The sequence below is a fragment of the Hyperolius riggenbachi genome, chromosome 2, assembly GCF_040937935.1.
Source record: "Hyperolius riggenbachi isolate aHypRig1 chromosome 2, aHypRig1.pri, whole genome shotgun sequence".
Classification (NCBI taxonomy): domain Eukaryota; kingdom Metazoa; phylum Chordata; class Amphibia; order Anura; family Hyperoliidae; genus Hyperolius; species Hyperolius riggenbachi.
The window spans coordinates 438,892,328-439,107,798 of record NC_090647.1 but is presented as its reverse complement, the minus strand read 5'-3'; the positions used below and the strand labels follow the sequence as shown (position 1 = coordinate 439,107,798).

At 44.2% G+C, this 215,471-nt stretch overlaps 1 protein-coding gene across 3 annotated transcripts; it reads left to right on the top strand.

The window, feature by feature from the left end:
* The first annotated feature begins 35,042 nt into the window (after positions 1-35,042).
* On the top strand, positions 35,043-210,627 carry PHKA2 (phosphorylase kinase regulatory subunit alpha 2). 3 transcript variants are annotated; one of them, XM_068269976.1, is made up of 34 exons: positions 35,043-35,261; positions 35,605-35,805; positions 71,838-71,996; positions 100,790-100,837; positions 111,028-111,196; positions 117,569-117,651; positions 119,588-119,668; positions 124,829-124,927; positions 131,664-131,810; positions 135,279-135,332; positions 137,687-137,809; positions 141,806-141,901; positions 147,446-147,553; positions 147,633-147,711; positions 147,838-147,972; positions 149,926-150,035; positions 151,043-151,187; positions 151,429-151,507; positions 155,242-155,417; positions 164,146-164,322; positions 168,017-168,108; positions 171,362-171,495; positions 176,382-176,538; positions 176,645-176,724; positions 178,069-178,147; positions 181,432-181,561; positions 181,928-182,029; positions 183,287-183,405; positions 189,254-189,283; positions 198,749-198,796; positions 201,533-201,706; positions 204,065-204,118; positions 207,617-207,817; positions 209,209-210,627. In XM_068269976.1, exons 2-34 carry the CDS (start codon positions 35,728-35,730, stop codon positions 209,380-209,382), a joined length of 3,720 nt encoding a protein of 1,239 aa, XP_068126077.1. In that variant the 5' UTR covers positions 35,043-35,261; positions 35,605-35,727; the 3' UTR covers positions 209,383-210,627. The 3 variants fall into 3 exon arrangements, with proteins under 3 accessions (XP_068126077.1, XP_068126078.1, XP_068126079.1); XM_068269977.1 differs by lacking the exon at positions 198,749-198,796 and having other exon boundaries at positions 209,209-210,626; XM_068269978.1 differs by lacking the exons at positions 189,254-189,283; positions 198,749-198,796 and having other exon boundaries at positions 209,209-210,626.
* The last annotated feature ends 4,844 nt before the right edge of the window (positions 210,628-215,471 follow it).

Here is a 215,471-nt window from a genome sequence, read left to right as displayed (position 1 = left end):
TTTCAATAACTTTTCCCAGAAAGGGGAGGTTTGAGACAGGTCTGTAGCTGTTTAGAGCATCTGGGTCTAAGGATGGTTTCTTGAGTAGAGGCCTGACGATTAAAGAGTTTTAACAATTGATCTGAGCGCTGTGGAATCATATTGTGACATTTAATTATGTGACTAACACAACTAAAGACAAATGCTCAGCACAGAAGCAAGTCAGCTGGCATTATTTATAAGAGAAGAAAGATCGCAGACTCCATATTTCTCACTTCAGGTTCGCTTTAAATATCTTAAGCCAAACCCTCTTGTGTCCAGCAGCAGGTAATGTGCTGGGCAGGCCAATCTCCTGCAAACCACCGGAAGGTGTCCAGGTCTGAAGACAGCAAACTGAACTATTGTGCAGTCCCCACTCAGATCCCCTCTGGTCTGAAGCAATGGGAACATACGCTGGATGTTGTTACAGCCATCTGACATGAAAGCACTCTCCAGCCCACCGATCCTACTCCTGCATGGACAGAGAATGAAATGAGGCTGTGCGGCATTGCAGGAAATACATATTCTGTGGCTAATTTGAATATTTTATACAGCTCTCTGTCAAGGTGAGGGTACTAGAGAGATCATCTCTCATGGGTGCTGTCCTTCAAATTCCTGGAAGAGACATTATAGGCAAGTCTTACATTGTCTTTCAATGTTATTGTCAAAGAGAAGGCTAGCAGAAGCGAGGGAAAATGTTGCAGCACTGAAGAAATATTGTGTTCAGAGCCTTACAGCCACATCTTTGTACATTATGGTCCCCCATTTACTATGACTGGGTAGCCCATGATACAGTAACTCTGGATAGGATTTATGTTTGTCTGCTAGGATTCCCTTCCCCTTGTCAATACATAAAAAGGACTGCTAAAAAAAAAAAAAAGTTAATGAAATAGCATTCCAAGAATCCCAAGGATTGAGTAAAACTGCAGACCCATTTGCATTATAGGTAAGAAACATTTGGGTGGACGGGGGAGGGCAAAACAGATGATTTGGGCGTGTGGTAAATTGCTGGCAATTCCAAGTATTAGTAATCAGGTACCCAGGCAGTGACTTGGGCGCCTGCTGCAGGAGCAGTAATCAATCGGCTACATACAGTTAGGTCCATAAATATTTGGACAAAGACGACTTTTTTTTTTCTAATTTTGGTTCTTTACATTACCACAATGAATTTTAAATGAAACCACTTAGATGCATTTGAAGTGCAGACTTTCATCTTAAGTCAGCAAGGTGAACAAAATGATAACATAAAAATGTGAGGCAAGTAAAGTATTTTTTTTTAACACAATCCCTTCATTTCAGGGGCTTAAAAGTAATTGGACAATTGACTCAAAGGCTATTTCAGGGGCAGGTATCGGTAAATTTGTCGTTATGTCATTATCTATTAAGCAGATAAAAGGCCTGGAGTTGATTTGAGGTGTGGTGGTTACATCTGGAAGATTTTGTTGTAACAGATAACAAGCGTTCAAAGGAGCTCTCCATGCAGGTGAAAGAAGTCATCCTTAACCACTTTACCCCCAGCTGTACGGATATCTCCGTCCCTTTTTCCATCCTTTCACCCCCAGGGACGGAGATATCCGTAGCTCCCACCGCTGCCCGTGCTCCCGCTCGCTCGTGCGCGGCCCTGCGCTAGTGCACGCCGCTGCCCGCTCGCTCGGAGATCAATGAACGGGAAAATCCATTCCCGTTCGTTGATCTAAGCCCCGCAATGATCCGCTGCTTCTACAAGAAGCAGCACGATCATTGTGAAGAAAAAAAAAAGTTCCCAGCCTCATAGCACTTCCTTGCGGACGCTTGCAGGTCGCATAAACAAAAAGTTACTGTGGCCATCTTGTGGCCAAATAGTAAAACTACACCCTAAAGCATTTTTCATATTCAAATACATTAGTTTTACACAAAAAATTACCTCATTACATTCCACACTCCCCAATTATTATTTTTTTGTAATTAAAAAAGAATAAAAAAAATTACAATAAAAAAAAATACATAAATAGTTACCTTAGGGACTGAACTTTTTAAATGTTTATGCCAAGACTGTATAACACTGTTACTTTATAAACTATGCGCTTGTAATTGGGGATGGACGCAAAACTGAAAAAAATTCCCCTTTATCTTCATATAAAATATTGGCGCCAAACATTGTGACAGGGACATAATTTAAACGGTTTTATAACCGGGACAAAAGGGCAAATACATTTCACAGGTTTTAATTACAGTAGCATGCATTATTTAAAAATTATAAAGGCCGAAAACTGAAAAATAATAAATTTTTTCCCACATTTTTTCCTATTTTCCCATTAAAACACATTTAGAATAAAATAATTCTTGGCATAATGTCCCACCTAAAGAAAGCCTAATTGGTGTCGAAAAAAACAAAATATAGTTAATTTCATTGTGATAAGTAATGATAAAGTTATAGACGAATGAATGGAAGGAGCGCTGAAAGGTGAAAATTGCTCTGGTGCTCAAGGGGTAAAACCCCTCAGTGGTGAAGTGGTTAACCTCTTGACGACCAGCTAACGCCGATTGGCGTAAACTGGTCGTCTGCGGGTTACCATGGAAACGGCCGCTCGATCGAGCAGCCTTTCCATGTCAGTTCATGGAGGATGTGTCCGTGAACAGCCGGAGAGCCGCCGATCGCGGCTCGCCGGCAAAATGTAAACAGGCGGGGAAGAAATCCCCGCTGTTTACATCATACGACGCTGCTGCGCAGCAGAGCCGTAAGGCAGATCGGCGATCCCCAGCCTCTGATTGGCCGGGGATCGCCGGCATATGATAGGCTGAAGCCTATCCTTCAATGCGCAGGACGGAAATCCGTCCTGCGCAGCTCACAGGGAGAGGGAGGGTGTGGCGAGACGGCGGAGAACGCTACGGAGGGGGGCTTTGAAGAGCAACCCCCCGCTAAGCAAATGCAGCCGGCGGCGATCAAACCCCCCCAGCAGGACATCCCCCTAGTGGGGAAAAAAGGGGGGTAGTCTGATCGCCCTGCTGCACTCCTGATCGGTGCTGCGGGCTGTAGAGCCCACGCAGCACCGATCATTGAAAAATCCCCTGGTCGGCAAGTGGTTAAAGGACTTACGAGGCGAAATAAAAAAAAAGTTAAGTACTTGCATCAAATTTGAATGCACGGAGGACGCCATCCGCGCCCTCTGTGCAGTTCCGCTGGGTCCCTGCTGTTCACTCACCCCACCGGGCGGCTCCCGATCCCACAGCCTGGGTCGGGCTCTCCTGCCTCGTGTAAAATGGCTGCCGGAGCTGGGCGCGGCTGCACAGTCTGCATAGACCAGAGTGCGGCTGCGCAGCTCTAGGGTCTCCCCCCCCCCCCCGATCTACTCTACAGGCTGTCTCCTGTGCTTGGATCAGGGGGGAGGCCCTAGAGCTGCTCAGCCGCACTCGCGTCTATGCGGACTCCGGTGGCCATTTTACATGAGGCAGGAGAGGCTGTGGGCTCGGGAGCGGCCCTGTGGGGCAATTGAACAGCGGGACCTGGCAGAACTGCACGGAGGGCGCGGATGGCGTCCTCTGTGCACTCAAATTAACTTAACTTTTTTTTTCTATTTCACCTCGTAAGTCCTTTAAGCTGCGAAGACAGAAAAACACCCATCTGAGAAATTACACAAAAAAATACAAGTAGCAAAATCTACATCCTGAGAAAGCAAGCAAGCACTGATGAACTCAGCAATGCAAACAGACCTGGATTTCCACATAAGACAAGTGTGGAGGATGGTTACAGAATCATTGCCATGGTGAAGAGAAACCCCTTCACAATAGCCAACCAAGTGAACAACACTCTCCAGGTAGTAGGCATATCAATATTCAAGACTACCACAAAGAGAAGACTGTATGAAAGTAAATACAGTGGGTGCACTGCATGGAGCAAGCCACTCATAAACCCCAAGAATAGAAAGGCTAAAATGGACTTTGCTGAAGAACATCTAAAAACGCCAGCACAGTTTTGGAAAAACCTTCTTTGGAGACATGAAACCAAGATAAACCTCTACCAGAACTATGGCAAGAAAAAAGTATGGAGAAGGAGTGGAACCGCTCATCATCCAAAGCAATACCACACGTAAAACACAGTGGAGGCAGTGCATGGCTTGGGCGTGCATGGCTGCCAGTGGCACTGGGACACTAGTGTTTATTGATGATATGACAGAAGCAGCCAAATGAATTCTGAGGTGTCCAGAGACATGCTGTGTGCTAAAATCCAGGTACATGCTGTCAAATTGATTGGGCAGCGTTTCACGATACAGATGCAAATTACCCAAAACATACAGCCAAAGCAACCTAGGAGTTTATTAAAGCAAAGAAGTGGAAAATTATTGAATGGCTAAGTTAGTCACCTGATCTTAACCCAACTGAGCATGCATTTCACTTGTTGCAGACTAGAGATGTAGGCGAATCGTTCGCCAGCGAATCCCTATGGGCCGCTACTACTCATGACATCACGCACATGCGCAGAAAGTGCCCAGCAACAGGCGCATGATCAAAGACGCGCACCGCCGGCCCAGCGCAACCATACTACTCTGGTCATAGCGACCCGGAAGTAGTACAGGGTGAGGTGTTCGTCGGCGAATGGTTCCCGAACCGTTCGCCGTCATCTCTATTGCAGACAGCCCTGGTCGCATCTAAACACAGGCATGCTGCACTCAGATGCGACTTTATAGGGAGGACACCATTCCAACTAGCATCAAGTAAAATTGATCAATAAACTACACATTTTGTTACAATTTGTATGAATCTTTAAACTACTACTAAAGCACCTACTGCCAGTCTGGATTGGTCCAATTTGAAGATGCATACAAACTTTGCATTAATTTGAAAATAAAATCCTCAGCACATTATTGAGCATCTCTAGCATGAACTGGGGCATGTCACAGTTGATAGACGCAGAAAACCTGACACCTTAAAGGGTACCTAAAAGGAGAGGGATTTGGAGGCTCTATTTCCATTTAAACAATAACTGTTGCCTGGCTGTCTTGCTAATCCTCTGCATCTAATACTTTTAGCCAGTCATGTCCAACCTATGGCTCATGGGCCGTTTGTGACCCGCGAAGCCAGCTTTTGTGGTCCACGGAGGATCAGGGGATTGCATCATAGGACGATAAACAAGCGTACTAGCGTGCGCAATGTGACGTGAGTACGCTTGCAACCATAGGAGGGTATACAAGCGTGCTCCTGCTGTGATAGAGACCCTCGCCCATTGGTTGCTGCAGGAACCTACATCCAATAGGAATCAGCCTTATTCCTATTAGAGGGAGGTTCCCGCAGCAACCAATGCGTGAGGGGGTAGGACAGTACAAATTACAATTTGTTGTCGGGCTCTCTTCTCCTGGACGCTTTGCCACGCAGGCCTCACTGTCTCTGATCCCAGCCATCACCCTCTGACTGTACTTTCTGCCCGACCAACAACTTTTTTAGGCCCCAGAAACTGTGCTCCGCACCGACTTTCACCTCCACCTCAGCCACTCATTGAGACTGTGGCTTCTGGCTGAATACTAGGCCGCAACTCACATAGCACTTGTACTAGACAGGGGATCATCCAGAAAACTGCAGGTCACAGCACTAACCTCTTTTTGAAAAGGATCAAGTCTGCCTTCAGCCTTTACAGCCCAGGATTACTTGCCAGTTATACATTTGGAAGACTGCAATTAGCAAGGTATCACTGCTGGACTCCATCGCTGCATTAATCTGCCTCTGCACATACACCCAGGTACCATATTTAAATTTTGTATGCATGTGTTCCGGCCCGTGAGATTTACCTAGACATGAAGTCTGGGGCAAAAAAAGGTTGGGAACCACTGCTTTTAGCCATAGATCTTGAACAAGCATACAGAATATATGTTTCTGACAAATCTGACAAGATTAGCTGTGTCACACGCCCCCTGGTGGCCAGACCGCACAATGCCTCTGTGAGGATCCGCATGGCTGCCTGCACAGGCAGGCAGCCTTTTGACCACTGTTCAGGTCTGCATTCTGCAGGTCTCTGGAAGAGAGACCTTTTGTCAGTTGTGCAGCTTGCTGCTGAGGAATTTGCATATGTTTGTCATGCAGATTGCCTAGCCACATCCCTTGTGGGCTTGCTCTATAAAGAGCTATGTTTCCCACAGTAAGTTGCTGGTCATAAGAGTTAGTCCTGTGGAACACTCGCCTGGAGTATGAACCTTGCTCTTTGTTTGAAGATTAGCCTAAGAGTAATTCCTGGGACTGCACTAGGCAGGTTTCCCTAGTGCAGTTAGGATTGCATTATTTGTATTGCCTGTTCTGTCTGTTTGTGGGGTGCTAACCAGAGCAGCGGTTGTTGCTGGTAGGCCCTTCTGTTCTGTTGTTGCCTTACTTGGATCGCACTCGCTCTGACGAAAGAGCAGTGGATCGTATCTCTTACGTATTCCTGTTTCCGTGTATCTGTCTTGTCTGCTACGAGCGCTTGCTGGAGGCTCGGTGAGGTAACCGTTAAGCAAGCGCTCGCGTCCTCTGTTTTATGTTTGTCTGTCAGTGGTTAGTTAGGCGTGCTTGTCCCTGTTGTGCTTATCACGTGGGGTCCGTGCATAAACGCGTGCACTGTTGCGAATGAGTGCGGTGTTCGCATTTAGCTAGCGTTTGTTATTTTCCGTATCTCCTCATTGTATGATTTGTTGTGCCTTTGCTACTCTCGTGCTCTGCCTTGCTGTAGCCTTGTGTCACCTCTGCCAATCGCCTCTCTCGCGATTGCGTTCCTACTTCATATCTGCTGTTGTGTGAGCACCGTCGCGGGTTGGCGACTAATTTGGTGCACACACATACAATCTGTCCCTGTGCTCATTCTCTTCCGCAATCGCTTCTCTTGCGATTGCGTTCTCACTTGGTTTCTTCTTTTGTGTGTCCACCGTCGCAGCTGGCGGCTAGATTGGTGGACAAACATACATTCCTCATCTGTGCTTATTCGGTCTTGTGTCGCTGTTAGCAATCGCCATCTTCTCGCTTTGTCTTCCTGGTTGTGTGTTCATCGTCGCAGGGTGGCGACTAGTTTGGTGAACACACATACCCTCTGTCACTTTGATCTCTCCCTTTCAGGGCTATCTTGCCCTGCATTTCTGCCCTTCGTGCAATTCCTGTCTGGCGTGTGTGGCAGGGCAGAGGAGCTGTTCCTCTGCACTCCACAGCTCCACCTGCCGACAGGAATTTCCCTCTACAGGTGCTTTGCACCTTTTGCTGGGTTCCTGCAAATTATACGCTTGTGGAGGATTTCCGCGGTGTCAGCGCACGTCTTGTGCGCTGATCACGGAGAGAATTCCACAATCGTTACAGTATGACCAGCCCAACCAAAATTCCTAGTGTAGAGGGAATTTCCGATTTGTATGATTTTGTCGAGTATGGCTCCTGTACCTTTAAGAGATTTAAAAATCTTGAACCTGAAACAGCGGATGAATTTTTGTCTGAGTGCACTAAACTTTTAATGAATCCTGAATTCCAATGCACCCCAGTATCTACCAGGGCCCCCCAAATGGCCTACCTTCTGTTTGGGGGCGAAATGTTAAAGTGGGCTTATGATGTGTTAGATCATACCACCCTGAGTCAAAGACCCCTGGAATTATTGGCCTTTGCAATTCATAATTGGCTGAGACTACCTCAGTTACCATATCCCCTTAACGAGTTGTTGTCGGCAGCTCAATCAGCTGTTCCATCTGCTCAGTGCAAAATCTCTCAGCCTACAAAGATTTGCATTAACAGCTCATCCTCATCCAAAAAACAGCCATCCAAAGCCTCTAAGTCTAAACGTAAAAAATCTAGGAAGGCTTCCCAGCGGAAAGATCCGTTGCCCATAGCAACCACAAATAAAGAGGTTGTTTCTGTCAAGTCTGAAATGTGCACAACCATTCAGTAAGATAATGATGTTTACCATGATGTTGCTTTGTCTCCGGATTTTTTGCCTCAATCCAAAGCTTGTGTGGATCCTACCATAGGTAGGATCGCCCATTATATTAAAGCAGTTAAAAAAATCTGTTCTTGTTCCTGAACTCCACCCATATGGAGATTATCTGGATACTGGCCTGTTTGAACCTCCATTTGCCTCATGGGACATTGGGGCCTTGATGGAGGAATTTGATTCTGATTGGAAAGCCTTTTGCGATTTTTACATCGCAAAAAGCGAAGATGTCTTGAATGATTGTCTCGATTCTATGTACCTTTTGATTGATTCCGATGAATGTGACGAGGGTGATGTGGATCTGATGATTTATGTATGACAGACGATTTTGGATGAGTTGCACACACACCAACCAATTGATTCCAATGAAGAGACATCGTTGTCGGATGATTGTTCCTGCCTTTCTGGGGTAAAGCATGTGAGTCGTGACATTGTGCGATCTGAAGTGAGTGGGTGTGCCACTGTGGTTGATTCCTGTGCGAATCCTGGAAGATTCTCTCCTGACTGCGTGCGGTTTGAATCTGTGCGATCTGATGCCTGTTTCCCTGATGTTGTCGCTATTTCTACTGCAGATGCGTCTTTGTCTCACCCTGTTCACACCTGTAACGGCCCGTTGCCTGGTGACAGTTGCTCCAGTGTTTCTATCCTGAACGCCTTACAGTCTGCCCCGCAGATCGCGGAGGTTTGCTCTATGGAAGCGCCAGTTTCACAACCTGAAGCGATTTTTGATTCGCAAGTTTTGCGTTCTGACTCCTCGGATTTGACATTGTTAGCCAAATCTAAGAGTGAGACAGCTCTTCGGTTTTGCGAATCTGACTCTGAAGCATCTTTGCTGGGTCCAGAGAAAGTTTCTCTGAGCCTGCCCTGTACCATGAATAACAATATGATGTCCAATCACACTGACATTTGTGAGTCCCTTTCTTGTTCTGAGGAAAATGCTGATTCTGCACCCTGTACTCTGGATGAGTTAATATGGTCTTGTTTAGAGTCTCCTGCAGTGTCCCTAGAGGCTCGTCTAGGTATTGCTACTATACTCACCTGTTTTTCTGCAGTTTTGGAGTTGCAAGCTAGTTTGACTGCCACACAGAATTCTGGGTGCAGTGAGATTAAAGTTAGGGAGTCAGTGTGTGTTCCAGTAAATTTTCCTGTACATTCCGCTCATGATGATGAAATTCAGTCTCAGTTTATGGTGGAACCTTCCCTGGGACATCTGCCCTGTCCACAAAATAAAGTTCCAGTTTTGACCTGTAACATGGATAGTTCAGAATCCTTCTCAGAAAACTTGAAAAATGATGTTCCTGAGGTCTTGTCTGATGTCCTGGAGACCTCCGAGTTCCTCCCAAAGGGTCCAGAACTTGTAGGAGATGTCTCCTGCCCCCCAAGTCCTTCTGAGGTGCTGCCCACTTCAGTAGGCATTGCTGTTGTGCTGACTACCTTTGCAGCTCTGGTGGAGCTTCACTCATATGTAGTCAATGATGATATTATTGTCACAGAGATTTCTAGGTTTGATTCCAAGTCTTCTTTTGAAAGTCCTGTGCTTGAGACCACTGCTCATGATGATTCTCTGCCCGGTGCCGGTTTTGGTCCTGTCGTGCCGGACTCTGAGGTTGGCAGTTCCCCGACATGTTCTGAGGTTTCTCCTATGCTGGTGTACCCCAATGTGCTCTGTGACCCAGAAAGCCCAAGTGTGCCTTGGTTACCAGCATGCTCAGATGCTTCCTCGGTGGAGACATGCTCTGATATGGCCTGCCTGCTTGCATGCCCAGAAGTGGTCCCTGAGAGTCTTGATCTTGATGGGTGTCCTCGTAATGCTGAATCCAGAATAGTCATTGGTTCCATAGGAGGGCTTGATAGTTCTCCATGTGAGCCTGGTGATTGTTCTGCCCTCTTGGGTTCTCTGTGGAGCTTCAAAAGGTTCTGGGAGATTACGGGAGAAATTTTGCTTGGTACCCTGGATAAGATCAACAGTGGCATTTGTGTTGTAAGGGACACTTCGAACAGGTATTGTGGCAGGTTTGGTATTTTCGGACGCTCCTTGGAAGGTGGTGGGTATTGTCTGGAGGGTGTCGATGGCTTCTTCTCTGGTGTTCACAGTCCTGATGGGTGTTATACTGAGACTGGTAGTACTGATGGGCATGTTTCGGTGGCGTTTGCTTCCGATGAGGTCGGTTTCGGCTGGACTGACTCTGGAATTGGGCCTTGTCGGGCTGTCCTGACCTTCATGAGTCTTCAGTTAGAGTCTTTTGCAAATATCAGGTTGGAGGGTCGTCTGGAATCTGACCCTAGAGGGGGGGGGGTTACTGTGAGGATCCGCGTGGCTGCCTGCGCAGGCAGGCAGCCTTTTGACCACTGTTCAGGTCTGCATTCTGCAGGTCTCTGCAGAATGCAGACCTGATCGCACTCGCTCTGACGGAAAGAGCAGTGGATCGTATCTCTTACGTATTCCTGTTTCCGTGTATCTGTCTTGTCTGCTACGAGCGCTTGCTGGAGGCTCGGTGAGGTAACCGTTAAGCAAGCGCTCGCGTCCTCTGTTTTATGTTTGTCTGTCGGTGGTTAGTTAGGCGTGCTTGTCCCTGTTGTGCTTATCACGCGGGGTCCGCGCATAAACGCGTGCACTGTTGCGAATGAGTGCGGTGTTCGCGTTTAGCTAGCGTTTGTTATTTTCCGTATCTCCTCATTGTATTATTTACTGTGCCTTTGCTACTCTCGTGCTCTGCCTTGCTGTAGCCTTGTGTCACCTCTGGCAATCGCCTCTCTCGCGATTGCGTTCCTACTTCATATCTGCTGTTGTGTGAGCACCGTCGCGGGTTGGCGACTAGTTTGGTGCACACACATACAATCTGTCCCTGTGCTCATTCTCTTCCGCAATCGCTTCTCTTGCAATTGCGTTCTCACTTGGTTTCTTCTGTTGTGTGTCCACCGTCGCAGCTGGCGGCTAGATTGGTGGACAAACATACATTCCTCATCTGTGCTTATTCGGTCTTGTGTCGCTGTTAGCAATCGCCATCTCCGGCGATTGCCTTCTCGCTTTGTCTTCCTGGTTGTGTGTTCATCGTTGCAGGGTGGCGACTAGTTTGGTGAACACACATACCCTCTGTCACTTTGATCTCTCCCTTTCAGGGCTATCTTGCCCTGCGTTTCTGCCCTTCGTGCAATTCCTGTCTGGCGTGTGTGGCAGGGCAGAGGAGCTGTTCCTCTGCACTCCACAGCTCCACCTGCCGACAGGAATTTCCCTCTACAGGTGCTTTGCACCTTTTGCTGGGTTCCTGCAAATTATACGCTTGTGGAGGATTTCTGCGGTGTCAGCGCACGTCTTGTGCGCTGATCACGGAGAGAATTCCACAATCGTTACAGCCTCTTAATCGTTTTCAGAACACAGACCATCCAATCTCGTGGACGCAATCAGTGCACGGAAAGCGCTGGAATTCGGCTGCAGACAGGCTAGAAGGAGGTGTACGATCTATACAACACAAAATGCTAGGCTGCCACCATCTCTTTTTAAAGCGGAATAAAACCCAGAATTTCTTCTTTACTCTAAAAAATTGTTTACGGCATATTATATACAACCAGCATTTTTTTTTACTAGACCAGCATTCAAAGGGTTACACACAGGGCTGGAAAGTTCAGTGCAGAGAAATGTGGACGCATCAGAAGTGTAGATTATGTTATCTTGTGTTTACTTTAGTGTATCAAGTGAGGAATGTGACACATTCTCTGACTGTGGAGAAGCTCCTGGACACAGACAGAGACTCAAAGCATTTCTGAATTCAATACATAATGAATAAAACAAGTTTTAATAAAATGCAAAGTCAGCTCACAAAGCAAAAAACTGTACTTTTGGAAACGTATAATTTCTAAATGAATAATACTACTTATGCACAAATGCAAATATGATAACCGTATGGCATATAAAAAGTATGAAAACATGTTTTTGTTGAATATTATGTCAGGGTTTTATACCGCTTTAAATGGGAAAGAGAAGCCCACTCTGACTGTTTCTAAGACCTGTAAATAAAAATGATTTACACAGGCTATTCCGGCTAATAACAACACTTCTCGGTAGCGAATCTTCAGAAATGCTAGGATTCATTCTGTGTGGCTAAATAGTAGGCATAGCTGGGAAATAAGTGACTTTTTTGAAGTCTTCTATTTCTAAATGCAATATAAATAATTAATATATACAGAAAATCATTAAAATCAACAATTCAAGAGAAAGTAACCCAGTGTAAAAAATTAAGAGGGAAAGAAATAAACAAATACTTAAGTTCCGATGAAATATGTCCGTTTTGGGAAAAAAACAAGTCAAAGTCCTTTGTTTCAGTTCAGAAAAATGGCCACCAGCCACATGGTCCTCTGGCTGGCCTGATCAGGTGATATTACACCAGGGAGGACTGGGGAGGAGTCTTTTGAATGACCCATATTTTAGGGCAGAGTCTCAGGGTCAGCCCCTGGGCTGGACAGGGTGCAGTCAACCCTTAGGGTGGAACGTTTGTGTCTACCAAAATATGACATTTTCATATTCCAGCCCACGCTTCCCACACACAAATAACAATCACAGATTCATAGTCCTTAGAATATGACGATTCTAATGATATCAAACTTGGTTAATGTCCCATGTTCTGGCACGAAGCAGCTGAATACCTTGGTTGCTGGGTATGTTAGCGGCATAAATGGAATATTAAAATGTTCAGCTGATGCGGAGTAGCAAAATTATATACCGTATTTCGCGCCGTATAAGACGCTCCGGAATATAAGACGCACCCAGGTTTAGAGGGCAAAATCCAGGGAAAAAAAGATATAAACTAAACCTGGTGCGTCCATATTTCAGGAGCGTCTTGTACATGACCTCCCCCAAATGGTGTCCTCCTGTGTCCTGCTGTCTGCCCCCAGTGTCCTGCTGTCTGCCCCCATGTGTCCTGCTGTCTGACCCATGTGCCTGCCCCATGTGCCTGCTGTCTGCCCCATGTGCCTGCTGTCTGCCCCCATGTGCCTGCCCCCATGTGCCTGCCCCATGTGCCTGCTGTCTGCCCCCATGTGCCTGCTGTCTGCCCCCAGGTGTCTGCCCCCCATGTGTCTGCCACCAGGTTTCTGTCCCCCATGTGTCTGCCCCCAGGTTTCTGTCCCCCATGTGTCTGCCCCAGCTGTCTGACCCCATGTGTCTGCCCCCAGGTTTTTGTCCCCATGTGTCTGCCCCCATGTGTCTGCCCCCAGGTTTCTGTCCCCAGCTGTCTGCCCCCATGTGTCTGCCCCCAGGTTTCTGGCCCCCATGTGTCTGCCCTCAGGTTTCTGGCCCCCATGTGTCTGCCCCCAGGTTTCTGGCCCCCATGTGTCTGCCCCCAGGTTTCTGGCCCCCATGTGTCTGCCCCCAGGTTTCTGGCCCTCGTGTGTCTGCCCCCCGTGTTTCTGCCCCCGTGTGTGATCGCAGGGTCCCCCCTGCTTGCCCCCCTCCCCGTGTCCTGTCTGTGTGTTCTCGCCAGGTCCCTCTCTAATTGAGAAGAGGCCGCTGCTTACCTCCTCCATCTTGCCCGCGGCGATTGAAGACATCCGGCTTCTGTCGGGCGGCTTCCTCTAGTGCCGGGTTGTAATGACGCGTCATTGATGACGCGTCATTACAAGCCGGCACTAGAGGAAGCCGCCCACAGGAGCCGGATGTCTTCAATCGCCGCGGGCAAGATGGAGGAGGTAAGCAGCTGCCGCTTCTCAATTAGGGGGGCCCGAGCGCACACGTTGGGGACACGAGGAGGGGGGCAAGCAAGGAGGGGGAGGAGAGGCCACAGCAGGACGCACAGGCAGGGAATCCCCGACGGCGGGTCGCGGTTCGTATCGGCGGGTGTTCGTAAGTCGGGGATTCCTTGCCTTTGCCGTATAAGACGCAGGGACTTTTTCTCCTCATTTTTTGGGGAGAAAAAGTGCGTCTTATACGGCGAAAAGTACGGTAATTCCCGTTCCCATTAGTGTTGATCGAACACCCAGATGTTCGGGTTCGGGTTGGCTCGGCTGAACCTCGTCCAGGTGTTCAGTATATTCGGCCGAACACCAAACCCTATTGAAGTCTATGGGGACCCGAGCCGTGGGGGGCCTCAGAGCTGGAGGGATAGCAGGCAGGAAGAGGGTATTGGGCCTAGCGGCAGGGAGGGGACCCTCCCCTCCCTCACCAGGGTCCCACGACCTCCGCTCCCCTCCAGCTTTAAAATACTATTAAGATACTATTAAGAGGTAACGGGTGGGGATCACTCACCTCTTTCGCATTCCAGCGTGCGCTCCACTGACGTCACTTCCTGCAACGCCGTCCACTTACAATACAGTGGGCGGCGTTGCAGGAAGTGACGTCAGTGGAACGCACGCTGGAACCGGAGGAAGCGGATGCTACTTAACTTTTTAAAGGTGGAGGGGAGCGGAGGTCGGGGGACCCAGGTGAGGGAGGGGAGGGTCCGTCTCCCCTCCCCGCCGCTAGGCCCATTACCCCCTTCCTGCCCGCTACCTCTCCAGCTAGGAGCCCCGAGCAGCGCGGCCGAGCGGCCGAGCACCATGAGGTGCTCGTATGGGATCGAGCCGAACCCGAACACTCTGATATTCGGGGAATAACGAACAGTGGCGAACACTGTTCGATCAACACTAGTTCCCATCATATAAACAATATTCCTTAAACAAGCAAAAATTGTATACTCCATGCGCTCCTAAGGCTGGTAGATTTGCTCCAGCAAGTCTATGAGAGACCAGATCCTGAATATGCCCCCTGCTGTGTTTATCCTGTCCATAAAGGAGGCCAGCAACAGCTTGCTATTTTGTTTTGCTGCTAGTGAAAGCTTTTCACACCTCAATGTCATTGGTCCCTGAAGGACTCCTTTTGAACCTGTTAATTAAAACAAACATTGGCCTGAAGAGTGACCTCATGAAAAGAAGCTCTGCTTATCAACTACCAAAAAGGCAGAGACCCCAAGGCTCCGCAGTCTGCTATACCTAAACATACAATTTGGATTGCAATCAGTGCAGAAAACAGATTGCGATTGTGTTTTCTCACGGATGACAAGCTGCATGCCTTTTTCAGGTGTATAATTCAGACACTACTTAAGTAAAATACATCAGCAGGTATTGTTTGGTACAACTGGTATTGTTTAAAATCAAGTAAATGTGGCAACCTCCATATCTCTTTCGCTTCAGGTTCCCTTTAGGGAAAGAACACACTAGGCAGAATCGCATGAGTTTTCCACAAAGCACATAGTGGAAAACGCATGTGCAATTCTACCTAGTGTGTTCCTACCCATAAAGAGACTCTGTAACAAAAAAGGTCCCCTGGGGGGTACTCACCTCGGTAGGGGGAAGCCTCAGGGTCCTAATGAGGCTTTCCCCTCCGCTGTAGCTGCAGGCAGTCCAGCGCTGGCTCCCCAGAAGTGTCCCGGAATCCTCCCTCGACAAGGCTGACAAGCGCTGATTTATTTACCTTTCCTGCCTCCAGCGAGGGCGCTTTTGTGGCAAACCATACGGAGATAGCCGGAAATACCCGATCTCTGTCGGGTCCGCTCTACTACGCAGGCGCAGTAGACTTGCGTCTGCGCAGTAGAGCGTGCCGACAGCGATCAGGTATTTCCGGCTATCTTCAAGCGGAGAGCAGATACTGCGCCTGCGCTGGAGCTGGGGAAGTAAATATTTACATGCCAGCTGTTCGGAGGGGCACAGTGAGACCGCCGTGGGACACAGGAGGACGGGGGAAGCCTCGATCGGATCCGGAGTAGAGATGGCTTGAACCTCCGATTTTAGGTCCGCAAACCTCAACCGCGAACTTCCGCAAAATTTCGGTTTGCGCGAACTTTCGCAAACCGCAATAGACTTCAATGGGGAGGCGAACTTTGAAAACTATAAACATTTATGCTGGCCATAAAAGTGATGGAAAAGATGCTTCAAGCGGTCTAACACCTGGAGGGGGCATGGCAGAGTGGGATACATGCCAAAAATCCCCGGGAAAAATCCGGATTTGACACACAGCAGCTTTTTTTAGGGCAGAAATCACATTGCATGCTAAATTGGAGGCCTAAAGTGCTTTAAAACATCTTGCATGTGTATACATCAATCAGGTAGTGTAATTAGTGTACTGCTTCACACTGACACACCAAACTCACTGTGTAACGCACCGCAAACAGCTGTTTGTGTAGTGACGGCCATGCTGGACTGGTGCGCACCATGGCCAGAGCGCAGGCAATAGCGGTTTTCAAGCCCATATGGTCGCCGGGCTGAGGTAGCTCAATGATAGAACAACAGTAACTGTCCAGCTGATCGAATTTGGTCTGTCCACAATGAAGCAACGACTTTATTATCTTGGGTGTGCCACCCCCCGAGACACTCATATAGCCGACGGTCATTGCTTCATTGTGATACGCGAGCCCCTTCACCGCAGCAAGGTAACGATCACGAAGGGGAATTGACATATGTACATGACTTTTGTTTTGCTGTTGCAGCTGCAGTGCAGCCAGAAAAATTAGGCAGGCATGTACACACACCAGAAAAATTATTATAGCGGCCTCTGCTAGCAGCAGCCTTAAAAATTCAGGAATCCGCCTGGAGTCCTGGACCCTGTTGGTGGTGGGAAGAAGGCAGTCAATCGGCCTGCATGGAGAGATGCTGTGTGGGGACCGACTTAGTCTTGGGGCAGGCAGTCACACGCCGTGCAGGCAGAGATGCTGTGTGTGGGGACTGACTTAGTCTTCAGGCGGGCAGTAGCCCTCTGGGATCCATGCCTCATTAATTTTGATAAAGGTGAGGTACTGGACACTTTTGTGACCTAGGCGACTTCTTTTCTCAGTGAAAATGCCTCCAGCTGCGCTGAAGGTCCTTTTCTGACAGGACACTTGAGGTAGGGCAAGACAGAAGTTGGATGGCAAATTGTGACAGCTCTGGCCACAGGTCAAGCCTGCGCACCCAGTAGTCCAGGGGTTCATCGCTGCTCACAGTGTCTAGATCCACACTTAAGGCCAGGTAGTCGGCTACCTGCCGGTTGAGGCGTTGGTGGTGGGTGGATCCGGAAGGGCTAAGGTGAGACGTTGGACTAAAGAACGTCCGTACATCACCATGAGATCGCTAGAGCGTCATGTCCTTGCCTGCATGGACATGGGAGGAGGAGGAAGATTACTGGCAGTGGCACCTTTATTCCGTTGTGCTGTGACATCACCCTTAAATGCACTGTAAAGCATAGTTGCCAGCTTGTTCTGCAAGTGCTGAATCCTGCCGCAGGTGTTGAGAAAACATCTGGTTTAGAGAATTGATCCCACAACCCTTTCTCCTGTTCCTGTTCACAGCTTGATCCACCACTCTATGCACGGCACGTTCCAGGAAGAAAGCATATGGGATCAAGTCGCTGATGACGCCTTCACTGCGACTCACCATGTTTGTCACCTCCTCAAACGGCCACATGAGCCTGCAGGCATTTCACTTGAGTGTCCAGCACTTCGGCCAGAACATCCCCATCTCCCCAGAGTGTGACCTTCTACTGTAGTTGTAGAGATACTGGTTGACAGCTTTCTCCTGTTGAAGCAGGCGGTTAAACATAAGGAGGGTCGAATTCCAGCGAGTCAGGCTATCGCAAATCAAGCGTCTCACCGGCAAGTTCTTTCTCCGCGGAATATCGGCCAAGCGTGCCTTGGCCGTGTAGGACCGCCTGAAATGCCCACACAACTTCCTGGACTGCTTCAGGGCGTCCTGTAAGCCTGGGTACTTACACACAAATCTCTGAATTATTAGATTCAGCACATGTGCCATGCAGGGTACATGTGTCAACTTTCCCAAATTCAAAGCCGAAATGAGATTGCTGCCATTGTCACACACCACGTTGCCCATCTCCAGTTGGTGCGGGGTCAGCCAATGATCCACCTGTTTGTTCAGAGCAGCCAGGAGAGCTGCTCCAGTGTGACTCTCCGCTTTGAGGCAAGACATGTCTAAGATGGCGTGACACCGTCGTACCTGGCATGCAGCATAGGCCCTGGGGAGCTGGGACTGTGTAGCTGGAGAGGAGATCACAGCACCAGTAGAGTGCTTGCCACTCAGCCAAGGAGGAGTAGGAGGAGAAGGAGAGGAGGTGGCAGCAGGCCTGCCTGCAAGCCGTGGAGGTGTCACAACTAGGTCCGCTGCACAGCCATGTACTCCCTGCTGCCAGCGGTCACCAGGTTGATCCAATAGGCTGTGTAAGTCCTGTTCCTGCCCTGACCGTTGCTTGGCATACCAGGCATCCGTGGTCAGATGACCCCTTGACCCAAAGCTGTGTGCCAGAGATGACGCCACTTGTCTTTCAACTTCACGGTACAATTTGGGTATCGCCATTTTTGAGAAATAATTGCGGCCTGGTATCTTCCACTGCGGTGTCCCAATGGCCACAAATGTTCGGAAGGCCTCAGAGTCCACCAGCTGGTATGGTAACAGCTGGCGAGCTAACAGTTCCGTCAAGCCAGCTGTCAGACGCCGGGCAAGAGGGTGACTGGCAGACATTGGCTTCTTCCACACAAAGATTTCCCTCACGGACACCTGGCTGCTGCTGTGGGAAGAGGAGCAGGAACCACTCAGAGAGGCGGAGTGGAGGAGGGTGGCTGTGATTGTGAAGGTACAAGGGAGAAAGTGGCTGAAGATGATGCACCTGAAGGAGGAAGAGGAGAAGGAGGGTGGCTTTGCTTTTGTGTGCTGCTTTTCCTCAGGTGGTCTTCCCATTGCAGTTTGTGCCTTTTCTCCATGTGCCTTCGTAAGGTTGTCCCTACGTGGGTGTTGGCCTTTTCACGGCTCAATTTTTGGTGGCAGAGAGAACAGATGGCATTGCTCTGATTTGAGGCAGACACACAAAAAAATGTCCACATCGCTGAGCCCTGGGGTGTGGGCACTATGGTGGCGCCAGCAGCTGACATTGAAGGGCATGTTGGCTGGCTGTCCATAGGTGGTGATACATGGCGCCGGACACTGCCACCAGCTGTTTCTGACAACGAGCTCCCCCTGCTTCTTTCAGGAACTCGTCTCCTCCTACTCCTCTCTAACTCCCCCTCTGAACTGTCCCCCTGTTCATCTCCTCTATTGGGAACCCACGTGGCATCCGTATCATCATAATCATCATAATCATCCTCCCCAGCTTCGCTTGCATCAGACACCTCCAAAACTGCACCAACAGCAGGTACTTCATCATCCTCCTCCACACACCTTACGTCCATAGTGTCGCCTAACTCAGACATATGAGTTGGTGTAACTTGCTTAGCGCCTTCATCTTTTTGTAACAATAATGGCTGTGAATCAGTAGTTAATTCTCCACCAAATAACTCCTGCGAAGTATCAAATGCAGCGGATGTGGTGCTTGTAGTAGCGCTGGTGGCTGTGAAAGATGAGGTGTTCTGTGTTAAATAATAGTCAACCACGTCCTGACAATCTTGGGAGTTGATGGGATGTGCCTTCTTCTGAGTACTGTACTTTGGTCTAGGGCCACACGAAATCACGTCAGCACGACCTCGAACAGACCTGCCGGGTGGCCTGCCTCTGCCTGTTGTTTTGTCCGTATCGGGGGGATGAAGTGAAAGGTATGCACTGACTTGACTAATACAATGTGCAGTCACACAGGTGCAGTGAAAGGTATGCAGTGACTGGTATTACAATACAATGTGCAGCTGTCACACAGGTGCAGTTAACAGGTATGTATGGACTGGTATATTAAACAGTGTGCGGTCACACAGGTACTGTGAACAATTATGCAATGACTATTAATACAAATGTGCAGCTGTCACACACACAGGTACTGTGAACTGGTGCAGTGACTGGTATATAATATAACACTGCTTGCGGTCACGTAAGTAGTTGCACTGAACAGGTATGCAGGGATTGGTATTACAAATGTGCAGCTGTCACACACACAGGTACCGTGAACAGGTGCAGTGACTGGTATATAACACTGCGTGCGGTCACGTAGGTAGGTGCACTGAACAGGTATGCAGGGATTGGTATTACAAATATGCAGCTGTCACACACACAGGTACCGTGAACAGGTGCAGTGACTAGTATATAACACTGCGTGCGGTCATGTAGGTAGGTGCACTGAACTGGTATGCAGGGATTGGTATTACAAATGTGCAGCTGTCACACACACAGGTACCGTGAACAGGTGCAGTGACTGGTATATAATATAACACTGCTTGCGGTCACATAGGTAGGTGCACTGAACAGGTATGGAGTGATTGGTATTACAAATGTGCAGCTGTCACACACACAGGTACCGTGAACAGGTGCAGTGGCTGGTATATAACACTGCGTGCGGTCACGTAGGTAGGTGCACTACTGAACAGGTATGCAAGGCTTGGTATTACAAATGTGCAGCTGTCACACACACAGGTACCGTGAACAGGTGTAGTGACTGGTATATAATATAACACTGCTTGCGGTCACATAGGTAGGTGCACTGAACAGGTATGCAGGGATTGGTATTACAAATGTGCAGCTGTCACACACACAGGTACCGTGAACAGGTAGTCACTGAATGTGCTGGGCCTGGCAGCAAGCTCTCTTTTCCCTAATTACTGCAGCCACACAAGTGAGTGAAATAGCTGACGCTGCCTGCCTTTTATAAGGGAAGGGGGCTCCAGGAGGAAGTGTAGTCTGATTGGCTACCATATGTCTGACCTGAGTTGGGCCTAATGATGTAGTATAGGGGGCGGGTCAAACTTGCATATAGTTCGCAGTTCACCGCGAATGCGAACCACTGAAATTTGCGTGAACCATTCGGGCCATCTCTAATCTGGAGGCTTCCCCCTACCGAGGTGAGTACCCCCCAGGGGAACTTTTTGTCATTACAGAGTTTCTTTAAATTTTGGCGCTCAGCAGATGCCTAGATCATTCTTTATGCCAATAAACTAAAAAATAGAACATACGCTGAAAAAAGATGAACTTCAACACTCTCTCTCTCTCAGTCTTGTGTGTTTTTTAATCCATGTTGTGTGCAATATATAATATTTCACAAGTAATTTTACACGTGAAAAGTCTTGTGCTCAAAGCCTAATTTCCCCTAACAATATTAGATTGTGAGCCTCTCTGAGGGACAGTTAGTGACAATACTATATACTCTGTACAGTGCTGTGGAAGAAGTTAACTAATTAATATTTAACCACATAAATGAACGGGTGATTAAGCAGATAACTAGTGCAACATTTGTGCATACTCATGCCTCTGCCTGGCTGCTTATTTTTATGTATTACAGCCTTTAACATCCGTTAAGTTGTAAACAGAAAAAAAAAATGTACACACATAAACTGTGTAGTCAGAGGAAGGCACTATGTTACTGGATTCAAGATTTAACATTTTCCTTGCTAAAGGGAATTATTATTATTATTGCTTTATAAAGCCTTAACATATTCCGTGGCGCTGTGCAGAGTAGGAAAAAACGTAAGTACATAATACAGAAAGGGGTTAAGGTGTAAATCTGAGCTAAAAACAGCTAAAAATAGAAAAATACTGGTGGCTTAACTCAATAACAAGTTCATATAAATATGAATTTTAATAATATTGTATAATTGGTTTAATATTATTAAAATTCATATTTATATGAACTAGTCGTTGTTGAGGTAAGCCACCTCAATGTTTAGCTGTTTTTAACTCAGTTTTATCTATTTCTCTGGGCCTCTTACCCCCTTTGTGGTTTTCCCCACCTTTGGGAGGGGTGTACGTTGGTACACAGTGGTTTTGCCATTGATAGGACTCTTGTTGTTTTTCCCAAAAGTGCAACCGCATTTAGCTTCAGCCGGACACCGGAGTGAAGTCGGGTTTATAGATCTCCACCTGCTTTCAGCGGTTGGTTGCTCCTTGTGCAACCTTTCTTTGTGAGTACCCTAATCCTTTTTGTTTTCCATCACTCTTCTTGTGACATACTGAACTATTTGGGCTCCTGTTGTCTCTGACCACAGACCATGGTAAACAGTAAATATCCTATGTAGGACCGGGGCCGATGATCACTGTGATTGGCTCAGGATCCAATGAAACTTTCTCCTGACCAAGTTACAGAGATCTGTGCCGGCGGGGATGCGCTATTGCGCCCTGTGCTTGGGATCAGGTAACTAAACTACACTGCTTAGGCAGCCAAGTGCCGCATATTTTAACTACAGTCCCAAAAAGAATGGTCAGCACCTCCAAAAACGCTCTTGCACATTAAAATATAGCTCTTTTTTCAAATATATTGCAATCCATAAAAATGATGGAAAAAGGTGAGGAGCTGTTAACCAGTGATAGCCCGCTGTTTCAGACCTTTCATCAGGCTGGACAGTCCCACACTAAACTACATTTACATCACACCATCTTATATACCATCCTCCTACTTCACAGACCAATCAGCGGAGAGCACCCAGGCGGAACTGATGGAAGACTGCATATGCATAGGTAAAGACCAATGGGATCAAGGAGTATAGATCATCTGTGCTGAATCAAGTCTGCACCAGAAGAATCCCTCCACCCATAAAAATAGTGCAGGCACAATCTGCTCATCATAAAGCCAAAAACCTTGCAATAACCAAGGAAGTAGCTGATAGACTCACCATCAATCTGTCGCTGCATCACAGGCATACGATCCTCCCTCTTTGGTCCATTTTTTACGCATTTGTGATTGCATTTTGTGGTTTTGATGCGTTTTTTTCTTGTTGATTTTGCTTTTTTTTAAATAATTTTCCTGATCAGTTGAGTAAAATACAGTAGCATATTTAAAGGCACTCTGAGAAGTGGGTTAAATTAAAAATTGGTACTTACTTGGGGCTTCCTCCAGCCCACCGTAGGCTGTGAGGTCCCCTGGCGTCCTTCTGGCTCCATTCCAGGTCCCAAACACTGGTCCACATGACAGCCCAAGGGCCCCAGGTCTCTCTCACTCACTGGGGCCCCCAAACCACCATGCGACACCTAGAGGGAAGTGTGGGCAAGCCCTGGACCTCTCACCTCCAGGGAACTCACCCCACCAGCTCTAAACTGAATGCCAACTGCAACAAACACAATTGCTAACTTCCAGCTACAGCAATATCCTGCCTCTATCTGGCCAGCAGACGCCAGTCAGCCAATCAGGTGTACTGTCATACACCCTTTGCCTGCTGTACCAAATCTAGCAGGAATTACATTAATTAACATTCAGGTGGGAGGCTTCGGTTGGACGCAATCGTGAATTGCATTTGCATTTCACGATTGTGTCCAACCGAAGCCTCCCACCTGAATGCTAATTAATGTAATTCCTGCTAGATTTGGTACAGCAGGCAAAGGGTGTATGACAGTACACCTGATTGGCTGACTGGCGTCTGCTGGCCAGATAGAGGCAGGATATTGCTGTACCTGGAAGTTGGCAATTCCATTCCAGGTCCCACTGGCGGCTCAGTTACCGGCGACACTCCGGCTGAGTATCGGCCCGGCGCTTCCTGAACCGTGACGCTCTGCATCATCGTGCCGGCCACTAAGCGTCATCACGGCTGCCAATGTGACAGTCCTGTGCATGTGCGGTTTTCTAACTATGTCCCGCTTGCGCAGGACTGTCACCTGTCATGTGACGTGGAGCGTCACGGTCCAGGAAGCGTTGGGACGACACTCAGCCGGAGTGTTGCCGGTAACTGAGCCGCCAGCAGGACCCGGAAGGGAGCCAGGAGGACACAGGGGGACCTCGCAGCCTACGGTGGGCTGGAGAAAGCCCCAGGTACCGCTAAGTACCAATTTTAAACTGAACCCACTGCTCAGGTTTCCTTTTTTTTTTAAGTGTATCTGAACTCTTCCACAGGACAGAAGGAAAACAGAGAAATACATCCAGTGGCTAGGTGCACACATAACATAACATGAAAAGCTGTGTTTTAGGTCATGTTTTATGTTAATGTTGTGTGCGTTTTTGCTGCGTTTGCGTTTTTTAACACAGATGCGTTTTTCAAGCGGTTTGATGCATTTGCAGTTCGCATATATAAACCGCATATGCGTTTTGTATGCGTTTTTATATGTACATTTATGCAAATCACTACGAAGACAACAGGAAGCAGAAATACATCAGAAATCTTTTTTATTTTTTTTAACGCATTAAAAACGCATAGAAAACGCAATACATTGTGCTTCCATTGACTTTCATTATGTTCGTTTTTGATGCGTTCATGCATAACATGCAACAAAACCAGCGATTTTAAAAACATTGGTAACATTGGTGCATAAAACGCAGCGTTTTACACAACGCTACCATTTCTGCTATATGTGCACCCAGCCTGTATGTTTCTAGAGATTTTAGCCTGTTTGATTCCCCCTCATCTGTGTCTAATAACAAGTTGTAATTTGTTCCCTCAGCTGTGTCAGCTGACTGCCACGGCAGATAAGCTCATTTGAAAGTACAGGATGTTAACAATATGTCTGCTTCCATGAAAGCAGGAAGTAGACAACGTGCAGAGTTATTGCAGGATTTGTATCAGCTGTAACAAATAAAAGTTTTTCTTTAAAGGGAACCTGAAGCGGGTAAAATTATTTAAAATAAACACATGATGTAGTTGCAAATGAATATTACATACTAACCTCACCGCCTGTTCCTCTCAGAAAGTCTCCATTTTCTTCTTACAGTGATCCCTTCCAGTTCTGACAATATTTTGTCAGAACTGAAATATACCAGTTGCCGTCAGTTATATATCAGCAGCTGTCAGTTACAACTGAATGTGCAAGGTAATGTCCATGTTTCCCCATGGCTCAAGTGGGTGATATTACAGTGCGTTAACCAGGATGCTGTTATGGGGTAATGGTCATTTTTAAAATGGAGGCCGGAGAATTCCATTGATCACAGTGGACAAATGGGACGCAGGAGAAGAGAAACAGATTGAGGACTAGACTACACAGGAGGGAAGTATGACCTGTGTAAGGTTATTTTGACTTTTTATTTTCAGGTCAGGTTCTCTTTGGGCTCGTTCTCACTTGAGCGGGAATTGCGCGATTAACACTCACCGCAAACTGCTAGTGGTTTTTAAAAACCGCTAGCCCATGTAACACTATGGCAGTCTTCTCACTGCCGCAGTTGCGGTGAGCGTTAACCACAAACGTGTTACAAGCAGTGGTTTGCTGGCGATTCTGGGGCAATCGCGATTAGCATGTATAGACCCGCTAATCGCGATCGCTCCCAAAACGTTTCGGTGTCCAGTGTCTAGCGGTAATCACTAGCGTTTAGCGTTTTTAGGTGTGAACGGAGCCTTAAAGCTGTCCAGCAGAACGGCTTTTCTGCTTGACAGGCAGAAAAAGAGTACACTGTGATTGAATAGCAGCTGATTTGTCATGAATCAGCTGCTCCCTTCTATACTCGGGTGGCAGTACAGAATTATTCAAAGTGAATGAAACTGTGTCACAGAGCAGTGTTCCTATCCCCCTGACTTCTGTAAAGTGAACTTGGCTCCCTGCGTTCTGATGATCTTACCTAGCCAGGTCAGCTCGCAGCCTCAGGCCTAGGTCACATCATCCACACTGCCGTGCGCATTTTGGCAGCAGGTATGCTGAGCAACACGCAAGAACGGCAGAAGTGCATAGACAGCACTTCTGCCGTTCAGATCATATGCACTGTGCAGCAGTGCGATGTGCTGTCGCACTGCTGCATGCATTTTTCGGTTAAGTGCAGCGCTGTCCCATTCACTGTAGTAAATGGGATCAGCAGCGCACAGATGGCGTATGATTGTTCGCGTTGCGTTCTGATCGCAAGGCCATTCTGCACTAATGATGTGAACGAGGCCTTAAAGGACACCTAAAGTGAGAGGGATATGGAAGCTGCCTTAAAGGGAACCTAAACTGAGAAGCATATGGATTTTTCCTTTTGAAATAATACCAGTTGCCTGACTCCCCTGCTGATCCTGTGCCTCTAATACTTTCGGCTACAGCCCCTCAACAAGCATGTAGATCAAGTGCTCTGAAGTCAGACTGGATTAGCTGCATGCTTGTTTCAGGTCTGTGATTCAGCCACTACTGCAGCGAAGAGATCAGCAGGACTGCCAGGCAACTGGTATTGTTTAAAAGGAAATATCCATATCCCTCTCAGTTTAGGTTCCCTTTATTTCCTTTTAAGCAATACCAGTTGCCCCGCTGTCGTGCTGATCCTCTGCCTCTAAAACTTTTACCCATAGACCCTGAACAAGCATATGCAGATCAGATGTTTCAGACATTAATGTCAGATCTGACAAGATTAGCTGCATACTTGTTTCAGGTGTGTGATGCAGGCACTACCGCAGCCAAAGTGATCAGCAGGAAAGCCAGGCAACTGGTATTGTCTAACCTTTCCTGGACCGACGCAGTACAAATCTACGTCCAGCAGGTGACTGGACGTAGACTCTACGTTGCATTGACCACGCATCCTTGCTGTTACCGCCAATCTCGCCGCTCTGTCCCTGCCGCAATTCTCTAGCCCCTGCCACCTCTATGACGGCTGAGCTCTGTGAGCAGGTCAGGAGTTTTCATTGGCTCCTGGCCCTGTCATCACTGTAAGCCAATCCCATTGGCTTACATTGATTGACAGGGTCAGGAGCTAATGAAAGTGGCTCCTGACCGGTGCACAGCGCTCAGCCGTCATACAGACGGCAGAGAGAGGATCCTGCGGCTGGGACAGAATGGCGTGACCGGCGGATTTTTGCTGGCGATTTGTTGGGAAGCGGCGTTTTACTGTACCAGTAGCCTCTGGTCCTTAAGGGGGCAGAGGCTGCTGGTATCGAAGTGGTTAAAGGTAACCAGAGCTGTTAGACCAGGGTTAGACCAGGGGGTATCTGATTCAAAGTATCGCTGCAGAAGCGTTTTGAGTGCCTCCAACGGCAGCGGATTATCCACCTGGTCCTTCTTCTGGGTTCATCTCTAATGTATGCTTCTGTCCATGCTTTATTTTCTATGCCTGATTTGTACGGTTCTTACTATATATATCTACTGTATGTACCTGCATATTTATATGATTTATACTTAGCCCCTTAAACTGATGTGGATCATTAAGGTTTTTAATGTATAATTGATATATGCTTTTAGTCTGTATATGCTAGGTTATAGGGATATGCCCAAAGTGATTATAACTTTTAGTCTGTATGTGCTAGGGTATAGAGATATGCCCAAAGTGACTATAACAAAGACAGTCCTCAGTGATGTGTCTAGTACGTAATTCTGATGGTGGGGGGGTGATGATTAACTTACGGAATCCGCGTGCTGGGGTGTATATGTATGTATTAAGCTATTTACGGATTCCGGATCAGAACGTTGGGGGAGTATATGTACGTATTGAGTTAGTTACGGAATCCGGATTGGTGTGCCGGGGGAATCTATGCATGTATTAAGCCCGTTACGGATTCCGCTGGTGGTAGATATCTAGCATGTAGATACTACTATACACTACGGAACGGGGAGATGTTGAATATGTATGAAGGGTGGGAGATGAGGAATACGTATGAGGATGTAGCAACCGTAAGCTGTCATGTGATAGGTGGCTGAAGGGATGAATATGTATGAGTGCAGGCCGCTTAGTGATAGGCGGCTTGTGGGATAAAGGTGTGAGGTGGATGGGCGTGCGTCCAGCCCCTGATGAGTCACGCCCCGTGACGAAACGCGTAGGGCGGAGCTTGGACACACGCACATACGCTTGAGGGAACGAGGCTCTTCACTACACCCGGCCGGCGGACGCGCTGATATTCGTGGTGCAGTATTTTACATGATACGCTGATTTTAAAGAATGCACATTGTAAGCAGTACTGTGTAGCAGGGTTTATATATTTTTAATAAACAGGATCACGCTATGTTACTTTTTACATTGGCTCTAGAATCTATGCTTCTTTATGATTGATGGCAATGGCTGCCGATGACCACGCTTTATAGCAAGAAAACTGAGGGTGAGCAGCTAATCCATAGGGAGAGTCGGTGGTAGTATTGGCACGTTTGGGACTTGTTCACGGCTCCTGGTAGTGTGTGACATCTCACGGAGGGTGATACAGTTGCTACGTTACACCCTATGTCCCCCTCTCTGTTTCTTCTCTCCCCTACATGTGTTCGGTGATATATACAAGCGCAGCAGTATTGGATTTACTTGAACTGGAAAAGCCTACACAGAGGACACTGCCTGCAGCCTGGACTGGATTTGAGGACCTTTTTTAAGTACTTTGCGCAGCATTAATCCTGAATTTAAAATGTACCTGCATATGCTGTATGTACCTACTACTGTATGTACCATCACCGACCCTGTTGTGCCAAAACCAATTCCGGGTACAACTCACGTTGTACTTGGCGAAATAAATTTGATTCTGATTCTGAAATTTGATTCTGATTCTGTTCTGAGGAAAATGTTTTATACATACCTGGGGCTTCCTCCAGTCCCATACCTACGGATCGCTCTCACGCCACAGTCCACAGTCTTCCCGCAGCTCCAATACCGGGACACGTCACTTCAGCCAGTCAGGCCAGTCCTGTGAAGTGCGCCCTCTACATATCTCTGCGGAGGCTGCTGGAGAGATACCCAAACAGCACACTTCACTTACGTCAGACTGGCGCCTACTGACGGAAGTGCGGGGACTCGGTACCAAAGCTGTAGGCAGAGGAGGACGGCGTCGTGGGAGCGATCCGTGCGTATGGGGCTGGAGAAAGCCCCAGGTATGTATAAAAAGTTTTCTTTAGAACAGTTCTAGTACACTTTAACAGGAATTAAAATGGCAGCCTCCATATTCTTATCACATCAGTTGTCCTTTAAATCTAGTCCTGCAGCAGCTCTGTAAGGGAGGGAGAAGGATCAGGGTCTACTCCCTCTGCTGTTTCACTTATGAATGGGGGCTGTTCAGACCACTTGCATCAGAGGTACCAGACAGAGATGGAGATTACCTCAGTCTCCTCTTTCATTCCGACATCAATTTTCGGCAGATGAATGGAAAGGAGACTGCTGAAGGGAACGACTCAGCTGCTATTCAATCACAGTGTACTCTTTTTCTGTCTGTCAAGCAGAGAAGCTGTTCTGGTAGATGGCTTGATACGTAAGTACTGTCAATTTTCATACAACCAAATCGACTTCAGCACTGCATAGTCCTTCACAGTATTAATCCATCACCAACACCCTTCAAAGTGCAGGCTTACCGGCTTCCAAACAGACCCAAATTATAAGGTCTAAGGCCCAGTGCACACCAAAACCCTCTAGCAGATCCGCAAAATGCTAGCAGATTTTTAAACGCTTTTTTTTATTTTTATGAGGCGTTTTGCTAGCGTTTTGCGTATTGCTGCTGCAGATTTCAGTGTAGCATATTTCATATATTGTTACAGTAAAGCTGTTACTGAACAGCTTCTGTAACAAAACTGCCTGGCAAACCGCTCTGATCTGCCGTTTTTCAGAGCAGTTTGCGTTTTTCCTATACTTAACATTGAGGCAGAAACGCCTCCGCAATCCAAAAAATGCCTCACCCCGGGAGGATTCATTTCTGCAAAACGCCTCCCGCTGTGGTGTGCACACCCCCATTGAAATACATTACCCTAGCGTATCCATAGTTGTAAGCGGCTGCAAAAACGCTCAAAAAGCCGCTCGGTGTGCCCCAGCCCTTTGCGTGTGACCAAACTCCACAACGATCAAGGCCTCTCAAAGCACTCCTCAAACTCCAGATGCACCAGTTGTCCTGCTTCCTGTGGCACATAAACTCCCAGCATGTGTATAATACCAGAAAAAGCAAATCTAAGTGATCTCCGTTTTAAAAGACAAGCACCTTTATTCACAAATACAAAAGAGATTTCCAGATACTCACATAAGGGCCCTTGTGACAGGGACCCTCAGCAGAACTAGCACATCATATAAAATTGTCAATGGGGTGCCGCTCTCCCATCTACCATCCGCTCGCCCGACCAAGGTTTCGCTATTGCGTCCTGAGGACCATATACCATTAAAGGCTGATTCAGATGGACAACTGCTGGCATTTATCCCCAGCATTTACTGCTAGGGATCAACCGTTTCATAATTGAGATAAATGAAAGCATTCATGTCACGTCATTTGCTCAAGCACCCTGGGCAATCAAGATTACCTGGAAGATGCTGGCGCTGTATAATCAATAATAATAATTTTCCAGATGCAACATGTAGCTTCTGGAATCAGCAGCATTGTTGTATTATATCTCCCTAGGGCTCAAAACACAACACGACAATCTATGTCAAACGGTTTTCTGGCTGATAGAGGCCCTAAACCAGGGGTCCCCGAACTTTTTTGGTCAAGGGCCGGGTCAACCTACTTCAGACTGCTGGGGGGCCAGAACAAACATAAAATGATGTTGAAAAACTACATTGAATCTAGGTTTTGATTTCCCCTAATCATGCCCGGAGGAGAACTCCCAGCAGCAGCCATTCAGTCATGCAGCGCCCGAAGAACGTCTTTGTGCACCAGACAGTGAAGCATACCCAGGTGACAATCTGCCATCCAGGTGAACAGCAGTGTCACCTGATGCAGAATTGGAAGCTAGTGAATGACTGCTCACTGGCTTCTACAGTATGTGGATTAGTGGTGCCAGCACTGTTATTCTATATGTGGGCCACCAATATTTAAAGGTGCTGTAGCCCACATCTAGAAGTTATACATTTTGCATTTGGGGGCCGGTAAAAATGCCTCTGAGGGCCACATTCGGCCCGTGGGCCTTAGTTTGAGGACCACTGCCCTAAACAGAAGCCTTGGAAGATCCTTCTGGGCCAGGGACTTAGGTGTGGCTGTGTCTACTATAGCTATGCCTCTTTAACAGACACCACAGTACCCTACTTACAAACATCTCATATATATACAAGCAAAGGAACAAGTCTAATTGAGAGGTTACCCAGCGGAAAATCTCATAGACCAATGGCCACTCTCTGCTTTGGTTGCGACCACCAATTTGTAACAATTAGGGGGCCCAGTGGGAAACATTATCCACGTCACCAACCAAATAGGTTTACTAAAGTTGCACAACTGGAGGCAGTAGTCGAAGCGAGTGCTGTGCCTGAAGACAGCAGGTCCTGGTGAGCACTTTTTGAGTTTGTGTTTACCGCTGGGACCCCTATTTCTTACAAATTGGTCATCACAACTAAATTGCAGCCAGCAGGAAGTGGCCTTTGGTCACTTCAACTAAACTAGCTCCCAGAGTTATTCTCATGTGCAAAATACACTGAGCTGTTTGTGGGGTTAGTACTTCAGGGGACCCAGCAGGTACACTGACGACATAGGGGGACACAGGAACAGCTAGTGTAATGATTGGCTGTTCCCATGTCACATGCCTGTGTCCTCCTATTTATTTCACAGTACCCTCTTACAGCACAAAGCATTGTGATTGGTCGAATAGCGTGGGCAGTTTACTACAACCTATTGTAAACCTAGCAGTTGGAGGGTAGTGCTGGGTCCCCTGAAGTAGACTAGAGCCCTGTTGGTTTTTACATACTTTTGTTATCTTACAATCCTATATAATAAAACCGCAGGTGTCCCTGTGAAATGGAACTGCACACGTGCACAGTTAAGACAGCCTGGGACAGGAGCAGGACGTTCCAGGGGGCCGGCCGAGTGTGCGCGCGTTGGCATGTGGCGGCAATGACAGACCTAGAGCCCGTTTTTAAAAGGGCTAAGGTTACTAGTAGTGAAGAAACTGTTGTAAGCAGGGCTGTGGAGTCGGTCCAAAAATCCACCGACTCCGACTCCTCAGTTTAGGATTCCACCGACTCCGACTCCACGACTCCGACTCCTCTAATTTGCATATTACAATTTTGTTGATTAAAAGTATGTAACATGAAATTCGTCTCTTAACTGCCAACGCTTAGGAATTTTACAAGACAACTGAAGTGAGAAGGATATGTAGACTACTATATTTATTCCCTTTAGACTAAAACTAGTCCTTGGTAAGAGTACTTGTAAAAGGTACAACCGGAACAAAGAACATCTATCAAGTGTGGGTGCATGTAAGAATGTGAGGAGATTGTAAACAGACAACACCTCTGTGTTCAATGTGCACAGCATTCTCAGTGGATTCCCTGCAGCTCTGTGGGGAGTGCATATGTAGAGTATAGTACTACTGTGTAACAAAGTAAACCTGAGACAGATGAAATTAAAGTTTTATACATACCTGGGGCTTCCTCCAGCCGCCTTCAGGATAATCAGTCCCTCGTTGTCCTCCTCCACCACCTGGATCTTCTGCTATGAGTCCAGGTACTTGAGCCAGTCAAGCGTAGTGCGCATGCACACACTCCGCCGCCAGGAGCATACTACACCTGTGCAGCACTATTGCGCAGGTGCAGAATGTTCCTGGCTGTGGGAGCGGCATGCGGCCGGACAGCGCTGACTGGCTGAATTACCAGGACTCATAGCAGAAGATCCAGGTGGTGGAGGACAGCGAGGGACTGATTAGCCTGAAGGGGGCTGGAGGAAGCCCCAGGTATGTATAAAACTTTACTTTTCATCCGTCTCAGTTACCCTTTAATTTGTAATCACCAAACCAAATTTTAATAACATATCAAATTATTATATTTCATCAGCAAAGGGAGTGCATACATTTGCATAAATCAGCATCAATGCAGAATTATTTTCATCTCGTTGACCATCTCTATTAGTGACATAGCTACACATCAGGCTTTATTCTTACAGCATAGATGTTATTTAGTATATATAAGAGATTCCTGTGTACACATCATATATACAGTCACAATCTGACCTTAAAAATACGGGGACTGCTTTATTGAAGCAGCACAAGTAACTAATTTTGATTGGTTTATTTCATTTTTGTGGACTAAGCACAGCTATTACTGTATATATACTGTATATATACATTATTTTTAATGACCATTATCTGAGAAATAGAACATTTTATCATATTTTCTATTTTAATTACAGTTACAAATTCATTAGGAGTCGGAGTCGGTGCATTTTTTCCCGACTCCGACTCCAGGCACCCAAAATTGCCCGACTCCACGACTCCGACTCCACAGCCCTGGTTGTAAGTATATTACAGCACATTGAAAACTATCCAAAAACATAGCTCCCAACTGTCCCTCTTTTGGAGGGACAGTCCTTCTTTGGGAGCCCTATACCTCTGTCCCTCTTTCCTCCTCATTTGTCCCTCTTTCAGGACGTTGTCCCTCTTTCTAGGTAAATATACTGTATGGCCTGGTGCACACCAAAAAACGCTAGCAGATCCGCAAAATGCTAGCAGATTTTGAAACGCTTTTTGTTATTTTTCTGTAGCGTTTCAGCTAGCATTTTGCGGTTTTGTGAAGCGTTTTTGGTGTAGTAGATTTCAGATATTGTTACAGTAAAGCTGTTACTGAACAGCTTCTGTAACAAAAACGCCTGCAAAACTGCTCTGAACTGCCGTTTTTCAGAGTTGTTTGCGTTTTTCCTATACTTAACATTGAGGCAGAAACGCATCCACAATTCAAAAAATGCCTCACCCCGGGAGTATGCGTTTCTGCAAAACGCCTCCCGCTCTGGTGTGAACCACCCCATTGAGATACATTGACCAAGCGCATCCGCAGCCGCAAGCGGCTGCAGAAACGCTGAAAAAGCCGCTCGGTGTGCACCAGCCCTAAGTTACTAAAAAATGTGTTTGATTGACTCTAAACTTTATTCCTATCCTTTAAATTGATACATTACTAATTTTAAAATGTACATATGAAGGAAAATGGACCAAGATAGAAAGGATCGGTGTTGTTTACATTATAAAACAACATTTTTCTTATGAAATCTTTATGGTATGCGCGAATAGGGGTGTGACGGTCATGATCAGGGGTGTGGCTTAAGTGTCCCTCTTTCTCATCTCAAAAAGTTGGGAGGTATGCAAAAACATTGTTCATACTGAAAATTAACCACTTTACCACCACGGTACGTGTATCTACGCTCCTTTTAACATCCTTTCCCCACCAGGAGCGTAGATACATGCACCCCCGCCGCTCCCGCTGCTGACCGCGCTCCCGCTCGCTCGGGCACTCCCGCGCTCGTGCATGCCGCCGCCCGCTCGCCTGGAGATCAATGATCGGGAAAAAACGTTCCCGTTCGTTGATCTAAGCCCCCCAGCAATGATCCGCTGCTTATATGAGAAGCAGCGCGATCATTGTGAAAAAAATAACGTTTTCTAGCCTCATAAAACTTCCTGTAAGCGTACTTCCTACGCTTACAGGACGCATGCACAAAAATTTACTGTGGCCATTTTGTGGCCAAATAGTAAAACTACACCCAAAAACATTTTTCATATACAAATACATAGTTTTACATTATAAATGAACTCATTACCTCCCACACTCCCCAATTTTTTTTGTAATAAAAAGAAAAAAAAAATTACAATAAAAAAATACATAGTTACCTTAGGGACTGAACTCTTTAAATATTTATGTCAAGATGGTATAACACCGTTACTTTATAAACTATGGTCTTGTAATTAGGATGGACGCAAAACTGAAAAAATGCACCTTTATTTCCAAATAAAATATTGGCGCCAAACATTGTGATAATGACATAATTTAAACGGTGTAATAACCGGGACAAGTGGGCAAATACATTTCATGGATGTTAATTACAGTAGCATGCATTATTTAAAAACTATAATGGCCGAAAACTGAAAAACAATAATTTTTTCCCCTCACATTTTTTCCTATTTCCCCATTAAAACACATTTATAATAAAATAATGCTTGGTATAACGTCCCACCTAAAGAAAGCCTAATTGGTAGCGAAAAAAACAAGATATAGTTCATTTCATTGTGATAAGTAATGATAAAGTTATAGACAAATGAATGGAAGGAGCGCTGAAAGGTGAAAATTGCTCTGGTGCTCAAGGGGTAAAACCCCTCAGTTGTGAAGTGATTAAAATCCAGAGTTGTTTGTAAACAAATCAATCATCCACACATTCCAGTATGCACAACAGACATGATTCAACTTCCAAACAAATTCGACTTGCAGACAACTTCCAAGAACAGAACCTGTTTGTAAGTTGGGGGGTTGGCAAACACTTGCATAATGGCTGTAACCCGCACTGTATTGGCGATCTATGACCCGTATTACTACACGCTATGGAATCCGCCTCAGGCGCCCAGCACACACACATTACTAATTCAATTTCCGGAATAGTTCTGTCACCCATCATGGCTTTATTTCCCTTCCAGGACCTGAAAGCTCTAGTCTTTACTGTACGCCCGCCCTCTGCTGGCCAATGGTGGCATAGCCCCGGCTCCACACAATGCTGAGAGCAGACCTGTCAGGAGGAAGAGCGGCCATAACGAGAGCTGGTGCAATACACGGAAGAGGGACTCCTCTCTGCATGTGGGTGTTATATCCCCCTCAGTGATCTGCAACGTGGTGACATCCTTCCTCTGATCACAGCCGTGAGATGAGGCATGACAGCTGAACTCTGTACTGGAGCTGTGCTAGAGAACATGCTGTTGCTGGGTAAGGCATGTATGCTCTGCAAATCATATAACTCTGTATCTGTGGTTGGGTCACATGTAAACAAACCTGGGTTGTGTGTGTGTGTGGCAGCAGGAGGACCTGCTCTATCATAATGATTGATGATTATAAGATCTAGATGTAGTGATGAGAGTGGGGCAATGATCTGTTATAAAATGTCATGGCATCTATGCTTGCATGATGCTCACGTAGTAGGAGTAGTCTACTTTCCAAGAATATCCTGTGTGTGCGTGCAAGCAGCCATGTAGCGTGCTTACCAGGCAGGCAGGGCTCCACTGATAGTGATCCAGGCCCCTTTTGACAGCTCTGTTTATTTTGGAACAAGGTCACCAGCTGCCTCCCTCTGTCACTGAGTGCTGAATGAATGGGGAGAAGAGGTCATTGAGAGGCAGAGGACACCAGGCCTATCTTTGCTGCTGACCCTATTCAGAGCTGCCTGTCAGCCAACATGAGAAGCAGGAGCAACTCAGGGGTACGACTAGATGGCTATGCCCGCCTTATCCAGCAAACTATCCTCTGCCATCAGGTAAGCACAGTCTTTACTGGATTCATGAGTTAAAGTATTCATGGCTAAAGAGAATGGTTATTATTGTTTTATAAAGCTCCAACATATTCCATGGCGCTGTACAGTGTAAGAATCAAACATGGGGTCCATAATATTACAGAATGGTATACATTAAATGTAGACTTTGGTACATAATACAGAGTTGTTAGACATAGTAATAATAGTGACAAATGCAACATGGTGATCAAAATGCATCCCAAATTTCACAAAAGGGAGAGCCTGCAAGCTTACAATCTAAAGCATTATGTGGGTAATAGAGTTATACATAAATGTAAGACATAACTTTCTATTCATATTGATTTCCTTTGCTAAAAATATGATGTAGTATTGTACAGAGTTTATTTATTATTATTGATTTATATAGTGCCAATATATTCTGTGGCGCTGTACAAAGTAGGAAAACAACAAGGGGTACATAATGATACAGACAATGAGAGACATTGACGTTTATAAAACCATTCACATCTGTCCCTTTCATCAAAAGAGCTGTCAGTTTAAAGTGAACCAGAAACGAAACTGGAGTCAAACTACAGATACTTATCTAAGACGAGAGAAACCGTTGGATTCTGCAGAAGCTTCCCACCATCCTCTGGACCACCGCGACTGCCCTGGACCCTCCTGAAGATTGAGACCATGCTTCCAGGGGCGTAGCTAGAAATGACTGGGCCCCATAGCAAAAAAAATTGTATGCCCCCCCCCCCCTTGCGACCTTCCAACCCCACGGACCTCGGACCTCCCACCCAAACATTCCTCCAGGACCCTCCACTCCACCCCAACATTCCCACACCCCTCTAAGTACAGTATAGTAGCCAGGTCTATAGGTGTCCCCAGTTTAGGTAATAGTCAGGGGTGTAACTAGAAATCACTGGGCCCCTTTGTGGTAGCAGCAATTTAAGCTAAATACTGTACAAACGTTTTAACTCATACATGAACATTATGGAAAATCCAAGTTGAAAATAAACTGTGAAGATAAACTATTTAATCCATCCGACTCCTGAAAAATATATTCATTTTTTTTATAACCTCCCAGTTTAATTTTCTGTTTTAAAAAGCTAAAAAGTAGGTTTAATGCTATTGTCTCATATGATGATGATTCAGCTTTTCCCATAGTCTTGCAGTTAGCAATCATGTGACCTCCCCCCCCCCCCCCCCCCCCCCCCAACAAGACAAATTCAGCAATCATGAGGCCCCTATCAAGACAAATTCAGCAATCCTGAGGCCCCCAACATGACAAATTCAGCAATTGTGAGGCCCAAACAAGACAAATTCAGCAATCCTGAGGCCCCCAACATGACAAATTCAGCAATTGTGAGGCCCAAACAAGACAAATTCAGCAATCATGAGGCCCCCAACAAGACAAATTCAACAGTCATGAGGCACATAAATAGACAGCATTTCACATAAACGGGCAGAATGCCCCCTTAATATGGTAGACACCTCTCACCTTGCTTCTGAATACTGTACTGGCTGCTGTGCCTGACAATACTGTTTTTGACTGGATTGGAAATGATGTGTGGACTGAAAAGCCTGGCAGTGATGCTGTGGCCTGGTTGGCGGTGATGCTGTGGCTGGGTTGGCTGGGGGTGATGCTGTGGCCGGACTGGCTGGGGGTGATGCTGTGGCCGGACTGGCTGGCGGTGATGCTGTGGCCGGACTGGCTGGCGGTGATGCTGTGGCCGGACTGGCTGGCGGTGATGCTGTGGCCGGGCTGGCTGGCGGTGATGCTGTGGCCGGGCTGGCTGGCGGTGATGCTGTGGCCGGGCTGGCTGGCGGTGATGCTGTGGCCGGGCTGGCTGGCGGTGATGCTGTGGCCGGGCTGGCTGGCGGTGATGCTGTGGCCGGGCTGGCTGGCGGTGATGCTGTGGCCGGGCTGGCTGGCGGTGATGCTGTGGCCGGGCTGGCGGTGATGCTGGGCTAGCCTAGCTGGCGGTGATGCTGTGGCCGGGCTGGGTGGCGGTGATGCTGGGCTGTGCTTGGCTGGTTGAAGTAAATGCTGGCCTGACTGGTGGTGATGCTGTGGCCTTTTTGGCCAGTTCAGGTAGTGACAGGGACCCCCCAGTTCAGGTAGTGACAGGGACCCCCCAGTGTATGTAGTGACAGGGACCCCCAGTTTAGGTAGTGAGTGACAGGAACCCCCAGTTTAGGTAGTGAGGGACAGGGACCTCAGGTTAGGTAGTGAGGGACAGGGACCTCAGGTTAGGTAGTGAGGGACAGGGACCTCAGGTTAGGTAGTGAGGGACAGGGACCCCCAGGTTAGGTAGTGAGGGACAGGGACCCCTAGGTTAGGTAGTGAGGGACAGGGACCCCCAGGTTAGGTAGTGAGTGACAGGGACCCCCAGGTTAGGCAGTGACAGGGACCCCCAGGTTCGGTAGTGAGTGACAGGGACCCCCAGGTTCGGTAGTGAGTGACAGGGACCCCTACGGTCCCCCCCCCCCCTCACCTCGGCCTCTCCCCTTTTCGCTCCCCTCCAGCATTAAATACTGTGTATGCAGGCGGCGGGCAGCGGCAGATACATACCTTTCGCGCGCTCCACGGATGCTCCTCTCTCTAGCTTCTGACGCGACTTCCTGTATAAACAGGAAGTAGCGTCAGACACTAGAGGGAGAAATGTCCGCCCTGGAGCGCACGGAAGGTATGTATCTGCCGCTGCCTGCCGCCTGCATGACCACACTATTTAATGCTGGAGGGGAGCGCAGAGGTGAGAGCCCGTGGTGAGGGAGGGGCTGGCCCGTCCCCCCTCCCCACCGACGCGCCACCAAGCTCTACCCTCATGCTGTAACCCCTCCAGGTCCTAGGGGGGGCATCCTGCTGTGGGTCCCCTGTGACGTAGGGCTTGGACGGGCCCCATAGCAACCGCTATGGTTGCTATGGCGATTGCTACGTCCCTGCACGCTCCTCTTCATGTATTAGTACTGCCATGCCTGTGCAGTAGGCTGTTTGTTAAAGAGAATCTGCAGGGAAAAAGTGCCCCATGGGGTGCTTGCCTCGGGAGGGGGAAGCCTCTGAATCCTAATGAGGCTTGTCCCGTCGTCCTCCGTCCCTCCATTCCAGCGCTGTCAGCTGCCAAAAATCTGCTGGGGCTTCAGGATCATAACAATCCCGTGTGAGCCTCACGCAGGCTCAGTAGTGGCTTTAGTTCGAGCTTGGGTGGAAATAGCGGTGCTCCATCGGATCCGGCTCGGTTATTTCCGCCTGAGCCCTAGCGAAAGCCACTACTGTGCAAGGCTCACATAGGATTGTTATGGTCTTAGAGCCCTGGTGGATTTTCAGAGGCTGACCGCGCTGGGACAGAGGAGGAGGACAGGGGAACCCTCCTTAGGATCCAGAGGCTTTCCCCTCCAGAGGTGAGTACCTTCCAGGTGTTTTTTTTTTTTTTTTTTTTCCTTACATATATCTCTTCAACAGGCGTCTCCAGCTTACTGAGCAGGTGTAGAGGAGCATGGTTGCGTTCAGAATTCCAACAAGCTCTTGTTTCGGGGACCCACCCAACGGCAACAGTGGTCTGGAGGATGTCATGGGAAGCCTCTGTAGGATGGCCAGGATAGGACACATGAAAGACAATTGGCCAAAATCGAATTTTCCTGCCTATTGTGTTTTCATGTGAATTGAAGAAAGCCTCGTGATTCTCCTCCCGTCCCCTTTTCATAGAACAGCATACATGAATTGTCACTAGCTGCTGGCAGATAGTCCAACAAAACATTTCCGACATCGGACAGCAAAACACGTCTGAACAGAGCTTTAAGGTACACCTCTAACTTAAAGGGGCACTATGGCGAAAAATTTAAAATATATGCAAACAGACAAATAGGAAGTACGTTTTTTTCAGAGTAAAATGAGCCATAAATTACTTTTCTCCTATGTTGCTGCCACTTACAGTAGGTAGCAGAAATCTGACAGAAGTGACAGGTTTTGGACTAGTCCATCTCCCCATAGGGGATTCTCAGCAAGGCTTTTATTCTTTATAAAGATATTCCCTAAAAAGGATTTAAACAATGATGCTGGCCATCTTCCCTGCTCGCTACACTGTTTTTTGACAGTTGGACAGAGCAACTGCCATTCACTAAGTGCTTTTGAAAATGAATAAATCCCTGAGAATCCCCCATGAAGAGATGGACTAGTCCAAAACCTGTTGCTTCTGTCAGATTTCTGCTACTTACTGTAAGTGACAGCAACATAGGAGAAAAGGAATTTATGGCTCAATTTACTCTGGAAGAAATGTACTTCTTATTTGTTTGCACATATTTCACATTTTAAAATTGTTCGCCATAGTGACCCTTTAAAACAGAAAAGAAATGTCATACTTTTCCAATCATCCACGACCCTTCGGCTGCCGTCCGGGACCCTATTTATCTTTGCAGTCACGCTACCCTGTGTATACATGTGCTGCAGCACTGCGTAGGTGCCAGTGGGTTCACAGCAGTGCAGTAGACACTATTTACGGAGAAAAAAAAATGTGGGGAGGAGGCCCTGTGATACTGAGCAGGCTGTCCCTGCACTTGTACACAGAGGGTAGCACAGCCGCAAAAATCTTCAACACCAATTTCAAAGACTGTTTGGAGGGTCACAGCGCAGGATGTAAATATCTAACTTTTTGCCCCCATTGTTGCCGAGTGTAGACCCTTAGAACATATCCAACAAGAGCTGGTTGGATCTGTTATCGTGGCTGTGCTTCTCTTCATGCATGAGCGCGGTCGTACTGCACATGCACGTGTATGGCGGTGCTTGCACAGTAAGCCAAAGCCGCTTGTCCACCGACAAGACCGGCAAGCCACTCAAACTCTTTCCCGCTTTTTCTGTGTGAGATAGGCATAGTGCATGGGACAGGGTTAGAGTCTAGAGAAAATGAAGGGGACGGTGCTGAAAGGATGAACATATACAGTATCTCACAAAAGTGAGTACACCTGTCACATTTTTCTAAATATTTTATATTTTAATGGAACAACACTGAACAGGGGCAAACGCAGGATTTTTAAGGGGGGGGTTCCTGAAAGGTCCAGAAGCACGTATGTCCCGAGTGCTTCCGAATACAGGTGGCTCCATACTGCCCATGCACAAAAGTGCGCTGGCGTATTACGGAGCTGCCTATCTTTGGAAGTACTCAAGGACACTAGTGTTTCTGAGGGCTTCTGGTAGCAGCAAATGTGAACGGGGTACAGCGCTGGAACAACTCCCCAAGAGAGGAACGGGAGATAGACTTAGTTTGGACAATTCAGTGGAATATGCTACATAGTTTCACATAGCGCAAGCGATACCCATATGATGCAGGGATATATGCATCTGCGGAAGATGTCGGCGCTACATAAATACTAAATAATAATATTTTGCCTCACCAGGATTGCACTTTTATTTAGCTTTCCTGTATGACAAGAACACACAGTCAGCTCTAGGGGAAGAGGGAAACAAAGGTGAATGAAGGAGGCTGGTGCACACCAAGAGTGCTTCTGAGCGTTTTTCAAATCAACAGTGATTTGAAAAGCGCTTGGCTAATGTTACCCTATGTGGGTGTTCCCACAGCAGCGTTGTGATTTTTTCAAAATCGCAGGTATACTGCATGTAGCATGTTTTTGAGCAATTCATTCAAAAATCGCTCTGAAAATCACTTCACAAAATCACACTCACAAATTGCTAGCGATTGCTATTGTCATTTTGGCGTTGCACTAGCCCAGAGAGAGGAGTGGAGAAATTGAGAATAGCCTGAGATGGAGCAGAGAACTTATCTGTATTGAAGTCCCACATCACACAGGCTACTTGCCTGTAATCTGACTCCTGTCCCTGTCAGTCTCTCACACAAGTCAGAAAGAAGCCCTCCTGGAGTGTAGGGACTGTCAAAAACTTTTCAGCTTGTTATCCACACCTTACCCACACATGCAGTCATTATAACAATGGGGAGAGACCAGACAGATGTTTGCCCACAGACCCTGAGTCCAGGCAAGCTCTGCATCATGCTGTGCATATTTACCAGCTTGCCTGCACTCTAATTTCATCATGTCTGACACTTCTGTGCTGTGGAGAGTCCAGGACTCCATAATCAACATTCTCTCACTGCAGGCTGCATCTTCTTGTGAGGGAAGCTGGGCTGCCTCTCTCATTCTATTAGCTGGAGGGAGGCACCAGAAGTAAGAAGGGAGGGAGAATGAGGCTGTTTATATTATGCTGGCTTCCCTGGCTGAATACACAGCTCAGTGCAGGGGGGAGGTTCCAGACACCCGGAATAGCCCCCTGAGTTCGCCAGTGCTGAAGATAGAACACTTTGATACAATGTAAAGTAGTCAGTGTGCAGTCTGTATTTTGCTGTCCTATCAGAATTACTGTTCTGGGTCACCATGAGCTGTCTGGGTATTCCTTGTCAAAATAACTCAGCACACAACCAGTAATGTCTACACCACTGGCAACATAACTGAGTACACCCCAAGTGAAGAATGTCAAAATTGGGATTTCATTGGCTCCTGACCTTGTGATCACTGTGAGTCAATCACACAGCTTACCTGCACAATATGTTTATAGTATTCCAAATCTATTGGACCTCATATTGCATTGAAGTGATACAATTGGCCAATCAAAATAGGATCTGTGTACTGTGGACATCAGTTTTTACAAAATCATGAAATCGCCCACGTTTTTTTGTTTTTGTTAAACTTAAAATCTTACTTGTGTTTATCAGAATTCATGTACTCGAAAATGAGCCACTCAGAACCAGGAGTACCGTATGCCAGATATAGGAGGTAGGGGGGTACAGCCTCTGTTCTGTGCTGTAGTGTAGGGGGTACAGCCTCTGTTCTGTGCTGTAGTGTAGGGGGTACAGCCTCTGTTCTGTGCTGTAGTGTAGGGGGTACAGCCTCTGTTCTGTGCTGTAGTGTAGGGGGTACAGCTTCTGTTCTGTGCTGTAGTGTAGGGGGTACAGCTTCTGTTCTGTGCTGTAGTGTAGGGGGTACAGCCTCTGTTCTGTGCTGTAGTGTACGGGGTACAGCCTCTGTTCTGTGCTGTAGTGTACGGGGTACAGCCTCTGTTCTGTGCTGTAGTGTAGGGGGTACAGCCTCTGTTCTGTGCTGTAGTGTAGGGGGTACAGCCTCTGTTCTGTGCTGTAGTGTAGGGGGTACAGCCTCTGTTCTGTGCTGTAGTGTAGGGGGTACAGCCTCTGTTCTGTGCTGTAGTGTAGGGGGTACAGCTTCTGTTCTGTGCTGTAGTGTAGGGGGTACAGCTTCTGTTCTGTGCTGTAGTGTAGGGGGTACAGCCTCTGTTCTGTGCTGTAGTGTAGGGGGTACAGCCTCTGTTCTGTGCTGTAGTGTAGGGGGTACAGCTTCTGTTCTGTGCTGTAGTGTAGGGGGTACAGCTTCTGTTCTGTGCTGTAGTGTAGGGGGTACAGCCTCTGTTCTGTGCTGTAGTGTAGGGGGTACAGCCTCTGTGCTGTAGTGTAGGGGGTACAGCCTCTGTGCTGTAGTGTAGGGGGTACAGCCTCTGTGCTGTAGTGTAGGGGGTACAGCCTCTGTGCTGTAGTGTAGGGGGTACAGCCTCTGTGCTGTAGTGTAGGGGGTACAGCCTCTGTGCTGTAGTGTGGGGGGCACAGCCTCTGTGCTGTAGTGTAGGGGGTACAGCCTCTGTGCTGTAGTGTAGGGGGTACAGCCTCTGTTCTGTGCTGTAGTGTAAGGGGGTACAGCCTCTGTGCTGTAGTGTAGGGGGTACAGCCTCTGTGCTGTAGTGTAGGGGGTACAGCCTCTGTGCTGTAGTGTAGGGGGTACAGCCTCTGTGCTGTAGTGTAGGGGGTACAGCCTCTGTGCTGTAGTGTAGGGGGTACAGCCTCTGTGCTGTAGTGTAGGGGGTACAGCCTCTGTGCTGTAGTGTAGGGGGTACAGCCTCTGTGCTGTAGTGTAGGGGGTACAGCCTCTGTTCTGTGCTGTAGTGTAGGGGGTACAGCCTCTGTTCTGTGCTGTAGTGTAGGGGGTACAGCCTCTGTGCTGTAGTGTAGGGGGTACAGCCTCTGTTCTGTGCTGTAGTATAGGGGGTATAGCATCTGTGCTGTAGTGTAGGGGGTACAGCTTCTGTTTTGGGCTGTAGTGTAGGGGGTACAGCCTCTGTTCTGTGCTGTAGTGCAGGGGGTACAGCCTCTGTGCTGTAGTGTAGGGGGTACAGCATCTGTGCTGTAGTGTAGGGGGTACAGCATCTGTGCTGTAGTGTAGGGGGTACAGCATCTGTGCTGTAGTGTAGGGGGTACAGCATCTGTGCTGTAGTGTAGGGGGTACAGCATCTGTGCTGTAGTGTAGGGGGTACAGCATCTGTGCTGTAGTGTAGGGGGTACAGCATCTGTGCTGTAGTGTAGGGGGTACAGCTTCTGTTCTGGGCTGTAATGCAATTCAGCAGAACCTTCTGATTTATTTGTTTAACCGCTGGAACTTTTTGTTTATTTTATTCTTGTTCTGTTTTAATGTCAGTTCTCCAGCTCACATGACTTGTGATACACAGGGATAAGCATCAGTAATACATCCTTTGTATTGTCATTTACAGGCAGTGGCAGCTGGTTATATATGTGTATCTATACTAATGGAAGGTCAGGTCCTTGGCTGCTGATAGAGATATATATATATATATATATATATATATATATATATATATATATATATATATATATATATATATATATATATATATATATATATATATATATATATATATATATATATATATATATATATATATATATATATATATATATATATATATATATATCTATCTCACGTTATCTTTGCAATGTGTTGCAGACGTGACATTCTTACTGTCTCCTGGTAGCAGACCAGACACGTTACCAAATCATCATTTGTCTGAAGTATGTCTTTAGAGGAACTGTAGTGAAAATAATGCAATGAATATAATTTAAAAATTATTTAGACAGTAATTGCCCATTGAAAAATACTTCCTCACCCAAATGTATGGTACATTCTGAAATTTATCACAGGTGGCGACATCTTTCAGGTGACCTCCTACTGAATGTTTTTATACTGTGTTCCGAAGCCAGTACAAATAATACCTGATCTCCTAGAATGCTCGTGGGGGGTGGGGGGGGGGCTAGATGAGAGAATACCGTATAACTAAACAGCCTAGCCTGAGGATGCATACACACATTCAATTTTTGATTGGTTTATCACTGGACAATTTTACCACTTCCAGGTAGTATGAAGGCAAACATATTTTGAATACTATGAACAGGTTGTCTATATCTGCTCTCATACTACATGGAAGTGGTGAAATTGGTCTTTAATTGGCCAATGAAAATTGGATGTGTGTATGCACCCTTAGTATCACTAGTAGAGCAGAGTTTCATACCAATTTACAGCAATATATAGATATAAGAAGTGTAAAGATGATGAAACCAAGATCATTTAATGTAAAAAGTGGGTATCCAAAATAATTTACTACATTCTATTATTTGTCGTTACAGTACCTCTTTAAAACATGGTATGTCAATACTTTCCTTGTTATGGAAACTGCTATTGAGAATACCCAATCTCCTCAGCTTGGGTTTTCCTGTAGCTTTGATGCCTTTGTGTTGTGTCTCTTGTGTTTTGCATTACTGGTAGTCTGAATAACTGCCAGCAGAGAGGCCTTGTGGTTTAAAATGGACAAATAAATCTGCGTATTTATATAGTTTGAGCAATAGGGAAACCTCTTGTTTTGTTTATGTCGCATTGATTTTGAATGATATTACTAAAGGTATCCTATCTTTTGTGTATTTATTATTATTATTATTATTATTATTATTATTATTATTATTGGACCTCAGTCAGGAAAAGGGATTAGTCCTTGTCATGTATCTTAAATAAGAACAGAGCTCTCTGGAGAATTAATTTCAAGTATTCCCCAAGTTATTACAGTTGTATTTCCGCTGGTAAAAAAAAATAGGGATGAATGAGCACTCAGTCTCAGGCCCGTGTGTGTGTGTGCGTGCGTGCGTGCGTGTGTGTGTGTGTGTGTGTGTGTGTATATATGTGTGTGAGGAAGGGACTGGTACCTGTATCACAGCTTCTTGCCACTGCGCTTTATCTTCCCGCCAATTCCTCCTTCACTGCTAGAATTTCCTCGGAGAAAGTGCTGGGAGGATGGGTTCGGTTTTGCTTTTCACAAAACTGTTCTTGCCTGGTAAAAAGCACAAAAAACCTCCTACTTCAGTCTTGTAGTGGCTTTATTTTTTTCATGAGCTTCAACAGATTTGAACAGATACAGATGTTTCAAGTTTATGCATCAATTTAAATCTCATAGATTGAATCAGAAAACAGACTAGAAAGACATTTGGCTTCAATTCATCAAAGGGTGTTCGATAACAAAATCCCAGTCCTTAAAATACCGCATTCGGTATTTTACACTTCACTGTGCTAATTCATCAATATTTTCACATGTGTGGTAGAGGTTCGTTAAGTTACCGAAGTACTACGGCTTCAGTTCATCAAAGGCTGTTCCATAACAGCAGAGTGGTGCGGAGCAGCTTGGAATGTCCCTGTGTTGTTACAAGCTGATAACAATAGAAGGCATCCAGACATCCCTTTACATGTAAACGTGTTATATTTACTGTTACTTATACTGCCTCTGCTGCTCTGAATCTGTCCATCAGTGTTTCTTAACATTTTACTTATTTGCCACAACGTAGATAAACTTCCTGGAGACATTACAAATGCCATGCTTGGTGATTTCACCACTTGCATCTTTGCATATTTAAACAGGGACTCAAAGGGTTACACCACCGAAGGGTATCTGGGGATATCTTTTGTCCCGTTTTCTCTGCTCACTGCCTGGGGGATCTGGAAGCTTGTGTGGAGAAGCCTGTGTGACCTATCAGCACCTATCAGAGGCACTTGCAGGAGAACAGGGGCTGTTTCTATTGGCTGCCTGCTCCTGCTAATCATGAAAACATTCACACAGAAGGCTTTCGAAGCCTGTAATGACAGGGGAGTGCTGGAGATAATCACCGAATGTGTTAGCGAATGTGGTAACCTTGATGAATTAACATTTACTGACATTTGCTGACATGTGTTGAGCACATGTCAGTAATTTATCTCATTGCTCTGTCATTTCAGCTTCTCATTCGGTAACAGCTTTGATGAATTAACATTTTCGAAAGTGCTCCGTTAAGTCAGCTGTTTTCAGCATTACCGAATGCGGTAATGCTTGATGAATTGAAGCCAAAGCCCAATAGAAATGGAGGCTTTTTAATTTCGTTGGTAAATGTTTATTGGCTGGCTGATCTTCTACCACTAAAAGTTTGTGCTGTTAACACTTTCCAACCCTGTGTGGGACTGTGTCTGACGTTGGCTTTTTCCAGCATAGGTTCAATGTCGGACACGGGCTTCAATTCATCAAGCATTACTGCATTCGGTAATGCTGAAAACAGCTGACTTAACAGAGCACTTTCGAAAATGTTAATTCATCAAAGCTGTTACCGAATGAGAAGCTGAAATGACAGAGCAATGAGATAAATTACCGACATGTGCTCAACACATGTCAGTAAATGTTAATTCATCAAGGTTACCACATTCTCTAACACATTCGGTGATTATCTCCAGCACTCCCCTGTCATTACAGGCTTGGAAAGCCTTCTGTGTGAATGTTTTCATGATTAGCAGGACCAGGCAGCCAATAGAAACAGCCCCTGTTCTCCTGCAAGTGCCGCTAATAGGTGCTGATAGGTCACACCGGCTTCTCCACACAAGCTTCCAGACCCCCCAGGCAGTGAGCAGAGAGGACAAAAGATATCCCCAGATACCCTTCGGTGGTGTAACCCTTTGAGTCCCTGTTTAAAAAAGGAAAGATGCAAGTGGTGAAATCACCAAGCATGGCATTTGTAATGTCTCCAGGAAGTTTATCTACGTTGTGGCAAATAAGTAAAATGTTAAACACTGATGGACAGATTCAGAGCAGCAGAGGCAGTATAAGTAACAGTAAATATAACACGTTTACATGTAAAAGGAATGTCTGGATGCCTCCTATTGTTATCAGCTTGTAACAACACAGAGACATTCCAAGCTGCTCTGCACCACTCTGCTGTTATGGAACAGCCTTTGATGAACTGAAGCTGTAGTACTTCGGTAACTTAACGAACCTCTACCACACATGTGAAAATATTGATGAATTAGCACAGTGAAGTGTAAAATACCGAATGCGGTATTTTAAGGACTGGGACTTTGTTATCGAACAGCCTTTGATGAATTGAAGCCTTTATCCAATATAGGAAAATGGCTGCTGCTGGGGGGGGGGGGCACTGTTGCCGCATAAAATCTCAGCGTTGGTCCCGACTAACTCCGACACTTTGTACACATCTCTGAGCAGTAGTTTACATAAAACTATCCTGACATCAGACATAAAGGTGGCCACTGACAATACAATAAAATAATCAAATTTTACTGCAATTTAATCGTAAATGTGTTTTTGTTTTTTTGTGTTCAATAAATCTGGATTTCCCTTTCTTTTTTTTTTTTTTCTTTTTTTTTGGACTAGGAGTAAGTAATTTTTATTTTTTTGGGGCAATTTTGGGATAAATTGAGTATACCGTAGATTCCGTTTCTTGATTCAGAGCCCCAGCAATGTTTTCAGTCTCTTTTTTTTTTTTTTTTTTTTTTTTTTTTTTTTCCCCATAATTTGGGAAAAACTGAATGTGTGTGTGTGTGTGTGTGTGTTCAAATTGAAAGGAAATATAAAATATTGTGTTGGGTCTCCTTAAAGTGGTCACCTTATACTCATGACCAAGACAGAAGGAAAATGCACCCTGTATCAATTTATTTAGAGAGTTTAGCCTGTCTAATTCCCCCTCATCTGTGACTAATCACAAGTTGTAATTTGATCTCTCATCTGTTTCAGCTGGCTGCATCTGCAGAGCAGCTAATTTGTAAACACAGTATGCTAACCCTATGTCTGCTTCCATGAAAGCAGGAAGTAGACACGCTACAGATTTATTGTAGGATTTGTATCAGCTGTAACCAAGAAATGTTTTTCTTTAAAGGTTATCATGCTGTTGCTTATCTTTTAGATAAGGAATTTGTGCTTGCGGCCTGTCCCTCCCACTGGGCTTGGTCTGGCCCTGGAGGCTCTTGCATGGAGGGCACGCTCATAAACAAGTGGGTAGTCGGAAAGGGATATTAGCCTGGATAGCTCAGTCGGGTGTTTTTTTGTTTTGTTTTTTTTTCCCCTTTTTCTTTTCTCTTTTTTTACTATAATTAGTTTGATCTGAGTCACTGGTGAAATGTTTAGCTACATAAATATTTATGATATATTGTAGTGATGATGGAATGAGGGAAGGGGGGAGGAGAGGAGAGAAAATCAAACTATGATGCAAACCTGAGACCCACGTATGATGACTTCACAGCTGTCACATGGTCATATCTGGGTCACATATCGGCTGAGTTTGAAGAAATATAAAAAAAAAAAAAAAAAAAGAGAAGGAATTTGCAGAGAGGAATTTCTAAGTTCAGGTCTGTTTTAAAGGTGGCCACACACCATACAATTTTTGAAATATATTTTCAATTCAAGAATTGCAATCAATTTTTCTGACTGTAACATTTCAAAAATCTGACCAACGTACCACACACATGTTCAATTTTCCCCCTAATTATGAAAAAAAATTATTGCAAAAAAATTGCTTGGGTCTGTATATCAAGTAATTGTCAAACTACCATATGCCATTCAGTTTTCTTTTATCAAATAAAAACCAGAAATTCGATCAGATTTCTCGAACAAATGAAAATGCTTTCACATTTTTTTTTTTTTTTTTTTTTCCCAACCGATCATTTTTATCGAATTGTCATAAAATTGGATCATTTTATTGTATGGTGTGTGGCCCCCTTAAGACTATCTTAAAATAGATTTTCATGCAAAAGGCAATATTTTCCTGTAACCAGAAATGTTCTCATCAGTGGCAGATGGCAGGACTTCCTCTGGCTGGATGGTGTAATGGTTAAGGGCTCTGCCTCTGACACAGGAGACCAGGGTTCGAATCTCGGCTCTGCCTGTTCAGTAAGCCAGAACCTTTTCAGTAGGAGACCTTAGTCAAGTCTCCCTAACGCTGCTACTGCCTATAGAGCGTGCCCTAGTGGCTGCAGCTCTGGCGCTTTGAGTCCGCCAGGAGAAAAGTGCAATTATAAATATTTGTCTTGTCTTCTTTGGTCCTTCCAGTAAAACACTAGTGAGGTCAGGCGAGAGTATAACATTCCTGCCATTGACATCTGCAGCCATGTCACCCGGCTGAGGGCGCATTCACACATAGACCATATAGAAATACCAGAGTTCTCACAAATAACAGCGTTGTGCAGCATTCAGAGGCATTTCATGGCAATCCAAAGGTCCATAAGTGTTAATGAAAATATTAGAAATTCCTTATAATGCTCACTAGCAGGAAGTATTTTGATCCTAAAGCTTATTGAAATGCTTCTGTTTTACTGCAGTGGAATTTCCAAAAGCTTTGAAATGTTAACAAGCTTGGGACTGCAGAAGTGAGAATCTATACTGCACTTGTGGCTCTCTATCTCTGATTTTATGCCGAGCTGTCCCGAGCCGCTTGTCCCGAGCTGTCCCGAGCCGCTCTGCCTATCGGTAAGGAGCCATTTTCATTGGCTCCTTACCAGGTGACCACTGTGAGCCAATCACAGTGATCATGAATGGCAGAATAAAAAACAGAATCTGGTCCTTAAAGCACTCCTATAGTGAAATAAAAAAAAAAAAGCAATCTTCACTTACCTGGGGCTGCTTCCAGCCCTTAGATGTCTACTGAGTCCCTCGCTGCAGCTCTGGAGTGCCCCGCTGTCCTGCTGGCCGCCTGTGAAGCTCATTGACCCATTAGTGGTTTGGCACTTTCGCGCATGTGTGGGCAAGCGCAGTTAGTCTGCGAAGGTGCAGTACACGCCCAATGACATGCGCGCAGAAGCGCCAATGGGTCAGTGTGCTTCACGGCCAGCGGGACAGCACATTCCCCTGAGACACAAGGGAAGTCTTAAACATAACTTTCATAAACTTTTTTTTCTTCTGGTAAAACATGAGAGGAAGATGCATAAAAAAAATTTTTTTCTCAGAAAATAAATAACAGCTGTTAACCAACAAGTCCGCTCCTCATTGTTTAGTTCTTGGACCTGTGTTCATGGAAAACCAGTGCCTACTTGTCTGATTGGCTACCCATAGTTGTGTTTGTTTGGGTGCTAGGGCTTAGTGTTTGGCATTAGGATTGGAGGGGGGGGGGGGGGTAGTTAGTATTAGGTACCAGAAAGGGGGATTAGTTTAAAGAACAAGTGACACCCATGCTAACCTAGAAATAAAAAACACATATACTGTATATGTAGGTAAATACTAGTTCTACTTACAGATGTATTGCACTGTCCACGTTATGATTCCTGTGAATTTTATAAATGAAAAGCAGAGAATCCTATTCTAAACAGTTTCCATCTTAGTTACCTTTGACGTCCTGACGTAATTTTCTCCCTCACTCAAAAAGGTGCTAAATGTGTATTCTCTATCCGCCCTTCTCCCAGAGTCTTGAGACTTGGGGAAATAAAGAGTAGAGCAGGAATCTATTATAGATAAAGACTCACAAGCATGCAACTGTTTGGCAATGGCTCTTAAAGGGCCAGTGCTCCTAAGGTATGTGATAACTCCAAACCATAACACCAGAAAACGTTTTGAATGCAGCATTAGCATCCTTATCACGTAATACACTCAGACCAGTTGCTGTTGAAATTTGATTTTTATGGTGACAATCCCGCTTTAACCCCAACACTGGGGGACACGGTTGGTGGGAGAATAGTGGCCTGTTAAGTCTAAAGTAAAATATTGGTAATGAAGATTACAGATTATTTTAACTAACAAAGGCACTCAAGCAAACTAGCAGCCATTCAATATTTACTCCATTTTATTTGTCCATGTTGAGGACGTTACCTGAAATTCCTATTTAAGATAATACTATAGGATGTGAGTTAATTCTCCCCAAAGATACAGATCGTAACTAACCCCACAAGGAATTCTAACTCTTCTCTACGCTATTCAGATCTGAAATCCCAGGACTGTGGATGGTGAATTCCTCAACATGGACAAATAACATGATCCAAGGGAGCAGGGAGAAATTAGAAACTCCTTTAGGCATTTGTTGCTTTTCCTATAGCACCCAAGTCTCTCTTTGTGGCAAGAGGGGGGGAGTAATTAGGGGGCACACAAGCAGCTGTAACTTTTTACAAAACTTCTGAAACGTTTTGACTGGACTTGGCCTTACGAGATTTGGATGCTTGCAAATAAATGCCTTGAAAACCGTGTTTCATGGCAGTTTCTTTGTATCTGCTTCTATGCCATGTTCCGTATTCTTTTAATTTATTTTTGTTTTTACAGTCTACCTATTAGTATTTACAGTTCCCAAAGCGCTCGTATTTGTACAGTCTACAAAGGCCTCTCTCCAGGCTTGGCTTGCATACTATAGTAATGCTGTGTACTCCCAGAACATTCAGCCAGAATCATTAGATGTTTTGTGCTTGTAGAGCCAGCAGAATGAAGGGTTAGTTGAGGATATGATGAGTGCAGATTTACTGGGAGATTGTCAGTCTGCCTTGCGATTTGATACTCTCTAAGTGAAAATGTATCAGTTCGCCTTTAACCTGTGTCAATGGCCAATACACTATTAACCGATTTTATCTAATTACTGTGGTTAATGACGTTGACACTGTTATTTTATCAGATGTAACAACATGAGTTTGCCTCTAAAGCCCTTTAAAAAAAAAAAAAAAAAAATAGAATGTATGCTAAAAATGCATCTTTTATTTTTTTCTTATTGCTAAATGCTATGTACAAGTATTTGAATGTAGAGAAATAAATAACATATGATGCATGTGTACCCACTAAGTCACTGGCTCACTAGATGCTCAAGCAGGGCTGTGGAGTCGGTACAAAAATCATCCGACTCCAACTCCTCAGTTTGATTCCACTGACTCCTCTAATTTACATATAACAATCTTGTTCATTGGAAGTATGTAACATAAAAGGCATTTCATCACTGTCCAAGCTAAGGAAGTTTAAAGCTATATTACCCTCCCTGGCGGTAAGCACGGGCTATGCCGCCGGGAGGCACCGCTCAGGCCCCGCTGGGCCGATTTGCATAATTTTTAATTTTTTTTGCTAGCTGTGTGCAGTGCCCGATCGCCGCCGCGATCCACCGCTATCCGTCGCGCCGCAGCCGCCCCCCCCCCCCCCCCAGACCCCGTGCGCTGCCCGGCCAATCAGTGCCAGGCAGCGCTGTGGGGTGGATCGGAGTCCCCCTTGACGTCGCGACGTCATCCCGCCCCGTCGCCATGGCGAGGAGATCGGAGGGGCTGGGGGGATGCCGCTGAGCAGCGGCTATCATGTAGCGAGACTTTGTCTCGCTACATGAAAAAGGAAAAAAAAAATTTTAAAAACCGCATTTGCTGCCCCCTGGCGGATTTTTAGCAAACCGCCAGGAGGGTTAAGATGGCATCTGCTTTTGAGAACAAACTTAGGAGAAAAAGTGAATTGGATCAGGCCCTATATCCATTGCATTAAGTTGCAGCAAACAATATCCTCACAACATGATACAATGATATTCCTATGAGGAATGGATGTAGGGATGGAAGGTTCCTAATTTTGGTGAGCTGAGGTGATGAGGATGTAACACTGGCGCAGCTTTAAAGGACAGGTTCGAGGAGTAAAAAAAATAAGATCTACTTACCTGGGGCTTCCTCTAGCCCCTGGCAGCCTATCTGTCCCTCGGCGCAGCTCCGGAATCCCATGATCCCCTCGCCAGGTCGGCATCATCTGCACGAGCACGCAATGCCACGCCGCTCAGGATCACTCATGTGGCCTGGGGCATTCTGAGTAGGCTCAGAAGTACTGCAGGCACAGAGGATGCTGACCAGGCGAGGATGGAATCTGTAACTGAGGGGGTCCCGGGACGCCGGAGCTGCAGCGAGGGACATATCGGCTGCCAGGGGCTTTAGGAAGCCTCAGGTAAGTAGATCTTTTTTTTTTTTTTTTTTTTTTTTTTTTTTACTCCTCACACCTGTCATTTTAAAGGACTATTGTAGGGAGAAAAAAATAGTTGAGCTTACTTGGGGCTTCTAATGGTCCCCCGCAAGCATCTTGTGCCCGCGCAGCCACTCAACAATGCTCCTGTCCTTGCTTCTGGTTCACTTCTGAGATTTTTGGCTTTAAAGTCGGAAAACCACTGCGCGGCTGTGTCCTCATTCCTGCTGGCTTCACCAGGAGTGCACTGCGCAGGCGCAGATTGTACTGGGCTTGCGCAATAAACTCCTGATGACGTCAGCGGGAGTGAGGGTGTAGGCACAGTGGTTTTCTGACTTTAAAGTTGGAGATTCCAGAAGTGAACCAGAGGAGGGCACAGGACGTCTACGGGGGACCATTAGAACCCCAGAGAAGTTTAACTTCCCTTTTTTTTTTTTTTCTTTCTTTTTTCCCCCCCCCTACCCCCCTACAGTACTCCTTTAAGGAAGCTACTGGAATAGATAAAGACAAAAAAGGAAAAGTGTGTACTAAGGGGTGGATTTCAGCTGACAGGACAGGTCTCACCTGGTTCTCCGTGGCTTTGCAGGTGAGGTGACAGCGGGTGTTCACATATGTCCCACTTCAGGCCGGGGATCGGGCTCTAGGCTCCAAGCTGGCTCCTTACTGGTCTCACTGCAGTTGCAGTTGAAGGAAACCTAAAGTAAAAAATTGCCAATTTACTTACCTGGGGCTCCTTTACAGAGAGGGAGCACTAGGACTTCAGGGGGGGCTGGAAGAAGTCCCAGGTAAGTAAATGGGCACTTTAAGGCTGGTAGTAGGCAGCTAATTGCTGACAGCTGTGGAAGAGTAACAACCTAGGTCTTATCGCCAACCTGTGCACAAGGCAATGTGCACATTTACAGTGGCAGTGAGACATACTTTCATTGTACTGTATGCCTCCAACACTACCGTGCAAAGCAACTTTTCATCCCCGTTACTTAGTGATCTTATCATAACGCAATGTGCAGAGTGTGAAAGAAGCCTAAGCTCTTCCGGGTGGTTCCCTTGACTGCAAGGCTTGATTTTGCTCTGATACACGTGTACAGCGTTTTCTTACATATACGGCTATGTGATTTTGCTAAGCATGTCTGGTCAATTCAATCTGAATCTGGAGTGAAAATAATAAAAAACAAAACAGATGCTCACCTAAGGAGAGGAAAGGCTCTGGGTCCCAGTGTTCCCCCAACCCTGTCCTCAGGGCCCACCAACACTTCATGTTTTGTATAAAGCCACAGAGGTAGTTAATCAGCTCTGCTGCAACACTAATTACCCCAGCTGTGACTGTGTGTGGTTTCCTGCAAAACATGTACTGTTGGTGGGCCTTGAGGACAGGGTTGGGGAACTCCGCTATAGAGCCTTCCCGGTATCCTCCTGGTCCCCACGTTCCCCTGCAGGCTCCCCCATTAGCAGTCTATGACCCTTGGGTCGTAGACTTCTCTCTTCCGAGTTGGGTGGGCTACAGGAGTCTTTGGAAGCATTTAGGCTTCCGGAGACCGGCAGCTACGCACACGTAAGCGCCCTCTTTCTCACGCACTTGCGTGTGAGTAGTACAGAGCCACCGGTCTTCAGGAGCCCAAGTCCTTACGAAGACTTCAAAAGTCGCCTGGGGAGTGAGATTCAAATGGAGGAGTGTCTGGAAAAGTCTTTAAGATAAAGAGTTTGCACCTCTGGAGTTGTTCTGAGTTTTCATATTCTGCTTTCATGAAAGGTGAATTTGGACATAGAAAATGATCTCCTCATACTGGATGCTTCCTTGTTTCACCTCCCTATAACTATCTCCCAACACATACTCTACCATTATCTTTCATTGTGATTCGTTTTCTAAACTTAACCAATCCTTTCTCTCTCTATCTAGCAACAGGGTTGTCCATCTCTTGTCCTTGAGGGCCACATCCATGCCAGTGTTTAGGATGGACTGAGAAATGTAGAAATGTGTCCTATTTGAACTACACCTGTCCCATCAATTAATTTGATATGTGCCAAAAATATGAGGACCTCAGCCCTTGGGAACTGGAGTTGGACATCCCATTCTAACACTAACTCTAACCCCTTTCTGCTCTCCTCCAAGAACCCCTTAAACACAAACCTTTTTGTTTTTATTTGCACATTGTAGCTCCAGACGTCCCTTCTATATCCTCCATGTACTCTGAGTACACCTGTTGGGCGATAGTAAAGGAATAGGTAATGCCTTGCCAGGAAGGTTTTCTATAGCCCCACTGCTATCGATTTACCATTGCATTGGGAGGAAGAGGAATTACTGGATGTAGACATGCACTGCAAACTTCACTGCTGCTCCAGGAGACAGAGAAGCTTCACAGAGAGAATAGTAGTAGTAGTGGAGACTACTAGCAGGCACCTTCCTAGGGAGGTGATGATCACCTTTTCACCCTGCTGGTTAGGCCCAACACTGACCCTGACCATTCTACTTTACTTTACTTTACCTTAACATTTTACATAATATCTAGTGCTAACCTACTGGCTAAACCATCAGTAATCTCACCCTAAGCTCATACTATCACTTAACCATAGTTTGTAACTGTAACTCAATATTACCCTGACACTACTAGTCTGTAGGGAACTGCTTTGAGCTTGCAAAGGCCCAAAAACTGTGGATTCATACCTGTATTATTATTATTGAGTTATAAAGCGCAAACACATTCCGTGGCACTGTACAAAGTAAGAAACCAACATGGGGTACAAAATAATACAGACAATGGTATACACTAATATACAAAATACAGAGCTGGTACAAAATACAGAATTGGCAATGGCAATTACAGTGACAATTGTTATGAATAAATGGATAGGGAATCCTGTAGTTCTGCTGGTATGGTTTTGGCATATGGGGAGCCCAAATGGTTTTATACAACTATGCTAACCAGTAGCTGTGTGAATCTATGCTTCTTTTTGAACTAGCTTTGTTTGTTAAAGGCACAGTCTGTGCAATCACTAAGAGCTGCCAAATGGCTCAGCAATAAGCAAATCCATGGTAACACTGCTTTGTTGGGAAGAATGACTAATAATCTTCTACAACTGACCACATTTTATGGGACTTTATATGAATGCTACTTGCTGCACCCTTGTAGCTGAGGCCCAGTCATGGTTAATCTCATATCCTAGCAACCTATGTAGCTAGTCTTTTTTTTCACATACCGTAAACTCTAAAGTGTTTGGTCATCTAATCAGGTTACCTTGATTTGTGTGTGGTTTAGGATTTTTATTTATTTACTTTATTTCATTACTGTTTTCTTAGATATTTTTTGTATAGTTTTGGATCATGTGGAAAGGTGTAGAAACCTCACTCCTCCCTGCAGTTCAAAGATTTATTTTTAAGGCCATTCTAAAGAGTGGACACGGTTTAGAAACTTTGCAGGTTTGTTATTGCTGAATTGTATCCCTATTGCTGAGATTTTACTTTTGTTCTTTAGGAATGTTGCTGGAGCTTTGTGGCATTATTATAAAAACTAGTAGTCTTGGTGACAAGAAATGAAAGACGGCAATACAAGCTTGCTTGGGATTGTAATGGTGCCATACATGGCTTGATAACGAGCCGATGTGTCTATCCGATTAATCACCCTCCAATCGGAGTCTGATCAAATTGTGATTGGTTCATTCCATACACATCACATCCATTTTCAATAGATTCCAGCAGGAAATCTTTTGAAAATGGATTGAACCGCAGCGTCAACATTAATCAACAGAAATGTCTTGTCATGTCCAACTAATTGATTGATTTTAGGTGATCGATCAAACATTTTTGCGGCATTTGAAGGGTAAAATCAACAAAAAAGGTCTGATTCAGACACTACTGCAGCCAAATAGATCAGCAGGGCTGCCAGGCAACTGGTATTGCTTAAAATGAAATAAATATTACAGCCTTCATATGCCTCCCACTTCAGTTGTCCTTTAATTGCTCCTGCATATCGGAGCAGGTGTAGTTTAAAATCACATTACTGATAATCAATTTAAAAGGAATCTCCCTAAGAAGACGCATGTTACAAAAGTGGTAGTAGGTGAACCAAGAGTAAATACTGAAAGATGAATAAATAGTAATACATAGAAAGAGAGCGCGGAATATACAGAATAATGGCAAACAAGGCAAAACAGGAGGAGGGGAAAAACCCTTCTATGTGAGCTTTAACCTACCAGTGTATCCCATCTGTTAGTTTCACATACAGATTTAACGTCCTTCTTGGCATTTATGCCTTGGGGAAACCAAGAACCAACGTTCCATATCCAAAGGGCTTCTTGTTTTAAAAGTGTTCTTCATATTTCCCCTCCTCTGATGGGCCATAAAACCCTCTCAGTACCCTGGAACCTGAAACCTGTTATGTCCCACTGATGTGAAAACAAAAGGTACTTCAATACACTGGATACGTTGGTGAGCTGTTAAGATATTATGTGCTGCTGTCCGCATATTTGTTAAAGATTGGACTTTTTACACCTCGATAGCGGAGTTTGTGTTCAATCGATTGGCATCTGGCCCCTGTATCCTCTGCTCCCGGTGTCTGAGGTGGTATACAGGTGGTGGTTTGTAGCAAACCCTTCCAATTACAAATTATTTAAATTGTCAGGAATGTGAATGCATTGCAGACTCTACTAGCCGGGCTTCAAGAGACTTGTTCAGCTGATGTTGTCTCTACCCTCCTACCCAACTTTCACGGGTATATAGACGATTTCTATTGTTCAAATGCATACCAAATAATTGAATATCATAAGGAGGAATGGGAACATGCATGTTCTGTTGACTGCTCTCTGATATGTGTGACCTTGTTTGGAGCAAATGTACATGGCCACATCCATGGTACCCAAAGTTCTTTCAAGTCCTTCTTGTGCCACCTGAGCAGGGATGCTGCCTGTAGAGGCTACTGAATGTTCATCAGCATTGCTGCAGCAATGTCTATGGGTGTTTGTGAGCACAGTGCAAGGCACACAGACAGAACAGCTTGCATTTTATCTGCATTCCATTGTTCTGGGAAATGCCCAAGTCTGTCTCAGCCTTGAGCTACAAATAAAACAGAAGATGCACTGGCACAGTTCAGTTGCTTGTGTTCTCTTAAGGTACACATGTCAGATTTTTCCAAATGACCGGTCGTTTGGACGTCTGAATGACCGGTCGTTTGGAAAAATCCAACGCGTGTATGTACGTCTACGGTGTAGGTTTGGATGACAGATGTGATTGATACGGACAACCTCAGTGAACTCAGGAATAGAGTTAATTGGCCACACTAAACTTTTGGCCAATGGACTGTTGGTATCTCCTAATGAGCATAGCACTGAATATGTCTGTGAGTGCATGAGCATTAAGAATCCACTTTAATCAGAAGTCTTATTAATATAACGGATGGAGAGCAGCCATGATGTGCAGAATCCCATAGAGAAGTCAGAATGGTAAAAGATGACACGACAGCACACAGAACATTTGTACAGTTATTGCGCTTTTCTCCTGGTGGTCTCAAAGCTCCAGAGCCGCAACCTCTAGGACACGCTCCATGGGCAGTAGCAGTGTTAGGGAGTCTTACCCAATAGGTGCGTGTATCCCTTAATGAATAGGTGCGGGGTTACTGAACAGGAAGAGCTGAGTTTCGAACCCCTGGTCTCCTTTGTCAGAGACTATAATTGCTGATTGGCGGCTGTAGGTTAAGGCACTTTACATAATCGTACTGTAGTAGGATGTCACATTGTTCAGTGGTCATGCTATGCACGCATGTGCACTTTCCATCTATTCTGGATGGCTATTCCTGCGCTAATGCTCACGACTTCCTCCAGGCCTGACTCACTTTTGGTGTAAGTAAAAGATGTTAGTAGCATTTAGCAGCCAGCCATGGATATAAATAGATGCTTTAGTATGCTTAATGAATGCTCCTTTTACAGGGTGACTGCTGCGAATAGCTGTGTGCTCTTTTGAACTTATCATGCTGTTAGTTGAGAAAGAGCAAGCTGCAGATATGACTTCTCAGGCTGTTGGAACGCTGACACACACAGTGACATGCCCCTTCTCACTAGAGCAATTAGTGGGTGATTCCCGCTAATTGCTGAAGCGCTAGTGCTTTTTAAAGAGCTAGCACAATAGAAACCTAATGACAACGATTGCCGCCGATCGTGGGTGTTTCGCGATTAACGGTAATCACAAAACGTGTTACCTGCAGCATTTTGCCGCGATTCTCAAGCGATCGTGGTACAGTGCTTAAACAAGCGCTGTTCGCAATTGGCGGTAATCGCGGTAGTGTACAGTGATTTTACCACGCAAATCGGGGTAAAATCACCTGTGCAAAACGGTAGCTACCGTTTTGCTAAATTGTGGTGTGAAATGGGCCCTGTTGGCTGAATGGGCACTGTTGGCATCCTGGGACAATCTGCTTGCTTAAAGCAGACTTGAACTCAGAACTTCCTCTCTGCTCTAAAAGATACGCAACAGCAGCAGCAGCAGCAAACTTTAAAGAGGACCCGAGGTGGATTTTCTAAGTTTTAATAGGACACAGAGGCATGGTCTGTGCACAATGACGTGCCGTTGCAAGTGCCCACTCTGTCTAATGCTGGCCATACACTGGTTGATTTATAGGACGCTCGATTGACCTATCTATTCTTAAATTGGATTCAGAATAATTGAACATGAATAGATTTTTTGCCCATACACTAGGGTTGATTTTTGTTCCATTTTTCCACCTTTATTCGATCAGACGCTATTTTCGATCACAAAATTAGCACCATGATGAATCATATCAGTAAAGGTTGATGGAATACAAAATGAAAAGCTCCTGATTCTTGTTCCATACTCGATCAATTCATTTTAATTCAATCGAATATCAGCCAATAAGAATCGATTCTACGTCAAAATGACAGCTCATTTTTGATCCATTCGATTCATTTATCAGTTATAATAATTGATATGAAGTTAAAAATTGACCAGTGTATGGCCACCTTAAAGAGACACTGAGCTCATAGTTAGCAGGGGCACGTGTGCCGCGGCTAAACGGGGGTCCCATCACCCCCAAATCCCCCCCCCCCCCTGCAAAATCAACGACCAAATTGGTCGTAGATTTTGCTGCTCCTAGAGGCAGGGCTAACGGCTGCAGCCCTGCCTCTAGTCACGTCTATCAGCGGCGCATCACTGCCTCTCCCCCGCCCCTCTCAGTGAAGGAAGACTGAGAGGGGCGGGGGAGAGGCGGAGATACGCGCTGACAGACGCGCGTGGGGCAGGGCTGCGGCGGTTAGCCCTGCCTCAATCCGGAAGAGATCCCCCGCTGCTCGGCTGGGATTTCGGGGGGGGGGGGGTCAGGGACCCTCGTTTAGCCGCGGGATAGCGGCGGTTTAGCAGGGGCACACATGCCCCTGCTAACTATGAGCTCTGAAGCGAGATTTATTCTCGCTTCAGAGTCTCTTTAAGTATTAAGGTGGCGATACACTTAGGCCTGGTGCACACCAGAGGAGTTTTTCTGAGCGTTTTGAGTTTTTAAATCTGCTGCTAATGTTATCCTATGTGTCTGTGCACACTGGAGCAATGAGGTTTTGTAAAAAAAAACCCATAGCATTACATTGGGAAGAGCTTTTGAAACCTCTAAAAGCTCTTCCCAATGTAATGCTATGGGGTTTTTTACAAAACCTCATTGCTCCAGTGTGCACAGACACATAGGATAACATTAGCAGCAGATTTAAAAACTCAAAACGCTCAGAAAAACTCCTCTGGTGTGCACCAGGCCTTATAGATGGCCTCCAGATTCAAATGGAATCTGACTTGTGCTACACACTAGTGACACATTTACAATAGATTTCAGAATTAAATCTTATCAAAATCTAATGAAACACATCGTTGCACTGGATCTGCCGCTGTCCTCGATTGATCGAGGTTGCTGCATCGATTTCTAGCCGATTTGATCAGAGAGATTGAGTCAGCCGATTTATGAGCTGGAGACATCGATGACTATCACTACCTTTTTATATAAACGTTGGTAAAGCTGGCTATTAACTTAAAGATTTTCACCCAATGTTCCAAAATGATCGATTCCTTTCGGAAAAGAATTGATTCAAAAGGAATTGATTGCTACAATACACTGCACATCAATTTCCAATAGATTTAATCAGGGAATCTATTGAAAATCAATCAAACTACAGATTTGCACTGTCCGATGCAGTGCAAAGCTATAGGCCATTGATCTGCCAATGCTCTTGACCCACCCTCAATTGTTTTACATTTTCCATCCTATTGATTCTTTCAATCATATTTTTTTTTTTTTGTCAAAATTCGATCGATCTGAAATTTTGGGGAAGCGATTCCCTGCAGATGAATCGTAACTGCAAGGAATCGAATGAGGAAATTCGATGAGTATATGGCCACTGTAAGATTTCCACATGTAAAGCATTTATTTACTTCATCCTACTACCAATTACTGCATCTGAGAGAGACTACGCGCTTTGAGTCTATGGGAGTAAAGCACTATAGAAATGTTGTTGTTGTTATTATTATTTGTCTTCAAGTGTGAGCTCATCATCTTGAAGCCTGTGTTGCTTTTGTGATTGAAATGTCTGGTGACTTCCAAGGGGTCCTTTGACCAGCTGGGAAATACACAGCTGGGTATGCTATACTGCCATGGTTCCTCTCCTGCTGTAGAGTCTATGGATATGGAAAGGTATTCCATTATTTTAAAGTGGTGATAAGGGTTATTGGTTCATAAAGTGTCTTAGATTAGTATTGCGTCTTGGAAATGGCAATACCAATACAAGTATACAGTGAAGCTGCCTCCCACTGACGTCCTTCTGTCAGCAATAGCGGCATTTCCTGTCATGATATCTCTGTGTTGCTACAGTAAATCATTCAGTAATGCAACTCATTGGCTTTCTTTATCGCTGCAGCTTTCTACAGCACTTTTAATTGTCATCATATCCCAATAAATGGACTGAGAATTCCAGCGATATCGAAGTTAAATGCTACCCATATTGTTCCTGTACTTATAATAATTGAGCCACAGAGCGTGCACACATAAATCATTAGACAACAGATAGTTTGTTCCATTTGCATCTTCATTCTTTTTAGTAGACAGGTGCTATCCCTGATATTGCAGCTGCTCTATCTATACAAGTATCAGTCTGTGACTCCATCTCTGCATCACTGTAAAGAGCTGGAAGCAGCAAATCCAGTCAAACTTAGAGCGCAGAACGCTCCTGGTGACGCGGGCGTGTGTGGCCAGTCCCCGAATGCGCAGTGCGCCCGACTGGCCGCGGAGAACGGGTCGGATATCCGACGATCTAGGAGGCTTTAGACCGCGGTGAGGGAGTAATCTGTGCGGAAGGAGCTGGAGGAAGCCCCAGATTTGTTTAAAACTTTTATCAACCCTTGTCTCAGGTTCACGTTAAGATCCGCGTCCATAGTGGCAATAACATTAACTTTGTTTACATACCGATGTTGTTACATTGCGTGTAACAACTGAAAACGAGCCATCTGTGCTTCAAGCATGATGTTCAGTTTAGAAGAGCTCACTAGAAGATTTTTATACATAATAAAAAGCAGCTTGAATAAAACGCATTGGAAGCTAAGCTGGCATATAAACTGTACTTTGGAAACTTGTAATTTGTAAACAGACAATATTACTTATGCACAAAAGCAAATATAACTGTATGGGTAATAAAAAAAAAAAGTAGGAAAACACATTTTTATGGAATGTTATGTCAGAGTTTCAGCCCACTTTAGTTTACATGTTCTGTCTAGTAACAACATGACAAGTTCCTTTTTCCAGTCAGATAAATGATACGAAAATGTGCATATTAATAACATTTTTGCATTATATACGAAAAATTGCATACGGAATGCGAAAGTATGCAACAGATTGTCAGTTTTTTTCACACATACAATAACATGTGAAAATGTGCATGAAATGGAAACTAACCAATTCACAATCATTGGTTTTCATACAAATGCAAATTTTCATTGTGAAAAAAAAAGTGGAAACCTAGCCTAACAGTAATAGGCTGTGTTCCCATCTACAGCTGGATCACATGTGGGCAGTGGGAGTGGACAGTGTAATGTCTCTTCTCCGATGGTCCGCTGTGGTCTGGCTTAAACCCAGGGCAGATGTTACCCCCTTTATGGAGAACGCATCCACCTGTCCAGGATTATAGGGAACGGCACAGAAGTGCGGCCCTCTTACCACAATGGATACGTTGCAGACTGACAAGTGTGAACGGCTCTTATATATAAAATGCTGTCAGTTTTGCAATGCGGTAAAACGGATACAAAATGTCCGGATTACTTTTCAAGAGGGAACACCGCCTGAGAGGCAGAGGCTCAGCAGAACAACCAGGCAATTTTCATTGTTTAAAAAGGGAAACATACATGGCAGCCTCCATACTTCTCTCAGTTTAGATCGGTGAAAGATAGATAATGACTATTCCTTTACAATTGCATACATTTTCATATGCTGGTGTGAGACAAGGTGCATATTAAATTTTTAAACAATAAATAAAAGTAGTTTTAAGTCTCATCAAACATGGAACAATGAATTATTAAGGATTAGACCATGACTACCACAAGTCATTACAATAGTGACGTGACCTTTTTCTTTTTTCTTATTGTTAAGGTTGCTAATTGTTTCTGTTAATACTGGTGATTCCTTTTGCAGCCAGGAAAGGTCACACTGCATGGAAAGTATGCAGGCATAGTGTATTTTTTTGTAAACTATGGGATCATGGTATACCTACCATACAAGAGCCTTGCAGGCTAGTAAGAGGATTAAGCTGTAAAGCCTGGCTGCAGATAAGGTTGTGTACAGCTGGGAGGATTTAAACAGCTGTCAGCTGTCTGTATGAAGCAGAGTCAAAATGGGAGGATGGAGAAAGCAAAGTCTATATTAGTAAGTTACTGGCAATCACATTTCTGTCTTGTGACACAGGGATGATTCCTGGCCTTGGGGGGCGCTAGTAAGTCTCTAAGTGGCATGCAAACTTCACTCTGTTATCCTCAGAAAACTGAGAATTTGGACCCACAACAAAGATAGTTTCAAGAAGCCTACGCTAGGGAAAAGATGTAATATTGGATGTTCTGTCATCTTGGACACATTATTTTATATGTAGTAAAGATAGTGCATACAGTACATCACTGCATAGGGACAGAAGGGAATATCTTTGCACAGTGCCTCATAGATAAAACATTTGGACTGACTGTACAGCCAAAATAGAAAAGTAATGGCACAATCTATGGGTGATTGAGCAATATAAACTTGTGTTGTAGATCAGTGTTTCTCAACATTTTATTGGTATGTACCCCTTTTAAAACCCAGGACTCACCAAGTACCCCCTAGCATGGTAAACAATATCACACGTACCCCTTGACAAATATATATTTAATCATAGTACATTATAATTGGTTCTAAACAATTTCCAAGCATTTACTATTGCTTTTAATTAGCTAAAATACTTATTTAGTGCTGTTTAAATAAGATTGATCATTTTCTAAAACTCTAAATTTGTTATTTTTGGTTAAGTATATCAAGCCCGAGTACCCCCTGGAACCATCAGAAGTACCCCCTGGGGTACGCGTACCACACGTTGAGAACCTATGTTGTAGATAGCCCAGTATTACTGGTAGTGTTCTAGAGCAGTATTTCTCAAACTATTATAGCATGTACCCCTTTCTCAATGACTGTACTGGCAAAGTACCCGCTGTTGTGGTGAACATCTCACGTACCCTTTGATGCATACATATAGCTTAGGAGTTCTTAGTAATTGTGTGTTTTACTTTTCAAACATTACTTAATTGTTTTACTGGACTATAAATACTTATTCAGCCTAGGTTCACAGTGGTCAGTTACATAACACATGCGTTATGTGTGAGCTGCCATGGAGACTGGACATAACACTTTAATACAAAGCCTGCATGCAGCGAGTTAGACTAATGTGATAAATTACAACGCAGTACTGTGAACAGGCACATACAATTTTATGGGCAGTGAGCTGACATGCAAAATTATTCTGCAACGCAACTGACCACTGTGAACTAGCTCTTAGTCTTCTTTCTATTTGTTTTATCATCATTTTTTTTATCTCAAAATTTAGTATAATGAACTGACTGACCAGTTCAAGAACTCCCTGAGCCTACCTAAAGTACCCCCAGGGGTACACGTACCATGTGTCGAGAACATAGGTCATAGGACCCAGATCAGACATGGAGATCCAAAACCACTAGGCGTTTCTGTAGGAGACCAAAATAAACTTAAAATCGATGCCATTATCACCCACAACACATCGGTCACTCCTTAACCTTTGTTATCTTTAAAGGGACCCTGAGCAGGTGATAAAAACAGAATTTACACTTATCTGGGCCTTCCTTCTGCCCGCCATAAGCCACCAGGTCTCTCAGCGTCCTTCTGGTTCCTTCCCTGGTCCTGGTCTCAGCTGCGGTTACAGGACGACTTCGGCCTGAAGTTGTCAGGTCTGCTTCCCGCTTCCGTGGATTGCAGTATTACGCTGGCCAACTAAGCGTCATGCCGGCACCCACCGTGAGAGTTCTGCGCATGCGTGGTTCTCTTAGATTGTACCGCGCATGAGCAGTACTCTCACACCGGCCAGCATGATGGTACATAGCCGGCTGGCATAATGCTGCAATCCATGGAAGCGGGAAGTAGACCTGATAACTTCGGGCTGAAGCAGTAACCGGGACCAGGGAAGGAGCCGGGGGACAGTAGGAAGCCCCAGGTAAGTGTAAATTCTGTGTTTATCACCTGCTCAGGGTCCCATTAAACGCGCTCTCTCTCTCAAAACTAACTTTTTCCAACCAGCATTCGGAGGCCAAGTTGCACTCCTACTAGTTCTCCTAAAACACACTGCCTCCAGGTATGTTTATTGTATACTACCCCACCTCGTTTCTCCTATTCTTTTATTATTATTATTATTATTATTTATTTATAAAGCGCCAACATATTCCGCGGCGCTGTACAATGTAAGAAAACAAACAAGGGATACATAATGATACAGACAATGATATACATGAAATATGAACACTGATACAAGATACCGCACTGCTGATTACAACTTGATTTAACATGATGACTAAAATGTATAAATTTCTAACAGTGTGCAAGCAATTGAATTAATAACATTCCATGACACAAAAGGGTGAGAGCCCTGCCCTTGCGAGCTTACAATCTAAAGGAATGGGGTGGAAACAAGAGGTGGGGGAAGTATACAGTATATGTACAGGCAGTGCGTAATTAGGTTATTTAGTGGGTGCATGGCCTAAGCTAGAGAATATGCTTGTCGGAAAAGGTGGGTTTTGAGGGAACGTCTAAAGATTTCGAAGGTGGGAGAGTGGCGGATGTGTTGTGGAAGGGCATTCCAGAGGAGGGGTGAGGCACGTGAGAAGTCTTGTACACGTGAATGTGAGGAGGTAATTGTAGAAGAGGATAGAAGAAGCTCGTGTGCAGATCTGAGATTGCGGTTGGGTTGGTATCTGGAGACTAGTGAGGAGATGTACAGGGGAGAGAGATTGTGGAGAGCTTTGTAGGTTATGGTTAAGAGTTTGAACTGAATCCTCTCATTAATTGGTAGCCAGTGAAGAGCTTGACAGAGAGGGTAAGCAGAGGAAGAGCGAGAGGAGAGATGAATGAGTCGAGCAGCAGAGTTCAGTACAGAATTGAGCGGGGTTAGTCGGTTAGTTGGAAGTCCACCAAGCAATATATTTCAATAGTCCAATCGAGATATAATAAGAGAATGTACTAACATTTTGGTTGTGTCATGGGAGAGAAAAGGTCGGATGCGTGCTATGTTTTTCAGTTGGAAATGGCAGGAGCTGGTTAGGGAGTTAATGTGAGGAGTAAATGAGAGAGAGAAGAATCAAATATTACCCCCAAGCACCGTGCTTTGGGAACTGATGTTATAGACGTGTTGTTAACATTTATTGTATATCAGGCAAAGGGGTGGACAGGGATGGTGGAAAGACTATTAGTTCAGTTTTATTCATATTAAGTTTTAAGAAGCGAGAGGACATGAAAGAGAAGATAGCGGACAGGCAGTCGGGAACCCGTGTGAGGAGGGAGTTAAGGTCTGGGGCCGAGAGGTACAGTTGTGTACCTCTTGTGTACCTTTTAGATTGTAAGTTCGCAAGGGCAGGGCTTTCTCCCCCTTTGTGTCTTGGAATTCATTATAAATGTTATTCATCAGGTTATCAGTTGTCACTGTAATTACCAACTCTGTATTTTGTATTAATTTTTGTCACCAATTCTGTATTTTGTATATTGGTGTATACAATTTGCCTGTATTATGTACCCCATGTTTGTTTCTTACTTTGTACAGCGCAACAGAATATGTTGGCCCTTTATAAATCCATAATAATAATTGTGTGTAGCCAGCATAAACCTGCTGTGCATTCATTATGTTTTTTATTTTAATTCTCTGGTGCTAATTTGTTTTATTTCAGCAGTTAAGACTGTAAATATTTGCAGTAACTTATTTATGTATAGTATTTAACAAGCAACTCTGCCCTTGTTACTGTTCATTCCTAATCTCACCACATTTATTTCAATTTTACAGTTCCATATTTATTTTACAATGTAAAGCATTTTATGGAAACCGTGTATCTGAGTGAAATGTTTAGCTACAGAGACGTACCGTATCAGGCTTGTCACTACAGTGTTGTTGACCGGAATATTCCACTATGTTCTTTACCTCAGAGATGCTATTGTATGCTGATGCTTGCCTTTTGAGGTCAAGTTATGTTATTGTTGGAGCATGGGATATGTTTTTTGTGGTAGTCACTGGAAACACAGTTTTGATTTGTGCATTCCATTCTGCGTCAATTATATATTTTCTTCATGGTGAAATGTAGGACTTCACAGGGAATAGCCTGTGTTTTCCTACAGTTGTGAAAAATAGATAAAATGTCCATGGAAAAAAAGCCAGTTGTTACACCATTGTTAGCATTACTGTCTAGGTACAGTATGCCAGTCATGTCTTCATGCACACTGAATGGAGCAAGGGCACACACTGGTAACGTAGGGACTAATCGCATCTTATCAAGCACGGGAAACTGTTTTTACACCTGAAAAGCACAAATTGTGGTTTATTTAAGCCATTGTTTTAAGAATTAAAGAGGAACTCTAGTGAAAATAACAATGAATACAATTGCTTATTGTTTCTTTACAATATTCATTTACAGATTATTTAGTCAGTGTTTGCCCATCATAAAATCTTTCCTCACCCAGATTTACATACTTAAATTCATCACAGGTGGCGACAGCTTTAGTTCTATCAGTGATCTCGGTGGAATGTTTGGCTACTGAGCGTTCCAATGTGGGTGTAGGGGGGGTTGGAAATTCCACATAGCTATTCAGCCTAGGCTAATCGCTGAGAGGGCAAGGATAAATCCAATATACAGCTATATATAAACATAGGAAGTGTGTCTGATGCTGAAACCAAGAAAATTTATGTAAAAATGTGTATCCTGAATAATTTGCTGCATTTCTACTATATGTTACTACAGTGCTTGCAGACGTGTCTGTGCATCTCTATTGTTCGCACTTCTGCGGACTGGAGCATTCTGAGATTGCAGTGTTTAAGTATTTTTTTGAACTGTGTCAGGACAGAATGCTCCTGGCTACAGGAGATTGAGAGAGGTGGCCAGATGCGCCCACACATGTTCAGTAGGTCGTGACCACAGCTGTGGTTTGGGGATCTTTTGGAGAGGACAGCGGCACTCTGTAGGGCAGTGGAACTACAGTGAGGGACCTGATAGGCTGCTAGAGGTAGTAAATCACTGGTTACAGGCAGTACTTTTTCATCAGGAAAGGGAAGGAGCAGCAGAAGATCAATGGCTGTGAACCTTTGTACTTATCTGCGTAGTACAACACTGGTTGGAGCAACTGAAATCTGATAAGATTGACTGTTGCAGGGTGGTAAATCTATCACTTGCCACATCCGGCTGCTGTGGACCCGTAAATGTCAAGCATTGGAGCTGGCTGTGACTCACTGCCAGAACTTGGACCTGATGTATAGTCCTCTGGTAACCGGTGCAAAAGCTGTATAATGAGCAGGCAGATTAGTATCTGAAACCAGCAACATACTGGACGTGTTACCAATCAGCAGGCATAGTACAGGATCCACAGGCAATCGTTCAGACTGTTAAGGTGGCCATACACTGGTCGATTTGCCATCAGATTCGACCAACAGATAGATCCCTCTCTGATCGAATCTGCCTTTACTGAAAAACAGATTGTGAATCGATTTCAGCCTGAAACCGATCACAATCTGCTGAGCTGCCGCTGTCGCCCCCCGGGCCCCCGCATACATTACCTGAAGCCTGGTCCCGGGTATCTTCTCCGCATCGGCTCCCGGCGGGCATCTTCTCCGCATCGGCTTCCGCATCCCAGCATCCGGCATAACTTTCTGTCACTCCAGTGACAGCGGAAGTTCAAATAGAGCGCCCTCTATTTGTACTTCCGCTGTCACTGCAGTGACACAGGAAGTTATGCTGGATGCCGGAATGCGGAAGCTGATGCGGAGAAGATGGGAGCCGGGAGGTGATGCGGAGAAGATGCCAAGAGCCAGCTTCAGGTAATGTATACCTGCGTCGGTCGTACGCCGCTAGCGATGCGCTCCTTTACCTGAGGCGATCGACGGTAATTTCCCGCACGGCGCGAACGACGGGACTGATCTATTTCGGGCCGAAATAGATCGAAAATTAGCGTGAACGATTTGACAGCAGATTCGATCCCAGTGATCGAATCTGCTGTCGATCGGCGGGTAATCGGCCTAGTGTATGGCCAGCTTAAGGAGGGCAGGTCATGGCAGATTGGCAAATTCACTGTGCAGGAAGAAGGTCAGGGTCATTGAAAGACAAGTTTGGACATCACTATCATACAGTGCTGTTATCATACTTACTAAATGTCTAAAGTTCCGTACAAATGTTTGATGAAACTCGTCCGAGGAGGTCAATAACAACAACCTCTGCCGAGAATACATTGTGTATATGGTAGCCCCAACCCCTCTCAATTGCTCAGCCAGAGATCCACCAGAGATGAGCATTGTTTCTTCCCTCTTACCGTGCCAGCAACGTGATGTCACTCCCGTGCCACTGTACCCACACCCCCTTCCCTCCCCAGCTGAGGATGAACAGAGCATCTGTGGCATACAGAATATAGCAGAGGATGAATACTGCTCCCAGATGTTCAGTGAGATGCAAATAATTTTGAGTTGATGCAGAATTGTGCAAATTTTGTATGCAAATTTATGTAGCTTGAAAATGGACCAATCAAATTTTACCTCATCAGGATTTGGTTGGTTAATTTTCAAGCTGCATACAAAATTTGCATAATACTGCATCAACTCAAAATTATTTGCATCTCATTGACCATCCCTACTGCCCTCAACCATGTACACGTTTACACGTTTGGTACTATTGCAGAAATTTTCACTACAGCTTATGGACAGCATTGGAATGAGAAAGCTTATAAATCTGCCACAGCAACTGAAAACTATTTTTGGATATGAGTGCACAGGAGTGTGACCACAGGAGAGCAGCCCATGCAGCCCCGGGGGGGGGGGGGGGGGGTGTTAGAACTGTAAGGGTCCCCAACTATTACTTCACTCCCTCCAGTAAAGCGGTCAATCCTTCAGATCAGGTGTTTTTTTGAGGCTACACTTGTGTGTGAAGATTATGATGTCCACAAGTGTTTTCTGACCCTTGCAAGATGGACCCCCAAACTTTGAGGGTCACCAGGGTTAGGCATGGAAAGGATGTAAACATTGATGGTCCCCATCCAATTATTCCCAGGGGGCCCCTATGATTTGTAGTAACGCCCCTATGAGGGCAATAGAACACAAGCAGTTTACTGCCCACATAACCATCAGTGCGAATGTAGCTCTAAAAGATGTGTTTCAGGCTGGCTAGTCGTGTGCAGTCAGTTATCACTCAATGAGAATCTACGAACTACTCGTGAAACAGTATTTTTTTATTTGGTAATAAATAATGTGTTGTTTATCCCTTCAGAATCCAATCACTGGACTACTCCCCGCCAGCAAAGAACAGAGGGATGCCTGGGTCCGGGACAATGTGTACAGTATCCTGGCCGTGTGGGGCCTGGGAATGGCCTACAGGAAGAATGCTGACCGGGATGAGGACAAGGCTAAAGCGTATGAGTTAGAACAGGTACAGACAATTAGGCATCATTTCTCTGCCAATAATTAGAAATAAGCAGCCAATCGTCCATAAATGTATGGGTTTCAACACAATATTAGCCATACAAGACCCCCTAATAATTTATTTGAGATCATGAGAAAAGGGGTATCAGCTACTGATGATGACCAACCTTGGTTACAGTTCCTCTTTTTAAAAGAAACACACTAACTGATGTATTGCCATGATTGCAGGCTTTATTCCTCAGACAATGGCTGGTGATGCTACTTTTAAACATGAATATTGTATAAAGAAAGCATTCAGATAAATATTATATATTAATAAACAATGTTTTTTTTTCTAAATAAAACAATTGCATAGATCCCACCTCCAGAGAGAGGTATTAACTCCTTAAACAGCTATACAGTTCAGGTGTTCAGGAGGGAGGGACCACCAATTTATAGAGCCACTTCACCCTAAGCCCAACATACATGGGTTTGCAAAAGTGACCACCAGATCTCCTCACCCTTAAATCTTTGCTCACCCTCTGACAATGAGGGGAGGGTAGCTGAATGGTGGGAGAGGAGTCTTTGCCATATCTACACAGAGTGTTTATCACAAATTCACCGCTCTTAAAGTGAAAAAAAACTCCACCACAAAAGAGAACCAAAGACATAACCCAATTTGTAAGCTTACTCCATCTCAATAATCACACCATTCAGCAATAAATATGACCTTATAGGCTAAACACCCTGCACTTCATCACTCAGTTTGGATCAGCATCTTGATAGTAAAGGGTCTTAGGAAATGGAGGATTTAGCAGCAGAAATTGCAGATCAAGTGTCATGGCTGGAAAGGCTTCACAAAACCAGAGCCATCAAAGTAAGTTCTACAATTCAAACTTTGTGTGAAGATTTAGGCTGGTTTCACAGTGGGACGTTACAGGCGCACGTTAGTGCAGCCTGTACCGCAGCCCACCGCACAGCAATGAAAAATCAATGGGCTGTTCACTGTGCCCACGTTGCGTTACACAGTAACGCTGCGCCATAAGTCAACGTACTGCATGCAGTACTTTGTAAGCGGCAGAGCCGCTTTAGACTGCTTGCACATGCTCAGTAACATTGGGGAGGAGCGGAGAGTGGCCAGGCACATGGCTAATTAATATTCACTGCACTCAGTGACGTGCAGTATTTACTTCTTGGAATAGCCGCTCTGTGCGGCGATTGGCCGGCGGGACCACGTGATACCGCATGCGTCCAAGAGTGCGCATCACGGACGCCAGAGTGAGCTGCACAACGCGGCTCACTCTGACGTCCAAAGCAGGGAGCACCAGGCGTTGTGTTAGGGGCACGTTATGCTACCATAACGTCCCCTAAAACGCAACGTCCTGGTGTGAAACCAGCCTTAATGTTTGCCCAATAGTGGTTGCATGCATGTATGCTGTATTGAACATCTGCATCTGACAGCTATTGGGCAAACATCAAGTGTTCAAGCATTCCAATCCTGCATTTTGCAGCTTCAGTTGGTAGATCCCTGAACCATTTTCAACTATGGCACCTTGATCTGCAGTCGCTGCTGCCAAAGCCTTCATCTCTTAAGACCCACTACTATGCTGTTCCAGTGTGTGGGATACAGTACACTGTGGCATCATGTTGTCTGGTGAGTGGTATGCCCATTGAGGGGGAATGCTTCTATAAGCTGGATCAAGGCTTTGGACTTATTTTCACTCCAAGGAGGTTATTTTATTTGTAATTTGCACCCAATGTTGAATGTGGAAACTGCTAGAACTACGGTACTATAAGAAAATCTAGTTTATGTTGGCTGCCTTTCCTTCGAACAGTTTATTGAAGACTTAGCTAAGTTAGCTTTTCATATATTACCTCTTGCTAGTTCTGTTACTGTCAAGATTTCTTTTGGTGGATATATCTGGCTACTAGTTTTTTCTTTGTACATAAAGTTCCCAAAGAAAACTGTGTCACACTGGAAAATTCCAAGCTGTTTTTAGCCCTCAGACTTTTTGAGTTGCATTAAATCTGTTGTGCGAAACCCTTTTCATTGCTGGAGAAGGGGACAGTGCCAAAATCCAGAATACTCAATATTTAAGGAATCTCCCAATCTCCGGGTAAGAGTGAAAGCCCAATTAAAGGGGCAGATAATTTTCTTAGAGTTCTGTGACACATTAAGTGGACCTCTGGCTGCAGTCACACTATGCATGAATCCATGAGGCAGAATCTTAGTGGGAATAATCAGGTTTGTGCACTACATGAGACAATGTCCCTCAGTTCCTTCATAAACCTTACCTTCATTTACTTAATGTTGTTTTTCTATTAAAGCACTTTTAAACGATTCATATTGCCCGGCTATCATGGGGATCATCTTCCTCTAAGGGCTGGTGCACACCAGAGCGGTTCTGGAGCGTTTTTTAAAACGTTTGCAGGGGGAAAACCGCTTGGCTAATGAAAGTGAATGGAATTGTGCACGCCAGAGCGGTTCGTTTTTTCCACAAACGCAAACTCAGGGGCTGCAGCATTTTTTAGATTCTGAGGCGTTTCTGCCTCAATGGAAACTTCAAACAACAGAGGCGCCAATAAGCATAAAATATTTAAAATCGTTTAAAAAGGAGGGATGTAGGTGGACTCACCTCCCTCAAGTAAAGACCAGCCAATGAGCCGTTGATAAACAACAGTATAATTTATTAGAGGTTCTCCAAGTAATGCAACGCGTTTCACGGGCAAAGCTCCCGCTTCATCAGGCAATCAGAACGGAGAAAACATTAGAAAGTCATGTCCTGGTCAGAGTGCCTCTGACCAGGACATGACCTTCTAATGTTTTCTCCGTTCTGAGAATCCCTAATAAATTATACTGTTGTTTATCAACGGCTCATTGGCTGGTCTTTACTTGAGAAAGGTGAGTCCACCTACATCCCTCCTTTTAAAACGATTTTAAATATTTTATGCTTATTGGCGCCTCTGTTGTTTGACATTTCCATTGATTAAGTCCACCCTGGGTGGAGGGGTGCATCCCCACCTGTTTTTCCTGTCTACAGAGAGCGACATTTTAATACCTGAGTGGGGTCAGGTTATAATTCTCCCCACCTGCCATTCCAGTGGTTGCCTGTGTAGTAACCTAATTTTGTGAGGATGTCAACTATTGATTTACATTTATTTCCATTTATCCTGACATACTACACCATATCGGGCTCTCGATCTCATTTGTGTTTTTCATAAGTTTCTGCCTCAATGTTAAAGTATGGGAAAGTGGAAAACCGCTCTGAAAATGCTAGATCAGAGCGTTTTTTTTTTTCAGGCATTTTTATTACAGTAGCTGTTCAGTAACAGCTTTACTGTAATAATATTTGAAATCTGCTACACAAACACAAAAACGTTCCAAAAAACGCTAGGCATGTTTAGAAAACGTCTCTAAACATGCCTAGAATCGCTCTGAAATCTGCTTCATAAACCTCTAACATTTTGCGGATCTGCTAGAGGTTTTTGGTGTGCACTGGCCCTACTACTTGTATCCATAGACCCTGAACAAGCATCCAGATCAGGTGTGCTGACTGGTTAGCCACATGCTTGTCAGGTGTATGATTCAGACACTCCTAAAGCCAAAGAGATCAGCAGGACTACCAGGCTTACGTAGTATTGCTTATAGCGAGGCATTTATAAGCAAAAAAAAAACGCTACTAATGATACCTGCCACACTCCTGTGGTCTGCAATCTATCACTTTCAGTTTGCGTGACCCTTGGGGTCATGACGCTGGAAGCGCTGCTCTGTGTGTCTCATCACACAGCAGGGGGGGGGGGGGGAAGCTGAGGAGAGACAGAGCTGGCCAGTGGCAGCTGGAGAACTGCTTCAGGAATGGCCCTAGTGCAGTGGCGTAGCTAGAGTATTTGGCACCTAGTGCGGATTATTTACAGACACCTCCTGTCATGGAAGAGGCGTGAAAAAAGAGAATGCAATTGCAATCGGTTTGCTGCGCTGATTGCCATTGATGTGCCAGATCAGAATCTGATGTTTAGGGCTTAGCAGGCAGCCAAGCCTGGGGGTCTCTGTTTTCTTCATAGCCATTAGCAGAACTTTCTTTTCATGAGACAAGTTGGCTCTCTGATAAGATCTGTTTGTGTAATTAACTTGAACAAAAGAGTTCCTTCCTGGGCCAGTGACACCTAGGTGTGAAAGCTTTCCAGCAGTAAGCCTAAATGGCAAAGTGTTGCTGCCTTTTGAAGAGACAGGATAAATCCAACTGGAGATCAGACTTCTCGACTCCGTTGGAGACAGAGGAAACATAAATGTAGTATAGGAATTTTAGCCTGTTTAAGGAATATCGTTTATATGAGAGATATGAAAGTTATATCATTTGATTCGGGGTGTCTCGACTGACCTTTTTGATACCAGTCTTGGGGGGGGGGGGGGGCAGGGATAAGTCACGACAAAGTATTAAACCTCTCAGGAACTAAACCTAATATGGTAGCCACGTCTGATGTCATAGGAATTGTCATATTCTGAAGAATATGAATCTGTCCTCCGCACAAATATGGCATTTCCTGTTTTTAAATTACAGCATTTTATAAGTTTAAGCCTAAATCTCTCCAAGGACTTGAACTGTGATTGGCTTGTCAACCAGAGGGGCGGGCTTGGTCCCACCCCAAAACTAGCTTCCATAAAATGAAGCTTCAGGCAGAGAGGAGGAATCCTACAAAATTCCATCTTCATGCAGGCATGCTGTTGCTCTGAGCAACGAGCAGCGGCCATCTTTGTTTGAACTTTGCTCCAGAAACAAGGAAACTTCACGTGTTTTCCCAGAAAGGACATATTTTCACCTGAACTTAAGTATACATATTTTCCTCCCTTTTTATTTTCATACTGCGCTATTATTGTCTCTATAATTGTTGATTTTAATGATTTTCTGTGTATATGAATTATTTATATTGCATTTATAATAAAAAAAACTTCTAAAAGTCGTTTATTTGTTCAGCTACCCCTGCTATTCAGCCGCACAAACCGAATCCTAGCTTCTGAAGATCGCTACTGAGAATTGTTATTAGCCAGGATAGAGTGTATTTTAACCGATTTTATTTGCAGGTATTAGTATCAGTGCAGTTAGGTCTCCTACCCTTCTGTAGGAGTGGTGGCAGTTATACCCTGAAATAGTGTGTAATTTGTATTACTGTAACTCACAAGCTCCCTTCTAGTCTGTCTGCTGCAAAAATTCCAGCGGTTTCTGCGCACCGATTGCGACCACAGATTGCATGGTCCGTGTGCTGAAACCAATTGGAATCCATTGTGCGGTCCAGCCACTAGGGGGCATGTGACCCCCCCCAAACAGAAAATGGGTGTGGCCATGACAAGACGCAGGTAGTGCCCTATGTGTCCTCAACATACACAGTTAGGCAGCAAAATATATCAATTTTCCTGTAGTATTTCTTTTGGTTCATTTATTAGCATACCATTCAGTAATCATGAACCCCCAAAATGCCAAATGTTGCAAAAATAACCCCAAAGAAGTAAATGCAGTCATTATGACCATTCAATATTAAATGCAGCAACATTACCTACCACACATGCAATGAGGCAAATGTTACCTCTGACACATGAAATGCAGCAAACAATACCGCCAATACATGCAATGAAAGAAACGTTACCTCCGACGCATAAATTGCTGCAAACTTTACCTCCCACACTTGCAATGAGGAAAACGTTATCTCCCACACATGAAATGCAGTAAATAATACCTCTGACACATGCAATGAGGCATAGACACATGAAATAAAGCAAACCTGAAATGCAGCAAACATTACCCCCCACACATGTTAAAATGCAGTAAACATTTCCTCCCACACATGACATGCAGCAAACAGTACCTCTGACATATGTGAAATACACATATACATTACCCCAGAAATATGAAATGCAGCACATTTTACCTCAAAGCAAAAATGCATCAAATGTTCCCTCCACTGGGTGCTGGTGGGGTGGGATGGAGCTGCTAAGAGGGATGGGTGGGTGACACTGGGTGCTGCTGGCAGGGTGACATTGGGTGGGAAGAGGGTGACACTGAGTTGGAAGGGTGACACTGAGTTGGAAGGGTGACACTGACTTGGGAGGCAGGTAGGAGGGTGACACTGGGAAGGGAGACATTGGGTGAGAGGAGGGTTACACTAGGTAGGAGGTGGGGGGACACTGGGGATAGTGACACTAGGTAGTCAGGGTGACACTGGGTGGGGAGGGTGACACTGGGTGGGAAGGGTGATGCTGGGTGGGAGGAGGGTGACACTGGGTGGTGGGTGGTAGGAGGGTTACACTGGGTGGGGAGGGTGACACTAGGTCGAAGGTGGGTAACACTGGGTAGAAAGGGTGACACTGAGAGGGAGGAGGGTGACACTGAGTGAGGAGGGTGACACCGGGTGTCAGTATAGGTAGCCTGATGACCTCCCATTATAGTTAGCCAGATGACCCCTTTTCCCAGTATAGGTAATCAGATGACACCCCTCCCCCCAGTATTGGCTAGCCAGGTGATCCCACCAAGTATAGAGGGTGCCCCAAACCCAGAGTTTGCAGGAGAGGGAGAATTCTTCTCTCCAGGTTCCATCTTCCTCCTACTAGGCTCTCCTCTGCCATCTGCATCATCCAGAGAAAGTGGATCCTGGAGAAGTGACTTCCTCCCTATGCTGTGTGCGTTTTACACAATTGCTTGCCTGGCCGTTGCTTTTCCCCTCTCGGCTGGGCATTGCTCCTCAGTCACTTGCGGCTCCGCTCCTTCACCTGCAGCTCCACCTCTTCGCCTGTAGCTCCGCCCCTCAACCCGCCGATCGGTGGAAAACTCTGTCGGGGATTCACTCCTTCAGCCCGACATCCTGAAGTGTGCCCGCACCCCCCCCCCCCCCTTGTGATGCCAGTAGGTGCTTAAGCAGGGAAAACCTCTCTTCCTTTCCCCTCGAGATTGGTGACAATCGCATGTCGCCAGTTTCGGGGGGGGGGGGGGGGGGGGGTGATGGCACAGCAGTGGGGGGGACGGGGACATAGAGGCATGTCATGCAGCATGGATTATGCCTCTGTGTCCCACCTGCCTCTCCTGCACCTCATCGGGTACACTTTAAAGAGACTCTGTAACAAAAAAAAATCCCCTGGGGGGGGTACTCACCTTGGGAGGGGGAAGGCTTAGGGTCCCAATGAACCTTCCCCCATTCCTGTAGCTGGAGGCAGTCCAGCGCTGTCTCCCCCGAAGCGTCCTGGAATCTTCCCCCGACAAGCATGACAAGCGCTGATTTATTTACCTTCCCTGGCTCCAGCGGGGGTGCTGTTGCAGCTGTCAGCATGGAGATAGGCGGAAATAGCCGATCTCCGTTGGGTCCGCTCTACTACGCAGGAGACTTGACCAACAGCAATCGGCTATTTCTGCCGATCTCCGAGCGGAGAGCCGATACTGCGCCTGCGCTGCAGCCGGGAAGGTAAATATTTACGTCCCTGCTATTCGGAGGGGCACAGCGAGACCGCCGTGAAACGCAGGAGGACGGGTGAAGCCTCGATCGGATCCAGAGGCTTCCCCCACTCGAGGTGAGTACCCCACAGAGGAAATTTTTTAAGTTACAAGTTTTCTTTAAAAGGACATAAATATGGAAGCCAACATACGTCTCTCTCTTCAGATTCCTTTTAACTAAAGCAAAAAATAAAATAAAAAAAAATAGTACTTCAGTGTTCCTTGCTTCAGGCAGCAGGAGTACAAAACAGACTGACTTGTAGGTGTTCACAAGTCAAAACATTACCTTCTCTTTTATCCTCTACACATACAACAACACTGTCTTCTAAATACTCATCATATTGCTTATAGTCCGCAAGCACAGTTTACAGTCCACATAATATTTTCAAAAATGTTTGTCAGTTACTGTGTGTCATCGATAGGCACTATTTACTGTACAGTGTACCATTTCATACTCTTTTAGGTCTGCCTCATCTACCACCAAGTCAATAGGTTATCCTTCATACTTGTGCAATTCCTGGCTCTCAAATAGGGATAGTCAATGAGATGCAAATAATCTGGAGTTGATGCAGAATTATGCAAATTTTGTATGCAGATTTATGCAGCTTGAAAATGAACCAATCACATTTTAGCTTAGCAGGATCTGATTGGTTCATGTTCAAGCCTCATACATAAATTTGCAAGATGCTGCATCAACTGGAAATGATGTGCATATCATTAATTATCCCTACTTTCACATCCCCAGTTTCTTTCTTGCAAGAAGAGAAACTAGCAAGACCTTGACTTTGTCAGTGAAATGCCCCACTTACTGTGGGTGAGGCCTGTTCTTTAGCATCTTGTCCAGTCACTGGATAGGACAGCTGTCTTCAGAGAAATGTAGAGACTACCATCAGTGCCTGTGGACTGTAAGTCATGTGAAGAGTATTGGGAATGTGGTACTGATATAATAATATTATGTATTACTACTTCTGCTATGTATTTATAGAGCATCATCTTCATACAGTATAAGCTTACAGGAGCCTTTGATTACTGTTGCCTTAGGGAAAGGTGACTTGATGGACAGGGCTTATCTGAAACACTACAGTAAAGCTCTGTACACATGCGAGCCTGCAGTCGTTAGAAAACAAGCAATCTCTGACAGTTTGCAACAAGCGAATGATGTCGGCGCACATTTGAATAGAACAGCACAACAGCTGTCTGCTGATCAGATCGTTACTAGAAGCGCGATAATGAGTACCTGGAAGCACAAAATTCGCCTCACATAAGTTCTTTGAATGGATCAATCATTAGTTATCGTTTGGTACGAACCACTAGCACTGATCATTGTCTGAATGAAACCGATCCGCCATGACGGATTGGTCTGCATGGGCGATAATGGCTGTCTTTTACCATCGTATTGGCCGACCTGTCTATCATTCGTTTCTGATAATTGTGGCCTAGCATGTGTATGGAGCTTAAAACTGTAAATTATCTGCCAATTTTATATTCATTCTCACCACAATCATAGGACTTTTATTAGCATTTTTAATTTGATAATATATATTTTTCGAGTTTTTTATTTCGATTAGCATTTTGGAAGGGGATCCTCTCACCATGTTGTTTTATATGGGAACAGAGCTATCGCTGTTATGTTGTATGGTAGACAGATACTATGGTTGACAAAATACAGCACAATGAGGGCTTATACCCACTAGGAGCGATTTCTAAGCACTAGTGATTTGAAAAAGCTCTTGCTAATGCAATGCTATGGGTATTTTTATAAAATCACATCGCTCATGTGGGATCAAACCCATAGCATTACATTAGCAAGAGCTTTTCAAATCACAAAGCGCTCAGAAATGTGCTCCTCGTGGGTTCCAGGCCTGAGCGACCTTTCTCAAGCAAGGCTGCAACGGAATCAGCCAGCTGTTCCCACTCATCCAGATCACAATATAAAAATAAGGTAGCTCTAACAAGACAACCTTTTCTTTATTCTAGATGACATTTAATCACTATTACAGACTGACTTCTTCAGCAAAATCTTTAGCAGTGAAGAACAGTGGTGTAAAAATAGGGGATGTAGAGGAAGCAACCGTACCAGGAACCCTAGATCAGATAGGCACACCAGGCCCTTTCTTCCATTACCATATTAGCTCTTCATTGGTTCTGTGCTGGTAATGAACTTGCAGAGAAAGAAAAAAGAACACGGAGAGCCCAAAATAATGTAGTACGTTCAAGAAGCAATCGGTAGTAGTAAGGTGTACATGAGTTTATATCACAGGTGTATCAGCACCACCTCCTATGTGCAGCAACCTCTCTGAGTAGCAGCACCCCCTCCTGTATGCAGCAACCTCCCTACGGGTAGCAGCACCCCCTACTATTTGCAGGAACCTCCCTATGGGAAGCAGCACTTTCTACCATGTGCAACAACCTCTCCATGTGTAGCAGCACCCCTTCACATGTGCAGCAACCTCCCTGTGTGCAACAGCATTCCCTCCAATGTGCAGCAATCTCTCTGTGTGTAGCAGCAACCCCTCCCGTGTGCAGCAACCTCCCAATGTGTACCAACACACCCTCCTATGTGCAGCAACCACCCTTTGGGTAGCAGCACCACCTCCCATATGCAGAAATCTCCCCTCCCATGTGTAGAAGCCACCAAATGTGTAGACACACAGCCTTCCCATGTGTAGCAGCACCCCATCCTATGTTCAGCCCATTCCTCTATGTACAGCCTTCATGTCTCTCAAGCCTTTTCTTTTATATAAAACAGCCTCTCACATCCATATGCAACACCCCTTTTGGGCTGCAGATCCCCTCTTTTCATGTACAGCCACAGTGTACAGCGTTCTTTTCCTGGTCCTTTGCAGCAGCATCCCCGTGTGTACCAGCCCCCTCCAATTCCACATGCAGCTTCCTATTTCATGTGCTGCACCACATTCTCTATATACAGCAGCACATTGGTAAAGAAGATGGTGATCTGTGAGTGAGCATTATGTTAGTTAAAATGAACCTGAGGTGAGAGTGGTATGGAGGCTGCCATATTATTTATATTTATTATACCATTATTTATACAATACTAGTTGCCTGGCAGCCCTGTTAATCTATTTTGCTGCAGCAGTGTCTGAATTCCACCAGAAACAAGCATGCAGCTAATATTTAAATCTTTGAATATTGTCAGAAACACCTGATCTGCTGCATGCTTGTTCAGGGTCTATGGATAAAAGTATTAGAGGCAGCGGAACAGCATGTTAGCCAGGCAACTGGTATTGCTTAAAAGGAAATAAAAATGGCAGCCTCCATATCCCTCTCGCCTCAGGTTCACTTTAAGTAGTCCTCTGTGAAAAAAAAGAACTTGCAATGATTCCCTTTGAGGGGGGGGGGGGGGGGTGTTGCGGAGTTATGGTCTTGGTTATTCTCTCATACAATGTACCTCACACATGGTCGATTATCATTTTGCAGTTCTTGTAACACAGTCAAGCAAATCACAATGTATGTTTGTTTCCTTAATTTCCCATGAGGCCCATTTGTCTGTTAACTGACAAAGGTGTGACTGCTTATTGAATGGTAGAAATATAGAGATGAACAAAGATTACATATGTATGATGTATGTATGACTTGCTATAAAAATCAAATTTCAACAGCAACTGGTCGGAGTGTATTAAGTGATAAAGATGCTAATCCTGCATTCAAAACATTCAAAACTTTTTATGCTGTTATGATTCGGAGTTATCACATACTTTAGTCATACTTTAGTCGTGCCAAAGCATTGCATGCTGGGGGTTCTTTTTATCTATAATCTATTCCTCCTCTTCCATTTATTTCCCTGCCTAGCTGCTTATCAGAAACAAAATCTGATCACTTGTGTTTACAAGCAAGGCTGAGGTGACTCAGCGATTGGAGGAGTAAATAAAAGTAAGTAAATAAAAAGACAGAGGAGGGCAGCTAATGAATACACAATGAGCAAGAGAAGGGAGGGGGGGAAACCAGAGTCAGGAAGGATATGATGTCAGCATTAGCTTGGCAAAATGGCCACTGCCTAAAATAGGATTTTTTGCTTTTCCTTTATAAAATTCACAGGAATCATTACGTGGATAGCACAATACATCTGTTATGTAAGTAGAAGTAGTATTTATCTACTTATATATGTGTCAGAGTATGCTGCCCAAATATTTAGACCATACTTCTCACCCTAAAAGGAAATCGGTCCTCATTAGAATGTTCTCTGGAGACCATGTGGCGCCGACATCTTCTGCAGCGCTGTACAAGTATATTGCATTGTCACTGACTGTCCCTCAGAGGGGCTCACAATCTAATCTCTACCATAGTCATATGTCTATATCATGTAGTGTATGTATGTAGTCTAGGACTAATTTAGGGGGAAGCCAGTTAACTTATCTGCATATTTTTGGGATGTGGAAGGAAACTGGAGTGCCCAGAGGAAACCCTTTAAGAGACGGGGATAACATACAAACTCCTTGCAGATAGTGCCCTGGCTGGGACTCAAACAATGGACCCAGCGCTCTATCAAAAAATCGATAGAAGATATTAAGAGATCGAAAAATCAATCAAAATTCAGATCGGACATGTTGGAAATAATCTATCTGGCAGGTAAATCTGACAGACAGCTGTATGCGCTCTGGCACCTACCTGCTGGTCCTTTGTCCTGGCTATGCACTTCCTGGATCAGCACACCACTGCACCACTCTTCAGACTTTCACAACAGCTCCTCAATGGTAAAAAAGTGCTTCATAAAATCAGAGGACATCTCCTCCGCACGTCACATTGGTGGAGCCTTGGCGGGACGTGACCAGTGTGATGTGCTGAGGAGACGTCCTCTGATTTTACTTTATACCATTTTAAATATGTGAATAGTACTTGTTTTTTTTTTCTATCAAATAAAAGGTTTAAAATAATAGACAGGAAGAAAACAATCATAGGTGGTCTAATGGTGCCCATACATGGTACAATGTTTTTTCATCCAATCTTACCATTTCTATGTAATATAAGGGAAGCACCTAAATCATCCTTTCAGTATATTCACTTAATTTACCCTTATACTACATAGAAATGGTAAGATTGGATGAAAAATTTGTACCATGTAAGGCCACCATAAGGAGAACATTCTACAGAGGACTGATTTCATTTAAGGGTAATAAGTATCGTATGGACATTTGGACAGTGCACTCTGAACCCTCTTTTGTATTCCTGCTTTAAAGTGGATCCGAGATGAACTTTTACTCATTGCATAATTGTGTTCCTTTCCTATTGTTTATAGGGCATTCCTCAAGCCAAATACTTTTTTGCTTTTGTTTTAATACTCTTATTCCCTATAAACTAAACTAGCCACGCCCACAGGTTTTCAGAGAGCCAAGGCACTTTCAGACAGTAGCAAGGGCTCATGAGGGCTCAGTCTGGGCAGGAGGAGGAGGAGGCAGAGCCGGATTAAGGCTAAATGGGGCCCTAAGCAAAGTAACTGATTTGGGCCCCCCCATCATGTCGTAATAGAATCAGAAGATGCAGCTGCACAGCAACATGCCGCACACACCGGGGCAGCTGAGCTACTGGTTGCTATGGGCAACAGCCCGCTTTCCTCTGTGGGTGCACAATGCAGGGAATAGCAGCGGCAAAATGCAGAGTGAGAGATGAATGGCTGGGACATTTGCACTCAGGGGCTGGGGCACCCCTGTGAAGAGGGCGCCAGATATCACAGCAGCAGCGCTTTCCCCCTGCATCTCCAGCCTGGCAATAGCAGAAAGCTCTAGACACCGCCAAACCGGAAGCCGTTCCCCAGACAGAATTACATAACCACCCCCACCACCGAACAACCGATTTCCTCCCAAACTAGACAGCCACCATGCAGCCTCCATCCCAGTGAATACGATAGTCCAGCAGAGAAGGCAGCTGCAGGGGGGAGAATGACAGCACCAGATGACTCACATCACCTATTGCGATCCAAGCAATAGAGGTCCCGTCATCCGGAGCCCATCTGTCTCCTCTAGAGTGCTGCCGCTTTGTTACTACTACTATTACTACTTCCTACTTCCTGTCTGATCTGAGAATCAGGAAGTTCAGAGCGAGTGGCTGCACTGTAGAAGAGACAGATGGGTTTGAGATGATGGGATCTCTATCGCTTGGATCATGGATAGGTGAGTGAGCGTTTGCCATCTGCTGCTATAATTCTTGCTGCAGCTGTGGTTCTCTGTGGGAAGGAAGGGAGGAGTGGGCAGCGGCAGAGCGCACAGTAGCAGGAGGGGGACCTAGGAGGAGAGCCTGGCTCTGAAGACAATCAGCAGTGCACGGCATCATTAGACAAGACAAATAACATTTATATCGCGCTTTTCTCCTGGCGGACTCAAAGCACCAGAGCTGCAGCCACTAGGATGCGCCCTATAGGCAGTAGCAGTGTTAGAGAGACTTGCCCAAGGTCTCCTACTGAATAGGTGCTGGCTTACTGAACAGGCAAAGCCGAGATTCGAACCCTGGTCTCCTGTATCAGAGGCAGAGCCCTTAAAGGGACTCTGAGCAGTGCCTGTGGGTATGCCTTTAAGCATACCCACAACTAATTTATTACATCCTCACACCTACCAGCATGATGTTTGTAATTATATCCCCCTGGGTTCCTTATATTTCATTGCATTGTGCTGAATCGAGCTGCTGACTTTGGAGAAAAGTCGTCCTGTGTAATACAATGTAACTATGGAAAGATCCATATCATTTTGAAGCTCTCTTTCTCCTCTTACCAATGATAGATAAACTGCCACCCTACGCCTTTTAGTTTTCACTATTTTCGCGAGCAAAATTGCTGTAGCTGCGATTTCAATCGCGAAAATAGCGAAAACTAAAAGGCATAGGGCGGCGGTTTATATATTATTGGAAAGAGGAGAAAGAGAGCTTTAAAATGATATGCATCTTTCCATAGTTACTGCACTGCTCAGAGTCCCTTTAACCATTATACCATCCAGCCACCGCTGACAGGATGGCGAGGGCTGGTTTATGCGCTGATGGGGCCCCTTTGACTCTGAATGGGGCCCCAAGCGACTGCTTTTGTTGCCTGGTCAGTAATCCGGCCCTGGGAGGAGGTATTACTAGCCAGAGATTTCAGATGCAGTGGGTAGGAGGAGGGGGGGATTAGGTTTTTTTGCTCAAGATGCAGATAAGCCTGCCTCTTTGTAATGTTTACAAACATGGCTGCTGTCATTGTATCACAGGAAGAAATAATCATATTCTATTAAGCCTCATCTACATGCGTAGATGAGGCTCCGATGTGCCTTATCAATCGAGCCGCTGATGCGGCTCGATTGATAAGATCCGACAGGTCGGATCTTGCCACCGCCGATTCCCTGCTCGTTCCCCACGAGGGGACAATGGCAGGGAATCGAGCGTAAGATAAGCGGCGCTGGGCGGGGACGAGGGCGGATCGAATGCGACACACGCGCCCCGGGGAGCGGTGACGCGTGGGGATGTGGAACAGGCGATCCGGCGGCTAATCAAGCCGCTGGATCGCTCCGATGTAGCTCCGTGTAGATGGGGCTTTAAAGCTGTTTGCAGCTAGATTTGCTGTGTAAACTATCTAAACTTTAGATAAGATATATAGACAAGTTACTTGTTATAGTTACCGTATTTTTCGGAATATAAGACGCACTTTTTCTTCCCCAAAAATGAGGGGGAAAAGTTGGTGCGTCTTATATTCCAAAGATGCGATAAATGTGTCTCCGGAATATACTTACCGGATCCTGTTGCCGCGATCCTCTCCTCCCCGTCTGGTTCTCTTCATCCCAGGACATCTTGGCATTCATTGTGAAGGTTTTCAGAGCCCCAGCTGCCCGCACGCCTCTTTGCTGCAGTCTTCCTATAGACTTCAGCCTTGCGATATACACATGCTGCCGCCGCCATCCTTCTTAGTTACGGCGTCCTCCCCCGACGTCCTCCTTAGTTACGGTGTCCTCCCCCGACGTCTTCCCTAGTTACAGCGTCCTCCCCCAACGTACTCCCTAGTTACAGTGCCTCTGACGTCACGCGCACACGTGCGCCGCAGATCAACCAGCAGAGGGCACTGTAACTAGGAAGTACGTCAGAGGAAGTCGCTGTAACTAGGGAGGACGTCGGGGGAGGACACCGTAACTAGGGAGGACATCGGGGGAGGACACCGTAACTAGGGAGGACATCGGGGGAGGACGCCGTAACTAGGAAGATGGCGGCGGCAGCACGTTTATATCGCAAGGCTGCAGTCTATACGAAGACTGCAGCGAAGAGCCGCGTGGGCAGCTGGGGCTCTGAAAACCTTCACAATGAATGCCAAGATGTCCTGGGATGAATAGAGAAGAAGACTGCAGCTGAAGAGGAGCGCAGCAGCTGGGACTCTGAACACCGGCATCCAGAATGACAGGCGCCCTCTGATGAAGAAAGCCAGATGGAGGAGGAGAGGATCGTGGCGACAGGATCAGGTGAGATGTTTCATCAGGGTTTAGCTAGTGTAGTGTATTTGGTGGTGGCAGAAGGGGTTGGTTGGTGTAGTGTAGTGTGGTGTAGTAGTTACAGCAGCAGGTGTTAGTTAGTGAAGTGTAGTGGGGGAAGTGAAGTGAAGTGTAGTGTGGTGTAGATGGGCAGTGTAGCTTAGATAGTGACAGTTTAGGGAGAAAAAGTCCATAAGACGCCCCTGCACCATAGACGCACCTAGGATTAGTTTTTTTTTTTTTTTTTTTTATCAGATTTTTGCCCCCTAAACTTAGGTGCGTCTTATATGCCGGAGCGTCTTATATTCCGAAAAATATGGTAGTTTTTCATCTCGGATCCGCTTTAAGGTTCCGTTTGCACTTGTTTTGACCATTCTCCACTCATCGCAAAACTGACCACGAACGACTCCTATTTTATAAAGAGGAGCCGTTCACTCTTGTATCTCTGCAGTGGATCCATGGGAGCCGTTGCAGTAAGCAGGCTGTACTTCTGTACAGTCTGCGATAATCCTGGGCAGGCGGAAGCATTCACCATATAGCCTATGGTGGTAACGTATCTGCCCCGGGCTCCAGCTGGACCACAGCGAACCTTCGGAGCGGACACTACACTGATGGGTCCTGCTGGCCGCACATTAGCCAGCGCAAGTGGGAGCCGAGCCTTACTGATGTCTAACAAGGTACAATACTCTGTTAGTAACTTAGGCTCAAAGAGAGGGGGCAGGGGAGCACAATGACTGAGTCGCGTTCCATATCAGAAAATAGGAAATTCCTGCACAAAGAAAAATAAAATTGAAGATTTGGAGCAATCATAGCATGGCAACCTGTATCATATTTTCATGGATTTTCTCAGGATTTGGGTACAGGTTCACTTTAACTTATTTCCTGTTGCTCCCACTTGAGCAGTTAATAATGTATTCCAGATTTGTCTGTGTTTGGGTAAAGCCTTCACTTTTTCAGGTTTTCCTGGCACTCCCACCTCCCCTCCTTTCCAAGTCCGCTTCAGCCAGCCTAGTTTTCCAGAACTTTGGAGATTCCAGTTCTGTTTCTTTTTCTGAAATGCCAGCATATTTGTGCAAAGTGTGTCCTGTCCAATTGCTCTCCGTTTTGAATCGTGGTTTGTCTGGTCTGTTTGTCATTTGTAGAAAATCTTGAATATCTTGTTATATCTACCATTTAAAGCAAACCAAGGCAAAAACAAACAAGTAACTAAGATACGGTATGTTAGAAGAGGGAAGACTTTGAATCCTCCAAAAGCTTTCCTCTTCCTTCTCCAGACCACTGCCACTGCCTGAGACCCTCTTTTTCATCTCGCCTGCACTTCTCTTCATGCACGAGCCCGGCTGTACTGGGCAAGCGTGAATATGGCCGCTCCTGCACAGTAGCACGGAGCCGCTTGTGAGTGAGCAGCTTTAGCTTACTGGACAGGCGCAGTATGGCCACACTCGTACACAGAGGGGCAAACAGCCGTGAGAACATATCCAACAAGCTCTTGCCAGATATGTTAAGAACGTCTGTGCATGGCACTGGTGGGGGCAAGGAGGACACGGTAAGCCTCAGGACTATCCACAGGCTTTCGTTTACCTAGGTAAGTATCTCACTTTTTTCACCTTTGGTTCACTTTACATTTCTAAAGAGACTTTGATTTATAATCGGAAATAGAAAATTTGGGTGCCCGCTACCATCAGAAAGTAGGCACCGCCATGGGCATCTTTATAAATTGCAGCTATATTGTGAAATTTGGGCGCCCACATTTTACAGTGTAGCTGCAATTACTAACGCGCCTATGGCGGCACTTTAAGATTATCGTAATTGTGGCAGATTGGTATCAGGGATCGGTTAAGGTGCGAATGGCAGTTTAAGGGTCAGGCGTGGGGGGGGGGGGGGGGGGGGTTTAAGGTTAGGCATTAGTAAGGGAGGATTTTGTGAGAATAGTGTTAGGTTAAGTTGTAGTAAAATATTGATATTGTTTACCGACTATGGTAATTTCCACTTTTCAAATTTGGTTAATTTTACAAAGATTCTACTAGCTGAAATTGGGCGCTCAAATTTATTTAATTACATTTCATTAGTTTGCTCTGTAACACAAAGCTGTCACAATGTCAAAACAGGTTGAGCTGGTAATGCATTATGGGATGAGAAAGGCCTTGGGTGCAGATTCAGGTAATAGCTAGCCCAGTTGGTCTCTGCTGGTTCTGATCAGTATTTTTATGTACTTGGTCATCCAAGATGAGATTCAGGGGCAGGAAGAGAGTATGCGGTACATGCTCACCAGCTGCAGGAAGAGTTCTAAGCAGTCAGTTGGTTCAGAGACAGGCTGCTATAATGGACAGTGAATGCATTTTGACCATTTACCTAGTTTAAAGTGGACCTGAAGCTTTGCTGGCTGCTGGATATGCAATTATTGATGGTTGCAGGCTGCCATGGGTAACAGGTCTCAAAGAGCCGTTTAGAGAATCTGCCACTCTGTGCGCTCTTTTGTGTGCCGGCTCAATCCTCTCCCCTTTCTGAGTGTTCTCTGATGTTCCCATGTCAATCGCGTTACACATTGTTGGAATTCAGGTCATGCAGCTCCAGGATACTGTCTCATTCCTGAGCCATTAACCGCTAGTATACAGGTTAATTGCTGATATACAGTTCACTGACATGTTTAAGGCATCAGGTCTTCACTGACAAGCTGTCTGCTGGTCTTTATCACCCAAAACTGGGTGTCGCCTGACCCAATAACATACAAAAATGTAATCATTTGCACATGACTCTCTGCTACAGGTACTGTGACTTGCATATGGCTACGTACATTTCTTCATGTTAGGCCCCGTTCACACTTGCGTTTTGGCAAATAAACGGACCGGATCCTGATCGGATCCTGACCTGATCCTGATCAGAACCATACGGTTCCGATCCGGTCCTTTTGTATCAGGCATGCATCAGGCTGCCATCCGGATCCGTGGGCAAAAAATAGCGAAATTTGAAAAAAAAATGTTGGGGTCAGCAGAAGGTGCACCCGGTGCACGTGTAGAATCAGGTTCCTCCGCTGTAGGCCTCACCTCCACCTCCGACATTCTGCCAAACAGCTCCAGCACGTCTGTCACTGCTGCTCCACTCCAGACATGCTTGGCCCATGTGTCCCCATCCGAAATGGCCGCTTGCATACGCATAGGAAGTGGGTTAGAACGTCAGGTTTTTGTAGGCAGTGTGTTCTGTGCCTTCCGTTCCCCATTGGTTTCTGTGTTCCTGATGGTGCTGTCAGGCTCAGGTCCGGCTCCGGTCCGGGTGCGTGGGCCGGAGATCCGGACCCAAAAAAATAGCGCATGTTGGAAAAGAGTCCGGAACCGATCCGGCTCCGTACTGTACGGAACGGACGCGTGTGAACGTCCGCATAGACTTTACATTGCTATGCGGAACGTACGTTCCGTTTGTACAGTATGCGGTCCGGATCAGATCCGGAAAATCCGGATAGCGAACGCTAATGTGAACCGGGCCTTACAGAGATGGCCAACAACTCCTACCTAAACTCCTCTCAACCAGATTTCATGGACCAACATGTAATCAGTTTAAACATATGACTGATTTGCAGACCAAATTACTTGCTGGTTATGATCATGTGATCTTGCCTCAGTTCTGACTGCTGCATAAGGTATAACAAGATTTGAAGTATTTCTGCTGGAATTCTAAGTTGAAAACTGGGGAGCTACAGACCATTTGAAATGGTTACCAAACTGGAACCCAAAATGGTGCCACAAAGCCACCATAATGAAGTCAGCAATTTCACAGTTCATGGAAGTGAGGCACAATTTGATTTCTCTTCTGTTGCTTTGATTTGTTACCCCAGCAGAGACCCCTCCATGCCACATTTTCTGCCAGTACTCCCTGCACCTATATGTATTATGTATTATGCATTAAAGCAAACCTGTAGTGAACATAAAATTGAGATAATGAATTATATGTGTAGTACAGCTAAGACATAGAACATTAGTAGCAAAGAAAATGGTTTCATATTGTTTTCCAGTACAAAAAGAGTTAAGAAACTTTAGTTATGTATGCAAAAGAGCTTCTGTGAATTATTTGACCCACTGGGTCGAATACAGTGCTGTTTTCGGAAACACTTAAACAACCAAGAAACAGTAAGAGACAGCTTGAGATAGGGTTTTACTGCAGAAAGCCTTTTCTGTAGTTGTTAAAGCTAAAAATATAGAGTGTGGTTTCTAAACTGCAAATATGACAGAATGATGCAATGTTATAAATAAAGCTATATAACTGAAGATAAAAAATATACACAGAGGCGCTCTGCTTGCTATAACAGAATTGCTGTTGTTTATCCCCTGTTTATTGCCTGAAGAAGTGGGCTGTGCCCGCGAAACGTGTTGCATCCTTGGGGTATCTTCAATAAATGTGTATTTATTTATTTAATTACAGTCCTTTGTGTCTGCTTTAACGGAGTCAAGTCCACCACTTCCTCCCAGCAATTTTTTAAGAATGTTATGTACTTTTATTCTACTGGCGCCTCTGTTCACCTACCAGTATATTCAAGTCCTCCCCAGGTGGAGGGGTGGTCTACCCTTTTTTCCTATCTACAGAGAGCGACATCTTAATCCTTAATGAGGGCAGGTCTAATCTCCTCACCTGCCTATTGAGTGGTTACCTGAACGGTAACCCATGTTTGTGAGTATTACCATCTCACTGTCTCAATTATTCAATCTGTCTTAACATACTACACCATATTGGGCTCTCGATTTCTCTTCAACTAAAGAAACAGTAACGCTAGGTACACACCATGCAATTTTCTGTTAGATTTTCTCTTAGATTTACCTGCCAGATAGCTTTTTTCCATGTTGTAGGTAAATCTAACAGAAGAATCTAACAGAAAATTGTATGGTGTGTACCTAGCATTTAGAGACATCTTGAGATAAGGTTTTACTGCAGAAACCCTTTTCTGTAGTTGTTAAAGCTAAAAATATAGAGTGGTTTCTAAACTGCAAATATGACAGAATGATGCAATGTTACAAATCAAGATATATAACTGAAGATAAACATATGAGGCTCTTTTTCTTTGCTATGAATGTTCAATTCATTATCAGTACTACACATGCAATTCATTATATCGTACCTTTTTTTTTTTTTCGCTTCAGGTTTGCTTTAAAACTGAGGTGTTGTGCAGTCTTTTTCTGTAATTGATGGGAGGTCTGAAAGACCACGTTACCATTTCAATAATTTTGTTTTTTTGTTGAAATAATATTTATTGGAGAGACAGCAAGGGATCTGCTTAGTCAGTTAAAATTCCATTGAGACCACGTTCATTCATTTCACTTAGTTCCACTTTCTGTCACTGTCCCAGACACTATATTTAGAAGTGTGATATTCAGGAAATAACTTTTTTTCCTGCACAGTGTTCACAGCATCCTGTTACAGTGTGAGTTTTACATGAAATCACTACAGAGAGTTCAGTCCTTGCATAATATAAACTTTGAAGTGCAGATGGATTTACAGTAACTTGCAAAGTGTTTGGCTTCATGTGGTGGAAACGCTTAAAAAAGATTCATTCATGTATGCAAAAACAGGATGTGTATAATAGAAAGAGTATTTATTTTTGCTGGAAATTACATAACTGAATTCACACATTACTTTATAGCTGCTTAGTTTAGAAACTAATTAAATTTGTTGGGGATCAGCTGGAAAGGGTGCTGGTAAGGTTGTTGCTGTTGCCTATGATGTGGGTTTGAGCCCTTTGATAAGGGTTTGAATCCCAGCTCAAGCCGGTATGTAAAATGGTAAGGAATTTTTGGGCAAGGCTCCCCAATTATCCTGTTCACCCATGGATTGCCTCTTAAGTAGCTGCAGCTCTGGCGCTTTGAATCCGCCAGGAGAAAAGCCGATATAAATGTTCTGTGTCTTGTCTAAAGGCAATGGGTCAGCAGGGTAGCCAGGCAATTTGCATTGTTTAAAAGGAGATAAATATAACAGCCTGCATATCCCTCTATCCCTTCACGTGTCCTTTAAGACAAGGACATTTATTCAACACATACATTACCTTGGCCTCAATTCACAGAGCTTTATCAAACACTTTATCAAACGTTTGATAATTTACCTCATGGGTAAAATCTCATTTTGAATTCACTAAGGTGTTATAGATTTATTGATCATTTCATCGATAAAACATTCAATAAATCTATAACACCTTAGTGAATTCAAAATGAGATTTTACCCATGAGGTAAATTATCAAACGTTTGATAAAGCTCTGTGAATTGAGGCCACTGTATTTTATTACACAGGACTAGGCTTATTTTAACCATGTTTAATCATATTTAGCAAAAGAAATATGCCAGATTTTATAAAATGTATTTGGGCATTGTCTGCTGAGGTGATCTAATTGGACATAGAATATATTAGATGACTCAGAAATTAAATAGTTGGAGGCTGTTTATCTATCAATTTTAGAAGAAGAGATTAAAAAGCATTATACAAAATTAGCCTGAACTTCATACACTGATGTTTGTTTGAAACAAAAGTATTAAGAATACCATTTCAATAATCTGGATGATTGGAAACTTTACAGTGAGGAGGGTGTGAATGTGTCTCACAGTGAACATATACATATATATATATATATATATATATATATATATATATATATATATATATATATATATATATATATATATATATATATATATATATATATATATATATATATATATATATATATATATATATATATATATATATATATATATATATATATATATATATATATATATATATATATATATATATATATATATATATATATATTATATATATTCATATATTCTACCATGGTCTTCATTTGTATTAGTTTTGAGCTCTCAAGCAAACCCTGAAACTGACTTTATAAAGCATGTCTAAACATCAAATACATGTAAAACATCTCATCTGACAAATCGTTTTTAGATTTTAGTGCAGGGGTTCCCCAACCTTTCTGTCCAAATTTTTCCCTGGGGACGGGGGGTGGGGCGGGGGTGGGGTGCGCAACCTAGTGGACGGTGTCGTGCGCAACGGGTACCGGGGGGGGGGGGATGGGTTGGGGTGCGCCGGCATAGCTAGCATAGTTACCCCAGTATAGGAAGTTTAGTTGCCCCAGTATGGCTAGTATAGTTACCCCAGTATAGCTTGTATAGTGCCCAGTATATCTAGTATAGTGCCCCAGTTTAGCTAGTATAGTGCCCCAGTATAGCTAGTATAGTGCCCAGTATAGCTAGTATAGCGCCCTAGTATGGGTAGATAGGTAGAGCCCCGCCCTACCCCCAACCCCCCCGCGCCCGCCGCTCCTGTTACCTAATGAGCGGGCGGCCGCTTCTCTTCTTTTAGTCCCCCAGGCGCCGCTTTCCTCTCATCAGCATCTCCTATTACAGCAGCGCATCTTGCGGCTGCTGTAAAGAGGGAAGGAAGCAGGGCAGCGGCTTCCTGTAGCGGCGATCGCCGTTACCTTGGGAACCGCCATCCTTCCTTCCCTCCTTACAGCATCTGCAAGACGCGCTGCTGTAATAGGAGATGCTGATAAGAGGAGAGCGGTGCCTGGGGGACTATAAGAAAGGAAGCAGCCGCCCGCTCATAAGGTACCAGGAGCGGCGGGGGGAGGGGCGAGAGGCCAGACGCGCCACGGCCCGGTGGAAAACTGCCAACAGCGGCAGTGGGCTGCGGCCCGGTGGTTGGGGACCCCTGTTTTAGTAGTGACAAATACACAACATATAACAATATGATCCGAAGACATAACAACAAAAGTTGTTTAGGTGGTACCTGTAATGACTAATTGTACAATATTTTTTGCAAGCTTTTAAAACTTTGGCCTCAATTCACTAAGCTTAATTCCTGTCTTTAATAGCTCTTCTGAGCTGTTTTACAGTTATCACAATTATATCACCATGGTGATAACTGTAAAACAGCTCAGAAGAGTTATTAAAGACAGGAGTTAAGCTTAGTGAATTGAGGCCATTGTTTCTTCTTCAGGCATTATTCAGAACCAGAACCTTATGGTAAGTTTCTGATCCAGTTCTGAAACATGCCTGAAGAAGAAACTTTAAGGGGCACTATGGCAAAAATTGTAAAATGTTAAATATGTGCAAACCTAGACAAATATGTACATTTTTTCATAGTAAAATGAGCCATAAATTACTTTTCTCCTATGTTGCGGTCACTTACAGTAGGTTGTAGAAATCTGACAGATGCAGGGATTCTCAGGGATTTATTTATTTTCAAAAGCTCATAGTGAATAGCAGTGGCTTTGTCCACATGCCAAAAAACTGCGTAGCGAGCAGGGAAGCTGTCCAGCATCATTGTTTAAATCCCTTTAACCTCCTTAGCGGTAACCCCGGGCTGGACACTGGGTAAGCCGCCGGAGGGTGCCACTCGGGCCCTGCTGGGCCGATTTACATAATATTTTTTTTTTTGTTTTGCTACGCGTAGCTAGCACTTTCCTAGCTGCGTGTGCATAACAATCACCACCGCCGATTCGCCGCTATCCGCCATACCTCCCCCCACCCCCCCCCCACCCCCAGACCCCTTGCGCTGCCTGGCCAATTAGTGCCAGGCAGCGCTGAGGAGGGGATCGGAGTGCCCGCTGACGTCGGTGACGTCATCGCGATCGTCGCCATGGCGACGGAGAAACCCATACAGGGAATCCCGTTCAGGTCGGCATTCCTTGCAGGATAAAAGCGCCGGCGGCGATCTGAGGGATAGCGAAGGGAGGGGGGAAGCATGTAGCTAGCTCTAGACTAGCTACATGCTTTAAAAAAAAAAAAAGTGCTGCGCTGCCCCTGGCGGATTTATTGTACTGCCAGGGAGGTTAACCTTCTTGGCGGTATGACGAGCTCAGCTCGTCCATGACCGCCGCTGTGCACCGCTCCGGCCCTACTGGGCCGATTTGCACAATTTTTTTTTTTTAAACACAAAGCTAGCACTTTGCTAGCTGCGTGTTGTACGCGATCGCTGCCGATCCGCAGCTACCCGACGCGTAACAGGGCCCCCCACCCCTGGGGCCCCTGCGCAGCCTGGCCAATCAGTGCCAGGCAGTGCTGAGGGTTGGATCGGGACTCCCTGTGACGTCACAACGTCGATGAAGTCATCGCGATCGTCGATATGGCGACGGGGGAAGCCCTAAAGGAAATCCCGTTCAGAACAGCATTTCCTGGTGGGTTTGATCACCGGCGGCGATCGGAAGGGTGGGAGGGATGCAGCAGGGAGGGAGGAATCATGTAGCTAGCGCTAGGCTAGCTACATGATTTACTAAAAAAAAAATACTGCTGCGCAGCCACCCTGGCGATCTTAATGGAACTCCAGGGTGGTTAAGGGAATATCTTTATAAAGAATAAAAGCCTTGCTGAGAATGCCTATGAAGAGATGGACTAGTCCAAACCCTGTCTCTTCTGTCAGATTTCTACTACCTACTGTAAGTGACCGCAACATAGGGGAAAAGTAATTTATGGCTCATTTTACTCTGGAAAAAAAACATACTTCTTATTTGTCTATGTTTGGACATATGTTAAATTTTACAATTTTTTGCCATAGCGCCCCTTTAAAGTTTTGAAAGCTTGAAAAAAAATGTAAAGGTATCACCTAAACAACTTGTTGTTGTTATGTCTTCAGATTCTCTCCATGACTAATGCTGGACCACACGCAACTAACAATATAATGTAGATTCCCTAATGGTGGCCATACATGGTACAATTTTTTCATACAATCTTACCATTTCTATGTAATATAAGGGAACTGCCTAAATTATCCTTTCAGTATATTCACTTAATTTACCCTTATATTACATAGAAATGGTAAGATTGAATGAAAAAATTGTACCATGTATGGCCACCATTAGACCTATTTTATCCACCATAGTGCATCTTGAAGATTCTGAGAATGTGGCATGATTGGATTAAACCAAAAAGGGGTTGCTGTTGAATAGTCTGTTTCTGTATCATCACGTTCTCTACCATAACATTGCAAAAATGTCAGTAGGAGAATACCTATTATATTTATGTACATTATTACCTTGCAAATTCAGGTATGACCCATCCATGGCTGCTGCTTGAGAGGCTAAAAAAGACTCATAAACATTAGGATCCATCAGACCACCTGCTTCACTTGACACCTGTAATGACGCCCTGGAGGATGTCACATCTATACAAAAATAACAGATTAGGAAGATATAGAAAATATCTATAGAAAATTTTGAATATATATTTATTTGATCAACTACATTGAAAGGGAGATTAACCCATCCTTGAACTCCTTGCTTCATTCCCTTACATATGGGATTATGAATATTTCATTTTATTTACCTGGGTCAGCATGTATCCAGATACTCAGATATTTGAATGAACTGACTAATGTAATTGATTTATACAGATTTAAAGGTAATTTGTTCCAGTTCCATGAAAGCATTTAGCGTATAAGAGGATATCTAGAGAATATATTTGTGAAGGTGAAAAGAAACAGAGATTTGGTGAAAAATGAATCATTGACCTCTTATCTAAATTTGTTACCGCTTTTAAAAATGTAGATTCAACCCCCAATCTTGAGCATAACCTCATATAAATATGGCGCTCAGAGCTGATCCTGCTAGATCTGCACATGGCACTTGACCCAATGAAGCAGTTTTCCCCATGAAATGTGTTGTCTTAAGTGCATAATAAATTTGGATCACTTTTTGAACGTCCAACTTTCAGAAGTACTTAAGGTAAGACTGTCTTACCTTTCTTTTGAGAAGGTACGCTGCACTTTTTGAACCCTTGGGTGCCTCCTACCACCTCCAGCTTATATAAATATCCTCACTCAACTGAGTCCACTGCTTTAAAGAAGGAGACCAGGCATCCTTGAATCAAATGCTAAACATAGAAAATATTAAGGCCCAGTCTTGTAATATTTAAGAAGGCATGTTTCCTCTGCATGAAACTGAATTAATCTGATTTTATAATGGATAATAAAACTTTAGGGGCCAGTTAATTACTATTTTGGTTAATATCTCACTGTCTCAACCTCATAGAGAAATCCATCTTTGTGAGTCAGATAATTAAATTTCAATCGGTTTCTATTTTTATCTGTTTCGGAAATCACGACGACTAACTTGCCTTACAGATTGTGGAGGAATACTGTTCTCAATGGCTGTCTGTTATGAGAGATGATAATCGTCCTGTTGGATTTCTTTCACTCAAGGGACAGCTCACCAAAACCAAGTGTTTTATTAGCTGGGAGAGCAGGTTTTGCTTCTTCTGTTTCTTTTGGGATTATTGGATTATCAAGGAATCCAGTTTTAAAAATTCAGTTTTCTCTCGATGTTTCTTTAGTTCAAGATGAAAACCTGGAGTCAAACCTAGAGGTGTACAGATACCTGTATAACTCTGCAAAGTGTGATATCTATTCTCTGGCTCTACAACCAATATATCGCCATATTTTCTTCTATGAGCGAGGTCATTGATATTCTTTAGCTTGTGCCAAAAAGGCTACAGGTTTTGCATTTGTTCCTCCACTCTAAAATACTGTGGCTGAGAATGTAGTGATTCATGTAATTTATTTTTTTTGCAAGATCAGTATATTTATAGAGAATCTGAGATTGGTAACCGCGCATGTACAGTAGCCTGCGACTGGTCCAGTAGCCCTGGCTAAAATTGGCTCCATCCTGTGGTCTGTGGTAATGGACATGTAAGAGAGATTTTCTCCTCCTCATTGAGGGAGAGGCCACACTTGTGTACGTGTCAAAGGCTGACTGTTTTACACACAGGATTTTTCACATGCCTGTTTTCATGCTTGTGTCGGCCACCATAGACTGCCGGCACCTGCCATCAGTCTATGGGAATCACATGCGTTTTGCAATTTTATGCAGCCGGTAATCAGTTTTTTAAACTCGTGTGTTGCAGCTGAAAAATCGCAGGCTTACAAATGCATGACGGCATGGAAAAGCATTGCGTGCAATTTTGCATTTCGCACGTGCTTTTCAACAAGTGTGGCCCCATCCTGAACATCATGGGCTTCAGTAGCACTAGTTCCGTGTTAGCTGTTATTTGGAACAAGACGTAAAACTATTCTTTGAATTAATGATATTTGTGTTCGGAAGTATAATACTGTTGCTCATAACAGTGATTAAGTTATAGAACAAATATTGAGCTTTTAACCGACCAAAGATTTAAGGAAACTAAACAAGTGAGGATTTTAGATGCTGAAAGGTACTTTCTCTCAACCACACACAAGTGAGAGGTTCAAAACATATATTGGAAAACCTACAGACCACAAAAGAGAACAGTTAGCGGGTGGATTTCATTCACATATAGCTATTTGCTAGGAATTCAGATTACAGCTGCAGAATTGCAAATGGCTGCATTGTTCACTGTAAGAAAGATTATCCTGAAAAACGTCATACTTTCATATTCCTACATCTAAAGCACGGTTCACACTAGCTGGATCAAAAACTGATCCATGAAACAGACCAGTTTCTATTGGGCATTAGTTTTTTATCCGTTCCGTTAGCGCGACATGAATTTGACGCATTCGTCGCTGTTTAATCATCACAACCTCCCCAAACTTGTAGTGCGTTCAGCGGAACATGCAGAATGGATTCGTTTTAACGGAACAATGTGAATGGATCCATTTGCATCTGTTAGGATCCATTGCAGTACAGTCTGCTAAACGGTTTGCCTGCCATTGTGAACCAGGCCTAATGGTTCATGAGTTTATATGTACCTCTTGTCATATAACTTTCAGCCATATGTATATTTATGCATGTACAGTATATATATTTTTATATATCATTAAAGAACTTTACAGATAGATCATAAAATGTTATGTGATTTTATTATTGAATACTGGCTATTGTTCAGGTATTCATCAATGAGTAGTAGTAGCTGTATAATTGTCCTCACTAATATAAGGTCTCCATTGTTTGTTTGTTTTGCAGAGCGTTGTGAAGCTGATGCGTGGGGTATTACACTGCATGCTCAGACAGGTAACCTGCTGCCTCTGTGCTGTTCTCTTTATATTAGTACTTTAAATGGTGGAGAATTACTGTGGATAACATTAGTCTGAATCTTGCATTTAAAAGGTGACTCACAAACTTTTGTTGTAAAGTATTACACCCGAGGGATGGTCTGCTTTTCATGGAGTTCATAGAGGAAAGGTTAGATACCACACCACTGAGGCAGGGAACACACTTGACTGTTTTCGTACGTGTTTTCTGTACAGAAAAACTGAGAACTCATGTTAATTAATGGGCTAATTCACACTTAATGTGGTTTTCGCGTGCAGAAAAAAAACTGACATTCTGCATCATGATTCTGCACATTTTGTCACTTTACTTTATCAATTACATCAGCTGCTGTGAAAATAACGCACGCGTTTTCCTGCATAGAGACACACTTGGTATGCAGAAAACGTATGCGGAAAAACGTGCACAGAAAACTGAAAGACAAGTGTGTTCCCTGCCTTAGTGTGAAAGTATTTGTAATATATTTTTGCACACAGTATAAAACATACATTGATTGATTGATCATGCCAGATCCAGCAATCGATTACTTCTTAATGAGAAATCAACTGGGGAATTGACTTCCCACATTGCAGCTTTTGATTGCTATCAGATTTCAGCAAAGACCAACTGAAACATCAACATAACTGCCATCCCCTCTAGTATTATATGCTTGATGCAGAACAAGGCTGTATGGGTGTCAGTTCATCTGCTTGCTCAATGATAATTTACCATTGTGCCAGATTACAAATTTGATTAAAAAAAAAAGAAAACATTTTAGGGGTAAATAAAACATTGCCGAATTTGATTAGTTATCCAGTGTATATATACATATTAACCACTTCCCGACCGCCGTATGTACAATTGGCGGCCGGGAAGTGCACCCCGCAAGGACCGCCGTATTGACAATTGGCGGCGGTCCTTGTAGGGGCATGGGCGGAGCGATCGCGTCATCAGTGACGCGATCCTCCGCCTCCGCCTGGCGCCGCTCACCCGCCGCAACATCCCGCCGGCCATACGGAAGCGCCGGCGGGATGTTAACCCGACGATCGCCGCATACAAAGTGTATAATACACTTTGTAATGTTTACAAAGTGTATTATACAAGCTGCCTCCTGCCCTGGTGGTCCCAATGTCCGAGGGACCACCAGGGCAGGCTGCAGCCACCCTAGTCTGCACCAAGCACACTGATTTTTCCCCCCCCCCTGCCCCAGATCGCCCACAGCACCCATCAGACCCCCCCCTGCCCACCCCCCAGACCCCTGTTTGCACCCTATCACCCCCCTAATCACCCATCAATCACTCCCTGTCACTATCTGTCAACGCTATTTTTTTTTTTGTATCCCCCCCCTGCCCCCCGCTCCCTCCTGATCACCCCCCACCCCTCAGATTCTCCCCAGACCCCCCCCCCATGTACTGTATGCATCTATCCCCCCTGATCACCTGTCAATCACCTGTCCATCACCTGTCAATCACCCGTCAATCACCCGTCAATCACCCCCTGTCACTGCCACCCATCAATCAGCCCCTAACCTGCCCCTTGCGGGCAATCTGATCACCCCCCCCACACCAATAGATCGCCCGCAGATCCGACATCAGATCACCTCCAAAATCCATTGTTTACATCTATTCTCTCCTCTAAACACCCACTAATTACCCATCAATCACCCCCTATCACCACCTGTCACTTTTACCTATCAGATCAGACCCTAATCTGCCCCTTGCGGGCACCCAATCACCCGCCCACACGCTCAGATTGCCCTCTGACCCCCCCTTATCAATTCACCAGTGCATTAATTACATCTGTTCTTCCCTGTAATAACCCACTGATCACCTGTCAATCACCTGCCAATCACCTATCACCCATCAATCACCACCTGTCACCCCCTGTCACTGCCACCCATCAATCAGCCCCTAACCTGCCCCTTGCGGGCAATCTGATCACCCACCCACACCATTAGATCGCCCGCAAACCCGCCGTCAGATTACCTCCCAAATGTATTGTTTACATCTGTTATCTTCTCTAAACACCCACTAATTACCCATCAATCACCCCCTATCACCAACCGTCACTGTTACCTATCAGATCAGACCCTAATCTGCCCCTTGCGGGCACCCAATCACCCGCCCACACGCTCAGATTGCCCTCAGACCCCCCCCCCCCTTTATAAATTCGCCAGTGCATTAATTACATCTGGCCTTCCCTGTAATAACCCACTGATCACCTGTCAATCACCTGCCAATCACCTATCACCCATCAATCACCCCCTGTCACTGCCACCCAACAATCAGCCCCTAACCTGCCCCTTGCGGGCAAACTGATCACCCACCCACACCAATAGATCGCCCGCAGATCCGACATCAGATCACCACCCAAGCGCAGTGTTTCCATCTATTCTCTCCTCTAAACACCCACTAATTACCCATCAATCACCCATCAATCACCCCCTATCACCACCTGTCACTGTTACCCATCAGATCAGACCCTAATCTGCCCCTTGCGGGCACCCAATCGCCCGCCTACACGCTCAGATTGCCCTCAGACCCCCCCTTATCAATTCGCCAGTGGAATATTTACATCTGTTCTCCCCTGTAATAACCCACTGATTACCTGTCAATCACCCATCAATCACCCCCTGTCACTGCCACCCATCAATCACCCCCTGTCACTGCCGCCCATCAATCACCCGCTGTCACTGCCACCCATCAATAAGCCCCTAACCTGCCCCTTGCGGGCAATCTGATCACCCACCCACACCAATAGATCGCCCGCAGATCCGACGTCCGATCACCTCCCAAGTGCAGTGTTTACATCTGTTCTCTACCCTAAACACCCACTAATTACCCATCAATCACCCCCTGTCACTGCTACCTATCAGATTAGACCCCTATCTGCCCCTAGGGCACTCAATCACCCGCCCACACCCTCAGAATGCCCTCAGACCCCAGCCCTGATCACCTCGCCAGTGCATTGCTTGCATCTATTCCCCCCTCTAATCACACCTTGAGACACCCATCAATCACCTCCTGTCACCCCCTAGCACACCTACCCATCAGATCAGGCCCCAATTTGCCCCGTGTGGGCTCCTGATCACTCGGCCAAACCCTCAGATCCCCCTCAGACCCCCTTCCGATCACCTCCCCAGTGCATTGATTGCATCTATTTTCCCCTCTAACCACCCCCTGAGACACCCATCAATCACCTCCTGTCACCCCCCTAGCACTCCTATCCATCAGATCAGGCCCAATACAACCTGTCATCTAAAAGGCCACCCTGCTTATGACCGGTTCCACAAAATTCGCCCCCTCATAGACCACCTGTCATCAAAATTTGCAGATGCTTATACCCCTGAACAGTCATTTTGAGACATTTGGTTTCCAGACTACTCACGGTTTTGGGCCTGTAAAATGCCAGGGCGGTATAGGAACCCCACAAGTGACCCCATTTTAGAAAAAAAGACACCCCAAGGTATTCTGTTAGGTGTATGACGAGTTCATAGAAGATTTTATTTTTTGTCAAAAGTTAGCGGAAATTGATTTTTATTGTTTTTTTTTCACAAAGTGTCATTTTTCACTAACTTGTGACAAAAAATAAAATCTTCTATGAACTCGCCATACACCTAACGGAATACCTTGGGGTGTCTTCTTTCTAAAATGGGGTCACTTGTGGGGTTCCTATACTGCCCTTGCATTTTAGGGGCCCTAAACCGCGAGGAGTAGTCTAGAGAACAAATGCCTCAAAATGACCTGTGAATAAGACGTTGGGCCCCTTAGCGCACCTAGGCTGCAAAAAAGTGTCACATGTGGTACCGCCGTACTCAGGAAAAGTAGTATAATGTGTTTTGGGGTGTATTTTTACACATACCCATGCTGGGTAGGAGAAATTTCTATGTAAATGGACAATTGTGTGTAAAAAAATCAAACAATTGTCATTTACAGAGATATTTCTCCCACTTAGCATGGGTATGTGGAAAAATACACCCCAAAACGCATTATACTACTTCTCCTGAGTACGGCGGTACCACATGTGTGGCACTTTTTTTTACACCCTAAGTACGCTAAGGGGCCCAAAGTCCAATGAGTACCTTTAGGATTTCGCAGGTCATTTTGCGACATTTGGTTTCAAGACTACTCCTCACGGTTTAGGGCCCCTAAAATGCCAGGGCAGTATAGGAACCCCACAAATGACCCCATTCTAGAAAGAAGACACCCAAAGGTATTCCGTACGGAGTATGGTGAGTTCATAGAAGATTTTATTTTTTGTCACAAGTTAGCGGAAAATGACACTTTGTGAAAAAAAACAATTAAAATCAATTTCCGCTAACTTGTGACAAAAAAATAAAAACTTCTATGAACTCACCATACTCCTAACGGAATACCTTGGGGTGTCTTCTTTCTAAAATGGGGTCATTTGTGGGGTTCCTATACTGCCCTGGCATTTTAGGGGCCCTAAACCGTGAGGAGTAGTCTTGAAACAAAAATGACCTGTGAAATCCTAAAGGTACTCATTGGACTTTGGGCCCCTTAGTGCAGTTAGGGTGCAAAAAAGTGCCACACATGTGGTATCGCCGTACTCGGGAGAAGTAGTATAATGTGTTTTGGGGTGTATTTTTACACATACCCATGCTGGGTGGGAGAAATACTTCTGTAAATGACAATCTTTTGATTTTTTTACACACAATTGTCCATTTACAGAGGTATTTCTCCCCCCCAGCATGGGTATGTGTAAAAATACACCCCAAAACACATTGTACTACTTCTCCCGAGTATGGCGATACCACATGTGTGGCACTTTTTTGCACCCTAACTGCGCTAAAGGGCCCAAAGTCCAATGAGTACCTTTAGGATTTCACAGGTCATTTTGAGAAATTTCGTTTCAAGACTACTCCTCACGGTTTAGGGCCCCTAAAATGCCAGGGCAGTATAGGAACCCCACAAATGACCCCATTTTAGAAAGAAGACACCCCAAGGTATTTCGTTAGTAGTATGGCGAGTTCATAGAAGATTTTATTTTTTGTCACAAGTTAGCGGAAATTGATTTTAATTGTGTTTTTTCACAAAGTGTCATTTTCCGCTAACTTTTGACAAAAAATAAAATCTTCTATGAACTCACCATACTCCTAACGGAATACCTTGGGGTGTCTTCTTTCTAAAATGGGGTCATTTGTGGGGTTCCTATACTGCCCTGGCATTTTAGGGGCCCTAAACCGTGAGGAGTAGTCTTGAAACGAAATTTCTCAAAATGACCTGTGAAATCCTAAAGGTACTCATTGGACTTTGGGCCCTTTAGCGCAGTTAGGGTGCAAGAAAGTGCCACACATGTGGTATTGCCGTACTCAGGAGAAGTAGTATAATGTGTTTTGTGGTGTATTTTTACACATACTCATGCTGAGTGGGAGAAAGATCTCTGTAAATGGACAATTGTGTGTAAAAAAAATTAACAAATTGTCATTTACAGAGATATTTCTCCCACCCAGCATGGGTATGTGTAAAAATACACCCCAAAACACATTATACTACTTCTCCTGAGTACGGCAATACCACATGTGTGGCACTTTTTTGCAGCCTAACTGTGCTAAGGGGTCCAAAGTCCAATGAGCCCCTTTAGGCTTTACAGGGGTGCTTACAATTTAGCACCCCCCAAAATGTCAGAACAGTAAACACACCCCACAAATGACCCCATTTTGGAAAGTAGACCCTTCAAGGTATTCAGAGAGGGGCATGGTGAGTCCGTGGCAGATTTCATTTTTTTTTTTGTCGCAAGTTAGAAGAAATGGAAACTTTTTTTCTTTTTTTTTTTCTCACAAAGTGTCATTTTCCGCTTACTTGTGACAAAAAATAATATCTTCTATGAACTCACTATGCCTCTCAGTGAATACTTTGGGATGTCTTCTTTCCAAAATGGGGTAATTTGGGGGGTATTTATACTATCCTGGAATTCTAGCCCCTCATGAAACATGACAGGGGGTCAGAAAAGTCATAGATGCTTGAAAATGAGAAAATTCACTTTTTGCACCATAGTTTGTAAACGCTATAACTTTTACCCAAACCAATAAATATACACTGAATGGGTTTTTTTTAATCAAAAACATGTTTGTCCACATTTTTCGCGCTGCATGTATACAGAAATTTTACTTTATTTGAAAAATGTCAGCACAGAAAGTTAAAAAAATCATTTTTTTGCCAAAATTCATGTCTTTTTTGATGAATATAATAAAAAGTAAAAATTGCAGGAGCAATCAAATAGCACCAAAAGAAAGCTTTATTAGTGACAAGAAAAGGAGCCAAAATTCATTTAGGTGGTAGGTTGTATGAGCGAGCAATAAACCGTGAAAGCTGCAGTGGTCTGAATGGAAAAAAAGTGGCCGGTCCTTAAGGGGTAGAAAGCCCTAGGTCCTCAAGTGGTTAAAACCTTTTTGTAGCATTGTAGTTGTGGTTGAAACTGATCTTATTTATTTCTGATAAATTGAATTACTGAAAATGCATTGTTTGGAAATATCTGCTCACCCAGAATGTCATTCAATAATTTAGTAAGGATGAAGTATTTCTTGAGCTGCCACAACAATGTTTTGCAGTTGAAAAAAGAGTTTTCTAGACTTACTTACACTACATCTGTGATCTTCACGAAGGTTAACCAATTGGATTGTCTCAATTGCTTTCAATAAGAAAAACATTTTTTGTATTTTGTGCAAATAAAGATTTTAACTCTTTTTCAAACTGCAAAACATTGTTGTGCTATCTCAAGACAGGGCAGTTTCTAGGCTTGGATTCGTGAACCCTCACTGTTTACAGCCACAGGTCACAAGTAGATCTGCCTACTTAATAGTGACGACCCACTCATCCAGGAGAAAGCAGGGGCCAGGAAAACACACATGCAAAGAGAGCCCGGAAAGCCAACTCCTTCATGGGCATGCGCACTGACAGCCTGCAGTACCGCTACAGGACATCAGGTGTCATCACGTGATGGTGACTTGACGTCGGACACAGGCAGCCCAGGAGAAGTCAAGGAAGGTGATCACACTGGTAATCTTCTTTCTTCTTCCATTTGGCTGCACCAGGCGTCAGCAGCTCCCTATCAGTTATGTCCTTCTGCCTGTGCCCCCCTTCTTCTACTTGCCGGTCTGTGCCCAGGGCGGTCGCACTGCTCAAGAAACAGCCCTGTCTCGAGAAATATTTGATCCTTACTAAATTTTTGAGTGCCTGACTAGGGTTAAAGAGACTGTGAAGTCTCAAAAAAAACAAATAAAAACACGTTTTTTACTTAAGTAACTTCATAAGCACTAATGCCCTACCTGAAACGCCGCATCCCCATGGCTGAAATCGCTATTAAACACACCAAAATCCCTGGGGGGAGATTTAGGCAGCGCTTCCTAGTACAGACAGAGCTTTGGGCTTTAGCTCTGCCTCTACTCTCGTCAATCAGCGCTGATCGCCGCCTCTCCCCGCCCCTCTGTCTTATTTCAGAATGGAGGCAGAGCTACAGCCCACAGCTCTGCCTCCCCTAGCAGCAAAATCCACGACCAAGAAAGTCGTGGATTTTTGCCCTTGTATTCAGGGTGTTCAATAGCGATTTCAGCCGCGGGGATGCAGCATTTTAGGTAGGGCATTAGTGCTAATGAAGTTACTTAAGTAAAAACTGGGTTTTATCGAGACTTCAGAATCTCTTTAAGTGGAGCGCCCTGTGAAGGGTTGCCTTTTTTTGCACTTTGTATTAAAAAGGAGCATTTCCCAATCAAAAATAACACCCAAAATGGCACACAGATCTATTCTGGGAGAGTGTTGCAGTCATTTATCTTTGCCCATCTTTGGAGATTAGAGGGAATTTCGGTGATGCGGCCTATCGGTACTGTCTTGGCAAAGAACCTAGTATGTGTACAGGTGTCCTACAACATCACTTAAATTAGTAAAAATGATTAAGGATATTAAAGATTTGCAGCACTTTGTAAAGAAAGCACTTATAAGATACATGGGGGCATGTTCTGTGCCGGTAAAATTACTTTTAGCGTACAGGAATGGTACCCATACTTACATCAGGTACACACCAACAGTGCAATTCATTTTACCGAGGTCACAGATGCATTGCTGATATACTGTTTGTTATGTTACTTGCATAATGCGTGCTATACTAGCAATGTGTGCATTACCTAGGTAACATGAGTTATACTTTTTGTGCAGCAGGCACTATGTAACTAGCATAAATACCAGTGAGACTGCAGTGCACCTGTATTTATACGATCATTCTGCCAGTGCTTGCTGAATATATCCAATTGTTCTAACGCAGCAAGGCCGGTTATTTGCTGGAGATCACTGCAGCCTTTGCCTGAGGCATATCAGGCTGAAATGGTGGATGGTGAATGCTTAGTAAATGTGCCTTGTGCCATCTTGTGGACTGGCATGGGCACTTTTTCTATAAGTAGGGCAAGCTAGATTTTTTTTTCTGCCTCATTGTGGATCATTATTCATCACCGCTTTTGAAAATCAGGCCTGGAGTACATTGAAGAAAGGACTGTGAAAAATAGGCGGGGTAATATTTTCATAAAAGTATGAATCATTTTCATTTAAAAAAATGATTAATAATAAATGTGTCAGAGCTACTAGTTCACAGAAAGCATCAACATAGTACATGATACAAAATACAAGCTAAAGGCCAGAATGCCAAAAATCTAGAAAACAGGCTATTTTCTCCATTAATTATCTGCTTGTTTAAATCATTTGGACCTTGAGATGTGAATGTATTTTGCTCATGTGACAAAAATAATAAAACATTTTAGCTAAAACTAATTTGTGCTCAGATTTTTGTTCAATTTCTGATATGTCATATGTTGTTTATTGTGAGGAATCAAACTCGCATGCATTGTTTGTTTAACTTTTCTGAAACTCCATCATGTTACCCACATTAGAATTTGTCATAACTACACTAGGCTGGGGTGTCAAACTCAAATACAAAGTGGGCCGAAATGAAACCATGGGACCAAGTTTCAGACCAATCTCGAAATATAGTAGCTAGTGGCCACTCCCTCCCTTATAAAATTCACTGGTGTCTAATCCCCCTCATACAGTTCCCTGGTGTGTAGTGCCCCACCCCCATACAGTTCCCTGATGTGTAGTGCCCCACCCCCATACAGTTCCCTGGTATGTAGTGCCCCACCCCCATACAGTTCCCTGGTATGTAGTGCCCCACCTCCCCTATACAGTTCCCTGGTGTTTAGTTGTCCTCCCCTCTGTACAGTTCCCTGATGTGTTATGCCCCCCCCCATCTAATTCCCTGATGTCTAACACCCCCTTAATACAGTTCCCTGGTGTCTAATGCCCCCACCCATACAGTTCCCTAGTGTATAGTTCCCCGGTGTCTAGTAGCCCCCTCCCATATACTGTTCCATGGTATCTGGTAGCCCTCCTCCCTATACAGTTCCCTAGTGTGTAGTGCCCCCATACAGTTCCCTAGTGTCTAGTGGTCTGCCCCCCTACCCTATACAGTTCCCTGGAGTCTTGTGCCCCCCATACAGTTCCATGGTGACTAGTAGTCCTCCCTCCCCTATACATTTCCCTAGTGTGTAGCCCTATACAGTTCCCAGGTGTCTAATGGCCTTCCTCCCCATACTGTTCAATGCTGTCTACTGGCCCACCTCCCTCCCCTATAAAGTTCACTGGTGTCTAGTGATCCTCCCTCTCCTGTACAGTTCTCTGGTGCTTAGTGGCTCTCGCTCCCTTATACAATTCCCTGGTGTCTAGTGGCCCTCTGTCTTACCTATACAGACCCCTGGTGTCTAGTGCTTTCTCCCTTTTCTCCCCCATATGGCTTACCTGGTGGTCCAGGGCTTCACCTCCAATATAGAGGTCTTTGTGATCTAAAGTGGGCCAAACATAATGCATAGTGGGGAAACCATTTGCGGGCCAAATTTGAAGCTCTGCGGCCAGGGCCTGAGTTTGTCATGTATACCATAAGGTATGTGCACTCGCTTAAGCTTTCATCATACTGTTCGCTTTTGGGAACCAAATGATGGAGGCCCACTATTTCTTTATCTATCAGTATTAGGCCTTTGGCAGTGCTCTGCAATTATAATGCATTTAACATTGCTTGGGAAACCCATACATTTTCTACTGCATGCCACATAATTTGTTTAACGTTACTGCCTGCCTTTATAATGGATAGCGATCATTTCTTTTTATTATCAGGTGGAGAAAGTTGAAAAATTCAAACACACACAGAGTACGACAGATTGTCTTCATGCAAAGTACAACACAGCAACGTGCAGCACTGTTGTGGGTGACGACCAATGGGGACATTTACAAGTCGACGCTACCTCGCTCTTTCTGCTTTGCCTCGCAGAAATGACGGCAGCAGGTAATAGGAGTAATCTTCCTCAAAAGAAACCTTTAGGTTCACAGTCCAAAAAACAGATGCAATTAGATAAACTGAGGCATTAAAAGCCCAATAGCAGAGAAAAAATATTTTGATTAAGGATGCTGTAGTGAGGCGTCAAAAAACTGTCTTATATTTTGATTGCTGTCGAATATCCCCATTTGTAAGAATATCCACAACCGCAACTAATGTAAAATTTTTGTAGGGTAAAGAACAGTTGCGGCATCAATATCCAGCCAATGATAAAATAAATCTGGCAGAGATCGATGCTGCAACCTGCCAATCTGATTGTTTTTGTCCAGAAATCCATTTAAAATAATAATCAATTCGATGTGCTGGAAAGATCTCGCTTGAAAGGGCTTGGTTGGGTGCGCGGCGGTAGTGGCATTTAATTGAGTAGCGCACCCCTGGCTGGTCTTCAAGTGGAAATCTATTGGAATACTTTGTGCCATACACCGACAGCAATAAACCCCTCTCTGATCAGATTTGATCAGAGAGCAATCCGATGGTTGAATCTGTTGACCCTCTTACAGTGTATGGGCCCCTACTAGTTTGCATTACTGATCTTTAATTCATGTCCTGATCTTTATCTCCTGTCCCCAGATGGTTGAATCTTCTGACCCTCTGTCAGTGTATGGCCCCCACCAGTTTGCATTACTGATCTTTATTTCCTGTCCCCGGTACTACTAGATTTAATACCAAAGCCACCATGGCTACACTCAGGGGGCAGGAATTGAGGAACAATAACTGCGGTAGGGACCCATACAGCAATAAAACCCCCAAAAGTTACTGTAATACACACAATGTTCAGAACTAACAATATAAATTCTAAAATTGAGTTTTTGAAGGCATGTAGTGCTACGGATATGGGGTTTTGTCTGGTCTGCTCAAAGCGGAAAACATTTTTGAATTTAAAGAGGACTTTAATAGTGCAGTTATTACTCAATTGTTAAAGCTCATCTGCGAACACCCTTTTCCCCTTACTTGTAGTCTGCGTTGAGACATCACTATGAGAAGTTTTTCTACATTTAAAATAATATTTTTGTAAGAATTTTAATGAGCCTTCAGTTCCTCCCTCAATATACAATTCCATTGGCAAGTCACTGGCTGCATGCCTAGTGCAGGAATGATACAGGCACATCTGGGACTAAAATACCAGCATAACAGCCACAGAACTGCATTTTTAAAAAAGGAAGTGGATGACAGTCTTCCTATCTTGCTCACGTTATGTATCCTGTTACTATTAAATACAAAAATATATCTAAAGGTATAAGAATTGTTCTTGTTGTAAAACAAAGTTGCACATTTATACATAACTACACATTAGTAACAAGTCATAACCTTGTAAACAAGTCATAACCTTGTAAACAAGTCATAACCTTGTACATAGAAATGCATTCAAGAAAAAAGCAAACCTGTTGAGAGGAAATTAAGCTGTTCATATTTTTTTTATATCGGTTTTGGATGAATGTTGCTCCATTTAGACAATTCGTTGTCTATGAAATGGTTCCAGCAATGCATGTTCAAAAATGTAACTCCAAAAATTATCTGCAGGTAGGAAATTAACAGGACCACAAATTCCACCCAGAGTATCACCGACACTTAAGCTATGTACACACACTGAATGAAGTTGCTTGAAAGGTCCGGCAAACTACAGATTTTGCCGCATCGGCTGACAAATGTGTTAAAAAGTAACCAAATGACAACGATGAGCTTCCAATAGCCGGCGTTTTGCCCAATCCTTCCAGCGGATTTTTTTTTTAAACGACATTTTTCTACAGTATGCACGCATGTCGTTCATAATGTCGCTTCCGCATGCAGTATTTAAATGAGTTGGTCATTTGCACTATCATTGTGCGGACAACATTGTTGAAAAGACTCGTTGTTAGTCTTTGTTGCCGGTAAAGTCGAACCTTTACAGGTACATAGGGGTTAGCAATGGTGGTGGGGAAATATTGAATACTTCTACTTATTAGGGCAACATCTGATTTATTTGGCAGATCGGTTTATATAATTTTACTCTAGACCTTTAAAGAGTAACTGTCCAGCTGCAAAAGCTAATTTAAACCTCTATTCTCCTGTGTTAAACAGTTTAGAAGGAAGCCAAAAAGGCAATACTGAAGTTAAAAATCTCTTACTTTTGATGTATGCTGACAGCAAGGCTCTGTATTCCCAAGCTCTTAAAAAGGGCGAGAGGCTGCATACCATACAGCAAAGCATTCTGGGGCCCTCCCCTCTGGCTGCTAGTGAGAAGTTACAGGCTCAAGTTACAACAGCATGTAATGCAGCCCAGCTCACAGCACTGATAAATCATCAGGCAGAGTACACTGCAGGAATCCGCTATTGTTCCTAGCCACATGGCTAATTAATATTCACTGCAGAGTAGTGTTATTCATTACGAGCTTTTTTGTGAGTGGAATCATCAGGAAGCAGGGAGGATATGACATCACAATTGGCTTCATACGAGACAGACAAACATGGAACCTGCCATGAGCTGTCAGGAGCATCATTCTCTGCACATACTTTATACAAATTCTGTGAAGTACAAACGTGGACAGTGAAATGCATATGTAATGTAAGTACAGCCAATATTTAGCTACTGATATGTGTTTATTTTCTCTGAGACCTTATACCTAACAGCTCCTCTTTAATGAATTATTTTTTCTTAGTTTCAATTTCAATATTAAGTATTTTCTGGAATTATAAAGATCCTAACTTTTGGGCTTTTTCCATGCTAATAATCTGTTCATCCACAATCTCTAGCATACACCCTTTAAAGTAACAAATATCTGGAAGATGAAATAATTGCTATTATTATATATTGTCCATTTCAGAAATCTGATCATGTTGATTTTTATTTCAGTAGATTGTGGTTTAAAATTAAGGTCTTTTTTAGTGTGGTGATCAGTACTTTGATGACCCACTGTAATTATGCCAAAGGGGCAAACCGCAACTTCATTTTATGGAATGGACCCCTGAGATCAGAAGTGGGCAAACAGCTTGTACGGCAAAAGTTGGGGCATCCACTGACTTCAGTTGCAGCTATGCATTACCACTTTTTACAGTGGCAACCTGTGCCAAATGTTTTGAATTGATGTTTGAAAAAGAATCACCCTGTTCTCCACTCTGCTCCAATGAAATGAATTTGCGTTCTCCACTTTTATATTAGAGAATACTATATGGCAATCTATAATATGGTAATTGTGCTAATTACCACTTAATATTGTAATCACCACTTATTGCCGATTAGTAGCAGTAAAGTATTGTACCATGTTAGCGATTAGTAAAAGTAAAAAGTTTTGAGTCTTGATGAAATCATTAGGTAACAACCCTCCTGGCGGTCTATTAAAATCCGCCAGGGGGCAGCGCAGCAGTCTTTAAAAAAAAAAAAATTTTTAAATCATGTAGCTAGTCCAGGGCTCGCTACATGATAGCCGCTATGCAGCGGCATCCCCCCGCCCACTTCGATCAGGAAATCCCATTCAAAGAACGGGATTTCCTGGAGGGCTTCCCCTGTCGCCATGGCGACGGGGCGGGATGACGTCACCGACGTCGTGACGTCATTGGGAGTCCCAATCCACCCCTCAGCGCTGCCTGGCACTGATTGGCCAGGCAGCGCACGGGGTCTGGGGGGGGGGGTGGCGCGGCGGATGGCGGCGATCGGTGTGCTCACGCAGCTAGCAAAGTGCACGCAGCAAAAAAAAATTTATGCAAATCGGCCCAGCAGGGCCTGAGAAAACCTCCTGCGCGGCTTTACCGCCAAGAAGGTTAAAAGAATAAGAGTAAGCAAGCTTTCGCCAGACTTAAAGGGAACCAGAGACGAACGATAGTGAAAAATGAAAAAAGCTTTTATACATACCTGAAAGCAAGAAGTTTTGAATCAGGATGATACCATTTATTGGCTAACTTAGAGATGGATAAACAGTGAGCTTTCGACTTATAAAAAGCCTTCGTCGGACTGGTTCCTGACCAAAACTGAAAAACACAGCTTATATACACTGACATACAGAGGAGAAACATTCTTTAGCAAACATAAATGTAATTAGATGCCTTAACTGTTACTGAGGAGGCTTTCCCAGGCATCCTATCTAAAGTGATAAGATCAATAGAATCCTCAACATGACATAAAGCAGACTCTAGTGATGAAGAGACATCGTAAATTCCGAATTCAAACGGTATCCCACCATACATACCTGAAGCTTCCTCCAGCCCCATAAGCCTGGATCGCTCCCACGCCGCCATCCTCCGCTTCCTCTATCGCCGCTACCAGGTTCTGTCACTTCCAGGCGGACACGGACAATTATCCGCATGTACAGGGGCTCTCTCAATACCAGTATGCATGCGGCTGCGCAGTATGGAGCCGCAAGCTTAAGGGTATGGAGGGAGCCCCTATGATGCGGATAATTGGTCCCGTCCGCCGACCGACTGGCGGAAATGACGGGACCCGGTGTCGGCAGATCCAGGCAGAGGAGGACGGCAGCGTGGGAGCGATCCAGGCTTATGGGGCTGGAGGAAGCCCCAGGTATGTATAAAAGCTTTTATGTATTTTGTCTCTGGTTCTCTTTAAATCCTGTTTATGTATCCCCTTTTGATGTTGCATGTATGTTCCATCAGCTAGTAAGCAAACAGGGTTTAAGTCTGACAAAGGCTGCACAACCGAAAGCTTGCTTACTCTAATTCTTTTAATTTACCCAATAAATTGTATCATCCTGACTCAAAACTTCTTACCTAGTGCTGATAATCATCATCAAAAGTGGGGGTTCCAGGAAACAAACAGGATACAAACCCTCATTAAATCTGACACATTTTTATTAATAAGTCAATCAGCAGAAGAGCATTTCTTCAGAAATATCACTTTTTTAATAAATAGAAAAAAATATTCCTGTAAATAAACCTATGAACTAATTGATGTCCTCTGGCAGATTCAATCACTGTGATCAAGTCTGTTGGAGATCAGTATCTCAACATGGCTGCTCAATCATAATTTTGATCAATTTCCATCTGAAATCAATCAAAATTATCAATCGGATCAGACAAAAGGGAATAATGTCCTGTGAGTAGACAATTGCTTAGGGCCCCAGAGCTGCTGATGGGTCCCCAGGGGTGTCCCTCCCCCCCCCCCCCTCCAGCTAATAGTTCTCCCCCAGGGCCCATGCAGCATACCCTTGGCAGGGAAGCGAAGTCTCCTGTCTTGTCGGCGCACTCCCTCTAGCCTCTGTCCATCCATCCTTGTCGGCACCCATTCTCCATAGCCCTCGGGTTTGTTATGTTAGTACATACATGCCGAGAATGGGCACTGGCAGAGATGGAAGGACACTGAATGGAGGGACTGTGCTAGTTGGTCAGGTGAGCTCACTCTGCTGCCGCAAGTACTCTGCAGGGACTGAGGGGGGCCACCATTAGCTTGGAGGGAGACCTGGAGGGCCTACTAATCAGCTCTAGGGCAGACAGGGAGGACATTAGTATATGGGGGAACAACTGGGTCACCTAGAGATTCTATAGCTTTTTATAGATTTCCTGCTGAAATAAATTAAGAATCGAAGTGTAGTTTGTGGCAGGAATAGATCTGTCTTTTGACTTCATCAGGTGCCCATCTATAAGTGTATGGGAACCTTAAGTGTTCTGTTCGCTTGTGAATGGAGCTATAATGTCAGTATAAGTAGGCCTTTTTTATTGGGGGGGGGGGGGGATATTTCTGAATGTGGTTCAGTTTCCAGTTGGAACTTACAGCTCTGGATACTCCTGGTGGGAAGATCCTCCTCAGGCCTGGCACTGCTTGACTTTTCTCTAACTTTTGCTGTCACCTATTAATAAATTCTTATTTCAGTGGATCAATCCTGTGAAAGGCATTGTCAGCAATAAGACTGTATCCTCAGCACTGATTCTCTGTAGAATGTTCACTTCAGGATTATTTACTTCAGCATGTGATATTAGTAGCTGAGCGGAAAAGTTAAGGAATGTTGGGCTACAGCCATACTGAGAACAGCTAAAGCTCTACCTGCCAGAACTCCTGGAGCTGTACAACCAAGCATTGAATGCTGCCCTATTTCAATGGCTCCTGAACCAGTGAGCCAATCACTGTGATCACAATAAAAAAGGGCTATTATTGTGGGCTATCCTTAAAAGGCCAGAGCCATGCAGTCCGATGGGGTTAATTTCTGGTACACACCATGCAGTTTTCCATGGGTCGATAGATAATTTCCGACAGATCTGATCGGATTTCCGATCATTTTTCTGATCAATTTTCTGATCACTTCTATGCAAATCGATCAGAAAAATGTATTGTAATGTATTATATATTATAATCAAAAAATTCTAATCTGACGAGAATGTTTTTATTTTTGTTCATTTCAGGTCTCCGCATTGTGTTTACACTGGATGAAGTGGCCTTTATTCAGAATCTAGTATTTTATATAGAAGCTGCTTATAAAGTTGCTGTGAGTAATGCCATACATTTTTTACTGTTTGGAAGAATTTTGAGTTTGTTGATCAATATTGTTGTTAGTGAATGTACAAAGGTTAATGGTCCAATCAAAGGAAAAGAAAGATCTGGATAAGAATGAGAATCTGTGAGTATCTGTTGGCCATGCTGTGACCTGGAGTTTTCAAACTTTCTAACACCCAGTTCTCAGTATAAGTAGAATTCCTGGGCTGTACAAAGAAGAAATGTTTGTAGAAAATCTCCAGATTCTGTCTCATGTCTGCCACATTAAAGTATCTGGTTAATGCACAAATACTCTCCTTGTTGTCAGATCATAATTATTTACTTTTAAGGTGCCTATTAACGGTACATCTTTTTGAACAGATGCGATCTTTCGACGCAATTTTTACAATTGTGCATAAAACTGCGCATTGTGGGGTGAAAATCAATATAAAACGATTCTATGGTTGATTTGGAACAGAAAATGTAATTGATCCGAATGTTGGTTTTTACGATCAAATCAGAACAGAGAATATGCCCTAATCAACCCGTTTATTGAATCAACTGATAATTACCTTCCGATAACTTTCAATCGTAAAAACCGCATTGAAAGATCACATCTGATTAAAAAAAATTGTACCGTTAATGGCCACCTTTAAACAGATTACATTCAGTGTACCTTCTAGTCTCCACTATTATGTAGAAGGTTTGCCCCATTTTCAGTTTAGCTTCGGAGGATATGTGGACTCACAATGTAATGTTTTCTTATGCTTCAATCCGGCCCTGGCCTGCACAAAATTCCATTCTACCACACTATTCCATTTTTTTTCGCTGTTCCCCATTTGGCTGTGGAGATAGTAATGGGGCAAGTTTTCCCTGACTTAATACTCCTGTCCTGTTGACAAAGAGAAAAGGAGCCCTGTGAAGTTTTGGGGGAAAAGTTAGGTTACAGACATTAGCTTTGTTTACAAAATGGCCATTAGTTCGGCTAACCTTTTTTTGATGAAGTTAAATGGGTAGAGGTTGAAGGACTTATTTATGTGACCAGCTATGAGACCACCTCCACCTGCTTGCTCCAGTTTTGGTACTGAATTTTAGTCTTCAGAATTACAGAATGCTTGAAGCCCATCAGCATGACTTGGCCTGATCTGGTAGTGCTTTCCTATGCACATAGGCACATGATAACTCTATTTTATGTAAATATTAAAGAGAACCCGAGGTGTGTTTAAAGAATGTTATCTGCATACAGAGGCTGGATCTGCCTATACAGCCCAGCCTCTGTTGCTATCCCAAACCCCCTTAAGGTCCCCCTGCACTCTGCAATCCCCCATAAATCACAGCCGTGCTGTGAGGCTGTGTTTACATCTGTAGTGTCAGTCTCGGCTGCTCCCCCGCCTCCTGCATAGCTCCGGTCCCTGCCCCCATCCCTTCCCTCCAATCAGCAGGGAGGGAAGGGATGCAGGTGGGGACCGGAGTTTTGCAGGAGGCGGGGAGAGCAGCAGACTGACACTATAGAGATAAACACAGCCAGCTCTGACAAGCTGTTTGTCAGCAGCGTGGCTGTGATTTATGAGTGATTGCAGAGTGCAGGGGGACCTTAGGGGGGTTTGGGATAGCAACAGAGGCTGGGCTGTATAGGCAGATCCAGCCTCTGTATGCAGATAACATTCTTCAAACCCACCTCGGGTTCTCTTTAAGGGTATAATGCCTGGCATAGAAAGGTTTGGTATCATTCTGCTATAATTGGATGCTCTCTAAAAATTTAGAATGCATTTAATCACATAACCATTGATTTTACTGTTTGCAGATTAATCCGAGCAAAAATGAAATATGTTATACAGTCAATTCATAATAGCAGTAACAAGTGTGTCATAGTAGCAAAAGAAATTCTTAACAAAGCCACCTGATTCATGTGTCTATAAATTTACTGTACTATATTCTGTGATTTTCAGGATTATGGAATGTGGGAAAGAGGAGATAAAACAAACCAAGGCATAGCAGAGCTCAATGCCAGCTCCGTAGGGATGGCCAAAGTAAGTATTCGATTTAATTATGATATTCAGCCAGCTAGCACAATGCAGCGGTGCCCACAGTTTTTAAACTTTTCAGCTACTTTTGAAGATTACCAATCCTATATAATAATAGGCAACTGTCCCTGCGTACAGCTGGGACAGTTGTCTCTGTGTAGCTGGGTCCGTGCTTTTTGGCCTCACACAGACAGGACGACAGGCATGGGCGGGCATGTGAGAGGGTGGCCGAGTGTGCACACTAGCGGCAGGTGCGCGCATGCGCACTAAGAGGCGGTGGTGGCGGCGGGGAATCACAGACCTAGAGCCCGTTTTTAAACAGGCTTAGGTCTGCTAGTTTAAAATGATCTACCAGGTAGAATCTAGCTACAGATGCAAGCCACAGCTGAAGCACATGCACAGCAGCAGTCCATCAGTGATTACCACAAGCCGCCAGTCAATTAGATGCATTTCATAGAGTCCTGCACAGTAAGCCAAATAGAACAGTGCTTGACCACAATGGGTCACAATATTATGCTTACAATATCATGTTCAACTCAAAATTGTAATCATAAATAGCACATAATGCTTCTATATGTATGACTCCCCATCTTGCAGTATCATAATCCTCTACACTGCTGTGGAAAACTTCAAGACAGCTTATCACACTAACCTCATCCCAGTCAGAGACAGAGTACAATGCACATGTCTCTCAGCTGGGTGGTGGTTGATATACCCATAAGTCTTTTGTGTTCTACCAGTAGATCACAATCTGCCTAATGGCCACCCCTGACATAATGGAAACTTTATAAACACCAGTCTCACCTACATGGAGGTTTCCTGATCACGCCACTATTCCAGCAGCTCCTCTCCTGCAAATCTGACTGAATATTGTATCTGACTTTAGTTAATGCAAATGCATGGTTTGCAATCTTAAACTGCAATTATCTACTTGCCATCCTTTGAGAGACAAGAACAGAGGGGGGATTGTTATGCTGTTCACAGTAATGCACCCAATGACTCATGTAGCTGAGCCCATTATTAATTATTTTTATCAGTACCGCCTATAGATTTTCAGAGTAAACCTATGCAAAACCGTTATTGTACCTGAATCTAGATAGCCTAATTCGTTAAATCACAGCGTCTGAGCTGATCCATACAGCATTTGTTGATGCAAGCAACATTACATCATGCCAGTATGACTGAATACAGTTATACAGTATGCACATGGAACCTTCCCAGTCTGTCAATGCAGACAGCTTTCTGCCTTAAACATACATCTGCTTGTCACCCCCCCCCCCCCCCTCCCTTTTCTAAGGAAGAGTGTCCTGAGGCACTTACTATTTCAGGGCTGAAAATGGTCAGTTCTTATTAGAGCCAGTATGCAGTCCTGGGATTACCATGATTAAAGCCGCAAGACATTTGCTTGCTGGGAAAATGAAGGTCAAAAACCATTTCGTACATATAAAGATTTGAAGGATTATTGTACTTATACATGCAAGAAGCTTTGAATCAGGATGGCTAACATGGCACAATGCTCTACTGCTACTACTGTATTTATACATAAAAGCAGAACTATAAGTTTGTTTATAAAGTGCATACAAAATGAATCTGCTGCAGTGAGGATTCTGGTGATGAAGGATGGGGATTCTGTTAGTCAGGTTGGGGTTTCCAGGATCACAGCCTTAGGCTGCTATTGCCACTGCAACTGCTGATCCAAAGCCCTGTCTCCTATTTACTTCCCAGATTTTCCAGGCAAACCCTAGATGGCATCACTGTTGTTGACCAATGGGGTATAGAGAGGTGCAGAGGTTTCGACCACACCCGGGCTTCAGGACCAGAGGAACCAACTAGAGGCCCCTTTAGTCGCTGTATTAGCTATTATTTGGTGATATGCTGGTAATGATCACCTCTGTATGAGCTTTGAATAGTGGCAATCATTAGCAGAATTCTTTCCCTTATGTGCTTCCCTAATAATCAAATTCATCTTCCTTATGGTGGCCATACATGGTACAATTTTTTTCATCCAATCTTACCTTTTCTATGTAGTATAAGGGTAAATTAAGTGAATATACTGAAAGGATAATTTAGGCAGTTCCCTTATATTACATAGAAATGGTAAGATTGGATGAAAAAATTGTACCATGTATGGCCACCATAACTTACACTTTTCTTCTACTGTAGATGACTTTTGGAGGATTTGGTGCACTATATCAGTCATTATGTATAGATTGCTTGTGAGGCCCAATGTAAAATTTGCACTAGGACCCATAGCTCCTTATCTACACAACTGTTGTCAGTAAATGCTGGAGTGGATTTGATGGTCATTAGTCCATAGTGGCAAGATGTTCAATTTAGTCTTTGATGCCTTTTTGTGGGGCAACCATATGACTGTATTTATTAGCAAGTAAAGATAACTACTTCCAAACATAAGACTAGTTATTCTGGTGCCCTCACTGAGCTAAGTCTGAATGATGCCACCAATCCATTATACAGTATCTATTGTGTACAGAAAGCGGTGGAGTGTTTGTTGTCCTCTGACACAGTCAGCCTGTTATCCTAGTCATTGATCTTATCCTCCTTCTTGGAAAATAGTAGTGAGGATGAAGCAAGGGTGGGATGTCCATCATTCCTGTCATTGGTGAATATGAGGTGGTTTGAGCTGCATCCACCCTATCCTCCTCCCCCCCCCCCCCTTTTCTGCCCAGCAACAGAAAACTTACTGTTGGTGGGCTCTGATCGCTGCTGCAGGCAGTATTTTTTTTTTTAATTAATTTGTTTGTTTGTTTTAATTAAAAATGGCTATTTTTTAAATTTATTTCCCCAACCCCTCCCCCCGTAGATCGCAGCGCTGTACAATAACAGTCTCCTAGTGGCGATCACCGCTGGTAGACTGAACTCAAGAGGTGATGCGCACGCATCTGCACGCGTGATCCCCTGTAAAACCCCGCCCCAGGACTTGGCGCCTTTCGGCGTTAGGCGGTCCTGGGGCTGCCACCTTCCCCACGCCTATCGGCGTTAGGGGGTCGGGAAGGGGTTAATTCAGTTAACAGGCTAGTTCTGTTGCATGACTCCAGGCTGCATGCACCACTCCAGATATATCAGAGTTTAGCAGCGGTTAGCATTAGGAAGAGCTCAACGTGACATTGATGAAGAGGAATGGGAGATGACTGTTCAGTCCTTTAGAAAGTCTACTCATTGTATTGGTCATCATGAGGGCTTATTTAAGTGCATTTGGCAGTGGTATATGACCCCAGAAAAAATATCACATTTTGATTCAAAATGTTCCCCACTTTGTTGGAGGGGGTGTAACATGGCGGGTACTATAGAACATATATTATGGGAATGTCCCAAAATTAGAAAACTCTGGGATGATGTTGGAGGTTTTCTGAGACAGCTGCCAATGTCACTCCAGACGATACCACCTGGTATGGCACTCCTTCATTTGGGAACTAGGGACCTTCCCCCTCAAGAGAGACTGATTGCTGACCATATTTTTATTGTAACCAAGAATCAACTGAATCAACTGGCATATCACTGGAAAACACCCCATATACCGAGATTAGAAGAGATCCTTAGGAAAGTAGAGTCTAACTTGCTGGCAGAGAAGGCTTGGTCTATCAGATGCGGGAACTTACAATCTTTCATGAGGAAGGTTGATCTCTGGCCTACTGTGTACACGGCATCGAGGGTTCTGGAACTCTGAGGTGTCCTCCCTCCCTCCTTCTCTCTCTTTTTCCTCATGGTCCTTCTATTACCTTCTATCACCTTTATTACCTCTCATTACCTTTTTTCACCTCTATTACTTTTACTACAGTTATTACTTCCTCTACCCCTTGCATTGGAGACAACAGATACAAATTCAGGTTTGCTGGCGATTCTGTGCGTTTGCGCGTTTTTCGCGCGTTTTCTGCGCGTTTGCACGTTTGCGCGTTTTTGCGCATTTTGCACGATTTTGAGGCTCTTTAAATTCCAACGCGGAATTCCGCATGGTAGCATTGCATTTACGCATCGGGATGCGGATTCTACACCTTTATGCGGATTTTATGCAGATTTAAGCGGATTTACAATCTATAGAGTACTATTGAGTGTCTCTTTTTTATTCTACACCATCTCAAAGTTACATTTAACTTAATAAGAAGCTAGTTATATGACTGAGTTTTATTTTTATAATGAAAATTTATATGTTAATGTGGGAAACTTTTTTATATATTGTTTATTTGCTACTTGTTATCATAGTTTTTATATCTTAGTGAAATTTCCCATCATTTTTATATGAATATTGGTGCTTTTCCACATTTACAGATAGGTCACACGCCTGGGTGCGTTGAACGCGTTTATAGCGCGTTTTCGCACCGATTGGCGTCTTCCGCGCGTCTCTTTGCGCGTTTTTTGCACGATTTTGAAGCTTTTTAAATTCTAACGCGGAATTCAGCAGGGTAGCATTGAATTTACGCATCTGGATGCGGATTCTGTACCTTTATGCAGATTTACTGCAGATTTAAGCGGATTTACAATCCACACAGTATTATTAAGTGTTTCTTTTTATTCTACACCATGATTATAAGCTGCAACTTTATTTCAAAGTGACATTTAACTAAATAATAAGCTAGCTATACGACCGAGTTTATTTTTATAGTGAAAATTTATATGTTAATGTGGGAAAATTTTTTTATATATTGTTTATTTGTTATTTGTTCTACACATATTGCACACTATGCCATTAGATACTTACATAACTTGTATGCTGAAAATTTTTTTTCAATAAAAACTATTGTGACAGGAAGAGCTCTATGGGAGGCAGGATAACTACACTTGCATTTTTGTAAGTACAGGAAGTCAAAGCAAAATTTTTTTGAAAGGAGTGAAGAGGAGGGTTTTTTTCCCTCTTGTCCCAGACAAGCAAAACAAAGTTAGCAAAAATCTTGCCAAAGGATGGAGAAATTCCAACTTTGGTATTTGTCAAAAGAGCCAATGTTCTCGTTAGGAGAACCAACCTGACGTACTATATCATTAAGCTTTGTCCCTAACCCTCGGGCAACATTGCAGGGCCGGAAGCTGTACAGAATTGTCCTCATGAGAAGACATAAGGTGTAAGAAAGAGACCGTTTTAGAATTTCAGCTCACTGTTGAATAATTTCATGCATTGTTCACAGTATGATTCATGCTGCTTCTTTGTGTTTGTAGGCTGCTCTTGAAGCGATTGATGAACTGGACTTGTTTGGTGCTCATGGAGGACCTAAATCCGTGATTCATGTCCTACCAGATGATGTAGAACACTGTCAGGTAAACAGTTCGGAACTGATATGTACACCAATGAGTATAATGTTTACATACATACACAGATGGCTACTTAGCCATGTATCCACCAAACTAAGCTTCTCTTTAACCACTTCTCTACCACAGGGTTTTTCACCTAAAAACCACAGCACTTTTCACATTTAAGGGAGGCAAGGGTTAATGGGCTTAATGGGGGTATAATTTATTTAAAAAAAAACTCACTGATGCTGATCAGTCACTAATGCTGTGTTAGTTATCTGAGATCCTCTCACGAGTGATCTCAGTAACTGTACAGCATAGAGACTGATGCAATGTTTACACACATTCTGCATGAATGAGCACCGTCACTGGCTTTGTGAACACATGTTCACATCAGCCAATCACGGACCAGCGGGTGCCCGACGCGTATGCACATCCGCGTGGATGCGCACGCAAACGCGATCGCGCACAGCAGCAAAATAAACAGGAGTTGCCTATCTACGCCCCTGTGACTCAGGTGAAGTTTAAAGGGGCGTAGATAAGCGTGGCAGAGGTTGTTAAGTGGTTAAAAACATAACACAATCAGGGGAGGACTGACCCAGGGCACACTGAGGCATTTTCCCTTAGGCCACTGTGTCTTTCCTGTAGATGAAGTGAGGGGCATCTGCATATGCGAATAGGGCCACACTGTTACTTTTCCAGCCGTTTCTCTCATTTGGTTTCCTCTCTGCTAAGCAGCAACTCCTGAGAACATAGCCTCACCTTCCTTCAAACCTGTCTCAAATTCCTTTCACTATGGAATAAGTATAGCTGGGACAAAAGCAAAGCAAAAAGCATCACTAATTATTTGATACACAAGTTATAGCTGGATTTACAATAGAAAAGCGATTAAACCTGGTGCTGCTTTGCTTGATACAGGTTTCTCTGAATTGATTGTAAGGATTACCTGTAACCAACAGGATAGCAGGCATGATACAGCTGCACTCGAAAACTATTCTATCTTAATAAATTATTATTAACTGCTATACTGCAGTATATCTGCTACCCCTGGGCACAAGCATAGCACACTACACAAAACAAATCTAGTTTGATTTGAAAAAAAAAATTCAACAAGGTGTCATAAGTAACAAGAACTGATACAGTTGTTGGTTAATTAGAGACCTAGCAAACGCCAAAACTGCTCTAGTTCTAAAGGTGTAAACAAGACCTAGATGCAAAGTAATTAATATTATTTGGTTGTAAAGGGTCTACACATTGCCTAGTGCAGTACATTGAATACAGTGGTGTCCAAGGACAGTGGTGTCCTAGGGCTTTCCCACAACCTCAATCAATGGTCAGTAATTAGCATGTTACAGTTATTCAACCCCTTGGCATTTCTTTGTTTTGTTGCCTCACAACCTGGAGATTTCACCATTTAATTGACAAAACATGCCTACAACTTTAAAGATGCACTATTTAGTTTATTGAGAAGCAAACAACAAATGGGGCAAAACAAATGAATATGTGCATAACTATTCAAGTCAGTAATTTGTGGGAACCTTTGGCAGCAATTACAGCTGCAAGTCAGTTTGGATAAATTTCTATGAGCTTGCCGCATCTTGCCACTGGGATTTCTGCCCAATCCTCAGGGTAAAACTGCTCCAGCACCTTCATTTTGGATGGTGTACAGAAATCTTCAAGTCTAACCACAGATTCTCTATTGGATTGAGGTCTGATTGGATTGGATTGAGACTTTAACTACTAGGCCATTGCAACACATTTAAAGGAATACTGTAGGGGGGTCGGGGGGAAAATGAGTTTAACTTACCCGTGGCTTCTAATGGTCCCCCGCAGACATCCTGTGCCCGCGCAGCCACTCACTGATGCTCCGGCATCGCCTCCGGGTCACTTCTGGAATTTCAGACTTTAACCACTTAAACCCCCGCGGTACGAATTTCTCCGTCCCTTTTTTCCCCCCTAAAAAACCAGGGACGGAGAAATCCGTACCTTCCGTGCTACCGCCGCTGTCCGCGCTCCCGCCGCTCGTGCACGCCGCCGCCTGCTCGCACGGAGATCAATGAACGGGAAAATCCATTCCCGTTCGTTGATCTAAGCCCCTGCAATGATCGCGCTGCTTCTATTAGAAACAGCGCGATCATAGTGATTCTCCCAGCCTCCTACTGCTTCCTGTAAGCGTCCGGAAGGACGCTTACAGGTCGCATGTAAACAAACACACTGTGGCCATCTTGTGGCCAAATAGTAAACTACACCCTAAAAGCATTTTACATAAACAAACATTACATTTACACAATAAATTAACTCATTACCTCTCACACTCCCCAATTTTTTTTATTTTTTTTTTTGTAATTAAAAAAAAAATACAATAAAAAAAAAAAACATAAATAGTTACCTTAGGGACTGAACTTTTTAAATATTTGTGTCAAGAGGGTATAACACTGTTACTTTATAAACTGCGGGCTTGTAATTAGGGATGGATGCAAAACTGAAAAAAATGCACCTTTATTTCCAAATAAAATATTGTCGCCAAACATTGTGATAGGGACATAATTTAAATGGTTTTATAACCGGGACAAATGGTTAAATACATTTCATGGGTTTTATTTACAGTAGCATGCTTTATTTAAAGAGGAGCTGTTAGGTATAAGGTCTCAGAGAAAATAAACACATATATCAGTAGCTAAAGATTGGCTGTACTTACATTACATATGCATTTCACTGTCCACGTTTGTACTTCACAGAATTTGTATATAGTATATGCAGAGATTGATGCTCCTGACAGCTCATGGCAGGCTCCATGTTTTTCTGTCAAATGTGTCGTCATGTCCTGCCTGATTCCTGATCACAGATAAGCTCGTTCTTGAACAACACGGTGTGCAGTGAATATTAATGAGCCATGTGGCTAGGAACAATAGCTGACTCCTGCAGAGTACTCTGCCCCGAGATTTATCAGTGCTACACAGCTAGACGGATTACAAGCTTCTGTAACGTCTCATTAGCAGCCGAGGGGAGGGCCCCAGAATGCTTTGCAGTTTAGCTGCGGCTTGCGTCTTTATGGGTCTATAACAGACTTGCTGATAAGTACACATCAAAGGTAACTGAAATGTTTATCTTCACTAATGGCTTTTGAGCTTCCTTCTAAACTGTTTAACACAGGAGAATAGAGGTTTAAATTAGCTTCTGCAGCCTGACAGTTACTCTTTAAAAACTATAATGGCTGAATACTGAAAAGTAATAATTGTTTCCCACATTTTTTCCTATTTTCCCATTAAAACACATTTAGAATAAAATAATTCTTGGCATAATGTCCCACCTAAAGAAAGCCTAATTGGTGGCGAAAAAAACAAGATATAGTTCATTTCATTGGGATAAGTAATAATAAAGTTATAGACGAATTAATGGAAGGAGCGCTGAAAGGTGAAAATTGCTCTGGTGTTCAAGGGGTAAAACCCCTCAGTGGTGAAGTGGTTAAAGTCTGAAAACCACTGTGCCTGCGTTGCCGTGTCCTCGCTCCCGCTGATGTCACCAGGAGCGTACTGCACAGGCACAGACCATACTGGGCCTGTGCAGTACACTTCTAGTGATCTCAGCGGGAGTGAGGACACGGCAACGCAGGAGAAGTGGTTTTCAGACTTTAAAGTCTGAAATTCCAGAAGTGAACTGAAGACGGGGGCCGGAGCATCGGTGAGTGGCTGCGGGGGACCATTAGAAGCCATGGGTAAGTTCAACTCATTTTCCCCTGACCCCCCTACAGTATTCCTTTAAATATTTCCCATTAAACCACTCAAGTGTTGCTTTAACAGTATGCTTTGGGTCATTGTCCTGCTGGAAGGTGAACTTCTGTCCCAGTCTCAAATCACTGTCGGACTGACACAAGTTTTGCTCAAAAATATCCCTGTATTTAGCAACACCCATCTTATCTTTCCCTTGACTCAGACCAGTTTCCTAGTCCCTGTTGCTAAAAAACATACACACACCACCAACAGTTGCCACCACCTTGTTTCACTGTGGCAATGGTGTTCTTGGGGTGATGGGATGTGCTGGGTTTACGCCAGACATAGCATTTTCCTTGGTGGCCAAAAAGTTCAATTTTAGTCTCCTCTGACTAGAGCACCTTCCTTCAAACATTAGGAGAGTTGGCTATGTGCCTTTTGACAAACTCAAAACGTACCTTCTTATTTTTAGCGCTAAGCAATGGCTTTTTTCTTGCCACTCTTCCATAAAGCCCATCTCTATAGAGTGTATGATTATTATGGTCTTTTGGATGGAAACTTCAGTCTTGGGTTATTATGGTCTCTGGTTGCCTTTGGTCTCTGTGCTGCCTCTCTCATTAATGCCCTCTTTGCCTGGTCTGCAAGCTTTTTTGGGGGGCAGCTCACTCTTGTCAGGTTTGTTGTGATACCAAGTTCTTTCCATTTGAAGATGATGAATTTGATGGTGCTGCGGGGGATATTCAAAGCGTTGGATATTTTTTATAACCCAACCCTAAATTGTACTCCAGAACAACATTGTCCCTGACTTGCTTGGAGGGCTCCTTAGTCTTCATGGTGTGATGCCTCTTGCTTAGTGGTTTTGAAACCTCTGGGGCATTTCTGATAAGGTGTGTTTAAATGGCATAGGTGTATTAACCCCAATATATATATAGTATAAACTGATACATATACTGTTTCTATATGGTTAGTAAACTAGCTACAATGGGTACTGATCTCTGCTGAAATAGTTTGTCAGTATCGTTGTCAACAAGACTGCACATGAATAAATGGACTTTGCGTGTTCATATTCCCTGTGTTCAAGGGACCTCTGCAAACATGTACTGTACATACAGTGAGTGGCATCTTTGCAATTTAAACAGCAGTGAAAGATAAGGTTGCATTTTAGAAGAGAAGCAAAACCAGTAACACATCGTCACTGTATTATTGATTAGAGCTTCATTAAAGTTATTTTAATCATACCTAATTAAAAGTACTCTAGCCTTTGAGGTAGCCAAACAGTGTTACTTTATTTTCTGTTAGATGTCTAGCCTCGTGTTTTATATAATTTGCTATGATTTTATAAATCGTTTTCTGAATGTAAAAGTCCGTGTGTTGCACATACCCTGTTTTAGAAACTAATCTTTATAGTATATTTTTTGTAAATTAACATGGCCCTTTATGAGCTAGTAAAGCTCTTATCTCTTTAGTGAAGTCACTTTGTTGTCATACTGTTTGCCGTGATGAAGACTCTTTGTGGACTTTAAACTTTTAAGTTGATGTTAAACACTCATATGTAAATAACTGAATCAATGTAAGGCAAACAGTAACAAACACGGTATATTGCTAAAGCTAGTGAAAATAAAGATGATTTATGAACAGACATTCAGGCAATACGTATGGCAGGACTACACTCCTGGCCTTTGGTTCTAACATGCAGTGAAGCAGATTTGGGAATAAATAAAATAATTCAGTAGTGAATACTGTACAGTGTCTGTGTATTAAAATTTCTCACCTATCCAGCTGCCGGGAGTGTCCAGCTGCTCCTGCTTCCCCATTTACGCCACATGCACACCAGGTTCTATATGCGGCGGCCTGACATTGTGGAACGGGAGTGGGGAAGCACGAGCAGTTCTGGGCCCTTGCAGCAGCCGGACAGGTGAGGGTTTTTAATGCATGGGCACCGATAAGGGAGGACATTAAAATTTGGGGGATAGGCGCCAGGGGTTCTATGCGTTAGTTGGTCTTCACAATATCGCAAGCCGGTACCGCTGTGCACCTGATCGACCACTTCAACCTGAGATTTTACAGCTTTCTTGATCGATGCATTCTATCTATATCGGCCTGAAATTGGTTGAATCGTCGAATGGGCATGCTTTTTGTGGCACTGTTTTTCATCCGATATGATAAAATTATTGAATCTGATGGTCAATCGGGCTGCAAAATCAATAGATGTAAGGCTACCTTAACTGTTGAAATGCAGCTCTGCTACCATTTTTTTTCTGGTAGTAGGTTCTATGCTGTAGATAATCTTTAAGAGCATACATGTCAAACTTCGGCCCACGGGCCAAATTTGGCCCTCAGAACCATTCAATGTTGCCCCTTAAGTGGTTTCCCTACTTTGCATTATGTTTGGCCCACTGTAGACCACCAGGGAAGCTATATTGGAGATGAAGCCCTAGAACACCAGGGAAGACATATGGGTGAGGTAGGGGGAAAGCACTAAACACTAGGGAACTGTATAGGGGAGGATGGGGCCTCTAGACACCAGGGAACTTTATAAGGGAGGAAGGTGGCCAGTAGACATTGAGGCCTGCCCTTGACTAGGTCCGAGTGTACAATTTTGGCCCACTTTGTATTTGAGTTTGACACCCCTGTTTTAGAGAATAGAATAAATGCCGAGTTTCAGACCACTTTGAGTGTTAAAGGCAGGACATCCGCACAGAAGGTATGCAACTGGCACATTTTAATAGAGATATGAAGATGGCAGCCTCGATAGTCCTCTTACTTCAGGTTCCAGTGGGTAGTCCTCTCACTTCAGGTTCCACTGGGTAGTCCTCTCATTTCAGGTGCCCCGTGATTTGTTTTGCGTCAATCCTGCTGTTTTGGATAAGGATTATTTTTGTAGTGTTTATTGCATTGTAATGTATTTTACGGCTTTCTCTGTGTTTTGAATGTCTTTCTTTGGATTGTGCTGCAGAAGATGTTTATTAAAAAATACTAATTATAATAACTTCTGTTATATATGCAAAAGAAAAAGCATGTGGACTTACAGATGTATTTTCTATCATCTGCAGTCTATCCTGTACTCTATGTTACCGCGAGCATCTACATCAAAGGAGATTGACGCTGGTCTGCTGTCCATCATTTCATTCCCAGCATTCGCTGTGGAGGATATAAACCTGGTGAATGCCACAAAGAATGAAATCATCACCAAGCTGCAAGTATGGTCAATGGCTTCATGGCCAGTACTTTATCTTTTTCATGTGTAAATATAGAAAGTAAGTGTATGTGGTTTTGTTTGGAAAAAAAAAGTGCCGTACTTAGGGCTCTTTTCCACTATGAAACGCAATCGCAGTTGTGCTGTGATAGGATCGCGTTTCAAACTAATTTCCACGAATGCGATTGAGCTACTATACAGTATAGTAGAGCTCAATCGCATCCCAAATGCGGCAGGACAACGATTGCGCTCAGGACAAAATCGCAACGCAATTGGATTGCACTAATAGAAATGGCCGCTGACGTTTCCATTAGTTTTACTGTACCCTGCGTTTTGCAATCTGTTAGCGATCAGAATCAGATCGCAAAATGCAGGTTAGTGGAAAAAGGCCCTTACACTTTCCTTGATTTTAGCATTGGCTGTACATCACTGAGAAATAATTTTATGGTTTGAGCAGTAGACATGGGTGGCTTCAGCATAAGTGATTTTAGTATAAAAGGGGTCCATGGACTGCAGAATATTGAAAAACACTAGAAACCTCTACCAAATTACTATAGGCTGCTGATGGAGTTTCCCATTCCATGCATTTCCAGTATAGTTGTTCATGACATTACCCCACTCCTAAGGAGTAACCTCTGGACACTCCACCCCAGGTTTATCAGGATATTTGGAATAAAATTTACCAATTAGATCCTCAGCACGAATTTGGATGTATGGAGTAACAGTTACTGATTGATCCAAGGAGGTTTTTTCGTATCGCCGTTGGCAAAGCTGATGGACCACCCTAATCGTTAAGGTGATGGCTTCATCTATTGGGTGGATGATGGCTGACTAGATGGTCCTTCACGGATTCCGACAGGCCAAACAAAAACTGATATAAAAGGGATGGGTCATTCCAGAGAGTAGAGACAGACTACTGGTGGAATTCAGCGGCATATACTTCTGCAGTTTTCCTGCCCTGTCTCAAATTAAATTTTTCATTATGTAACTTGAGGTTCTGAGCCTAACTGCTGTAGTTTATAGCCACAATCATACTGGTAGTGGGATTCACATTGTTCTAAACTGGGCCCAGTCTGAATGTATTGGTTTTTTTGTCAGGGCAGGTCTATATTATAGTGTCCTAATCGTGTTACCTACTGTTGAAGTTTATTTTTAGATGGCCACACAGAATACTATAAAATTATCCAATTTTAATTTTGAAAAAAATAATCTGTTGCACAGAAAAACTGAAAGCCCTTTCTTTTTTTTTTTGCGAAAAATAGGATCGAATTTCCCATTTTCTTTTGATAAAAGAAGATCGGAAGTGGTGGATTTTTTTGATAATTTTTTAATGAAAATATAATGGTGTAGGGTAAATTTGTCAATTTCTCAGTGTATAGACCCATGCTATATTTTTTTTTTTTTTTACGGTTTGCAATCACTTGTTTTCAGTATTGCGGAGAAATGTAACACAGCTGTGGGATACATTGGACAGATTTTTTATTTGTTACAATCAGTAAGAGAAATTGATTGTAATTCTTGAATTGAAAAGAAATTTAAAAAATCCTATGGTGTGTGGCCATTTTTAAGGTGCCCATTAATGCAATTCACCAGACGATTGATTGTCCAATTCGATTGTAATGTTTGATCAGAAACCATCATTTTGGCCCACTAATGGAAGAAAAAAATGCTATCCAATTCAGTCACATTAATGGAATTCATGGAATTGATTACCGGTAGTTTTTCCGATCGATTCCATCAATCTGACCAAATTGGTTAGCAGTTTTCCTTCCGGTAGTGGAAATGGGCACATTTTAGGTTAATTTAAAAGGAAGCCAAGATCTGAAACTGCTGTTCTGCTGTTCCTTTTCATGAATAAGGGGAGGATGAAGGAGCAAGTTTTATCTTTGCAGCCAGGTCTGGAGTCTTGCTTTTATTATTGGCAGTCCTAGCTCCTGTTAAATAATATTAGAGGATGCACCTCCTAATACTATTCGATGGAAGACCGAAGACAGGAGAATTGGAAATACAAACACATGGTCATCCTTAAAGCTGGATTCCAGGTTTGAAGGGTAAAAGTTGTGCAATATACTGTACATGCACTCTCACTTAAGTTGGCCATACACTATGCCAACTTTCAAATGATTGATTAAATGGTTCAATCAAAAGATCCATAGTTAATGCAGAATCAGTTGTACGTCTGCTCACATCCAAATAGTTGTATCTGATGAATGATCAGGATTTTTCACTTGTTTGAATTTTTTTTGTTTGATTCTATACAGACAAACAATTGATCAAAAGATCATTCAAGGTCAATGGAGAGAAATTTTGCTTTTAATTTAATAATCTAATCAATCACATTATCAAATTGATAATTCTATTGAACTATCAGATTGAAGTGAGTAAGGTAAAGCCAACTGTAGACAAAACCTGTAGTTACCTTAAAAAACCCTCCTCTTTTGTCCTTTCTCCATCCCTGCCAGTGTGCCTGTGTCCCTGTGACCTGTATGTAGTCTCATAATGTACATGCCTTTTCTGTCAGGTGTCCCAGTGGTGATGGAGAGCGGACACAGGAGGAGCGCGTCTGTGGACAGCTGAGTGTGAGCTCCAGAGATGGATTAAGATGTAATGGAGCCCTAGGCATGGTAGTAGATTTGGCGCCCCTTTGTGGTCCTTTTGGTAAGATTAAGTGCCTGGTGGATGATCCTGCTCCGGTGGCTCCACCACCCACACTTAGATGTGGGGAGTCCAACAGTCATCCTAAAATCTATTGATGCACACCAGACCGACGCTGTTCAAGCAAGGCCTTGCCGTCCGGGGCAGTCAGTAGTTTCAGTTTATTTCACCCAGAAATGGATTGCCATTATGATCGGGCAGCCATGTTGCGGCATTGATCTCTTGTCGATTTTCCCTGGCAGATTTGATCATTATAATTGACTTTTCTAGGGAAAATCAAAGTGTGTATGGGCATATTTAATTCTGCTATGTAAAGCAGAAGGGCTTAACCAGCCTGCTGTAAGGCTACAAATATGCACAAGAGTGTATGTCCGGCATGTGTGGGGGAGACTGGATGTGGTGACATCATCACTTCATAGCTCAGCAAACCTGTATATCTGAGACCTGTTCAGCAGCCCTGCAGTCCTCCTGTCTGACAAGCAGCCCCAGCACCACACACCGCACACAGAATTCTGTAGAATTGCATCAGGGTTAGGCCAGAAACCCACTAGGAGTGATTTCTAGTCACTACCGATTTAGAAAGCTCTTGCTAATGCAATGCTGTGGGGGATTTTTATAAAATCACATCGCTCAAGTGGGATCACATCCATAGCATTACATTAGCAAAAGATTTCAAATTGCAAAGCGCTCAGAAAAGCGCTCCTAGTGGGTTTCTAATACTGTTCCTGGAATCAGCTGTATTTACTTTTTGTTGTTTTAAAACGACACCATAAACAACTTCATGTTTTCATCAGAAATGTTTTGTTTTTTCTCCAAGGGAAGGTATGGCTGCTGTCGGTTTCTCCGCGATGGCTTTAAAACACCAAGAGAGGTACAGTAACTGAAAATGTGTATACAGAACAATCCCAGGTTCACAATACCATAAGGAATCGGGCCTGATTTAAATTTCCAATGACCCAGAGTGGGAATATCACAATTGACCCAGGAAACCTAGACTGGATGTTTTTAAATTGTCTGATATTAAGTTGTAATATATTTTAGGACTGGGTCATATTAGAACATAGTGGGGTTTGTAGAAATATTAGGAATTTACCAGTCAGCAAAAACTTGCTGTGGATGTGGCATGTGACTGCAGTCACACAACCACTAATTCACATATATCCAGCATCCTTGACTATGAACTGACATGACTCAGATGAGAATGTAAATTCGTAACAATGTGCTTAATAGAAATGGCCAATGTCAAGGGGCAGGAAGAGACTAGGGATGATCACAGATATACAAATTAGTCCGAGTTGATGCAACTTTAAGCAAATTTTTATGCAAATATATGCAGCTTAAAAATGGACCAATCAATTTAAAACTGCTTACATTTGCATAAAAATTTGCATCATTTCAGAATGATTTGCATTTAATTGATCATCCCTAGAGGAGACATAGTCAAGCGGCAGGAGGAGACATGATCTATGGTGGAAGAAGAGAGATTGGGGGTATGGAGATAGATCTGGTTGTCATGGGCATGAAAGTAGCATATTAAATACCTAAGATCTATATTGTAAAGTAATGACAACATTCATCCATGCATACAGTATCTGGAGACTTGGATTCCATTACTTATTGGTTAGTTTCTGTAAAAGTGCTTATGAGTCTCCATCTCTTCTCCTTTCCTAGTGCTTAACGTGAAACCACTTCGGCTGAGATTTCTCATCATTTAAGCTAGACACATTGTTAGGGTTACGAGCAAATATTATTTCAATTTGCTAGGCTTCTTTCTGCACATATAAACACACAGTGGCCCCACAGTAATCCTTGCAGAGACCTATAGACTGGGAAAGTCAAAGCTGCTGCCAATCACTTGGTGCAGATGTGGAAACTGTTAGTGTATTTTTTTATTTGGGGTCCGTTCTATAAATTCATAGTGGGGTGTAACATCAAATGAAAAGGAGTGTTTTAATAACATATATGCACAGCAATGGTAGATATTTATACAATTTTTTTAACAAATGTATTTTATTTTGCTACATGCACACTAGTACCCATCACCTCCATCTAAATGTAGTATGTCCCTTTTCCCAGTTTCCCCAGGACCTCAGTACTATTACAATATTTATTCCGTCATCTCCGTGGGGAAGTCCAATAGGGAATAATCTGCACACAAATTATTTACTGACACTAACAACCTCCTTTGTTATACCAGTTTGAGTGCTAGTTGTGTAATGTTGTCCAGTTTCTGGAGCTCTGCACATCCATGCAGATACATCATTCGGGTACAACCTCTGTATGAAAGCGCTGCCATGTCTCCCGCTGTACAATATTGCTTCTGTAGTGGCGGCAGACTGCCATCTTCCTATCCTTCGCATAAACCAAAGGACACAACTGGGTGTGGAAAGGGGTGTATCCTCTGCGGAGAAGGTGACCATCTACCTGCTGGAGGTGTGTCAGTTGCATGCTCCCATCCACAGCCATCTGGTCAGAAGCTGGAGGCATATCTGTTGCTGAATGCCATTAAAAGTAGGAGGAGGAAGATTGCTACCTGGTGGCGCTGTCATTGATGTGATTTTTTTTTTTTTTTTTTTTATTACCGAGCTCCCCTCTTAATCTGTACTATTATTCAGTGACGCTGGGGATGTCCTTACTGGTCTACGGGTCAGGCAGACTAGTGGATCACCTCAAGCAAACCAGCTTCAAAATTGCTTCCTCCTTGTGTGTTGGGCTAAGCTGTGACCACCACATTTTGCCTCATGGCATGTGTGCCTCTCCCACAATTTTGGCACCAGAAGCAATGTAAAGCTAAGCCTCCCACCCTCACACACTCAGGCTAATGCAAAACTCTGCTCTTCCATGACATATATAAGGAGCAAGAGTCTGTAGGAAAGACTGCTCCTACACCTATTCTTGTGCCTCTATATTAGCTGTAATACCAGCCAGGTACTTGTTGATTTGAGCACTGTGTTATAATCATGGTGAGCACAAAGTGAGTTGCTTCATGATAGCTCCTCATTGTTCCCACTCATACACTACTGACCTTTTAGTTGCTGAACTTCGGTGAGCATGGGAATGTTTAGAAGCCCAAACACACCATACAAAGTTTCTTGTACACAGTAGTCCTTTGTAAACACAGTTGATTTCAACATTTACTACTGAGATTAGATGCAAACGAAAAAGATAATGTTAGGAATATTTCAGTAATTGCTCAGTTATAATAATCATTTAATATTTTCTCAGGACCCGACCAGATTGCATTACGACTCTACAGAGCTGAAGCTGTTTGAGAATATAGAGTGCGAGTGGCCTCTGTTCTGGACATACTTTGTTATTGATGGGGTTTTTAATGGGGATCATGTTCAGGTAAGAAAAAATGGTTTTCTTTCCTAAATTATTTGCACACATTAGTTTTAACTCACAAAGGCTTGTTGCATATCGTAAAGCAGAAAATAACAACTAATTTTACCGAATATTTTGTGAAATCAAATGAAAAGATGGAGGAGCACTCATCTATAAAGAGGAACTGCCGTGTGCCCAAGCCTCAGATCCCAGCATCCATGGGGTCCATCAGAAACTGTTGCGCAAAAAGGCTGGCACCACACAAAAATAGAAGTATTAAAAAGATTAGCTCTTTATTTCAAATTGCCATTAAAATGACATAGTTGTCAAAAAAGTAGGCTTTGGTGGCGACAGCCCGCTGTTTCAAGCTGTTAAAGCTCTTTTTCAAGCCACTTAGCCTCTATACAAACATCAACTGACACCAGCTTATATAGTAGTACAGATCACAATCAGCTTGAAATTACAAGCACCAATCAGACTGCCTAGCCGCACAAGCGGACCAGATGGGAAACAGGTAAGTATATAAGAAAAGACATACCTCCTGGGATACATGTAACGGATAACCCACAGCGGCACAGTGCATGACAAACGACCGCCGAGCGGAACTGGTGGCCATGACATCAGGCGGAGGGAGGGGAAGTGCAATGAGCACCAATCACAGAGGGCGCAGGCCGCCCACCAATAGAATAGCACATAGAGCAGTGTTGGCCGGCACATGCAGCGCTCCGCGTAAACACACGGAGCGTCATTGCGCAACTCCTCCCTCCATTACCCCGACAACCTGTAAATAATAACAAGCCGAGAGCCGCAGACAGACAAATGCAATGCCAAGCTGTGCAGCTAAATACAGTGTGTGCAGACATATAGCGCCCACACAGCTGCCATAGAAAAAAATGACACCTTGTCATAAACTGCAGTTCCGGCTATAACTACAGTAAGTGCTCACCATACATCTGTGGTTCATCCAATCACAGTCCTAGGATGAACCTATGACAGAAATAAGAAAAATTAACTAGAGTGATATCCCCAAAGTGCTCATGCGAATAGACAGGCATGACAAATGCTAGTTACATACAAATAAATATAACAGCTATACCACCTAGATCAGGCATCTAAAAGCACAGCAGTACAGATGTAAACTACTGGTCCAAATCAAATGCAGAAACCTACGGTAAGTCATATTCTCGATCTAAACCCCCCTTGCCCATCACATTAAGCTTTTTAATCCACCATGCCTCACATTTGTACACATTTGAGCATAACGCTCCCGGTGATGGGGCGGGCGCACGTGGCCAGGCTACCCAACTGGCCCAGGAGAATGGGGCTGCTACAAGAGGATCCATGTGGCTTTGGATGGTGCAGAGGGAACGATCTGTGTGGAGGGGGCAAGAGAAAGCCCCAGGTAAGTATAAAACTTTTGCCTCCTTTCATCTCAGGTTTACTTTAAAATGGGAACTAATACATTAAATTGTCAGAATCTGTTCTGCTGGCCTTGATTCCCTGGACAGTTGGTTTCTTATGCAGGTTGCATAGTTCAGTCCAGGGAAAAGAGGCCTTTTTGTCAGTTTGCAAGGCTGACTGATTTGCATCTACTTATCTTGCAATCTGCTTGTCTGCTTCCTTTGAAGGTTTTCAGTATAAATGTCACTTCCTCCCAGAATTCCTTGCTCGTCATAAGTTTCTCTTTAGTGAGAGCTTCAGCCTCTTGTGAGAGCTGAGGCTCTCAGCCTCTTAGAGCCTCAGCCTCTTGGTATCTGGTTGCTAAAAATATTCTAGCGTAGTTAATTCTTGGGGAGTGCATTTTGCACTCCTAGTGCAGTCAGTTTTGTGTGTATTATTTGTACTGCCTACTCTTGTCTGTGTCTTGGAGTATAACCTTGGCAGCGGTTGCTACTGGTTACTCCTTCAGTCTGTTTTCTCTAAAAACTAACGCCTGCTGTTGTCTGCTATTAGGCAACCGATTAGCAAGTGTTCCCCCCTTGTCTGTATCTTGGAGTATAACCTTGGCAGAGGTTGCTACTGGTTACTCTTTCAGTCCGTTTTGTCTGGAACGAACGCTTGCTGTTGTCTGGTGTTAGGCAACCGATTAGCAAGCGTTCCCGCTATCTGTTTGTCTTTGTTTTCCGTGTTCATTTGTTAGTCAGGGTTGGTACGTTTTGTCACTGTTGCGCATAACGTGCGGTGACCGCGTTTAGTTAGTTCATTTTTTATTTTCCTTGGCGTTCAGATTGTAGTTATTTGCTGTGTCTTCCTTTACTCAATTCATGCTCTGTCTTTGCTCAGTCTTGTGTTGCTGATAGCAATCGCCTCTCTTGCGATTAGCTTTCTCTCTCTGCTCTGTTCTGTTGTGGTAAGTCTGCAGTCGCTGGTTGGCGACTAGATTGGTAGACGTTCATATAATCTGTCTCTGTTCTTGCTGTCTTTTGAGTTGCTACTGGTTTATATTACCCGGTGTTGCTTTATCGTGCAATTTCAATCTGGCATCTGTGGATGTACAAAGGACTTGTTCCTCTGTACTCCACAGCTCCACCTGCTGGTTCGAATTCCCCTCTACAAATATATACTGGTTACTTTGCTTCTGTGATTGTGGGGATTTCCATCTGCTTCAGCGCACTTGGTGTGCGCTGACTGTGGAAATCATCTCCAGATCATTACAGAAATAGATTACATGCAAAGCGAGATATTTCTTAAACTTTGATTATTATTTTCAAATTTTATCAGAAAATAAAAATGTAGCATTGTCCAGTAATGCCAGTAATGACATTGTCAGATACATTTGCCATACTATCCATAACATTAGATCAAGAGTGACAAGGCAAGATATTTCAAGCCATTATTTTTTATAATTTGTAGGATTCTGGCTTACAGCTTATGAAAATTCCAAATTTAAAATTTCAGACTATTAGAATATTGTAAAAATGTTCAATATTCTAGGCTCAGAGTGTCGGACTCTAATCAGCTAATTCATCCAAAACACCTGAAAAGGGTTCCTATTTCATATATTAGTTTCACCTTTTAAGTTGAATTAGGGCCCGTTTCCACTGCGTTGCCCGCATGCGGATTCGCACAGTCAGTACAAGTGGATGGGACTGTTTCCACTTGTGCGTTTCCCCGCACGTTTTTCTGTGCAGAAAAAATCTGCAGGGTAGGGCCCTCAGAATTCGCCTGCGTGTGGAATGCAGGCGAATCGCGCGCAATGTATTTAATAGGGAAATCGCATGCGTTTTCCCCATGCGTTTTTTGCCGCGATTTCGCATGCGATTTCGCATAGGTATTAATGTTAATTTACAAAGGCAGTGACATGGTTAAATTCGCATACAGCCTTACCTATGCGAAATCGCGGCAAAAAACGCATGCGGAATCGCACCCGCATGCGATTTGCCTGCGGTGATTCGCCGGCGATTCCGCAACGCTATAGTGGAAACGGGCCCTCACTGAAATAAATGGACCTTCGCACAATATTCAAATTTTTACGTTTTACCTGTAATTAAACAATTCAGAAAAATCATAACATATTTCACTATATTATGTAGTAGTTACAAATGGTTAATATGATACAAATGGTTTTGAGCTAATACAAATTTTATGTTAATTTTAGGCACCTTGCACTTAACTTGTCAGTATAATAATAATTAAAATTCTTTCAATAAAAGTATGTTGTCAATAAATATCTGATGTTTGATCAGGCATGGCGAAAAAATCATTTCTGAAGGAGGTTTGATCAATTAACCTGTAAATTATTTTAAAAGACATTAAAAAAAAGGAAACGTCATTCTGTTGGTTGGCTATAAATAAAAAAGGATTGATATTGGGTATTTATTCTTCATTCTCTGTCTATGGATAGGACTAGTTAGACTGGAGACCTTCTAGGTAGAAACATTTGCGTTTAACTATTTTATGAATAATTTAATTATTGTACTTTTAAGTTCTACAAAGCTTTGTCAAGAAATAAATAAACCAAATGTACTAACGTGACTGTATTTTTGTATAAGAGTATGCTTGATTCTTCTGTTATCACAGGTACAAGAATATAGAGAGGCTCTGGAAGGCATAATAATCCGGGGGAAGAATGGAATTCACCTTTTGCCCGAATTGTATGCAGTCCCACATGACAAGGTAATAACCTTACTGTAGGAGTAGAACAATGAGAAGTTGCACAATTCTTCATACAATTAACTGAGTGATGACAGGTGTATGGCTGAAAGTCAAAGGACATGCAGAAATTCTTTTCATTGGAGCAGGCATAAGCTGCATGTCCACCAGGTGGTGCCATCACTATATAATGTAAACCTACAGTATGTGAAGAGGTTTAGCAGGCACTTAGTAAGTCAGAGTCTGTGTTGTGACACTTCTGAAGTTAAATCACTATCCACCTATAGTTGTTTGACGTACTCTAGGCATACATATAATGACGTCGCTGGTGAGCTGGGCATAGTGTGGCCTTATTACGTCACCCTGCTGCCACTCTAATTCTCAGCGGTGTTAATTACTATTCCCTATCCGAGTCAATGCAACTTGGAGGGAGAAGTAATTTGGGGTCTGGCGATCACTTGAACTCAGAATTACGTGGGGCGCACACTACAGCATTAATGCTATACTGGCATCCAGCTTTGGCCCTAAGCACCGAAATGACCTGTTTTGTACTCTAGACCATGTGATAATAATCCTAACATTTGTATAGCGCTTTTCTCCTGTCGGACTCAAGAGCTGCAGCCACTGGGACGCACTTAAGAGGCCACCCTGCAGTGTTAGGAAGTCTTGCCCAAGGACTTCTTACTGAATAGGTATTGACCCTAGACAGGATTCAAACCCTGATCTCCCACGTCAAAGGAAGAGCCCTTAACCAGCACACTGTCCAACCAAAATGTACACTATCCAAGAAAGGGTTGACATTCAAAAGAAGACAGACATTTCTGGCCCTGTTCACCTATTTATTCCAATTCATCTCAATGATCACAAGCAGTACATTGTCATATTGTTTCAAACGCTCATTGCTGCAAAGTGCATGCTGTGCATAAAATGCATTTAGAAATACTTTATCAGTTAATTACAGGATTCTGAAGTGGGTTGGTGGCAGTGGGAGCATGGTCTGACAGCCGTTTCACAGTAACCTGCTATTTCTGAGGCCAGAGTGCCAATTGTTTGAGCTCTAGCTTGGCATAGCATACAGTAAGGAGCTATCTATAAAGCACCTTACAGCCTATTCCCCATTTGTATGTTTTCCGAATTTATAACAATAGCAGTCAGCTGAAAAGATTGCCATTTTTCAGGGTCAGTGTGTTATAACAGAACCATAGTGCCGATTAGCCATAGCTATAATATAGCAACCAAACATTATTGCCACTTTATAGGGGACCCATGGTTTTTTTTTGCCACTTTCAAAGCCAGTCACATTTTAAAGGATGAAGAGTACCTGTAAGTATTTGTCATTACTTTTTTTATTGCATTGTTGATTTTGCTCCTAGAAAGAAATGTAGTTAGAGAGCCCTTTTTGTTTTCGTACAGTTGCTTTGCTGCTTTATCTCCATCCAATTAGCTCTCTAAAGGAGCTCATTAACGGTACAATATTTTCCTCAAATGCGATCAATGGATTCGATTTTACGACCATATTGTACAGAAAACTATTCAGCATGTGGACAAAATGATGTGAAATGATTTTATCATCTATTGGAATAGATTTTCGATCAGAATGTTAGATTTTAGGATTGCATCTAAAGAGAGAAAGTGCCATAATCGGCCTCTTTTATGTGAACAATCGATAATTACCTTCTGATTACTTACGATCCCGCAAATCTAATCGAATGAACACATCTGGTGAAAATATTGTACTATAATCACTTCTATACAATTCGATCAGAAAAATAATCCTACATCAGATCAGACCTGTCAGAAAGGTTATCTCCAAGCCTTTCTGCTGCTTCTATATCCTGGCCGAATCCCATGAATCTTAATAGCAATCTTAATAGGCTGTTATGTTGGATGTCATGTTGCTGGGGAGTTAATTTGAGCATGGAAGTGTAGAACCAGTACATGGGCTTGCATTTTGGTTTTGTGGTCAGTAAGTACCTTTGCTTAGTGTAGTGTTCATATTTCTAGTCAGCACACTAAAGACAAGTGTAAACAAGCAGGGCCGGATTTGTACTTTCCAGTGCCTTAGGCCTGCTGTCACCCAGCCACGACCCCCCCCCCACCCTCCCCACGGAAAAAATATATTTTGGCCAACACTCTGACTAGCGATCATTGGTTTGAATGGGCTCATTTCAGTTGTGCTTCTCTGACCCCCAATCACAAACGAATTCCTGTAATTTGCGCTCCTGCCCAAATGTGCACAGCAGCTGATAGTGTTCTGGGCATGCATACTTGAGAAATGACGCTGATGTATGACCGGTACTTGTCAAGAATGCATGACACTGTACCGGCCTCGGTTGCTGGGCAGGAGCGAGAAATTACAGGGAGCGGAAGTGGCCAGAGCATGCGCTGCTTCTTTGTCCTTTGTGAGACTGGCTGCAGTCGGAGCCACAAACAGGTGGCAGGGCAGTGCAATGGAGAGAGAAGCCCATCCAAAGCAGAGAACAGGTAAGTAGCAAACATCCTGTCAAGACCAACTTTGGATGTTCTTTTTTAATTATAGTGGACCTGAAACTCAGAACTTCCTCTCTGCTCAAAAGATACGCAACAACATAACCTTTAAATAAAAACATTTCTTTGTTACAGCTGATACAATCCTGCAATAAATCTGCAGTGTGTCTACTTCCTGCTTTTATGGAAGCAGACATATTTTAACATATTGTGCTTTCAAATGAGCTTAGATGTTGTGGCAGTCAGGTGATACAGTGTAGAGATCAAATTACAACTTCTGATACAGAGGAGGGGGAATTAGACAGGCTCTCGAAATACATACATGGTACATTTTCTGTTTTTTTTTCTGTCCTGTGCAAGAGTTCAGCTCCAGTTTAAAGCATCTGAATGACATTTATTTATATTGCTGAAAAATCTATGCATCTCTTTTGAATGTTGAAAGTACATATGGTGGTGTGCTTCTAACATATTGACAGTATACGGGAACAAAGTCTGAATAAGGCTTATTAGCAGAAACTTAACTCTTTTCTTTTAAGCCAATAAATGGTATCACCCTGATTCAAAACTCTCTACTTTCGCTGATGGTCTAAGATGGTACAATGCTCTACTGCTACAGGAAAGTAGAAGAATACCAAACCATACACACTAGTATAGAGGTAGTAACAGTTCAGGTGCAGTGCTGCTCTGATACCCCTTTTCAAAATCCGGATTGAATTCGGATCCAGATACCCTAGATATCCGATCCGAATCAGATACCGAGTTTGAAATTTTGGAACCCGAAACGGGATATCTGAAATCAGTATCCCCAGATATCCCCCGGATTCGGATATCCGGGTAGAAAACCGGAAGTGGGTTTTTAAATTGCCTAATAAACGTTTTTTAGGGTTAAATGAGGCATGTAGCATCATGTTTTTTAAAAGAGACTCTGAGCAGTGCAGAAACATGGAAAGATGCATATCATTTTAAAGCCTCTCATTCTCCTCTTTCCAGTGATATATATTCCCGCCGCCCTACGCCTTTAAGGGTTTTGATATTTTCAGCAGAATAGAGCTGCTGACTTTAGGAAAAAGTCGCCCTGTGTAATACAATGTAACTATGGAAAGATGGATATCATTTTAAAGCTCTCTTTCCTCCTCTTTCTGACGACACAAAAACCGCGGCCCTCTGCCTTTTAGTTTCTCTATTTTCGCGATCAAAATCGTGGCAGTGGCAATTTCAATCGCGAAAATAGCAAAAAAGAAAAGGCGTAGGGGGCGGTTTATATATCATTGGTAAGAGAGAAAGAGAGCTTTAAAATAATATGCATCTTTCCATAGTTTCTGCACTGCTCGGAGTCCATTTAATGATGTGGGACTTAAAGGGAAGGTTCAGGGACTATAAAAAAAAATCCTCACCACTTACCTGGGGCTCCTCCAGCCCGTGTCAGGCAGGAGGTGCCCCTCCGGCACTGCTCCGCAGGCTCCCGGTGGTCTCCAGTGGCCGACCTGGCCAGGCCGGCGGCCAGGTCGGGCTCTGCGCTCCAATTTGCATTTCACAGCGGCGCGCTGACGTCATCTGACGTCCTCCGGGCTGTACTGCGCAGGTTCAGTAGTTCTGAGCCTGCGCAGTACAGCCCGGAGGACGTCCGATGACGTCAGCGCGCCGGCGTGAAGCACAATGGAGTGCAGGAAGAAGCCCGACCTGGTCGCTGGCTTGGCCAGGTCGGGTCGGCCCGGAGACCACCGGGAGCCTGCAGAGCGGCGCCGAGGGGCACCTCCTGCCTGCCACAGGCTGGAGGAAGCCCCAGGTAAGTGATGAGGATTTTTATTTTATTTTTTCATAGTCCCTGAACTTTCCCTTTAAAATCCCCCCCCTCAAAAAAATCTCTCTCTCTCTCTCTCTCTCTCCTCTCTCTCTCTCTCTCTCTCTCTCTCTCTCTCTCTCTTTCTCTCTCTCTCTCTCTCTCTCCTCTCTCTCTCTCTCTCTCTCTCTCTCTCTCTCTCTCTCTCTCTCTCTCTCTCTCTCTCTCTCTCTCTCTCTCTCTCTCTCTCTCTCTCTCTCTCTCTCTCTCTCTCTCTCTCTCTCTCTCTCTCTCTCTCTCTCTCTCTCTCTCTCTCTCTCTCTCATATGGGAAGTCCGAGTTTGCTCAGATAGTGCTATTCGGATTGATTTTAAAAAATATCCGAACTGTGGAAAAAGTTCATATTATCTGGGTAGTTCGGATACCCGAATATTGGATGAGCACCACTGCTCAGGTGTCCTTTAAAATGACAGTTTAGCAATGAAAGGGAAGAAAACAGCATTTTTATTCCTGCAGTTCTCATAGATGGTAGGAGCTGGAGGACAGAAAATGAGTCAGGAAAGAGTTAACTAAGGAAGAGAAGAAAGAGACCACTGCTAGCTAAGAAAAAGAGTCATAAATTAGGATTAGATAAATTAACAACTGCTGTGGCCAGTGTCAAAGCTGTAAAAGAAACTAGCAGAGCTTACTGGTTGTGAATGCCTGCAATAAAACTCAGTGGAACTTAGTTCTATCTGCTTTGTAATGTAAATCTCTGGTATTTCTCACATCGATCTGTATGTCCTTCATACAGAGGAATGGATTATCAGTGAAAGTTATGATTGATCCTGATTATTTTAACACAGAAAGTGAGAGAGAGAGATGCAGGGATTGGGGAACTCTGGAATTCAGCTATTCGTACAGAGCAGGGCGCTGCGGGACCAGAAGAGATGATTTACTTTGACATATGACCTCTTCTCTCTCCAACTCATGCCGCCCTTCTTATCTTATCTAATTTTATCACCCTAGGCCGTGGCCTTTCTGGCCTTCCCAGAAATCCGGCCCTGCAAACAAGGCTGTATTCTGCACCTGTATGCAAAAAGTGGCATTCGTCTGACCTGTTTCGTTCTCAAGAAAGCAAAATTGCATTATTGATCAGGGACTAATTTTTACTGTTTGAAACTTTGTAGATAATTGGACAAAACACAGCAAACCTCAGACTGCACTAACATTTCCATTCTATGTAGTTGGCATGTTGATTTTTTTGTTCCTTTGCTATACTGAATTTAATGAACACTTTTGATTATTGGTTGCCTTTTTAGATAGATGAAGAGTATCACAACCCCCACACGGTTGATCGAATTGCATTGGGGAAGTTGCCACATTTATGGGGACAGTCTCTGTATATTCTAGGATCCCTGCTTGCTGAGGTATTTCCATTTAAAACATATTTGAGGTGTTGAAAAATGTTTTGGCTCCTCTAAGGTCCTTGTGTTGCTTGTTTTGCAGGGATTTTTGGCTCCAGGAGAAATTGATCCCCTAAATAGAAGGTTTTCTACAGTTTTTAAGCCTGATGTTGTAGTGCAAGGTATTTGCCATAGTAAAAGAGAAAAATTGCATTTTTATGAAATACCCTATGGTCTAGCTTACGTTTCCACCACATGGTTTGCTTGTTAAAATTCATTTCAATTTTTCTCCTTTCTTTACTTTGTAGTTTCCGTTCTCGCTGAAACTAATGAAATTAGGGACATGCTAAAGAAACATGACCTTGATGTGCAGAGTTTCAGTGATGTCCGACCGTTCCGAGTGCAGCCTGCAAAGATCCTAAGTCATCTCTATGCTAAACTGGGTAAGTTCCAAAGAACCACTGAAAAATTTGTGGCCCTGTTCCAGTTGTCTCTAACCGATCCAGAAGAGCGTGATAATGTACATTCTAGCAGCATGAGACTGCATTCTCCCAGCATATAGGCCTTAGAGAGAGCATGGTCTCAGGAAGAAGCAGCACAGGCTCACATAAATGTTTATGATGTAGGATCATATTGGTCATTACTAAAGCGATGCTACTGTGAGACAAAAAGAGACAATATTGGTGGCAGGGAAGCAACCAATACAGATACTGTTGTTATAACCAAGCCAGTTGTTCATCTATCAGAAAGCATCTCCTTTAGGTCTAGCACACAGGCATGTACTAAACCTAAAACTCATATAATTGAAAAACAAGTGTTTTTCTACTTTTTTATTACCCGTACAGTTACCATATTTGCGTTTGTGCACACGTATTCTTGTCTGTTTACAAATTACAAGTTCACAAAGTACAGTTTATCTGCTCTGAAAGCTGCCATTGCATTTTACTGCATTGCTGCTGTATTTATATATTAACATCTAAAATCTAGTAGCGATCATTTCTCACCTCTCTCTGCTTCTTAGCTCAGTGTAGTTCAGTTTCAGCACGCTGCTGGCTGGATACTAATTGTAGCAACAGAGGAATGTAAACAGAAGATATTATCACCTCTTCAGATGTGGCCAGAAGAAGCAAGGAGCTTTCCACTGAAGAATATATGGGCCAGATTTATCAAAGCATTACTGACAGTTTTTCCTTCTTAAACTGTCCTTATCAGCAGGGGGAAGTCTTCTGCACATTTGTAAGAAGCTCCCCAATGCTTACTTAAAGAGACTCCGTAACAAAAATTGCATCCTGTTTTTTATCATCCTACAAGTTCCAAAAGCTATTCTAATGTGTTCTGGCTTACTGCAGCACTTTCTGCTATCACAGTCTCTGTAATAAATCAATGTATCTTTCCCTTGTCAGACTTGTCAGCCTGTGTTTGGAAGGCTGCCAAGCTCTTCAGTGTTGTGGTTCTGCTATGAATTCCCCCTTCCAGGCCCCTCTATGCACACTGCCTGTGTATTATTTAGATTAGAGCAGCTTCTCTCTTCTCTCTTATCTTTTACAAGCTGGATAAATCGTCCTCTGAGCTGGCTGGGCTTTCACATACTGAAGAATTACAGACAAGGGCAAAGCTGTTTGCAGGAGAAAAAAGAGCAGCCTGAAACTTCAGTGCATGAGAACTGCAGGGAGAAAGAAACACACAAATGATCTCTTGAGATTCAAAAGGAAGGCTGTATACAGCCTGCTTGTGTATGGTTGTATTTTCTATGTGTGGACATACAGTACATCAACCTACTTCCTGTTTTGGTGGCCATTTTGTTTGTTTATAAACAAACTTTTTAAAACTGTTTTTAACCACTTTTAATGCGGCGAGGAGCGGCGAAATTGTGACAGAGGGTAATAGGAGATGTCCCCTAACGCACTGGTATGTTTACTTTTGTGCGATTTTAACAATACAGATTCTCTTTAAGAGAAGGGAAATTGTTCTGAGTGTTTCCTTTAGATTAAGGACAGTGCAGAACTGTCCCTGAATAAGTGGCTAATACCACTTCTTAACCCCGCAGAGCAGGTTTACACTGACACCTCATAGCTTCCTATTTGATTTACTGCTATCTACCCACCTTCATTTGTTACTGAGGTGAACTCCCCTTCACCCTGGTGATGTTTATTTGTTTAAGAGAAGGAGGGGAATTGGAGACGAGCGTGTGGAGAATTGACTGGTTAGAGCATGTTAAAAGTGTGTCAAAGACAGAGCCGAGATCGGGATTATTTGAAAATGGAAGTTTAGGAGAGAAATTACAGCCTGGGCTGATCGTGTCCCAGATGCAGGGCCGGCCCTAGACTATTTGCCGCCTGAGGCAAAAAAAAAAATTCCTGCAGATGGTAATAACAGCATGTCATTCACATTCACAGGTATCAACAAAGCCATGAAACTGAGCGGTCGTCCTTACAGACACATTGGTGTCCTGGGAACATCTAAATTGTATACAATTAGGAATCAGATCTTTGCCTTCACCCCCCAGGTTGGTACAGCATAAGCAAAACACGGTTATAAACCTGCTATTCATATTATATGTTTAAGCCTGAGTGCAGTATAAGAAAATCCATCTCCAGGTTACCTTCAGTAAAAAGTTATCTTCCACAGTAATTTACATAGTTGTCATTGTCTTATTTTCACATTGTAGTCTAATGCTAGATACACACCATACAATTTTCTTGCAGATTTACCTGCCAGACGGATTATTTCCAACATGTCCAATCTGAATTTCGATAAATTTTTTGATTTTCCGATCGTTTTTTAAATAGTTTTTTTGATCTTTTTTATCAATTCTCATAGAACTGAACAAAAATCAATTGAGAAAAATGATCGAAAAAACGGTTAAAAATGGTCAGAAAATCGATTGAAATACGGACATGTTGGAAATAGTTGACCTGGCAGGTAAATCTGCCAGAAAATTGTATGGTGTGTGTACCTAGCATAAGGCCAAATTTTTTGGCGGGACCAATTAAGCTGTCTGTGTATTTTTGGGATGTGTGGGGAAACTAGAATACCCAGCAGAAACCCACTCAAACTTGGGGAGAGCATACAAACTCCATTCAGAGATTATCCCGGCTTAGACTAGCGCTGCAAGGTGAAAGTGTTCTCCACTACTTCACCATGCCAACCATATCCTCAAATCCTTTTGTTACGATGATGTTGGGCATTGTAACCATGGTGATATTGTAGATTGGGTAGCCAGCCTATTTGAGCCACTTCCTCCCAGCTACGTGTGCCAATACGAAGAGCGAATGCGCAGGAACATAAAGTGACCTCAGAATTGTAGGGATGGAAGGAATCAATGGGGAAAGTATATTTAACTCCACCCATTTTCCATTAATTTAATGTGCATTATTTCTACATTGCTTGTAGGCCATACAACTAGCTCGTTCTGTTAGAGAAGTAGTCACCTCAAATCTTGTGGCTAAGATTTTTTTCAGTTTCATATTCATTAAAATTGTGGTTATTATGAGCCTTCCTTTCCTGTTGCAGTTTACAGACCAGCACCACTTCTACCTGGCTCTGGACAGCAGAATGATTGTGGAGATGCTCAGGAATGAGCTGGCCTACCTTACCTCTTGCTGGAGAATGACTGGCAGACCCACTCTGACTTTTCCCATCACTCACTTCATGCTCAGTAAGTCCATCTTTCTTTGCACTCTGCTAAAAATTGCTCATCCAAACTGGCGTTAGACTGTACTGTGTACAAACCTCAATTGCTAAAGTTAACATCAGAAATGTTTGGTGATCTTCTTTTCCTAAGATTTGCTTTGTGAGGGAAAGCTCGTATGGTTTTCTGTGTACAATTTGTTCAGACCTGTTAGTTTTAATGTGACCTTGTTATTCAGTCAAGTAACTTTAACCTTTTTGTACTTCAGATGAGGATGGCTCTGACATAGACCCTTATATTCTTTCAACCATAAGAAAACTTGATGATGGATATTCTGGAGGAGCAAGGTATGTAGTCTACATTCAGTGAGCGCTTTTATTAGCATGACAGTTGGTCATATCTGTCAGTCAAGCAGTGCTCTCTTCAAACTTCCAGTCATGTGCAGGCCATTTTATTAAAACAGGAACTTTTTTGCACAAACTGCACTTCTTATTCAATAAATGCGCTCCACAAGTAACTAATGAAAACTGTCAGGTGGGTTCAGATCTTGTCTCTTCCTGCTCAGTAAGCCAGTCCCTATTCAGCAAGGAGTCCTTGGGCAAGACTCCCTAACACTGCTACTGTCTGAGCGTGCTCTAGTGGTTGCAGCTCTGGCGCTTTGAGTCTGCCAGGAGAAAAGCGCAATATAAATGTTTTGTTTTGTCCTGTCTGTCCCTACACTTCATTCAATCAAAAAGAAGAGTAAACGCACACGTCAGCCAGTTGTGTAAGTCTGGAGTGATGCTACCACATGTTCAGTCAATAGCTTGCACCATAATGAAGATAAAGGAGGTAGCGCACATCTGCAATAGAAAAAAAACCAACAATTATTTCTATCCTTGTTCAAATACATGGTGAGTAAAACAACCTATTCAAATGGAGTAGAGTGGACAGAACAGTGCAGGTTCCACAGCTGTTTTGCACTGCATGCTGAACAAATACTTGTTCTGAGTGTGTTTTGTTCAGGCTTATTGGTTATATGCATATTATGTGAAATATAACATAATTTGCAGTGCACAGTTTTGTGCCTTAAAACATAAACAGTCTTTTCATGATAACTTTTTATTACCTGTGCTGACTGGGTTACACAGCTGTCTTACTGGCCTAATAGAACAGTAAGCCTGTGAGCCTCCTTATCCTAACACATCATCACTTGAGGGTAGTCAAGGAGCTGCTGGGAAGGAGAACCAGCAGCTTTACAACCCTTCACAACCCTTCCTCTTCCCTTTGCAGCTGAGAGATGAACCTTTTGTATCTTGCATTGCAGCTACAACCGCAGTGCATACCACACAAGCGATGATTCTGGACATGTGCTGTGCAGTATGCATTGCGCTGATATGAAATACAGAGCTGACCCTGGCTCAGCATGTAAGATTACTGTGGGGGACCTTGAGGTGCTTTGCTTTTATATGGGCAGCATAGCTAACGTTGAAGGGTAACAATTTAATGATTATAATTTAATGCTATAATGTAAATATTTTTGACTGTGGTTTTAAGGGAACCTAAAGTCAATGTAAGTTGGGCAGTTTAATTTACCTGGGGCTTCTTCCAGCCTCCTGTAGTCTTCCTGGTCCCTTGCTGTTGTTCTGCTGTCCCATTCAGCTGCTGTGTTCCTCTGAAATGGGCCAGTCACAGGCTACTGTATATGCGCGGCTCCAGGTATAGGCCTCAGCGATCGTGCTCCAAGCTATGGCATGCAGCTTTCAGAAGAGCACAGCTGCTCATTGGAGCACAGCGGAAAGACAGTGAGTGACCAGGAGGACTGCAGGGGGATGGAAGAAGCCTCCGGGTAAGTTAAACTGCCCACATTACATTCCCTTTGGGTTCCCTTACAGTATTTAAATGTATTCTAGTTATTTTTTTCAAGGATGGGGGGGGGGGGGGGGGAAGAATTTCACCCTAGTGCTCCTAAGCCGTTTAATCTAGGAGTCATTTCTCTGTTAGCGGATTGAATTGTAACAATTCATCTTCGCCTATTTCTTGCAATCTTCAAGTCTACCTCGTCAGAAGTAAAGTGCACATAGTTTTCTGCTGTAATGTCAATTTGTTTTCCTACTTTGGGCGTCACTTAGTCACACTGTTTATCTGCCCACCATCTGAAAATATAGAGGAGCGGAAATAAGCTGTAGTACCATGCACCGTATGACCACTTCTGAGTGAGTGACTAGACCAAAGCAACTGTTCAGGTATTTCCTTGCCTTTGTTTAGTCCAGTCTGAACAAGAAAAGATGGTTTCTGGTTTGCTGATATGGATTGAAAAGAAAGCAGAAAAATGTATTCAATAGTTGGCAGTTTTGTGCTGATTTTTGGAAAATATTTTATTTTACATTTTGGAAAACCCCTTTCAAAGTTTTCCAAAACGTAAAATTTGCTGTTTTTTGTAAAATAAAATATTTTCTAAAAATTAGCACAAATCTGCCAACTACTGTGCACATTTATTTGCTTTCTTTTCAAAATGACAAAGACCATAGGAAAACTCAGGTATTTTAACCAGCTGAGCGGTCTGGACGAGCTCAGCTCGTCCAACACCGCCAGCGGCTGCCGCTCAGGCCCTGCTGGGCCGATTTTAATGAAATAAAAAGCAGCACACGCAGCCGGCACTTTGCCAGCCGCGTGTGCTGCCTGATCGCCGCCGCTCTGCGGCGATTCGCCGCGAGCAGCGGCGAAAGAGGGTCCCCCCAGCCGCCTGAGCCCAGCGTAGCCGGAACAAAAAGTTCCGGCCAGCGCTAAGGGCTGGATCGGAGGCGGCTGACGTCACGACGTCGGCTGACGTCGATGACGTCACTCCGCTCGTCGCTATGGCGACGATATAAGCAAAACAAGGAAGGCCGCTCATTGCGGCCTTCCTTGTTTATTCTGGGCGCCGGAGGCGATCGGAAGATTGCCTCCGGAGCGCCCTCTAGTGGGCTTTCATGCAGCCAACTTTCAGTTGGCTGCATGAAATAGTTTTTTTTTTATTTAAAAAAAACCCTCCCGCAGCCACCCTGGCGATTTAATCAGAACGCCAGGGTGGTTAAAGTGGAGCCGTCAGCCATACTACTTCAGAAAAAAACCCCCACATATATAAGTAGATAAATACTTGCTCTACTTACATAACATATGTATTGCACTGTCCACATTTTGAATTTAGTGATTTTACTATAGTTAAAAAAGAGAAAATCGTTCTTAGGATTTTCCATTTTTTCTGTCTATCTTGAAGCCAATCCTAAGATAAATTCCTCCCTTGCTCTGTCTGTGTATCACTGCCTGCCCCCCTCCCAGTCTTCAGTCCCTCCCACCCAGGTCTGGAGTAGAAAGTGCATTGAAAAATATTGGCCAATCAAAGAGGAACAGGGGTGTGGGAGGGAAAAACAGGAGGGAAAGGGACTTCAGCTGATCAGACTGCATTAGTTAAATCTGAGGGGAAAGTAAAGAAGAAAAAAAGAAAACCCAGCATGCCCTGCAACTTCCTTTGTGCGGCAGATGTACCAAATTAGAGCCAGGAAAACTGGGGAATGATGTTTTATGGAGAAGAACAATAAGAGAGATTTTTAACTTTTGGATTGCCTAGTTAGCATCCTTATTACTTGGTTACCAGATAAAAATAAAGAATTGTTTTGATTTTATGACCGACAGTTGTCTTTAAGGCCATTTCTCTCCCCGAGAAAACTTTTCTCACCTCCTTTCCCTGGGATGTTCATGGAGATTTGTGGCTTTAATATAAAAATTGGTGGTCCCAGGACAAAAAAGGAGAGACAACAATAAAGAACAGTTAAGGAGTTTTCCCACTCCACAAATTTTTTTTTTTTTGTTTCTTGGTGTCTTTATCACTATTGTGGCCATTTTTCCACTTCCTGTCTGAACAGGAAGTGATGAAACTTCTCACAGACAGCAGTAAAAATCCAAAAGAAACTTACTATCTAAAACTAATATGTTTCCTATAATTGACTTAAACGTTTGACCAAACACTTTCTCTACCTTGTCCAACATGATGTCCCTGAACTGTGAACTAAGCACATAAAGGCATATTCTATAATATTCTCTTCCTTTATTTATCTTTCAGAGTAAAGCTGGGCAATTTGTCGGATTTCCTCACTACCTCCTTCTTCACTCACCTGAGTTTCCTGGACACTGACAGTGATGAAAAACTTTTTGATGAGATTAGTGAAGGGCAGTACAGTTCAGAAAATGAGTATGAATATGAGCTGGTGGAATTTCAGACAGACCGTGACGACAATGGTAGGATATCCACCACTACGGAAGATGATGGCACTTTATCAATAAAAAAATAATTTTATGACCTGTATCAGAGGAATATGGGAGAGACTGGTTTAATAAACAAAAGTTTACCCATGATCGGTAAATTATGGCAACTGCACAATTATTGAACAAAAAAAGGCAGCTTGGGAATTCACAAAAAATTCCTGATCATCACTATGCTGCCCATGGCTGCTACAGGGCTTGCTTGCTAAATTGCAGGCAAGGCTGATGCAAATCATATTTATTAATAAACATAAAACAGTGCTCAGTTGGGCACAAATTCTGTAAAGTGACACCAAGCGTCTAGTGGTGGTGTTTGGACTGATGACACCCGCTATCCCAGGTGGATCGCTACAGTCAGATACGTGTAATATCTTCAATCCATGCAAACAGGTGTAGTAGTAGCACTCAATATCTTGTCCATGCATGTAAACATTTAATTCTATGAGAGCCCCCCCTTTTCATATAGCGACTTACCAAATGGTGCGTCCAGCCGGGCCCGTATGCGCCTCTGAGTCGCTATATGAAGAGGGGGGAATTTCATAAAATTAAATGTTTACATGCATGGACAAGATATTGAGTGCTACTACCGTACTACACTTTTTTGCATAAATCATATTTATTGCATGCAGAGAAGGTTTATAGACATGACACACACACTTGTTGAGAACTCATCCCCATCCCTGCTGCCTAGAGTGGCTAATTTAATAGTATAATATAAGTTTAATGGTATGTGGTCAATGACCTCCCCTTAGTTAAAGCATAAGGCAAATGCTCCTTTCTCCCCCTCCTTGACCTTTCGGCAGCTTTTGACACAGTGGACCATTCCCTACTCCTCCAGTCCCTCCAGTCCATGGGCATTTATGACCTCGTTCTGGCCTGGTTCTCATCCTACCTCTCCAACTGCACCGTCATGACCTCTTTCAATGAGTCCTCTTCTACCCCCAACTACCTCTCGGTAGGAATACCCCAAGGCTCAGGCAAGGTTATCTCCTCCATGGGTTTTAACTATCATCTGTATGCAGATGACACCCAGATCTACCTTCACACCCCTGACCTATCCACTACTACCATGGACAAGGTCTCTTCCTGCCTATCGGCCATCTCCTCCTGGATGTCCGCTAGGTTCCTGAAACTAAATCTGGACAAAACGGAATTTGTGATCTTCTCACCCCGGCCATCCCTGATGCTCCAAGATGTGAATGTCACTGTTAACCACACTACCATTCGCCCTACCTCTCAAGCACGCTGTCTGGGTGTCACCCTGGACTCCGCACTCTCCTTCACCCCCCCCCCCCCCCCACACACACACACACACACACTCAATACCTCACAAAGGCCTGAAACTTTCACCTCTGTAACATCTGCAAGATCCGCCCTTTCCTGACTTCTGCCACCACCAAACTCCTCAACCATGCCCTCATAATTTCCTGCCTTGACTACTGCAACGCCCTTCTGACTGGTCTCCCAATGACCCAAATTGCCCCGCTGCAGTCTGTCATGAATGCGGTAGCCAGAATTATCCACTCCTCCCATCGCTCCACCACGACGGCTCCCCTCTGTGAATCTCTCCACTGGCTTCCTATCCAGTCCAGAATCAGATTCGATACTGTGTCTGGCCTACAAACCTGTCCACAAAACCTGCCCAACCTACATTTCCAATCTTACCCAGAGGTACACACCTAGCCACTCACTCTGCTCCTCTAATGAACTTCACCTGACTGCCCCCCACATCACCCAATCCCATGCACGCCTCCAGGACTTCTCACGAGCTGCTCCAACACTATGAAATTCCCTACCTCCCCACATTAGGGTTTCCCCCAACCTCTACATCTTCAAGAAGGCCCTCAAAACTCACCTTTTCACTCTGGCTTACAACCACCACCACCCCATCTAAACCCACAGCTGAACTCTGGTCCCCTACCTTTCGTGTCTCTACATCTCGTCTAGATTGTAAGCCTTCGGGCAGGGTCCTCCTCCTTATGTCTCCTACCTGTTCAGGCACCTCCATTACTGTACGCCCACCCTATGGAAATGAGTCACTTATTGATTGCTGACTGAGCTTGAGAGCACATCGCTCTCCTTTTTTTGTCTTTCATATATGATGTGATTGCAATGTAATTTCTCTGATGCACTTGACACCCTAGCACTTAGCACTTTTCCCTGACGACGGCTCCAATTAAGGAGTTGAAACATGTTGGATTGGTAGTGGTGGGGGGGTTAAGTCTCAAGAGAGCTAAAGCAATCTAGTCGAGGGTTAGGATTTTGATCGATTTAGATCTGCCTGGATGGCAGAATCATACGATCATAAAATAAGACGTTATGTTACTAATGTTTACTATGACTAAATCTTTTATGAAACTAAATTTAAAAGTTGCGTTTTATACTGTATGTATATACAGTATCAAAAGGATCAATTGTCATTGTGAATGAACTCTTGAGTGAACTCGACTTGCCTAATCCCCATGCTCCCATCCAGTGACTGAGGCCCTGTTTACACTTAATCAGTTGCTTTCAGTTATAACTGAAAGGACAACTGATTTTCAAAGTAATGCTCATGCTTTCCTGTGGCACCTTTCACACTTGACACGTTTTAAAGAGAATCTGTAACGTCAAAACGTCCCCTGGGGGGTACTCACCTCGGGTGGGGGAAGCCTCAGGATCCTAATGAGGCTTCCCACGCCGTTCTCTGTTCCTCAGGGGTCTCGCTGCAGCCCTCCGTACAGCAGTGACGTCAATATTTACCTTTCCGGCTCCTGCGCAGTAGAGTTGGGCCGAACCTCCGATTTTAGGACTTCCGCGGAAGGTTCGGTTCGCGTTAAAGTTCGCGAACCGCAATAGACTTCAATGGGGATGCGAACTTTTGAAAAAAAAAACAATTTTGCTGGCCACAAAAGTGATGGAAAAGATGTTTCAAGGGGTCTAACACCTGGAGGGGGGCATGGCGGAGTGGGATACACGCCAAAAGTCCCCGGGAAAAATCTGGATTTGACGCAAAGCAGCATTTTAAGGGCAGAAATCATATTGAATGCTAAATGACAGGCCTAAAGTGCTTTAAAACATCTTGCATGTGTATACATCAATCAGGTAGTGTAATTAAGGTACTGCTTCACACTGACACACCAAACTGTTCACTGAACAGAACAGGTATGCAGTGGCGGGTTCACTGAACAGAACAGGTATACAGTGGCGAGTTCACTGAACAGAACAGGTATGCAGTGCCGGGTTCACTGAACAGAACAGGTATGCAGTGGCGGGTTCACTGAACAGAACAGGTATGCAGTGGCGGGTTCACTGAACAGAACAGGTATGCAGTGGCGGGTTCACTGAACAGAACAGGTATACAGTGGCGGGTTCACTGAACAGTACAGGTATGCAGTGGCAGGTTCACTGAACAGGTATGCAGTGGTGGGTTCACAGTACAGGTATGCAGTGGTGGGTTCACAGAACAGGTATGCAGTGGTGGGTTCACAGAACAGGTATGCAGTGGTGGGTTCACAGAACAGGTATGCAGTGGTGGGTTCACAGAACAGGTATGCAGTGGTGGGTTCACAGAACAGGTATGCAGTGGTGGGTTCACAGAACAGGTATGCAGTGGTGGGTTCACAGAACAGGTATGCAGTGGCGGGTTCACTGAACAGGTATGCAGTGGTGGGCTCACAGAACAGGTATGCAGTGGTGGGTTCACAGAACAGGTATGCAGCCAGGGACAAGCTAAGCCTAACTAATCTTTCCCTATGAGAGAGAGTGTGCAGCAGCTCGCCCTACTCTCACTAATGCAGGCACACGAGTGACCGTAATGGTCGCCGCTGCCTGCCTTTTAGTAGGGGGGGAGTGGCTCCAGGGGCTAGTGTAGCCTAATTGGCTACACTGGGCCTGCTGACTGTGATGTAGAGGGTCAAATTTGACCCTCCATGGTGCATTATGGGGCGAACCGAACTTCCGCAAAGGTTCGCCTGCGGGACGCGAACGCGAACCACGGAAGTTCGCATGGAACCGTTCGAAGGCGAACCGTTCGGCCCAACTCTACTGCGCAGGCGCTCTGACGGCTGTCGGCTCTGAAGTAGGCGGAAATACCCAAACACCAGCTCAGGATCCTAATGAGGCTTCCCACGCCGTTCTCTGTTCCTCAGGGGTCTCGCTGCAGCCCTCCGTACAGCAGTGACGTCAATATTTACCTTTCCGGCTCCTGCGCAGTAGAGTTGGGCCGAACCTCCGATTTTAGGTTCGCGAACCGGGTTCGCGAACTTCCGCGGAAGGTTCGGTTCGCGTTAAAGTTCGCGAACCGCAATAGACTTCAATGGGGATGCGAACTTTTGAAAAAAAAAAAATTATGCTGGCCACAAAAGTGATGGAAAAGATGTTTCAAGGGGTCTAACACCTGGAGGGGGGCATGGCGGAGTGGGATACACGCCAAAAGTCCCCGGGAAAAATCTGGATTTGACGCAAAGCAGCGTTTTAAGGGGCAGAAATCATATTGAATGCTAAATGACAGGCCTAAAGTGCTTTAAAACATCTTGCATGTGTATACATCAATCAGGTAGTGTAATTAAGGTACTGCTTCACACTGACACACCAAACTGTTCACTGAACAGAACAGGTATGCAGTGGCGGGTTCACTGAACAGAACAGGTATACAGTGGCGAGTTCACTGAACAGAACAGGTATGCAGTGGCGGGTTCACTGAACAGAACAGGTATGCAGTGGCGGGTTCACTGAACAGAACAGGTATGCAGTGGCGGGTTCACTGAACAGAACAGGTATGCAGTGGCGGGTTCACTGAACAGAACAGGTATACAGTGGCGGGTTCACTGAACAGAACAGGTATGCAGTGGCGGGTTCACTGAACAGAACAGGTATGCAGTGGCGGGTTCACTGAACAGAACAGGTATGCAGTGGCGGGTTCACTGAACAGAACAGGTATGCAGTGGCGGGTTCACTGAACAGAACAGGTATACAGTGGCGGGTTCACTGAACAGTACAGGTATGCAGTGGCGGGTTCACTGAACAGGTATGCAGTGGTGGGTTCACAGTACAGGTATGCAGTGGTGGGTTCACAGTACAGGTATGCAGTGGTGGGTTCACAGAACAGGTATGCAGTGGTGGGTTCACAGAACAGGTATGCAGTGGTGGGTTCACAGAACAGGTATGCAGTGGTGGGTTCACAGAACAGGTATGCAGTGGTGGGTTCACAGAACAGGTATGCAGTGGTGGGTTCACAGAACAGGTATGCAGTGGCGGGTTCACTGAACAGGTATGCAGTGGTGGGTTCACAGAACAGGTATGCAGTGGTGGGTTCACAGAACAGGTATGCAGCCAGGGACAAGCTAAGCCTAACTAATCTTTCCCTATGAGAGAGAGTGTGCAGCAGCTCGCCCTACTCTCACTAATGCAGGCACACGAGTGACCGTAATGGTCGCCGCTGCCTGCCTTTTAGTAGGGGGGGAGTGGCTCCAGGGGCTAGTGTAGCCTAATTGGCTACAATGGGCCTGCTGACTGTGATGTAGAGGGTCAAATTTGACCCTCCATGGTGCATTATGGGGCGAACCGAACTTCCGCAAAGGTTTGCCTGCGGGACGCGAACGCGAACCACGGAAGTTCGCATGGAACCGTTCGCAGGCGAACCGTTCGGCCCAACTCTACTGCGCAGGCGCTCTGACGGCTGTCGGCTCTGAAGTAGGCGGAAATACCCAAACGCTATCGGGTCTGCTCTACTGCGCAGGCGCAAGTCTCCGGCGCCTGCGCAGTACAGCGGACCCGACTGAGATCGGGTATTTCCGTCTACTTCGGAGCCGAAAGCAGCCACAGCGCCCCCGCTGGAGCCTGCAAAGGTAAATATTGAATTGACAGTCGGGTCTGTCGGCGGCTGTTCGGAGGGCTGCAGCGAGACCACCGTGGGACAGAGGACGGCGTGGGAAGCCTCATTAGGATCCCGAGGCTTCCCCCACCCGAGGTGAGTACCCCCCGGGGATATTTTTGATGTTACAGTGTCTCTTTTTTTAAATCTTTTTTACAACGCACTGCTATGGAGAAGAAAAAAAATGATTAAGTGTTAACAGGGTCTAAGCATTACCTTGTACTCATACTGTGCTGCATGATCTGTTTTTCATGTATTCCTGTATTGTCTTATTGCTGTATGTCACCCCTAAATATTGTCTGTAACCTTAAAGAGAACCCGAGGTGGGTTCTAAGAATCTTATTAGCATACAGAGGCTGGATCTGCATATAATACTGCTCCCCCCCAGCTCCCCTCTGCGCTCTGCCATGCCCCATAAATCATACGTCGCAGCCGGCTGTTTACATCTGTACTTGTCAGTGTCGCCGTTCTCCGCCCTCGTCCCTTCCCTCCAATCAGCGGGGAGGGAAGGGACGCAGGGCGGGAGCGGCAACATAGAGGAGGCGGGGGAGCGGCGACACTGACAAGTACAGATGTAAACAGCCGGCCACGACACGCTGCGTTTCGCCAGCACTGCGTATTATTTATGGGGGCATAGCAGTGTGCAGAGGGGGGCTGGGGGGAAGCAGTATAGCAACAGAGGCTGGGTAGTATATGCAGACCCAGCCTCTGTGTGCTAATAAGATTCTTAGAACCCACCTTGGGTTCTCTTCAACTAATGTCCAGCGCTGCGTAATATGTTAGCGCTTTATAAATACAATAAATAGGAGGAGGTACAGTATCTGGAATTTAGAAGCCCCACCATGTGGGGTGTGCAATAAACTGTGTTTAGCAGGATTATGTACGTAAGTGTTTACCATACGCACGATGAGTAGAGCAAAATGCAATCTGTTACATGCAATGTATTATAGGCATTATATGCAATGTATTACGCTCTACCCTTCATGCAGTAACACTTTACGCGCATAATTTTTGCTTGACACAGTTTATTGTATACACCCCATGTCAGATAGCAAGGGTTTACAACCCTTCCTAGTTAAGTTTGTACTGTTACATCCATATGAACTCGCCACCAGAATTTAACTTCTAGGCAAGCCAGAGTTTATTGAAAATATATTCTTGCTGTAAGTGGTGCACATAACTGGAGTTACACAACCAATTACTTACTGTCTTTTCAGCAAATTGTGGAAAGGTTTTGGTGATCCCGTAGTGGGCTCATACTCATGTAACACCTAGGTGGAAAACAGAGAGGCCATGAGCCTAAGTGTAATAAATGGGGGGGGGGGGGGGGGGGTTAAACTCACAAGACTGGGTTGCAGATCACTGTCACTTCATCAACTGTATATGCTTACATGGAATAAACAGTCCCTGCTCGGCTTTCTAGTTCCTGCCGGATGCTGGATGGTCGCTCTCCTGAACTCTGTTTGGGGTAAAACTGTTACCTCCGGTGGAGGTTTGATTGGGTGATGGAGGCGCCCGGAATGTGAGGATAGTTGTTGCTATAGGCATAAACTTTTAAATACAAAGGAAATAAAATAAAGGGAGGTCTTGTCTTACCTCTCCGGAAAACAAGAAACCAGTTTTAACTGGTAACGTTTTTTTATTCAAACACAGACAACGCGTTTCACAGGTATTTTCCTGCTTCCTCAGGTCAATACACAGTGCCTTCCAGCAGTATGAGTAAAGTATGGGTGCCTATGATACTACTCATTATAAGCGCCCATACCTTGCTCACACTGTTGGATCCTAACACTCTGGGCCCCTCCAGCCCCCAAAAAGTATTTTCAGGAGAGCCATTATGTTCTGATATAACCCAAAAGAGGGCTGAACACCTATGCCACCTGATGACAAACTTTTCTTAGAAAAAACAAAACAGTCTCTGTATGTTGAATTAGGTTCTTCAGTCTCTCCCTGGTGAATCCACCCCATTTGCACATTTTAGTGTGTTTTTTACATGTTCTGGAGGTCAGAAGACACCCTTTCCATGCAACTGTAAAGCTCCCCATCCCAGAACCTTATCTGCATGGAATATATATTTTTGTGTATTTATATCATGCTGAGAGCATTGTTACTGATATGGATTATACGGATTGTGTGATGCACTGTGATGAAGCTTTGCAGAAAATCTGTCAGTGCTATATGAACACATAATGGAAACTTAATGCTGTTGACTTAGCAACTTTTTTTTTTATTATTTCATGTCCTCCTCTAGAAAAATTGATTTGTGCATCCGATTTCTTAATAGTAGCAGTAGGATATTGTACCGTGTTAGCCAAGCATAGTAATAGCAGTAGGGTATTGTACTGTGTTAGCCTGATGAGGCTGATGATATTTAAAAACTCTTTCTCAGCCTATATAGCTGAAGTTCAGCCTATATAGCTGAACTTGTGAACTCAGAAATTACGATACCTCTGTGTCAGTCCAACTCCCAGGTCTGTGAGCAGGGAGTAAACAAGGATCCTTATTTCAGCTAACAACCTCTCACCCCATTATTAAGGCATCTCAATGATATGTATTTATGCTTGGGGAAAAAAAAAATCTCTTTTGATGTTGCATATATTTAGCTGTCTGTACCACCAGCCTGCAAACTAACAGGATGTAAGCCCGACGAAGGCTGCAAGGCCGAAAGCTTGCTTATTCTAATTTATTTTTAGTTAGCCAATAAATGGTATCATCCGGATTTAAATCTTCTCAATTTTTTAATGCAGACCCTTTTCTCTTCTATTTTATTATTAGAAATCAGCCTCTGCATGAGAGGTAGGAGTCAGTATGCGAGATATCACAATGTCATTTTTGTCTTTTTATCTTTAGATGAATCAGAAGATGAGCTTGAGCAGTACATAAGTCACTTGCAGCAAAGTGTGACCTCTACAACTCATCTTCCACCTATAGTGGCGAATGCATCAAAGCGTCATACATTCAGCGCCCTGCACTCCACCCGCGATATTCTCTCTCTGATGGCTAAATCAAAGGGAATTGAAGTACAAAGTAAGTATTCATAGAACACCTAAACAGAAGGAGATGCAACATTCTTACGATAAAAATAGAATGTCATTACTTGGTGAAGATAACAGCATAGCAGCACTCAGTGACCTTGGCCAGCTGCCACTTCACTTGGAGAAACCTTGTGGAATGTGTGCTGTAGTTCCTTCTGATCTAATGAGATCTGTGCAGTCAGCTGGCTACCCCTTCTTACAGAACAAAGCATTATTGTAATCCTAGATTAACTGTTATTCAGGACTGTCTGGGGAGAGTTAATTAATGGCGTAATATCATAGTTTGGTGTATGGAGTGTTGTGCTCAGGTGGGGGCAAAAAGGGGGAGTCACTTTTCCCCCTTCTGAAAAGCTGTTTCCTGGTATAATTGGTGGTTTTGCACCTTAAAATACTTCATACTTGTGCTCATGAGACAGCAGTAATTATTATTATTTAGTATTTATTGTACATACTGCCGATATCTTCCTCAGTGCTCTACAGAGTACAAAATACAGAATTGGTCATTACAGTGACAAAAGTAGTAAAAAGATATTGCTCCGTAAAACTCTTATTTTTCATCGTAGCTTTCTATGCATCAATATAGAATTAAGGGGTGAAACAAGCTTTATTAATAGTATCTGGATGTATAAGTAATTAAAGTGAACCAGAGACGAAGCACCCACATGTATTTTACCATATATATCAGTGGTAACATTTGAGAAAACACCTACCCTGCTCTCTGTTTCATTCTTCATTGATCAGCTTGCTTCTTATCAGCCCTGATAAAATTCCCAACTGAGCACTCAGTCAGGCTTTGCTCAGGAATCATTATAGCAGAGTTGTGTCTTCTCATGTCTTTTCAAGCCCAAGCCTGCCCCCTTCTGGCTCTGCTATAATGACTCAGCTATAATCATTCCTTAGCAAAGCCAGACCGAATGCTCAGTTGGGAATTTTATCAGGGTTGATTAGAATAAGGCTGAGCAGTGAAGAATGAAACAGACAGCATGGAAGGTGTTTTCTCTAATGTTCCCACTGATATATAAGGTAAAATACATGAGGGTGCTTCATCTCTGATTCACTTTAAGCCACAAATAACATTGTTCTCTTAAAGGAGTCATCAGCCAAACCCAAAGCCAAAGTCTTTTGGCATATCTCTTACAATTAGGTTGATTCATGATTACGAACGCCCTGACACAACGCGAGTAATCTCCTCTTCCGTGCTAATAAATTATCGCACGCTGCACGTGCTAGTGGCAGAGTAGCGTGCATTCCTAAGCAACGGCCGATAATATTAATTGTCGCGAGGTAGTGACGTATTGCTACTGCGATACTTCACTCGGGTAGCCGATACTACGTTAATTAAGCAACTAAGCAAATTTGCAGTAGCAATATGTCACTATCGCGCGCCATTTCAATTATCGACTGTTGCTAAGGAACACATGCTATGCTGCCAGTAGCGTGCCCACGGGATCATTAAGTTGCGCTAATATCATTGGCGCCTGTTAGCCAATCTAACTTTCATAAACCCATTTAACTCGCACTGCTTCAGTGCGGTAACATTAATGAATCAGCCCCATTCTCTCTTAGCAGTCTTTGCAAAGGCAGAAAACTGGCGTGGCAGTCTTTTTTTTCTTACTTTAAAGTGGTCTGAAAGCCACATTTCTACTTTGATCTAATAGATTCCTCACAGCTTGAAAGCGATTATCCCATAATTTTTTTTTTTTTAGCAGAACATTACTGAAATGGTTAAACAAAGCACGTTGTCCTGCTATTCAGCTTCAAATCCGCATCCAAACTGAAGATAACAGTATCTTTACACACATTGGCCTCGATTCATAAAAAACTTTGCCGTAAAAAAAAAAATCTGGGAGGGAAAATACCGCATTCTGTATTTTAGACTTCTGTGTGCTAATGCATAAAAATGTTTACAGTTGCGATAGAAGTTCGGGGATTTTCCTAACTAAGCTAGCGGTGCTGCCTGAGTTGATACATTTTCTCCTTGCAGAGACAGGGTTACAATAAGAGGCATCCCCAACTTCCCTTTAGATGTGTGTTTTTTTTTTTAAAACTGCCTCTCCTTGCCCTGAATCTGCGCTGAATCTGTCTATTAGTCTTTCTAAACAATCTATTTAAATGCCACAGCTTAGAAGAACTTCAAGAAATGTTGCACAGGCAGGCTTTCTGATGTGAACTATATCTGAAAACAGGTACCAAAGAGGTTAAAAAACACAGCCTGTGGTATTCCGGAAAGCCTTTTTTGTTCAGTCCTCGCGCTGCTGCCTGGGAGATCTGTCCCAATTAACTTTGCTGTTATCCGCTCTCTTATCACTTCTAAACAGATGGTAATGGCACGGAAAGTACCGCCTGCTCTAATCTTTATGAATTTACATTTAATGATATGTGTTGAGGTGCTCACCGCATAGGGCGGTAATTTACCTCACTGCTCAGAAATTGTAGCTTTTCATGTGGTAACAGCTTTTATGAATTGACATTTTGCTAAGTGTTCGGTAAAGTCAGCTGTTTTGATGAGCATTACCGCATGCGGGAATGCTTTATGAATTTACCCCAATGTAACAACATTGGAATGTAAATAAACACAGTATAACAAGTGAAAAGGAGCTTTCTTTAACCCTCCTGGCGGTTAATTTTTTTCTGCCAAATTGGCAGAAATCCATTTAAAAAAAAAAAAAAAAATTTTGTTTCATGTAAAGCTACCAGAGTGGTAGCTACATGAAACACCACTAGAGGGCGCATGTGTCCCTCTAGTGCGATCGTCGCCGGCATCAATAGCAAACAGGGGAACGCGTATATAACGCGGTCCCCTGTTTGGCTTCTTCTGTCGCCATGGCGACAATCGGAATGACGTCAGCCGACGTCCTGACGTCAGACGCCTCTTATCCAGCCCATAGTGCTGCCTGGAACTCATTGTCCCGGGCAGTGCAGGGCTCTGGCGGGGGCCCTCTACCGCCGCTGCGTGCGGGCGATCGCCACAGAGCGGCGGCGATCAAGCTGTGCGCGCGGCTAGCAAAGTGCTGGCTGCGCGCACAGCTCTTTAAATGGGGCAAATCGCCCCACCAGGGGCAGAGATATCCTCCTGCGCGGCATAGCCCGAGCTCAGCTCGGGCTTACCGCCAGGAAGGTTAAAGCTCTCTGTGCTACACACACACACACACACACACACACACACACTCACACACACACACACACACACACACACACACACACACACACACACACACACACACACACACACACACACACACACACACGAATAGCGCATTAGAAGATGTTAATATACTGTATAATAAAAAGCAGTTTGAATAAAATGCAATGACAGCTTTTAGGGCGCAATAAACTACACTTTGGAAACTTTGTAAATTTGTAAACAGACAATATTACTTGTGCACAAAAGCAAATCTGGTAACAGTATGAGTAATACAAAGTAGGAAAACACATTTTAATTGAATGTTATGTCAGAGTTTCAGACCACTTTAAATTGAGGCTAATCAACAAATCCTGGATTTTATGGCACGTCTTATTTTGTAGTGTCCACTTCTCAATAATTATATTTATTTATGTGTAACAGGTTGACCCAAACACACATATTCATGAGTATGAACGTGTCTTCCTTCACTGTATTTATCTCAGGTACTGTTTATGTGCTGTTGTGCATTTTGATGTTCCCATGTTTTAATTTATCATTTCAGCTTCGTCTTTGTTTTTGCCTACTAAGAATTTAAGTGGTCATCGAAAGTCATTGAATCTTTTAGAAGTTCCTCAGGCCTCATCCAGACCTCAGGTAATGCTGGATGTAATGGTCGATATGGAGTTTTGCTATATAGAAGATGTCTGAGCACAACTTACAACATTATTATTACATGCATGCTGATGGAATTATTTATTGGTTTACTATTTTGAATATATATCAGTTGAGCAAGTTTAATTTTGGCGCAGAGATCTCCAAACCAACATTGCTGCAACTTTCCTTTCCAGCTTCTATAGGTAAATATGGCTGGTTTAAGGTTTTAATTTATTAAGATCAGTATAGTTGTCAAGGGGTAAAGTGGAAGTGTCTTTCCACAATTTATTTTATAATTTTGGTTAGTGCACGGAGAGAGTAAAGAGCCATTGTTGATTTTTTTATTTTTGTTTGTGGCGCCATTATAGAGCTTTCCCCTTAATATACACACAGTAAACTAAAATTCCGCCATGATGCACTGATGCACCTACCAGCAGTAAACAGGTTCTCACCTGTGATAAATTTCACAATGTAAATCGGGGAGAGGGGAGATTTTACAATGAGCAAACAATGACTAAATAATTTTATCAAGTAATATTGTAAAAAAAACAAACAAAAAAAAAACTGCAATTTTATTCGTTATGTTGTATTCAGTAAAACTCCTTGATGTTTAATCTTTATTATGGACTCTTGTTCTTATGACAGCTGTGCAAAGTCGGGATGGTCAGTGAGATGCAAATTTCAAGTTTATGCAGAAGTATGCACATTTTAAATGGATATGTATGCAGCTTGAAAATGGACCAATCAAATTTTACCTTGGCAGAATTTTATTGGTTCATTTTCAAGCTGCATAAATTTGCATACAAAATTTGCACAGTGCTGCATCAACTTGAAATTATTTGCATCGCATTGACCAGCCCTACTACAGAGTGGGACTTCACATCCCTTAAAGTGTACCAGAGCCTGACTAAATAGAAAAATCAATACTTACCCACAGCTTCCTCCAGCAGCATAAGCCCATTTAAGTCCCACGCTGTCCTCACGCAGTTTGCCGTTCAGCCTCAATCAGACCCAGTAATAGGCTTCAGTCGGGTTCAGTCTGGATCTTCTGCGCATACGTGGACCTTCTGCGCGTGCGCAGTAGACCTGGACTGACGCGACTGAGCCTATTACTGGGGCTTATCGTGGCTGAACGGCAGACTGCGGGAGGATGGACTCAGACGGGCTAATGCTGCTGGAGGAAGCTGCAAGTAAGAATCGATTTTTCTATTTAGTTCATCTCTAGTTTACTTTAAGCAGGTTTCTTAAAATTTCTTGGTGTTTTTGTAGAAATTAAGATGATCTCCCCAGAGCGAGTAGTAAACTTGTGGAATATTCTTATTGTGTATGACCAATAATGCAGTTTACATACATTACTAATTTTACCCCTGTTTTTTAACCACTTGAGCCCTAGAGGTTTATACCCCCCAGTGACCAGGACATTTTTTACAATTTGGCACTTCACAACTTTAATGGTTTATTGCTTGGTCATACAACTTAGCACCCAAGTGAATTTTACTTCCTTTTCTTCTCACAAATAGAGCTTTCTTTTGGTGGTATTTGATTATTGCTGCTATTTTTATTAAAATGATGAAAAAATCTTGAAATTTTTGTAAAAAAAATATTTTTTAAACCTGCCCCCTCCCCCAATTGACCCTAGATTAAGATGCATACACTACACAATACATACATGGACGTAGGTCTATGGAAGGGATTGGATTGTGAGCCCCTCCGAGGGACAGTTAGTGACAAGACAATATACTCTGTACAGCGCAGCGTAAGATGTCGACGCTACATAAATACTTTAAGAATTCATAAAATAAACAGCCTGGCAGCGCCGATCATTGGCTGGCAGGCTGATGGCATGCGAGCGCAAGCTCCCGTCAAATCTTGTTTCTCACGAGATGATGTATATATGCATCGTGGAGGAACAAGAGAGCAGCGGACCCGCCGCCAATCTGCATTAGGCAGTCGGGAAGCAGTTAAAGGTAACCCGAGGTGGGGATATAAATTTAAAAAAAAAAAAATGCTATCTGATCTGGGGGGATGGTCTGATCAGGTAGCTGCAATTCCACCAATCTCCACCACTCCTGTGGCCTGCTAGGGCTCACTTTCAATTCTGTGACCCCTTGGGCCACAACACTGGAAGAGCTGCTCTGTGAGGCGGGGGAGTGGCCGTGCAGAGGCAGAGCTGCCCAATGTCAGCTGGGGTAGGCCAATGTCGCCAATTTTGGGGGGTGGTGGTGGGGGGTTAGGGGCAGAGAGCGGCACAGTGGGGTGGGGGGGCAGATGCATGTCATGCTGCAGGGAACATGCCTCTGTGTCCCATTGGCTGCCCCCCCCCCCCCCCCCCCCCCCCCAAAAAAAAGCCTCCAGTTCACTTTAAAGAAAACCTAAACCAAACAGAAGAAAAAGGTTTCGCTTACCTGGGGCTTTTACCAGCCCACTGCAGCTGCCCTCTGCCCGCTCCATCACTCAACGATCCTCCGGTCCCCTGCAGCTGCTAAGTTGCGTTTTCCACCTACTGGCCAGTCAATGCCCATTGTGCCTGGGCGGCCCTGGCCTTGCGCTTCCTCGATCACGCTACTGTCGCCGGGAATGTCCTGCACAGTACACAGAAATCTTGTACTGCGCCTGTGCAAGACGCTCCCGCCTATGGGAGTGTAATCAAGTACACGCACAGCCAGGGACGTGCATGTGCAGTATCCATTGACTGGTCAGTCTGTGGAAAAAGAAAGTTAACGGCTGCGGGGGACCAGAGGACTGTGACAGCGCAAGGGGCTGGTAGAAGCACCAGGTAAGGTTTTTTTTTTTTACATTTGGTTTAGGTTTACTTTAAGATACTGGCATGTTTCTTTAACATTTACAATCAGAAATGACTCCTTACTAGACCATGATCAGAGATTGATAGGTAAGATCTTTTCAGAGATAATGAATGCAGAGAGACCATTTACAAGAGAGGAACTTGGAAACACTTCTGAGGAAATGGGAACCTTTTATTAACCTATTTTTAAACATGGATCAGCACACCCTGTAGCTAACATATTATCTTTGTAGTAGTAACAGCATAACTGGTTATAGTATACATAATAAGGTCAAATGCCAGTGTTATAAGACTGGGTTCAAACTAATAATGCAAGTATAGTACATTATTGATCAGAGCCCTATTTTAAGCACACTTAAATCTAAAAGTCTGCTAACACTTTAAGCTGGCTGCACACTTTTCTGTCGGAATGTGCAAACTTTGTGTGATTTATGTTGTATTTTCTTACAGGATAAAGAAGTCGAGTTAGACTTACCAAGGGACTCACAGGGTAATGTCGATTGTCAGAAGCTGGTGGAACAACTGAAAGATTGCTCTACTCTCCAAGACCAGGCTGATATACTGTACATACTGTGTGTAATCAAGTGAGTTACAGATGATTACTTCATTTTGTATAATCTTGTGAGTTTTATTGGGTTTATAACACTGGTTTTACAATCTAAAGAGCAGTGGCATAGAGGGAATCTCCAGCCTACAAAAATCATCCTATCATTTCTAATGGCAAATTTTTTCTGATCTCTAAGTATAACCTGTTAACATTTTTTGTAGTTTCTGAAGCTGGGTGGCCTTCTTCTAATTTGAATTCCTAAATATGGTATGTTTACAAAGCCGCTGATGTATTTGGCTGCTGGACATGCTGTTCAATAGAAAATCGGTAAAGTGTAATTGCAGATATTCTCCAATTAGCTTTCTTGTTGCTTCGCTATCTCCAGACGTTGCTCTTCTTCTTATTGTCTAACCCTAAACTCTTCTTGATGACCAACCCTAAAACCAATCTGTTAAAATCTTCCTTATGGTGGACATTAATGATACAATTCTCCAGACGATCGATCACCCGATTCGAGCATAATATCGATGGGAAACAATCATTTGGGCCCACTGACGGAAGAGAAGCTGCTAACCAATTCTATCAGATTGATGGAATCCATCCAAAAAATTAATCGATTCAGTTAATCTAATCCTATTGGATAGCAGCTTTTCTTCCAGTCAGTTCGGATTAATATTCGATTAAATCAGGGTATCAATCATCCGGATAATTTTATCATTGCTGGCCACCTAAATACCTAACCCTCAGCTCCCCACCCTAACATAATTCTCTTTTATATGTTCAAAGAATACCTGACTCAATTCTACCTAAGGTAAGCACAGAGGAATGTTCATGATGGATTCACATACCTCTGTGCTTTGTCCATTCCTCTTCTCGTAATCCCTGGTCTCCATAATCACTCCTTGAAAAATCTGACTATTAGCTAAAGTCAAATTTTCATATAGAGATGTTTCCTCCTATTGCCCTCCCATTCCCTACTCTTAAAGTGAACCTAAATTGCCGGAAAAAAATAGTTTAACTTATCTAGGGCTTCTACCGCCCCCCTGCAGCCGCCCTGTGTCTGCGTCATCACTGAGTGATCCTTCAGTCCTCTGCAGCACCCCTCTTTCTTCTGGATGCAAGGCCTCGGTCTGCGTGCCTCCTGATCACGCTCCCATGGATGGGAGCGTACTGCGCATGTACAGTACAGGGAAATCTCTACTGCGCACATGCAGAACGCTCCCGGAAACAGGAGCATGATCAAGGGCGCCCCGCAGCCACGCCTGCTCGGTGGCCATCGACTCTGAGTCACCCTGCTGGGGACTGGAGGATTCCTCAGGGACCGTGTAGGCGCAGGGTGGTGGCAGGGGGTTGATAGAAGTTAAACTTTAAAAAAAAAAAATAAGGTTCCCTTTAAAAATAAGGTTCCCTTTAAGGGGAGTGAATGGAGCAGGAAAGACAAGGCAGTGGGAGGGTGACGGGAGGGAACATCCCAACAAGCCCGCCTCTTCCTATCTGAAAATTTGACTTTGTCCAAAAGTCACATTTTTCAAGGAGTGATTACTGGGACCAGGGGAGCAAGGAGAACGGACAACATACAGAGGACCTAGGACAGTGATGGCTAACCTTTCAGAGGCCGAGTGCCCAAACTGCGACCTAACATCGACTTTTTTATCTCCGAGTGCCGCTGGTGGGGGGGGGGGGGGGTCGCGTGCCGTGCCGAAATATGGGCATGGCCATGATATTGTATGGGCGGAGCTAACATACTGATGTAACAGCGAGGCATAAGAAAGCAGTGTTTTCCGCCATGATGTGGTGAAACGAGGATTCGCATCATGGGTGTGCAGAAACTGTATGATGCTATTTGTACCCGCCGTAACCCCAAAGCAGCAAATATAGCCAACTATGACCGTTAAGTGCTCATTCACACTATTTGCTGCACTGTCAGTTTTGACGCAACGCACATAATGTAAGATTAATATGGTAACATGAAAGTCAATAGACTTCCAAGTTACCATTCACACTACAGGTGTGCGTTCCCATGCGTTACGTTGTAACGCACCTGGGAACATTTTAACGCACAACGCATACGTTTCCCCGATGGGTACAGCTGCTGACGTCCACGCTTTAGCGCACCAGAACGTGCATTCCGTGCGATCACTGTGCGTTGGCAGCGCATGCATGAAATCGCATTCGTGCATACGTTCTGTAGTGTGAATGAGCCCTTAATAATATATGCAGCAAGTTACCCCAGACACCAGAAAATGCAATGTGTGCACTATTTCAGCAGAAAATAATGCAATGTGGGCCACATTGCACCAGAAAATAAACGCAGTGGGCAGCATTTCACTAGAAAACAAACAGTGGGCCACATTTCACCAGCAAACAAACGCAGTGGGCCACATTTCACCAGAAAATAAACGCAGAGGGTAGCATTTCACCAGCAAACAAACGCAGTGGGCCACATTTCACCAGAAAACAAACGCAGCAGGCAGCATTTCACCAGAAAACAAACGCAGCGGGCAGCATTTCACCAGAAAAGAAACGCAGTGGGCCACAATTCACCAGAAAACAAACGCAGAGGGTAGCATTTCACCAGCAAACAAACGCGGTGGGCCACATTTCACCAGAAAACAAACGCAGTGGGCCACATTTCACCAGAAAACAAACGCAGTGGGCCACATTTCACCAGAAAACAAACGCAGAGGGTAGCATTTCACCAGCAAACAAACGCAGTGGGCCACATTTCACCAGAAAACAAACGCAGCAAGCAGCATTTCACCAGAAAACAAACGCAGTGGGCCACATTTCACCAGAAAACAAACGCAGTGGGCAGCATTTCACCAGAAAACAAACAGTGGGCCACATTTCACCAGCAAACAAACGCAGTGGGCCACATTTCACCAGAAAACAAACGCAGAGCGTAGCATTTCACCAGCAAACAAACGCAGTGGGCCACATTTCACCAGAAAATAAACGCAGAGGGTAGCATTTCACCAGCAAACAAATGCAGTGGGCCACATTTCACCAGAAAACAAACGCAGCGGGCAGCATTTCACCAGAAAACAAACGCAGCGTGCAGCATTTTACCAGAAAACAAACGCAGAGGGTAGCATTTCACCAGCAAACAAATGCAGTGGGCCACATTTCACCAGAAAACAAACGCAGCAAGCAGCATTTCACCAGAAAACAAACGCAGTGGGCCACATTTCACCAGAAAACAAACGCAGTGGGCAGCATTTCACCAGAAAACAAACAGTGGGCAGCATTTCACCAGAAAACAAACAGTGGGCCACATTTCACCAGCAAACAAACGCAGTGGGCCACATTTCACCAGAAAACAAACGCAGAGCGTAGCATTTCACCAGCAAACAAACGCAGTGGGCCACATTTCACCAGAAAACAAACGCAGCGGGCAGCATTTCACCAGAAAACAAACGCAGCGGGCAGCATTTTACCAGAAAACAAACGCAGAGGGTAGCATTTCACCAGCAAACAAACGCAGCGGGCAGCATTTCACCAGAAAACAAACGCAGTGGGCCACATTTCACCAGAAAAACGCAGTGGGCCACATTTCACCAGAAAGCAAACACAGTGGGCAGCATGTACCAGGACATAAACACAATGTGACAAAACATTTTACCAGAAAATAACACAGTGGGCCGCATTTTACCTGAAAAAAAAAATTAATGTACTCACCTGACAGAAGTCTTCTCTCTCGGCTGGGCTCTGGCGCGCATCTCCCCCGGACGTTCCTCCTGCAGTCTCCCGTGCTGCCGCTGACAGGCAGAGTGCAGGGCTACGGGAAGATGGCGCCCGAAGCCCTGTACTGGAGACACAAATAGTCTCCAGTACAGGGCTTCGGCAGCCATCTTGCCGTAGCCCTGGTCTGCCTCCCGGGAGACTGCGGGGCTGCGGGATATGAACTGGTGCGGCGGCGTCTAGTAGACGCTGCGGCCAGTTCATAAGCAGCGGTGGCGTGCCAGCAGATTAGGCTACGCGTGCCGGGACCGGCACGCGTGCCGTAGGTTCGCCACCGCTGACCTAGGACCTGACATCACACTGTGGGAGCCTTTTTGAATTGTGGGAAATAACGTCTGTTTCTGTATAAAGTTGCATAAATGATTTAAATCAAGCCTTAAACCACTTTTTGCATGCTTGTGGAGCGAAGTGCAGTGGTATCAAACCTTAAATGCTAATGGAGAGAAAAGCAAAGTGTGATGAAGTTATGACATCAGACATTCTGCAGACCACCACAAAGTCACTATTATTTAGATGCACTGTAACTTGGGCGGCTTATGTTGGCTACGGAATATGTTGGAGCTTTATAAATTAATAATAATGTGATGGACACCCTGTCTGGTGAACAATCCGTATCTTTCTGAATGGTAACTGGGTGGGGGTGTAGCTATCATTTTACTGCTTTACACCACTCAGTTTCTGATACAGTAGATTGTATCAGAAGCCTGCTGGAAAGTTGATTGAAATATCGTTAACAGTACAAAGGCCACCAATCTTCCACAGCTGCCCCCTGCATCCTATTAGCAAAGTTGACTGCCTTCCCCCGATTGAGTTTCTGTCAATATTTTGACCAAAATTGCTCAACTGAGACCCTAGTTTTAAACTTTAATATTTTATTCAATTTAGTAAGTTGTGAAACAGAAGTTAAATCAATTAAGAAATGTTGTGTAGAATGTGACAAGAATTACCTTTACAGCATTTCTGAGGTGATGAAGGTGGGCTTTCTATTCTGTTGTACAGAGTATCTGAACAGCTGATGTATACTATATTTTTTTTTTATGCTGAACCTGGAGTTTGGTTTTTCTGTAAAAATGCAAATGTGATGTTTTTTGCATTAGTGCTATGTGTCAAGATTTTAGCACATTTCCTGATAATAAAATAATGACGCCCGTAGTCATTGTAGCATGTTTTCATTCTGGACAGGGGGTTAGACTGGGACACCAATCTGGACGGAGAGTCTGGAGTTGTAGTACGATTTCTGCTAACTGAGCTGTATGGTAAAGCTGGGCTGAACCGAGAGTGGGGTCTGCTTCGTTACATCTCGGGGTTAATGAGGAAGAAAATGGAAGTCCTTGCAGAGGTACAGGATCTTGTTCTCTTTATTTGCCAATTTTCTAACGTCTCCTTGACAGATAATCTGATAAAAATTCTAAAATCTTCATAACACACATGTTCTTACTGCCCAGGCGTGCACCGATATCCTGTCCCACCAGAAGCAGCTGACGGTCGGCCTGCCTCCTGCACCCCGTGAAAAGACCATCACAGCGTAAGTGATGCCCATATTATTGCACTAAAGTAGCTGTAGCAAAAGGCACATTCTAAAACCCCTTCCACACTTAAAGTAAATCTGAGACAATGAAAGTAAAAGAATTTTACTTACCTGAGGCTTCCTCCAGCCACAGGAAGTCTGCGAGATCACTCCATGTCAGTCCGTTCCTCTCCGCTGCGCCACCATGGAGTCTGAGTTCCAGTCTTGTTTAGGGCCACTATGCATGCATGAATAGACCTCACAATGAGTTTTTCAGGAATTCATACTTCCCGACCACTTTGCGCCCAATGACGTGAACGCGGCGGCATCCCCAGGACCGCTCCACGCCGATTTGCGTGGATGGCCTTCTATGGGGCTTGGGAGACTGTTAGACGGCAAAACCGCCATCTAATTACTTTGTACAACGCTGCGATGTGCAGCAGCACTGTACTAGTGACAGCCCTCCAGAGTGTCAGCAGTGATCTGCTGTCATAGGCTGAAGCCTTTTTTGCTTGCTTGCTGGTGGCTTAAAAGGATTAGACCCCACCAACAGGAAGATCTTGGTGGGGAGAAAAGGAGGGGATCCCTTGTGTGCTGTGTTGTGCGGCCCTGCAGCTTGGCGGCCCTGCAGCTTGGCCTTAAAGCTGCAGTGGCCCACTTAACAAAAAATGGCCTGGTCACTAGGGGGTTTAACACTGCTGTCCTCAATGAGGCAGGGGTCACACTATTTTCGTGTGTGTTTTCTGTACAGAAAAATTCATAAAGGCCTCTTGCACACTACATGCGATTACAATTTTTTTTTATACGTTCGAGTCCGATTAAATAACGTAGCAGCATGCAGTACTTTTTTAATCTGAATCAAAAATCGGATCGTTTAAAAAAATCGGAATCGCATGTAGTGTGCAGTAGGCCTTAAAATGAGAATCTGCGTTATTCAATGGGCAGCATAATTCTGCACAATACGTGTGTTTTCTCTATCAATAACATTAGCTGCTGTGGAAAAACGCTTGCATTTTTCTGCATACAAACAGACATGGTGTGCAGAAAACACATGCCGAAAACTGAAGCAGAAGTGTGACCACTGCCTGAAGCAGACACTGGGATCAGCATTTGATTATTAGTATTTTGCTTGCTTGCTGGTGGCTTATAAGGCATTTTATTGCTAAGTGAAAATATCACCTAGGAGAAAAAGGGAATTGAATGAGAACCATAGAATTAAGTGATAATGGCAGCTATCAATCCTAGTGACCACTTTTTCCCGCTAAAAGTTCAATGCCATTTAAAATTGAAATTTACTTATAAAAGTGTATTTATTTGTCATTTGTGTAAGTAGAAAATGTATGTCCTGTCTTATCCCTCCAGACCTTTGCCCCCGGATGAGCTGGCACACCTGATCTATGAAGCTAGTGGACAAGATATCAGTCTTGCTGTACTCACACAGGTAGAGAACCATGGAAAAGTTCCCGGCATGTTATCAAAATAATTTTCACAGTGTTTAATATGGTCACCTCAAATGAGTCTTAAAGGTAATTGCGTTGTCCAAAGCAACCAGTTCTGCTAAGTCCTACTACATCTTCTACACAGCATACTTGACTCAGTACAGTTTGAATGGATTGTTTAGGTTGCCAATCACTCAATGAAGTTAAACTGACATGGTGTTTTGTTTGTTTTTTTAATTGCTTGCCCACACGCCTGACTATCAGCTGAGGTGGTCAAAAATGAATTGAAATGACCGCCAAAGAGTTGTTCTTCAAAGAAAATGGAGTAAAATGTAAGAAAGACATGAGTTCAGATCAGGTCATACGGGTGGCAGGCGGCTCATAGACGCCTGTGTAATTTATCATTGATGAGGTACCCAACTCACCACTATACGGATAGCAGCCAATAGGACATAATGGCTGTAGATGATCTGCTACAAGGTGTTAAGCCTCATCTACATGCGTAGATGAGGCTGCGATCCGGCGGCTCGATTAGGCGCCGGATCGCATCTTCCGTGTCCCCGTGTGTGCCTGCCGCGTCCCCGTTCACCGCGCGTGCGCCGCATTCGATTCCCCGCTCGTCCCCGCTGGCGCCGCTTATCTTCCGCTCGATTCCCTGCCATTGTCCCCTCGCGGGGACCGAGCAAGGAATCGGCGGAAGCAAGATCCGTCCTGCCGGATCTTATCAATCGAGCCGCATCAGCGGCTCGATTGATAAGGAGGATCGGAGCCGCATCTACGCGTGTAACAAACAAACAACAAACACAGAACATTTATATTGCGCTTTTCTCCTGGCGGACTCAAAGCGCCAGAGCTGCAGCCACTAGGACGCGCTCTATAGGCAGTAGCAGTGTTAGGGAGACTTGCCCAAGATCTCCTACTGAATAGGTGCAGGCTTACTGAACAGGCAGAGCCGAGATTCGAACCCAGGTCTCCTGTGTCAGAGGCAGAGCCCTTAACCATTACACTATCCAGCCACTACTACACTATCCAGCGTGTAGATGCGGCTTTAGGAATAAGGAGGGGAGGTTAGTTTTAGGCACTTGAAGGAGGGGTTAGTATTAAGCCTCATCTACACGCGTAGATGAGGCTGCGATCCGTCGGCTCGATTAGCCGCCGGATCGCCTCTTCCGCGTGCCCGCCGCATCCCCGCTCGCCGCGCGTGCGCTGCATTAGATTCCCCGCTCGTCCCTGCTTATCTTCCGCTGGATTCCCTGCCATTGTCCCCTCGCGGGGAGCGAGCAGGGAATCGGCGGAAGCAAGATCCGTCCTGTCGGATCTTATCAATCGAGCCGCATCAGCGGCTCGATTGATAAGGAGGATCGGAGCCGCATCTACGCATGTAGATGCGGCTTTAGGCATTAGGTGGGTGGTTAGTGCCGCTAGAAGGGGAGGGGTCAAGTGAGAATGGGTGAGTGCATAGTAAAATACTGGTGATGTAAATTACTGATATTCAATACCAGCAGTTAACTCATACATTTTGCTTCATGGAAATTAATGATGGCTTCACTTCCTATTTTGGCGTGCTAGCAGTTAATTATTGTCAATTATTTTATTCTTCCTGCTGTTAGGTGATTGCCATCAGAACAAGCATCCAGCCACCCTAGGGAATCTCTGGGCAGCCAGCGGGGCAGAGAATGTGCGGGGGATCCCCCTTGTATGTGGAGGCTGTGCTGGTGGGGGATCCCCCTCTGTGCGGGCGGGGGGAACCGCTTTATATAGTGGCTGTTGCGGGCAGGGGATCCCCCTCTGTGCGGACGGGGAGATCCTCCTTCTATTGTGGCTGTTGCGGGCAGGGGATCCCCCTCTGTGCGGGTGGGGGGATCCCCCTTCTATTGTGGCTGTTGCGGGCGGCCTATCCCCCTCCTCCCCCTCCCTCCCGATCTCCCCCCTCCCGATCTCCTCCCCCCCCCTCTAAGCCCATTGAGTAAATAGATTTACTCACCCGAGGGCTTTCTCCAGCGACGGCAGCAGCACTTCCTCCTCCATCTCCGAAGTCTCGTTCTCTGTACAGTTACATTACGAGGCTTGGTGACGTCACCAAGCCTCGTAATGTAACTGTACAGAGACCGGGACTTTGGAGATGGAGGAGGAAGTGCTGCTGCCGTCGCTGGAGAAAGCCCTCGGGTGAGTAAATCCATTTACTCAATGGGCTTAGAGAGGGGGGGGAGGAGATCGGGAGGGGGGAGATCGGGAGGGAGGGGGAGGAGGGGGATAGGCCGCCCGCAACAGCCACAATAGAAGAGGGATCCCCCCACCCGCACAGAGGGGGATCCCCCGCCCGCAACAGCCACAATAGAAGGGGGATCCCCCCGTCCGCACAGAGGGGGATCCCCTGTCCGCAACAGCCACCATATAAAGTTGTTCCCCCCGCTCGCACAGAGGGGGATCCCCCGCCAGCACAGCCTCCACATACAAGGGGGATCCCCCGCACATTCTCTGCCCCGCTGGCTGCCCAGGGATTCCCTAGGGTGGCTGGATGCTTGTTCTGCACGCTGTGGGTAGCACAGATCGCTACCCACAGCGTGCAGTCAGGCATCCAGCCATCCTGGGGAATCCCTCTGATAAGAAAAAAATGCAGCCGGCGGGGCAGAGAAACAGGAAATCTCCCTGTCGGCATGTTTTGCTGGACGAACTCAGCTCGTCCATACCGCCAGGGAGGTTAACAGACCATGATCATGTGGTAGAATACAAGTGCGCAATAAAAAGTATAGTAGTTTTTCACTGATAATTTTGCTCTTGACCTGTCCTGGTGACCATGAATGCTCTGTTTACATACTAGCAGCTGGAATCTTCTCAGTAAAGATGTGAAACCATAATATTATCGAGTAAACATAGTACAGTCTGTTACATTTTTGTAAAAATGTGTTTTTCCTCAGATCCCTCACAAATGTGACCAAAAGCTCGACCATTTCAGAATAACATTCCTTTTATTCGCTCATAGCAGAATCAACAAACTAGGCTGACACAATGTATCGGGGTTCTCCCTCTTCCTCGGTTACCTCAGTGAGGCACCTGAGGAAAGGAGAGAACTCTCAAATGAGTATTTGGTCACCTTTGTGGTGGACTAATGCTGAATCATAAAGAAATGGTGGTACCCTTTTTGGCTGCCAGCTAAAGAATCGAAAATCCAGGTGACCTGCAGACATCCTGTGCATTACAATGGTTTCCTCAGATACTTATAATGAAAGTGAGAGTTTGTTCAAAGAATAATGGTTGAACAGCCAGTAATTTGTGAATGTTGCAGGAGATAATGCTGTATCTGGCCATGTACGTCCGCTCTCAGCCCAGCCTGTTTGGGGAGATGCTCAGGCTCCGGATTGGCCTCATCATCCAAGTGATGGCCACTGAGCTGGCCCGCAGCTTAAACTGCTCAGGTGCGTTTTATATGCCTAATAACAATTAAAAAAGACTTATCAACATGATTTGTGCAACAGTACAAATAGTTTCCTGATTGATAATAAGTTAATTAGTTTATTTCCTAGATATTTTTCTGTTTAAAAGTAATTTCTTCTTTGTATAAAGGAGGCAACAGTTATCCTGGTCTGCTTTAGTGCAAACAAGAACTTGTAAATTCTAGTTGACTATCCACTTCTGTGTGGTACCTTGACTAATATTAATCTGTACTTATGTGTATTGGTCTGTGTTCTCATGTGAAGGTTTTTTTACTGGAGCAAGGCATGCTTTACCTAGGGCCTGATTCTGAACCTGCTCGTGATAGGTTGTAACTCCTGTGTTTTCAGGTGAAGAGGCCTCAGAAAGCCTCATGAGCCTTAGTCCATTTGACATGAAGAATCTTCTTCATCACATTCTCAGCGGGAAAGAGTTTGGTGTAGAACGCAGCAGTAAGTAAACTGAAGTGTATTGTCTAACCATCTCAATTTTGTAGCAGGACACTGTATGCAGTGTATATATGCAGCTTGGCATTGAACCAATTACCTTCCTGTCAATTCTTATAGATATAAGTTCAAGCTGTATATAGTTTACATGAAATTTGAATATTAAGAGAAATTATTTGCATCTTATTGTTCATGCGTAATACCCATAAAAAAAACTAAAAAAAAAAAAAAAAACATTCCATAAAGGAGTTATCAGGAGAAAATAAAGAAAATAAGTGCTACTTACCCGGGGCTTCCTCCAGCCCAAAGCTCCCAGCATGTCCCTCGCCGCAGAACTACTGCGCCTGTGCAGTCCGCTCCGGCCCACATGGCGGTGATTGACAGCGCCGCTGGAGGTCGGCCTGACGTCATCGCCGGGGAGCGGGACGGAGCTGCAGCGAACGGCTGACTGCAGAGCTGCAGCGAGGGACATGCTGGGAGTTAGAGGCTGGAGGAAGCCCCGGTTACGTAGCACTTATTTTATTTATTTTCTCCTGATAACTCCTTTAATGCTTACTTTAGTCTAAATACACGCAATAAATACATTTTCTTTATTCTGATTATATATGTAGAACTGTAAAGAGACTGGATAAGCAAAATGTCAAGGGTTCTAGGATAGTGTAAACAAGCAAAGATAGCGGTGTTGCGTTCAAAAGCCTTATTAGATAGTAGAAGGTGATTTGAGAAGCTGGGTGAGAGGTGCCAGGTCCGTGGGTGTGGGTGTTGCTATAGCATAACCCTCACTGATAAGTAATTACAGCTATAAAACACTTTCTTGTCAGTAAATGGCTTCTGCGAGCAGGAAAGAGATAAAAAGGGTCGATAATTCATAGATTTCAGCTCTGGCATACTTCAATGAAGGCATTATTGAGCAGAGACAATGAAACAGTAAAAAAAAACACAACAAAAGTAATTTTTAGGAGAAGGAGGACAGATACAATTGTTTCTCATCAGATTAGTTTCACCTCGGATTTCCTTTAACCAGTATTAGGGCAATTATGGTATATTAATGCTGATGGCATTTGTGACTTATATTGGGGCACTGTTTTCTGCATGGTGATGACTTCCACAGAACTGTGTACAATGCAAAAGTGAGACAAAATGAGACAATAGCCAATAAAGCAGCCAAAGCCTTGTAATTAGTAACTGATGCAAACGTATTTGTTTTAGATTGGAAAATGAGCTTTTGTACTGGCACAAAATAATCTGCTGTTACTTCTTTAGTGCGCCCCATTGAATCAACTGCTACCAGCCCAGCCATTTCCATACATGAAATGGGACACACGGGTGCCACCAAGACTGAAAGATGCGGCATCAGTCGGCTGAGGACTGAAATGAAACAAGTGAGTTTAATATCAGCATCACTTATTGGTTTCCCATAAACCTGTAAGAATTCTTGAATTCTCAAATCCTGCATCTTTCATGGTCACGTAATTAGATCAGCATTCACTACGGAATCGCTTTCATTATCTCACTAGCAACCACTCTCTTCTATCTGTTCCACTATGGCAGGAAATGATCAATACAAATTGTAATACATTAACATTTAGAATTTACCAGATGCATAATGTAATTCCATTTAAAGTGGATCCAAGATAAAATTTTACTCATTGCATAATTGTGTTCCTTTCCTATTGTTTATAGGGAATTCCTCAAGTCAAATACTTTTTTGTTTTAATACTCTAATTCCCTGTAAACTAAACAAGCCTCGTCCACAGCTTTTTCAGAGTGCCTTGGCACTGTATCAAGAGCTTATGGGAGCTCAGTCTGGGCAGGAGGAGGAGGTTACTAGCCAGAGATTTCAGAGGCAGAGGGGAGGAGGAGAGGCGACTGAATTTGTCACATGCTAAGGGGTTGGAGATGCTATCAGCTTGCCTGTGTGTAATGTGACAAACAGAACATGGCTGCCCTCATTGTATCACAGAAATTAATAATCATAAACTGTTAAAGCTGTTTGCAGCTAGATTTGCTGTGTAAACTATCTAAACTTTAGATAAGATATGTAAACAAGTTACTTGTTATAGTTAGTTTTTCATCTCGGATCCGCTTTAAGGCACTTTTAGAGATAGGCCGTTCTCAGTCGGGTGGCAAACAAAAGCTTGCTTTCTTGAAACAGAAAGAATTTGCGATGATTCATGTTGGAGTGAGCTCCGAGATGTCTCCCAGTGCATCACTGCTAAATATATGCAAATTAACCATTGTTGCCCTTAGAAGCTAAATACACCTCCAGATCTGCTGGAATGCAATGATGTGTCAGCTTGTTATTAGTACAGAGCCATAATAATCCAACATGCATACAGACTGTTTCGGATTGGTTGATCCTCATCAGTGCATGGCATGGATTAATTTGGCTCTATGGAGTAGGGCTTGTAACAACGAGGGGTACAGACTAACCAGCAAGCTCATGGTGACCCAGAACTCATTGGAGTGTGTAAGGGGCTACAATGGTTCAAAAAGCCCCCTTACTAAGATGTTATGGAAAACAAAAGCTTGCTTTCTTAATTCTTTCTGTTTTAAGAAAGCAAGCTTTTGTTTTCCATAACATTTTAGTAAGGGGGCTTTTTGGACCATTGCAGCCCCTTACACACTCCAATGAGTTCTGATTCGCCATACGCTTGCTGGTTAGTCTGTATCAGTCGGATGGCAAAATGGACATGCACAAGCAGGACTGCACTGCACTGCACACAGAGCTGCTCATGCACAGAGGAAAAAAGCCATGCTCAAGCAGGTGGCCATGCAGTGCAGCCGTGCTTGTACACGACAGGAGCGCGGTTACGCAAGCCTATTGTACAAGCCCTTGTCGAATAGGTTGAGGGTCCCAGTGATGGAACAGCGAGCTTGAGGGGGATGGGGGAGGTATCTGGATTATCCAGTGGCCTCCCTCCACTGAGGTAAGTATCTAATTTTCTCTCCTAAGTCACCGCTTGGTACACTTTTAAATGAGGTTCATTTCAAGCAAATTATACATTTAATACCATAAAATCACAAAGTAATATAGGAGGATCAGTAATACCAATGCTCAGCTAAGATGACAAGTGTTCTTCCTGGGTAGAAGAGGATGATGGGAAACCGAGTCAGCAGTGGATTTAAATTACCTAGGCTGTTGGTTACTATGCCAACGCGCCGATCAGAAGTGATGTCGCGGCCACCGGAAGTGATGCGCCGCAAGTTTAGTCGGCGGTTACAGCTTACAGAGATGCTGGCTACAGGGCGCATTAGTGCGCACCACTTCACATACATCAGAACCTTGATATGTGCCTGAACAGGTATGGTTAATGCATGCAGCCACACCCTTTGGGTGTGTGCGTCTCCTCTCTCTGTCTATTTAAACCTGCACTGCAAACAGTGCCTCAGCTTTGACTTGGAATATTTGCTGGGGGATATTTTGCTGGTGGGGGGTGCACTATGATCATTGTATATATGTATAGCACTTTTTGAAAAAGCCGTAGGGTGAAACATGTTAAAGAACATTATACAATCACTTTGTAAATAGCACTATCACTCCTCTATATGTCCTCCTGATATGTATAACCACCATTACATGAAAAAAGTTAAACCAGGCCTCACTTGCCAGTATCAAAAATTACTTTATTGTGAACAAAATATTCAGGAGTGTGTATCAAACCACTGTATAAAACCATTAAAAAACACCATAGGAGCTTCAAAGATGTCTCAGCATGCCCCCACTCTCAAAACCCACTTCATGCACCCATGCACGCCATTCATTCCATAGGAGAGCAATTTAGTGCTTTGTGGCAACTTAACAGAGCTCTGTGTCTAAGTGCAGCTATTAGTTATTTTGCTGTTGCTTAACATATATAGAGCACATCCAAGCTTAAATGATCAGTAGGAAAGAACACTGTCTCTGAGTTGATAATTGATTGGACCGATTGTCTCAGCATCCCCAGTCCACTAGAGTAACGCCGTACATGCCTCATGAAGCTCCTCCCACCGACACCCTAAAGAAGCCCATTGGGCGAAACATGTCGGTGGGAGGAGCTTCCTGAGGCCGGCCTCGCCCATCGCTTCAACTCCACGCTGCCCCAAGCTTGATCCCCGCCGTAACACTGATGTATGGGCGCATGCGGGTAGATCTATAAGCAACAGCCGCCGCTGATAGGACTGCGCAGCCCTTGTGAGCAACTTTTAAACAGAGGTACCGCACACCCTTGGGGGAGTAACAGGGAATGTGGAAACGATGACCCCCTAAATAAGGTTGGTGGCTATAGCGGACCTGACGCTCTGTTTATGCTGAACATGATGAAATCTATGCTATGCTGAAGCTTACTTACTGCTGCTAATATACAAGGCTTACCAACTAAGCATGATGAGCTATGCAATCTAAGAGTGAATCAGCCTGTTGTTTGAAGTTGGACTGTCGCTTTGCATGTACGGCGTTACTCTAGTGGACTGGGGATGCTGACACAATCGGTCCAATCAATTATCAACTCAGAAACCGTGTTCTTTCCTACTGATCATTTAAAGAGAAACTCCGACCAAGAATTTAACTTTATCCCAATCAGTAGCTGATACCCCCTTTTACATGAGAAATATAATGATTTTCACAAACAGACCATCAGGGGGCGCTGTATGACTGATTTTGTGCTGAAACCCCTCCCACAAGAGGCTCTGGTACTGTACGGTACTCTGGGCAAACTGCCACAATGTAACAATGTTCACAGACAGGAAATGGCTGTTTACAACTGTCTGCAAGGCCAGAACAGCTAGAAACAGGTACATAACCTGCCCACAGTAAAAATGTCACCATATAATACATGTCAGAATGTGAATCTGGGAGAGGAAAGATTTTACAATGAGCAAACACTGCCTAAATCATTTATACATAATTATGGTAAAAATAAAGCACTTTTTTTATTACATTATTTTCACTGGAGTTCCTCTTTAAGCTTGGATGTGCTCTATATATGTTAAGCAACAGCAAAATAACTAATAGCTGCACTTAGACGCAGAGCTCTGTTAAGTTGCCACAAAACGCTAAATTGCTCTCCTATGGAATGAATGGCGTGCATGGGTGCCTGAAGTGGGTTTTGAGAGTGGGGGCATGCTGAGACATCTTTGAAGCTCCTATGGTGTTTTTAATGGTTTTATACAGTGGTTTGATACACACTCCTGAATATTTTGTTCACAATAAAGTAATTTTTGATACTGGCAAGTGAGGCCTGGTTTAACTTTTCATGTAATGGTGGTTATAGCAGATTGAATATCTGAGTTGAAGGTCCACACATAACTGGAACTGCTGCCCAGTGGGTGCAATCGCACACAGTGCAGCTAGTTCCCAAGTATATTGCCTATAGAAGACCAAGTTTTTTCTTGTACTCCTGATATGTATATGTAGGTGATGGTTTGTACTGACTACAGGCAGCATCTGCTAGCAGTCTATATGACAGCTGATTGAATGTTAGTGATTACAACCTCCCCTATACCAGCAGGATTCTGAACTTTGATGTGGAATAGCTACACCACATTATATGTTTAAATGTGGGGGATAAGCCAAGGCCTCCACATTAGTGGTTTATACTTTATTTTGTGAACCCTGTGAGGCACGATTAAAGTTGTGTTTTTTTATTACTGACCACTAGGTCTATTAACCTCCTTGCCGGTCTAAAAAATCCGGCAAGGAGGCAGCGCCGCACATTTGTTTTAAATTTTTTTTTTTTTAAATCATGTAGCGAGCCAAGGGCTCGTTACATGATAGCCGCTAAGCGGCGGCATCCCCCCACCCACTCCGATCGCCTTCAGCGATCAGAGTATGCAGGAAATCCCGTTGAGAACGGGATTTCCTGCAGGTCTTCCCCGGTCGCCATGGCGACGGGGCGGGATGACGTCACCGACGTCATGGACGTCGGGACGTCATAGGGAATCCCGATCCGCCCCTCAACGCTGCCTGGCACTGATTTGCCAGGCAGCGCAGGGCTCTGGGGCGGGGGGGGAGCGACTCGGCGCGGCGGATCGGCGGCGATCGAAAGTTACAAGCAGCTAGCAAAGTGCTAGCTGCTTGTAACAAAAAAAAAATTATGCAAATCGGCCCAGCGGGGCCTGAGATATCCTCCTGCGCAGGTTACCCCGAGCTGAGCTCGGGATAACCAGCAAGGAAGTTAATGTGGAGCTATATACTCCTGTATTTATACTAAAAGGGCTGGTCACCCTGTATATGATTACATTTCCCTGGTATATCCTCTCGGCTGTGTGTATATTCTTAAAATTACCTTCTTCAGATTACAGGCTTCTCAAAAGAAGTGGTTTTCATCTGTACTGTAGAAAATGTAACAATGTCGTCATACTTTTCTGTTGCGTAGATACATGGATTTCCTGGGTATGCAACTATTGTTCCTCAGTAACTATTTAATATTTAGGAACTCCTCCTTTGTAGGCAACAGTGAATTGTATGGTCATGGGCACATCTGTTGTGCAGATCAGCAGGCTGTTGTATCACTTATTTGTGCTTAATTTAGAATGCATGGGGAATTGAACAGTGTGTACCTAAAGCCAAGTAGAGAAAATGAGTTTCACTTACCTGGGGCTTGTACCAGCCCCCTGTGCCCTCGCCGGTCCTCCACAATCCTCCGTTCCCCCGCCACGGCTTAGTTTCGGTTTCGCCAACTGGGAGATGGCGAGCCACTGCACCTGCGTGGCACTGGCCACGGGTATCCTTGCTTGTGTTCCCATTAGCAATAGCGTCCGGCGCAGTGGCCCGCCAACTCCCAGTCGGCAGAAGCCCCAGGTAAGTGAAACTGATTTTCTTTACTTGGCTTTAGGTTTCCTTTAAACATGTTCACTTTAACTGTCAAAATAAAGGAACTTTAGGCATAAGCAGTTGTACTTCTGTAAGTAGGGCATGATGAATCAAGCTCAGATTAATGATTCTTTACTCTCCAGGTTTTCAAAGCGAACATTCCTACATCCGGATCTTCTCTGTTGCCTAGACACAGCGATTTTATGCACATTCAGTTATAGTTCCTTTGTAACTATTCTAGTCTGTGGGTTTAGTCAACTGTGAATTACATAAATAGACTTTTTCTTTTGTGCCGATCAGGAGTTTGTTGTATGACTTATGTGTGCTTTTTAACCATGCATTTGAAAGTGAACGGTGTACTTTTTAGGTGCAGGTTTTTATTTCATGAATTTGATTTTGCTTTCTAGCAATTAAGTATTATTTTTTTCTTATTACAGATGGATAGGAGGTTAAGTGCTGATGATCAGGTGAAATCTGATGGAGATGTTTTTTTTTTTTTTCCTTTTCTTTTTTCTAAGTTCTTACCAACTCTTTTTAACATTTCTGTAAATCTATTAATAGATCTACAAGTTCTCTCAGCAATTCCTATATTCCGGTCTTTGTAGTCTGTGGCATTGTGGTATAGATAACTAAATGCTTTATGTGTGTAGATATAGTGAGCTTATATCCTAACATTATCTGGCAATTAATATCTTGGGATATATTTTGATGATAGGTTTTTAAATCCCCGAATTCTGGCCTAGCTGATTAGTCACCAAAATTGACTAATATTGGCACTTTGGAAGTAGGAAGACACATTTGGGTGCATAATCTCAAGAGTACACTTAAAAGACTATGATATAAAATAAAGTGTTAATACTGCATATGGGCACTGGGTAACTTATACTCCTATCACCAAACTATATCATTACTGTGCATAGCTTCTGGAACTGCAGCAGAGCAGGACTCTTGGATTTTTTATGTTTATCACAATTGCCTCATTATGGAGGTTCTCCTTGTCTCTACACTCCTGTTCAATAATTTCGATGAACAGTCTACATGGGACTTTAAGAGGCACATATACAAAATAAATGCAAAAACGAAAGGAACGCACACACAGACCTATGTGGATTAAAATTGGCCGGAGGCGTTATTTATTGCGGTTTTAATAAATGTAAATATTTATATTATTTGTTTAAATAAACCAATATAACTTTAATGAAACTTTATTAACAAGAATATCATCAATCATAAAACTTAAAGGTCATAACTTAGCCTGCCCACTACCATGGGCAACTTTTACCGCCAATAAAGACAGTAGCCTCCGACAGTCCAAAATCCGAAAAAGAGTGTGGGTGGGAGGGGATCGCAGCTTGTCCTGACTGAAAGTGAGGAGAAATTGACAGCATCACTCAGGCTGTGAGAGAAAGTCACTGATCATTGGCTGCCAATTCCCCACTCCCTTTGACAGCTGCCACTCAGGACAGAATAACTGTCAAATTTCTGCCCAGAGATGACAGCCTCAGTAACATCCCAGGACCCTGAAAGAAAAGGAGGGAAAGCCAGTACCACCGAAACATAAACACAGACTATATACATGACTAGAAATAAACTAAGCTGAATACATATATTTAGTATGGCCACAAAGTCCCAAGAGGCCCTCACTCAATGCTATCGTTCAGGCCTTACAGAAACGTATGGAAGGCTGTCTTTGAGAGGAAGTGCAGCAGCTTGATGAGGGGCTGTATCTCAGATCCTAGATGGTGTATATAGCCAGAATCTACAAGTGGATAATGATGGAGCAACTGCAAACTCCACCCCCGCCAGAGCTGTTGAGTTCAGGAGGCAAAGCAATTTTGGGTACCTGGACATCAAACTAAGGAGTTGGAGTCGGATGATTTTTGCACCGACTCCACAGCCCTGTCCCCACACACACTTCTACCCACTGCATAATTTGGCTGTGAATGAAGCTCCTCTTCGATACAGTATTAGCATCTGTTTCTGTGAGGTTGCATGCATGGGACAGCAGACACACAACTGCTAATTTGCTAGCCTTTCAGCAGCTCTTGCTATGGTGTGATATGAGCTAAGTTGAAAATCTCTACTTTTTTTACCTAAGTAAAACACCCAAGTACACACATTAGATTTAACTTGGCCATTAGGCTAAGGCTATTATGTAGCCGAAGCCTGGATACTAGTAGAGGCAGTAGAACGGGTACGTAAGCAGTGCACAGGGTTTGGATACTATATCAGATAGGAAAATATCTGCAGAATCAAAGACCGGTGTTTGACTATCATACAGCTGAACACTTGATCAGATGCAGCAGAATGCTCGGCTTTTTTAGTGTTTGGCATAGGTAAGGGGTAGGTTAGTGTTAAGTGTAGGTAGGGGGTATGTTGGTGTTAGGCATAGGTTGAGGGGAGATTAGTGTGAGGTAATGGTATATATTTTATATATACCATTACCGATCTTCTACTACTGTCAATATCTCGCTCGCATTTTAACATGCTCTTCATGTAAATGTATGCCTCCCATAGATAGAGGTTCTATCCTTGTGGGTGACAATTATAGTCCATGTGTACGCACCTTTACGTACCCCTGAATTAAAACCCATAAAAATGAATGAAGCCCAAGAAGGGCTAGGATGCCTCCTGCTGTGTGTGCTGGCTAAAAGTATTCGATGGGATCCTTCAGTTGAATGCTAAAACCAGGAGATTCTCCAAAAGCAGGCACTGTACCGCGCAGGCACAGCGAATGATAACAGCAAAGGCGAGCACTAATTCACAAGCACTTTCTTTCAGTGCGTAGGCGCAGTTTAAAACTAGTGTCTGCACAATTCACAATCGTTATGCACTGCTCAGAGGAGCTGTCCTGGGTGATTTAGGAGATGCGTACCCAAGACAGGGAAGGGGTGGAGGGTCAGGCAAAGACAACTAGCAGCATGAGCACACTCTGGAATAGGTCATGGTAATTTAGCCCACCAGGGCTTCAAGCAATAGATTTTCCCTGATTCAGGCGTGCTGAACGAAGGACATCCGTAAATGAAGTGAATTGCTTACTGAATAATAAACCAGGGAAACAATGATGGAAACGTGACACTTGAACATGACAGTGACCGTAGTGTCACAGGAGCCCTAGTGGCTGACCGCACTTAGCCTTCTAAACGGTGCCAGCGCACAGATCGTGCGAACTCTGGTCGCAGTCAATGCGCAGGAACCGTTAAGAATTAGCCGCAGACAACTCAGAAGGGAGCCTGTGAGACACGGGTGATTACAACTTCACCCACTGGTTCAGGGTACTGCCACCACCGCGGTTACCATGGGACCGTGGAGCCCATTAACTGACTAATCCTGCGAATAAAACGGTTAAACACACGATATTCTGTCTAGCCAACAACAAACAGTAGCGTATCTTCAGAGACCCGGGATCAGTTCTGTGTGTGCTGATAAGCAGGGTAGCAGACAGTGAATGACTTGGAGAAAGTCGTTTATTCACGCAATATAAATAATTAATATATACAGACAATTATTAAAATCAACAATTATTAAAACAGTAATAGCCAGTATAAAAAATAAAAGAAGGGAGAAAAATACTTAGTTCCTGGAAAGATGTCCTTTTTGTGGGAAAACAGAGTTCTGGATTTCAATCAAAGTTCAGAGTTCAGACCAGGTGGATGCCAGCATATCCTCAAGCTGGCATCTGATGAGTGCAAGATGTTTCAGTGTGGAGGACACTGAGTTTGGGTCCTCAGCCATTCTTATGCCCCTGCTTCCGTAGGAGGGAGTGAGGGCGGGGAGCCATACACCCCCTTAGAAGATGAGATGAGCCCTCCCCTTATCCTGGGGGCTAGAAATCATATCTACCCATATATGGGCTCTATCTCACAGAACCGTACAGGTCAGGGCAGATTTATTAACATTTTCAGGTTTGTCTCGATTTACCCAGCGCCCTGATACCAGACATGAGGGGTGGGGCCCCTGTGGTATCATCAGGGCATTTTCAAACTGCCTAACTGGCAGTCCTTACCTCAGAATGTTCTGAAACTTCCTCAGAACCAGCACCGGGGCTCATGCTACACTTCCCCCACGTTTGGTGAAGCTGCCATCTCAGGAACCCCAGAAATATTACAGATCTGGGAAGTTATGGATTATGCCATGAGCCTCAGGTTAATTCAGGAGGTGTTCTAGCTGCTAACAGCTGACTTTCCTTTGATCTTTACTAGGGAGCAAAGTGTCAAGACCTCCCGTGGATTCGTAGCCTGCCTGGCTGTACCTAGGCATCCTTTGGTTAATTAACATCTCCATGAGATCAGCTAAGTGTCACCTGGTTCCCAGAACCAAAAGGGGAATTGTGCCTTCCACAGGGAAAATGTCCAAGCTAATTAACACCTTCCCCCCAGGCTGTCACTTCAGCTAAGACAGATCCCCCAGCTGTTCCTAGGCATAGGGATACTACACGTCAAATCTTGGTTCTATTGATCTGAGGCGCAATCGATGCAGGAATCGAGTGCGATCGTTCTTTTCTTCACGGGCGGTTCCAGGACGCGCCTGCGTCCCCGCAACCGTCCGTGACAGCCCTCCCCCTTGTCCGCGGCTTAGCCACTCATCCGCACGATGTGTGGCGGCGCCGCTAACCTGGCTGACGGGCCTCGAGTTGCCGGTACGGCGGGAAAACCTATTGGAGCCTGTGGCTCGGTTCCCCTGGACCGGTCGCGGTCTGCTACCCTCAGGGTTGACCCAACATGGACCGTTCTGGACAGGGCGTTTGCGCCACTGCAGTCGGACGTGGTGTCTGCCGGGACTGCTGACAACGGGCAGTGGGTTGGTTAGGTCAACAGCCAGCCCACGCAGGGTTCCCCTGCTGAGTGGCTGTGGACCTAAGGGAACCCCGCGGGAATCCCTGGACCTTCCCAGCTCCTGACAGACGGCACATGCCCTGCAGTAGTTTGCTACATCCCTGTTCATCCGGGGCCAATAAAACTGGTTCCGAATACCGGCGAGTGTCTTGCGGACACCCGAGTGCCCTGTCAGAGGATTACCATGTGCGGATTTCAGCACATGTCCCCTGAACGCACTCGGGACCACAAGCCACTTGGTATTCGCGTGGGATCTACCTGTAGGGGGCTGTACAGACTCACTGTACAGTCTCCCACCTTCCCAGTACACCTTGAAAGCGGCCCCGTCTGCGAGGGGCTCAGCGGCTTGCTGCCTGAGCACCTCCAGGCTTGGGTCACTTTGTAGTGCGGCTGAGAATATGGCGCTGTCAGTTTCAGCCAACTGGCTCATGTCACACGAGGCCAGCGGCTGAAAGGTCTCATCCCTGCGGTCAGAGGAGGGGGAGGAGGCCGGAACCCCCTCCACCTGTTCTGAGCTCGGGTTCTGAGCAGTGCAGCTGCGCGGTACTGCTAGCACAGGTACACTGTCAGAATGGCACAGACGGACATTACTCAAATCATCATTGCATGCAGTAATGACATTGACAGGTATAGACATTTTTTCATTACAGACAGGTTGTACAGTAAACTCAGGTACAGCTACAGCATCATCACAACAGACAGTCTGTACATCAAACTCAGGTGCCTTTGAAGCAGGCACTATTGAACCTGGTACCCTTGAACTGGGCACATTCAACCCACCTCCCCCTGGTGCTCCCCCAAGTGTATAAAGTACCTGGTGGTGGGTGGAGAGTCCGTCTCCTTCCGTGAGCGACAAGGCGGTCGTGGCAGGTTCATAGTAGGACACAAGCTTGCCCAAATCAGTCCCTAGCAACACAGGGAGATCCTTCATAACCCCAACAACCCGTTCTTGGACCCCTCCCACTCCCCAATCCAGCTTCACTTTTGCGTGGGCTATGTGGAAAAGGGTGCCCTCTACTCCAGTAAGGGCAAGGGATCGGCTGGAGCTGATGCTCTCCTTTGGTACAAGGTGTGAGTGAACTAACGTGATGTCAGCTCCGGTGTCTCGGAATCCGGTGACAACTTTGCCGTTCACTCTAACAAGTTGCTGCTGGTCGGTTCGGTCGCGGATTTCCTTTCCGCGGGCAAACAGGACAAAATCTGATGATCCAGGCTGTGGTTCGCTGGCGGGTTGCCTCTGCTGTGGGTGAGGTGCAGGTGATGCAGATGATCCAGGTGCTGGTGGTGTCTGTCTCCGCTCCGGACAGTCGAATTTCATGTGTCCGGGCTGGCGGCAGTAGTGACAGGTGACCTCTCCAGGCGCTGCAGGCCTGGGTGCAGCAGCTGCGCTGGGTGGCCTCTGTGGCGGACGGCTCACAGGGGCAGGAGGGTCTGCCGAGGCATTGGGCTGACCTCCTCTCCAGCTGGATGGGACAGTTCTGCGGGTATCAGCCACCCGGGTAGTTGCAAAAGTCTCAGCAAGGTCTGCAGCGACAGTGGCTGAAGCCGGCCTGCGCTCTAACACAAACTGTCGTACATCAGCAGGGCAAATGTTCAGAAATTGTTCGAGGACTATCAAGTCCTCCAGGACGCCATAAGACCCTTTGGTGAGGCCTAGCGTCCACTGGCGGAGTGTGGTGAGCAAGCTGCTGACCACATCTCGGTACGAATCAGAAGACTTTTTCTGCCAGGCCCTGAACTTTTTCCGATAGGCTTCTGGCGTCAGCTGGTACTTAGTAATGATAGCGTCTTTTATAGCAGCATAATCATTATCCTTTTCCGCAGGCAATTCTGCGAAAGCATCAAGCGCTTTGTAGCGCAGCAAAGGTGTCAGATGTCTGGCCCACTGGTCTTGGGACAGACGATACTGACGGCATGCTTTTTCGAAAGATCGCAAAAACAAGTCAATGTCTGTGTCTTTCTCGATATTAGCAAATTTAAATTTTGCACTTACAGGTGGTGCAGCTCCTTCAGCAGGGAGGCTGGGCGGTGAACTCCGGCTGGCCTGTTGCACTTTTGCCATGTTTAGCTCATGCTGTCGTTGGCGCTCCCGTTCTCGCTCAGCGGCATCCCTCTCTGCGTGGCGTTCTGCGGCTGCAGCAGCAGCGGCTTGCCGCTCCCGTTCCTCCCGCATTTGGCGCTCCTCACGCATGTACTGCAGGTACTTGTCCAGGTCAGTGTCCATCAGCTTTTGTAATGCCTGCTGCATTAGCGGATCAGTACAAACGGACAGTCCAGTACTGGCCGGTTCCAGGCGAGTACTTTCAGAAACTCTGGGATTGGGGTCCACACTGACATTCTCCTGCGTAACTGTTGCAGCAGGGCCCGCAGGATGCTCAACCTCCGTATGCGCAGAATCTTCAGTCTCTGGTTCCCCTTGACTTGGGTCAGATGGGCTGGTATCCACTTCAGCGGACACCCCCGGCTCCCGCAGTTGCTGGGTATCCCATTGAAACAATTCCGTTACCAGGTCCCGTTGTGTCTTGCGGCCGACATCAATGCCTCTCTCTTGGCAAAGATTTTGCAGGTCCGCCAGGCACATTTTCTTGTAGTTCCCGGACATTTCCATGCCAAATAAAATAAAACTTTTGGGGAGGGGTACTGGCTACACAGTCTCTCTGTATATATAAAAAATATATTGCCTTCCAGCTACACCAACGAATTAGTTCGTTTCTCGATAGCGCTAGCGCTATCGCAGATACTTTCAGCACAACACAGATCCCACCGCTGCCACCACTGTCACAGGAGCCCTAGTGGCTGACCGCACTTAGCCTTCTAAACGGTGCCAGCGCACAGATCGTGCGAACTCTGGTCGCAGTCAATGCGCAGGAACCGTTAAGAATTAGCCGCAGACAACTCAGAAGGGAGCCTGTGAGACACGGGTGATTACAACTTCACCCACTGGTTCAGGGTACTGCCACCACCGCGGTTACCATGGGACCGTGGAGCCCATTAACTGACTAATCCTGCGAATAAAACGGTTAAACACACGATATTCTGTCTAGCCAACAACAAACAAACAGTAGCGTATCTTCAGAGACCCGGGATCAGTTCTGTGTGTGCTGATAAGCAGGGTAGCAGACAGTGAATGACTTGGAGAAAGTCGTTTATTCACGCAATATAAATAATTAATATATACAGACAATTATTAAAATCAACAATTATTAAAACAGTAATAGCCAGTATAAAAAATAAAAGAAGGGAGAAAAATACTTAGTTCCTGGAAAGATGTCCTTTTTGTGGGAAAACAGAGTTCTGGATTTCAATCAAAGTTCAGAGTTCAGACCAGGTGGATGCCAGCATATCCTCAAGCTGGCATCTGATGAGTGCAAGATGTTTCAGTGTGGAGGACACTGAGTTTGGGTCCTCAGCCATTCTTATGCCCCTGCTTCCGTAGGAGGGAGTGAGGGCGGGGAGCCATACACCCCCTTAGAAGATGAGATGAGCCCTCCCCTTATCCTGGGGGCTAGAAATCATATCTACCCATATATGGGCTCTATCTCACAGAACCGTACAGGTCAGGGCAGATTTATTAACATTTTCAGGTCTGTCTCGATTTACCCAGCGCCCTGATACCAGACATGAGGGGTGGGGCCCCTGTGGTATCATCAGGGCATTTTCAAACTGCCTAACTGGCAGTCCTTACCTCAGAATGTTCTGAAACTTCCTCAGAACCAGCACCGGGGCTCATGCTACACTTCCCCCACGTTTGGTGAAGCTGCCATCTCAGGAACCCCAGAAATATTACAGATCTGGGAAGTTATGGATTATGCCATGAGCCTCAGGTTAATTCAGGAGGTGTTCTAGCTGCTAACAGCTGACTTTCCTTTGATCTTTACTAGGGAGCAAAGTGTCAAGACCTCCCGTGGATTCGTAGCCTGCCTGGCTGTACCTAGGCATCCTTTGGTTAATTAACATCTCCATGAGATCAGCTAAGTGTCACCTGGTTCCCAGAACCAAAAGGGGAATTGTGCCTTCCACAGGGAAAATGTCCAAGCTAATTAACACCTTCCCCCCAGGCTGTCACTTCAGCTAAGACAGATCCCCCAGCTGTTCCTAGGCATAGGGATACTACACGTCAAATCTTGGTTCTATTGATCTGAGGCGCAATCGATGCAGGAATCGAGTGCGATCGTTCTTTTCTTCACGGGCGGTTCCAGGACGCGCCTGCGTCCCCGCAACCGTCCGTGACACGTAGTAACAGGAAATATCTAAAGGGAAGCTCACTAAGAATGCCATGAACGTTCTGTCTTGATGCCATGAAAGCTCTGTCTTGATGGAGAGATTTGCTCCTCTGTATGTTTTGTTTGCTGTCCATGTCATAATTCCAGTGTTCACCTCACTGAAATGTTTTGCACAGGAAACATTCTTAGCTTGAATTCTCTGTGGATCTTCAAGTTCTCCCAAGAGTCAACATCGTCTCTCCTGAGGTAGCATCTGCTAACAGCAGCCAATATAGCAATAGGCACCTGCTCCCTCCCACCCATGTACAAAGTGCATGCTTCTAAACAAGACAGTCACCTTGTTATCCATTAGTAAGGACATCACTGAATAACATAACTATATAACAAACCTACAGTATGTTTGCAGTTATTTTAGTTTATGCACCCAATATTTATTATTTTAGTGTTGGTACACATCGAAAATGTTTATAAAAACTGTATTACGATTGATTAGAAGGATCTATTTTCAAGCTACTCAAGTGTGCATAACATTTGCATCAACTTGGAATCATTGTTATCGATTGTTCGTAGTTTGAGCCTCTGCCAGGTTGTTACTGTGATCTGTGTCTCCATAGAGAAATATCAGTCTTCCTGACCCCGGGACATCCAGCGTTCCAATGTCAGTACATAGCAAGTTTACTGTAAAGTGATTTCAATATTTCTGCAGTGTCCTATACTAAAAGCTGAATTTGGGCCTCAGTTTCTAGGAATATAATATTTGTTGCTTGTTATCTTTCTGACTTTTTTTCTTCTTTGTCTTCTTTCCATGTGCCCTCATAGTTTGTGTAGCCATATTATCACTGTTTACACCCTGTGTTTTCTGTGTCCTCTGTAGTTCATGTATGGTCACTCTGTAAGCAGCACCCATTCATCAAGGTTAAGGGTAAAGCTATCACTGTTTCTCCTGCCTTGTCTCTGCCTGGGATAACACATGTTATACATGCTTTATACTGCATGTTAAAGGGTGCCTGAAGTGACTTGTGACATGATGAGATAAACATGTCTGTGTAGTCCCAGTGCTACATAGAGCTAGCCTGTGTTTTCTTGTTTTTTCTCACTGTGAGAGGTAATAATCCAGGGCTCTACACACAAGTGTTTGTGGGCAGTCAGGCTGCAGTTAATAACTAACTCTCACTGGTAACAAATCATAGCTCTTATATTCCTGTGTGGTTAAAGGGGACAGATGAAAGTTCAGTTGCTCAAAGTTAGTCTTGAAAAGAGCTGAATAAACATTGTAACAAGCAAAATAAAACTATGGGATTCCAGGAAAGTCCCATGTGGAAGTAGGGCTATAGATACCGTTGTTTATCTCATTAGTCTGTATTCACTTCAAGGTTTGCTTTAAGAATACAATGGTTTAATTTAGCATATTACTGGCCTCTAACAACTCTGTTCCTCAATCAGTTTACCAAACCAATCGCAGAATTATAATGAATCCGATTAATACTGTTAAATAAGATTAAAAAAAACCTAAATATGCAGATTTTGCTTTACCAGCACACACACATCAAAGAGCCAGATGCAGCTTTGAGGTTTTCCTGCTCTTTCATGTCCCTGTGAAGCAGTACTTGGGACTCACATTCTCTGTCTCTTTATTCACATTAGCAGATCTGTGGCCATGGGACATGGCACATAACATAGGCTCACATGCTTAGCAGAAGAGAGGTTTACTAGACATGTATTCATGACTGCCTTACAGAATCATTTCTGAATAGTGTTTAAAGCTGGTCAGTGGAAATTGTACGTGCTTCCATATTGTGGTCACTGAACATATTTTAATTGATCAGTACACCAAAATTGAAGGGGGCTTTACAAAAGTGAACATGATTAAATAAAAGGCGTTTTGACATCTGTCTGTTTTCTTTTTGCCCTCTGTAGTTTTAAATTTAAGTTTGAAATCTCCGTCATTTGTGTATTATTGTGCTTCCCAGCATCCCAGTTATGTCCTGTCTTTGAAAAGCCTTTGTTTAGTTCCTTTGGATCTTTAGTATGTTACTTTTTCCAGTTTTTCTATTTAGTGGCAATAGTTTTGCACTTTTTTTTGAAAACCTGTAGTGAGTTATTTATATGCACCATTCTAATTTACACCTTCTGTTTATTTCTGTGTTTGAGTCTTGGTTTATTCTACTGTTGGAATTGTTCTTTAGTGTGAGTGTCTTGCAGTCAGGGGAACTCACTACATAAGGCAAAGGCATTGGTGTGGTTTTCTACATAATGTAAAGGCAACCTGGAAAGCTTGTAGCCTTGTCTACCTGTACTTCCCAATTAACAGTGTTGAGACAGAGGTGTTGTTCAGTGGTCATCAACGTATTCAGCATAATTTTATAGCTGAATATGCAGTAATGCACCCTCTGGTGGTAAGCACAGATGTATATTCATGCTGATTTCACATACCACTGTGCATTGTCTTTTCCTCTTCTCGTTGCCCTTGGGCCCCATAATCACTCCTTGAAAAATTTGACTTTTGACTGAAGTCAGATTTTCAGACAGTAAGAGGCAGGTTAAGGGGAGGGAATGAGAAAGTGATAAGAGGGAGCATGGCGGGAAGACCACCTCTTCCTGTCTGAAAATTTGACTTCAGTCAAAAGTCACATTTGTCAAGGAGTGATTACAGGAACCGAGGAGAACATGAAGAGGGACAGACAATGTACAGAGGTATGTAGAGCTAGCATGAACCTCTGTGCTTACCTTAGGTATCTTTGCCCTGGGTCAAGTATGCTTTAAGACAAGATCAATGATCCAAAGCAACTATATAGAGTTTTCTACTTACACTACTGAACTTTGATTATGGAGATATATATATATATATATATATATATATATATATATATATATATATATATATATATACATACATACATACATACATACATACATACATACATACATACATACATACATACATACATACATACATACATACATACATACATACATACATACATACATACGTTGTTCTTGCTAGCACAGCTTTAGATCATACAAACATAACTGTAATTATGAATATGATTATACATTATTTAATTTCATTGCCGCAGCAGCAGTATTGTGCACTTTTACAGCAATGACAATGGTATGTGTGTAGTCTGAGGTATATAAATGTAGGCTGTATGAGGTATATAAATGTGTGTATGAGGTATATAAACGTTGTCTGTATGAGGTTTTGAGGTTTATGCTAGTAAATGTAGTTAGTATGAGGTATATAAACCTAGTCTGTAATAGTTATATAAACGTAGTTTGTATGAGGTATATAAATGTGTGTATGAGGTATATAAATGTCGTCTTTATGAGGTATATAAATGTCGTCTGTATGATGTATATAAATGTAGTCTGTATAAGGGATATGGGCATAAAGCAGAGATACGTGCTTGGAGTAGCGCTTGCTATGTGCTGGGATTTTTGTCTTCCAGTTTCCAGAAAGGCGCAAGTTGTCTGTTCTGTCATTGCTTCTGCTGCATTTCTGCTGCTCTTAAATCAATGCATTGCTTTTCTTTTACAGATATAAGCTTTACTAGTATTTCTTGCAATGGATCTACTAATCCTGGGTAATCCTAATAAACCACATCCTGGATCACATGTATGTTCACGTAGTAATTACTGTAATAATGTTGTATTGTAGAAATGCAGCACTCCTTCATCTCCCACTGGAACTCTGTCCCCAACTGCTTCTAGCGGACCCCAGCTTATATGGGATGACCACCAAGGCCAGTGGCTGAGAAGGAGAAGGCTGGATGGTGCCATTAACAGAGTACCTGTTGGTTTTTACCAAAAAGTGTGGAGTCTCCTTCAGAAGGTGGGTCAATAAGTAGACTAGAATATTGATTTCCTGCTCTAACTGCTCCTTATGTATCAAATTGTTTAGATTAACCTGCTGAGCGTTACACCGCTCAGGAGGTTTTGCAGCCTCCCCAGCATTAATCTAATAGATTGAATGGCTGCAAAAGGTTTAGCTAGCACTAGGCTAGCTAGTATAGGTGACCAGCACCCCCCAATCCCCCCGATCCCGATGCTTATACATTACCCAGCCTGGTTTCAGCGATTGGTGCAGCCTCCCCGAACAGCTCCGGTCTTCTCTATGGGGAGGATCGTACATGACGTCGCCGACATCATGAACTCATGCGCAGTCACGATCCTCCACATAGAGAAGACCGGAGCTGTGCAGGGAGGCTGCGCCGATCGCTGGAACCAGGCTGGGAAATGTATAAGCGTCAGGACCGGGGGTGGGGGGGTGCTGGCCACCTATACTAGCTAACCTAGTGCAAGCTAAACCTTTTTTGCAGCCATTCAATCTATTAGATTAATCCTGGGGGGCTCCTGAGGCTAGCAAGCGGCATGCCCGACGAAACTGTGTCAGACTCCAGGTAAAAATCAGTTTGCAACACGTTTCTCGGGGCAGAGGCGCTACACTCGTTCACACAAGGCCACTGTTGCTCTTACCTGTATGTTGTTTTTGCCTGAGGAAGCGGGCTTGGGACCCATGAAATGCATTGCAAACTGATTTTTACCTAGAGTACTAATTAAATTTAATGTTAACTTGTACTATACTTGAATCGGTGCTTGTGTTTTTTTGCTGGGTAGGTAAGTCCACCCTTACCACCCACATTTTATTGATTTTAATTTGATACTACTTTTTATTCTATTAGCGCTTCTGTATACTATAGCACAATTTGATCCACTTGGTGGATGGGTGTGTACACCCCTGTTTTTTCTTTCTACGGAGAGCAACTTTTTACCTGAGCGAGGACAGGTCTAATCTCCTCGTCTGCGATAGAAGTGGTTGCCCTACCTCGGCAACCCAGACTTGTGAGTAGAACTTGAATTGTCCTACGACCTATGCCAATTTGTACAACAGTAATACACTTTTGGGGGCTCTTGATTGTCTCTCTTCTTTTGTTACAAGAGAGCTATGGAGGCTGCCATATTTATTTCCTTTTAAGCAATGCCAGTCGAGCGCTGGTTACAGTCAGTAACTTCGGCGCCGTCAGAAGTCTGAGTTGAAGTTGCTTCTAAAACACTGTAATTCGCCTTCTAGCAATAGCTGGAAGCCTAATTACATTATTCCCCACTATCCACATGGACCTAGAGGGGGAATAGTATTTAACGCCACCGGAAACTTGTGCAGCAGCAGGATAAGCCATACCGGCTGTATCCTGCGCCCAAGTCTCCTGGCGGCCAATTCATATATATGCATACCAGTTGCCTGGCTATCCCGATGATCCTCTGCCCCTAATACTTTTAGCCACATCTCTGAACAAACATGCAGCAGATCAGATCTGCTGCATGCTTGTTTCTGGTGTTATTCAGACACTACAGCATCCAAATAAATCAGCTTGGCTGCCAGGCAACTGGTATTGTTTAACATGAAATGAACATGTCAGCCTTCGTATTCTACTCACTTCAGTTGTCCTTTAAAGCTTTTCTCAATTGGTGAGCAAATGTTTAAAGGGGAACTGAAGAGAGAGGTATATGGAGGCTGCCATTATTTTTTTTTTCCTTTTAAGCAATACCAGTTGCTTGGCAGCCCTGCTGATCCTCTGCCTCTAATACTATTAGCCATAGCCCCTGAACAAGCGTGCAGCAGATCAGGCGTTTCAGATTTTAAAGTCAGATCTGACAAGACTAGCTGCATGCTTGTTTCTGGTGTTATTCAGATACAGCTGCAGAGAAATAGACCAGCAGGGCTGCTAGGCAACTGGTATTGATTAAAAGGAAATAAATATGGCAGCCTCTGTATACCGCTTACTTCAGTTCCCCTTTAAAGTTGTATTGGAAGAAGAGGTGTTCTCTGTATATAGATTAAATAAATGAATAAAACATGGGCAATGGAAGCTGATTTGTCTACTCAAGTAGATCACTAGAAGTAATCTGTGAACAAAACAAAGCTGTATAATTATTTATAAAACCTGTTCTTGTTCACACAAGACTTGTAGTGTTTTAATTGAGGAGGTACAGTATGTCACGCTCCATTGTCTTTTGGCTTTATGCAGTTAAGCATTTTACATTCAGAAGGCCCATTTGTGTTTATAATACTTGGCCATTCCTAATCGGTTCCGTTGAGCACAGAATTGGGCATCTATTCATTTTGTTGCATACAATGACTGGATCTACATCTTGGCATTCTAGTCCTAACTGTGTAATATTATCTTTCTAGTGTCATGGATTGTCAATCGATGGATATGTTCTTCCATCCTCAAGCACACGAGAGGTATGCTAAACTTATATTTTAACTAATTACGTTATACTACTACTGTACAATATATGACACAGTGATGTTATTGTTTTTGATTTATATAGTGCCTGCATTTTAAGTGGCACTGTACTATAAAAAACATGGAGCCACAGGGCTTGTGTACACAGACTATTGAGTTCAGTTCACATTAACGCCAGGGACCCACTAGGAATCGCAAAACTTTTATATTGCGCAAGTGCTGTGTGCACCGATTCCCAGGAGTTTAGCAATTGCAATTTGTGGTGCTTTAAAGTGCCGTGTAGCGCTTCCAATTAACGATTTGGCCCTGCAAATACAGTTTTACATACTCACCAGGTGCCCCAATGGCCGGCTTCCGTCCGTAGCCCCAAACCCCAGCAGAAGAGGTTATAGGTGCTTCTTTGGGACCATTCAGAGAAGGGACTGTAACCTCATCTTCTAGTGAGCGGGGCTAGGGGCGGAAGCCGGACATCGGGAAACTTGGTAAGTATAACAAACGTTATTTAAAAAACAAAACCTTCGGACCCCAAATCACGGCAAAATCACTCAAACAAGCGATTTTGCAGTACTTCTATACATTGCATTGAACGCAAATGCACCCAAAATGCTGCATGTCCTTTGATTGTGATTCACCACCATTGTACTACTTTTGCAAAGCTGCCAAAATTGCTCTAGTAGGCCCCCGGCCTTAAGGCTCATACACACATCAGACCATAGTCTTTGGAAAATGAAAGATCACAGACCAATTTTACCCCCTTCCATGTAGTATGAGAGCCAGACCTACACAGCCTATTCTATGGAGCTCAACTCCCCATCAGACAGAAATCTTTGCAAGATGCAGATCAGTATCTGCAATATATCTGTTCCTGCAAAAGATCCGTTACTGCAAAATGCATTCATAGTCTATGAGATCTGCAGATCATCATACACACCTTGTTTAACAGACATTCATCTGCAGATCAGATCCACCAGGATGGATTTTCAGATCTGCAGATGAATGTCTGATCTGCCGATGAATGTCAGTTAAACAAGGTGTGTGTGAGGATCTGCAGATATCATAGACTATGAATGCATTTTGCAGGAACGGATCTATTGCAGGAACAGATCTTTTGCAGATAATGATCTTTTGAATGTCTACAGCATCTTTGTGTGCAGCATCTTGCAAAGATTTTATCTGATGGGGAGTTCAGCTCCTTTGAATAGACTGTGTAGGTATGGCTCTCATACTGCATGTAGGGTGGTAAGATTGGTCTGTGATCTTTCATTTTCCAAAGACTATAGTCTGATGTGTGTATGAGCCTTTAGTCTACATGTAGTTTATGTCCCAGTAGATAATCCACAAGGCAAGCTGCCTTGGACCTGGAGAGAGTATATGGACCTGGTGTATGCTATCCTCCCTCCAAATCGCACAAAAAAAGCTAAGTGATTATAAACCATGGACAACAAAGGTTATCTTGCATGGGGCCCAATTTCATCTTTATCCTTTTCTGTGTCCCAGCTATACTAGTTAATGGAGAACTAGACTTGAATTGAACTCAAACAAAAGCTATATATCCATGTACACTAGAAAGCTCTTATGCTGAAGGAATAGGTCCATCGACATTAACCCAAATTGTGCAATTGCTTATTGCATGTAATAGATTTGTATTGTATTTTTCTTAATAAAGTAGGAATACTAAATAAAAGCAACACTGCAACCAATATGACATATCATAGTACAATACCAAACATTCAAAATTGCCATAGATTCACTTACAACTTCCAAAACTGCAGAAACAAGATTACTGTCAACTTATACATAGATATTGACATCCAAAGGTTCAAAAGCCTATAAAGCAAATATATAGCGTGAGCATGATTCAGTCCTATCAATGAATTTGAGCTTTGCCAAAAATAAGTGAGGCCCTTGAGTGCTGGAGTTGGACAGCACTGCCTTAGAAGCTTTGTCCATTTATAGCACAGCGTTTAAGGGTGCTCGAAAAAGAAGGGGAGGAAGTCCTAAATCCTAAATGTATCTTAAAGGACACCTAAACTGAAGCCACATACACATGCTCAAAAGCGGACTTTTATGCTTCCACAACTTTTGTTGAGAAAAACAAGTTGAAATACCTATAAAAAAGTATTTTGCTATTGTTCAATGAGCTGATAAGACTGATAAGAAGTCAATTCAACAGTTGGATTGACTTCTTATCAGTCTTATCAGCTCTTTGAACAATAGCAAAATACTTTTTTTTTTTTTTTTTTTTTTTTCTTTTTTTAGGTGTTTCAACTTGTTTCACAACAAAAGTTTTGAAAGCATAAAAGACCGCTGTTGAGCATGTGTATGGGGTTTTGAGAGGGATATTAAGGCTGCCTTATTATTTTCCTTTTAAACAATACCAGTTAACTGGTGCCCTGCTGATCTCTTTGGCTACAGTAGTATCTAGTTCACACACCTGAAGCAAGCATGCAGCTAATCCTGTCAGACTTCAGTCAGAAACAGCTGATTTGCATATGATTGTTCATGGTCTATGGCTAAAAGTATTAGTGACAGAGGATCAGCAGGACAGCCAGGCAACTGTTTAAAAGAAAATAAACATGTCAGCCTCCATACCCATATCAGTTCAGGTGTCCTTTAAGAAATAATTATTTAGTGGGCTTGCATTGCAATCATGGGAGGTAGGGTGTAAGGGAGTAGATAGACAATAAAGAGGGAAAGGCTCTAAAAAGGGAGGGGGGGGGGGGGTTGGTATTAGCATTTATGGAGGAGGAAGACCTTCATTCCTAAATAGACAGCTCCTAGTTAACCTTTTCAAGATCTCTCTTGGGCCTTTCTGTTATTTGGGACTGAACCAGTTTGTTTAAGTCTTGATGGTGGACAACAGTTGAGCCCTTAAATTGAACCTTGGGTTAAAATCACATACTTACCTAAAACGAGTGAAGTCTCTGGATCCTGTAGAGTCTTTCCTGTGTCCTCCTCACCCCTGCTGCTGCTGCTTTCTTGAAGATACAGGCTGTGCTCCTCTTCATGCACAAGCGTGGCCATGCTGCACTTACGTGACCGGCTCTGGGTTACTTTGCAGCTGCGCCTGTTCTTGCACAGTATGGCCTTGCTTGAGCATGAAGAGGAGCGCAGCCTCGATCTTCAATCTGACAGGCTCTGATGGATTTTTTTTTGGGGGGGGGAGTGGCAACAGAGGTCCGGGGAACTCTGTGGGAAGACTCTACAGAATCCAGAGGCTGCACTCTTCTTGGTGTTTTTCACCCAAGGTTTGCCTTGGTTACACCTTAAGCATGTAATATTAATTGTATCACAGAAAAACTCAGGTTAATATTATCTTTGGTCAGCCTGATTCAGGTGACCCACTGAATGGGTAAAAATGAAAGCCTGTCACGGTTACTAAAACAAGACTGATGTATTACCTAAGCTTTTTTTCACATTTTACTGTGTGAGAGTTTTCAGTGCCATTACAAATTATCTTTATTGCAAGAATATTGTATTTTTTTTTCTTAAAGATGACTGCTTGTGAAATAAAGTTTGCTGTCCATGTGGAGTCTGTCCTCAACCACGTACCTCAGCCTGAGTACAGACAGCTGCTAGTGGAGGCAATACATGTGCTTACTCTGGTGTCAGACATGGAAGTGGACAGCATTGGAGGCATCATCTATGTGGATCGTATTGTGCATATGGCTAGTGATCTGTTCCTTCAGGACCAGGTATGGAACAGTTCAATCCTGTAGTGAAATTTAGGTTATATACAGATGCTTAGTGGCCATTAAGCAAACACAAACTGGAGACCAAAGATTTTATGAATAAATCAGTGTATAAGCACTCTTCTTCAGCCGTAGATCCTTGTATTTTCTGCTGAAGTGGAGAGGAGAAGAGGAGCAATAGAACCCTTCTGTTGTGGTGAGGAGAGGGGTGGCACAAGTCCTACTGAAGGAAGGAAAATGGCGCTAGACTTTCTATTGTGTTGGAAGGGAGGGAGGAGCTGCCATGCACGGCTATAGGGATTCGAGTGCATGCTGCAGTAACTGCAGCATGCCATCTAGAATCACACCGGCATGCGATTGGGACCCAAGCTATTGACAAACTAGGCAGCATTTCCCTGTGCAACTCAGATGTGAGGAAACGCTGCAAATTCGGGTCGGATTTGGGTCTAGTGGAAATAGGCCCTGAAGTACTTCACCTGTCTTCTACTGTATATACAGTAATCCCTCTGCAGCCTATTTTACAATTACTGCAATGCCTTACTTGCAACCCAAACTATGTGAGTACATCTACTTTGAACAATAGTTTTTCGACAACCTGACCACTTAGTACTCAGTAAAAGATCTTCTCTTCTTACTTTCCCTTATCCCTTTTAGGTCATAAGGCCACCCTTGCTTCTCATTATAGTGAATTGGTTCATCTGTGTATGAAAGTGGTGTGTGATTTTCAAACCTACTACCTGTAGCTGAGCACACCATCTAGAAGGTTGTTTATTTTTCTCAGTGAAAGAATAGGGAAGAAAGTGCATTCTATGGGGCATATGCAGCTAATTAGTGTTAGTGTTTGAATGTGGCATAGCGAATTTTAAACACCTGAATATTCCCAATTACAGCTTTTCAGCACCGAACAAGCAGACAGGGTCAGGCGTTCACTGACTTGAGTGTCGGGTTGTGTCTCACATGTCTCCGATGCTTTCCCCTTCCCAACCGGAAGGAGGAAGTATTGGAGTCACGTGAAACAGGCTTTGACATGCAAGTCCGTGAACACCTGCTGACTCTGCCTGCTTGTTCGGTGCTGAAGAGAGCTAATCAGGAGTATTCAAGTGTTCTGAATTTACTATGCTGAATTCAAACACCAACAATACAGCTAACTGGCTTTTTTACATCATAAGTACAATTTAAGACTTCATTTTCCATATACACTGCCTTCAGTTTTCTGCATACAAGAGGTTTTATCAATAAAATGGAGTTATTGTGGATAACTAGTTTGTACCATTCATCATTGCCCGGAAGATCTTGGCTATGCCTTTGCTTAGCTTTGCTGCTCTATGACCAATTCCTGTTGTTGGTTTCTTCCTTCTAGTTAAATGTTGACCTTCTTTTGCTTTATTTCACAGAAAGCACTTGGAGCTGGGAATTTTTACCTCGAGCAGGATCCTGCCACTGGTATCTGCAATTTCTTCTATGATAGTGCTCCAAGCGGAGCCTATGGTACAATGACTTACCTGACCAAAGCTGTGGCCACCTACTTGCAGGAGTTTTTACCCAGCACAAGCTGTATGATGCAGTAAGAAGTGAGACTTCCCCAACAAGAGGAGAGGTCAGGCCACAATGCGAGTCCTGAATGGTTTCTGATAATTCCATCTGTATCAGCTGGGAAAGATTCCGTCCATTATACAGACAGCCAGATACCATTACAAGGGATAGGAGTGCACAGCTGTTAGTTCAGATTCCAAAGCATTTCAGCTCACTGACCTGTTTGTTCTTGTTTAAGCTGGAATCCTTTCATTAGGAGATGAATAAGAGGCATTCTTGTAAGATGTAGCTATGGGGATCATGCCATGTCAAAGTCATTCTACATTTGTTATTTATTGTACCATGCAGTTTTGTATGCACTTATTTCTGAAACAGCTTTAATATAAAGAAAAAAAACAGCTCTTCAATTAGTAACAACAATAGCAGGGAATCAAATGTGCATCAGTTGAAAAAGTCACTAAATCCAAAGGCTCGTCCACACTCATCTTGTGCACACACACATTCATTGTGTTACCCTGAGTGATCGTTGTATGACCTTAAGGGCGACACTGGTGTGCACAAGCACTGCTACAGCTGGGGAAGCATGCTCTGCTCATCGGAGAGGGAAGGCTGGATAACGGGGAGGCACATAAGCGGGCAGCGTCAGGCAGGGTAAGTACAAACCCAGTGCATCCACTCATCTGTATCATTTAGAGGTCTGGAATGCTGGATAGTGGAATTAAACTCAGAACTTCCTCTCTGCTCTAAAAGATTGGTGCAACATAACCATTGTTGGGGAAAAAAATCTGGAGTTTTACTTAGCTTCACTTTTGCAGAAGGCACTGAAAGGGTTAAAGGAGAACTGTAGTGAGAGGTATATGGAGGCTGCCATATTGATTTCCTTTTAAGCAATACCAGTTGCCTGGCAGCCCTGCTTGAGCTATTTGCCTGCAGTAGTGTGAATCACACCAGAAACAAGCATGCAGCTAATCTTGTCAGATCTGACAAAAATGTCAGAAAAACCTGATCTGCTTCATGCTTGTTCAGGGTCTAGGGCTAAAAGTAATAGATGCAGAGGATCAGCATGACAGCCAGGCAACTGGTATTGCTTAACCACTTGAGGACCTAGGGCTTTCTACCCCTTAAGGACCGGCCACTTTTTTTCCATTCAGACCACTGCAGCTTTCACGGTTTATTGCTCGCTCATACAACCTACCACCTAAATGAATTTTGGCTCCTTTTCTTGTCACTAATAAAGCTTTCTTTTAGTGCTATTTGATTGCTCCTGCGATTTTTACTTTTTATTATATTCAGCAAAAAAGACATGAATTTTGGCAAAAAAATGATTTTTTTAACTTTCTGTGCTGACAGTTTTCAAATAAAGTAAAATTTCTGTATACATGCAGCGCGAAAAATGTGGACAAACATGTTTTTGATAAAAAAAACCCCATTCAGTGTATATTTATTGGTTTGGGTAAAAGTTATAGCGTTTACAAACTATGGTGCAAAAAGTGAATTTTCCCATTTTCAAGCATCTCTGACTTTTCTGACCCTCTGTCATGTTTCATGAGGGGCTAGAATTCCAGGATAGTATAAATACCCCCCAAATGACCCCATTTTGGAAAGAAGACATCCCAAAGTATTCACTGAGAGGCATAGTGAGTTCATAGAAGATATTATTTTTTATCACAAGTAAGCGGAAAATGACACTTCTGTGAAAAAAAAAAAAAAAAAAAGTTTCCATTTCTTCTAACTTGCGACAAAAAAAAATGAAATCTGCCACGGACTCACCATGCTCCTCTCTGAATACCTTGAAGTGTCTACTTTCCAAAATGGGGTCATTTGTGGGGTGTGTTTACTGTCCTGACATTTTGGGGGGTGCTAAATTGTAAGCACCCCTGTAAAGCCTGAAGGTGCTCATTGGACTTTGGACCCCTTAGCGCAGTTAAGGTGCAAAAAAGTGCCACACATGTGGTATTGCCGTACTCAGGAGAAGTAGTATAATGTGTTTTGGGGTGTATTTTTACACATACCCATGCTGGGTGGGAGAAATATCTCTGTAAATGACAATTTGTTAATTTTTTTTACACACAATTGTCCATTCACAGAGATCTTTCTCCCACTCAGCATGGGTATGTGTAAAAATACACCACAAAACACATTATACTACTTCTCCTGAGTACGGCGATACCACATGTGTGGCACTTTTTTGCACCCTAACTGCGCTAAAGGGCCCAAAGTCCAATGAGTACCTTTAGAATTTCACAGGTCATTTTGAGAAATTTCGTTTCAAGACTATTCCTCACGGTTTAGGGCCCCTAAAATGCCAGGGCAGTATAGGAACCCCACAAATGACCCCATTTTAGAAAGAAGACACCCCAAGGTATTCCGTTAGGAGTATAGTGAGTTCATAGAAGATTTTATTTTTTTGTCAAAAGTTAGCGGAAATTGATTTTAATTGTGTTTTTTCACAAAGTGTCATTTTCCGCTAACTTTTGACAAAAAATAAAATCTTCTATGAACTCACCATACTCTGTACGGAATACCTTTGGGTGTCTTCTTTCTAGAATGGGGTCATTTGTGGGGTTCCTATACTGCCCTGGCATTTTAGGGGCCCTAAACCGTGAGGAGTAGTCTTGAAACCAAATGTCGCAAAATGACCTGTGAAATCCTAAAGGTACTCATTGGACTTTGGGCCCCTTAGCGTACTTAGGGTGTAAAAAAGTGTCACACATGTGGTACCGCCGTACTCAGGAGAAGTAGTATAATGCGTTTTGGGGTGTATTTTTACACATACCCATGCTAAGTGGGAGAAATATGTCTGTAAATGACAATTGTTTGATTTTTTTTACACACAATTGTCCATTTACATAGAAATTTCTCCCATCCAGCAAGGGTATGTGTAAAAATACACCCCAAAACACATTATACTACTTTTCCTGAGTACAGCGGTACCACATGTGTGACAATTTTTTGCAGCCTAGGTGCGCTAAGGGGCCCAACGTCCTATTCACAGGTCATTTTGAAGCATTTGTTTTCTAGACTACTCCTCGCGGTTTAGGGCCCCTAAAATGCCAGGGCAGTATAGGAACCCCACAAGTGACCCCATTTTAGAAAGAAGACACCCCAAGGTATTCCGTTAGGTGTATGGCGAGTTCATAGAAGATTTTATTTTTTGTCACAAGTTAGTGAAAAATGACACTTTGTGAAAAAAAACCAATAAAAATTAATTTCCGCTAACTTTTGACAAAAAATAAAATCTTCTATGAACTCGTCATACACCTAACAGAATACCTTGGGGTGTCTTTTTTTCTAAAATGGGGTCACTTGTGGGGTTCCTATACCGCCCTGGCATTTTACAGGCCCAAAACCGTGAGTAGTCTGGAAACCAAATGTCTCAAAATGACTGTTCAGGGGTATAAGCATCTGCAAATTTTGATGACAGGTGGTCTATGAGGGGGCGAATTTTGTGGAACCGGTCATAAGCAGGGTGGCCTTTTAGATGACAGGTTGTATTGGGCCTGATCTGATGGATAGGAGTGCTAGGGGGGTGACAGGAGGTGATTGATGGGTGTCTCAGGGGGTGGTTAGAGGGGAAAATAGATGCAATCAAAGCACTGGGGAGGTGATCGGAAGGGGGTCTGAGGGGGATCTGAGGGATTGGCCGAGTGATCAGGAGCCCACACGGGGCAAATTGGGGCCTGATCTGATGGGTAGGTGTGCTAGGGGGTGACAGGAGGTGATTGATGGGTGTCTCAAGGTGTGATTAGAGGGGGGAATAGATGCAAGCAATGCACTGGCGAGGTGATTAGGGCTGGGGTCTGAGGGCATTCTGAGGGTGTGGGCGGGTGATTGAGTGCCCTAGGGGCAGATAGGGGTCTAATCTGATAGGTAGCAGTGACAGGGGGTGATTGATGGGTAATTAGTGGGTGTTTAGGGTAGAGAATAGATGGAAACACTGCGCTTGGGTGGTGATCTGATGTCGGATCTGCGGGCGATCTATTGGTGTGGGTGGGTGATCAGTTTGCCCGCAAGGGGCAGGTTAGGGGCTGATTGATGGGTGGCAGTGACAGCGGGTGATTGATGGGTGGAAGTGACAGGGGGTGATTGATGGGTGGCAGTGACAGGGGGTGATTGATGGGTGATTGACAGGTAATCAGTGGGTTATTACAGGGGAGAACAGATGTAAATATTGCACTGGCGAATTGATAAGGGGGGGTCTGAGGGCAATCTGAGCGTGTAGGCGGGCGATTGGGTGCCCGCAAGGGGCAGATTAGGGTCTGATCTGATGGGTAACAGTGACAGGTGGTGATAGGTGGTGATAGGGGGTGATTGATGGGTAATTAGTGGGTGTTTAGAGGAGAGAATAGATGTAAACGCTGCGCTTGGGTGGTGATCTGATGTCGGATCTGCGGGCGATCTATTGGTGTGGGTGGGTGATCAGATTGCCCGCAAGGGGCAGGTTAGGGGCTGATTGTTGGGTGGCAGTGACGGGGTGATTGATGGGTGATAGGTGATTGGCAGGTGATTGACAGGTGATCAGTGGGTTATTACAGGGAAGAACAGATGTAATTAATGCACTGGTGAATTGATAAGGGGGGGGTCAGAGGGCAATCTGAGCGTGTGGGCGGGTGATTGGGTGCCCGCAAGGGGCAGATTAGGGTCTGATCTGATAGGTAAAAGTGACAGGTGGTGATAGGGGGTGATTGATGGGTGATTGATGGGTAATTAGTGGGTGTTTAGAGGAGAGAATAGATGTAAACAATGGATTTGGGAGGTGATCTGATGTCGGATCTGCGGGCGATCTATTGGTGTGGGGGGGGTGATCAGATTGCCCGCAAGGGGCAGGTTAGGGGCTGGCTGATGGGTGGCAGTGACAGGGGGTGATTGACGGGTGATTGATGGGTGATTGACAGGTGATTGACAGGTGATCAGGGGGATAGATGCATACAGTAAACAGGGGGGGTGGTCTGGGGGGGGGGTCTGGGGAGAATCTGAGGGGTGGGGGGTGATCAGGAGGGGGCAGGGAGCAGGGTGGGGGATAAAAAAAAAAATAGCGTTGACAGATAGTGACAGGGAGTGATTGATGGGTGATTAGGGGGGTGATTGGGTGCAAACAGGGGTCTGGGGGGTGGGCAGGGGGGGGTCTGATGGGTGCTGTGGGCGATCTGGGGCAGGGGGGGGGGAAAAAATCAGTGTGCTTGGTGCAGACTAGGGTGGCTGCAGCCTGCCCTGGTGGTCCCTCGGACACTGGGACCACCAGGGCAGGAGGCAGCCTGTATAATACACTTTGTAAACATTACAAAGTGTATTATACCCTTTGTATGCGGCGATCGCGGGGTTAACATCCCGCCGGCGCTTCCGTATGGCCGGCGGGATGTTGCGGCGGGTGAGCGGCGCCAGGCGGAGGCGGAGGATCGCGTCACTGATGACGCGATCGCTCCGCCCATGCCCCTACAAGGACCGCCGCCAATTGTCAATACGGCGGTCCTTGCGGGGTGCACTTCCCGGCCGCCAATTGTACATACGGCGGTCGGGAAGTGGTTAAAAGGAAATGCATATGGCAGCCACCATATACCTCTCACTACAGTTCTCCTTTAAGCCTCAGTGTGTTTACTTTATGGAGAGCTGCCTTGGCAGCGCTATCCTGCAGTCACAGCTATTGATAAGATAATTGGACATATTAATCTGCCTAAACAAAGACAGAACACAGGAAAGTGCAACTACCAACTTGTGGAATGAAGACTTTTCATTGGGTGCTGTGCAAGAGTTTGGGTCTGCTATATTAATTGTTGATGCCTTTACATATGCTAGATTGGCAGCTTAAGTGTTTTAGACAAGTTTTTGCTAACAAGCATACAGTTCTTGAGACTAGAAATAGCCACTAAAGTCTTGATATAGCCTGAGATAGTTGCCATTGTACCAACTTCTTCTGTGCATCCAAGATTGAAGCCACTATTTCTGTTATCAAGAATGAATGACCCAAGTCAGAACAGCCCAAGTGAAATCATGTAATGTCTCCCTGCAAACATTTCTTTAAATGTAATTTAGATGAACCTTAACCACTTTACCCCCGCGCGTACGTATTTCTCCGCCCCTTTTTCCATCCTTTAAAAACCAGGGACGGAGAAACACGTACTTTCCG

Excerpts from the sequence above, each read along its gene's own strand:
- PHKA2 (XM_068269976.1), top strand. The coding sequence starts at position 35,728 with ATGAGAAGCAGGAGCAACTCAGGGGTACGACTAGATGGCTATGCCCGC. Across the intron at positions 151,188-151,428 it reads CATCACTCACTTCATGCTCA|ATGAGGATGGCTCTGACATA; the intron begins GTAAGTCCATCT and ends TTTGTACTTCAG. Across the intron at positions 168,109-171,361 it reads AGGCCTCATCCAGACCTCAG|GATAAAGAAGTCGAGTTAGA; the intron begins GTAATGCTGGAT and ends ATTTTCTTACAG.